Raw genomic sequence first — 238,481 nt, 5'->3', positions numbered from 1 at the left:
GAAACTTTTCTAAGAAATTAATTGTCAACAATAAAGAAATGTTGTATTGTTGTATAACATGAAATTAAATACATATTCAGGATTGGTGTATTAAAAAAAAAGTATTCTATAATAAATCAATAAAAAACATTCATTTATAACTTTTTTTTCTTGGTATTTCGAGTTCATTGACCTAAATATACTAACAAAAAAACAATATTTCTAAATTACTAAATAAAAAACTCTTGATTTTTTACGTATTCAAATAAATGGAAATATATTGTTTAAATAATTATATTAAAAATTAATTAATTAAATTCTTAAAACAACTAAATTAACTATAAAGTATAAGGTAAACATAATATTATAAATGTTTGCTTGTTTTTAAAGCTACCGGTAGATGGCGCTACTTAATCTGTCTAAGTAACGGTTAATACTTTATTAAATATTCAATCACATATAAATATTAACTGATATATTTTTGTTCAATTAATTAATTTGTGATTGCCCTAGTTTTAACTAACTTTATATTTTTTATATCTTTTTATGTGCGATAGATTTTCCAAGTTATAATAGAACAACGGTAAAGATTACTAAAATGATAAGTGACAAAAAAACAACATATCTATTGCTGTTCCAAGAGGGTTAGTTTCGAGAGTTGGCTCAGACACTATATGTGAGTCGTTTATCAAAATAAAACCTGGTTATGTACCGAATCAAGGTCAAGGTGAAACCAATAATTTTATGAGTCCATTGAGATATCGCAAAGCTTTATTCAAGGTGATGATATTGTCTGGACCGCTTGACAGTCTTTTTTCTGCCAAAATACACAGATATCGCCCAATCGAGTTCCAATTATATTTTATTTTAACGAAGTTTAAAACATCGACTCGCTTGTCGCATTACAATTTGGGCTAGGATCATATTTAGATGAAAAAATATATGTAATAGCGTTAGAAATTAAAACAGCAGTAACCCTAATATTTCATGAGTTTTTTTATTTAAATATTGAAGTAAAGTTTTTATATGAACCATTTTAAATACGAGTATCTTAATATGAAATAAAATGTACTTTTCTTTTTTTTGTTCGGGGGTTAGTAATGACACTTGTTTGTAACCTCAAATATTAGTTATTATAAGTAACAATTACGTACGTACGTAATTAGTTATAAAAAAAATTACCTTAATAATAAATATATTAAGCTAATGAATCGATCTATTGCGATGTCAGTTGTGGGTTGGTTTGATATTTTTTTTACCTCCATCTTGTTAAAAATCCAGATTCTAAGATCGGAGTACATTTTGGCTTAAAAATATTGTCAATTATTAATATAGAGCATTATTTTTTTAACCTATCCCGTATAATGGGGAAGGAAATAAAAGTGGTTATTTCTATAATAATAATGAAAACTGTAAATAATACCTAAGTTTCGTGTAAGTATGTATGCCGAATGATGTTTTTAATATTTTAAGACCATTTAGTAATTTGTGGGTACCATAGTCTATTAACTCGTTTTTTGTCTGCTAGAAATAATAATAGTTAAAAAGAATAATACAGCTTTTGATTGAAATTCAATGGTACGGATGATGATGAGAATGTTGTGTTAATCAGGGTCATCAGACGCAATCAACCTTCAGCTAAGAGAATCTGTCTCTTGGAGAATCTCAGATGTATTTTATATGACAGTTTTCATAATTTTATACAGAATCAATGAAAACTTGCAAAATTCTCAATGTAACGTCAAACGCAACTGTAATTTTCCGCTCTGTGAAAATTCTAGACGTACTTTAAGTTCAGTAACTAAAATCCAATTTTGTATAAAGTTCCTGGGAAGTGCATCCGTGTATTGATTGATAACCGGCGCATGGTTGTTGAGTTACTACGACGTTCTTCCCTGCTACCCACTCGTATATATCATTTTATGTAACTACACTTTAAAATTATTGTTCGTTAATTTATAATATATTTATTTTGTATCAAATATAAATTGTAATATAATAGACGAGTTAGAAGAGAAGGATAATATATCTCTTATGAATGATCTAAAATGCTTTTAAAATTAATGAGATTTGAGAACTTGCAGTGTAGCTATTTCTATGAGTATACAAAGATATATATATTATATGTATATACTATATATGAGTTAAATATATGTATATATTATTTATATAATGACAGACCTTAAAGAAAATACCTGCGATAGAGATCTCTAGGAAAGTATAAGGGGACAGTCTGTTGATGGAATCACCAATGGATGTCGAAAGTTCTAGAATAGAAAAGAATTTTCGGAAACAATAATTCGGAAAAGAGTCACAGTAGAAAAACAAATTTTTTGTGTATTTTACAAATATAAAGAATTAATATGAAGTACGGATAAATTAAAAAAAAAACTCCGCTTATTTGACAAGCAAGCTATTGTTAAACGATATTCCGTTACTACGTTTTTTGTAAAAAAAAAAGTTTTGAGTGGATATTGATATTGTTATGATGGATTTGGTGAAGTGAAATTAAAGACAAATTTTCACTCACATGGGATAATAAAGGAAATTTTTCAGACAAAGTATAAGCTTTTACCTTCAAGTTTAAATGGAATCGATAGAAGATTTCGAAGCATCTCATGCCTATTTTGGGACTGCTGACGAATAAATGGAACTGTTTAAAAATTTATTTAAAACATTCTTCTTAAGTAGGAAAGGAGATGAAAATAATTACGACATGTTATTAGAACTCTAAACTTTGCAATAAAAAAAAAAATAGATTTATTTACTCTGTGGTCTGACACGTTACAGTTAGAGATTATGCAGCTTTTTATTAAATCTATACTAATTTTGATGTAGTGTGTGGCTTGATAATTTAATTTAAATGTCAGTGCATTCATATTATTCCAAGGTATTTGAAATAAAGTTTCTGTTGAAGCTATTCTTGTGTCCTTAACATTAAGATTAGATTTACACATATAGTTTTTTTTATCGTTGATTCGATTTTAATTCATGTTTATCTTATTATGTGAGTTTTTGTTGATTTTTTAACATTTTTAACCGGGTGTAGAGGTCATACGAGCCCGTTACTTAAAGCACTTATAATGTTTTTAAGACATTTTCTGACGATTCTTAAGAGAATATTGATATCGTTTGATATCGTTTTGATAATCGATATTCAATGATACATTTGCATTATACTATGCAAATTATTTAAATAAAATAATAGCCGTGTTTGGTTGTGCCAGCATCATGATAAAACTACTGGATAAAGCGTAATTATATCTTATAAGTTTGAGTTTGAATTGCTTAAGCATTTGGCTTCGTTAATATATACATATATATTAATTTTTGCCCACGACTCCGTCCGCATGAAAATCTGAATTGTTCTCGGCCACTACGGCCACTAAATCCAATCTGTAGTTCATGGTTCCACCCGTGTGGTTTCAGGTTCGGGATTGGGATTCGAGATTCAGGATAGGGATAAAACATAACAGTTTTGTTGACAATAGAATACTAAAGATAGATAAGTACATTATGTTGACAGAATTCTTTGGAAAATAATTCATTATTAGGTAACAATTCCAAGCGTCTTATTTATTTATTTTTTTATGTGAATGGTGGCAAACGAGCAGACGGCCTACTTAGATAACTTAGATGTTGCGGATGCGTTGCCAACCTTGATTATTGAGGAAAAGGGAGGGGTGGGAATAAGGAGATAGCAGGAAAGGGTGAGAACAGGCTTGAACAGGGCAACCGGCTCCCTCACTCATCAGACGAAACGCAGCCATTAAAGGCTACTTCACGCCGATCTTGTGTAAGAGGGTAGTACTTCCCTGATCGAGCCAGCCAGCCAGCCGGCCAGTAACTTGACCACAGCTAAGCTCTACCACCTAAAAAATATATTTTTATTCTTTTCTTCCTTTTTATCCAACTGCTATATAACTACGCGTTAGTTAGGGGCCTCTTAAACCTACACCTGGGTCGCAAGTCCCAGGCACTGTTGAAGCTCCTCTCCCTGCAACGCGATGGACCCGGCACCCGCACGGTGAATCCATTGAATGCTAAGAGGTTTCGTCTCTAAAGATTTAATATACAACGATTACTATAAGCACTACCGAAGTGTGTTATTCTTATGAAAAACATGTTAATATATCAACAAAGCGTGAACAAAGTCGCGAGCATGAGCTAGTTAGAATATATAATTTGTATTAAGAATACTTCGGTCCTAATTTTTTTTTAATGAGTTTTGTTCATGAAACATGAATGGACTGACAATATTTAAATATATTTTTAAATTTATGTCAAAAAAATAAATACATTATTATATAATAATGATATTATATCTTTGTAAATAAAAATTTTGTAAAAGTAATAATTTTATCTCTTATAACTGAATACTTACTTTTTCCACATGCATCTAAATGTATTAGTTTTAGCCGCTACTTCGTCCGCATTCTCTGATAAAGAGATGAAAGGTTTGTATGAAATGTGTTTAAACAATAGATATAGTCACCAACCGCCATCCACATATATATTGTCTCACATAATACATCTATTATGCCGTGATCTTGCGATAACTACACGGAATATGTTTATTAATTATAGCATATCAATAATATCATTCTGATCTCTAAGCTACGTTACTGTAAAGTTTAATAAAAATCCGTTATGTATTTTTTCCGTGAAAGAGCAGCGAATTCCAAGCATACATTCACACAATACTTCGTCACAATCTTTGCATTTATAATATTAATAAGACTATATATTAATATACTATATTCCATCGATAAACCAGGTCGTGTTACAAACGAAGGTATATAGATGTGAAAGTTTATATCTAGAAGTAAGTGTTTGTTAAACACGCAATAATTTAATAATGATAAAGCTTCCTTTGGACATAATATATTTAAAAAAAAATCAAAAATGACGTCTGTCACTTATATAGTGGAAATATATTTTGACATTTAGAGTTGATTGGGAATTAAACATCCTCTTGTATGTGGTCTTAAAAAAAAAAGCAACAAAATAAAATTTATGAACATAATTAATTTCACAATTAAATTAATATCAATAATGATTCCGTACATAACAATTCACGGTCTATATAGTAAATTTATGTAACTTTTAATAGAAAAAGAAAACGTTCCACATAAATGATCGTGCAATGTTTCCGCGATCATGGAATTACCGTATATTATAGAAGTTATTGATGCAGCAGCACCCCTTAATAACCTGACCTGCGTTTTTCTAACCTCATTTCTTTTCCAGCTCGCTTGGATGCACATGTCAAAAAAAATGGCGTGCTTCACGTTAGAACGATTAAGTATCACAATTACTCTTTTACATGGACCTATCCCAAGTCCAATTATAACTCTAGGATTTAAACAACGATAGATAAATTCAGTGTTAAGAATTTTAAATTGAGTTTAACTGTGACAGTTATAGTGTTATGAATCTGTGGATTTGTTAATTAACGTCAAATAAGTTTTTGCTACTTTGATTAATTCTTATTAGTTTTATTCTATCTTTAGAACCTTTTATATATTATATTACAGATTAATGACAATAAAATGTTATCTTTATGTGAATATAAAGATGTATTATGTTTGTCAAACGGCTAAGCTTAATGTAGGGCACCTTCGGAGTATTTTGACCGAAGCCGACCTTGCGAGCAAATTGAGTTACAAACTGACCTTGAACTGTTGAACCCTCGGACATCAAGGATTTTCAGTAACAACCCCAAGATGTATGACACTGTAAGTAATATTGAAAATTGTCTTTCACATTAAAAAAATATGTATATATACTTATTGCAATAATATATGCTCACATTCAGAACGGCTAATATTATATAGGTATATATGTATATTGTTTCGTACAATATATACGATTGAAACGACTTATTTATTATCTAGATATTATTTAGTTAGCACTGAGAAAAGAGGTTTCCTAATATAATATGTGTTTCTCGATATATTTATCTCGATATATTTGACATATGTACGTAAAATATAAGATTGTCAAATCAATTAAACGTTTTGAAGACAAAGAAATCACCCCTCGAAGATAACGAACGGCTGTTGAACTCTATGGAATTAAACATTAATGCATAGAAAAAAATTAAACCGCGTGTAACCGGGCACGCGAGCAAAAATCGCGCGCTTTTCTCCGTGACGCGTTTTTCTGTTTAATTAAGTGAGCGTTGCGCTCACAGCTCACGCCATTCGAAAAGGATTTATTGGATCGTTACGGTGCGTGGGCGATCTTCCGGCACAGTACCGTATGTGATTCCGATATACATTACATATAACGCACATATGGAATTAAATCTCTCAAAAATACGCCTGCACAAATGAACAGTCGTATCAATACACATTTTTTTGTTTTCAGAAATACTTTAAAACTTACGTTTTATAATTCTTTTGTGATATTTTTAAAGCCATGAGAGCCTAGCTTATTTTAAAAAAAAGTTTTAAATGAGTAAATTTTTTTTGGAAAATATAGTAGGTATAATTATTATGAAGGCTATAATAAGACGCCCTTTTTTAGGCGGACTAATAAATTGACTGTACTGCTATTCTTGAGAGGAATAATGTAATGAAGCCTTCGTATATGTATCTGTAGTGGCACTAGGCCTATACGCAAAATATCGTCTTTGACCTTTCCTTATGTCACCTTGACAGTACGCGCTCAGTTTTTTTTGCGCCTCATTTATTTATAGTAACGAGAACCAATAAGCGTTTTAATTAGTTTTTTATATGATGAAAGGAGAAAAGAGCAGACGGCCTACCGGTCGGAAGTAGATCATCGGATACACCAGCATCGTAAGATCGTTGCGATAGTGTTGCCAGTTTTCAATTATAAATATTTACAAATATTAGTATTAAGGTAGATTAGATGAGACACGGGAAACGTTCTGTATGTAGTGTGACAGTGGAAACTTGTGTTAAGCATATCTATATAATCCGATTCTAGAGACTGATAAATATATGATCGTTGAGTGTTATGTGATGACTTATGTTGTGATGATAGTATGGATGAGAAAACTGTCATACAACGAAATATTAAAATAAATATTTATTTTAAAACAAATTTAATATCTCTATAACATACGGATCATGGATTAAACTGCTGCAAATGAAGGTATATTTGCTCATTTAAAAAAAAATCTATTAATTTAAAAAAAAGAATTTAAATACAACATAGATACAAATCGATAAAAGTGTTTCAGAAAACAAAATAATTTGATATTTTTTTTTGTTTTAAGGAAAATTTACATAGTTTTAATCTTTAACTGTTTAACTCCAGAGTTAAAGTAAAATTTAGATCTTTGGTTAAAATATTAACTGTATTAATGATTTACAATATGTCGATAAACAGGTGTATTTAAACTGTGGGCACTATCTTATATTGACGTTACTGTAGGAAATGTATGCATTATGACTTTCAAAGTTTTTGTAAGTGAAACTTCTTATGCGACTTCCAACGAGGTTGCGTTAAACGTTTACGCGGAGGGAGAGAGAAAGGAAGATACATGAATGAAGAAAGGAGGAGAGAGAAAGAGAGTGAGTCGGTAGAGTCCAAGCATATGCGCTTGGTTTTCTTTCTATGCAGTGAAACAAACAGTGTGAGCGTCGTGAAATTAGCTGAAATACGTATTCGTTGTTTTATATTATTTTTTTTTTAGTTTGACTTGATACATATATAATTTAATAGGCCCTTTTTTATTATCAAATTTAGTGGATAAGAATTGTTTACAATCACGAAGTTTCACTTCTTTCGCGCGAAAGAAATCCACGCACTATTTTTTTTTTTTATTCATAAAAACCAAGCTATAAATCTGTATATTTAAAAAACTGAATATATTAGTGAGTAGATTTCCCTTTCAGAAACGAATCCATTTTGATACATACACCGTCCCTAAAAACCGTTCAAAAATGAAATCTAAAAAAAGATTTGTTGTATTCGGTGAAGATTTTTTGGACAAGAATTAAATATATTACGATATCTATAAAAAATCAACATTTCTTTTACATGGAAAATAAAGTTTAAGTTTAAGTTTAATTACCAAATTCAATATTTAAAAAAATATTTTATCATCCGTATAAAATATTAAAATTAAAAAAAAAAATATTCTCTTGATTTACCTAATTATTTATTAATTAATAAAGCTATCTGAGAGAGCAAAAATAAAAAAGTATAAATAATTTTAATGTCTAACAGGTTTTTTCTTAAAGCTAGGACTTGCGCAGGCGCACACCCCGTGATGTCATAAGCGAACAGAGCTAGGTTGTATGAGTCATAACTGACTCACGGGCAAAGATCGCTCTCTGTACCTCTAACAGGAAAAGAGGTTCAATTATTTCAGTTGCGAAGGTTAAAACAAAAAGTTTGTATAGCATTCATTATGGAATCAAAATTATAGATGAAACAGAAATTATCATAAATTGTTTGTAACGAATTTATTAGGTTTTTCTAAAAGAATATATGTATCATATGCTTATTGATATAGTTATACATATATATATATATATATATAATAACCTACATTCTTCTAGTGTCAAGTCTACTAATTAATTCATAACTTCCTCCGGACGTGTCTCCGGTCACGTAGTTGGCTTCCACAAAAACCTTCCTACTGTGATCTTTACAATCAACTATTCACTATTTATGTTACAAACTCTTGAAGATTCATTGTTTTATTTCAATGTCATGGTCGCTCTTAGATTTGATATCGAAAATGTCAAATCGAAATATGTTTGAATAGCTTTCATAGATTTTTTTTTAATTACTCGTATTTGACACAACACACCATAATCTTTAATGTATCAAATAAAAAAGTATTAATATATAGGAAGTGAATTCGAGTATCTGTTGCAGGAAATACTTTCTTTTAAAACTTTCATTTTGACATTTCCTGATATAAAACATTAGTTCATTATAATATGTTAGGTTGTGAAGGAAATTGATAGGTTTATTACAAGGTGCTGAGAAATCGCGATGAGTAATGGGAGTAAGCTGTTAGCTTACATTACAATAAAATTTACGGTAACAAGTTTTCAGATCTAAAAAGATGGATTAACCGTCGTTAGTTCCGCGAGATGTCCACTAATGTTGCCATTTAAATAAATGTATTTTTTTAATTAATGTTTTTTTTTATATGTAAACACTAGTTTTTGTCCGCGACTTTGTCCGTGTAAATTTCAGAATTAGTAATATATAGCTGGGCTAACTGTTCCGTCCTAGAGACTGTAAATAACCAGATATTGAATGTTATTAGGTATTATTTTTTCTTTTTCGATCGCACTTAATTAAATATCATATGTCCCTCTCCTGGTTCTAAGCTATCTCTCCACCAATTTTCAGCCGAATTCGTAAAGCCATACTTGAGTTATAAATAGTACATAATATAACTAACACGACTTTCTTTTATATATTAACATTAATGGTTAATTTTTATAATGATTTTATTTATTACAAATATTATAAGGTCGCCTAGAAGATATTGCTTGTGGCGATAAGACAAGCTCGTAGCATGCTAGAAGTTGCATTTTTTATGATTTTTACTGTTTTTTTTTGTCTTTGTGGAGTCCAACAACTAATTATCTGACTTTGAATGCTAGAATGGGATTTATTTAATATTAATGAAGGTAGTTGTCGGTTTAAGTCGTTTTTTGGTTTCTATTTTAAAAGTTTCAATTTCAAGGAAATGTTAAAATAAATCATGAATGATAATATTTTATATTGTATTACGCGAACCAAAAATGTAATTAATACGACATGTTTTTTAAAAGAAAATAATTAATAATTGAACAAAATATTCATAATGACATTCAGTCTATCAGAGACGAAACCATGGATTCACCGTGCGGGTGTCGGGTCCATCGCGTTGCAGGGAGAGGAGCTTCATCAGTGCCTGGGACTTGCGACCCAGGTGTAGGTTTTAGGGGCCCCTATATAACGCGCGTTAAACACTCACCTTCACCGTCCAAGCTCCTCTCTCTTCTTAACCAAATTTGAAACGAACAGGACTTAAATGGAAATATCTTTTAACTTTAGTATTTTTGTCTAAATATGTACTATATAATATCTGTAAGATATTTTATAATATTAAGAAGTGGCAACTTATTAAATTTAAACCAGTGCACACAATGTTTTACAATGGCAATACTAAAAAAAAAAGTTTTTTTGTGTTTGATCCAAGTGTCATAGACAATATAAATTTAAAAATTATTTTTCAATAATTTATTTACTGAAAATCATCTTATTATTTAAATTTTGAAGTATCCTTTTCCACTCATACCACAAATTAATTAGACTAATTTCTTTAAAATACCCTCAGCAAAACAAAATGGTTGACAAACAAAAATATATAGATCAGATAATGAAGACGTGTTATTAGATTGAAAAGAGAATGTATGATATATTCGTAATGAAATGTACTAAAACACATCGAGTCCAGTCACCGCACGATACATGTGTGGGTGTTATAGTTTTACTTTATTATAGTATTGGGTTATCTGCCTCCGCTAGGATCTAGATTCTAGGTTACACGCGCCGCTATGACGTCACGAGACTCCGACACTGTAACCATCATATGCCACTGACGTCATTCGCTTTTAGTAAAATTTCGTACAGATAATATATTACACTATTAATAGAGTTTACAACGAAAAAGGTTATATGTAATGACGGAATGCATACTTCTTATTATTTAATAGGATTTTTGTTATATAATGTAACTGTTAATTGAATGGAGGAATTAAAATAAATTTAAGCAGGATTTTAATAAGCTATGTTTAATGTACAACGTGTCCATTATCTTTATAGATATATTATATAATAACTATTGGCTGTGTGAGTTAAACTTAGTTGTTTTTTTTTTTTATTTTGTCTTATAAATAAATCTCTTATTTAGTTTTGGGAATAAAAATGGCGTTCACAAATCTTTTCGTCCTTAATATTCATATCATAATGTCATACTACTTGATTGGTCCGAGTTGTCCAAATTCATTCACAATAGACATTGTATTGACAGGGCCATAATATATTACAATGTGTTCACTTAAGTTTATATGGAGGGCCAAATATATACAAGGGAAGTTAGTTTTATAAAGGCATTACTATTATTATTATTATTATAGTACTTCTTCAAACGTTATTTCTGTTCATCCGTTCTTAATTTAGCAGTATCGATGTGGGAGACGCTTACTTTTTCCTTTCATTAAATATTTGTTGCGATTATACGGTTTTTTTTTCGTTCGCACTACGGGATCTTGGACTTCAATTGACTCATCTCGATTTAAATATAGAGAATTAGTCCGTTGAACTTGTCTGACGTTTTCCACAGATGTCCAACGCGACAGGTTCGGTAGTGACTCGATGTAGACAAAGTATATTATTATATATATCTCTATATACGGGAAACTATGCATTTAATGTGTATTAGCAACTAATGCCAGATAATGTGGTAAATTGTCCACGTTTTAGTCCATTATAGTTGAAGAGCCAAAAGTACAACATATCAAATATTTGCATAAGATACCTACGGGGACATTTTAGGTGAAAAAAATTGTTTTTAAAAACACAGTATGTATCTGTATGTATCATTCGTATAATTTTTTCAAACTAAAATGAATTAGTTAATGTGTCTTAGTTCTGAGTAGAGGTGGTAATGTGTGGTAAATGCACTCATATTAGTGTTTACAATTTGAATAGGTATGTTTGAAAAATAATTGATTGCAAGATGCCTTCATAATTTATACAGAATAAAAAAAGAAATAGGAAAGATTTCATTTAATAATTATTATAGATATCATACTACAGATACTTTTTAATTAACAGTAACAAGGCATTCTTATAAGCGGGAACATTTTTTCTTCTAGAACAAATCATACTTCTCCTATAGTTCTTATTAATCTACCATAAAACAGCTGAATATTCGCTTACTTAATATTTAAGCTAGTTTAATACTATTCCTAGCTCGTAGTACCTTTAATAGGTATTTTCTGTTAAATGTAAGAAGTTTTTCTTGTCTTCGTAGCCGTGTAGACAACCGGAAGCCGTAGCAACACTTAAAGCAGATCAAGTGAAAGGAAATATCCATGAACTCATATAGCGCTGGAAAAATATATTTGAGTCACATATAGTTATAATAATTATATTTTATTATAAAGAATTAATGGCTTAAATCCATGCATACAATTTTATTAAGAAAGTACATTTAAAATTATCTTAATGCTTTCATATTTTGTAGTAATCAAGTCAAACAAAAAAATATAAAAATTGGCTTTAGTAAATACCGGACAGAACCATAGACAACGCTTCATAAAACTAATGTGTCTATGAAATTATTGAACTATCATAGAAAAAAGATTAGACACAAGGACAACTATAAGAGATAGGTCATTGACCCCTTTCCTTGAATCTTGATTGATGGACTCGAGATAACTCGACTGTCATATACATGACCAGTACATAATTATATACAAATTATATAAAGACTTTAACACACTTTATATTTATAAGGTATTTTAAAAAGATATTTATTTTTAATATATTATTGTATCAAATTTATCATAAAGGTATCTTTAAATTAAAAACATTTTATGTTAACCGATTATAACTTATTATTGCTCTATAGATCCATTACGTATTCCTCGTACTCTGTGATACTAATATAACATTAAGTCGTTATTTTATAATTCAATGATATTTTCCCAATGTTATAAAAATGTCTTATATTCATTTATATGTTACAAGATAAATATGAAAACATAGAGATAATAATAATTGTTTGAGATTAGTTAGTTATTGTGAACGGAATTTAACGATTATGTGGGAACTAAACATAGTTCCCAATATATTCCCATAGATAACAATCTATCAGATATAAGATAAAATTTGGGTAGAATTCAAAGAGATTCGTGATTAAAATTATTTTATTCCGATATAAATGACATAGTTTTATCAAAGTTACATAATATATTAATATTAAATATTAATTTTTATATAATACGGACAGTTCGTTTCTAAACAAACGATTTTGTTATATATGAAGTATAACAAATTCCTACACACATCTTTACATACATTACTACGTAATACAAGAATATTCAGAATAATAAACAAAAAAAAAATATAACAAAAATACATGGATTACATTTAAGGAAATGAATAGACTTCCTTGTTTCAATAAAACACTGTAATGATCAAATATCATTGACGTCACAGCTGTTCACATTAAGAGTGACGTAATAACGAAATACATACATGGGCTTCGAGAGTGAAAACTAACAAACACACAGATATACAACAACTAGACACGATCGGCTATATTTATACTATTATATGGTTATAAAGCATTCGAGCGGTCGGTACATATCGCTTCAATATTATTAAACATCCGCGTCGAGTCGTTGAACTTATCAGTGCGAAATTGGCGAGGAGGCGACCGGCGAACGCGGCGACTGCGCCTACGCAGCGCGTCGTACATCGACACCCGCACTCTAGAAACTTTAATTACATTCAGATTAAAGCAGCAATGTAAGCCATACGTTATGATACTGCAGTGGATCGAATAGTAGACAGTAGGAGCCGCGGTCGGCCCGTCTCGGACACAAGGTCGCACCTATAAATATACAGACATGCAAAAATGTGCTGCAAAGACATACATATGTGGGGTGTGTGCTGCGTGGGGGTGGCAGGACTCCTGGAGCCTGGAGGCAGGGTTCAGACGTGTCGGCTGCTTCATCACTGTTAAAACTATGCAAATAATTAAGCCACCGATCGGACGGCTCTTTAGTACAGAAATTATTACGTAACAAACATTGATCGTTGTAGATTTTATTTTAGTTTTCATACCCTTACTATGTTTTAAATATTTTATCAGGTCTTATTGTTATTCAATCGATTTTAAACTTTATTATTGTAGACATTTGTTATTAAATTGCCTTGATAATGATACTGTGTTCATACAATTGTGTATTTCGTACCAAAACCCGCCAGTTTCTAAGAAATAAGTGATGTTAGGTGATGTAAAATAAAACGTATTTTATATCTCCTTTACATGTTTTTCATCTCAATGGTAGAAATGCTAAAGATTGTTATATTAAAGTAGTAAGAAAAAAGTCTTATACATATAATGTTTCAATACTTACCAAACAAAGGAATTGATTGTTGAATTATCTTGGTCCTATTTAAAACATACTTTGTCCTTATACATATTTAAATAGGAATTTAATAACAGTTCTACGATACATTGCTTATTTCTATGGATATACAATATATATGATTGAAGAAACGAACGATTAAACATTATTATTATCCACAAAAACCATAATTTAAATACTACATTTGTTTATTTAGTTGTAGGATAAATAGAAGTAAAAAAAATGGCTTAATTCCAGCAAGTTATATGTCGGTAGCCTCAGGTATAACATTAAAGTTATGCGGACGCCAATTAATAAAACATGCATATTTTTTTTTGCAAAAAATTTGATTTTTGCTGTCCCAAGGTTGTAAAAAAAATATATTGACTCGATATATATATAGATAATGTTTTAATAGGACCAAAAAGATTTCTTACATAAATTCTATTATTGGCAGAAAAAAAAAATATAAGTTTTTATAAATAAATTCATATATAATTAAGTTTTACTAAAAATAAATATAAATTATTCAATAAATTTAAATAATTACGTTTATAACGTAAATTCTCAGAGACGTGTGTGTTTTTTATTTATATAAAAGTACCCTGTCGCTAAGTTAACTGTGGACGAGTTTCCCGTACAGATAAGCGTCGGGAATTTAATGAGTCTATGGTCAAGTTGAAGCTATGGATTCCCATGACGATGATCTCAATACTATATAAATATATCTAAGGATAGCTTAGTTTATGTCTATATATTAAGTTTGTAACATGATACGAAAACAACATATAAGAATTACTAGTATTATTATTATTATTAGAACCTTAATTTTTATTAAAAATACGTTAAAAAAAGGATTGTTTATATCAATGGAGGAATCGTAGTGTGAAGGCCATAATATATATTAAAAATGTCTACTTTGCCATCTTGGGAGCCCGCCATATTGGAGTAAGGATGAAAGCAGATGAGACATTCTCTAACTATAAGTCAAACAAAAAATTAAAAAAAAGAGTAAATATTTTAACACAGAAGGACTCCTTACTACCTTTACGAAAAGAGGAAAAATAAGTATATTTTAAATCTTATACGGAGTGAATGGAAAGCAAAGCATGATGAAATATTATTGTAATAAATCAATATCAAGAGCGACTTATATGTGGACTGGACGAGAAAGATATATGACAAGAGATTACAATAACGACACAGAGCATACAAAATGGCCGACAAATTTTAATATGATGTTACAACTATCCGAACTTATTGAGACAAGCTTGTGTATTGCATATTTAAATCCGATGTTATGAATAAAACTCTGAACTGATCGTTTTTAAGTAGACCAAGAAATTTTAATAGTAAATTCATCCTTTGTTTAAATAATCATTTCTTTAATAACCGTATTCGTCTGGCAAATATCAAAAAGATATTGTCAAAGATTTTTTTTAAGGTCATTGCTTCCACACATCTAAAACCAAAATAAAATATTATTATTAAACCAAAATAAAATATTATATATATATATGAACATGGTTATAAAAATATTATATTAAATAGATAAATAAATAATACCATGTTGTAACCAACACCAGAGCCCATTAAATATTTACACGAACCACTGACTGAATAAATTATTTATAATTATTTTGAATATGTAATGGCAACACAATGTTGAAGGTTCTATTAGACACATGGTTGCAAGTTCAATTATCTTATAATTTAAAAGCGAGAAGAGATTTTAATATCATAAAAAAGAGAGTTTGGATTAAAAACTCTTTAGTCAAATATATTTTAATAATATTAATATAATATATAAATAATTTAGTTCATTAACTCTTTATAAACGTTTTCGCTTAATTAACGATCAAAAATACGTACGCATTCCACAGCCGATGCCAATAGCAATCGGGAACGAACTTTAAAAGTGTTTAAACATTTTATAAAAACATGAAACATAATTAATTTAAGTTCTCTTTTGAAGTTAAAATTATATTTATATCATTCTTATAATGTATGTAATGTTTATAACGTGTTGAGTTTTACCTTATTTTAGTGCTTCAGTCTTACTATCACGATGTCACTGTGTAGAGATGTCGACGATGGTTTTGGCTGTGAGAAAATGTGTGATACCGACACAAGCATGAATTTTACCCTCTAGAAAAGAGCACTTAACAGATATTTTATAGTAACATATAAAAATTGTAAAAGAATACATCATTTGTTTTAACTACCAAAATATTTATAGATAAAATCTTAAGACGCGTATCCGCGTATCGTCTTTAACACAACTGTACAGCTAAACTAGATACGTAGCGTTTCCAGTTTTCTTTCATAAGCCCACGATACTATCTTGTGCGAAGATTTATGAATGAAAAAACGGAAAACCCTCAGTATGTAAGTACCTAGACGTGACGGTCTCGTGGTAAGTGCATTGTATTTATTAAATATTCACCGACAACACTTCTATATTTACTCGCAGTCACTGGAATCATGATTCTAAAATTTGTTCTGAGAAAAAAAAGTACGATTAGTCACGTGGGTCGTTACTTTAGTTCTTAATGTATAACACATTCATCAATCATCATAACAAATTAATTTGACGTAATTGAATTGAATAAAAAAAGATAATAATTCAAATTTTAATATATATATAAATATATATTATTTTCATTGTAACGGTCCCCCTAAGTCGAGCACGTGTGAGCGAGGCGACCGGCAGCCCTCGTTCTGTGTAATCTTCATTAAGGACACTTGGCTCGTAACAACACTAAAAGCTTCTGCTGAGTTAAGGAATCTCAAGGTCACTCGACTTGAGTGATTTGATTCTGGAGCCGTTTGAAGTTTCACCACTTCGTTTATTGTGTGGCGTTATCATCATTAGAAGCATATTTTTTCATATTAGAATCATTATTATTTTAAATAAAATGAATCGATGCTTATAATACAATAATAAATTATTTTATATGTGACAGTATTTCAGACGTAAACAATTATCAAATCGTTCCAAACGGTAATAACTCGACCTAATTGTTTTAATGGCGGTCGTGAGACACGTCTGCGTCGCCCTAGCAACAACTAGATTAATATACCCCCAATGTGCCTGACCTGAACGCTCTTGAATCCTTGAGGAAGGTCGCGAAGGGCGGCGGTTAGTGTCTAGAAGGGTGACGGGGAATTTCACGTCCTAACCTCGAAATGTCCTCAAAAACGAGTTTGACTTCTCCCAGCGCCATCTTGTATCTACTTTAAAACACGGCATTTTACGCCTCCGCAATATAATGTTTTATTTTTTATCTATATATTTATATTCCTATGTTTACTGATAGGTTATAAAAACATTTTTTTTTATATAATTTCATTAAGTTTTATCACATACCTTTATCTGTTTGATACGTGTTAAATAATCTTTATCATACTAATTACATGTTACAGATTCTATAAAAGAATTGGCTTCATACATTCATTAGTTGTATTATACATATTAATAAATAAGCAAATAAATATATATGTAAATATATATAATAAGGTACCTACGTTCATATTAAATTTTATGGACCCAATTTTGCCACATATTTATTTGATTACTAAACTTAAATTAATTCATTTCTTGATAATATAAAAATAAATATGTACGTATATAATTTGAATAATACAACAGAGATTATATTTTAATAAGTGAGTTCAAGAGCAAGTTTTAGTGCTACTACTGCAACTAAAAGGTACAAGTGTATTTTTTTTTAACAATATTCAAGGATGAATGCAATAAGGCATTTTCAGCTGTAGCGTTTGATGTCGATGAAATTATAACTTAAATTTCGTTTATATATTGAAAAATTGATATAATATTATACTACAAATTAATTATAAATAGATTGTTTATTATTATATTTAAAACAATTGAAATATAATATGTTCTGTTATAATTAATTTGAAGCTGAATGTAGAGTTCCGCCTGATATTTAGGTTAATACGAAAGGTGAGATACCGAAACACATTAAATATAGCTGGCAACTAATAAAGAAAATTAAAAAAAAAAAACAAATTATATTTTTCAGTAAATAAAAAAAATTAAATCAATTATATGTAGCTTGAATCTTTTTCTTATTTTTGTCTGGTTATAATTTTAACCATTTGATTATTACTGATTGTTTTTGTTAACCTCTATATGTGTATTAAAGATTGTATATGTGTTTTCTAAAAACAGCTTCAAGTGAATATAAAATTAGTGTAGCCGTCGCTTCGCTAAAATCTCTGCCCCCAATCGATTATTCCCGAGACTTCAAAAGGACATATCTCCTACTCTCTGCTACATTTGGAAGCTCGTTTCGGAATACAATACAATATATAAGTGGTAACAAATACGAGTGTTTTTGGACAGTTCTTAAAAATAATGTATTTGATGCCTGCCTCCTTCTTATATAATTGTCACTCAGCCTCTTTCACTAATTTTAAATAATGTTTTTTACTTTATAAAAATCTAACTGTAATTTCACTATACTTCTCATCTCGATCTGGCCCTTGAACATTCAAAATAATTTATTATAAAAGTACCAAATTACTAATATTTTCAAATCTTTATATATTAATTTCACATCTCCTAAAACCTCTTCAACTAGCTCTTAATATTATAATCTCAATATAATTCTCATATACATAGTAAATGAACATTGACATTTATTTTTTTAAATAACGCTATGTCTCCATCCACACTGATTTGTGGTGTATTCTGCCAATATAAACTTTTTTATTTATTGCAAAGAATAGCACCATTCGTAAAGTCTGATATAAAACGAGACAACCTCTTTGCTATTTTATCTCTCCCTAGCAACCTGTGTTGCTAAAGTCTAAAAATACCCCGAAACACTCATAGCAACTGCATTTATTATTATTCATATTGTATTAAAGTAATCTTCGTGCAGGACATGTATTAATACTATATACAAACTAAAGGACGTCTATGTTAAAAGAGCAGAACATTACATCTATTTACTGTTTCGTTCAAGCATACGCCCACCTGAGTGATTTAGTTTCCAATAAAAATTAACGGACGATAAAACATTGGGAGTCATAACAAAGGGGCATTCATCTGTAAGACATGAGCATTCGTATCATGTTTGTAGATTATAAGAACATTGGATGTTTACCGAGCATTATCGAAAACGTGCCTTGATTGTACCGAATATATTTAGATTTTGATGCAATTATATATTAGAAAGTTCTGACACATGATATTATACATTTTATTAAAATTTAGGTTAGCTTGAGGTTGATCACATTCAGGGTTTGATTATGTTTAAATGTGTTTGTGTTGATCATCATAAATGTTTTTAATAAACGATGTTCAAACCACATCTAAACTTCCATGTGCTGCCGCTGCCGTTGGTGCTCGTTTTATTTTCGTCTGATGTACCATTTTTTATCATCTGTTTTTATTTTATATTCTTATAAAAGATTTGCTGTTTTAAAACGTTTAACCTTTCCGCAAAACTTCTGAGAAACCATCGCAAGTCGAATTTCCCGGTATCCGACTCCCGAACCGCAAGGTCGACGTCTAAGGCCGCCAATAGAAATCAGAAAACAAATAATGAGATCCATTCACCCGTGACTCAACACTGACGCTGGCCGGTCGCTTGGCTGGTTGGCTGGCTGGTTGGCTGGCTCGTTGGCTGGCTCGTTCACGAGCACGAAATACGAAAATTGTTAACTGACCTCATCATGATAAAACAAAAATAACAAACGCCGTCGCATCCAAAGACTTTTGTTTTTTACACAGCCCTTTGTTCGACCGGATCCGATATTCAATACTCGGCTTCTTTGATATCTCTTCTGAATTATCCATATGTACTCTCGTGACGAATCAAATTGTTATATAAAGTATGGCACAGTAGGTGCTGCTGGAATCCATATTGGACATTGATACTCAATTTCTCCTTAATTTGAAATCTAACACGAAGTATTACATGCGACCACAACGACAATTAGACGCATTCCAGTGACTCATCCAGCCGAGACTATACTTTTATTGCTTGTTCGCACTAATATCGCTGGTTTTATTCACGACAAAATAATATCTTTACCTGCCCGGTATAAAGTCTCATTTACTTTAAGACGGCCCGTGTTCAGCGTCGCCGCGACGTTCGCGAAAGCAACTCGGAGTTAGAGCCACGAGGTTGTGGAGCTAATAAAATAGCACCGCGCTAGGAGTGAAGCGAAAACTTCGTTCGCCGGACAAAAAATGCCTTTACAATCAGTTTATACACGTTCACATAAATAAATGTGTCATTAGCCTCTGCGGCCGCGCGATACTCAGATAATGTTATAAATGATATCATTAAATATAAACGACTTTGAACGAATCCGATTCTATTGTCGACAGTCCGAGGACCTTCGGCTGAAAACGTTATCATGACCCGAACGAGAACACACGGCCAAAGGAATGGTACAGAGAAACGACGTGAGCGGCCGGTCACCGACGAAAAATATCAAAACCAGTTTGAGCCGCCTTTGTTCAGTCTTTCGGCAGGGAGTTCGATGACCAAGTGGTACCATGTAGTGCGAAATTTAGGTGCGAGGGTGCAGCAAGGAGGGGGTGTCCAGGAGCGGGGTCGTCGACCTGCATGATTAACGCGTGACTCACCGCCTTTGTCTCCTCGGGCCCGGCTTACCTTCACACCCTGGCCCGTGCGGTCGCCACGCGCCGCCAGCGATCCACCACGTGCAGCGCACCACACGACGACAACCGCCGACACGGTAAGTGTACTCCAACAAGCGCCTGGAACCATTATCACCAGAGCACCTGATGAAGTACAATGGGCGTGCGGCGGCCACAATCCGACTCCATCATTCCTCGGCCACGTTCTTTATAGCGGAGGCTCCGCGCGCTACTTCAGGTACCTGACTCCGTGAGAACAGCCCCGGCGCCAGAGTAGCGCGCGGCGCCGCCCGCTCCTGCCTACAGCGCGGCGCGGTCCGGAGAGCGTGCGCCTCGGACCGAGTGCGGGACTCGACTGCAGCTCGGAGCTGGCAGAGCGGTCCCCGCGCGTCGCCAGACGTCAGCTGACCGCTGCACCGGCCCTGACATTGGCGCGCCCGCCGTCCCCCGCACCACCCGCGCCGCCCCCCGCCGGCCCCGACGGCCCCGAGGTCAGCGACCCCGCCCGCGGAAGCCTCCTCGCGAATCTGTCGCCCCCCTCGTCCCTCCACCGCCAGCCACGACGCCTTCCGACGGCGATCCCCCCACAGTGACATTCACCAACTTTGGATTTTGAATGATTGTAGACACCTACGATACCGTCTCCCGTACTTAGATCCCTCCCAGTTCGATGCTGTGGCAATTTTTCGGTAACGATTTAAACGATCATTAAAATAACAAACCGAGCGTTCGACGTCGTCATACAGATTATTTTACATTTCGCGTTCATGTCCGATGACGTGTTGGGGACGTCGACTCACAGAGACTAGGAGATGTAGTGCTGCGGCCAGAACGGGTGAATCACGCCCACACGGACTGACTCCACGATTGTATTTAATAGAATTGGAATATCATGTACAGTAATTCACTAATCGTTATCGGCGAGTTACATTTATTTGACGGACTCCGTAATCGGACAGTTTTGGCCAAACCGCCGCTAGATAAGTTAGGTGATGGTGCTTAAAGTGTCATTATCTCGATGTTAGGAATATCTTATCATATAATGACGATACTACGTTACGGCGGAAGCGTTCTGTCACTGAATTATTTATAATAATGCAGTCACTTGTTATGATGAAATGCAATAGGTTTGTGTTGTAAAAACTTATCAGATTAACCCATTGATAAAGAAATGTATGATATAAATATAAAACTATACATTTACAGAATATTATATTGAACAAACAGAGTGATTTTATAAATGTTAAGAAAAATTTAATTGTTAGTTTCGATTAAGGTTTCGAAGCAAATTTTTACTTTTGCCTAAACTCGCAATATATAAATAAAAAAAAAAGAAAATCAGTTACATTGACTAAGTTAAGGAAGAATGAATCGAAAAAATCAGTCCTTATGGATATTATAGGAAAAAAAAGGAAATACAAATAACCGCGAATCAATTTATTCTTTATTCTAATATACTTCCACAATGTATCAATTACTGGTAAAATTAAATTTTCAAATTATATTCTCAATTTCTCATTTCTAAACTAGAATATGTTATTATTTATAAACTAAGTAAACACAGGAAACTATTCAGTGTACCACTATTCTTTTACTCGGGACTCACGTACTCCCTCGGTGATGTGACGAGATCTTAAAGACTTGACTTTTAACCTGTATAATGGAGAGTATATATTATTAAAATCCTTGACCTATTAGATTAATATTATTATTCACATAAGACAGGTTATAAATATATCTATATTATAATTTCGATATTAGAAAATTTATAAATATCTCAATCAATGCTGATTTAAAAAAAGAATTATTATTTTTTTTGCTTAGTTCTTGAAGAGAGTTTTTTGACATATTTTTTATGATTTATTAAAAATAATCTTGTTAATTTTAAGATTAAATTCTATTTGTCGATAGTAATACACTCATTGGGTTATATAAATGCGTCCTCTAGCTTGTCAATATATAAGTCCTTAAGGAATAGAACCTTGAGTGATATAATTTGTATGGCATTAAAAATAATAATGTATATATGTATACAGAAATTCCATGTTTAATATATATAATAATAGGTGGAAGTTTCATTCTTCCCACGTCTATCTCAACTTGATTATTATCACAATCTGTGATCGAGTGTGTTTTATGACATAGTTAGTGATTCTGACGTTTTTGTCACTTGAAGTGCGTGACGTTGGGTATATTATGGGTTTATCTTAGACGAGCGTTTATTGTAAATAGTTTATATTACGTTACGTCAACTGACTTTGCCTATCAGCTACAACCATTCAGGTTTTATAAAGCGATGGACTCGGCGCCAGCACGTAAATACATGGAATACTGAGAAGTTTCCCCTCTTTAGGACATTTATTTTATATTAATGTACGCAAAAAAATATTTTATCGCTTATTTTTATAATTAAAAGGAAACCTATATTTTTTGTATTTATATTCTAAATATTTATAGAGCAAACTTTAATGATTTTAACATTGTCGAAAATTATATTAGAACGGTAAGACGTTTAAAAACAAATTTTATTCGTGTAATAACAAATGTTTTTTTTTTTTAATTTAAAAATGTTGAGTTAATATTTAAATTAAAATATTAATTGTAAAACAAAGAATAAGAAATTTATTTAAACGGAGAGTATTTAAACTCGTAACTTTAGGAATATTTCATTCCACTAGCTCTACCAGGACACGATAGTTTGATCAGTGAAGTAACAGGACACGATAGTTTGATCGGTGAAGTAACAGGACACGATAGTTTGATCGGTGAAGTAACAGGACACGATAGTTTGATCGGTGAAGTAACAGGACACGATAGTTTGATCGGTGAAGTAACAGGACACGATAGTTTGATCGGTGAAGTAACAGAACACGATAGTTTGATCGGTGAAGTAACAGGACACGATAGTTTGATTGGTGAAGTAACAGAACACGATAGTTTGATCGGTGAAGTAACAGGACACGATAGTTTGATTGGTGAAGTAACAGAACACGATAGTTTGATCGGTGAAGTAACAGGACACGATAGTTTGATTGGTGAAGTAACAGAACACGATAGTTTGATCGGTGAAGTAACAGGACACGATAGTTTGATTGGTGAAGTAACAGAACACGATAGTTTGATCGGTGAAGTAACAGGACACGATAGTTTGATTGGTGAAGTAACAGAACACGATAGTTTGATCGGTGAAGTAACAGGACACGATAGTTTGATTGGTGAAGTAACAGAACACGATAGTTTGATCGGTGAAGTAACAGGACACGATAGTTTGATTGGTGAAGTAACAGAACACGATAGTTTGATCGGTGAAGTAACAGGACACGATAGTTTGATCGGTGAAGTAACAGGACACGATAGTTTGATCGGTGAAGTAACAGGACACGATAGTTTGATCGGTGAAGTAACAGGAGACGATAGTTTGATCGGTGAAGTAACAGAACACGATAGTTTGATCGGTGAAGTAACAGGACACGATAGTTTGATCGGTGAAGTAACAGGACACGATAGTTTGATCGGTGAAGTAACAGGACACGATAGTTTGATTGGTGAAGTAACAGAACACGATAGTTTGATCGGTGAAGTAACAGGACACGATAGTTTGATTGGTGAAGTAACAGAACACGATAGTTTGATCGGTGAAGTAACAGGACACGATAGTTTGATCGGTGAAGTAACAGGACACGATAGTTTGATCGGTGAAGTAACAGGACACGATAGTTTGATCGGTGAAGTAACAGGACACGATAGTTTGATCGGTGAAGTAACAGGACACGATAGTTTGATCGGTGAAGTAACAGGAGACGATAGTTTGATCGGTGAAGTAACAGAACACGATAGTTTGATTGGTGAAGTAACAGAACACGATAGTTTGATCGGTGAAGTAACAGGACACGATAGTTTGATCGGTGAAGTAACAGGACACGATAGTTTGATCGGTGAAGTAACAGGACACGATAGTTTGATTGGTGAAGTAACAGAACACGATAGTTTGATCGGTGAAGTAACAGGACACGATAGTTTGATCGGTGAAGTAACAGGACACGATAGTTTGATCGGTGAAGTAACAGGACACGATAGTTTGATCGGTGAAGTAACAGGACACGATAGTTTGATCGGTGAAGTAACAGGACACGATAGTTTGATTGGTGAAGTAACAGAACACGATAGTTTGATCGGTGAAGTAACAGGACACGATAGTTTGATCGGTGAAGTAACAGGACACGATAGTTTGATCGGTGAAGTAACAGGACACGATAGTTTGATCGGTGAAGTAACAGGAGACGATAGTTTGATCGGTGAAGTAACAGAACACGATAGTTTGATTGGTGAAGTAACAGAACACGATAGTTTGATCGGTGAAGTAACAGGACACGATAGTTTGATCGGTGAAGTAACAGGACACGATAGTTTGATCGGTGAAGTAACAGGACACGATAGTTTGATTGGTGAAGTAACAGAACACGATAGTTTGATCGGTGAAGTAACAGGACACGATAGTTTGATCGGTGAAGTAACAGGACACGATAGTTTGATCGGTGAAGTAACAGGACACGATAGTTTGATCGGTGAAGTAACAGGACACGATAGTTTAATTGGTGAAGCAACTGAAATGCGATATTCCGGATGTTACAGGTTCAATCCCGCTCGTGTCGATGAATTTCTCATTCTATGTTTTCTAATTTAAATTTAAGATTCGTGTTACATGATTACAATTTTAATATATTTTTTCAAGTTGACTTCTGACCACGGACACTGTAACCTGCCAGAAGAAAGAAAGTTACTACCTGACACCGTTTCTATTTTTTTATATTATATTTGTACCGAGTTTTAAGCATAATATACGAGTTCTAATAATATTGAGGATTTATTACAGATCTTAATAGCCGTTGAGTTAGGATTTGTTGAAGAAACAGTGTTTTATACAGGAACTAGTATAAATAATTTAAGACCAGAAGGTGTATGATAACACAATTGATGTATCTTTGGAATACTTGTCAAAAATATATGTTTCCCATGTCAAGAAAAGTTTAAGTTTTTTCTATTAAAATTGATTAAATATTTAGTTTGATTCATTACAGTTATTTAACGGGACAACGAATATATAAATGATATACTAATAAATAAATAAATACTTACATGATTCAAGCAACGTATCCACAAATTATCTCATTGTTTTTCGCGACGGGTCCAATAATATAAAGCAGTCATAACAAACGAGCCCGGCGCGTGAGGTGAACACTCCAAGGTTCATGGAACAGACAATGACGTGAGGACATCACCTCCAGCGGTCGAAGGTTACAGGACCAAGGGCGGTTACACGAACTAACGAGACATGTAGCTAGGCTTAACTTTAACGAATGTCTATTGCCTTCATTATAAGACACACCTAAAATATACTTACTTTATATATAAATTACCTTATTAATGTTTTTAAATATTAATAGTGTAATAATCTATATATATATATATATATATATTTCTTTACAATTTCTCCCTGTCTGGCTTCCGCGATCTTCATGCTTTACTTGTGTTGTTGTTCCCGTAGATTTTAATCGAGACGATTGCAAATACCTTGTGGTCAGTTCGTTTTCTTCAAGGCATGGTTTAGGCGTCCCCTACTTCACAATGAGATAAGCTAAATCATAACTTCATGCTATTTTAATACTTTTCTTATCTAACAACTGCAAATTTTGACTTTCTATATAATTGATGTAAAGATTCGAAAACATCCTGTTAAATACAATACAGTATACTATTGTTAAGATTGTTTTTAAGTTAAAACGAGCATAAAAAATAACGATAGACAACGATAGATAGTGTTTAATAATTTTTTGTTAATTTTCAACAATAATTTAATAATTCCAACCGACTCACCTATAGTGTTAATATTCTAATGTCCATACAACTTAGAACTTAAACTCAAATAACATTTCTGAAATGATTCACTTTCTCAATACATTTGTAATTTTTGTTTAGTTAGGTACCTATAAGATAAATGTCGTATGCGAGCTTTCAACATTATTATTTCGATAGAAACTGCTTACTATGATCGATGCTAGCTGGACTTTTAATTTTTTTTAAACAGTAATCTACATAAATAGATATTGTAATTCAAATATTTTTATTTTTCATTTCATTTCCTGTATAATACGAACGCGTATTTCAAAGCTGATGGTTGCATTCGCAACGATAGTTAAAGACGGCAGATAAATCTCTATTTGCGGTTCACAGAACGACTATGTCCCAGTTGCTTAGATTTATAGCATCTTTATTATTATTCAATTGCTCAAAGTATCCATTACTTTAAGCGAGAACTATGAAAACAGACATACATTAAGACTATTACAACTGCTTTAACAAGTATATTAGTCTTTTTATGACATTTCATATATGTAGAGTAAATATTTGTGTGATGGATAAAAAATATATTAGGAGAAAATAAATAATTGATAAGGCAACATTAATTATGTTATGATTTCTGAACGGGCTAAGTATTTGTTTTCACATAAAAAATTTATTGAACTTAGATAATTTTCAAATAACTGTATCAACCATAAAATTTCAACAGAATAATTGCGTATAAATAATAGTTAAAAATAATACAATTACCTCCTGATAGTAATGTTTTATCGCTGGTTTTCGTTTGTTATATATTATTTATTCTCGATCCAATTTAAGTCTATGCTGTATGATTTCCATCAGACACGCGACCGCTCGCATAATTAATTGAGCGTAGATCACTTTATATAAATAACATTAATTTTATTCAATATATAGTAGTGTGTTTTTTTTGCCATCACCGGTACCGTATTTCTGAACGGTTGACTGGATGTTTGATATAATTAATATTCCAGGAATGAGCTGTTTCTACACAATATCACGCTCACACTTGTTGCCGAGTTGGATATGATAAAAATATATTCGTAAATTATACTAGTTTAGTTAATAATCAACTTATAGATATTATATATAAGTATTTTTTGACAATATTTTGTCGTAAGAATATCTTCTCTGATGTTAACTATACAACGCTTATAATGTAAAAAGTTTTTCCACATTTAAAAGTACAATAAAATATTATTGTAAATCTGTTCAGTAACTTTGTGCTTTGTTAACAAACAAACAAACATAATATATAGTAATAGCACCGTTTATAGTGTTGGGTTAGCTACGGTTGTAATTTTTTTTATATTTATATAGATTAATCAAAAATTAATTAATTTTTTAACAAATACGACCACATCAGGAATAGTTTTATATTTTAGATTAGTCGCTTATTAGTTTTTTTAAGAATTAAATATTTATAATAGAAATTAAATCATTTTATAATTGATTTTGTTCTGAGATATCCGCTACTCCGCGCTAAGTGAAAATGTCTGCGGGCCACTACGGAAATTACTCGTTAGGGAAATGGCTTTTTGAATGTTTATAACAATCAATATCGGCAACAAATTGTCTACGTGAAATTGAATCTACAGCATGTGTCTGTTCCAAATTGATTATGTTAAAATATATAATATTATTTTACAGATTAATTTTTCACACATCGTTTCTATCAATGACAGTTATCTACTCTCTAAAAGGAAATTGTTAATGAGACAGTCGTAACTTACATTCAGAGTTATGTTTTATAGATAGGATAGTTGGTAGACTCTCCTTCTGTTGATATTTCGAAATATTTATTATTGTCATCCCCTAAAAATTACAACACGATCGGACGTTTGAAAAAACTTATCAGAGGATAAAAGTATATGCAGAGATTTAAAACTATATTACCTTTTTTATAAATCGAATAAAACGATTTTTACGTTTCACGATCCACGCCAATCGCCGTTTGTGAAGGGTACGCTCACACCGAGATTCCGTCGCCGCGGCGCGTACTGAGTGCTAACAGATTTTCATATACATATGTATAAATCTTCACAAATTATAATATTAACGAAGGTTATTTAAAAACTTTATAATATAGATTTCTCTTTTTATTAAAATTTTCCGACCTAAATGAGACAGATTATGCTACAATTATGCTCTAAAAATCTTCGATTTGATAAATACATATCGGTGGCAAGTTATGAACCAAATCACACAACAAACAGGTTAAAGGTCTTGGGATTTGGAGAATTCTCAGCACTATGAGGAGGAAAATGTTCTTCAACAAACAGCAATAAAGAATGAAACTAACATTTTGTTTACGCAGTTTTTAAAAATAATAAAATACGAAAAGCAATCTGAAAAATACTAGTTTCATTTAAATGAGTACTCGCGAAAGTATTCGATTTCACCATAAAGAAATCATCATAACATAAAAATGCACTGGGTTTTTTTAATTTAAATATTAATTGAAGTATAAATAAACCTTTTAAATAAAATTTTGTTTAAAAAAAAAATTAGTTTTAATGTTTTGATATGTCGACTCCCAAACTTTCAACCTTTGCCTTTAGGACTATTAAATTACTGTGAACCACAAATAAAGGGAAATATTTTATGTCTAAAACAATTTAGCTACAAAACGACGAATCTGTTTTTTAATTTTGAAGATATTTGAAATTTTTTAAAGCTTGTAAAAAATTATTACATGAATTTTAAGCCTTATCACATTATGATAGGACTTAATTTTTATTAAACTGTTATTTAGTCTTAAAAACAGTCGTTTTAATGCTTCACCCATTTTATATTCAAACAATAAGTTATTGGGACATGCACTCGTACCGCGGGTTCGTTTGCGTTCGGAACTAACAACAGGTGAATGTAATGATTTTTGTCATATATATATTTGATAATTATTATGTTTTATTTCGTTTCTATTATATCATTTAATTTATTTTATAATATTTAAGATTTTCATGTGGACACATTAAAAAAACACAAAGTATTTCAGACACGTGCGTGTTTTTTTTATTATTTTATTTTAAAAATTACTTAAGAAACTAAGTAATCGAAACGTCGAGAAAATTTAATAAAAATATTTAAAAAAAAATCTCCTAGTTATCCGGAAAACCTTGTTTAATTTCAATAACATCCTCGATCAATTTACGAACGTAAATTTTTTAGCTGGACGATTTGAAATAAAAATACAGACAATAGATAAAATTAATTTTATTGAAACTATAATATAAATTAGTTATTATTAAGTACTTTATTACAATATGTACATTATAACATTTATTTCTCATCAGACATTATAAAATTAATTTAGACCAATATTAGTAAGAAGTAAAACGTAAGTAACAGTTCGAAGGTTTGTCGGTAATAGTTTTTACCTAATTTTTTTACATAAACTTAATCAGATTTAATTAAGAGAATATGTTTATTTTATTCTAATATCATTCTTCTAAAATAAACAAATCCAAATACTACTGCTAGTGTTGTTTCTTAATTTCAATCTCACTTCAAAATCTACTCCGCAATAATACCTATAAATTCTTAAATATTTGTCTAAAAGAGTCATATATGACGAAAAACGACCTTATTCTCTTTAAATATACAGTTCAAAGTGGAATAGATACAGAAAGATAAATTAATTGACACAAACGGGCTCCAAACCTGCTACCTCCGGAGCACGTTTCATTTGTTTTTCTAACTAAGCCATGGCGTACTGGTAACGCGAATGGATCTACCTATCAGGTTGGAATCCTGGTATCAGTGAACTTTTTATCCTAAGAATTAGATTAAACCGCTTTAATTTTAACTAGATAACATAAAAATATTTCTTATTATGTAATATTTATCCTAAACATCTGTTAAGCGAAATTTAAAATTATTATTTGTGTTCCTAAATGCAATTTATATGAAAAAGACATTTTTTTAAATAACACGTAAATTAAACAGACTTAAGGTTGTACACAGTCTTCAAGAAAATCGATTTAATATATATATATATATATATATTTTTAATTATTGTATTTTTTTTTATATTATCGTAAACAAACACTTGTTAAAAAAAAGACAATACAGTTTGCTTACCACATGTAATCATCGTCAAACTAAATACGGAGCGTTTGTAGTTTTTAATTCGTTAATCTTCTCACGTGTTAGTATCGATGTTGTTTCATAAATTAATATTTTTAAACGCTCATTTCGTAGTTAGCTATAGCTATACAAACTTATAGTAAACGTATAGTTAGTTGAAGCACTTATAGTATTTTGATATGACGAGGTCCCAAAATCTTATAAGAAATATATTTATAACTTGCAAACAAAATGAAAGCGATCAATTGATTGGAAGCTGACGGTGGAAGCTAAAAATAGAGAATTATTCCTCTTAAAAACACTATCTAGTTCGGTGAGGGTAGTTTATTATTCCAAGTAAAATCGATAGGATCAGCTAACAACATTACTTGGAATTACGTTTTAAGTCAATGTTTTTTATTTATAATAGTGCTGTTGTTGTGCGAGCAAAATATATATTATTTAAAACTTATCCATCTCTGTGATTCGTCTAAACCTATTGTAATTATTTCTTACACCAATCAGCTAATATCGGGCTTTATGCATCATATGTACACACACACAGACACACACGCAGACACACACACATACATTGTTAAATTAATTTGTAAGATTAATAAAACTCTTATCTAGATAACTTTTCTTATTATAATTAAGATATATTGCATTAAAAATAGTATTTTATTATAAAATTAATTTTTTAAATTTATTTATACAACGTAATAAACATCAACTAACAATTTATATTAACAAGACATTTTTAGCCTAGAACCGAAATCATATATCCATATTAATAAGATCCTCAAATCTTTCTTATTCTCTACAAACTACAAGATTCATCATGAATTTAAGGGGTTATGTCACAATGGTTGTCAGACATCAGTTATCTTAAGTGAAAATTAGTTTAAATACCAACAAATCATTATCTCAGTTTCCATAAGTTCCTGGTACTATGTACATTTCTCTCATATTGGATGCTGGGTAAATCTTTCCGCTACGATAACTTACATGTCCAACATTCAAATACCTAATGTCCCTTTAAACATTATAATCTTCTCATCATCAGGCAGCTTATTGATTCGAGAGAATTTTCTGGTGCATGCCTAAAAATAGCTTCATTACCAGAAAAGTCCGACTTAATAATATAGAACACTTGGAGATAAACTTATACTTAGCACTTAAAACTACCCAACAAATAGTTCAAACAGGTCCAGGCGACTGAGTCTATAAGAAGAGCAGAACTCACATAGATTGACACAATAACTTCAGCAATCCACTATACACTATCCGACACATCCTCACATTGAGTGAACAGTTCTCCGTAGCCACATAGTCCGCAGACACAGTCCCATAACAAGTATAAATGTCCTAGTCTCTGTAAATCAGACAGACTGTATAATACATAAGCTAGTTACCTAGAGTAGACCCTTCAACCTCGTCCCCGGGTGGAGCACACCCGGCGTGCGTGTTAAAGCAGTGCCCTCGCGGCCGAGGAGTTGGGTCTCCTAGGCCGGCGGCGTCTTGTTGGTCTCCTGGGTCGTGCGTGCCGTGAGTTCCGCGGGGGGGCGCGGGGGGCGCGGCGTCAGCGGGCCGAGCTCCACCACCGCAGACAGGAAGGCTCAACGCTGCGAGCTCTGGAGGCGCGCCGGCTCGCCTCCTCTAGCACCTCCTGCCCCAACAACCACATATATACAATGTCATATACACAATGGACATTACATAACGTGACCAATCGCATCGTAGCCGCACCTGTTTTTTCAGCACTATGTGTTTTCCCTTCCAGTATTTCATTAAGCCGCGTTCCTGCAAGGTGGACACGATGTCCGAGGACGCGATCGCCAGGTCCTTGCTGAGGTCTCGTATGCATAGAGTCGACCCTGACGCCGAACAGAGCCTCTTCAATAGAGCCTCCTTCCAGTATGACCTGTACGATATGAGCCCCAGGTCCGACAGCGGGGTCTCCGGCGAACCCACTTTACCCTCCACTTTAGTTAAGAGGTAACCTGATTGAGAAACGTAAACATTGAGGCAGGTCAAGTATAACCCCAAACAGAGTCACTTTACGGATTAATAACATGTACACCTAATTTTATTTAAATTTAAAAATATAATCCTACAATTTATACAAATAGGTATTTTATACAATTAATATGGGTTTGCAATGAAATCAAATAACGGAGTTGAAAAGAAGACTAACGAAATACATAATTAATATCGTAAGGACATATAATTCTTAATAAATAAACCTCTTGAACCTTCCGCAATAACAGACACGAGACGAATTATACGAATCTAAACGTAACATATAATGTAGGCATCAAAATTCCGCGCATCTGTAGTGTTAGTCTAGACGGCGGGCGATCTATACCTACCGTTGCATCGATCGATGTGAACGGGCCCCTCGCACCTGACTTGACCGCTCAGGTAATATTCAGGTATTGGTAAACATTTGACACGTTTACCTCGCAACGTATGAATGGCTCCAAAATATATTATCATATATACTACTCACTGAAATCGATGAGCAGCCTGCCGTAGCCCTGACGCTGGTAGGGCGGTAGGGTCAGTATACAAGACACGTTGTAGTTCAAGAACGAGTTTTTCTCCTGCGAACGAATATTATATAGCTTAGTTAACAAAAAACTATTTGAAACATTCGTCAGTCGAATAATTCGACAATAATCAAACAGTCGAAGTGACTGCGAAGAAGTTTCAGATAGCGAATTCCTGCCCGGGGTTGTGGAGTTTAATGAAGGTTGGTACATTCTAGATTTATTGCGTTACGTCTAGACATCAGTGTTTACATCCGTGGATTGTGACAGGGGTGGAGGGCGGAGGGTGTAGGGTGCAGGGTGTATTATGTGTTCGAATGTCTTTTTGAGGGGAACCCCGAAGGACATAAATAAAACGCTTATAACATGTCTGCGTTTTAGTGATGAATATGAATGTGGGGTCTGCTCTTTTACACTAACAGCAGACGATTGCTTATGCTCTGATCAGGCATTAATTGTATCGAGAGAATTATTATTACTAACCTAATGAGATCTAAGATTTTCGCGAGTTTTATTCATTTAAATGAAACTAATATTATTCGGATACACTACGCGGATTTTTATTATTTAAAAAAACTACATAATCCCGACGTTTCGGTTACTTTTCAGCAATGGTTTTTCGGATTATGTAGTTTTTTTAAATAATAAAAATCCACTTAGTTTATCCGAAAAATATTAGTTTCATTTAAATATAACTAACCTAATATACATATATGTCTATAACAATAGAAATCTGATATAATAAATGTATGAATGTCAATTGTTTTACGACATATTATATTTTTTATGAAAGTAAATCACTTATTATAATATAATATAATGATAGGTCGCGTGTATTGTATGGGGTTTGTATTTTGTAAACATGTGACTGTTCGGGGTCGGAGGTTAGACGAGACGGTGGGACTTCTCTCAGACTGCCGTCTAGCCGTCTTGAGATGAAGGGATCTAGGGATCGAGATAAGCGATTGGTGTGTTCACTAAACAGTTATAAATCGTATATATTTATTGCAATAATAAATTTATTTCTATGAATATAGAAAATATCTGATATCATTAACTAAATCGAGATTAATTTCACTTCATTGTCTAAAAAATTACATACATTTAGCTCTGGGCTTGGATATTAACACTCTCATAGAGCTAACTCTCATAGAGTTTATAGTACTTTGCGATTCGTTTTCGTGTATTTGAATGAAAAAATTAAGGTGTGAAATAACGGGTCAGAGGTTATCAAACATTTGGGAAGCTGTCTGTCAGTATACAACTCATCTGAATGTCTGTCTGTGTACTTTTGACTGTCCGCTGTCTTTTTAGAAAATAGTAAATGTCTCAAATATGGTAAACTTTATATAAAACAATGTATCAAAATTACAGAAAAAATAAATATCTTTCCTAAAATTAATATACTGGGAAATCACGACTAAGAAACATTTATATGGAAATGGTCGTATACAATGAATAGTCAAGTAACTACTTAATCGACATACATATCAGTTAAATTTAACGAGTTAAAGAAGGTTCCTTTCATGAAACACAGCGTGGCATTATAAATAAAAACCTCCCAATCTATAACCGGTGGCAGCCCTGGGTTCGTCGACCCCGACCCCGCTGTCTCGACGTCTGTGTACGGATTCCATTCCAGACTTATCATACTATATCTTGATATTGATTTTAAACAGTCTGGCTGCCGTCAACGGGGACTCACAGTTTATATTGTTCTCAAACTGATTATATTTAATTAATTATCATAATTCTAAACGATTCTTCCTATCAAACAATGTTTATTATATATAAAATTAAACGAACCTCACTAGAATCGGTTTACTTTAAAATAACTTTTTTATTAAGAGTAAATTAATAACTATACATAGGAGTATTTCATGAATTCACTACACCTATACACATACGTTATATGCACTACGTCGTAGCGGGTCTACGAGCTGTCACATTTACGCTGTAGTGCTACGACGCTACGGCGTAGCACTAGTAAATGAGCGTAAGACATATTACAAAGGAATTTAAACTTTAAAAGTAGGTACATAAAATATGAATTACATTGATTTGAAAAAAACCTTTGTTGGGTTTCAAATTTATAACATTTATTCGAATTTAAAACGTATAGTTAACGATATAAGATCCAAAATAGTCTGCACGAATCATTCCTAGATAATGTTTAATGAATGTGAATTGATTGTATTAAACATCACTGTAGTTTTAAAACTAGACTGGCGGTGATGTGATACATTAAAACAGATATACTGAGAAAATACTTATTTTCTTACCAATATATCTGTTATATACTAGGTTTTATTATATAAGCGACTTTAAAAAAAGAGATTATTTCATTGTTATGACAATTTCAAATACAATGAAGACACTCAATCAATATCTACATATGTCTATATACAGATACACACACATTCAGCACCGACCGTCGCCAATTGATTATATATTTTGGGTGTCATAGGTCAGTTCCGTCTCGACTCCCCTCCCCCAGGCTACCCCCTCCCCTCCAGGCTAGACGGGGTGTGAGGCTGGGGGAGAATTGTCTGCCGTCCTTTATGCACAGCCAATATACAATATATATAATACCACAACATAAAATACATAGACTTCTTTATGTACCGACTGTATATATGATCTGTATGTGTTGTTCCTTATATGTAATACTTGTAACAGTACTATTAACATCTAAATCCAGATCACAGACAAGGCGTGCCGGGCGTTGAACCCACAGCTGATTCTGAATGGTGTAGTATTGTAGTACAATGATGTTAACTACAATTTACATCATGGAATACGATGTTTGGTGTTAAATAGACATTTAAGGATATTGTATTAAAATATAAAACTTAGTACGTGACAGAAAATTATATGGACATAATTTTTGATAATCAATTAATTCATAAGATTGTGGTTGATTTTTATAAAAAAAATTAAAGTCCTAAAATATTTTTAGTTCTAATATATTTTTTGGGGTAATCCAAACTGGATCTATTTGGATGGGACTTTCATTTTAGTGCACGAACTTTGCAAGAGCGGGACATCACGAACTACATATAATTTAGTAACATATTTAATGTTCTATGAATTTTCAGTATCAAAATTCAATTTTCACATATATATAAAACTTCTTATTTAATGAAGATTATTAGCGGCTTATAAAACATAACCACATTAAACCAAAAGTAATACTATATACATAATTACTGAGAAAATAGGATCCATTCTTGATATATAACTGGAAGATAAAATACAAATTAGTAGTTAAAATACAAAATAATCACATTTCGGTAAATAAATCATATTTTTTTATCCATAGAACAATCACAAAGCAGTCATAGACAATATAGAATGTATCGTTTGACATATAGCATACAAATCCCTGTTTTAAAACGTCAGCGACGGTGAGGGTAGGTGAGGAAAAACATTAAGTTCGAATATCATTTCATTAAGATTACTTATTTGATAATCCACGATATAACGAACCTTGCAATGAGACTAACAGTCATTAATACAGATAATAATATTATTATACAGTACATAGAATATTTAATTCGCAAAGGACGCGACAGTTCAAATCCAGGTTTTGTAGATGAATTCTCTTACTACACGTTAGTTTTTTCGAGTTTTAGTTAGAAAATTAATAAATTTCATACTTAAATATTAATTTTACGTTAGTTATGTTATTTTGTAATGTATTAAATAACACTCTTTGGTTACATTATTGAAGTTATATTTCTTATGCGACTTCCAACAACATTGAACAATCTTTAATGCTCCTTTTGGGGGGGGGGGGGGATAAAAAGAGATAGAGCGAGAGGGAACGCGTGAACGCATGCGAGTAATGAATTGTGACTTGTAATGTTAATAAAGTTTGTCTTAAAGAAACATTGAAAATCTCCTAAAAATCAATTTCTACGTCTTCCTGTTTTCATTCTAACTCACGAAGTTATACTTCTTGTCTTCTTCTGGAACTATTGGAGTGAGGGACTCCAAGCTCTATTAATTTTATTTGATGTGTTTACACTTATTCAGAGTTCAATCGTAACTCTACCAAGTTAGCGGGTTCGTTGGGAAAAACGTCATCAACTACAGGGATCAAGAAATTATAAACAAGAAAACAACAAACTTTACTTCGTGTTGAGAGAAGAAATTTGTATTCTTAGTCCTATCAAACAAAATTGACGATCTGATATAAAACTTCACAAACCTATATTTAATTATTTATGTTCCAAATGGGCAAACGCTCAGACGGTCTACCTGTTGGTAAGCAGTGACCGGCGCCCACAGACATCTACAACATAACCCTTATAATACTATGTTTCTGATATAGAAGTATCTATCTTTTTTATGTGAATCCTACCTGATGGAAGGTGGTCACCGTCACCCATGGACATCGGTAACATAGTTTTGCAGATATATTGCCACCCTTGATTGGGGAAGAGGGAGACAGGGTGGGAAAAGGGAAATAGCAACCGGCTCTCTCGCTCATCAGACGAAACGCCGCCGTTAAAGACTATTTCACGCCGACTCTGTGAGAGGGTGCTGACTACCCGGTCGAGCCAGCCCACGTTCGGGCTGTAGTAACTGACCCCAGCTAGTTTCCCCCACCCACGGATACCATACGTCAGTTTCAACTCACCTTACTGAAATATCCAACGATGTGACAGCCTTCATCATCAGCGCAGGTCATCACATAGAAGAGGAAGGGCTCTACGTCGTAGTACAGCGTCTTGTGGTCCAGGAAGAACTTCGCCAACAGACAGAGCTGCTGGCAGTACTGCTTATGTTTCCGGCCGTCCACCTGCCACACGCTCAGGTTGTCCTTCCTGTACACCTGGCGACGGGAATCGGTATTACTAACACGACTCTCGCAATAACATGTTAACTTACAGGTTTTTGGCAGGAATTTACTTTTTTTCTTTGAGCTTGATTCGATATCAATAGAAGACGATAATAGTTTGGCGTTTCGTGCGCACACGTCGCGAGAGAACGTAATGTATGAACTACATTCATACATCTATTTTATGAATCTAATACAAATAAGATAGGATTATTTCGGATGTTTGTGTGTTTGTTACAGTTTATACTCAAATAACGTTTATGTTGGTAAGTTACCTTACACGAGGTAACATAGTCACACATTTCCTATTTCTATCGAGAAAATTCCATTCATCGGAATGGCCTACCTTAGTAGTATATTGAGGAGATCTATGAATGTAAACTGTCTGTAGTATCTCGATACCAATTTGTAATAAGCGTACAGTTCACAGGTAATAAAAACAACTGGAGTGTGTGTGAGTGTGTGTGAGAGTATTATCGACTATGTGAATTTGTGTGAGTGCAATGTAGTGTGTGTGAGATTTTATCTTGATTGTGAAAATAAATAAGGGTGTGAGTGGGCGAGACTGTAATCAAGTGTGTAAATACGTGTAAGTGCAATTTTGTGTGTATGAGATTTTATCAAGTGTGTGAATGTGTGAGTGTGTGAGAGAGCCAACAAGTGTGTTAAGTGTGTATGTGTGTGTGGGAGTGTATTCAAGTGTGTGAATGTCTGAGTGTGCCGTACGATCGTACCTCGTCCCCGGGCGGATGTCTCCATACACACTTGGCCTTGTGTCTGTTAGCGCCGGCCGCGCACTTGTGATGCGACAGGCAGAACTCACACACGAACAGCCTCGGCACCCGAGCCGCGTCGCCCGGGTACGGCGACTGATACCAGACCTCCATCAGATACTTGCCCATCACCACGTATCTGGACGAAGAACAATAACTACTTAGAGGGAGAGAGAAAAAACATCATTTAATAGTTTCAAGCATTCATTACACACACACATATAATGGCTAGCTTTAAAAATGATTAGCAATCACGACTCGATAATTAAGATTTAACGCTACGTTTAATCAAATGTTTTTTTTTTTTGGTCAAAAATCAAAGTTTTGGTACGACACCATTATTTTCGACAAAACAACAAAATTTTACCGAACATTTTTTTTACTATGATATGAATTTCTTTAGTCGCTCAATTAATATATAAAATTAATAATTTGAGAGAGATAGAAGAGATAGCAGATCATTTGTACAGATATCGGTAGCTACGGACCTGGTGCCTTTATCGGTGGATATATCTCCAAGTTCCTCTTCGATCTTAACAGCCGCCAGAGCCTGCGCTTCCCTGAACAGCCGCAGGTCGTAGTCGGGGGCGAAGCCTTCCAGCACCGGCTCCCTCTCATCACCCAACTCCTCGTTGTTCGCCATCGACCGTAACTCCTGACTGCCCTTCCACTTCGAACGCAGGTCCTTGAAAGTCATTAAATTAAAATACACGGTTTTGGTACAGAAACTTCTATGACTTACTCGGTTAGTTTAAGACCAAAGTAGGTTTAGTACTAGTACCGAAAAGTTACTGCAACGATGTCAGCGAGCAGAGTCGCTGGAGCGACATTTCACATTAAACAACGTTCACCTCAAGTGACAATACACATACGACATTATACAATAAAAAAATACATCGATAGGACAAAGAAATTGAACCCATGACCTCTAGATTATCGCGTTCCGTTCACTTTCTCCACTGAGCCATCGTGCCGTAACTCGTATAAGTGAATTATGTATTCTATCTTTCTATTCGGCACATACGAAGCCGGGTTTGTGTGTTGTATACCTTGACCTTGAGCTGGTACGCCCGTTGTTCGATGGTGGGCATAGCCCTGGGCCTCTGGTGCATTGCGGCGAGCGCCCGCCTCCTGGTCGCGGCGGCGGCTGCTCGCTCCTCGGCCGCCGCGACGCACCAGGCAGCCGTCACGTTGTGATACACGGGACAAGCGTCCCAGGTGAAGTGACGATTGACCTTACCGCCTGGAATAATGAACATGAGAGGACGCTTCGATGGGCGACTTCGATACAAGTCATGACATCTCATCTGGCTACAAACATCATGTAAACCAGACCGTTCAATAAAGATAATGTTAGGGACCATCGTTTTAAACAAATTTTTTCGTTAAAATTATTCTTGTTAGAAATTCATTCACTTAAAAATGTTTTTACTTGAAATAAAACTAATATTTTTCAAATTTTCTACGCGTTTTTAATTATTTTTAACTACATGCTCCCGACGTTTCGGTTACTTTGCAGCAACCGTGATCACGGGCAGACGAGATGTGTAAATACTCGCGACAATCTCAGATCTCATTATGTTTTTACTTGTACCCTTATCACAAGTTTGAATCGCCAAACTAAGTACGTGTTGTTTACAATATTTCGTTTCGTATACTATACGAAGCGTTCTGAAAATGGAAAACTAGAAAGTATCTGTCTTCTGTTTGGCTATGGAAGCTTGTGGTAAGAATTTAAACAAACGGTATAAGATGTCTTTGCGATAAAAAACACGAAACGGGCGAACGAGAATTAATTTTTAATATCATTTAACAAATATTACATCATTTGTTCAAATGAAGTTGTTTCATTTAATTTACTTCGTGTATTGTAATATACATTTAAACCGACGTTTAATTTTACAGCAACCGCTATCAGGCGATATGAAAGTCTATGACATTTTATTTGGAACTTATAATTAAAACTCCCAAAAGATTTAGACATTATTCTACATTTATATATATATATATATATATATGTGTGTGTGTGTGTGTGTCTGTGTATCATACCCAGATGTCCGCTGGAGTCACAGTCTCTGACGGGACACCTCCTCTCTGAAGGTGCGGTCGGAGGAGCTGGTGTGACCGGCGAGCGTCCGATCGCAGCCCGAGCCTTTGCCAGGCGTTTATCATCCTTACTATCATATAAATAAAATTTTAATCTGCACTGTCATATATGAAAATAAAAAGGTAGATAACTTTTTTTTTTATCATAAGTTTTCTTGTATACTGCCAGAAATAATTCGACCTAACACACATGTCTTATTATCTATATATACAAACTAACCTCTGTTCCACAGTTTTATCATCAGCCTCTGAGTCGGTGTCAGTGTTGGTGGGTTTGGCAGCCATCCGGGACACTCTGGCTGACAAGGATCGAGTCAACTTACGAGTCATTGTACCCACGGAGTCACTCGAATCACCACTCTTCGGTGTTGTCTCCGGCTGGAAAGTGGATTGCAATATTATTAAATGGAGGTCAATAACTTATTTTAGCTTATATGGAAAAATATCTGTGGCTATAAAAATATGCATAAATTTATGACGGTCATTAACTCGGAGACCGAGTTTAGTTTTTCAAACTCGTACAGATCAAAATATATAAAACAATTAAGGAAAGAGACTTGTCTGCAGCAATAATATTGTACATAAGATTTCCTACGTACTACTATAGTTGTAAGTAGGGTTATCAGTTATCACAACTTCTACTGTGGTAGTTACACTACTTCCACTTATCAACTAACCTTACTACTCGCATTAGAGGATGGTTTGGATTTGCTTGTATTGGAATCTTCTTTCTTCTCCATGCGATCGCTATCACTCTCGGAGGACACAGATTCCACTGATGATTGGCTGGACGAGCATGAGGACGCGCTTTTGTCCTCCGAAGCTTTTTTAGATGGAGGCCCACTTGACCTGCTCGCTCTACGTTTAGAGCTATCCTTGGAGTTGGAATTTGAATCTTCATTTTGCACCGGCATCAATGGTGAAGGTGTATCTTTTTCGTCGCTGGATTTAATACTGGTCTTTTTGTTGATCGGTGAACCCTTTGGGCTGGTTTTGGACGTTTTGCTGTCCTTGCTCTCAGTTTCTGATTCAGAACTGTTGTCGGGTGAGAAAATGCTTTTCTTTTTTAGTGAATTTGCATCTATTTTATTTGCTTTCGGTATTGTTTTTGATATCGCTTTGGACTTTGCGCCGGTTGTGATCCTCGGAACTGCTGGTTGTTTTTTGACGAGTACTGATGCAGCATTTTTAGATTTGATTGATCGTCGTCTTGGTGGCATTGGTTTTGGTGTCTCCGGTTTTGGTACTTCATCATCACTGGATGAAGAGACTTTTGCTGGCCTTTGAGGTTTTGGCTCCTCTTTTGCGGGTTCTTCCACTGGTGGAGGTACTGGTGATTTAGGTGGCGGTACGGTGGCCGGCACGTCGGACGTGGATGATTCGGAGTCAGAACTGCTGGATCCTGAGCCTGAGCTGGTAGATGACGTCCCACTACTGCTAGAATCAGAAGTCGACCCTGAACTGCTGTCAGTGCTGCTGTTGCTCACCTGGAAATGGGATGCAATATACTTTTAATTGTATTAAAATTTAACAAAATTTCGAAATTTATAAGTGTTGAAAAGCTAATATCAGACAGGAATGGATTGTATGTAAGCTCTATTAACTTGCATAAAACATATTAGTAATAGGGTGAAATTGTTTAGTTAAGTTATCCGTTACTTATTGTTAATAAAAAAATACGTTAAAGGTGGAGCACTAATTATATCTGTAAAGTCATAAAATGTATAAGTTTTTGAGCAACTAAGGGAATACTAACATCCAAATTAGTCATGATGAATAATGCTCAAGGCAAGCACAAAATTGGTATTGACAGTGAAGATGTCCTCTCCTATTTATAGATGTTTAATTAGTGTGAATTTCATTTAAATAACTAAAAAAACATATTCTTCACTCACAAAATACAATACTTTCTCAAACAATAATCAATTTTGACATTTGTCATTTCAAGATGACAATTAACAGCAAGACCCTGTCAAGTATTACTTTCCGCTACACACAAATATTTTCCTTTGAACAGTTTTTTTTTATTTAAACAATTTGATAATTATTATTTTAAATCATTTACTGTATTTACAATATGCAACTTGAGCTAACAATCTGATGACTTTCAATACCCAGTCCATGTTTGAATTTTGAAAAGGCAACAAACCGTAAACGAGTTGTATCAAATGTAAACTAATCTTTGTTTTGATTGATTCTGTTTATTATTCTCGACATCACTAGTTGTCACTTTTATTTTTTCAACATTTCTTGGAAAGTTGTGCTACAAATGGTGTTTCGTTGTTTACATTTTTTGCAAGTCTGCAATAAATAAAAATCTTATAAGAATGGTTTGACTCCTTGTGCATTTTCAATAAAGTGTTTTTTGCTATATCGCATTCTCGTGTCCTCGAAAATGTCGTGCAGTTCGGTGGAAGATTTACCAGAACAGTGTAAAGTACGTTATTTGTTTGTTTTCCTTGTTTCGCAATTTTTTTCTTTCATTACAAGTGACCTTGATTGTTGCATATAAAAGTTGATTCGACCCAACAGCTACAATCTCACGTATACTATCAATTGCGTCACATTCCAGTCATTTAAGACAATAGTTGTTCTTTGAACTGAAAATTTTTACTAATATTTTTAGTGCTGACGCCTAAGCGTAGCTCCGTCGGCTTGTGTTTTATGATATAGTGTTTAGTATTGTATTAGTAGCCTAATATCCAATCATTAACAAGTTTTAGCCATTTGTTTATACTTTGTCTTTGTTTGATACATTTAGTTCTCAATGAAAAATGCGATATCAATATCGAAATATTAACAATTCACTGTAGGTTTTTATTTTATGTGTTAAATACTAAGCTTAAACATAAAATTTCGTTCGTAATATATTGGTCAACCCTCATTTTTTATGTAATTTGCAATTTTTATATACTTTTCATTTCTTTCTACCCTCTGAATTATATTAGATTCCATGAAGAATTCCAAATATTACATTCCACCTCTATTATACTATATATTTTTATTTGGCTGGAAAACCAAAATACACAACATTTAATAACAATATTCATATTATCAAACATCTTATAGTATATATTTTAGAATTAATAGTTGATAAGAAAACAATGTTCCTCTTAAAGTGTATAATATATTACAATACATTGTATTTATCAGGATCTATTCACACAAGATGGAGTCCTACTCAAAGCATCACTCGGTCGTCCGATCAGCGACCTCAATTCCATCGGCATGTTATGCATTGTACAGAACATGGACGGCTCTAAGTGTATCGAGTGGCGTCCCAACGACCTCATAACCATCGATTCCGACACACAGGACCAAGAGTGGGCTGTGGTTAACACGATAGGTATTTATTGGTTTGCTTATCATATATTATGTAATAACACTTAAACATAATAATTAATGGGCGATATAAGGTTAAGTAATATCTATTCACATTACTCTGGATTGATTAAAAATTGTATTTAATACTACTAAGATAACCTTCACTTGTTAATTACTGACATGTTCTAAATGTGTCATTATATATATAAATATATATATGTATATGTGTGTGTGTGTGTGTGAAACTGTCCAATGTCAACCTATGATAAAATTGTTTATGAATTTTCCCTTTATACTGAAACAAATTAAATGATACCTCAATATTTTTTTATGTACAAAATATTCTTCAATACTAATGTCGCATAATTTGAACAAGTTGCTTTTATACTGGAAGCAATCGAACAATGTGATTTATCTATAAAGGTAAACAGATAGATAGTTTTATCTATAAAGGTAAACGGATAGATAGTTTTATCTATAAAGGTAAACGGATAGATAGTTTTATCTATAAAGGTTAAGCTTTAATATAATTTAGTAATTTTTTATATGTTTTAACACTTTTATAGAAGATGCTATGTTGATATTGTAAAATTAAAGATTTCTTTTGTTTGAAAGCTATTGGTTCACCCTGAAAAGTGTTTTTGAATTTTAAGGGCAATAGCTTTACTTTTATTTTTTATTTAAATTACATTTCCGTTATGACTGGTCATAGGACGATTTATCTAAAGCAGCTTCTTAATGTATGAATACTTTAAAAATATTCATCATCATCAGGAATCAAGTCCCTGGTAGCTTTTTTTTTGACGATAAGCTCAGTGAGGCCTGATTGTATAATAATTTCCTACGATGTGTCTTACATTTTCTAGAAATTTCTATAATATTATTTTTTTATATTAATTAATTAGCTGAAAGCGCTTCTAAATATTCTCAAACTATGAAGATTAATCTTACACAAGACAAAGAGTACTTTGGTTATCTTCTTTCATTATACAGACCTCGGTGAATGGTGACCAATTCTCATAAACATTACTCAGCATCAATAAATGTCACAGATTCGTTTTCACGAAGCTAAATATCAAATAAGATTAGCAAGACTGTTGATGTAAACTTTTATACTTGACTGGACTATTTTAAATGAATAAAAGCTTATGTCTTAATATTCTAAAAAAAGGCTGTGTTCAGTGCTAATAGCGGTATTAATCTTCATTAATATCATTTTTTTTTATATGAAGATCAATAATAATATCAGTTATTTTAATTTTTATATTATATAAAATATTAAAATTCAAATTTCAGTCTTATTTATATTGTATCATAAAAAAATATACTTATTTTTTTTTTATGTCAGCTGTTATTGATATCTACCCTCCTCATCACATATTATATAGAATTTAAATTCGTTATATGAAATTAAAGTAGAAAATATTTGAGACCATTTTGATCATTGTAAAATCTCTTTACAACATGGTTACTTTGTAATAAAACTAATTTATATGTATTATAGAATAAATACTTTCTAATTTTGTTTTTATACTGCGATGATTTCCTAAGCTGTATTTTATGAAAGGTCGTCGACAGAGGACGCTAAGCGGCAACATGACATCCGACTACGAAGCAGCTCGCGCCCGCATCATCAGGATACCTCTGGACGAGCTGAAATCATTCAAAGTATCAAGGAACAATCAGCAGATGCAGTTTTCTACTAAACAGGGCGTCTGGCAAAACACTTGCTACTTCCAACACGGGAATGCGGAGATATTCCTGTCATATCTCAAGAACCACGTCAAAACCGCAAAAACCAGGCACGACAGGAACACGTACGTCGTCGTGGAGCCTAACGCGGAGTGTCAGGTGCTGAACAAGTCGTTCGCGGAACTGGACATATTCACGGAGAACACTACGGATGTGGTCTGGAACCTGGTGTCCAACTTCAAGCAGAGGCCCTACGAGACTACGATGGAAGCCTTCTCCAAACTCACCGATATTGGTAAGATTTGACATAATGACTGAGAGTTATAATGATATCTAAGGCTTCGAGTATTAATTTGGATGAAACTAATGTTTTTGGGTTACTACAGGTTTTTTATTATTTTGAACTATACATAGTGACGTTTCGCTACCTTAACAGCCACCGTATCACGGGTAGCCGATATCAAAGCGTCTGTTACTGATACCGTACATCCGAAAATCTTAGTTTTCTTTAAATGTGTGAAAGTTATTGCCCAGAAGCTGTAATTGATAAAAGAAGCATCACTGCAATATTTTTTAAGTTCTTGTGCATTTCATCACATTAATGATAAGTTATTTATCAATAATGAACCGGCTTCTTCCCTGATTATAATTTTGTTGGCTTGCTTGGCTTCTCTGAATTCTGTTCTTTGAGAGTAACACATAAGAAGCTTCTCATTACACGACTTCAATAATTTTTATTCTGAAAGCTTATATTTCTAACTCAGTATCAGTGAGATGTAACTTGTAATTTCACTAATTTAGAACTCGTAAAATTTGATTTCCGTTTCATAGGAACCTGTGCTTATGTTTTCCTCCCTATATTTTGTTATAATATATATATATGCATATTAATTCTCTCTCTGCGTCTTCACACCTTTTCCTCTATTTCTCATTATCGCTGAACAATCGTAATATTTCCTCGCATTTAAGACAAGAATCTGAGCCTGATCAATAGTCTGATGCGTAATACGTTCGATCATGAGCATCAGGATTTTTTGAAAAAAGATTTTATATGGAAAGTGCACGACCATTTTGGGTGGATGATGGTTTGAAACTAAAATCTGGGATAGATAGCTGAGGCTGGGCAAGGAGAGGAGCTGATAATGCAGGAATAAGATATAGAGTCAACAGAAAGGGGTACATTGGGAATATGTAACAGTTCACTATCTAAGGCTTTCCATTTCCACAAATATTTTGAATAGTGTATTTGGTTAGGTAGACGGAAAAGCTTGGGCATTGGAGGTGAGCGTTTCAGGCGCGTTAGATAGGGGCCCCTTAATCCTGCACCTGGGTCGCAAGTCCGAGGCACTGTTAAAGCTCCTCTCCCTGCAACACGATAGACCCGGCATCCGCACGTCGAATCCATGGAATGCTGAGAGGTTTCATCTCATAGTAAAGCATAATCCAGTAGATATATGAAATCCATTCACAGTATACTACGGTGAGGGAGTTAACGGTAAGCGTGAAATGTCAGATGAGGTGGCGGATCTCCTCACGAAGAGTATGAGCGCTTTAGAAGACACGACCAGCATCACCAGGAGTGAAGAGTACGAGGTCATTAACGTGAAGCCCACGCTACCGCCGCGGCCTTCAATACCTAGGTTAGAAGAAATTATGAATATATATTGGTCAGAACAAAATAAGGGCCAGTAGATTATCACGCTTAGTAACTTAATAAGAATATTAAATAGTCCTGGTGGCCCTTTTTGGTTTTGACTAGTACATATTACAGAGGCTGTCTCATAAGTAATGTCGGTATCCGATGATAAGTAATCAAGTTTTTTATGTAATCAAACGAAATAAGTCTAAATAAGCCCGTAAAGCCTATCGCATACTGTGGTTTTAACGTAAAGTCCAGCGAGCTCTAGCAGTCCTCGGTAAAAACATTTTTTTGGAATTAAAAAACATAATTGTCTCGCTTTATTTTCAACATCCCGTATGAGTAAAAAATATCTACGAAAGAATTGCGCCATTTACGTCCAAGGTAGAGTTAATCCATACTGAATATGCGATTTTAAACTAATACCTCATACATTTAGTGAACATTCAAATGTTTTACACTCATATATATTTGACCACAAAAAATCCATAGCACCAATATTATATAATATAGGATAGGTGTTAAATTCCAGGGGAACACCTTTATCAACTGAGAAATGGGACGGTTTGCAGGACCCAGAAGGAAGGATCACGGAAGTGGAGGGCGTAAAACAATTAATATTCAGAGGGGTTCGTTCATACATACATACTTACATTACTATAAGCAGCCCAAGTTACTCATTAACACATCAACTGTCCGCCAGCGGAAGTCCCATTAACATTGCTTCAGCCGTTTCAAAAGATTACACAACAAACCCACAGATAGACAGCAATTTTAAATATTTCTTTTTTGGTGTATCTATAAATAAAATTTAAGAAAATTATATACATAATAACTGAATGGTATTTAGAAAAATAATATAATATTACCAGGGAAATTCAAAGATTTTTTATAAAGGGTTTTGTTGTTCCATGTTATTAAATTTTTCACATTTCCAGGGCGTGGCGCATTCAATACGTCACTCAGTATGGAAATATCTCTTGGATTATTATCCCTGGAAAATGACTAAGACAGAGCTGAAGAGTTTACACAAGAAGAGAACGGAAGAATACTTCTCAATGAAGCTGCAGTGGAGGTCAATGACCGAGGGTCAGGAATTAAGGTTCTCCGAATACAGGGATAGGAAGAGTTTAGTAGAAAAGGATGTGAATAGGACAGATAGGACGCACCCCTTCTTTGCTGGTGACAATAATCCTAACCTGATAGTACTCCAAGACATTCTGATGACATATGTCATGTATAACTTCGATCTGGGCTATGTACAAGGAATGAGTGATATTTTAGCGCCTCTGCTGTTGCTTTTGGGCAATGAGGTGGACAGCTTCTGGTGCTTCGTGGGTTTTATGGAGAAAATTGTGAGTGAATAGGCCATATCTGTTACAAAATTGTCCTATGTGTAGATGTTTTCTCCTTGTGATCCTTTATCTTCCTTGTGAGCTATTTTTTTTTGTTTTGAAATAGCAATAATCTCAGATTAAAATTAATTAATTTTAAAATCTAGCTCAGATTTTTATCATTAGTTTGGTTGTAGTATCTAATAATGAAAAAAAAATACATTAAATGTTTATCAATATTGTATTTCAGTCATCAAACTTTGATATGGACCAGGCCGGCATGAAACAGCAGTTGTTGAATCTGCAGCAGCTAATGGCTTTCATAACTCCGGATTTAGCCAAGCACCTCGCCAGCAAAGATTCCGGGAACATGTACTTCTGCTTCAGATGGCTCCTGGTGTGGTTCAAGAGGGAATTCTCTCATAGAGATATCATGAGGTGAATTATACTGATGTTATTAAAGAGCAAGTCTATTATAACGTATTGTTTGTTACTCTTTAACAAAAAACCTACTTGACAGATTTTAATGAGACTTCACAGTGATGTACCTTGGTCAGGTACCCAGGATAAGGCATAGGTTATAATTTATTCTTAAATTCCGTGCAGCTCCCGTGAGCTGGGAGACATAATAGTCCAAGATCCCAGGGCTGCCAGACGACACGTATTTTCTGACAGATATAACGTGGACGATTGAGCAGCGTTAGTACGTACTGTGATCGTCCGCCCACCTGCCAGCTCGGTCAATGGTTAATACGGCCATGACAATAACTTGAATATATATTTTATATAATGAGATCTAAGATTTTCGCGAGTATTCATTTACGGTGGTGTGACGGACACCGTGAGCGCATTCTGCCGGCATCCAGAGCGGTACGCCAGAAAATTAAGAAATCGATGGCGGTAGATGATAAATAACAAGGACCAACTGACAGACATTCACACCTCGTCTGCCCGTGATCACGGTTGCTGCAAAGTAACCGAAACGTCGGGATTATGTAGTTTTTAAATAATAAAATCCGCGTAGTAAATCCGAATAATATTAGTTTCATTTATATATTTTATAATTTTTAGAACTTTTGTTAACAAGTAAATCATGGCAACAAAAATAAGAAAAAGGTCGACATATAATAAATAGTACTGAAGTTAGCCGGCGTTTATAAATATATTTTTTTCATTTACTAGTTAGAACTAAATAATATTTTTTTTTAAATACCACTTAGTTTTTCAATTTTTTTACAAATGAAAATTTTTGTTTTAGTTAAAAAAGTCCTATATATTATAAAATACCTGTTCAAGTGATTTTCATGGCCCTAATAGCGCAGTCGGTCTCTCAGTCTCATACGCGTAAATGATGCTCTTGCGTTCCTACTCACAGAGATATTAATATTTGGTTTAGGGGGTGACTGGCCCCTTGGATCGGTCTCTCTTTTTGTCAAAGGTTTTAAAATAGTTGTCGGGTAAAAATGAAGCATCAGAATTTACGTGAAGTTAACTGTATAGTTATTTTGAGAGCTTTAAAGCGTCTGTCAAGCAATATGGCCGACGGAAAGTGTCTGGGAGTATCGACAACTTATTTTCAACGATACATTTTAAAACATATATGAAAATCAGCCATGAGTATTTACGTGAAGTAAGTAATGTTTTTATGTACTTTGATCACCTGATACCTGGAAATTGTCCGTTTGACCAAGCTGGCTGGTGGGCGTACGATCACAGTACGGACTAACGCTACTCAATCGTCCACGTTACATCCGTCAGAAAAAACGTGAGGTCTGGCAGGCCTGGGATCTTGATCTAGAAAAAAAAAAAAATTATACAGTAAATTAAAATTATATAATAAATCCATTAAATACTTCATTTATGATATATGTAAGGAAAATAAATAATTATAATGCTTGATACACATACACCACTATTTGTATATCGAACAAGTGTTATAATTGTAATAAACTTATGTTTTCAGGTTATGGGAGGTACTGTGGACGGGGTTGCCATGCGCCAACTTCCATTTGCTGATATGTGTAGCCATTCTTGACGCTGAAAAGGATGTTCTTATTAGCAAGGATTACGGATTTACTGAGGTCTTGAAGGTATAGACTTTATTTATATTTGCTATGGTCTGGCTTCATCCTAGATGGATCATTTTTTTAGGCTTATTTATATTAATAAATTGATAATGTCTAGATTTGAAACACCATAGTTAATCTTTAAACATCAGGTATCTGCCAGTGAAGATCCCGTCAAAATCGGTCCAGCCGTTTTGGAGATTACCGAGAATAAACAGATAGTCAATAATTTAATTTTCCAATATGTACCATGTATGCATTTAGTAAAACAGCTACTATTTTAACATAAACAAAGGCACTAATGTAATCATTTGGAAACATACAAATCATGTCCTATATAATTTTCAGCATGTCAACGACCTGTCAATGTGCCTCGATGTGGATATCATACTAAGCACAGCGGAGGGTATTTACCATCAGATAGTCTCGTCCCCACATCTATCAGATCAGATCAGGCTGATTTTAGGCCTTCCATTGGCCCCGAAACCTGAAGTACCAGAACCCGAGCCCGAGCCCACTACATTCAGCAATGGTAATGACAGCGGAGAAACTGAGGAAGTTATGTATCAAATAGGATTAGACTTTAATTTCTAAGGCATTTTAGTTAAGTTCAATTTCAATGCAGATCCCTTTTTCTGTATGTCCATTGGTTATTTTTAACTGTTACTGATAATCGCTAACCGCACAACTATTTTTCGTTCACTCACATCATATAAGTTAGTTGATTAATACACTCTTTACTATAAATCCTCTTCATATAATTATGTTTGACAATTTTAAATTTTAATCTGAATAGTGTGAATCATATTAACTGTTATCATACACTAATAATAACCAAAAATTTAAAATTGTTACAATTAACATAGATTATAAAATATTCTTCATTATAGGCACTAGTAAAAAATATATGACAGTATCTGTGATCAATTAAGCAATCTATGAATGAAAAAAGCATTTGAAATTATAACTTCAATTAATACTGGAATGTACAAATTATTAACATTACACAGAAATAAAAATACACAACTTATCATATAAGATGTAGATTTGTACAATAACAAAGCTGTAGTGTAGCCATAGAAAAAAAAATTATTAAAATTAAATATTGTATAAAAAAAATTACAAATAAATTATGCCTTGTTATATAGATATGAATTTTATATACAAAAGATATATACTGATATAAATGTAAATATCCTTTCGTTTGCAGGTTACACTCGAATATAATGGACATGAAATATCTGTTGTAACAAAAACTGTCTGGGCTTTACTTGCCTGATAACAAAATACATATTCCGGGTGAAGTGATAATTTTCTATTTTTATATAAAATGCCCTTAAATAATCATATAGCTTAGAATATTTTTTGTATTAAATATGTATGTGTCCTTCGAATGCTGTACTAATGTTGCCATTTTAAATTATTAAATTTGCCCGTTTTATTATATATGACACTTGAATTATGAGTTATTTCCCAATTGTTATTAACAATGAACTCCTAAATTTATTTAGAGCTCTTGCGATTTTTTAAAATATCATCACGTATTGTCAATACTATCACCAAATATTTATATGGCAACACTTTAAACTATTTTAAAAATTATCTTTGGCATTTTATTCTTATATAACTGAAACTAACCATGCCTGTTAAAACGTCAATTATTTAAAGTCCCGGTTAAATCTGGATCCCTGTATTCTTAGTATGAGTTCTCATCGTCGGACTAAATACCAAATGTTTCTTGGTTTTCATAAACTAATCTTCAATACCGATGGAGATTTACTATCGACTCGATCGGATTTTGTTTTGCCGAAGTCATTTCCTACTAAAGTTACTTATTTTTTTTATATAAATACATACTTGTTCTTGTTTATACTTATATTGTTAAAATTGTATAAATTTATTCAATTACTTGGCATATCTTTTTTTTTAAATGTTACGAATATGTGATTTTAATAAAGTTTTATAGAATGTCTTAACTTTTATTCATTAAAAATTATCGAACGCATCTCTATTAAAGAAAATACAATCAAAGTTATTATATTAAGTAGTTCTCAGTTCTATTCGATATATTTTTTAATTATTTTGTGTTGAAGAAATGTTTTTTCCAATTTTTTTTTTATTATTTTGATTGTATTTGCACAGCCCTACATACTCTTCTTTGCTTTTCTGGACGGTATCTGGTAGAGAAGGCATATTTGCATTAAGCTTGCTACTTTTGCTAAACATTGATTTATAATATGTACAACCTGCTTTTGATTTAGTATTTTTTCATATTCGAGCCAGTTTAAAAAGGTCTCGAGCTATGTTTCATTAATATGGGTGACCAGCGTAAGAGTATCAGTTCTTTTCGATGATTAATGTGTTGTTTTTTTTTTAATGGTTACATTATTATTATAAAGGCAGAATAATTTAAAGGCAGAAGAAGATACATTGACTATTACTATCCACACACTTTTTGCCTAATTATGTACAATAAAAGTAAAACCAAATCTATGGGATATAAAAAGTAATGTATTTAAGAAATGAAATGAAATCCAGCATTGTTGAATAAATTATTTACTTGAGTAAGTGAGATCACTATTGATAGCTGTGTTTAAGATTAAGATTTAAGACTACATGTTACAACTTAACACATTCATAGACATTTGTGTGTGCGACTTCAAGTGGACGTTCAATCCGTACCTCGTTTGATATGATTTATCACACATGTGGCAGTGGAAGTTCTTGACGCCGGTGTGAGTTAACGAATGTCTCTGTAACTCGGACTTTGAGAAGAAACGTTTGCCGCAGCTTTCACAACCGTATTTTTTCTCTTTTAAGTGATTTTTACGTATATGTGAACTTCTAGAGCTGGAGGATATGAATGTAGCATTGCAGACCTCGCATTTGTGGTTTCGTGTCCTTTTGTGATTCCATAGAATATGTGAATGTAAACTTCCAGGAACTTTAAATTTTTTTGGACAATATTTACAACTGTATGGCCGATCGCTACTGTGCGTTAGCATATGAATCCTGATGTAGCCAGGAGGATATGATTTACCACACTGATCACACTGCCGTAGCACTTTTTCAGACGTATTTTTGTCCTTTTTGTCTAAATTTGGTTGACAGGAATGATTATTCAGCTCCATTGCACTGTAAAATCCCTCCCAGCAGTTTTCACAAACAAATGGCCTTAAATGCAATTTTCTATGTAATACTAATGACCGAAAATCTTCAAACTTTTCGTGACAAAAATCACAATCCCGACCAATTGTGCATTTTATAGGATGACTATTACGGCAGTGTTCATTTAAATATTTAACAGAATGGAATTCAGCCTTACATTCTACACAGAATATTAGAGAGTCCTCTAATTTTGATACTCTTCTCTCCATATTAATAATTCTGTTTCTGTGAGATTTATGAGATTCTTTGATGGGTTTGAGGTCGTCTGAATCAAAACTTGCGTCATAATTGTCACTTGTTGAATCGGTGAGATTTAAACTATCAGACAATGTTTTTTCACTAGATTTTATAAGTATTTTAAAAGAGTAGGTTATAGTTAGTTGATGAACACAATTAATGCATATTTGGTCGGGTAGCAAATCGTTCGATGGGATCTGAAAGAGAATATAACAGTGATATCCAAATTATTTTAGCCAAATGATTTAATTCTAACTTTTTATTTTATTTACCTTATAGTTATAAAAATTCTCTAAAATATCGGATAAGCGAACATTTTCTCCGGTTATCGACACAATATTATGAACATGTCGCATTTCTTTGCCACTGCCTAAGCATGTTCTACATCGATCCTTATAATTCATGGTTGCAGTTTTTATTCTTTATCTCAAATAAGAAACTTTCATACATAAGTTGTATTAGTACGTAATAATAAAATGTATTGTGTACTCCCACTACTATACCTATTTTGACAAATTAAACCTAAGTTGTTTATTGTTAATTAACATTGAGAGTTGTCAAATGAACCACAGTCTAGAAACCTACTGAGAAAAAATAAAGGTAGATGCGTGCGGTGCATTGCGATTTTATAAGCCGTGTTAATTGTCAATGTTTATTAAAGTTGTTATTAGTACTGTACATTACAGTTTCCAAAACTTAACTTTAACAGCAATTCTGAATAATTTTACAGCATACATGGAATAAAATATATTTCTAAATTAATACATATCACAATATTGTCTTCAACTTCATTAATCCGATATGGTGATAGTTTTTTTATTAATTCAAAAAGTAGTCTATATAATAATAAACAAATTATTAGAATTTTTAAAAAGCCATGAAATTTACAATATGTAGGTAAAATTCCTTTAATATTTATGAATTATGAATGACATTGACATTGTCAAGTATTTAAAAAAAATGTTTTGTCCACCCCCTGAAGAAAATATAAAAGTTGACAACAAAAATCTACCTAATAGGAAAGCAAGTCGATCGAACAGGAAGAATAAGAAGCGTATTAAGAAAAACGTTAAAAGACATACAAAACTTTCTCGGAGCATGTCATCTTGGGCGGAAAATTTCACTTTTGCGGCGACTTGGCAGTTAAAGCAACAAGTTGCCTTTTGGAAAGCCCGAGCTAAAGCCTTAGAATATGAAAATGGTGTATTACATGACGTTATACGTAGAAACCAATGTGTTGTTAAGTCTAATACTTGTAGTGATGATGACGACGAAAGTAGTACTGAAAATAATCTTTCCGATCAAGAAGACGCTCAAACTGATAATGGTTTGGTTGAAGACAACGAGGAGGAGGATAATTTTGAAGTAAGTGAACAATTCATTACATTTTTAACAGCAAACAAGAAGTACAAGGAAGACGCTAAACGTGAAAGGGAAAGGTTAAAGGCACAGTCAGAAGCTGAAAATCAAGAAAATATTACAGAAGAGACTCAGGAAAGTGCTCAAGAGAACATGGAGAGAATGAGAAATTTGTACGGTGATAAATGGCAGAGAATATCGGCATTAGAAATGTCCCTATTGACAAATTTTATACAGGAATCTGATCAGAATAAACCTTCATATTGGCCGAATATACCATTTAATTTTAATATGAGTTGACAACGTTCTCTTAATAAATTTAGAGATATTTTTATGTATATATGTTTTTTGTTCCCTGTATTTAATTGAGCACTTTTTTGTTTTGTGCTCATGAGTACATATGGGAGAAGCCTAACTATTGTCTTGCATTGTTTATATGATAATAAAGCCTAGTTTACAATTTACAATGTCCTCTCATATATCATATTGGTAATTGAAGTTATATATATGGCATATACTTAAAAGTCGAGATGCTAAACTAACTGGATTTTATATATAGTATATATATATATATAATCTTTGGAGCAGTGTGGGAGGGGTGTCTAGGATTATAAGTACTTTATCGTCCTCGCCTATAAGTATTTATTAAGGTTACCAATCTTTTATATTCATAATTTTTTATATATTAAAACAGTTAGACATCAAACAATTTTTTTGTTATTTTCTCAATGTATAATATGTGCGTTTAGAATTTTTTATATTCCACACAAAAAATAGTAATATTTTTTATACATAATTTATTCGATGGGATGAATTTATCATTCTGTGTTGACTGCAGTCACGACTGGGGACTTGAAGAAGTTATTGAGCTGTCGTATGAATGTTGTCCAGCGATTATTGATACAATATAAGTATTAAGACATATTTTTGTGATTTTCATTTGAAATTTTCAATACAATATCATATAAAATGTTTTTACTTATGTGTGAACATGCCGAAGGATTATCAGGTATAAGGATGCAGAAATGTACCGTCTGAATGGTCTTATTGAACTTCACAATATATAATTATTGTTTTTATTTACTTTACTTTATTTGAACTATTTCTGATTCATTTTGTACATATAATATATTTAATGAGATTTAATATATCAGCAGATTACTTGACGTTAACATACCAATTATCTTAAGTTTAAAGTTGACTATAAGTGGATCTCCTTATTTCATGTTACTTTAAAGTCTTCTTTGTGTCATATGTCTTATTTGGAATCTTTCCTCCTACACTCACATTAGACATTAAAAATGGTAATATTCTCTACTGCTGCTAGGTTCATTCAGATAAATATATATGGCTGGTTTTAGATTATACTGAAGCAAAGACGCAATAACTAGGCATTACTTGTTCATACTAAAAGTATTAAGTGTTAAGGAAGTACTAAAAGGGTGAGCTAGCTGGTTTGCCACCAGTAATGATTTCGTTGAGCGATCCTAAAATCAAATTTTTCCTACCCTCAAAAAACATGTTTTGTAAAGAATTATTTGAAAATGAAGTCAAGAAAAAATATATATAATTTTGAACAGAACTTATCCTTAACTAGGAATACTTGATTTTTTTCTGAAACAAAGCGCAAGTAATTAATTTGTAAATGATAATATAGACAACACTTAGTTTGTAACGTTGTATTTTTTGTATCTAGGTCTACTCGTACAGTCACTCGCATACCCCAAGAAATGAGCCGCAGTTATTATGTTCGAATACATAGGAAATATGCAAAAAATAAGTATTCGACGTTACAATAAAGATTGCAACCTGTGATAATTGAAATACTTTGTTGTCCCCTTTGGCGTAAACTTCCATTTGTACAACCACTTCCTAATGTCTCACAATTCCTCTGAGGGCCTAACGCCGGTTTCATGTCTTCTTTCTTTCTGGAAACTTCTCTCGAGAAACAACTGACACCGAGATCTGCTCCAGCAACACGAAAAGTCTGCCCTTGAGCCTTATTAATTGTCATTGCATAACACGCCGACTGGGCATTGCGTTCTTTGAAATTGGAATGGAAAATTATTTGGTATTATAGGTAACCGTCGTTATCCCCAATAAAGACGGTTTCTCCCGCACCGCACCTGTTAAAATTTGTGCGTCCATTACATTTTGTTGCAACTGGGTCACTTCGGGCATATTTAAAAATTCTATCGGGTAATTACTAGCTTATTGTTCAGCGATCATGCTATTTATTGATCTATTTTATAAAATAACAACAAAAGAAATTAAAATAAACTATGTAAAGACTAAAAGTTGCGCTGATGAGCACGGTTTAAAATATCAATTATATTATAATATCAATATTGTCTGTCAAAAAAGTCGCATTTTCTGAAGGCATCAATAACCAAATATTGAATGAAGATTGCGTGTACTTTCGAATTGACTGTAGCTGTTAGCCCTATTGGCTTTTACAGCCTCACCGAGAGGGGTGGGCAGCCCAATAAGACCTACCCGTTTAATTCGGGCCCAAAGGGCCCGACTGAGAGTGCGCTCGGCCCAAGGGTGCCTCTAAGAGGCCGGACCTCGGCTTAGGACGTCGTTGTAGTGGAGGATGAAACCGGATATTGGATTACATGACGTCCCCCGACGGCAGAAAGCCGGAGCGACGTGTATGACACGGGACCTCGTCTGCGCCGGCGATGACGGTGTATGTAAATGTGATTTTGTGTCGTGGGACTCGTTGCGTCTGTGTTGCCTGTTGTTGTTATATCGTCAGGGTCTAGGAGAACGTCTTTGGGACGCCTCTTGCCTCACGGGGAGGATGAAGCCTGCGCTTGCCTTCCACCTTTTTATACCCTACCGACGCGAGCCGCGTCGAGCGCGGGAACCGTTACGCAGAAATAATCCTTATTGCATGATTCAGTATTCACGCGCAATGGCTTATTATCGTATTTCATGTATAAATTTGGTGTTTCTTTAGCGATTTTATGATTATTTTTTTAATAATATAATGTTTTTTTTTTAGTTAGGTATGAGTGAGAGTATTAAAACATACGAGTAAACAAATATAATCAGAGAGCTCCGAATTGCTAGGCTATCGGGGGTTACATGTGTTATTGTGAGTCAACCACAAAAGATATGCTGTTGTGGGATATTTTTTATATAATTTTATGTAGAATATTTCATACGTGATTTCTATATAGCTTTAACCATTAAGGCTGGAAACTTAAAAATAATAGTTTAAAAAAACTAAAAAAACACGCTTTTATAAAAAATCCAACTAAAAAACAGAAAATAAAATTTAATAAATTTAGATTAAGAATAGTGTGAATAAAAAATAAATGTTCATTATTGTAAAAAAGCGTGGGGTGCATTTACAGTGCTTTTTTATGATATTATAAAAGTAAAGATCATTCTACTCATCTGTCAATTAAATGTTTATAACTATTGACACTATGCACCTGTCTGTCTTTGACAGGTGTGCAAAGTTTCAGTTAAATCTGATCGGTCAAAGTATGGCAAAATCGAGCTCAAAGGAGTCGGTTACAAACATACAAACATACAGGTGAAGCTAATAAAAGCGAGTTAAAAATAAAGTAATTTCTCCCGTTTTCTCAACATTTCCCCTCACTCCTCTGCTCCTATTGATTGTGGCGTGATGAAAAGCATACAATAACCTGTCCAGGAGTATGAAGAATAACTGTACCAAGTTTCGTAAAAATCGTTCAAGTAGTTTTCGTTTTTATAAGGAACATGCAGACATACAAAAATTTTACTAGTTTAATTTTTGGCATCTGTATCGATCACTAATCACCCCCTGATAGTTACTTTAAAAATATATTTCATATACAGAATTGACCTCTCTACAGATTTATTATAAGTATAGATTGTCAAACTATTGAAAATTATATTGTACTTGCCTGACTAGAGTGGATTGTTGCTTTTTAAGTTGAGAAATATTATTAGGTTTTTTTTATAAACACAAATTTTACACTAAGCTATATTATAAAAAAAATTACATGAAATTCAATTCAACACAATTTTTTTTTTGTTTCACATAATTTTGCGAAATTGAAACTTATATAAGTACATATATGGATTATTTCTTATGTGAAATTATTTTCGTGACCAATTTTTTACTTTATTTCTTACACGGCAAGATTCAATTTTTAATATATCAAAGCCGACTTGTAAATACCAGTTTGATGAAGGCCCAGACGGCTGCAATTAATACGCTTCTAGTGTAAGATAATCCGTATTCATGTTTGAAAATAGATTTGCATAAGACATATTTATAAATGAAAATGGAATTACTAAAGAAATTTATGGAGTGAACAGCAACATGTTAAGTGCCACACTTTAAATTTTTATTTTTTATTTTGGGAATGTTAATTCTTCATGACATAAACACATCGGTATGAAGTTTGGGGGTTAAATATTAATGAAATATTTAAGTTGTTGTTTTTGTATAAATAAATATAACTATAAGACTCCTTACTTACTTACTTGTCTACGTAATTACTTTCACAGTAATATAAAAATCGCATTAAATAAATTAATTTCTGAACGCTCCAACAGCGTCCGAATAGACACGAATGCAAATGATGTCACAAAGTTAAAATAAAATTAAATCATTTATTAACAAAAACTAACCGCAAATTTATGTCGTAATTTTAAGTAGAAAAACGATCTCAGGTAAAAACTTACAATATTAATATGTAGCATACGACGTTTATGATTAAAACAAATAGCTTGAGCTAAGCTAAGCTTCTTATCCCAATAAAACTAGATCCAGTAAAAAACTAGTCGTTTGTGAGTAAGAGGAAATAAATAATAAAATATATTTACCTAACTCTAAATGATACTGTTTTATACAGTGACATTCTTAAAACAGATGATAGTATTAGTTTAGCATAAATGTTGTTAAAGTGCCAGAGCATGTAAAAAAAAAGAAATTATTAAAAAAAAATTATAGTCCTTGTGCTTTTGTATATAATTAATACATTATTTTGAATCAAATTTATCTTTATGTCTGTTTCGAACACATTTGCTTTAATAATCTTGATACTTTTCAATCAAACATGATTGTACTGTAACAGACAGCAGTCTAACTTTTACGTCATTGTGACTTTTTGTTTCACTTCCGGATATAGATAGTCTAAATGTTTTTGTATATATATGTTGTCTATAGAATTTATTATTAAGATTATTTATATTACGTTTGAAAACTCAAAAACATCTAGAATTTATTCGTATTTAAAAACCTACAGTTGTTGTTTATTTGACTTGCCTTGTAAGCATTCTCAACATGATTTTCACCGTAACAATATATAAGTAATTTATTTCCGGTAGAATAATTAATATTTACATTAATATTACTGTTTCGATAATTATATTATTATCTCAAAATCGAATATATAAGTCAGGTTTCGATACAAATTAGCTAATAATTAATTGTAAACACTAAATTCGCCAAAAGATTCCAGTGTTGTAGCATTACATTAGAATCGTGATGTCGGTGTTCGGTTCCCGCCATTTGCCTAAAACATTGTACCGTGAGATTACAAATTACTAGAAATTATTATAATATTCTCTCATGCAATAATGATCTTATTTTATTATTACAAGTTATTTTATCTAAATAAACCAAACTCATGTATATATGTATTAGTTAATATTAAACCGATGATTTCCGTAAAATCTATTTTCCGACCTAAACTTAATAATTAGTAAATAGGAATGGTGATTAAAATAAATAGGATATAATCTTAACATGTCTGTATTTTAATTTCAGTGTTGTACAAGATTACCAAATATATAGACGCATGTTAACAAAATTAACCTACAATAATAATTTAACTCACTTTTCAAAACCAATATACCGCGGCGCTTCTGCACGGTTATTTTGCAAAGTTCCTTTCATTTTACACCCACTCTAATACTGACTGTAACGCGACATGCAATAGACTGGCGAACAAATTTAAAGCGACGTAATAAGTTTCATAAAAGTACTTCACGAAATTAAAGTTTAATAGATGGATGAATATAAAAATGTTTATGAAATTCATGTACATTAAATTACATGGATTTCATAACCATTTTCGTTCTACTTGATAGATTACAGTATTTGTTTATTATTTTTAATCTATTTTGTCTTATCCTAGACTAAATTTTTTTAATGCTAAAGGGGGTAACCGAGCAGACGGCCTACCTGATGGAGGTAGTACCGTCGCCCATGGACATCCGCAACTTAGATTTGCGGATGTGTTGCCAACCTCGATTAGGGAAGAGGGGAATGGAAAAGGGGAAAAGGGAGGAAAAAGGGAAGGGATATGAAAGGGTGGGAAAAGGGAAAAGGCAACCGGCTCTCTCACTCATCGGACGAAACGCATCCATTAAAGACTACTTCACTCCGATCTTCTGTGAGAGGGTACTTCCCCGGTTGAGCCAGCCCATGTTCCAGGTGCAGTAACTTGACCACAGCTAGGGTCTACCACCTCCAAAATTCCTTCCTTCCCTTAATAACAAAAAGGTTTTATGTAATGTTTTTATTACTAATATGATTTAAAATCAGTGTGGATGAAGAAGATGTTGCTATCATTATTTCTAAAGTAGACCAGTAACCATTTAAGCTGCTGGAGAATTTCATTTACACATAAATATTACGTCTCATAAAGACCAAGATGTAGTTAAAGATGTATTGCTAGCTTTATAACTTTGTTAAGGTCAAGTCTTTCGACCGCAATTAGTTGGGATATTGTGCTAGAAAGTGAAAATTATCCTTTAAAAGTTTCATACCCTATGGTTTTTATTTAAAAATAACTTTAGTTTAAATTGTATCCAGGGTTGACTGTATTTTAGAGATTCTCGACAGTCCTTGCGCCATATATATTTAAGGGTTCAAACTCTTGAAGGGGTTGAACTCTTATTGCCTCAATGCCATACCCTTAATTCCATATTTGACGTCGTAGTGATTGATTAGTATCGATAATATCATTCATTTTATCGATATTAATTAAATAAAAACATTTTATTTTCTTCCTCTGTTGTGAAAGCTACTTTTATTTATTTGATGGAGTTATTACAAAGGTATTAATAATATCTAAGTAGTAAGTGTAATTAAAGTCAAAACCAATGCTCCGAACTGTACAGCTATTAAATGATTTATTTTTATATAATAGCTAATATATTTCATACGTAAAAGAATTCTTGTAAGTGTTTTTTTTAAATTTTTAAAATGTATTTGTTATAAATACAAAACATTAATTAATTATTTTTTGCTCATTATTATAATTTATAAATACAAACTGTCACCTTGTCTAACTCTGATCACGATTTACGCTTGTCGTAAACTAATTGAATACTCTATAAATATACGAAAATCATAGTTTTACTTAAAATGGTTACCAATTAACATAAAACACGCTTTATATATACCAATTACCAGCTTTTCATTACATTTAATCAACAAAGTGTTTTATGTAGAACCTCATTCACAATTAAAAAAGTTATTTAACGCACCCATATAATAACTATAATAAAATAATACCCGTCTATATTTCAAAGGTCCCAAGATCAAGGCCTCTTTTATATTGTAGTCCGATCTTTTGTAAGCCAGGTAAACATTAGGTACCCAAGAGTCCCTTTTGGCCTTTTTAAGAATTTAAATGCATATTATAAATAAATTGGTAAAGACAAATTTATTGTAACTTAAATCAGCGAAGTTGTACACTCTCCATACTGTAATAAAGTATACTTCGCAAATTCTTATCGCTTTCGGTTACGAGATAAGATATTGGATATCTTTTGTTTTAAAAGTCACTGATATATTTAAAATTACTTCCATCGTGTTATGGAAATTGTTCTTAAAATTAATCGAGATTTAAGAGCCGAGTTTTTCTCATAACATAAGCTTTAAATTTAAATGTTCTTAATTAATTTTATTATTTTACTAAATTTAAAACTGACTGACGCGAGCCGAATCTCATCCCTGTCTTTACGGTACCTGTAATGTAACCGGAACTTTCGGTTATGCAATAATATTAAATTAAATAGCATGAATATATGAAAAACATAGTTTGCTTTGTATATGTTTTCGCCAAAATATTATATATCATATTCTAGTGTTGCCTCTGAGTTTAGTGCGAATAATGTACCTATATATGTAGTTCAGAAGATCAGAACACTTCGCATCCTCACGGAACTGAAATGCCTTCAATCTGAACGTAACAAAGTGCGAACCTATCCGTCAGCTGATGGTTGCCAGTTCATTCCATCAAAATCAATAATCTATTCCTTAATATGAGGATTAGTATTCAGTAATTTAAAATATGTGAGTAATTAAAATAGCTAGAAGCTTAAAGCATCTTGTCTCTGATATAGAATAAAACCTTCTTAAGTTTAATACAAGACGTCTGACACAGAACACACGGAACAGTCAAATGAATCTTCGACTCTCGTATCTGATCAACACATCAATATATATAAATTAAATATCTGTTGGTGTGACAAAAATAACTGTATTCCCAAGTGCTTTTTCATATTAATTGCTCATTAAAGACACCTTTAATAGTGTATCGAAAAGTTTATCGTAACAAAATAAAATAAATCAGATGATTTTTTTAAAACCATTCACAGCCAGAACCATACAATCTCATACAGTTATCAAAATAATGAATATGATAGCAAGGAATTAATATTTTCGGTGTGAGATGAACCTTCTCAGCAGCGTCATAGCAACGGACAGAGGTTAAAATATCAGCTACTAAAAGACAGTAACAATTTCATTCGTATAATAATATTAACCGTGAGAAATAAAACTAATATTTTCGGATGTACTATCGAATTCTTTCATGAAAATGTCATCTCGTCTGCCCGTGATCACGGTTGCTGCGAAGTAACCGAAACGTCGGAGGAATGTTGTTTGAAATAATAAAAAAAACACGCAGTATATCCTAAAATATCAGTTTTATTTTAAGGAATCCTCGTGAAAGTTCTAGATGTCATTGTTAACTATGATTAATTTTAATAATAATACATATTTCATTGTTTAAATACATTGTTTTAAAAACAGAGACTTAACAATATATATATATTAGTAATGAAATCAATGCAAAATAAACAAAAAAATAAGAAGAAGCCATTGAATAAGTTTAATGTGATTTTTATGTTTTTCGTCTTAAGAACATGAACATGTTTGAACTTTTACGATATCGTTACGAATGATTTATAAACGTTGCTATAATCTATTCTATAATTAATGAGTGTCCTCGCAGATAAATGAGACAAGTTTACTGATACACTTAATCTAAAGTAATTATATCTATACGTAATATGTGAAAAACGAGATGAATGTAAATAAAAGAAAATTTTAAAACACTACTGATTTAAGAAGGACGTTTTCATTATGTTTCGGTTATTCAATCGTGTGTTAGTTTAAATTATTTGGGTGCTAGTTTGTATTGTTCAAATAAAGTAGTCGGAATTCAACTTTGGCTACTTGCATTTCAAAACCTTTTGTATTGGTTGTACGTTGACCAGATTACTCTGCATATATTTTTTTAAATACATCACTGAAGTTTAGGACTTAAATAGTAAATTCAATTAAAAAATAAATACATATTTGGCTAACATTAAGTATTTGAGTTTTTCAGTAGATGCCAAATAGTGAAATTTTTTACGATTCTATAATACTGAAATATAAAACAATTAATAATTTATGATCTAATCTGTGTCAACATAACCGGGGACGGGTAATCGGTAATTAATTCTAAACGATACAGCCTTAAGGTTTTTTAAATAAGATTAAACGCGCGGTTATTAATGATATCATACTAAATTAATTATTTAATGAATAATTTTATAGTAATAATTAATTTCATATGAGTTCTGTTACTTTACATATTAATTTTTTTAATATTATATATGTTTTTGTTTTTTATAACACCTAATTATTTTAGTCGCCTATCGCATGTCGCATTACACCCAGCTGCATAACCAAGGTAAAGTGAAGAGCGCTCGCATCGGCTGAGCATGCTGCATTTACGTTCTTAGTGCAAGTACTTTGGGCTTCGACTTCGGTCCTCGATACTCGGATTCAAATTATTATTTATAGATATCTTGTCTATTATTTATTGCGGTTATCGTTCAAGTTTTTCAATTATTAATGTAATTTTTAAAACGGTATTTTGAGATTCTAAATCTATTTTGTTTTCTTAAGTGTTTTTCTGTACCATGGTTTTATAAAACTTTCCTTCAGTAACCTATGGGTAATGATTTACAGAAATGTACCTTACTGTGTTATAATAAAGGTGCTTATTTGTTTTGAAATATTCAGTTGTTAATGAATTGTTCGTAAAATAACTTAACCTTATCGCTAATAAAAATTTATATTTAATATATTTTATTTGTATTTTTTTTTCATACTGTTAAAAGCCTTCCAAAATAATATTTTAATACGTATCTTTGATGTTGTAACACCTGGAGTCTATGATATTATAAGATTGCTAACTTAAGAATGTAATATAAATAAAAAAATCTAATTTCTTTAACATACTATGCGAATTTTCATACATTCAGAAGCAAAGACATACATAGGATCTACATTCGCAGTGTAAGTGAATTTTTTTATAAAATTGTTTACGTAATTATTTAAGAAATTATATCAGTCTAACAGTAAATATTAAATTATTGCTTAAAAAGTAAGGTTTTTCATTGTAGTTTCAAATATTACATTTGTTGGTTAAAAGTCGAGCCCGTTGAAGTCTTTTCTATGGGCATCTTTTCTTGCTCGCATTTTGTAGAAATTATATGTATTATAAATACTGTTTCAACTCGGTAATTTAGGTAAACTTTAACACGCCATACAGAAGAGAAACAAGAGTATTATTATGTTAAACTCACTTAGGTTAAGGCTCTAAGTTACATGTATTAGCTCTATATTGATTCTTGTAGTAAAACAGCTTGTGATATGGTAATATAGTGTCAGGAAAAATAGTAGACGCCTCTTAATTGTATAAATATAAAAACCACTAGTAAAAGTTATAATATATATAAATATATTTATATATATATATATATAATAACTTTATTCTTTCTAATAATATAAAAAAAATCCCCCATAGCATGTGTGACGACAATTAAAGAAAAAAATATTTTAATAAATGAAAATAATAAATCCAGCTTGAGGAGAGCACAGAGTGTATATAACATTATCGACAGATCGAGTCGGGAACCTCGAAATTGGCGCTCAAACGGTATGCGGTAACCTGTTAGCGGGGGCAGGGGGCGCGCCAGTCGCTCGCGGTCTGCGGACGGGGTTGGACGCGTGTGTTTGACTTCATGTGTTTTATATATAAAAAGTCGGATTGCAGTGCTGTGTTTCTGTGCCGTGATGTGTTAGAGATTCTGATGCTGCATTGCAACGTTCTAGCTACCTCTGTGTAGGTTATACAATTCTATTACTATAGATGTGTTGGATCAACACGCTTGCTGTTTGCTGTAATAACAACTTAGAAGTATATCAGTTAGCTGTTTAAATGTGATAATTGTTTAATAGATATTTATAAAAGCGACACCGCTTCGGTTATACTAACTTGAGTATGAAATAAACGAGCTCAGTCTAGACCGAGTATACTGACTCTATCAACTCAACAAACTTAAAAACTCAAACAGAACTCAGTATAAAGCCGTCAATCAACATCCGTTGTCACAAACATTTGTTACATAGCAATAAAATTATATTTATATCATATAAATGAATTCATTGAAAACTGGTAATGATTAAAGAAAAAAGCTTCTACCATAGAAATGCCCGATTCATTTGTGATATTAATAATGATACATGAAACATTTTCAATTCCAAGTTCAGCTGGAACAGGTTGTACTCAGCTTTAACTGTTACTTAATTACTCAGCTTTCTCAGTCTGGTCTACTTTTTCTAGACTGATCTAATCGCAATTCTATTTATCTTATCTGTATAGGAAGTATTAAGAGAGTTATGGCTCAAGCTTGATATGGAGGTATGGCTAATTAAATTTATGCCACAAAAAACCATAACTTACATTCATAGAAGTGATGTACTTCAAGAAAATAAATCACAAGATTTGTATTGTATTTGAGTCTTAAGTCTGTAATAAGCTAAGCTTTTAAAATGATTTAAATGTTTATTATAATTCATTTGTTAGAAAAGTCGAATAGAAATAACATAACCGTTTTATATAATGTCTGAATAAATTTTGTTGATTTTAAATTAGAATATATAATATGCATTCTATACATATGAAATGAATACTAAATAATAAATCCAATAGAAGATTTCGTCGATACTTTTAAGTCTTTAAAAGGATATTTTATGTAAAAATGAAATTAAAGCCATTATGTGTTATAAGTATACAACCAACTTTGCTATAATAATCAATGACAATAACAATAAACGCGTGTTGCATTAAATTTAGAAGAAACACATTAAACAGACTGAAAAAATTTATGTATACGTTAAAACTTATAAGATTACATAATAATAGAATAAATGATAAAAGTTAAATAAAATATTTGGTTTAATTTTAAAAACATTGGGTGTAGTGTAGTGTAGTGTAGTGTAGTGTTAGTAAAATCGTTTTAAATAGTGTTAAAATATATATTTAAAATAGACCTCAGAACAAACTTATTCGATTTTAGTTTGGTACATTAATAATAATAATAATTATCAGAAAAAGAAATTTACCTCACAATTATATTATTCGTTAATAAAAATCCGCTAGAATTTTTTTAAATAAATGATATATATTACTGTCTATCAAAGAGTGTTTTTTAAGTTAACTTAAGTGTATTCATTAAATAAAATATGATAATTAATATATTTTGATCAACTTCTTAGTAATATATATGTTTAATCTTTAATTACGACCCAAATGTGTTAGAAGAAGCATATCACAAAACATACGTCGCAAGAAAACGATTTAGGACGAACATTTTAATTTATGCCTTCAACGGGTACAATAAATTGACTTACCCCGATATAATACGATTTATTTTGTTTAGAATACAAGAATTAAAAAAATCTTAACACCTACACCGTGATGTCAACGCGAGGGTCGAAATTTTTTATGTATATTTTATTAAAACGAAGTCCTTTACGTCTAGGTCCTGTTGATGATACGTCTTTATTATTTGGTAGAATTTATTTAAAATATTGTCTTGTATTTGAATAGTGAGAAACAGTAAGTACACTATAATATCATTTTAACGTAAAAGTTTTGACGTTTTGAAAACATATAACGTACATACGTTATATACATATACATGATAAAAAATAAAATAAAAACTGTTCCTCAAATATTTCTATTTTAAAACCCTTCGTTAAATTAAGCAACAAACAGAAGAGTTATAATCATTCGGAATAGCAAAAAGGCTATCATCAAGCAGTTAGCGCGATACATTCTTCTTGTGAGTCGTTACGGCACGCGAGATATTTTCGGTTCCGATCCATTTAAATAATAACCTATTTTGTATACTACAGTCTAATTTATTAAGTTACGACCATTAAAACATATATTGCTTTAAACGTATGGCGAGAAACTCCATTGTATGGATGTTCGCGTAAAATTTATTATAGTGCTAGATGTACGCCCGCGGCTTCGTACTCTCGAATAAGACATGTTTTTATTACATTATTAAGTACAGAACTTTTTTTCCTTCTGAAATGCATTTATCATTCCGATATTTGTATTACCATAATAATAAATAAAATGACTACTAAATTCTGTAAAATATACTTTCCTATATGGTTATAAAATATTTTATCGCCTTGTATAGTATTTTATAAAAGGATAGAAGTGTAAAAGTGTCGTTATTGTACTAGGATAGTCTAATGGACTTGATTTTCTATGTTAAACAAATTGTGTTAGTATATTATCTTATTGGGAAACTATGAAGGCTGTGTAGTGCTGTACGCATAAAATATATATTGTAAATTAGTTTCATAAAGAAATATATGAAACACATGCTTGTACTAAATATGTCTTAATATATAACACATTAATGTAAATACTGTTATAAGTACAGTTATATAATTTGGTAGCCGTCCGCATTACCTCAGTTAAAAAGTTTTTAAAATGCTACTACACATTTGAGCATGAATATTTAAATGCATTTTAATATAAACCCATTAATTTTTGCTTAATCTTCGCCGGTTTTCAGCGTCTCTCAATAAAATCATAATTTTATTATGTGGAATAAACGACTCGGTTCAACTTATACAACACAAACTTACACAGCCTTATCGTTCGATATTAATCTGCCGAATAAAATTCTCTACAGATTATGTAAAATGTTAGCATTTTTTTAATATTTGTGTATCACATGTAATCATTTCATTTGAAATCCGGTTTTAAACGTTAATAAATAAATAGTATTAACATCATAACGATGTAAAATAAAATAGGAAAAATGAATAAATTTCAGTGCATTTCCGTTGTTGTATTAATTTAGAATGAATATTTAGTAATAATAATTTTTTTTCCTATTATTCATATATATTACATTAAATATATCTCATGTGTCGTTATTTGTATATTATATTATCGGTTGTAAGTTATGAATGACCAAATGCTACGCACGCTTTGTTTACGGACCAACAATTATCAGTACCAGTAACACGCACTCTGTAATTGTAGAGAAAGTTAATCTATGAGAAAATATACTTTTACCTTCTTCATTAAAATTTGCGTAATATGCCAGCCAGTGAAATTATTAAATAATCATAATTGGTTAAAATTGAATGCAAAATTATGATATAGCAATAAAATATGCGTGGTTTTTGGTTATGTTAAATATTTAATATTATTGTTATCGTTTCCAGGTGTTAGTGACGATGTGTGAACGGTGAATAACACTAACGCGCGATGTGGCGCGCTATAATATGTATTCTGATCGCTGCGGCGGCGGCAGAGCACGTCCGAGAGTTTAGTGTGAGGGAAAACGCTCGCGCCGGGACCTTCGTCGGTCACCTCGGAGACGAGCTTCCGGACGCCGCCCCACCGTACACGATAGTCCCTGTACTGGGCAGCGCCGTCAATGATGACCTCAAGATTGATGCCCACACGGGAGAAATAAGGACTAGAGTGCCCTTAGACAGAGAGAACAGAGACCATTACGCTCTCGTCGCGATACCGGCTAGCGGTGATAACATCCGTGTTGTTGTACGAGTGTCCGATGAAAATGATAACTCACCCACGTTCCCCACATCGGTTATGAACGTGGAATTTTCGGAGAATACTCCTAGGGATGTAAAGAGGAAGTTAAATCCAGCCAAAGACCAGGATTTAGGAGTGTTCAATACGCAGAGATACAATATTGTATCCGGAAATACCGATAATGCGTTCAAACTGTCTTCACACAGAGAGAGGGATGGCGTCTTATATTTGGATCTCCAAATTAATGGTTTTCTTGACAGAGAAACGACAGACCACTATGAGTTAGTGATAGAAGCTCTAGATGGAGGCACTCCACCTCTTAGAGGGACGATGACTGTAAATATAACAATTTTAGATGTAAATGATAATCCTCCTGTGTTCGCTGAAAGTGCATATTCAGCGATGATACCAGAAAACGCAACAGTCGGTACCACAGTACTGAAAGTGTTTGCGATAGACTCAGACGAAGGTGAAAACGGTGTGATAGAATACTCAATAAATAGGAGACAAAGTGATAGAGACAATATGTTCAAAATAAATCCAGATACAGGTGAAATTATTGTAAATAAACTCTTAGATTTCGAGACCAAAGAACTTCACGAGTTAGTCGTCGTCGCTAGAGATAAGGGTGCTCAGCCTCTAGAGACCACTGCGTTCGTGTCAATACGTGTCACCGACGTTAATGATAATCAGCCCACAATAGATGTTATCTTCTTAAGTGACGACGCCACACCTAAGATATCAGAGTCCGCTCAGCTGGACGAGTTCGTAGCAAGAATATCTGTTCACGATCCGGATTCTAAAACCGAATACGCTAATGTCAATGTTACTTTGAACGGTGGCGACGGACACTTCGATTTACGGACGCATGATAATATAATTTATTTAGTTGTGGTAGCTTTGCCTCTCGATAGAGAATCTCAGTCCGCTTACACTTTAAACGTGGTAGCCACTGACAAAGGTTCGCCTCCGCTACACGCGTCTCGTATCATAACTCTCTTGGTGACGGATATAAATGATAATCCCCCAACTTTCCTTGAGAGCGAGTATAAAGCAAATGTCCCAGAAGCAGCAGCGCCCGGCACTCCTGTGCTGCAGGTGTCCGCTTTCGATGCTGATGAAGGAGAGAATTCCGAAATAAGGTATTCCATACTCCCATCACCGCAATCCGATTGGTTTTCTATTGATGAGCGTTCTGGTCTGGTAACGACACGTGTTCGCGTTGATTGTGAAACAAATCCGATGCCTAAGTTAACGGTAGTGGCGAGTGATCGCGGCAATCCTCCTTTGTCGTCCACCGCGACCTTGTTAGTGACAGTGCTAGATGTAAACGACAATGAGCCGATCTTCGATCAGTCCTTCTACAACGTGACGGTTCCAGAGAATGAAGCCGTCGGCAGCTGTATTCTAAAGGTAATTACAATAAATAACATTACTATAAAACCAGTGAATTTGAAATGTTAAGATTTCGTTTGTATGATAGTTATAAAAAAATAATATTCACACCCATTCGTATGCAATTCCCTTTCTTTTATTTTCAATCTCATCTCTGCGATACGTTGTTGCAAACTTTTTGCTTTTCGTTACATTGTAAACAATGACTTCAATGAGTGGGAATTATAAATTTAAAATTCCGTGCTATTAAAGATTCCATGCTTAAGGTGAAACAAATTTATATGATACATTTGAAAGATCGTGCTGCACATTATTTATACTTGTATACCCATATCTACAAACAACGTTATTTGTTAGAACGTAGAACCTTATGGAGTGACTACTGACTACTGACTATTTAAGATTTTTGATTAAATTATGGTTGTGCTCTGTTGAGAATGCCAGTGCAATGAAATGTCAAAGTTGACTGCACCGAGAAAGATATTGTTAGAGCTGACGACTTTATTATCTAGGTTATAAATTTGCAAATAACTCGTATTTCTGAACGAATGTTGCATTAGTGACGACTTGCTAGAATATCGCCATGTACAAGTCTGCCGTTCAAAAGTCTATATCGTTTCTATCTTCAAAATGTATTACATATATATTTTTTACTAAAAAAAGAGCTTACCAAAATAGCATCAAGTAATACCGATTATTATGAAACAGTCGTACCACAAAATTATTATGAAACAAAGATTATATTGTAAATTCTTAAAAGAGTATTAAGGACTGCGCGTTCGAAGAGTTTAATTACGATAAAACTACACGCAGCGTCCAACAATTACTCACTGAGACAGATCAATCCCTTTTATCTCGGCCCCTCCCTGCGAATCTGCTGAAAAAAATCTCCCAATTTCCATTAAAACTTATCAGTGCGCCAGCTCGTAAGTTACCCGAGTTAATTCCTTTTAATATATTCCATATGGGGCACATAGTCATAAGTGGGTATAAATCTATCCGCAAACCGAGTTTTGGTGCTCGCATCGCAAATTGCGATCTAAATTGAAAATTAAACAGTGGACGCCGTGCCAACTGCTCTTAGCTCGCGGCGGTATAATGAGCTTCACTCTCACATGTGCGTATTATAGAAGGAGGTCTTTAGATAAACACATCTTTAATATTAAACATATATAACGATATCTCTGTCGATTTTGATATTCTATTTTATATATTATTTAAACTCCTAGAACGCACCAGAGCTACCCATTACGGAATCTCTTTAAGTTTAATTGCAACACTGACATTGACAGATTAATGTATAATTTTCGTATTAATATTGCAAAACATAAATATCTCTCATTTTCAATTCTAATGATACGGTTTAAGAGCTACGAGATATTTGCATGAGATTTTGGATTTTATAATATTACAGTGAATATTGTACGGTGCGTTCAAAATAGTTAGGTTGGCGTCATTATACACTTCGTTTTATGTTACATTATATTAATGTATACATTTTTTGTTTATTTTTTCATATATTTGATAATACTAAATAATTTTTTTACTTAACTAATATACAAAAACGATTTCCTCGATAAAAAAAAGGATTAAGTGTATTTGAAATCTTACAAAATTTTATTACAGTCTAATTAATTTAATAAAAAAAATAATTTGTAATAATTTTGAATGGTAATTGAGGTTTGAGGTAGGATTAATTGCTTAGGAAATAAATGAAAACTGAACCCTTAATACAAGTTCCTGGCTTAAACTTTAAAACGGACAGATTAAATGTTGATCGTCCATAAAGCAGCGGATGTTACGTAAGCTGGTATGACGATGTAATTTCATAGTAAGTACTATTCTAATTATTGCTTATCTAATAAATGTATTTTTTCTAAGCCTCGCTGGCACAACTATGAGTTAGTATCAATGCGATCTGGGAGTCCCGATATGGAGTGGTAATGCACATTGTAGGCAGCATATGGTTAGACAGGTAATGCTGACGGTTTCTGTATCTGGATAGTTCTGATTTGGTCGACTCATAATCAGGATAATGGGGGGTAGGAATTAAAAATAAATACATCGGTATTAATGGATTTACGCTTTAAATACATTTCAATTCCGTCCCGTTTTGGGATACAGTTTAAAACTCACCGCCCGGAGTACGGAGCGATTGTGAACCAAAACGGGTGAGTTCAGTTTAAACTTTAATGGAACTGATGTTATACAAGTGAATAAGTTTGTTTTAAACTATGAATTGTAATCTTAATGAGATTAGAGAACGGTGAATCGTAATTTACTGGGTTTAATGATATGTGCTCGCCTCCCGGATGTGTAGTTTATTTCATTTGCCTTATTAAATGATACTATTGAGATTTATAATCTTAATCAAAGAATATTTAATATATTATACGACCGCTATGTTTAAAAATATAAAGGATTGCTAGAATGTATAATTTTATTATTTTTTAATGGTTTTATCAAATATCGTTGGTTTTGAGTTACTTAAGAAGTGTTTTGTTTAAGTATTGAAGTCGATAATTTTTAAAACATCACTTTTATGAGAAATCGTAAACGATAAATTATTGCTTGTATTCAAATATTATTTGATCACGAATATTCTTTAATTTTACTTATCATAATATAATATTAACTTTACAAATCATTTGTTGAAATGACAGAAGTTAACCTGAATAATTTTGCTTTAATGAAATCGATCAAGTCCCACCAAAAAAAGTTATAAAATATCAGCGTAATTTTCTCGGGCGATATTAAGCTCAAACACGACACAGCAAGTGTCAGAGTTGCGTGAAATCATTTTTATTATTCAGCAGCAGCATTAGTAGTCTCATCAGTAGCGGTTCTAGCGGCAACGTCTTCAATAACCAGATAAGATATGCGGCCATTTTGAATTCCGAGCGTTGCCATGGTTACCGCTTGGCGCTGCCAGTTCATTTCACCTGTTTTAAGATAATTCGCTTACGTTGTAATTAAAACTTATATGTTTATATATAAATATTATAAGCAAACAGATATTCCATTATGATATATTAACAAACTTAAGCTAACTCAATTTAAATTACGTGACAGTATTGTAGATGGATTGGGGAGATGCGTGGAATTATTCAGTCTGAGAGTTTAATGAAGGTGATTGGTCTTCAATAAATTGGTCTAGGATTATTTAAATAGTCGTAAACACCCGAGGACATGCACTCTTATGGTTTATAGACACGCAATTCGTAATGTAAGCCAAAAGATTTATGAGCTCGGACATTTGAAATTCACAGAGACTAACGAATACAAAAAAATATTTTTCAAATAATCAACTGATTATTCTATGTAAAAAAGGAAATTTAAAATATTTTAATGAACGAAAATACAATGAATATGAATCGTATAATATTTTTTTCGATTAAAATTTTTAGTTGTATATAAGTACTTACCATAAAAATGTATTGAAATAAAATGTTATTGCTATAAGATCGAACAAAAAGTTCAAAGGACTATTGAACGAGCTATCAACATGAGGTTTTTCTAAATTAATTATAGTTGAATAATTCAAAGTATGGTAAACTTCGTTTAATGAGAGTACGTGCGGCATTCAGTAAATTGGTCTTAAAAAATATAAAGCGTTTACACGACGAATTATAATGTAATTGTTGTTTGTGTAAACTTTATTTTAATTTCTTTATTGACGCGGCCACTAGCTGACGTGAACGGATGTGAATAGTTTTAGTATTTCATATGAATATCAAAAAATTATGTTTTTTGGTTACAAATATTAAAGATATTATTATTTGAATTTCTTTCAACATGCTGTCAAACTTTAGGACTTAGTTAAACAGAAGAATTGATAAGAAATGATGCATTAAAAAAGCTAGTAGCCAAAGATTGATCTTAGTATTAAATCAATGTAATGATTATAGATTAACTATTTGAGTAAATATATATATATATATATCCTCCTTTGAAGGTTGAAATTGCAATTTAAAGCTATGTTACAATTAAAATTATTGTCTCGTATAATCTCAACTTCCAAACGAATCATGGTGTGTTTATAGTATAATAGCTCGATTTTTTTTTATATAAGAATACGACTTATTGATTGGAATGGCTTAACTTATATTCAATAAAGGTTACATATTATATATAATAAACAAAATAATAGTAATCGAAGCTTATGTTAGTAAATGATTTAATATTCTTATTTGCAATGTATCAATGAATTACTGAACCTACTTTACCTTCAACATGTTAAAATAATTGACATTCCGTATAATCCCTCGTATAATATATTATTTTTAAATTACTATAAGCTGTGTTCAGATAAATCGTACCTCGATCTCCTTTAGTGCTTTTTTTGTTAGCATTTAATCCTTCGTAAGTGATATCTCTAACAAAATGTTCTGACATTAACAATTAAGTAACAAATACGTACAGTAATAATCTACTTATTTATATAATTAATTAGGATTTTTTAAATTGCTAACAAAATTTAATTGAATTTAAAGAATTAGATTTTTTGTATAAGAGACAATAACTTGTAAATACGAGACGAAACCTCTTAGCATTCAAGGCTGGAAAGGCTAAGTATGACAAAGAGGAAACTTCTCAGCATTCCATGAACTCTCCGTGCGGGTGTCGGGTCCATCGCGTTGCAGGGAGAGAAGCTTTAACAGTGCCTGGGACTGGGACCCAGGTGTAGGTTTAGGGGCCCCTATCTAACGCGCGCTAAAAGCTCACCTCCACTGTCCAAGCTCCTCTCCCTACCTAACCAAATTTGAAAAGAACCTACTAGGGTTGCTTTCGGAGTTCGTTCCAAGAATGAATTAATATTAGTTTACTAATTAGATTTTTAATAACATACGGATTATATTACAATATGACACAGTATAAAATATATATTTTGAAGGTGTATAGTATAAGCATTATAATTTCATTCTGTTTAGCCGGGTTATAATGACAATGTCGTATCTCAAGGAATACAAAATGTCATATGCATTTTTACATTTTTATTAATCTAAGCCTATAATTGCATTGACTCAGAATTCTGTTTTCAAACGCTAAAACTGTAAGTTATTAGTTTTGACGAGGTGAATTCATACTAAGAGTTTGCTCCTAAAGTAATGGAAGTCCAAATGCTTTACGTGTCATGAAGGTTTTATTAAACACATTTAAATGTTTTATCTCTATCTATATTTATTTCATCTAGTTTTTTTCTATATTATCTTGAAGTAATATTATTGGAAAATAGTTAAGGGTGAAGCTTAACGAATATTTGTTAATAGTATAAATTCCAAAGTAAACAGTATAAAGATCATTTGAAAGTTTAGAACGTCGATAGTGAAAACATCCCGTATGTTTTTAACCGCGTCCTATAAAGCCTTAATTTTATAGCTTGAATAGTATTTTTTGCATCCACCGTAATGTCTTTTATAGTAAATACCTGATGTCATGTGAAGTAAATGTCTCAATTTGATCTCCAGCCTGACGTAAACTGTCTTAAGCCCTGTCTGTCCAGCTTTGTATAAGAAAAACTAAGTTTATTAACATTTTTCTAAAAAAACAAAACAATCAATGAAGGGGAACATAAAAGCGCATATTTTTCTATATTTAAATGTATTTATATTTATATGTATATGTATTTATATATTTGTACATTGTTTTTTAGATTTTGAATACTTATTCAGCACTTTTTCACAGGTTTTCGGAATTTTTATTTACATATTATCTTTTTTATTATTAACCTTTCTTTTGAAATAATCCTAAATATTCTATCTGAACTGTAAATCAATACAATTTTTTTTTCACATCCACTTAAACTTAAGTTTTCCGTAGTGAAAGCATATTTATTGAGAAATATCTACAGTATGCTTACTCTAAGTTGGCATCGTTACACTATATACGGAGTGTTAAAAGTTTTTCAATCGTAAATCTTCGCATTTAATGTATTAATGTAGTTTATTGGATGTAAAACGTGAAACACTCCATGCGAACTTGGACTAAGCATACAGTGGTACATTCGTAAATTTATCCGCGACTAACAACAATTTTCATTTTGAACAATCTGTTCCTATTTAACTTTTCTGCTATAGTTATGTTGAACTCATAATTTATAAACTGAATGTAAAATTGTAATAATATCCAATTACATAAATTTCGAATAATCTGTGTCGTGAGTTGAGCCACTCTTATATATATGTAATATTTTAAAATTGTTTTATTTTTATCCAATAATAATGTCGTGATGTATATACATATACCTAATTAAAGATATATATTTCTTGGTTTTCACTAACGCGTCAATCAAAGGAATTTGGAAATAATGTATTATATGGATAGCAAAAAAAAAGAACACAGCCTTAATTCGCATAAAGCCTATTTCAATGAAATCGATACAGCGAGCCATGATTGACGTACAAATACACTCTGACACATAAACTTTCGCTTTAACAATATTATAAATATAAAAAGCGATGGGTCACATTAACGAATACATCTGATAAAACAAAGAATAAAGCAAACACTTTATTAATATCGTAAAATATCAGACATTATTAACATTATATAGTACATTAACGCTAAAGCTTGTAATGGACAATGATTAAAGGAATGTTATTTAATTTCAAGTCTCGTGGTATCAACGTGCGCGTATCGGGACTTCTTTTACTCTTGTACACCCATCTCGCGAAGGTACTCGGTCGAGTTATACCTTCGCATGTCCGGTACATTTAAAGGTAGACGGCTAATGTTGCCAGCAAAAAGATTGCATTACCCGATGCATTCCCACAGTTGAGTTCGCCTTTGAGGGTTGCCAGTATAGATGGACGTTTAATTGCATTTTAATAATACAATCTATATTTTAATTAGTCCGAGCCGGCACTATAATAGTGATGTTTATGGCCGGTTAGTCAGTATGCTACCCATATATAACCGATCTTTATCTGGAATATGTAAATAGTGATTGTAATTTTAAATATGTTTTAAGAATGTCGTCATAGTGTCAGCCCTGTGGGTAAGCCGAGATGTCATTTACTCGAGTTCGCACGTGGCAATCCATGTCCAATGTTGTCAGCGTCTCTCGGTGGCGGGAAAGTGGCCGCCATCTTTTAAAAGTCGTTCTAGTTTTGTTAACTAGTCGTATGCAGCACTTTTTATTGTTTTTTTTTTTCGAATTATTAATTGATCGCCCCAAGCTTTCGCTTTCTATAATCTATTTCTGTATTTATTATTATTTTTTAAACTAATTCGTTACTTTAAGTAACGTTTATATTAGAAATAAAGAGCAATGAGTATTTCTGATGATATGACTAAAACAGGAATGTAAAGGCATGTACACTATAGATTATATTAAAAAAAACTTTTACTGCAAAATATTCTGACACGAAATTAATATTATTCTTTAATTAACATACCTGTTTCTATACGCGTTCTTATATGAACTCTATTTAAATGTATTGTAGGTTGATATTGTCTCGTTTGGTTTATAATATATATTTTTATCGTAAACTAGGCTGGCTATATTCATTCAATCGAGGTAAATGATAAGGTCATTGGCTGGATTCCTTAAGTATGAAACGATATAACCATTCAGCCGACAGCCGTGCTTGATCGGCTTTAAATTTTTATAATATACATTTAATATATTTAAAAGCTATCGAGTCCCGTGAAAAACGACTTTTACACTCAATTTCATTTTAACCGCTCACATTTTATATCTTGCTAATTGTTATTCGTATATACCGTGAAATATTAAGATATGTTCCTTGTTTTTTTTTATGTTTATAATTTTTATATATTTTTGCACATCACAATATACCGGTCTCGTCTAGTTTCTAGCTTCATCCTATACTTAGGTTCCGCTAGGCGTTTTTCAAACTAGTTAAGTGTGAAATTAACACCTGTTCGATTACGATGCCGACTATTATGTATCGAATCGGTATCGATGAGAGCACAAATCGATTATTTTAACTTCAGATAAGGTGCAGCTAGAATTACGTTATCAAGAGCGTTCAGTTATCGTCGGATAAATGAATATAAACAGTGGTTAGCTGTTATAAACCTATGACTTGATGCTTTTATTCTGTTTGAAGTTAGCGCCTTGGTTAAAGACAGCACACATTTTAACCCCAGTTTTCAGACGCTTTCAATACGAACCAAGTTTTAAAAAACATATTTATTTTTATGACATTAATTCTAGAATTAAAAATAAACAAGTTACTTTCGTACCAATTATTCACAATAACGAATGATGTGCTTAATTTCAACCAAACACTAACATAATTTGAGATCTGTGTAACATTTCTGAGACAGCTTATTATAGTCCGTCCTGTTTTGACCTATTGATATGTTGTACGTGTGAAAGAGATAGATAAATGATGCGGGAGAGAAAATTATAGGGCTGTCCACATCGGCCGGCTGTAATGATGGATGCGGGACTGCCGCTTGCTCCCTTAATGAGAATGTGGTAGCCCTGTAAGTGCTGCCCCTTCAGACCTAGCTTCCAGGTGCGGCTGAACTACTCAGCTTAATGGTCATTCAAAAGATGATGCAGGCTTTCTTTGATGATTTTTAGAGTTACATATAAATATATTATATTGATACATGTTACGTGTTATCAAAGTTGTTGGGTAAGTTGGAATAATTTCGCATACTAAATACATCGGACGCATAACTCACGTTATTCGGTATCGTGTCGATAACGTTAGCCGTGTTTATCATAGCACAGAGCCCGGTTAGTTATGTACAAGGGCTATCGCATTACGATACTGTCAGTCCTCGAAGTCGCTGCGTCTGTGTGTATTTATTTATTTTATATACAACATATAAATAAATACGGGCAAAAGCTTAATTTCTATGTAATCTAATGCCCATGAGAGCTTTACTACACGCATCGCTGGAGTCGTGAAATGGATGTAATCAAATTTAAGAGCAAATAACGTGATTCAATGGACCATCTACAGAAACTTTAACAGCTATTATATTGTAGACATCACGATCCGAGCCGACATACAATCACACAGATTATAAAAAACATAGAGTATCGATATTAAAAACATGCGTGAATCTGTATGCAATAATTCTCTTAAGGATATTAGAAACTCCTTTAGCCATCAAGCAGATCTACACATAAATAACGGTTTTTCAACAAGCATCTCGTTTTATGGGTAACTATCGTTTTATTAAAATCTAACGATTCATATGAAACGAATAATTAAAATTTTACCGTTAACACGGATACCATATCTGGCGAATTATAAATGTGATTGCCGGAGTTTTTTTTTTAAGTTTCATGGACATTTGAATGTTTTTAATTCCGCGGATTCCACGATCGATATCTATAGGGTCGTTATCCTTTAGCCTTTCATCGACAAATACTTCACTAAATCTCGCCCTACCCTCAGATCGTGTTGATAGCATGCAAATATGTATCCGATGAATTAAAAATTAAAAGGATGAAACGGGATCAACGCCCTCTTAAATAACCTAAAAAAAGATAAAGACATTCGTTTCTCGCTGTCAATACGCATTAGTTATAATGTTGTAAGTTTTAACATCATTTATTACTATACAATGTCGTTAGTTTGTTTTGTTCATCTATTAATGATGAATTATCAATGAAATATTATATAAACTGTGGTCGGGTCAGCAAAAAAAAACTTGTCAATAAAAAGGCAATTAGACAAAAAAATGACAACGTCTATAGTAGACTGTTAATAGACGTGCTTTGGACATTAATATACATGAGGGTTCTTAAATGGATGAAGAGCAAAGAAAAAGATGTTGAAGCGAGACATCGCAACGGGGGACGGTTGATTGAAGCAGACTGGTTTTTCCATACAGCAGTGACTTCAGACCTCTCATCGATAGGAAAAAATATTGAACTTCGCTTCAACATTAGCAGTCCGAATATAAACCGTTTTAGCTTAAATGTTATTTATTACATAGGATCATTTAAGATTTCCAGAAACAATCGTGGCTTAAAGGTAGCAAAAAGTCTGTTTTCTCTACGTCAAAGTAAATTTTTACATAAAACTCCGACAAATCTGTTAGTTTCGGTGATTCTATCAAAGCTTCGTACAGATCAACACAAAGTGTTCAGATAAAGCGATACACGTTCATAACTACGAAGCCAGCCATTATTATAATAAAAAGTTACATTAATATTGTGAGTGTTATCAAGTTTTAAGTTTTAGTGGCATCAGAATGTTTACGAGCGAACAGTTATACTGTCAGGGCTGCCGCTTGCAGTACAGGGAACTGACGTTCAATACTTACGTACAGCCTACATTAAACAAAACCTTACCTCTTTTTCCAGCACACATCAGATATAAGCTTAATTTGACTGAATATAAAATACACCATTAGATAAAATATAAAAATATTTTTATATATGTTATAATATTAAACAGAACACAGCCAGCCCTGGCCCTCGTCAGTGAGGTGCGTAATGGCACTATCAAAATAAATCGCACGGAGATTCAAACTAGCAGTTTAATACGGATTTGCTTGGCTTTTATGATTTTAAAGTGATTTTCGTTAAGTAAGTCATTAAAATTCATAGAAAATATTAGTGGTTAATGGAATTGGATTTATAATGTTAGTACAGGATTTCCTTATTGCGAATGACATAAGAACTATTTTCAGAAAGCAATTATATTTTGCTATCCTCCAAATTTCAATGTTGCCCTCTATATGAAAACACAAAGTTTCAAACGCTGCTTATGATTAAAAATCTTAAAAAGGCTGAGGATACGTTTAAAATGAATGCACACGCCGACTATAAAATGTAGAAATGCAGTACATACATAGACAAGAAGTCATAGAATCTCTAACTCTCATATAAAAACATATAAATTTTTCTCGATGAAGTTATTCAATATTAGATAAAATCTATAAAGTAGTCCAAATGACATATACGTGATAATTATCACCGATCGTTGAACTAATAAGTCCTCTCGCAACGGGAGGTCGCTCTTCAAACAAACGTTGTTTGTATTTAGAATAATTTTAATGCGAAATACATTTAAATCGTCGCAATAATAATATATAACAGATACTATATTTAATTTAATTTAATTTACAATTTTATGTAAATAAAAATCTGTTTTTTATTCAAAAATCATTGTGTTCATCAATCTATTGTGTTGTTTTTTGCTTAAAAAAAATTAATCAATAAAATCACAAAAGTACGTCATAATATATTAAAAGAAACTTATATAATAAAAATCATATATTGAAATCCTAATATATACAAGGTCATTGCACTTTATACCTAAATATCGCTGGCGTAATTAACATTTCGTCTAATTTATGATTATCGTCTGTTGATTTAATATGTTATTAGTGAATATAAATAATACGTATAATATTAATTCCTTTTCTATTAAAAACTAATCGTAATTATGACGTCACCCTTATATATAGATTGGCAAGAATAAAATAGGATGTTCAAATCCTTGAATTGTGTTATACAATCACAGAGATTATAGGTAGAGTTGAATAATATTGAGGTATAGTTATTCCCTTTTAGAACTATGTACTATGTAAAGTCAATATATGACTGTATCATCAGTATTACTATATTTCTTACTTAAAGACATACGAAATTTTTGTTTGTGGATAATATGTATAATGGGATCTGAGTTATAATTGAATAGCTCCAGTAGGGATTCGAATCTGGCTTGATAACTCAGTTTTACAGCCTTAACTACACAGATATTAACATTTAGAGAATTAATGAGCAACAAAAAAAGAGGTCAAATACAGATAACATTTCTTTTTAATGAGCGAATATCGGTAACAGATATAAAAAGCCATATAAAAACTGTTTAGATGTATATCTATGTAATTTTTAATATATCTATAGTATTAGAAATCAAATTATACCTAACGATTTCCTGTTTCAAATTATTCGCGGCATATTTTATTCACAACTGACACGAACTGTGTAGAGTAGCTGCGTCGATTAAATTTTTTATGACTTAGTTATTTATTACCAGATTGTTGTAATGGTGGTAGCAAGTATTATAATAGTAAATTATCTCTGCACATATTTTACGTATGTATTATGTGATGGCACGTCTATTTGTTTCTAGTCGTTGTTATAGTAAATAGATTAGAGTCGTAATATCAAAACCGTCACATTAACATCGACCTGAAACGGTCCACAGCTTAGTCTAGACTGAGTCTGTGTCGAGCTTGTGTTGAGTTTGAGTTCCAGCATTGACACATTAGCTTGTACGGCCGCTGGCTGTACGTTATTATAAATTTAAAATTTAGTATCGTCTCACGCGTGTTCCACATTCCATCACTGGCCCTATCATGTTTTTTTAGAAAGCTTAATATTGTAACAGACTTAGCAAGTGATTCGACACTCTATAACAATGCTTTAAAGTCTGATTTCGGATGGTATGTTATAACTGGTTTGTAATTAAGGGCCGTGTAGGGCGAGTCGACATGATATTGTTTTTTATGGTTGAATAGTGGATCCCATAGATTAAGGTATCTGACGATGTGTAGTGTTAGGGTCTGATCCATTGATCTAGCTAATGACATCACCCGGCTTTTTGTGTTTGATTTATATTTATGTCACAAGTGTGGTTACAATGGTTTTATGCAGATAATTTTTTAATAAATAATAGATAATTTATGTAATCAATCATTGTGTCAAATGAATTATGCAATAAAAGCGATTGATGAAAACTGAGCACAAATTTAAAATGTAACTTAAAAAATAATTACGTAACTGTAAGAGCATGCAAAAATAATTAGGGAGAGTTGAAATCGGAAGCCCACAGGTGGCAATACCGTTGTGGATTCATTTTATGAGATGTGATAAGACGCCAGCCAGTGATGGTTATCGCTTGACCCCGAGGTTCACTTGTGAACTTAACCAGGGGTTCCTAACTGTTAAGAAACAGTTTCAGGACGAACATTTATTAAATGTACATTAATAGATCACTCGTGTCGGTGGTGAAGTAAATATAAAGGTGATTATCATAAATAAGCTATTAAATAAATACCTTAGAACTAGGTTCAGCTAAATTGAATATTATTTCGCTTTATTTGTATACGGTGAATTTAATGAAGGTAAATAATGTTTAGGTTTTATATGTTTTTCAAATGAAAGCTTTCGAACATCTGAAAGCTCAAGTGGGTCACGGATAGTTTAGCTATCTCCGATCTTGATTTGCCGATTCAAGACTCCTAGCCGTGACCGATCCCATTAGTTTGAAAGTCCTCACTTTTACTCACACAATACCATATATCCAACATGACCATAAAAAGACATTTATTCAAATTTCATTATATATTTTTAAACAAATCTTAGAACCTATTAAAATGATATACATAAAGATTAAATTATGTTTTTTTTTATAATTATCATTGTCTGTTCTTGACAATAACGCAGGCACGTCTGTTTTAGCAATATATAGTTTCCATTGATAATAAAATCTGTTAAAAATTATGTTAAATTTGTAAATATTGTCGACTGATGGTAAATATCAAACAATTATTTTAATGGGCTGTACAGAAACAATATTCTATTGTAGGTCATAGAGATAATGAATTAGATTTGTGCCTGCGATCCATTAGCTTAGTTCAGGATTTGTAAACCCACGTCCATGTTGTCATGTATTCGGATGTGTTAAAGCTTTACATGTTATTTTGATAAGTGGGAGGTTATAACGATAACTGATAATATTCGTTTGATGATACTAATCTGCAATTATGAACTATATCAACTGATTCAAAGTAACAAATAAAGGTGTTTTCACATGCCCACGCCCAGTCCGCCAATATTTTTATGGTTACAGCAAAACATGTATATACTATGAAACAAAAGCCTTCTATATGAATTTTTTTTGATGTCACAATTTACTTGTTTTTCGTATAAATCGTATTTAAAGACTATATCTTAATAATGACGCATTGTGTGAGTGTTCGCGAAACACGCATACAATAAATCCTTAGAATAATGATGGTTTAAAATCCACGGAGTACATTCAAAGGCTGGGTTTAGCCACATCGTTTCAGAGAACGGTAGATGTTGTTCTATGAATGGAAATCTATCGTAAATAGCTCGTGATTAGACGAGGTCATGTCTGTTGGAGGGCCTGTGTTTAATTAAATAGGATTTAATAGTTTTCATTGAGACACTAAATTTGAACAGTCCTATTTATTGTATTTAACTTAACAATTTTATTGGTTCAAATTGATATATAAACTTGATAACTATATGAGCTAAAATATTTGTGTAACCTTCCGTGACACTTATTACGCCTGTGTGCCGCCTCACATAAATCTTTTAAGAATTTCCATAAATAAGAACAAAAGTGGGCGCAATGCGTATCAATTGGGACCATTAAGGAACGATTAGAACCGGGATGCCATTCAATGGGATCGTTTACCTTCATTAGCCTTTATTGAAACATAAGCGTGGCGTAAATTTGGGTTAATATAATGTATCGATTTCAATATCGTTATATATATACTAATAAAGCAGAATAGTTTATCGTATTTCCAGTTAAACCTTCTGAGGTTTGCTATTTGGTAACGTGTGAGTCGTGTTCTCATCCCCAAGGTTTCGCTTTTCACAATAAATGGTTGAATAAAATGCAACAGTATATTAAAAGATTTATAGACACCCGTTCCGCTGGAACAAATAAACATAGTCACTTTTATATTGTTAGGAATCTAATGTCCTAAGGCAGCGGTCACACTAGAGATTTCCTTTTATACCGTCGTAAGTTTTATTTCATTATGCGCGTTCAAGTATAAACTTAAGGCTATACCAAATGGGTTAAAAGCTAGATTGTTTATATTTTGCATTGTTAAACAATATTATTGACGATCTAATTGGGTATAAATAACAATTAAGGTTTATTTATGATTTATTTATGGTAATTCGCCGGATATATATACGTCTATGTCAAATGGTCGATACGCTAAGAGGTGTCTGGTTGTGATAGGTCGAACGGCCTGCAATTCGCTATACTTTCGAAGCCAGGCTTAAGTTTAGCCTACGCTATGCTAATACGTGGATGGAAACGGCATTTGTTTATGTTAATGTTTGTCGTGAAGTGGAGAGGTCTGCTGATCCCCGGTGATGCAGAGCCTTTTGCATTTTCATTTCTTTAGATAACATTTGGACCACGTTTTTGTTACGTTATAAACTTTTATGGTTCTTATCTCGACGTTCTTTTGTTTTTATTTTTGACTTCGCAACTAGATGTCGCAAGTTTTACTTAGGTTACAGATTTAGTGCATGTGTTCTTGTCTATGTTTAGGAATGTGTATGTTGTATATGTATTTTAATCAATCCATCCATCAACACATATGTTACATGCATGCAAACTCACAGGCTCACAGTCATCGTGGGGAGCGATGACAGGGTCCGATAACGCGAAATCATAAATATAGCTTACTGCTTTGTCTTGTCTTTTTGCAATGTTGTATCTGCGAAATGAAATGGCATTTTCGAACTAGCTTATAGTAAATATTTGAATCGTAATTTGTTATATTTCAACACAGCACCGTTGAAGAAACTTATCGATAGGGTGAAGTTAACCGAAGGGTATCCAAGAGACAGAAAACTATCTGTTCATAGTGAGGGTTGTAGATCATTGGAGATATTTCTGCTAACTGTAGCAGATCAGCTATAAATCTTGGTTAAGTCTTCAATCACGCGCCCACGGATTCTTAATTAAAATAAATTACCACCATTGATGATGAAGCTGATACTCAGAAGTTAGTTCATACAATACAGACATTGTGTGTCTGTTTGTACGCTTCGTTTTTAATATAAAGCGTATCTTTATTGTGACAAGTTATGAAAATGTCCATTTAAATAATATTCGGTACGCAGACTCCGTTTTCGCGGTGCTTAGGTTAGATCTTTTGACTTGATAGGTGTGCCAATAACTTCGTGACAGGTAATGGGGCGTAATGAAATTTATATTACATGTAGGGTTATTTATTGACTGAATTTGAGAACATAATAATATTATTAATTTATTTTATCATTATAATACTGATGGACAAATTGTTTGTAAGACATTATAAAGTCTATTCAACAATTATTGAGCTGTTTTGACACACGAGGTTAATTGGTGCATTTGTTATGATTTATTATTATTTAAAATGCATTCACTTTAATGCAATACAATTTAATCTCCTGTCTGCATCATTCTACAAAAGACAGCCATCTTATTTGCGTAGTCCTAAAGCAGTGCAATCTTGTACTTCTCTTAGTTAATGGAATACATGTTGTATTATCCTCGCATAACTAAGAGCATTAATATCGTAATTGGATTTATTACAGAGAATTTAACTGCTCAAACACTTTAATAAGAATTGTTTTAACAACAAACGACTTGAATACTGGTTTTGATCTGTGTTTAGGCGTACAGGTAGGGTAGCAATGATATTCGTAGCATTTAAATTTATAAAATAATAGAAATTAACATTTTTATATTCTATAAATAATATGAAAATACTTAAAAATATAAAGGATACGTACATAATAAACTGGAGTCCGGATCACGATGGAAATCACAGTCACCATAAACCCAGTAGCCGTGGGCGTAAAACTAAATCTACAATGAATTAAGATAAGACAAAGCAAACAGAAAAGGGAGGTAGTTTTTAATACGCGATGACAAATAGTCTGGCCTCTATCAGGATGGGGAGAGCAGACAAGCCAGGTGCCATAGAATACTCGATACGTTACAATGAATAGTTAAACTGCCAATATAAACGTTGTAAAATCTTTCACATTACATGCATTAATTTCATGCGCATTACGCGAGCACTTGTTCTGAAACAAATGAGATATTTTAATGATCCATTTGCGTGATTTTAACAACTTCGGATCAGATCAAATTATATCCCTGTATGGAATAAAATTTACAACTATGTATGTAAGTTAATTTAAATTTTTTGTTCCAATATAAATTATGAAGGAAAGAATAAATATTAAACAACACTGTTGTAGGATAATGAAGTAGAATGTTGTAAATTGTGGTCCTATTGTTCGGGTTCATTCATTTTATGTTAGCTTCTGCTTGCTCTCCCAGTAATGTGTACTCGATTCGTAACCGTAAAGCGAGAGTTATATATCAAAGTCGGGCGTTTAGTGCAGTCCTGCTGGGGGTGTACTTAAAATCTTACTTATAATGAAATCAACGTATAATATTATGCCGTATTTATTTTCTGTACGGAATGAATAAAAAAACCTTCTTCTTTTCCTGCCCTATCCTGTGTGTATAGGCTACCAAAGGAAGAACCTTATCTACCGGAAGTGGATTAAACGAGCTCATTTTGAATGAATTCTTTGTTATTCTTTTGATAAAGAGATTTTATTTTTTTTCACAAACTTATCGTTTTTTTATTAGAATATGTTAACGAAGTTTCAAAGACGATACCTAAACTTATAAGTCAAATATTTAAGAATTTTTATATCTTAAATAAGATTTAATGTCATTATTCACTTCATTATCCAAAGTTAAAAACTTAATAAGAATAATTTTAACTTTTTATACACTCGAATACATTAAATTATTATAAATCAAGTATCCTTGTAACAAATGTCGTGTTTCACTGTACGTTGTTCAATCTTAATACTTTTTTCTCGATATAAACTAATTAATATGCACATAATTCATGCAGTCAATTGTCGCTATGAACTTCAATTAGTACTTCAGTTAAAACAGAACAAAACCAATTTGCAGGCGAACTCATTTCACAGCAGCCATTCCATTAACTCATTGACAGAAACCAGAATTTTATCATAACTACGAGTCGAGTTAATGTATCCTACACATTGATTGACAGCCGTACATCGTCACGACTCAGTAGTGAAAATATAGAATGACTCACGCTTAATAAATATGTTTTGAATTCTTTAAATTTTGTTACAGCATCCATACTTAATGTACCTACGTTTTGATATCTTTGTACATACCTACGTTATAAATGACACTTGCCTTGCAACCTTGAAAACTGTGTAGAATAACGCAATTAGTTTTTAAATCTTTCTTTATAAGACTTGAGAGAATGACCTCATAATATATTATTATACGTATATTGATTAATAGAATTTTATAATTCCTATATCTTAATTTATAAAATCACATACTTTTTTCCTATTGTAAGTTGATAAGACAATCTTTTAAATATAAACAAAAAAGCACAATCTTTCTAGAATGCCTTACAATGTCAATATGGGTCAAAATGCCTTCACAAATACGGATGATTTTTTAATATCAAAAGGAATTTAGGAGATTCAAAGCAAAGCGTTTATAGCTAAACGTGAAATAATAGTTTCGAAGTCTTTGTATAGAAGAGAAAGAGTTTCATTAATCATGTATGAATAACGCATTAAAAATTACTACTAAAGGTCTGTACGTTACATACATGCTTTATTAGTTGGCCGCTTTCGAATCGTAGACTTACATAAAAAAAATTATTCCAAAATTAAAAAATTATAAATTCTTAAAAACATATGTATTAAGATGGCGTTATTATTTATTTAAATATATGTCTTAAATGAATTACTTGACGATTTCTATGGAATAAATAAAAAAAAGACCTCAACAAAAAAGCTCTGATGTTAAAATTAAATCTATATTTTAACATGCGATCTTTGAATTTTTTCAAGCGAATCCTTGTACGTATAATACGATGCATTATACGTATTTATTGGACGACCGACAATGAATGTGAGGTACCTGGCGGAGGTAGTAATAACGGTAATTATTCTACAATTTGGGCACAAAATAGACAGGTAGAGACATACAGAGGTTCCCAAAGTTTATAGCAAGGTTAACTGTCTTAAAATTATTGTTTATTTTATTAATTGGAAAACAAAAGTTATAGTTATATTTAAGATATCCTAACGAATCTAAGATTTAACTAAATTCATAACAGAATATGTAATGTAGTTATAAGTTTTAACTTTGGGCACCATCGTCGCTCAGGTACCATGGCGCCCAATAGTCCACATTTTTTTTCAAAGTCCCTATCATTTGACAATTCCACCATCCAAATAATTACATAGTTACATTCAGAATTCTATTATCAAGATATATTTCTCTTACAAATTTTTTTTTTACTCTATTCAAGAAAAAAAAATTGATCAATAATTTCTTTGTTCTAATTCACGAATAACGATAATTCGTATAAAAAAAATTAAAACAAATGTGTAAAATGTTTTTTCTACCATTCTAAATAGTTTTATTAGGGCTAATGATCTCGGGTTATTCAAAGAGGCTGAGTATTAACTGTTATAAAGATATAAAACGTGGCGGGCGCCGTCTGTCCTAGCAAAAACCAACTTATTAAAGCTTACTTTGTGCGTCTCGGTATTTCGATTCCCCGATTACCTTTATGGCGGTATGTAAACTACACGTAACCTACTGCTGTTTTCTATAAACTCATCGAAACTTTTATATTATAAGTCGCACTTCAGTAGAGTTAAAATGAAACGATAAACCAATAGTCTCATAATAGTAAATTCTTAGAAACAATTTTAAAGTCAAACTTGTTATTCGACAGCGCACCCCCAACTTCGCTATTAAAATCCACCGGCCTATAAAAGTAATTAAGTCGGACTACAGATAATTGATGAAGCTTAGAGATTACCTTCGTATTCTATTTATTGCGATGGACTGAAATAAACTCTACTGCTATATAAATAGAGCAAAGTTTTGTGTGGGTGTGTTCAGAGTTATAAGGAAGGTCGATTTAGGGGCGGACCAGGCATAGTAAGGTTTTTTGTACGCTCCATTCGGTATTATTATAAAATCGTCAAGATATCCCATTTTCTTGTGTGTGTGACGGATTGTGTTTTGAGCACGGCAATAAAAACGAGACTCGGTTTGCTGTAGGCGTAATGAACTTCGTACTTTTTACCATAAACGGTGATATTGAAATATGTATATATATATGTTATTATAAATAAATATAACATTTGATATTAATCATCTCTGAACATATTATACACATATATAATTATACAACAGGTTGTTATATGTTCTTACCTGTTTATAGTTTTGCATGAAACAAAAAGCGTCGGGGTGAGTTCGTCACGGGTTGAGGCTGTGTTTGTTACCTGTCGTTTTTATCCCAAATATTTCCAATAGCCGCAAGCTACGACTAGGAATGTAATGTCGTGAACTGAATATAAACTAATGATGTTTTTAATACTATACAACGAATACTATACATTAAACGTATGAGAATTCGTCTTGATTAATTATCTGTTGTAATTTCTGTAGTAATAGAATTTTTTTTTAAATATAGATCTATGTATTTAATGAAGAAGTTTAAAGAAAATATATTATACAGAAGTTTGAATAGAAAAACACTTGTTGTAGTGAGTATACGTACATGTGCTAATACCGGTCCGGACAAAGGGTTGATGTTTTAACCCAAAATTTATTTTTATAGTTTTATGAGATCGTAAACGCGCCTTCTATTATCTCGCTAAAAATTCTTAAATCATTTATCGTGTAATATCAGTAGCTTAGGTTGGAGGTGCTAGTTTTATGTGCAAACAATATTCTATAAAATTACCTAAGATGCATTCATTTAAAACGATATCAATTTTCCTTTCAACGACGATTCTCTTGAAACTTATAACGTGATAAAGTATATAATAATATGAAAGTATATTATATATGTATAATAAAATATTTTTAATGACTTACTATGATCAAGCAAAGCTTTCTGAACTGGCTGTTATTAAATTTCACTACAATTAAGGTTGTCCGTTGGAAAGTCTCTGTTAGTGGACCTTGTTTGCAGAGTGATAAGAATATATATTATACAGTATTTTTTTACTTCAAATCAATATATTAAGGGAAGGTTTGAATGGATACTTGTCAAAATCAGTCTAGAACCTTTGGAATTATTACCATAAAGTACTGTATGCATTTATAAGGCCAACTTTAAATAATTTACATATATTTTTCCTGTAATGCAATTAGTGACATTGTTAAAAATTAATAAAAATATAGGTATTGAAGTACAAGAAAAAAAAATATGCTTGTTGATACAGAATTATTAAATTAAACTTTTCATTTTATTTTTATATAAAAAAAAACATTAATATTTATAGCTGGTCAGGTACGAGTTAAGAATTCCATAATTCCATAAAATGTAGCAAATATCAAATTTGTATAATGAAAGCCCCCTTAATAGTGACTCTATTCCGTTTGTTTAACACAAATACATATAATCTATTTCAACTATTTGTCAAGGTTCATGAGATACAGCCCTGGTGATAGAAAGACAAAAAAAAGTGGAGTCCAGTAAAAAGTGCCGTTTTTCCCTTTCAATACTGAACCCTACTTAATAATGGAAAGTTACATGTTATTACATCACTCGTAAATCTTAATCTCAACATAAACCATTATTATGATTTGTTTCATTAAAATAGCCTTATGTTATACTTTTATTACGCGTCATATATTTTCTGTTCTGTTTGTGATTACTATAGTTCATATAAAATTTAATGCGAGCCTTAATTAGATATACGCTACGTAAATTTAATACGAGGATACCAAAAATATACGTGATTATTAAGCATATAATTAATTAAATTAATTCGAAATCTACATCAAAGTCATAAAGTTCTCATAGCGGCGGCCTTTAGAATTACCACAAGAATGGCCAATTATGTTCTGCACAGAGCATCTTTGTGGGAAATTAATTTAAAGAAATGTGAAATTTTGTTGTAGTAATATGAATTATTCTAAATGACATCTATTGATTGAGCTTTGTTCATCATGGATGTGATTTATATTATCTCAATACTATTTCAGTGCAGGTTATATTTAGTGTCGTCAATAAACGGACATTCAGATGAAAGTAGGTGGTAATTTATATAAAATGTATTCTGTTTTTGTTAATATTATATAACATATATTAAGTATGAAATAATTTAACTTTATCTATATCGAACTTAAAGGTCGATACCAACCTTACACTTCCTCAAACATTGTATATCGGTCGGATCAAAAGATTGCGTCATCAACTTTCAACGCTATGTATCGCATCTCATTTACTCGGTTTAATCGACCCTAAAGGATAATAATCTTTCCCATAGATAGTTCCTAACAAGGACGTTATTCAGTGTCCGCAATCTTCAAGATTAACTTATCAGGAGTCACCCCAGAACTAGGATTCTATAAGACCTCAGGATTATTAATATTATAATAGCAAATACTTACATTAAACCGCAATATTATTTTTAAATTCAAAATTTTATTCTCCGACTATTAAATAACCGAATTCCATCCCGCTCGGCGATTCCGACATCAAAGTCGTTTACTGGTAAATAGTTCTTCATATTCAATTTTATGGAAGCGTTAGTTTCGTCCATGATTGCCTATTTACATAAACACCTAGTAATGTAGATGGAATGAGAATTTTGTAACGAACTAAGACCTTTCCAGCCGCAGTAAATAATTGTATGCTGTCAACGGCGAGCCATCGAAATGTTAGCTTTTACTTGCAAAATTATGAACACGCTCAGGAACTGGAGAGATAAATCCGCGCTTTCTATAGAGCTAATTGCGAAACTTTAGTAAACCGGATTCATATAATAATATCAAGTGCGCCTACGTTCATGACAAAGAAAACTTCTAGATTATGTCATACTAGCCTTTGATTGGATTTAAATTCAATAAAGAGATACTATGTTCATTTGAGTAAGAAGTTTTATTAAGGGAGAGAGGTAAATATAAGAACAACTACATATTAAAGAACCAGGAGTGTATCCAGGATTTATATCAACGTGTCAGTGCAAACTGGTGAGCGGTTTCGAAAGGCCTTGAGGATATTCAAACATAGTAAGTTATCTTTTTATACGTACTAAGTACGCTTCAATATATACTCCATAATATAACAATATAGTTAATGTTCCGAGTTAGTTATTGTGTATAAATAGGCAACATGTACATATTTAATGAACTTCCCAAGCTTCCCTGGGTATATATTATCCGAGGGACGATAACGTGGCCCAGTAAGTAGGGTGCGAACTCTCAATACTGCGGAAGGGACACTAACACAATGCTGCCACTATTTATGCTTTAATTGTTCAGAGCGTGTATTGTTGGCGTTAGAGACACTTTACGTCATGTAATCATTGCATTATAATGTTATAAAGGTATATTTATTACTGTATTACCCAGCGTTTGCTTCTGAAGCTACAAGTAAGTAATGTTTGCTGTTTTGAGCAACAGCTATAGTGATTTAGATGAAAAATATGTTAAATAATTTCAATAGTATGTTATAACGCAATCAAGTTAATTCATTTCGGTCTAGATTTCTGTTGACGCTTTTATCTAGATTGAGCTTGAATTCTTAAACAAGCTAGACCTAAATCACGGTACTAACATGAACTGGAAATTTTAATCAAGTTTATTATGAACATTTATTCTAATAATGATCAATCAATTATAATTAAATTATTATTTAAATATTGGTTCACTTTTGAATAAATCTTCCATAAGTTGAACATGAAATTAGTTCGAAAGTGTTAAAACTGGAATAAAGCCGGTCACAAACTTAACAATAGCGTGTTATAAATATAATTAATAAAATAGATTTTAATAAGCTCCTGTGTGGAACAGTCGTTGCTGCGAGATGCTTATCTGTGAAGTATGCGAGCGACCTAACGCTGGCTTTGCTATGCGATTGAGGTTGGCGCTACACTGTATGATATTGGTAGAGCTAAGGAAAAATATAAGGAAAACTGTAAAAATGTCAGACAATTCCATTATTGTTTTTTATTAAATTCATTTTATTTGATTTTTACTAATTTTAAAATTACATATTTATTCGATTAATAATAAAGGCATTGATTATCTTCAACCTTATCTGATTGATAGCTTCTGTTAGCTTCGTATATTATAGTTTTGGGTGTAGCACTGCTGTGAGCCTCGATAAGCGATTTACAGCTTAAAAGAAGATCTTCCTGTAATGAGATAGCGATATTCTGATCTTTGACCACCTCCGTATCGTGTAACGGTGTGCTTGATATTCTTAGCTTGACTTAAAACATTTAAATAGAATCGCTTTTCTCACATTTGTATACGATATATTGAATTAATTGAAATATATGTATTCCATACGGCTTTGCTTCAATATTTCTCCTTATTTATTTATAGACTGTTTAAATAGATGAAGTTTCTCAACTCGACCAAGTAAGACTATTTTTCTTTTAACTTAGATTTTATATAAAGAAAATATCATTACTTGTGAGATCTAACCTGGTTTCTCTTTTGAAGAATTCAATATAATCGTTGGTTTTTCAACTAAACTGTGATTTTTACTCAAAAGTTCTTTCTGATTATATTTTTAATATTTCAAAGCTGGAGTTGTTACGGATATTATTAACTATCCGTATTTATTTCATGGAAGGTTCAAGGATCAATCTTTTACTTTACATAGTTTCCTTTTTTATAAATAAAATACATGAATAGTTTTGTATAAACTTTGCGTAATTGTAGACGACACAAAAGTTTTATAGTCAAAAACGTTACAGTCGAAAAAAAAATTAATCACAGAATCTTGAATGTTATCTTTTGGGCAAATAATAAGGAGGTGATAGTTGAGGTTGAGGTGTATATATATATAATTTTTTTAAATGATATAAGTACTGTTGTTTAGTAGGTGTTATTGTAAAGAAGTTGTTGCAAATATAAGTTATATATTTGGTAATCATACACATAATGTTAATGAAACTTCCTCCTTAGTGCAGTCTGTTGACTGAATTATTGATTTTGTTAACCATAGAATTAGCTACAGTATTTTAGACTTTAACATCGAGACATGCTGGTTTGCACCGTAATACTGACAGTTTTAAAGTATATAATTTCATATAGATAATAAATTGTGTTAGTTAATATTTTGTTGTTTTCGTAAAACGCGTATTATAAAAGTGAACTTGTTTTGTCAGATGATTCGAATTGCGACACTCGTTACAGTTATTGCTCTGGGCCATGCGTGCTAAAGTATGGCTTACTGTAACTTGCGAAGAATTTTATGTTACAGGTTTGATTATAATTACCTTTATATATATATTATAATCTTTTTTTCCTTTTAGAAAACCAAAACGGAGTTTATTAAGATATCTGTTGAATATTTTCTTTGCACTTATAAGTGACACTTGCTCTTGTAAGTTTATGTCGTGTCAATAAAGCACAAAATAATCTGGCTTTAATACTTTTTACGTTGAACTAAAATATATTGTAACTTAAGTAAACAATTAGCCTGATTTCGTTCTCAATCTAAATAATACTTAACGAAATCTTCGTACCTGAACATATAAGACAAAAAGGGTTTTTAAAAGTGCCCCAGGACAGATAGCACACACGCGAGTTAGCGGTAGTCCGAGTGGATAAAGCTATACAGATAAGTACGCTGTTTACAGTTAGCGTGTGCCCGATCAAGGAACGGCTAATTAGGCAATATTTCGCTTTAATCCAGACATTGTTACATTATTTAAAACAAGTCCCAGTAATTTCCTGCTATTAAAACAGATTCCTTAAAGTTTTTTTTGCCTAAAAATAGCTTACACATTATTAATTTGAAATTATATCGAATAATTGTTTAAAATGATTCGCAATACTGAATGTTTACGACAGTATGTTAAATATAGTATTAGTTACATTCGATTTTGTAGAAAAAAATATTTCTTTATTAAATTTTTGGTCACACATGTATGTCTTTTTTAATTATTTAGTGAACAAACTCTTCTTATTTTCATGTCTAACGTACTCATCAAATAAATCAGTCTTAGATTATTAAAAAATCATTGAATGAAAATCAAATTACATTTTGTATCAAGCGACGGTATTGTTGTTGTACATACAACATAAAATATAGCGAACCTGAAGCCATAAGATACAAAATTCCAAGTATTTATCGGCCGTTAAGAGATATTTAATAATCTCAATACATTTGGATGACGACCGACGTCCAGCCAGTAACGGGGTATGAGTTAAATATCGCACCGCTTATTGTCATCGTATCTGGAATGTCGTATTAACTTACAATTAATGGTGTTGATAATTGTACTTTTATAATTTCGATCTATGTTAAATCACCTCGAGGCATATTTATGACGAACCTTTAGCTCGTAAGTCTGCCCGGGATACATTCAGATTACGACCAGTAAAGCCTCCTTCAGTCCTGGTGAAATGTTGAAGCGTTAAGGCTATTCTGGCAGTTTATTTAAATAATAACAAATTTTCCACCATGTTCCAGGTCTGTATAGGTTGCGATATACAATGCGTTTCTGTTATAAATTTTTCTTTAATCTTATTTGTGTTTAATTCAAGAACCTCCTCATATAGTTTAGGCGGGAGTAATAAATCGTGGCTCTTTAACACTTTGCTCCGAGGCTTTAGAACCATGAACACATTTAATACTGACAATGTTGATCACTTCATAAATTAACACTGTCCACTAAATTTTATAGGTTTATATTCAACATTTTTTTGGTAATATATTTGTAATAATTAGATTTGAACGTTATATTTACATGCAACAAGTATGAGTTTCATTCCATTTATTCCATTTATTTACGTGATTTTATCTTTTTCTTTCTTTCTTTATTTCTTATTTTTCTTTTTAATACAAAATTTAAGGATTAAGAATCTAAGTATTGTATACATTTTTACCACCAAATATCGTAACCTGTTTATTGAATGTTTTTTTTTATATTAAAATAAAAACTGAATTAATTTTTAATCAGTAAAATTGACAACAGTAATTATTCAAATGAGGTGCGATTTGACAAAAATTGAATATAAGTTGCGAAAACGGTCTAATTCAATACGGCCTTAATATATTTTCTACGTTAGTAATATAATATTTTCGTCTCATTAACCATCTTATTATTTCGGAGCGCGTTGTATCGAGAGCGCACAGCTGAGTGAATTGCTGGTAAGGTTTCTGTGACCAGCCTTTTGGATGATTTTTTTAAATATTTTTTGTGTATCAGATGACTCCACCTTTTCTCGGCTTTCTGCCGGCTTTTTATTTTTGTATTATTTGTTATTTTCAAGGTTTGAACGCTATTAAAATAACTTTAGTATTGTATTTGATTGTCGTATTAAATTGCATGGACATTTTAATTTTACAGTTCGTAACAAACGGACTTCCACCTCCGACACCTATTACTAACGATTATGAAATCAACTGGTGTCAGTTATCATTTATAAGCTAAATATGATATATTTGAACTTATATATAATAATATATACTGATTTATATATTATTATATAAGGTCTATGCGAGCTATTTCACAGCATCAACCGTTATAGTTTTCTATGGCTTATAAATAAAGGGTTTTGGTGTAAGCGGAAACTGAATTCAATAACAAATATCCCGATACAATTGTCAGTAAGTTAGAGTTAGTGTTACTTTAGTCGACCAAACTTTGAATAAGTTCTACGAGTAACGTTAGCCGGGAAATGTGAATAACCGTTACTTTGGTAATCTGAAGCTCATTGATAATGGTTACTGTTTTTTTTAAATTGAATTTTTAATGAATACTAAGTATAAATGAAAGTAAAAAATGTATATATACATTAATATTTTTAATACGATAATAGCGACGTTCTCACTAAAAATGTTCGAAGAATTTTCATCCTACATTCATAAACTTTTATTCGCACATTCATAAAATTTAATTACATCTGTTAACATTTTCTTCTATATTTTTTTTTAAGTTCTCAGCGTCCAATACTTTCTTTAATAACATATAAATAGCGGAAGATAAATGAAACAAAGGCTAGTTACAAAAAGCTCGAAATAAACAGTCTGTTATTTTCTAACAATCTATTATGTCGGCTAATACACGTCGCAGCATCTTTTATTTACACACAGACTGACATAACGCCATGTAGGCTGAGAGCACAGCGGTCGTAAAGTTAAGTTTTTTGCCTACATTAGCAAAAAGCAAGACTATAAGTTAGGATTGTCTTTGGCTTGATATCAAGAACGTACGGATCAATAAATAGAAGGAATGGAAACGCTAATGTTTTATGCAGCCAGCCATCTCAGTAGGAGCTAAGGAGTCTCCCGAATGTCAGATTGTCTTAAGACCTATTTGTCTCAAATGTCCCAGCGTCTATAGCGAGCGTCAATCTTGTCTAGTAAATTTTATTTATTAAGAAATTCACAAACAAAATTTTATTATACGTAATCGTATGTGTTAATTTGCTGTTATGATGATTCACGGATGCCTTATTAGTTGTTTGTCTGTTTATACTGATATATTTAATATCTAACTTAAGTGTAGCCAGTCATATTAAACGCTCAGCACGAAGTCCTCCCTCATATAGCGCGGATCTTTATTTATACTTGTGAAAGTCGTAATAATGTCGTCGGTGTTCAAGAATCCTAAGCTCTGCTAAGTGGACTGTAGATGGATGGCGCTCCTGGCTCCTGATAGGCGTTATTTCACCGGTTTTCACAACTTATGGTCCGAAAGTGAACGGACTGGTGTCGATAAATATGAAGTTATAATGTTTTAAAATTCTCCCATTAATATTAATTTCAAATAAATCTCTGTTATATATATTTTTTTTAATGACGGAGATTGTTAGTTTATAAGACAATCGCTTCATAGTTGTCAGCGCGTTCAATTATTTCAGTGTGTGACATAGGTATGACAAATTGTATAAAAAAAAAAATTCGAAGTTTTTGGATCGCGTGTTCTTTGAACATTTTACCAAAACTTATCTATTAAAAAGATAGTTGTGGTGTCAATATCAGTTGTTCCGACATCTGTTAACTTTCCCATTAACCCACTAACGCCAGAGTTAAGTTACTGCGAGGTGTCGGGCCATTGGACACTCGACCGCAGCTTTTGATACTAATTTTAACGGAATAGTAAGTATTAACGAATTCTATATTACTATAAGTCCTATTCGATATAATTATAACATTACCAACATTATGCTCATTTTATATAAAAGATGTGTATCTTGTTGTGTAGAAGCATAAATTCCCTCGCTATTAATATACCGCTTCCATAATATTAAAATACCTCATAAAAGACTGCCTCGATTAACTGGTGAAGTTAACTCGTGGATAGCTTGAAATATTAAACGTCGTTTGTTTTGTTAACTCTGTTATGTTACTAAGAAGAATGCGCTCATTTGTTATTTGGCTACCGCTTACAACGACTTTTTTATTTATTGAACTTTTATTTCAAATAATATATATATTAGTGTACTTCCTCTTCATTATATTTATATTTCAATATTTAATCCACAAATAACACAATGCTATAGTAAGTACAAATTCATTCGCATCTTTCCTCCTCTCGTAAATACTCATGAGCCTGTAAACTGTAAAGCTCTTTACAAACAGGGACAATAGTTAAATTGCAAAAAAATAATAATCTTTGTATAGAGAAGATCCGAATAGAGTCCACAAAAACCCGTGTCAAGGCCAAGCTCAGGTTGTTTCCGGCTAATACTAAGTCTAACTCAAGTATCTTCGTCCAGAGGGCGCGAGAACCTGCCTCTGCAACCTTTTGTACTTTTTTCAACCCCTTTCATTATAAACCTTAAATGTATTATAAAATAGAGTTCAAATTGAAATCAGTTTTTGGAGTTACATCAACCGCACTCACTCTTATTTAAATAAGGTAGTTTGTGTGTGAAAGAGACGGGTGCTTTATAGTGATGTGCGTTAAAGCGGGATAGGAGATGGCGATGTTGCCGCGCTTTGATAAAGGGGTTCCAGCTTAATTTATCGATAGTTTTATAGATATTTTAAATTAATCGATTAAAATGTATCTTTCTTGAGAGCATAAAATCTTTAACACTATAAACAGGTTACTGCGTAACGGTTACTTCGGCTGTTAATAATATCATGATTTTAGCTCTCCTTGTAGTGAGTGTTATAATATTATTTTTAAAATAAGAATCATTTATTGTGGAAATATTTTTATTGTATGTACATCAAATTAATCAAGATGTTACTATAAGTATAATTAAATACATTATATCAAACAAACCGGAAGCGATGTTATTTTTCACAACAAACAAACAAAAATAAACTTACTTACATACATATAAATGAGTAATTTTCTAGCTACCTATAGTTTCTAGTAAAATGCTAGATCCTTTTCTATCGATATCGGTCCATCACTAACCACCAGATGTCGACGACAGGCCTGCGAGCCGACAAGTCGGTCCCGGAATCCAGTGCGTCGCCTCGTGACGTATGACGGCTGGCTGGACCTAAAATTGGTAGGTTTTTCTACTCGCCTTTAGGAATACGACTGCTGGGGCTAAAACAGCTTTATCAGATTTTTAATATGATTCTTAGAGCTAGGTCCTTTTAGTCATTTTACTTAGAAGACATTAAATTTCATCCCTTGGACCTATTTTGCAAGCACCAATCATTGCATAGTTACACTTAAAGTAGACATTAAATAGTAGTTTTATTTCCAAAGGACTAATTACATTTACAGAGCTGAGAAGACATCGAAATTAAATCTTTAAATTTATATTTGATTGTACGGAAATTCACTACAATAAGTTATCGGTGTACCGGTTGTGGAAACCAATTAAAGTAAGTATTACATATGAAAGAAATAAACGCCGATGATAGAAACATTAATAGATATAGCAGTAGGATGTTGTAAATGTAATGATCTTCAAAAATCAAAACCCTTTAATGGTTAAGTTTTATGGAGATTTATTTAATACGTGAAGAGTGGTAACCGGTTCAGACAGCTGGAAACATTATTTTCTCATTACGTCAAACAAAAAACTATTTTTATTTTGGAGCAATTATTGTTTTATTTTCATAATCTATCCACATTTATTATGATATTCATATAAGTAGACGTAATTAAGATACATAACGCGTCGGGATATTTTTTATGTGTAATAATTTTAACCGTCTCGTTCAATAGTCACTGAAAACTATTGCTGATATTGTAAATTATTTTTCAATCCTATAGCTCTTAAAAAACGTCTTAGAGATTTTATATTTGTAAGATTTCCACGTGTTAATTCCTCGCCCTAAAATAACAAAAATGTCTGTGTGTTTATTTGTTTCATTTTCAAGTTTAGAGTTTTGGAGATAATAGGCCGGGTCGTGTGGGGTTGCGGGTTAACAACAGAAGTTTCTGTTTTAATGAGTGTATTGACTCCCAAAGATAATGTTGATGAAAATATTATTTTTCTTATGAGGTATATTTTTATCGTGGAATATATAATAAAAAAACATAATTAACGCTACTACAGTTTATGATTAGAATTAATTTAAAATGGTAACTGTTTTTGAGTATTGTTTTCGTTATATTTTTCCATATAGTAAAGATTCAATTATATTTTCCTGATGTAATAGGATTAAAAATAGGTAAAACAAAAAAAAAAACAAAAATAAATAGATGCAAACGAAAGACACGTAATTATTTAAGTTCTCACCCCAATTAAGCAGATAAGGCAAATCCAAATGTATAGCTATGTAAAGAAGGTTTACTGAAGCGAGCTGTCCGGTAGCTTTGTTTGTTCATTGGCACTTCCACGACTCAAACTACGGCCAGTAGACAATGATTCAAAATACGTATAAGCATTCCGTTCTGCGCGCTATTCATTTGAAAAAAAAAATTCATCACCTTGAAATTTATACACTGCGTTTGTTATATTAAATTAAATTTTTACCACTACCTCGAAGGGTTACTGCGTTTATTTAAAATAATAACAGCACTTTCTAGTTTGGAGTGAAATTTGTTACGTTGGCTGTACATTCTACAGTAGCTTACAATGGACGTGCAAGACCAATATGGTAGTGATTTGGTTCTCTCTAATTACCTACTCGTAAATGCTTTTCACGATAATAATTCAAATAATAATAAAACCGATGATAATCAAGTCTAAACGAACTAAATATGATAGTGTGTCATTTTGTCACGCGATCGAAGGACGTACGCGCTTTGGAATAGTAATTAATCCCTTAGTAACTATATAATTATTGTTGATTACTTACAATGTTATCATTTAAAATATGCTTAACGCATAATATGTGGTTATATTACCAAGGATCATGTTCACGTAGGTCGGTTACTGTTTAGGAGAAATCAAAAACCATCCCACGTATGACAGTCACACGTACAAAATATACGAATTCGTCTCAAAAAAAGGCATCAGGATGTCGTGTGGTTGTAGTAAACTGTTTTTATTATGAAAACCAACAGCTCGGTTAGAAATAATTCATAGCATTGTTCAGATTTCACACATATAAAAATTTACGCTGATCTTACAACAATCATATATAAAATTCAAGATTTTATAAGATAATACCATTTTTTCTAAGTAAAAACCCTTTTAATAAATACGTCTATTTCCATTGGAACTAATTCGTTAATTTTCTATTCTATACTTAATAAACGTGAAGGATTTTGTCAAATGTGTCAGCGGACCGCTGTCGCTTGTGCCTCGCTCCACCCAGATAAAGCAGTTCTTAGTAAAGTCTATCTTTTTGAATTTATCATACACGTTCATCTGGCTTCGTGTCTTTGTCTGTTCTCGAGAATGTGATGATACCTAGATGCTGGTTCACATACACTCGAGAGTTATCAAGGCATTGCTCCCAGCTTACCGCCCTCCATACGAGCGTTATCATAACATTTTAACTACATGAAGATTCATAGGCTGGCACACTTTAACAGAAATATAATTTAATTACGAAACTTACTACAACCAACACTCATAGTACTCATAACTATAGTTGTGAGTGACAGATTGTAAATAATGTCTCGTGTTTTAGCACGCTCCTTCGATACTACAAGGATTGTTTAAAATATATTATAACTTATTTATATTAATCTTATAAAGAATTTGTTGTATTTTGACTCTAAATTCATGTTACTAATGTTTTTTTGTTTCTTTTGCAGGTAAGCGAGTTATCACGCCTCATATGTTACACGGATCACGTAAAGGTATATAATCAAATTAAGGTCCCTCTTAGAAATATTCATCTAAGAAACTATTATCTATACAAAGCTAGCATATTAAAAAGTATAATAGTTATAGTATTTACAAACTTTCTTGATTTAATCTTGATACAAAATTTTTTGTCGATCTGAAATTATGATTTTTTTTAATTCTGCGAGTTTTATTGTTAATAAGCAGATTTTGTTGATTCGGAAGCACTTTTAAGATCGCAAAATTATGTTATTCAAATTTAACACATACATACATATATATAGAACGCTGTTGGAGAATAAAGTATACTTCAATTTAGTGAGATGATGTACATCGATTAATATTAGTGAATTTATAATATTTAACAAAATAGAGTAAGCGAGTGATAAAGAGTTTTCCAAATACCGTGTGGAGTCTCTGTGATTGCCCGTGTCAGTAAATATAGCTTCTCAATCAAATCAGTTTTTAGGGTATATATATAAAAGGTTTAATTTCTCTCTCGTCTATATATTGCTTTAAAAATAAGTATCAAAAGTAATGAAGTCTCGAGTTTTTTATCTTCATAATCTATAATGATTTACGTTAATGTGCTCTGATATTTCTTATTAATAAACGCTTCTGTAGTTTTGCATTCGATTTGCAATCGAAACCCATTAAGATATAGCAGGTATCGGTATCAAAAGATTCGATAGTGCTCTTAGAATGCACACATTTATACATCTATAATATTGTAGCTAAAATAATAATTCAATTAAATATATCTTTATAATCTACCTTATTCTGTATATGTAAAGTTCAATTTCGTATAACTTTTGGGCGAGATCAAACGAGAAATAATATGAATGTGTGCTCACTCCCACATGCAACAGTTTAATGTTTTAGTAGTATTTATATGGGATTTAACGCAAAACCGCATTTCGCTTCATTATCGGCAAGTTTATATGATTCCACATGTTAATTGTCAATTAAAGAATCACAAGTAAAAGGGTCTTCCATAACGGTAAACACATCCGACCGATGGCAATAAATACAAGCTTTTTATGCCAAAACTGGAGATTTGTGTAACTCACGTACATTCCTCACGAAACTCCTCACGTTATTTCAACTTTTAATTGAATTTTGGGAATTTAAAAATAAGAATTCCAGCCAAAGAAGAATTTAGATTTTTTTTGAAAAATTATATAATATACTCAATTTGTTGAATTCGTGACGTGACAAATAGTTTTGTTTATCAAAAGTCTGTGTTAATGGATTGAAATAATTTCGTGTATTTAAGTTTAAATCGTATAGATGAATTTGAGTAAAGCAATATTCTAAGTCAATCAAAAATCGACATTTCAAAGGAGAATGCGTCTGGAGATATATACCATATTTGGCCAGAAAGCAATGTGTTTTGGCAATCAAAACATTCTCGTATATAGGATTCTAAGATAAATTCAAACAGTATGGAGTACCAACGATTTTGACATTTCCATTCGCCGTCAGTCGCCAAATTAACAGCACACCCCATTCGTGACTGTACAATATTTATGAAATGTCAGCGTACATATAAATCATTATCTTTTAATCTAAAATAATGTTATCTCTGATAACTTGTTGTGACAATTACAAGTACTCGTTAGTTAGTGTTATAAAGATAGTTATCGAGTGTTATGATTTATTGATAGAGCCTCGGAAACGTCGTTGGAGTTTAGGCAATTGATTTTTTAACGCTAATTATTATTCGAGTTACGCGATTATTTAAACTTTTAATTATTTTTAGATAACCAACTGTTAAATTTGAAAATGAAATACAGACAAATTGACATTAATTATATGTTAACAACAAATGAAGTCATTTGATAAGGGATCGCGAACTTTGGGTTCAGAAGCGTTTTCAAATTTAAAATGTCAGCGTCATCTGTTATTTAGTTTGTGTTTCATTTGAATTCAGACTCCGTTAATGATGTTATTAAATCTTCGATTAAAATTCCAATACTACAATATTAAATATTCAAGGAATATCAGTCTGTACTATTTTTATATATTACTTTATAATTCAGTACATGAGTGCTATTTATCTATTGTTGTATCGAGTACCTTGCACTTGTTCAAATAGTTCTTATTAGCTCTTATATACGACAAATATAAGAAGGTGCGTCCAAGAATGCGACCTGCTTATAAAAATACACCATTTATTTTCAATATCCTTATACGTCATAGATCTTTTTAGAGTTTTATGTACAGAACTGGAGTCGCTTATTCGACAGAAAAAGAATACAAAAGCGTCTCATTGTTTCGTGAGTCGCGATGTGCATAGCAATGTAGAACCAGTTTGTTTGTTTGTCTATGTGTCGAGGTGTTAAAGAGGAGTCTTCGCACGTATTAGAGTTATGAATTATTGAACAACTTTAATACTTAGTCAGATGTGTGACTACATTCACATCTTGTATGGCATCTTCTATACAAACCCAGCCATCAAAGTTTTAATATCACATCAGATATCAGTCCGATCGTTCCGATGTAAAGCTGTGACGTTTATGTTCAATATAAATTACTTTGATCTTATTATTATTATTATTTATGAATATTATGCTCTCATTCATCAGAGATTTAAAAGGCACTTACGTTTTTAATATACGCGAACATGTTATATTGCAACGAGCTCACGGGACGAGACGTATCCGAATATATTTAGAGCTACTATATATTCTGTATCGAGATAAATTAATCGATAAAAAATCTAGAATATAATTAAGTTTATACGGAAGCTATTTGAATAGTTACGTATGTAGTTCGAATCGATAGTTACGCCCCCGTTATTGAACTATCGTGTCATAGAATGCGATCTTGATTTATTGTTGCAAAACTAGCAACCATGACCCGTTTTCGTTCGGTGTTGATAACTTTCAATAACTCGATATGATTTAGTCTACACCTGCGACGATGGTCCCACCTACATGAACGGTCCGTTTGAATAGCTTCAATAAAACGAAACTTAGGAGCTGAATTAAAATTATTACTTCACTATAGATACTCTTACATATATAAGTATCAGGCTCTACAGTTGGAAAACCAAATGACAGGCACGCAAATAAGTATTCTAGAGATTTGTCTATATAAGTTCAAAGGTAATTATCGGCTCTTAGCAGACTATCGAGAGGCATTTATTTATTCAAAATACTATCTATGCAGTAATTGATGAAAGATTTTCTTTCTTTTTTTCATTCACCCGTAAGTTGACACCATAGGAGGCGACTTAAAAGGCAAGCTCAGTAATACCTTCACGGCAGTCGCATCGTATTTTTGTCAGGCAGACGTTCCGCGGTTTTTTTATGTCGATATCGTGATTGGTACAACCCTAGATCATTTTAATTGGCCACGGAGTTGTTGGACAACCTACAGTGTGTAAATGTTTTAATGACTTTATTGTGTTCTTAGTTCAAATGCTACATTTTGTTCTGTTTGTGCCTATATAGTTGCTAGTGTGGTGATTTTATCGATAGTAAAATTTATATAAACTCACCCCTATTTCGAAGAGCATTTCAATTTATCTGTTTTAATGGAGCAAATTAATTTAATGGCTGAATTTTAATAACAGAAGGGTTAATTAAGATTAGCGTGGTCATAAAACGGTAATTGCAAATGTGGTAAAATTTGATGCCGCAATTTAATGGCTATGCAATTTCTCATGGTTTAAAAATAGACACTGACGGCATAAAATAACTTTTTTAATGTTTATTAAATAGTATGTGATCATTAAATTCATTACAGTCTATCGAAACTTATAAAACGGTACACCAGTTTGTGTATATTATGTAAGCGTACATATATTTTATTACGGTATCATTAGAATTTAAACTATTCTTTTAATTAGAAACATGTATGGCAATAAAAATAAATGAAGGGAATATTGTTCCGTGTAGAAACAATTTGGAAGGGCATTTGCGGGTAGGAGGGCAATCCAATGCTATTATTTGTATCGTCTGCGGTGTATTGCCTTTATGTTTAGCGGTTTATTCTACAAGTTATGGTTTCACAGCGATATTAAAGTAACAAAGGGTACACGGTGCAATGGTCTCAATGTATCATTGTAAATTCATATAATACACTTCTTCATGTTTATTGTTAGGTCATAAATTTAATTTTAACACACTTTTTAATACGTTAAGCTGTAATACAGACGGATATATATACTTCGAGTATTATTTATCTGTATTGAGTCTGTTTAATTCTCTAAATCCTTTGACTTGCGCCAAACTTTGAACTACATGAGGCGGTGTTGATTTTCGTTTCGACTGACGTTGACTTGTTCTTTCTTTTAACATTTATGCGTTGTTAAAGAAAATGGTCGAAATTTGAATACAACGGAATAACATTAAATACATAGCGAATATGAATAGAGACAAAAATATTCATATTTTGTTACTGGCAAGTAATCAATTTAAAAAAAAAAAATTTCTTCATACAGAAGCGTTAGAAAAAAAAATACTTTCATGGCTTTGCATGTATATTTTTATTACAAAATTTAATCTTCTTTATAAATATACTTACTCAGGCATGTTTTATGTATAAAATGACAGTACTCTTTAACTTTGCCAGTTTAAATTAACCTCCAAATTATAAAAAAGTTATAAACTAAGTAACTTGGCTCTCTTAATATAGTGTTGTTTGTTTTGTATTCATCTGTTTTGCGACAATACACAATAACATTTTATTTCGATGTTCATTATAATTAAGGTGGTACCAGAATGAGTTAGCCCTTGGCGAGGCTTTGTTTTAAAATTTCTTAGAAACTTGCGGTGGTCGGGTCAAAAGTATTTAATTATATGAACAATGCCATCTTAATTATAGTTAATCACTTAGCGCCGTCTGAAACAGCTTTAGCATTCGAGTGATTTGAATTTTAGTTTAAATCTAGATATATATATATATATATATATAACTCTCTTCTTTCTTGCAACGTCATGAATTCACTTTATTTTTCCGTTAATTTATTTATAATTGAGAAAACTTTCAATTTTAATACGAGTATGGGGTTGTAAATAAAATAGACGACATTTTTTGAGTTCCATCATAGTTTGTTTGTAAGTTACAGATAACAAAAATTTATGATCATCGTTGTATGGAGGTTGCGGTTAGTAGTTAAATCGATATTAAATTTTTTATTATAATTAAAACTTTTTAAGTGGCCATAATTTAATAATTTTCCATTACATAAAATTTCAGACCGACAGACAGTATATCGTTGTCGAAGGACATAAAAAATTCAACAAAAATATCGTAAATGTGTACATTTAAATGCGAATCCGTAAATCTCACAATGTATTAACACAATTTCATTGAAATTACTTTTAAAACAAACTCGAGCAAAACGATTTTGTATTGTTTGATAATAATTTTTTTACTGCTATATACCTATTTCAATACTAACATGGATTTATAAAGTTATTAAGTTATGATACAACAAAAATATGGTCCTGCAAATCAACGGCGATGGTAAAAACCGTCATGATTGTAATAAAAGAAATAACAAAAGGTTTATCGATAAATCAATCAAGACTTAATTAAATTCGGTCGACTCTCGGTCATACACGTTGTTTCCGATCCTTTGTCGTGCGATAATTTTTGTTCCTGGTCACACAAGACTCTGGACTGATCCGAGCTTATTTAAATACAATATATCTTATCTACATATATAAAATATATCTATTTCAGTCACTTATCATATGTTTATGAATGTAAGCAAAGCAATATAGTGGTATAAATTTAAGATATATAAATGCTCGGTAGTGCTCGGTTCGTTATATTTGCGGACCTCCCGTAATGGCACAACTGCTTTTATGATCACACTAATTGCCAACGCCAAATAAACGTGAAAATATTAATTCATAAAATTTCATCGACTGAAAATAAAGATTGTTGCACGGATTTCTGGTTTTATTTTTATATTCTGACACGGATTATAAGAATTGTTGAAGTTAAGACTTTTGTTTTTTCTTTTTTCATTTATGTCAGTTAGGTTTCTTTATATGTAAGTAAACTGCGTGCTATTAAATTAGTAGAAACGAGATGGGAAATTCTATAACTACATTGTAAGAAAGCATTAATTAATTTCTACCTTAAAGTATATTTTTGTTTTGCAGACAAAGTCGGTTTCCGTCGAGGCAATGAATGCGTTGGTGTGTCAAAAGCAGTTAAAATGGTGTAAAACATTATTGCTAACAGCTCAGCAAAGAATAGGCAACAGTCTTTGTACATCGACTGAATATTTCAAATTTTAACAGCTAAATAGTTAGGATCTTGCCTTAAGATATATGGAATGCGCCGGAGCTACATAAAATATTTATTTGCAGTACATATTTAATGTTAAAATCGAATTTTCTTTGTATATATTTCATTTTGTATGTCTTTAACTTCGTTTTCGTGATTCTGTTTAATAGAGCTCAAATTTGTTTAGTTGTTTTTTCGTTTGTGAGTCAATTTCTTATATTTCTCAGTCAGCACAAGTTAAGTAGTTATTGTCTGGAGCTACAGACTCCAACATAAACATGATTATTCCCAATTGACGCTTCGAGTATTCTCCGGACGCGAAGACGTTAAACTTTAATGAATGTAACTATTGAGTGCAAATCATCGCTTTTATTGAAAACGAATACGTGTCGAGGGCATTGTTCTATAAATAACAAACACTATCTCAAAAACCTCAATCCATTATACATTTTATAAATTGAAAACACGGAGGTCCAGTTTCTTTACGATTATTGTCGCCGGGGAAGGTATTAGCGAAGGTATTTTATAAGTAATTTTTGCTTACTAATTATACATGTACGGCAATGAAAATTTATAAATATGCATTCACTTAAAACGATCCCGAGTATAAATGTAGACGGTTCCTTTTTACTAATGCCGCTTAATGTTCTATATCGATCGACATGGTCATCAAGAGTCGAGCATAAATGCGACGATTAAGTTAACGAACAAATGATTTTGGTTCCAAGGTCGACAGAAGGTGAGAATAAGACGAACACATCGAAATAACAATGTGGAGGTGTACGAGTATAAGACAGAACCAAAGTCTTGTTCCAATACAAATGTTTTCATTAAAGTAAATAAACATAGTTGAATTTTCTAAATATTGTCTATAATGGCGTCGTGTAGCTCGTACAGGGGACATAAGATAGTCCTTAAATACGATGTGTAGACTCGCTACAACTAACACTAGGATCTGACACACGGTTGTTAAGAAAATTTAATTCTAATTGTATGAAAATATCATTAATAATAATAAATATATATGTATAATTAATATCTTTCCCGTCGAAATCGTTATAGCTAAAATTTTATTAAACATTTCTTTGTTAACATATATTTTCAATAATGTTTCCGGCCGTGTGTGTGTCAAACGAAATTCAAAGATCGCTGTGATGCAGAAACATTGAGATCCCATCGGATACCGATATAGTTGCAATAGTTGTCGTTTAAAGGACAAACCCTTGTCTATTTGGACACAATCACATTTCACGCCATTTATAGAGAACCATGGGAATAGATACTATGTGCTGACTGTTAAATACCGGGACGCCATTTTTATTAAGGACTCCATTTATAAGGCCTTTCAGGCTCACTCTCAAATACAAACTAGATGTTGCTGTAGTATTATTTGAGATAGTCAATTCATATTTAAACCGCAGTTACTTTGAAATGTTTTGTGTGATTTTGATGGATGATTAATTTTATTACATATGATATTAATATTTTAGAATGTGGCTTGGATTTAAATAAATATTTTTTTATGTATTTTCTCTCATGTTTGTAGAATCTGAGCGTGTTCTTGGAACATTCGCTTTATCAGGTAGCTTGCCGGGTGTAAGATACCCAGCCCGGGTTAAATGTTAGCAGTTATTCAAACTGATTTTTGTTATATTCCACGTGATAGTTTAGAGACAACAGTTATGATGAGAAGTTTTATTGAAATGTAGTTTAACAATAAATGCATATTATTTGTAAAAAATAAAATAGAAGGGTATAGAGAACTTAAAAAAAATAAGTAAAGTTATATTAATATTGAATTTAAACGATTTTTGAATTTAGTAACGCTGTCTTAGAATATTTTGAATCGCTTATATAAAAATATCTATTAACAACTGAAATTACCTAATGTTGCTCTTCAAGATTTCGTCATCGTTTATATATTCAAACTTTAAGAGAATGTTAATAATATTGTGTTTTAAATAACATAAGAAATCTATTTTTAAATACTTCATTACAACGAAACATCATTGTTTCTGTTAGCATACTGATTTCAACGTCAAAACTAGTAAATGTCACTTACTATAAATCCGAAGAATTTGTACTTAGCCCATTGCAAAAAAAAACACACACACACACAGACACACACGCAAACATATATAAATATATATAATAATTGTAATAAATAAAACAATGAATAGTTTCTAATATAATAATAGTGTTAAATCGTTGGCAGCCAAACGGTTCTGTTGGACGTTGTTTAAATTAGCCAACCAGTTTTTATCGTTAATAATCGACACGCGGTAGCGAGTCAGTGACATTATTCGATCTTTGATACGCCTTTTTTTTATTATTTTCTATATAAGAATAGGAAATTATGTTCACATTTAATATTAATACGTAATAATAGCTTTTAGAACAGCATCTTATTATGATATATGTAGTAAAAATATACAGGATATTAATAAATTTTACATTTATATGTAAAAACTTTGAATATTATATAATTGAATCATTTTATTGTTGAATATTAGAACAATATAATATTCTGTGATCATAAAATATGGTATATGCTTTTAATTTGCGTTCGAGATATTTTTAAATTAAATTTTTGTTACATCCGATTATTTTTATTTCCAAATGACCGATATTATACATGCGATGGTATTGTTTATACTGTATATGATACGTCCGTGCGTATTATACATTCCTTCTAACGTCAAGGTCCACGAATATTTTCAAAATGCAGCATCCGCGCGAACAGAACTCCAGACGTTTGCGAATTTCGCGCGATTTGAAATAATTGAAAAACGCGCGTTTCGAATGCGCGCCGCATTCTTACAAGGCTCTATTAAGTCTGCAGTATTATCTCAGATGATATTGTTTCTTATCTTTTATATGATAAGGTCTGTTTTCCGTGGGTGGCAATTTAAAATCGCTCCCGTTTTTTCCGACGCATGTTCAGAGAAATGTTTGATGGTTTTCTTGTCGCGACACGATACCGACACGTCTTAATTATTTCGTAGTTAATAAGATATTAAATCTGCATGTCCGCGAGAATATCTTTTGAGATGGGATTCAAGGTTTTTCTGCATCCAAAAACAAGTAGCTGAATTTGTTTTTATTCCGCCATTATTTAGATTAACTCATAAATAGTTGGGATACGCAATTATTTTTACTATAACAGCGTTCGGTTATGTCGTTATCCGTAAATGTACGTTGAATGTAAATGTGTTCCGGAGTAAAAACTTGGATGGACTTCTTCTACATTGCTGACGTTTTTGATACCGTATTATTCTGCTAAGTTACATCGGACGCGATTCCTCACTATGTCATTAAATGCATTTTTACTTGACAGGACTAATCAAGGATTCCATAGACAAACATTAATGTCTTTTTATAAAGCTATTTCAAATCATAGAGTTTTTTTTTTATTTTGTTTCTCGCGAATAAAATAGAATAAAATAAATGAACATGTTAAATATTTTAAAGTTTTTATATATGTAGAACTTTGACACTGAAAGAATATGTGAAGCTTAAAAAATATGTAATTTCATAAAAAATGTGTAATTGGCTGTATGTTGTGGATATGCGTATAAATATAAAATAATTTATATATGTATAATATATATAATATATGTGTATATTTTATTGAAATCAATCTATTAGTTGATATTACTCTATCGAATACATCGTTGTTATTACGAACATTCTTAGCATTTAACGTTGAAGTTCTCATGATATATGTCAACATTATTGTATCCAGTGGAATTTATATTGTTATTAATTTTGAAGAACATATTAACATAAAAATACATGTAAATACATAAATTAAAAACTCTATTTGTTCTCTGTCCGGGGTCTATTCTGAGGTATTTCGAAACAAAACCTGATACAACGTGCATCAAATCGGAATTGAAAAATTTTATTCGGCCCATTCCATCTAGCGCCTACGTCGAGCGCCGTCCCTCTCACGCATATCCGTTTGTTTCGTGGAAGAAAGGGATGGAAGTGGAATCTGCTTGAGTTGTTTGGCCGTGTTGAAATACTTACACGAGATTTGGATTATAAAAAAATACTCGCGCCATGGATGTAATGGCGGCAAAAAAAATTGTTTAATTCAATTTATTATAATGACTTATTCTGCTGAATAACGCGATTGTAAAACAAAAATCTGTGTTCGTATTCTTTTGGGCGGCATTTACATTCTGTATATATACGTATAAGTTTAAAATGATCCTACGGAATCTGAGGCGAAATAATTATAAAAATGTCTAATAAAAAATAACTCAATATTAAAATATGATAAATGATTTTTCTGTTTGATTCATCAAATTTGATGATAATTTTAGTTAATTATATTATTTTTATATGTGGACGCTACGAACGCGCCTAATGTCCAAAGTTGAAACTGTCACAATGGGTTCTATTTAACATAGTGTTATCAACACACCATCAGATAACGCGTGATAACTATAATGATTGATGACAGCCCTTACACTATCACATTTAAATAATAATCACTCTACTTGTGAGAAACTTGGGTAATTATGATCACTTCTGATTTTTTTCTCGTCCGAGCCCCATCAAAACAGGTGGTATATGTTTATGATATAGTCTGTAATCTGTTTTCAGACGAGCTTTGTGGAATGAATGTAATTGACATTTCTTGGAAGTATAATTTTTATCGATCTGTCAGACGTAACACGACACTGGCATGTAATCTTACACTGCGACCAAGGTGTTTAGGTCTCAAATAATCTAGATATGGTTATGAATAACCAAAAACCAGGACGCTGAATGCATCACAACAAAGGGACGTACGAAACTAAGCCAAACACTCGCACGCCTTTATACCGCATTTCTTCACTAAACACCCTCATTCTGTGAGGAGCCCGCTTCCTTTGAGTATTTTTATTGAGTTCACACTCCGTAGAACAAAAGAGAGCAAAAGAAAGAGACGCCGCCAGCGACACCTGACGGCCTGAGGAGGAAACGCGATACTCGCGTTCAAAACGAGGATCGATTATAAAGTCTATGACCACATATATAGAACTCATTGTTCAATATCCCATCAGTATTACAGTACACATTATGCATGAAAAAAAAATGATTTTTAATACAATTCTATTAGAGCTGAAAGTTGCATGTGAGTATATATTGTATTCAGTGCGTGATACCGTCCGCAGTTCGTGTATTAATATTTGTAAGATTTAATAGTTGTTACAATGATATTGCGCTGGGTTCACTCGACTTACGCCATCGATATTCAATATATCGGACACGAACGACCGTCCGTCCGTAATTTGACGAATTATCACTAATGCGGCTAAAATTATACGTGAAAATTATAATTTAATTTAATGACTGAGTAAAATGCTATCTAAAAGTACGTACGCGGTACGTATGAGATGCGTTAAGAAAAGGTATAGATAATAACATAAAAAATTGCTCTGCACCATGTTAATTACAATTTTTAAACTATATATGTAATTTGTGGTGATCTTAAGTTGAGGAAGGTTTGGCTTGAACTAAAGGTGTATATAATCACAGAGTTTATAGATTAAAATAAAATACTTTGAAAGAACTTTTACTAAATACATATGTTACATATCGTATGACGCGAAAATAGACAGGTTAGGAATGTCGCTGACAATCTTAAAACATTAGCACGTCAAAGTTTAGAGCTCTCGTGAGTCTCAATTGACAAAAGCATCTATAGTTACGAATTGTTTATTATCATAGTATACTTATTTATATAAATATAATATATTTTAACAAATAACAATGAACAAGAAAAATATATATTTTAAATGGAAAATTACCATAATATGTATCTAATTTAATACAAAAACAACACTTAATAATATTATAATGTAAGTTCGATTACTTAACTTGCATATAAAAGTGTTTAATTATAATAAATTTACATTTAAACAAAATAACGCATTACTCCAAATATATGCTACCGTCGCATAACATTAACAGACCTGGTAGTGTTACAACCGGTTTAGTTTCGTATAATATCTGAACAATTACATAGAAAATAATAGGTGGACGTCAAATTAATTAACAATTAATGAATAATTATATAATGACAAAAAAAATAATAAAAAAAGTAAATGATTACCAAAATGGCGTCAATTAAATCGCACAATTAACTTCGTGGTAATGTCGATGGTATCAGCGAGCGGGGGCTCTCTGGCCGGGCTACCGTCTGACTGTTCGTGATTCATCTCCAGCCCGGGGTTAATTGAAGAAAGGCTTTGTTTTGACTTGTTATACAGTTAAACGTGAACTCGCATCATTAACTCCGGGACATGTTAGACAATGCTCGGATGGCATTCCCTTGGATTTAAATACCCTTTGTTAATATTGTACACTCGGCTTCTGTTATCACACAACGCTAGTTTAGTGTGAGAATCGTACGTATAGACGCTGATAGCACAAACTCCTTTGGTTAACAATATGATAAATTTAAAACAATAGTTACGAATTTATAATAAATGTGTCAAAACACAGATAATTTTCAATAAACATTTTTATTGGACATAAATATGAATTATAATGATGAATGTGTTTAATATTACTCGGTGGCCCAGTGATCGTACTAATGATCAATAAAATATTAGTCTAGCTTGAATTAAAAACCAGCTCGGAGTTCTTGAGACGTATAAATTATTAATATATACGATCGTATGCTTCGCGAAAAGGTAATAAATAGGCCCCCGGACAGACGAAACTCGACGTTTGTGACTTATATACAAACATCTTATAGTATTGATGGCTTGATAGTTAGATTAAAACACGATTCTCGAACGTATCACCGATGAGTAGAGACTGGATTCGTTCGACAAAATCAATAAAATTAAGACGAATTTCGTTGAGAGGAAGCGCAAACTCAACTCGGTTTAGTTTTTAGGGACAAGTGAAGGCGACATTCGGTCACCGGTTTTCGGGATTCAATTTGAGAAATCCGGAGACGTTTTGATGCCACAATGGAACCGGCGACAGTTGACGTTGAGTGATGTCCAGCCTCCGTTGATAAGGCCATGCCAACAGTTTTGGGAATCGATAACTCGGATTTTAAAATACGATTCTCGATTTATAAAATAAATAAATATTATATATTTGTCTTTCGATATAAAAGCTCCATACTTCTGGCTCCATAACTTTGACGGTCGAATCTGTATAAAACTTGAACTATTTTAATGTTTTGATATATATATCGTTTATTAAACACATTGTAGTTTGTATGGAATAAGTATGGCATTAAAATAGATGAGTCGTTGGAGCAAATCCGAATGATTATCAAAAAGGATCCTTTATACGAATCTTACTTTCTTTGCAAAATGTATATAATACTATAACCCTTCTCGACAGTTGCTTAATTAATAAAATATGTTTTAATAAATTGTAAAGGACAAGAAAATGCAGAATTTCCTCATGGGAAAGCGCCATATCAAAGAGGTTTAAGGATAGTTTACATCAAAATTATATTAATAATAAAAGAATTACATATATTATTTGCTTATGAATTACGTGAAGAATCATCCCCAGACATACAAAATAAAGCCGTGGTATTTGTGAATTATTTACGTGTTGAAATGGTTCACTGTAAAAAGCATGTTCATTTTATTTAAAATGTATTAAGTCATAACATTTTATTTAATATATATAATCGTTATATACAATTATTTTTGTTGTTTTAATGACAATAATAATGTATACAAACGCATTTATACGATATAAATGAAGTAAAACAATTATATCTATTTGAAATTCCATAAATCTCAGGTTTAAAAGCTCGATAACCCGCCCTTTGGCAAGAATTTCGGAATGTATATTGAGAGACAAAATACTTATAAAATACGTTATAATAATTTTATTCAACACATTATGAAATTTATAATGATTTGTTTTCGATAACATAGTTTTATGTTAAGAAATAATAAGATTTTGTGAGCAATGTTTTGACTACATAAAAATATTATTAGGAAGCTCAGTTTCACTTAATTTTGTGACATTACAGAGATGTATGGTAGTGATAATGTTCACCAGAGATTCTGTGCCAATATTCGGTTTGAATTATACAATTGAAATACACTTTAGTATTGTATAAATATGTAAATATATTTATTGCACAAGCCTATGAAGTAATGGGCTATAATGTGGCGTAGAATTGCGCACAAACCAACAATACAATCAAGATCCGGCTAAATGTATACATTGTTTAATTTTTCAACAAATACTTTAATATCATTGTTTATTTTTGATGATATTTAACGAATAAATAAATTTTACCAAATAACACCGTATCGGAAAAGTCAGTATTTATTGGGAATGGCGAGCGAATTATCCAGTGTAAAACGAAAAAGGCCGACGACAAAAAACGTTTTGACAAGAAATTATGATACAGCCTTATATGTGAAAAACATCGTACGCTGTTTTCTGATACAATTATTTAGTCCCGCATTTAATGTTAATGATTTATATATATAATTACAGTAGTTCCTTATTATATACCACTACCAAACGCGGTAGTAATTAATATGTTAATGAACACTTAATATATATGTATATATTTGTTCAATATTTGCATATTAAATATTGAATATGTGCAAAAAGAACGAAGTATCAATGGAGAAGTGCACGTACATAAGTTCCGCGTCCCAGTAACATCCGACGCGATTGAAACACCTCATTAAACTAATTGGTGAAAAAAAATATATATATGTTAGTAAAAATAGTTTGAAATGAGCTGGCTATTCCGGGTACGGTATCAGATGGGTGGGGGCTAATGAAAACCACCTTGTAGGCTTTATTAACTCTAATGTATTCAGATGGGCTAGCGGATAGCGCCAAATGTCACTGCTTTGTTTACGTAAGACGAATTCCGTCCTTCCCTGTTTAAATAACTGTTTTATTTGCAATGTAATTATAATTATGTACATTTTATTGTAATTATTTGTGATATAATTGTGTTTTAAGGTAATTGGGTACATTTTACGTAAATAACAAATACATTCTTAGTAATATTTAATATAATTTTATTCTCTATATATAAGTCTTTAGACTTACGAATAAGCGGTATTCAAATATCAGTTTTCTGTATTAAAATGTAATTTACAAAAGTACAGAATGAGTGTTGAAAGTTAATATCTATGTATCACTTAGAAAGTCCGATTCGAAAGGAAAATAAGGCATGCGTTATACTAAGAGTATATAATTTAAACTAGCCGTTAGGATAATAGTGCGTAATCCACATAACGTTCTTATAAATCTTAAAACGATTTACTAGTGCTCTTAATTTTGTGAAATAATTTCCGTTTATTGAAATTAGACGAATAGCTTTGATGCCAAACAATTTTCAATAATCCCAGTTATGTCCCACGTGTACTTCTGGTGCATAGGACATGGTTTGTGCTGGCTATCGTGCAATGTCTATTTTTTGTTTATAGTATGTATTGTTTATTTCAAACATTCATTGTTTATATATTGTTAACGCATAGTCTCGGTGTAGGCACGTTTACTTTATGTCGTTTAAGACGTACTTTATTGACTCTGTGTATTGTTTTTCTTCATACTCCATAAGTCAGTCGCGTCCGCTCTAATGAGATAAAATTCTATGCGAAGTTGCCTCTTCGATATGCTATGAATCTATGGTATATCAATTATATAATATAAAATATTCAAAGAGTTTTTTTTTATTAATTAAATATTATTTTGGATTTCGCTGCGCTTCAGGCGCTTTAAATATTTTAGTATAGAAATTAGCGTTAATGTTGCTGATTTAATTTATACAACTTCTGTAGATGTTTTAAGTTTTTTTGTATACAGTGAAGTCGTGCAGTCGAAGATTTCTTTTTATCGCGCTTCGCCGTGTCATGCCTTTTTTATTCTCCGCTTGTCTTTAAGAACATTATTCCTTCGTTTAATCTCTCTAATGAGTAAGTATTAAGATTTCGGAGAAACCTAATAAATTTTTGCATTATTGTATTTTTATGATCCGAGTGCTTACCGAATTTTTATTAGGTCGATGCTCTGTGCTTAAATATATGAATAAGATAAGGTATACCTGGGCATAACGTGCCACTGTTAAAACTACCGAACTGACAGAGCACAATAAATTTACCTTTTATTGATCATCATCGGATTTATGCAGAAGATATATTGCAAGTAAAATCACTTTAATCTTTACGACATCATTGTGTAATTCCTTTGACTATTTATTTAAAATAATGTACAAATACAGGCAAATTAAAGTTCACAGTGCTCAAGTAATTGCCGTGACAAATAAAACTCGTATGGTCCTAGCTCCCGGCTCCGGTAATAAATAATAATAACAATCTCTTACAATAGAAAAACATAAAAGGAATAATGTCAACTAAACCTTTTGAGAGCACGTTCATACAAATTTAGTTATGCTTCCACAAGCTACCATATCACCGATGTATAAGAGCAATTTTCGTTTGCACGCACAAATCAGTTTTGTAATCGTACAGTCGAGGTGTAGAGTTGCGGTTTAAATTATTAACATGAAAGTAATTTGTTTGTTTATGTTGTATAGAAATAATAATATCGGATAGCTTATTTCATTATATCATAAAATATAATAAGATTGAAATTAATATATATAAAAAATACATATAATAAAATATATAATCGTTTTAAAAAATATAATTAAAAATATGACTGGCTTTCATAAAATACTTGTAAGTACTGGCAGCTAAAAAGTCGAGACATTTTTTTTTTATTTGTATATTCAGAGTCAATTAAACAGCCTCTGATCGCAGTCATTGGTCCAATAATCTAAGTAGATCCAAAGTATACTTTAAATAGCCTTCGACTATATAATGTATATTAATTCCTTAACAGTAACGCTCCCCTAAATAGGCTCCCGTTCTGTTCTTGTCGTATTAGTGGTCCAATATAACCGCTTTGCATTCCCTTGAATTCCCAATTACCCGCCTTATTGGGTCGGTCGCTATTGTGGCTTACGCTTAGTTAGCGGATGGCGGCCTACAGACTATCATATATAAATTCGACGTTTCGCTCTTAAAGCTGATTTAAATTTTATTCATTTTAATGTAATTTATACTTTATTATAAGTGAATATACTGTTCTATTTCATTTGTTGGAATATATCAATTATAATTAATAAGTAGTTTTGTTCGCTTTCATCTATAATGCTAAAAAAACACCCCCTGTATTAACTTGTATTTTCTCTATCGCTTTCGTATATACGATTTTAAATCGTAGTTTTTAATAATATAAGCGATAACGCTTTGTAAATCCTCTACCATATTTCACCCTAACCCATGACTCGGGCTTAACTCGCACCTTATTTGGCTTTGCCGCTATTTTGTGACAATTAAACCTGGTATCACGAGCCCTATTACCATTCGTAAACCTGCTTTATTAGCGGTTAATTTTGTTCATACTTAGGACACGTTTTATGCGACTTTACGGTGAGCCTTACGGCCGGGACTGTATCCTTTGATTTACACCTACTGTTCTGCGTTCGTTTCCCGGCCGAGACAATTATTTTTACGAAACTTGCGTCTGGAAGGTATACTTGCATCTTTTTACGTCATAAACGTGATAATCGACGTCGCCTAGTTTTTGACCAAAATAAATAAGATTAAAAGTTATAGAAATATAATGACGCCTACTTAACTCTTCCTTTTTTCGGCATCTGATAATTTATATTTATTGAGATATATTATTAAGATGTCATTTCGAAGCTTATATAGAATATCGACATGTAAAATATTAAATTTCAATTTCCAATCTATACACTGATATGGACATATAAACTTAAAATTAAAATAATCGATAAGTTTCTCTTTACACATGACAATCATTGTGATCTCTATGAAACGGGAATAAAGTTTAAAATGCCTGTTTACATTTATATATTCTTTCATAAAACGTAATTAATGTCAGTGATACTGGATTTATAGGTTGAACTATAAACATTATATAATAAACAATGATCAAAAAAAAAAATATGATTAATTTAAAACAGTAATACCTTACAATTATTCCGAGTATCAAATCGAGTAACCTAAAAGCAATAAAGGTAAATTGATATTTTAATGATAAAAATTATAATAAATATATATGTATATAGCATCATAAAATATGTCAAAATATATTTTACGAGTACGGCGATTGTTTATCTTTATGTACGTGATGATTTAAATTTTTATTATATGTGGAGTGAGTTTTCATTAAATCTTTATGCCTTTGTACTGGTTAATGTACATATCTTTTTTTTTCCAGGGAGGAACACTTGCGAGTGTTTTTTTTTTTTTTTTTTAAAGAGAAATTTTAGAGCATTCGTCGGTTGCCATATATGAAAAAAGGGGGTTATAATTTACAGATATTATTGGTATAATTTACTTTTATTAGTTTTTAAGAAACTGTTTTAAATTAACATTGAATTAAATGAACACTGACTTCAGAGAGCGACTGCTTTTTTTAATGGATATATAAAAAATTACTAATGTCATTTTTATTCTTACTCTCTGGCCACCGTCTCGTTTTATATATTGTAATATAAAATAGCCTTCATATAATAACATCTAAGACTCGCTGTTTGGAAATCCTAATCCGGGTGTTTTTTTTTATGTAATCATCATACCTTTTTTTATTCAATTTCAGAATTAGGCGGCAAAGAACCGACAATGACACGGGCTGACCTATAATTACCCCTCCCCCCATCCGCAACCGAAATTACAAAACCAACCATTAACTATCCCAGGATTATAAAAAGCCCGGAGAAAAAATACACTTCTGCTTGCACCAATGGAAGTGAGACTGCTCCTGATATATTAATATGAACTCTACATTTAATGGAATAGGATTTATATTTGACTGTCACTGTATATAAAAATCATTACGATGACGCAACAATTTCGAGACTAATTTAAGTCTAGACCTTCGTGGTTGTTTTAACCACACTTCTATACAAAATTTAGGATATTATGAACAATATATGTATATTTTTTTATTACAATATTAATTATGTTTTACGAAACAAGTCAAAATTATCAATTATCACGATTTCGTACGCTAACTATTAAAGTTTCGTAGGTAATTTTTATTTGACGATAATTGTCGGATTATTAAAATAGTATTGTATAACATACCCAGCCATCAGCTTCGAGTTACAAAACTTTGCCGATAAGCAATAAAACATAGATCAGTTAACGACGAAACGGGTTTATTTTGACTTACGCCTTTTACGCTCTCGGTTAAAGAATTTTTGAGTGTTGATGAACGTCCGAGCGGTTTGATAAATAGGTTCGAACGCGGCCATTCAGCAATTAATATTAGATCAGAATTCATCACGAACAGCGGACTCATTGCAATATGTTTAAGCGTGTGCTATAATCATCAAAATAAGAAATACACGAAAATATTTGAGAACACGTGAACGATGTGAAATTTAGAATCAAAAGAGTTTCGTTTCAATGTTATTGAGCTAGGTATGTTAATAGGTGGTCGAAATCCGTTGCCTTATAATTTAATACGTATTACGACCGGGTTCCGGCGGATAATGACGACCGAAAAAAAAACATAATGACGTATGGCATAGACGGCTTATTTACAGATCTTTATTATGTTTTCGGCTAAGAATGCATTGTTAGTACATTATATATTATTTGATATTATTTTTATACATTAAAAGCTCTGCTATTTACTTATCTGTAGTTTATTTCATATGACTTATATTACATGATCACATTGATCATCTTCAAAAAAAAAAAACGAGTTCAGATAGTTTTCAAATTTTCATTGTAATACTTCCGTCATTACATTGGACATAAGTAAACAATGAGAGAGAGAGAGAGTCTGAAAATCGTTTATTTTATTTAACAATACAAACGCGTGGTAAACATCCATATATTATTAGCTAATGTAAACTTGATAATAATTTTGACGCCCACACTTCCAAACTGATGGTTCTTCTAAAATCCTTACCCAGAAACATAATGCGAATGTAATAATCACGTAATTGTCTTATAATGTTAACGTTAACAATGCGGTTACCATGATATTTGGTTTTGATGGAAATAAAATTAATAGTATGGTGACAAAAATAGACAGCAAATAGTTGAAAAAAATCATATGTTTAAAACACGGATTTTGGATTGAGTTTTGATATGCTGAAAAAAATATGCAAGTCGGAGCAAAAACTCACACATACAGGATTAAATCAATTATAATTCTTTTATGACTCGTTTGATTTTTATTTATAGCAAACGGTTTCCTCATCCTGTAGGAGTGGACGAGTGGATGGTCCTTAGACGATAGTTTTATTACTTCTCAGAAATAAATTGAAAAATATTATTAGAAATTAGAGAATCCTCGGGTGACTGTCGCAGTGACTTCGCATGGAAATAGTATTGAGTTTTCGATAAATCCGTCACAAAATAATGTTGAATTAACAGTATTTTAATTACATACATACACATTCGTTGCGTAAATGTTAACTAAACTTATTCTCTTCATTTAAATTTTTCTGGCAAAAGTTGTATTTTGTGGGCAAAAATTGTAATTGTATTTCGTTTACAAATGAGGAAGTAAGAAACGAACTAGAAATAGCTATTATTTCTAACTCTCAACACTTCTTTATATTGAAGACTGTTTAAGTCTGAATATTGTACTTATTTTACACATTATTCGCTCGTAAATACAATAACGCCATAGTGATTAAATAAATCTATACAAATAGATATAATCCAGGCACAAATGACACAAACGTCGAGTAAGTTATCATAATCTCATTAGTTATGATAACTTTAAGGAATGCTGTGAGATCATTGAATAACAAACGAGCATCGTGTAACATAAACTTCTAAAGCTTTTTGTACCTTAAATACATTTTTTAAAATTACACTTGTTCACATATTATTCAACCTGAAACGTACAATTTGTGTGTTTACTTTAATTCGTGTATCGCGTGACGGGCTGTCGTGTTGATGATTGCCTCATTTCTGGACCATCCCTAATTATCAGTCGTTCGTTGTCACCAGATTTATCTAGATGACGCCTGTTATGTGCCCAACGTTGTTATGAAGATGAGAGCGTAATGTGAGATGTGATTTGATGCAGCGGCAACAATTTTTATAATGCAGTTTATAAAAGTATCTTACGTGACATTAACATTTTACGAAACCCTTAGCTCATGCTGGTATTTGAAAAATGTTTTCATAGTTTATTGTTACGCTGCAAAACGTTGTTATATCGATTTTTTATGGTCAAGACGTCTCGTTCAAAAGTATGTAACACTGATATTTATACCGTCAGCACGACGGATATCATAAGAGGTATGATTCGTTACAAAAAAACTATTATGTGAATAGATTTTTTCATAATAATACATCGTTACCTGACTGACGCGGACGTTCACGTAAACAGCTAATTGATAATTGTCAAAAGACCGAATAATTAACAGAAAATCGATGATATAGTTGGATTGTGTGAACTTCGACAAACAAATATATATTTCGTTACGGCGTTTATATTTTGTAAGTATAAAATCCATGGGAACTTAATAATTGCCCGGCAATCAGGGTCTAACGGTAAAATGGATGGATTTCTTTTACAGCATCGCTTGGAACGTTTTTGTTCCGGCTACATATAGAAGCCTCTCTTATGTTCGTAGCAGCGCTGATAGCCTTTCTTGAGATTAACTAATGGCGTATAATAAAAGTTTTACTACTTTTAAATTGTATATTTTATGGCACAGGTGTAATTATATTCTACTGTATTGACTTTTATTTTCGATCGTTTTAGATTATTTGATAATAGCCTACATATAGTCCTGATCTGTTATCGGAAATATATAATTTGTTTGATAATATATGAATAATGGATTTAATGATGAAAACTGTGCTATTCTTCTTTGTATATCATTGTGTTGGATGTTTAAAATTCCAGAACATAAATTTTGTATTTACGATCCGCCAGATGAATGCTCCATTATCAATTCGTTGCACTAGACGTGTTATCAATACCGACTCTCAGTTATTATTTAATTGCCACTAATTGCCCAACACTGTTGATGAACACAGAATAGCTCGGATTGTAAACTGCAGTACCTTTTATACATGAGTATATGACATAAAGAATTTTATATAGAATACAAAAATGTATTATATTTATATGATAGTGTCTTTATATTTAGGCAAATATTTTTACAAATCACCTCTTCTACTATGTTCTCTGGTTAGTTACGTGTTAATTTTTCAGAGAAATCCTCAACGTCTACAATGAAAACCTCATTTTATGTACTCATTCCGATTCGACTAACCAGTTTAAGACGACTAAAAACCAGCAAAGATCGTCCATAGAAATATGATTAAGTAAAATAGATTTAAAATGTTTTTCTAATAGCAACTGTATTATCGTTTTCTGTTACAACGATTCCAACATTATTTCTACAGCAATGATTACCAGCGACGTCCTATTAATCCTGGACCATGGCTATTGTGATGGGTATTGACATTAACAGCTTAATAACCCGGGTTGCCTGTCACTGTTTTATGGTTTTGCATATTTATAGGCTTTTAGACTAACCGTTTCACTTGGTGTTATGGATGGAATTAAGCATTTGTGAGTTTTCATCCACGCCACTATTGTTTTGCTGTTCGCTATGTTTTAAATATATTTCAAATATGTTATATTTTAATATATTATTAACCTTTAAACTTTGAAAGGATATACGAAGTATTTCTTGTGTTAACAAAATTGAATCGGCAATTTTTACCATTCTTAATAACATTATATAAATTGACCTATATATATATATACTTATGTGTGTGTGTGTATTTGTACTTTGTAATCATAATTTCTCAGTACACGTTCAAACAAGATAACCCTATATAAAATGGGGTGTGCCGTAAGAAACGCAATTGTTGGAATAGACATTTGCTAGTCCGTTAGCCCACAGCACCCAACAATGCACTGTGCTTATACACGATAAAACATCTACCTCACAACAATTTGATTTCTAGGACACAAACAATACGAATCGTATTTCTGTGAATCATTATTATTTATAGCCTTGAGGTAGTTCTAAGAAGTTTACGAGGACAATCATAAGCGAGTCTATTAACACTACAGAAGTTTTGATGTTATATCATAAGGGTAATTACTGAAAATTAACAATACGTTCTTAAGTCACCGATTTGTCTAAAATGACATACTAAAAATATTTACTGTCCCAATATATCATCCAATTTATCGGTGTGTCGGGGATCACAAAATTAAATAAAACTCGAAAACAAAATTATATATGTACTTAAATAATAATATTAAAACTGGCTTCTATCATCCATGATATTTAATGAGTAGTTTACATTGAGACGGGACTATACTCTAGCATTTACATCTCGAGTACTCCTGAAGAGGACATCTTATATATTGTGGAATGTAATATTTTAGAATATCGAAATTTTTCATATATTTTATGTACTAAATATCCAAAAAATGAATTTGTCTCAGTGGTGATATTAAAATTATGTTAAGTTTTCTCGAAAATCTATTTTTGATTTCCGCGTAGCTCCAATTATTCCAGAAGTCTACTATAGTATCAATGATGTGTTAAATAATTAAATATCATGAATATTTTAAAGTCACCTAAACATTAGTATTTGTTCCAATCTTTGCAAGCTGTTTCGAAATATAGAAGTAACTAAACGAGAACACAGTTTTGTCAAACCACAAAATATATAACAGTCCCGTTTCTATGAAAGTAGATAAAAATTAGTTTCAAAGAAATACGTGTAAAGCTGTGAATGAATATCAATAATTTCCCGTTTAAATTCAATACTATAGAATGTCTTATGTTTCTAAGAAATTGTTTCTCAATTCATTTAATTCATTCGCACATATGTATTTATTCAGCACACGCGTATTTTTGATGCTATGTGAATTGTAAATATTCGTTACAGCAGCTTCATTTGTTTGTTGAGCTGAACCAGCGCTTAGAACAACCCAAGCTAAGCTGGAATTCGGATATGAAATGTTTCAGAAGCCAAACTAACAGATAATTATTGTTATACAATTTATAAGTATGTTATATATGCGTGATGATACAAAGAATTCTATCAAATCTTCCGTCATAAACACTTTTATCTTTTGATTTTTAGGCATCTATGTAACGCTATCAATTCTATAACGTACAATAGGATTACTGAGACTTATAACGCTAGAGTAAGGGCAGATTTATTTAAATAATAATAAAATAGGACATGGATCGGAAACAAAAAATGTACTCGTAATGAAAATTATTAACTTCAAATTTCCCTAGCTAAAAATACTAGCTATTTACCGCGCCTAGATTCGTTTGGAAAAGGAAAATATTCTTAAATACTATTTTATTGATCAAGTTTAGATACTTCACGTTATCATAAGTAACACCGTTTTGGCGATGTGTCTGTGAAATTTTTTGGTTTTAGGTTGATGTTAGCTACCCTCTAGTCTCGTTCGACAAATAATGTATGTAGGACTCAAAGCATTGTTGACATCAATCTACAAGACCTCGGTATAAAGGCGGTCTAATAAAATTTTACTTTACAGTTACGAAATCAGATATGAATTAAGTAGTCATTGCTTGTATTGTTTATAACATATAATTGTCAAAGCTCACTGGCAATACGCCATTCTTTTGATATTAGCACATTAAAGTCCTCTGTGGCAACCAATCCTCAGTTAAATGCCGAAGCAGTGTTTGCATCGTAAATATTCACTACGTGATTGATATATCAATCAGTTTGTACGAAGTTTTCATCTAAATTGTCTTATTACAATACATTTATTATATTTCCTTTAAAACGACTATTATTTTATATAATAAGCCATGCGGTCAACAACTCTAATGTAGGTTATTATTAGGATTATTTTTCTGTGACCTTTAACACCATAAAATAATCATAAAAAAAAATTCATTCACAAAATGTAAACTACTGTTTACTTCGTGTCCTTAAGGTTTTTTTTATAGCAGATGCGTCAATGAAAGTAAATAGTTGATTTCACATAGATTTCCATATATCCAATGGAAAAGTCAGTCATTATAATTTTTCTCTTATATACAATTTTAATACCGAGTACTATTACTAGTAACGGAGGTACTATTAATCTAACTACAATCGACCACTTAGAGACCTTACTCTACGTCACTTATTGGTATGTCACTCACTGACAGGGTAGTTGGATTAATGAATTTTGCTATTCAATACAATGACGTAAAGGGAAACAGTTGGATTTAAACCTTATTGTTGGTTCGTTAGAGTTTATTTTGATGGGCCGATGGATACAAGTTGGTACTAAGTGGCCGGCGCATACTTTAGCTTATCGTTTTCACGCGGCGGTTCGTACCGTTTGTAAAGCAAGGTATTACGGTTCTGTTAATGAAGCTATAGGAATATATCAGTCCCTGGGTTCACATATGTCTGAATCAATCGGTAAAACTAGTTGGCATAACAAATGTTAAATTTTGATCGAAATTGAAAGTTGTGGGGCTGAATTTAATTTAAAAAATATTCCGTATTGATCTTTCCCTGTGTGTATGTTTCATTGTTATAAATTTCTCATCTCATATTCACTATAACTCCATTTTAATTCACATATAGATCCAATAGAAAGCTTTGAGAATAAGCCTCCTAATTTTATTTATTATTTGTAGCCTTTGATAAATTTATATTAAAAACATAATGTTTTTCTCTTAAAATCCTCCTTCCTTCCTTTTATTTCAAAGTTTTAAGCTCAAAAGTATGTATTCGTGCAATTTGAATAATCCAGATTATCGAGGGAGTAAGTCAACGCTTTAGAGGTGTCAAAAATAATTTATCAGACTTCCATATCAGATTATTCACGGCCGTGACAAATGATACGGGCCCATATATATTACAGATTTGCGTATCCGTTGAAGCATTGGAATTATTTTTTTTACTTTTAGCAAATGTATATTTTTTTTTTTTTTTTGGAGACTCGATTGTAATTTCGGTTTATTTCTTTGTGGGACGCAAACTGCAATTTGGTCCATACAATATAGTGATCTCGGTTGATTCAATACCAAAATTTACATGTTTTAAATTCAGCTTTCTGTCTGTCATGTACCCTAATCCACTGGTAATCTTGGATTCGTTTTGACATATACTTAATTTAAGAGTGAATGGAACTCTGAGTTCTAGAATATAAAATAAGGAATTTTATGGACTTTGCTTTAAGATATAATAAATTAGAATCTTCTTGCCGAAATATATATATTATTGGTACTAAACCTGCATCAAATTGGCAGTTTATGTCCGGGCGTCATAGTACCAAGTTTGGTAAAATTCTCCGATTTTCGATACACAACATTTTAAGGCCTTTTCAAGAAAGTATAAATTAAATTGTGGAAATATATTGAAAATCGACGTGTCGAGATATTTTTAAACGATAGATTTGAATATTTATATAAAAACGTGTTTATACGAAACAGTATACCAATTGAAGCAAAAATGTATACATTATGTAAAAAACAATTTTATTTAAACAGACCTAATGACACTGGAACAAAAAAAAATCTCATTATGTATAACCAATACACAAAAAGTATTTCTAAAACAGCTGATAATTTTTTCTAACAACACTGTTATCTGTCTTTAATGTAGTCTCGAATCAAATTAACGCGATTTAATTAAATAGAACCTTCTGTAGCTATTAATGGAAGGCTCTGATGATATAGTGTTTTACCGTACCATCTGACAACAATAAAGAAGCCACCCGAAGTTAAACATACATCGCTGGTAACGTTCAATAGCTTTACACTATCAGTAATGGTTATTTTTCAATGTACTCAAAACATGACGATGCCATCGGAGGCTTTATAGGATGAGAACACTAATTATGATTCTATGGAGCGCGCGGGGTGTGGCATTCCGTTAGTGCGTTGAACTTTATAAAGAGTCGTGAATATCGTAGAGGTTACGCTTGATTAAATATATTTAATATTCGATACAAATATCATGTTTCTGTTTTCGTTTCCACAATTAACATACATCATAAGATTATGTTAAATTATCTGTCTATTAGATTGTCACTAAAGTAATTTATAGAATAAAAACTACAAATGTAACTATTGCTGATATCAGACAAAAAAGTATCCCGAACAATTTTTTTTTTACGATTTAAATTGATACAGTAATTGATGTCTACTAACGAACTGTCCTCTCTATTATTTTGTAGCTCTATGGCCTCGTCTTAGATGACGTACGCTATCAGAGCATAAGTAAAATGTGCTATCTTATGCCATTTCATACAAGTTGAACAATTTATACCGCATTCAATTGTATTGTGCGTTCCTTGTGGCATGCGCACACATATTATAACATTTTTGGCCTTACTAATATTGTTCCATATCACTTAAATTATTTTTTTTCAATATCGAAGTCTATCAGTCTGCCCTCTGCCGTCTCCCTCAAAGTAAAACCTTTGAAGAGAAGCCCTTGCGGTAATTCGGAGTTTTTTCTGCACAAAAATATTTTTTTTGACTTAATATAGTATAGTTTTTTTAAATAAAATTTAATTATAAACTTTGGTATTAATAATATCAGAAGAATTAAGTCTCTTGGCCTTAACTCCATTATAATTGAACAATTAACTTTGTATATTACTAAGACAAATTACTTTTTTTACTCCGTATTTAGCATGTCTTACGGAGAATAAAAATATTTCTTTGTTACACATCAACTTGCCTTCGGTTTCGTTCGTATTTAATTCTAATACTTATCATATTTTCTGAATATTTTATTTTTATTATGTAGTTCGAAATTTTTTTTACTTTTTTTGGAAAACAATATTTTTTTCTAAGTTGAAGAAACAACCAAATGATATGGGGATAGAACGTTGTTTTGTTATTCATTTGCAACGTAACTGATGATAATTTGACTGTGAAGGCTGTTTAAGATAAAGATAATTGAAGTACACAATACATTTGTACATTTGTTACGTACCCACATATGAAAGATGGGAAAGATCTCCGGGCGTCAGTGTTCGTAGACTCAGTGATATATTATATTTTATCTGACCAGTGACGGATGGACAAGATATTATTCTGTATTCCAGGCAGGCGCTAATTGACTACAAGATAGAATTTTATTCGTAATTAACATGCCACTTGCCGTGTCTTTGTTCGGTGTTATTGCGTTTAATGGCATTGCATTTAGCACTTTATGATAAGTCTTTTCAATTAACTTTTATAAAGGCGATAATGAATATTGATTACAACAATATTTTAGTATTAAATCGGACGAGTTTTGATTCTAAATAAGTTTTTTTCCATCCTTTTTCGAACGATTTGAACTTTTTCTGTAGAAGTAAACCAGTATTTTGTCGTGTCAAAATGTATAAATCTTTTCTACTGAATTCCTTATAAATATATTTGCAACATGTCAAAAGACATATATATTGTATTAAAAAATATTTTCTCATGATCTCTATGTATTTATACATAATTGATTTATGCTCCCTCGAGCAAAACATTAGTGAATTATATTTGTATAAACTTTTTGCACATCCAACTGTAGTATTCAAACTGTACGGTACGGATGTTTGTGTGTGTAATTTTTTTTTGTGTTATAAATAATTCGATTCATGATCGATTTCGTGACCGCTTCTTAGCGATAGATCGAGATCTCGAGTTACTTAGTGGAGATGTTACCTTAAGGGGAATTTATAATGAATTTAGTTAGTGATGTAGCCAGCCCTAGTGCACGTTCGGTGCAAATTGCTTTAAATTAAATACCTCTTTTTACTACTACTTTTACCGCAAACGGCGCCTTCGACTCACACTCACAGATTTATCTAACAAATCGATTATAACTCACGAACTAACACGTTAACAACTGACAACTAAACTAATGTTAGATTTTTGTTGATTTCTCTTTTTTTTTAAAAGTATTTTATTATGTACTCTGTGGTTCTTAGTTTTAGTTTATGATGTAAGTTTTGTTTTCGTCTAGTAATAGTTTGACTACGTGATTTGACGTAAAGAAATACGTTGAAAAATTTGAAGATAATTTTGGTATTATAAATCCACATACATTTTTTTAATTAACCAAAGGTAAAAGGTTGAATCTTAAAATGTAATTATAATAAAATATAAGATTTTCTTGAAAGCAAATTGCGGGGTGTAATTTTTGCATAAAGATTTTGTAATTTTTTTGTATCCGTTTTGAAGCCAAACATTATATTAATATAATATTTTGCGAATACGATGCGCCAACAATACAATATAACGGAGATTAGTGAACCGTTTTCAATACGAAACATGATTGTCATTCATCATCATAAGCATTGAATTGGCTAACTTTTTGTACGCAAAAACCATAACAGCCAGCCAATGATTTTGCCTTTTACGTTAAGGCCAGGCCTCGTATTTTTATAATTCACGTTATTGTATAAAAATAATAAAAAAAAATGTAGAGAACTTAAACAGTATCCGTATGTAATTTTGATCAAATTTAGTTGAATTAAATTCTCTAGAGTTATATTTTTACAAACTATTTACGAAGTGACGTGGCCTTAATCTTGCCGCTGTTACAGGATCTCACAAATGAATAATATAATAGATTAAATCACAAATAAATTAACGTTACATATGTATCCCTTCTGAAACTAAGGCCTCAATGGATTGTTATTGAAAATTATTTCAACAATAACGTTCGTTTGATCTGACTAGACTGATAGATTCTTACAAAAGCTTTTACCTTAAAAATTCCATATTGGTTCTTACTTAGCAGAAAACACGTCAAATAAGAATGTCTGAGTTTTTTCTATAATATTTTAATTTAACGACGTCTAAGACTTTTGCGAGTATCCATTTAAATAAAACTAATATTTTTCGGATTTTACTACGCTTATTTTATTATTGTAAAAAACTACATATTCATTGTGACTGTTTGTCATTCGCATCTCGTCTACCCGTGATCACGGATGCTGAAAAGTAACCGAAACGTCGGTAGTATGTAGTTCTTTAAAATAATAAAATACTCCTAGTAAAATCTGAAAACTATTAGTTTTATTTTGATATCTCCATTTTTTTTATAGTAATTGGAGTCTTTCTCTCTTTTCCACACTTCATTTCTATATTTTTTTGGAATGAATGAATATTTTATAAATTATAATTCCATCCGAACCTCAGAATAATTACCCAAATTAATTGTAAACGAGATGCCAAAGGTTTCTGATATTTTAATTTATATTATCAAATCATTTGATTTCTTAATGACGATATTTTTTTTTTCTGAAATTTATTCTAACGGCCTTGGGTTTTTGATAGTTAACAGCAAAATTTTAATTAAAAGATACATTTATAACTACGTATATTTTGTGATAAGACATCTAAATTAATAACACGGAGCAGAGATGGAAGAACAATTGCAGTCTGTAGAGAGGTTTTGTGATTTTTATTTTTCAACTTAAATTAGTGCTGTAAATAATTTCATATAATGCTTCTACAATTTCTCTGATTCGTATAATCAGGCGCTACTTCCAGTACATTTGCCGCCAACGCCAACACCCCTAATACCATCAACAAAATATAGTACAACGCGGTAAGGTTAGTCAATTAGTTTACGGTTTTGCTTAAAAAAAATCCTTAATATTCTATTTAATTCATTAAAATACATATTTGTATCTTTCATTTTTTGTTGGAAATTCCAAATTTTTAACATTACAGTATCAAAATCATGTATGTTTTTTTTTAGATAATACTATTTTAAATATTAATTGAATATTAAATATTTTTCTTTGTAAATTTTTATTGTAATTCAACTTCTGAGACGTCATTAATAACGGATCGCATTCTTGGATAATGGCGAAGGAATCCCTGCAGTGTTGCTACTTTTGAAATTAATTAGATACGCTCGGTACTATGTACTGGCAACACCGCTTCAATAGAAATAACATAAGCTGAATAATTCCAACTATATTTTTACTGGTAAATATATCTCAAGCAATAAGTTAGGTTAGGATACAATAAAATATAATATAAAAATTTTAAAAGATATTTACGTGTATAGCAAATGTTTAAAATTGAATAATATATTAATATTTATTAAAACAGATATTAAAATTGATCACAGAAAATAAATAAACGTTAGTGACTCTATGAAGAATTATAACAAAAAGTATCAGTACAATCAAATGTAGCTGGCATCTTGACAAAAAAGTACCCATAGAGAACCGTATTAAATGTCTTTAATTAACTCGTTACGACACTTAAGGATATACCATAATTATATCCATATTAAGTTTCTTGCACTTCAAACTATTCGTTTAATGCAGTGGCAATGTTCATCAAAAAAGCGGATTGCCTGTTGTCGTTTAAAGGTAGCTGATTTCATTATTTTTTTGTCCTTAAAATTTCTTATCAACTTTATCCTAGGAACGTTATAAATTTTGTTCTCTATCTCTTTTCTTAGCAAGTGATTTCGAGTTTAGCTCATAGTTTTATGTAAACTAAACATATTTTATGTTAAGCTTACTGATATTCGTAAAAAAGCTGCATACTTAATAATCCACTTATTTAGCTATACAATTTAAACTGTCTATATAAAATCAATTGCGTTTTAAAAACTTTCCTGAATGCATTTTAACAATCGAAAATAGAACATATTGCGTTCACGTAAAGTATATTTTTGTTCGAACACATCTCGTCCAGTATGTACTTTAATTGGCATAATGATAACGTTATGTTGCGTGTACGCTATCACAGACAGAACGATTTCCAGTGAAACATAATATAAATTAATATTTAAACTCATAATATCAGATTGTCAATGGCGATACAATAAAAGAAACGTCTTAGCGTGTAAGTACCTTTGTATTATTTATCTGATCCCATATAAACATCATTATCGAATAGAAAACAATTCTCATACCGTGTTCGGGCTGAAATAAAGCAACCATTAAAATTTACATTGACATTTGACAGCCATTAATAAAGCGACATCTGTCTTTGTAAACTGGTAGCATAATATTAATTATTATTTATTTATAGTGCTAGTTAAATTAATAGTTTATGTTTCCTCAAACACATCCAGGATCTAAAGTTATTTACATATAAATGTATATTCAGTTCTTCATGATATATTACTCAATAAATGGTGAACACAGACATTTCTACGAAGTATCGAGATCTTGATCTATTCAGTTCAAACGGAGGTCGAATTGGTTATGAAATGATATTACCAGAGGACATAATACGATACGAGATGAAACATATCGGCACGAATAATAATATTAATAATCTTATATACTCTTAAACTTATAAAGTAGAATTTAAAGAGTGTTGACTGTGTTCAGTGTCTAATGCAAATAAATGGAGCAAATGTTTTAGATTTAATACAATTCTAGCTCCACTAGATTGGAGATTCATAGAGTATGGAATAGTGGATGATACAAGAAATCTATAAATTTGTTATTTAATCAAACAAAATAAATAATAGAGCTTGCGATTGTGAACGTTCTTGTAACGTGAAAGCGCTAATACGCTTACTTAGCTCTGTCCTATCATCTCCAGCATGCTTCCTAGAATCTGTATCGATAAAGCTTTATATACGAGCGACGAAAGCTGCTATCAGTTATAGCAGATTAGCATTAAAAAGCTCGCGTATCCATACTGCCCACATACCGCGGACTTGGGACGGGTTGGAGATATACGTACGTATTGACACTATAGTTACATTCAATTTCAACGATCGCATCTTTAAGAATTTAAATATTCATATTTTCAAACTCTACATTCAGCATTATTAATGTGACTCTTGATTATGTGTGTCGGTGAAGATTTATAAGTTTTTTATATGTTTTATTTGATTTTTCATTTAGATTCTGTTATATAAACTTATAAAAGATGTGATAATTTTATATAACTGTGCTAATATAGTTTTGAAAGTTTTATGATTCCTAATAATTATTTTTATTATACATATAACAATGTTTTTTTTTTTCTTCAACATATTAAAAAAGTCCAACCGTTTTGAAAACATTCGTCTGGTCAGTACTTTATGCAAATAACTGGCCAACGCGCCCCCTGCGTGGCCCATTTTATGATGGCTTTAGCACAAGTTATAGCAGTGCTGACATCTATAGAGTTTATTGTTACCCTTACACCCTAGATAATAGGGTGCAGATTGAGTGCTCGACTCGGAGACAGGTTACGAGGCGGCCTCGCTAGGTAAGGAGGCAGCTATTCATCTAGTATCTTTATGTCACTGCACTCTGTGTATTGAAATGACAATGAAGTTTGGTTGTATCTGTTAAAAATAGTCGTTGAAATGCGGCTCTTTGATGGTAGATTGGGGAGCCTACGCAATATAAACTTGTTTCAATGTTTGCTACCGAGTTAACATTTTTTACAACATCGACATTTTAAAACAACTGCCGCTTCGAATTTAGTATCTCTCAAATAATTTAGCTTTGTGCTAATAACAACAGAACTGTTTTGTATCGATTTGATATTTATAAAGAAGATTTAAATGAAAACAAAGAAAGCATGATATCAATGGGTTCCGTGTAGTGATTAGTTTTAATATTATTCTATGTCATATTGTCTTTTGATAGTATTATTTTATATACCTGTGTGGAATATTTTATACATCATAAAAGAATTGCATAAAGCTCGGGCACGACTGTTAAATGTTAATAAATCTTATCGTATGACAAATTCTCGCCTCTAGTCGTTATTAATGATGCAACAGCAACGCTTGATACTATGTTATGACAGGAGTCAGGTGTGTCACTTCCTTTACGATACCAGAGTACATTTCCATTATCATAGTAACGTGACAAATAAAAATAAAATATACACTTCACATGTACAAAATGTAGGGAGGGATCTTATAACAGTGCACGAGACTCCTATATAATATTATTAAATTTTAACACGGAATTAGATGTGAATGTCACGTTGTTATTGGATTAAATAGTCATTTATCAAAACCAAAACCTATCGTCTTGTAATTAATGAATAAATATTTAATGTTGTTTATCGTCTCTAATTCGTGAATTTCGTTACACATGAACTGTGAATGTGAGGACGACATATATAATTCTAAATCTCCATTCCATCTAATGTAACTGACGGTAGACAATGGGATTGAACCTCTCTGCAGGTAACCAATAAACTTAATCGTTCATAACGCACGCGTTATTGATGGTTCCTTACTTAGTGCCGTATAAGTTGGGAAAGCTTCGATAATCGAATGACATGACGCGGCCTCTTAATCGTAACTTTAATACGAGCGCCTCTAGATCAACCATCGACTGTTCTAATAATTTTAGTTTCGAGCATCGATAATATCTTCAATATTGCTAAATTAAAATGAAATAGTGGGTAGTTCATTTATTTTGTATTGTTCAAATATATGAGATGAACATTGATGATGTTTTGTTGGCAATACTCACTGAGAACGTTATCGTATATCCTCGGTCAAGTCGCCGGTGAAGTCATGCCTTTATATATTTTTTTTCAAATTCATAATTAACAACTAGCTGGTACATATCACCTGTCCATTTCGATTCTCATCACGAAGGTAGCTTTACCATTTTACGCCATAATACTATATCATCTTCATCGTGCACAGCCAATGAATTTTGAACTTTCATTCTCTATATTAGAACTTAGTTTAGATTATGATGTCAACATATTTTATATAGCCAGTGGACCGCTGAAACTTAATGCCGGGGTAAGACTTGTGTGGTCCATTTCGAGAAAACGAATATAATAAAACTTTTAATAAACGGATTACCATCAGTTGCACGAAAACAAACTGCCTTTGAATGGTTAAAATATTTATTGATAAAAGAGCCAAAACAATTTTCCACTAACGTTTTCAAATGAAATAAATCAACAATTTTACTCTCTATTTACGTATAAAAATTATATTATGGGAACAATATAGGAAAAAACGTGTGTGTACACTCAAGAATAAAAGTTACGCTTGATTAGATCACAGTCGTCATTATAGTAGCTGGTGTACCACAAATAAAAACTATAGAACGTAAGAAATAAAATGAAAAATAATTACAAACGAAATAATATATATAAATGCTAGGAGATGAGGAATCGTGAATTTCCACGAAAATTTCCTCTCCTTAACGCCATTAAAGCGACACGACGTCCGCAAAAACCCGGCAGGTTTGTCCCGGCCCTAATTGGGTGCTGTTCCATCCAGCTTTCCCATTGGCTCTTCAGTTTATAATTATTTAATAGCTCCACCCTCCTTAATTAAGCTCGTACACATGTTGGTTACATTTTTTGTGGTTTCCACGTGGTCCCCGAGTACGGCAGATACCGCGCTATCGGAATGCTATTAAGTCATCGACGAACCGTTTCAATTAAATATTATTTAAAACAATTTTTAATGATATAATTAAGAGACTTATGTTAAAACATTTATAAATAATGAATGGTGAAGATAGCGGAAGATATGAAGTTGGGTAAAAAAAGAATCATTTTTAAGAAAATAGTCATGATTGGGATACAGATAATTCTTTGGCATTTTTTTGTAACTAAATAGCTACCTAATGCTTCGCATGTTCTAGCATATAAAAGAGGTATTGTAATTCATGTCACATACAATAGGAATTCGAGAAGACAGAAATAATGTTGTCATGTAATGTCGGGTTTTCCAAAATGATTAAATGAACCTTGAAATATCAAAAGTAACCAGAAACACAATGAAACGATCACAAAGGATAAATGAAATTCCAAGCCATTTATTGCGACGGATCATTTGTTAGAATTAAAACAATCAGCTACTCTATGAAGCTCTACGTAATACAACATCATTGTCCAGTAATTGAAATTGCTGACTTATCTAACCACAAAAAATACAAGATATAAAAGAATCCCAACGTGTTGCGTCCACCCGACTGTTCGATCTATAAATAAAATAAACACACACGAATATAAATTCAAATTCATCACAGTAAAATACATTTTACAATAACATAACCATCATAAATATTTTGGGTCCCAACCGTAACCATAATGGAGATCACGTACGTCGTGGATTGGATGTAATATGTCTCGCTTTAATTCACGCAATCACAACGGGTGTGAGAGAGATGGATTTAATAATGGCCTAACCGCAACGCGCTATCATTAGGAGCGTATTCCAGCAAGAGTACACAGTGTATAAAACGACAGTTGTCAATGGGTGCACCGAGCGAATTATGGACACTGTGTTAAGCTGTGTCTCCCCTCGAAATTACCTGTGGCGGAAACTGAGGTGGGTATAGTAATCATCGCGACCGAGAATCGTAAGAAATAAATGAATTTTCGTTCCCTTTTTTTAGACGGATCGAATTAAATTGGTTTTTATGTGTTTTCGGAAAGGCTTCGAAACAATTGCTGTGAGCTGTTCTGTTATTAAGTATAATTTAAAAGTTGGCGGTTACTGATACGATCTTTGTCAATCTTAAAAATGACGACCCTGGAATAGATTTGTTTTTTACGGAACATGAAAAACCGAGCGTTTACAAGGAAATTGCTATGAGAATATCTGAAAGATAAGAATGAATCACGTCGGTTAAACCGATTCTGTTTTAGTTCAGCGAGGCTCGGTTCGGACTAATCTATTTTAAATGATAACTCACTACATGGTCTTTACACAGCAATTCATTACCCGCTAATTGAATTGATAAGAAAACTATTATCAGATGTTAGTGCTTGTATCCGGACCTATTAGTAATCACTCGATATCTAAACGAGCCGGTCCAACAATTTTTGCACTTCCGAACAAATAAATGTTGAGTCTTGAAAGTAAAATCATTGAGTACAGAAAAACTAAATCAGTATTAATAATTGTATGACAAGAAATAAAATGAGTTTAAATTGATTTACAAATAAAAACTTTTAGAATTGAAATTTCTGTATAATTTCTGTATAATCTATAACAAGAGACAATAGTTCTTGTCTTTTTTTTATATACGAATTATATTGCATTTTAAAAGGGCAAACGCCTGGGGCATTTTTATCTAGCTATTAGGTAACAATTACGTGTCTTGTAATAGACTCGCATACTCTGCCACTTTAAGTGCTGTAAAGTACGGCGGATATCATTCACAGGCTGTATCAAATGAAATTTACCCTTAAATATGACTAAGAGGCGTTTAATGCGAGAGATGTACTTTAATAAAAGGTATTAAGTTGGTTTATGATAGCTGGTTCTGGTTTACAATATATTTATAACATACTACCTACAGCCCCGGGCATTGCTCGGTTATTGATGTTGGATAAGAAGTTAGAATATGCCTTCCTGGTTCAATTGAACATCCAATGTATAAACAAACATGTTTTGATTTTTTTTTTATAAATATATATTTTCGTTGCATAATCTAGTTTATGTATTTTTTATGAATGCAGCAAGGTTAGAAACTGGTATCAATAGTTGAACGAATTATATAAAGAATAACTAGGAATTATGATTCAAATGTTTGCTTGTTGTTTTATAACTACAAAAAAAGATTTTATATCTTCATTTTTTAAATTGTCGTTACCTTGCTCGTTAAATTTCTTTTGTGTATCTGATTAAGTTAAGCTGAATTTATTATTAATTAGTTATTGATGTTTCTTGTCTATCCAATACGTGTTTTTAATATGGTAAGGATATTAAAATCTTCTATTAATACTTGCACAAATAAATATAGCGTTGAATATTAATATTCATAATAAATTTAATAAATCAATTTAGTGGTTCAGACGGAGTAACAGACAAACATATATATCACATATGTATGTATGAAGCTGTACTTAGTTCTTTTCGCATTTATTATACTAATTGAAGAAATGTCCATATATTTTATTTATATACATTTAAATACATGCAAGTGAGAGATAAACAATAAGTAGTATATAAACAATATTTTGTTTTATGTAAAGAACACAGAAACTCAGAAACAATAAATAATACTTATAAATATTTCAAAAACAGAAATTCGAAGCATCGTAACATAGAAAGAAAACAGTCGTGACGCCACGGACACGCAGTCCTTACATATGCTAGGAAAATATTAGGAATTTCATATTTATACTCGGTTTCATGGAGCGCGTTTTATAGGAATATATCATGGTGTACCGTAGAATAAATTTAAACGGAAATGTTTATATTGAGTTTAACTTCGGAAAATCATTCGAATAAATTTTTTTGAAGCGTTTTTTTTTTCTTAAGGACCCGTTAAATTATAGATCGATTTCCACATTTTCATAATTCTGAAACATTACTTACATTGAACAGCTCCAAATACATGACATGTTTTAAATATACGACGCGTGCGCTATTACAAGTTCATAAATAGAGGAAGCATGGGAACCGGCACATATCTGGTGGATCGTGACCGGCAATAGACTTACATGTGGCTACTAATATTAAACAAATTTAAGATGAAATTGACATTCATATTACAAAAGAGGTGAAATAATTTAGAGAGGAACGTGATAAGAACCGAGTCATGGATTTTTTTTATAAAAATTAGTATTCTTTGAAAGAGATCTGTTTATTTTTATAATATGGACAAGGTTATTTATTGCATCTAATACATTTTATCGAACTACATTATGCTTCATCTCGTTTAACAGGCTCATAACTATTCTTTTGACCCTCGTTTAATTATTACGGTAACTTAATAATGTAAGAAATTGTATAGCTAACATTCTGGATGATATTTTAGCAAATAAGGTTTCAAAGGACGACTCGGAATATCCTATTACAAAAGATAAAATCTGTTAACCCAAAAATAAAATCGCTCTTTCCATTTAGTGCCAGTTGATGCTCGCATCCTTGTGCATTGACTTTGTCAATTTATTAATAATAGCATCAAAAGTAGTTTGCAAAATGTTTATTTAAAATATTATTATCAACGGAACGGAAAGATACAGCTACTGAAGGGGAATTCAACTCGAAATAAAGTAATGGCGTTCGTCAAAAAAATTATATTGCTTGTTTTAAATTACATATAAATTATATAACATTTCTCAATATATATCTTTTTAAGGTCTCCGCAATGATTTAAGTTGGCTTCGGATTGTTTTTTATTGAAGCGGGTTTCAAATGACACTCTAATGATCCTGCCAGTGGGATTTTGGTACGAAATAATAATTTCATTTTCTTATCAACCATTTTTTGTCGAACTATTTAAGTCTCGAATTTTTGTTCTCAATTAAATTTGGCGGTTTTGAAATAACATTTTCGACTCATGCATATTGTTTTAGTTTTTTTTTTATACTAAACATTTTTATTTTATGAAGTTCTTACTAGTTTAATATTATACATATTACACGTGGAGTGTCTCATGAAAAAAAATACAAGATTTCGTGAAGCACATTAACTTAAAAGCTACAAGGCGTCTGTAGTCACGTTTAACTGATCTTATTAGAAGATGTCGCAGACATGGGAACATTACTAACAAGTTCTCCTTACCCCATCAAACAAAAACAAATTGAATCATGCACTCAGGATTTCTTGAAGAATATTTTTTAAGAGTTTTTTTTTCACAAAATGTAATAAGCACGATGAAATTCTTTGAAATTTATAGTAGAGCAATCGAGAAAAAAACGAGCAACCTTCTAACATTGAATTATGTAGAGGCTGCTATCCTTTCGTATTTTTCAATTCAGACTAACTGTATCACGGCCATTTGGAGTATGTGCTAAAACAAAATGGCGGCGTTTCGGTAACAGGAAACGTATCTGTCAACGCGACCACATCGCTAGTGGCCATTGTATGATAATCACTGAGCAACGTTTTACCTTTGGCGGTAATAAATGACTGTTTCTGGACTAGGACATAAAATTTAGGAGTTTTGTCCTAAACTTGACTCTATATAAAAATAATCAAAGAATATTATTATTGTTTGTCGATAGTAATATGAGGTTATGTATCTTATTTTAAACATATTTGATGATGAAAAATCGTCATTACTGCCTTATTTCAAATAAATGTATATTATTAGCGGTTCGTGGCTAGTGATTATTGGTCTGCGTGTATGTACGTGATATCCCGCTTGTTACGGAATACTTCGTAAACACGTACTGACTGGGACAACTACCGGTTACATCGTTAAGTATATTTGAAAGTACATTATATACACTTCTTCTACAGATACACACATTACCTATTCTAATTTAACCCGCATTTCTTGATTTTAGATTGGGCAATATTTAAGGTTGCTGGTCTACATTTTATTTTATGATACATTTATAAAAAAATAAAATTAGTATTTTTTGCAATTATAAATTGGGAAAACAGTATTTCTGATTATCATTATTTACAGGCCTGTTTATTTTTATATTTTTGATACGTCATATACTTATGTTAAAATTGTGTTATCTTCGTTTGTGACTTCTGTGATCTGATAACTATTTAATTAAGTCGGACTTTAAGATTACTTTTACAGTAAAGTGTTCAATTAGTTGAATGTTAGTGCTACATAAATATATATATATATAACAAAATAAATGAAGAATATTTCCCAAAATAACTATTTTAAGTTTTTAATAGATTTAAACGTAGTTCAAGAAAATAATCAAAAAAGCAAGCTTTAAGTACTAATGCTGACATTCAGTGCAACTCGACGCGTGGTCGTCGATTTGATTTGCAGATGAAGTTGCGTGGCACAGTCCATGGACTTTCGATGCGCTGCCTGTGAAACACGATGCGTTGTTTCGAAAATAGCAATTATCGAATCATAATCATATCCATTTTTAAACATAACGCTGTTAATATTGTGCAAAAAGGGAGGGTCATTTTCGTTCATAATTCAAACGTATTAAATCTCGAATTCAAAAAGATGAATGTTGTATATTAACCCTTTATAAGTTATTGGATTCATTCATTTTATCTTTAATTGTATGTTCTTTTTGCTTACAGGTAATGCCAGTCGCTCGTTTTAAATATTGTCTGATACAAGTGAGTGAAAATCTAGCCTATTTAAACTTAGTCTATAAGAATCTTTGAACACATTACTTGAAATTTGTACTTATGATAATAAAAATAATTAATATATAACATGAAACAACCACATCTTGAATGATTACTTAAGAAAATAAAAATATATAAAATGCATTGTATTCAAATCATCCGTGCGATTATAATTAAAATGGTCGGTCGAAGTCGTGAATTTGTAAGGCATATCAATGTACGACCTCTGCAAAAATACCAATAAGTACAACGGCTTGATCGTACACAGCCTACAAGTTAAGTGGACGGATAATGGTGAATGGCATACAAAGCATTGATTTCACACATACGTATAGATTGTTTGGTACAAAAATATCCGAATAGATGCAAAGCTTACAAGAGACAAGTCGATTGTTGAATAAGACCTCGGCTGGAATTGAACTCACCTCCAATCAAGTTTTATATCTGTAGCAGATTCTAGAGCTATTACAAAAAGAATATATGTATAATTTCAGTCAAATTACAAATTAATATATATTTTTAATTAAAATAATAATAAACGACGCCGTGGAATAATGTTTTGTGTATTCGATTGTACTTCAAACAATGGCCATAACGCGATGCATAATGCATACGCTGACGTAATCCTAAGACTGCATTAAAAACTGTCAGTTTTAACAATGACTGGATAAACTGATTGACGGTAAATTAGTACCAGTGCCTGACAGGTGACAGGGAGCCTTATCAGTATATCTAGAAACATCAACATCACCAACAAAACCCACAATACAATACAATATGATTTCTTCTTGCATGAGTTTTTTTTATTATAAATATAATCAAGAGTCGTTAGATAGCATATCTGTGTGAATTCTAAACACCATCGGTGATAAATATTCAGTGGGGTATAACGTGCAATAGCATAATTCGCTGTTTTATTGCCAACAATGGCTCTGAGGCTCGTGCATAGGACCACATACGGTGTAAGCAAAGATGTTTTGTTGAACAACAAAATAAATATTTGAAACTTATTGTAACATTGCGGGTTGTCGAATAATCATTCATATTAATATTGCATATCAATAAAATGGGATTTTAATAGACGAATTGAAGTACGTTTTATTATTGGTTTGTATGTATGTATGTATTTTTTTATGAGAATGCTGGTAAACGAGCAGACGGTTTACCTGATGGGCAGCAGTCACCGTTGCCATTAGACATCTGCAACATAAGGGATGTTGCAGATGCGTTGCCGACCGTGATTGTTTGAGAAGAGGGAGGGGTAGGAATAAGGAAATGGCACGAAAGGGTGGGAACACTGACAGGGCAACTGGCTCTCTCACTCATCGGACGAAACGCAGACATCAAAGACTACTTCACGCCGATCTCCTGTGAGAGGGTGGTACTTCCCCGGTCGAGCCAGTCCATGTTGCTGTATATTACGCCATATATTAGTTAGATTTAAACGTAATACAGTCTGAGAAGACCCCGGTTAATAGTGTGTTACATATTAGGTCATAATATTTTTGTATATTTTTAATACATTCATCATTTACAGAAGAAAAATATCAATATTGTCTAACTTACCACCATAGACTTGTTGACATTTAAATATAAATTTCAGCGTCAAAAGATTTTATTAAATTTATTGTAATTATAATCTAGTCATTTTAATCTTAAGAGCCAATCGACCAATCCGATGCCGAGGAATAATGTTGCAAATGGAATGTAAAGTGCTATATAAAATCATAATTTCATAGTTGATGACAGATAAATAATCAAATTTCTTTGTGTTATTAATAAAATCACCAGAAATAAAAACGGAACGCGTATTTGACCTTTAGAGGCGTTAACGTGACATATCTCGTCATTCCAGTTCAGGTGCATGAGTAATATTTTAAATATATTTAATATATATATATATATATATGTACATCATATATGTACATATTTTCTTACGTATTCAAATAAATTGTTCAATGACATATACTTTCGTGCTGTCAAAAGTAAAAGTGACAGTGGGTTCCCGTGACATTTAAAATTTCATCAGTCATTGAAATAACAGAATAGAACAAGCGTGAGTCGTATTTATTTAACATGATATTATGTGTATATTTGGTATATATGTAGGCGATAAATTAAATAATATAAAATGAAATTGAAAAGAATGAAGAAGTGAAATTGAGATAACAAGATATTTATAACAAATTAAATGGCCGCTGCCATCTCAGTGGTATTTATATAATTTGTGAATCCGAGATATAATCTTGCGAGACCTGCTGGTAGCTAGTGAAAGCTGAGGTCACACAGGAAGAGTGCGTCTACGCAGTAAATAGGACTCTAATTTACTACTTCAGCGATTATTGTAAATCATCTTGCGAAAGTTGGCTCAAAGGCGTAGGCCACATGAGTGTCGTTGCTCAATCTATGTTAAACGTTCCTCATTTTGTGTACACGACTTAAAAGTTAACTTAAAATAAATGTCTGTAGCTCGTAAGTTATTTACAATAAATAATAAATATTAGTTGTGTAAGATAATAAAGTTATAATATATCAAATGATTTTATGTTTAATCTTAATATATGAATTTTGCGTTAAATTACACGTTTATGCTGTTTCAATGTAGCTGGGTTATCTATAACTTAGTTAAAGGTTAACTATGAAAGTTTGCTGCGATATTGAATTCGTACGTAACCGTTTTCACTTACTCTGTTTAAATTTAATAAGGATGATCATTATTTATCCCTTCTTTTACGCAATTTATTACAAACAAAATTACTTTAAAGCATTTCGTTGAAATCACCTGAGTACTATTAAAATATCTTATTTTTATTTATTAAGTTTTGAAACTTAATATATATTTGGGAATATATATCAGTAGTGGCTGACAAATAAGAATTAATAGTATTCCATTACTTCTGTTAATAGCAAAAACTATCGGATGTAATACATATTTGTACGAGGGATTTCCTTTTCGGGCATCTAATAAACGCGGTCCATCTGTCAATTCATTGAAGGCGCTCGTCTAATTTAACTCGTTACCCTTACTAGTTGTTGAATAAACTTAATATTGAATTACATGTTGATCTCTGAGTTTAGAACGAGTTATTTTTTTTTTCACCTAACGTATTTTTTAGTTCGATATTTATTTTTTATTTTATTCAATTAAGTTAGTTTAATATCTTTAATTTTTTTTTTGCAGGATATGAGAGTTGATTTTTTTTTATTTTAATTAACAAAAAATTCAAGAAAAAAAATGGTAATCATCGAACCTTTCGGTGTGTCCACCAATGACATTAGGCGCTGGCAAATAATTATGTTTTTTGCAATTTTAATAAAATGCAAAATTATGTATATAATATTCAAGAATCTTAATAGACGTCAACGTGTTCTTGTACACATATTTTTAATCCGGAGCGTGCATCTCGTTTGCAGAATTACAACCAATTATAGTAACGTCATGTCTACTTGAGTTCGTTTGTCTCATTATGTCATTATTCAAAGATAAGATCGTCACATACCGACTCCCTATCGACACTAAATGTATACAACGTAACGAGATAATTAGCATTCGCTTCGAGAAAGTGCTTTATATTCGACTTATTGTTTCGTTCGTGACTTTTTAATTTGTTCTATAAAAAGGCCTTGAATAAAAGCTATGTTATCTCGTGCGATCACTTTACGAAGAAAGCACAGTTTTAATTCGGTTTTATCTTAATACGACATCACTGTCCCCGTGCTAACTTGGTCTAAATTGAGTTGTTATTATACAAGGTGTTAGACAGGATTTTTCTTTAAGTTAAAACTACAAGTTATTCCCGCGTGGAATGTTTCATTACCTCGTGGGAAGATCAAAAACTCCTGCCATAATAAGGACTTCCTTCTTTTATCTGAGATGATATCAAGATGTTTTAAGCTCCGCCATCACAGGACTATCAACATACCGAGCCAGCTATTTATGATCGCTATCATTTACAGGTGAACTTGTTTTTCCAACGGTACCAGGGGATAGATCCTACTGTTAAGTAATGACGGATGGTACTAACATCGGCACTGAATTTTTCATAACCAATTACCGATGACACCTTCACATATTAAAATACTCTGGAATAATTGAATAAAAATATCGTATGAATTCTTAATATAATTCAATGGAAACTTCTTTTTTGTAAATTTATAATTTTAATATTTCAATTTTATAAAGTTCCTAAACCGAAATAAGCAATTCTGTCCGTTCGTATTTTTTTTTTTATATTATTAAGACAGGTGTAAATTTATGCCCTCCAAAACAGCACCTATGTAGTGTGTAATTGCAACATACAAGCCGACAAAAATAGACCGTGTTACATTTAATAGTGCTTGACGTATCGTTGCGAAAATTCATGTTTATTTGCACTACTTGATAAGCTTCAGTGTAAATTATCTGGTTGTAATAAGACTTAACTCAGTAATGTGTATACAAGCTGGCTTGCGTCACAGACGACGGCGCTTACATAGTTTATTCATTTAAATACAAGTCGAAAATATGTCGACTTAAAATGGACTAGAATTTATTTTACGAAATCTAAAACAAAGCCATGCATATCAATTTCATTTGTGAAGTTAATATAACAATTATTATTTATTTAACTATCTTTATTATTATCGCTTCGTTTACAAGCATGGTGTGTCCCTTGCTTTATATTAAGTCTATGTAAACACGGCCTTACATCAATGGTTGCGCAAAAACGGACGCCTGTATCAGTTCTACATCTAATTGGCTATAAATTGTATTTCAATCATTATATGTTCTCGTTTATGCTGTGAATGAAATAACAGAAAATTGTTATAACACTAAAAATATGTACATTTGAAAAATATTATCTGTGTGGTCTAATTCACAAACTCATAAAAATATTATTTCTAACTGTAACCAATCTACTAACTGGGTTCTGTTAATAAAAGTTAGATTCCAATTAACACGAATCAATCAACGATCAAATCCATCCACTATTCAAATTGCTCTCGAGACTGTAGATTTGAAGACCGGATGGCGATTGAATTGGATCACATCTCCAGTGGGTCAACGAGCTGCGATTAATTTAGTATAAACTACTAGGTCATAGATATCTCGCTAGTAAGGAATGGGGTGAAATATTTTCTGAGAAAAATGTGTATTAGAAAGCTTCTCAGATATAATAAATTTTTATTACATTAAAAAATAAAGTAAGCGAGATGAAGCGGAACAATGTATACGACGAAACGAAATCGGACTTGGATTTTTGAGATCTGAGATATTTATTTTTTATACGTGTACCGTGGCCTATATAGATATAGATAAAATTTAAATGTCTGTTTCTGATTTCAAAATATCTATGATTTCTAAAGTGTTTATAGTTATTTATATGTTATCTATTTAAACAACACGTTGTAAAATGTTTCGTCGGTCTTAGTCTATGGACTAAAGGAATTTTAATGGTAGAGGTACTTTCACTGAAAGCTAGAAGCGTTTTTACGACCTATGCCTAAGAAATATTGATACCAGGGTATGATTTGGTACAAAAGCAAAAAAGTTATGGAGTTCCACGATTTAGTTTATGTAAAAATAACGTTATATAGTAATGATTAATTTAATATTTTTTTTTAAATATTTGAGGACAATTTTTGGAACCATGTGACAGAGATAGTTAATTTTAATTGATAGCGTCAAAATTAATGATTAATGTTTTCATAACTTCTGAAAGTTTTGTTTGAATCAAGTTAAATAAGTCATTCTAATTTTGATAGGTAGACAAATATGAACCACTTTTTGCGAGGTAGAATTATAATCAATGATCTTTTATAGCTTTTGTAATAAATATATTATAGAATATACATTTTCTTCGTGAATGGGCACGCCCAATTTTTTATGTGTCTTTTAGCAATGTTGAAAATCGGAGCACAAAGGATGTTTGTCTAAAAAAAATTGTTATTTCACGCCGATTTACTGGCAATCTTGTACGATGAGACATCGCTTTTAAATAGCATAGTAATATGGGATGAAATTGTGTTTTCACAATACCTGACAAATGTATTAATGATTGGGGAGTTGTTTAATTTAATGCAACGTTTAGCTAATGTACTAAATAGCATCAAATTGTTGTTTCAATTAACATTCAATTCCATTTGGAATATTACAAACTAGAGTAAGAAATAAAATACAGAATGTTAGATAATGAGATCTAAGACTTTCGAGTTAAGAGTATTATTCATATAAACAGAATGTTAGATGTTTTTATTCCGTCGTATTTCAATTTATGATTAAGAAAAATATTATGCTACAGATGATATTCTACCTGAAAAATTCCGTCTAAATAATCAAAACGCCTCACCGTAACTATCATTGTTAAATTATATAAATACCTGTGTGACATAACAGTTACAAATAGAAACGTAAATCGTAGTCGGTCCCTAGTATTTTAAGATAGGGTTGTAATAACTCTGTACCTTCAACTTATAAGGCCAGCGATAAGACTAAATGTGTAACTAGAACATTAACAATGTTGATATAAAATATCTCTTGATAACTAAACAGCATGTTTTTTGACTTTGGTATTTGTGTTAAATTCTATGAGTTGAGTAATATGATACTGTATAAAATTTTAATATATATAACTTTATATTAAGTAGCTATTAACTACTACCAATATATAATTGTATACAGGGTCACAGTTACATAAATTTGTAATACGTAATGAGATCTAAGACTTTCGCGAGTTTTATTCATTTAAATGAAACTAATACTATTTGAATATATTACGCATGATCACGGTTGCTGAAAAGTAACCGAAAGGTCGGGAGTTCGTAGTTTTTTAGAAAAATAAAGCACGCGTAGTATATCCGAATAATATTAGTTTCATTTAAATGTGAAATACGTGTCTGAAAAACGTCTTGTTGCTCCAGAAGAACTAAGATTTGGTCTGGTCACAGTATTGAAAAATGCTAATGAGGGAATTAAAAAATTTAAAGTATATTATCAAATATTATGTTTTATTTTTTCTAAACAATTGTTAAATGTGTAATCTGACGGAATGACAAGATAGCCGGAAGTTGCTAATAGCTGTATTAATTACCAAAACTTTCGCGTCTAATTCTGTCGGATGGCTATTAATTTTAAGTTTTAACACTACAATGACGCTATTAGTGTTAAATGTTATCGTAATAAATCTGTTAAAGTAGGTCGCAGACAGCGTCAGGTGCTGGATACCTCGCTAATTGTTTTCAACTTTACCGACGCGGTCAATAATTTGTGGATCATAAAATTTTTGAAATTTATACAGATACGACTTTTATTACAGCTGATACCCTCGAATAGCATTTGTTAAAAAAGCGTTTAATACAAATGTTTTTGAGTTTTGTCTTAATGAACAGATGCTCAACAATTTAACAGATGCTATAACTTTGTGGTCTATATAATAAATAAGAAGTATATATATAGTTATAATTGTACTCTGGTTTGAGTGCACGCAGTGTTTATAACATGTTTAACCAATAACCGATTCTCACAGTTAATAGAATGATTGACATCTGTATGATTTATCATCGACTACAGATTCTTGGCATCTGCTTCTTGTACCTGTAATGGGATAAATTTATTGAGAAAGCTATAATGGATATTAACTAGAAAACCGTACAAGACTGGTACGACTGTGAAAGGTGAATAGAAATTTATTACAATCTAAGCCGTATGATGCAGGCATCAGATTCCATTATGGCTTGACGATATTTGTGTTAGGTTTTTGTAAAACTTGTGTTATGTGTAATATAGAGCCTGAAGTTACATCCGCATTTTTATACCTTAAGTCTAAATCAGTGCAAGCTGTAACATAGTATTGAACAATGAACTACATACAAATTTGAAATATCAACAGTATTAGATGTAATATTAAAGCAAATTAATTGTGCAATTAAGTGTATTTATATTAGAGTAAGGGAGGATTGCATAAATCAACGCAATAGGACATAACTTTACGCAAGTTTCGTAAACTTTATGCTATAACAATTAATTCTAGACCTTAACTTCTCTGATATAAAGTTAATATCATAAGATTTATTTATACGTATTGAATAAAATTCAAATTATTATAGATTTACGCTATCTTAATGCGCTGTGTTTCTATTCATAAAGATACCGAGCTGAATACCATTTGGTTAAATGCATACTTCGTCTAAGAGATAGTATCTTTGAAAAAGATAAGCGAAAGGGAGAATTGAGAATCGATGTATGAGAACATTAGTGACCTGATGTTATATACATCAGCTGGTCGATTCAAATGAATCATGATTTGTATAGAAAATATAGTTTAAAACAAGACTTGGTAAATACCTGGAAAGGTGATACCAAATAGAAGGCTAAGAACCATATACACTCTGAATACCCCATTAATTCTTCAGCTCCTATCCCATGCTATTAGGGACGAGCGCAATAAAATAGCTAGACAGGTGTTAGGTATGCGTATCGGTAACTTGTTATCGAGTAATGGAGTATCGATACCAATCGAAGTCGATTCGAGTTTCATCGCGTATCCGAGATTAGAAATCGCATCCCTAGATAACAGAGATTTCCGTCAGCCGAAATGTGTTAAGTTAAGGGCTTAGTTAAGTTAATGATAAGAATGAATGATGAATGAATGAAAAAATACATAACGTCATTCATCTTATTTATCTTATCTATCATATAGCGTCCGTATTAATAATTCCCCCGCATTACCGGTATTAACTGTACTAGAAACTTGGATATGCTGCCTTATATTGAAATTAAATTGTCATTTTCAATACGTGGCAGTAAACTAGATGTTTTAACATATTATGTACATATTATGCGCTTTGTTCTAAACTATTATTCACCGTTCTGAATTATTTATGACCATCATATAACTGTTGATGTGCTGCTATAAAATTTTCTCCTTTTGGATCAAAAAGAATTCCACTCGTCATAATATCTTTATCTTAGGGTACAAAATGCCGCAATTTGTAAGAGATAAGTGAATAATTGTACACTTCCTTGTAATTAAGTGAAAGGGATATTACACCAGATTATTCAGCGACAACTATAAACAGGTATGGCATGGAAAATTATCTTTTGAGTTATACCGATAATCCAATAAGTTATTTTTTTGTTATAAATCTTCTCAATTTTATGTCAAAGATATTAAAATGTATCAGTATTAATCTAATAATTCAGATCCAATACCGCAAAGTTTATTAAAAATATATTAAAAGATTAGTTTGAATGTTATAAACGGAATCGTTAAAAAATATTAAAAAAACAAAATAACTAATGTCAAAAGTGAGGTCGTAAATTTAAAGTAAAATCACATGGTTAAAATGTGATTAATAATTATTAAAATATACATAAGCAGGCTAAACATCCCTTCGTATACCGTTTTTAATTAAAGCTACGAGTCGGGTGCGCAGGCGCATGAGTCAAGACGTATTAAACTCTGGATGCAGCAAATTGCCTTTCCTTCACGTACCTTCTCGGAAACTTTACTGTATTCCTTATGAAATAATTTTAGATTGCATTCGAGATATTAGTATTGGTTATTACTTGAAAAAAATAAACCTTCAATCTTCTTTATACATATTAATTGAAATTATGTTTGAGGATGAATTATAAGAAACTTATTAAAAATTATGATACACATTTAATGAATATTTTCGTATGAGTTTACATACTTATATAGTTAACATGGATATAAAATCAATATAAGTCTGAATAAATGCACTTTTTGGTTAATACATACATTATATATTTAATTTTAATAACGAACAATTGATTATCAACCGCTTTCGTTTAACATTGCCTTCGGTGATGGGCTAAAAGGCCCCCTCCAGTTGACGTGCGTATTATAATGTAAAGGCGAAACAGAGCCAGTTGCCTCTTGACATGCAATTTTTGGATGTTCATTTATCAAATCAGTGATGTATTGTATTCCTATCGAATATCGTGAGTTGAATTTAATGAAGAGAATAAAGTAGAGTATGTATTTCAGAAAATACCAGCCATATATAGTATTCGTACTTTGGAATGACAGGCTTTCATTAACCACATTTGAATTCTTAACTTTATTAATATAATAATAATTTTAATATATTTTATTGTATTATTCTTAAAACAAAATAATTTTTTTTTGTAAATCATAGTGATGTCATGATAACAGCTATTTATATTTCGTTTTGATAAATGTCTTATCGATAAATTTCGGCGCAGCACAACACTAGTACTCACTTGTCAAAACGTCTGTTTTGGATCAAAATAATTATTCTACCAGTTACCAAATCCCGACCTCTTCAGACCGAGTGCTTTGTTAATCAATTTGCGAACTGTTTGTGCCGTGTTATGAATATGAAGCCGTCAGTTTCCGAAACGTATATTGGATTTGCTAATTTCTTTTATCAAGTTTATTTTTTGTTCGAGTTATCTTACATGATTTTTGGGTTTGAAAATGTTAGTTTTGAAAGTTACTACGCGTTTATCTCGTGACTTTGTTTAGTGAACAGTATCTACATTGACAGTTGTCGGCCTTCATTGTTTACTATTCTGTAATGGCAGGTGTTTTTATTCCAGCGTCAGAGGTCGTTGCACCTCCTGATTGTCTCGAGTGCTAATCAAAGAAAACTTACAACATAATATTTTGCCTCTCGCTTACGCATCTACCGAATTTCGTTTTGCCACTTTTTCGACTCATCAAACCGCGTATAATGCGAACCATCATCAATTTTTTTCTTCCTCGGCATTATTTTGAAAACAATTTTCTATCTCATATGATTATGGGTCATTTTGGTTGCTTATAAAACTATTATTAATGTATTACAACGCATGAGCTGGCCGGTCATTATTTTTAGTTTAAAAACCTCTTCGTTGCGTTTGACTTTGTCTTCATTTTATCGTTTTGTGTTATTATTTTGACATTTTCGTTGTTATTACGATTGCAATTAAATCTTCAGAGTGAGTTTGAACTCGTTCTACGTCGATTGCCGCTTGATGTTCCGAGACTGGTGCGAGTGTATCAGAATTGCGTCATTAATATCGCGTGGAATTCTCCTAAGTACATTTCTCGAATATCATACAGTGTTTTGTTATAAAGAAGTTATTATAAATTAATGTATGCAGATAATCAATTATAACTGAATCCATTTCGAATCGATCGCTTTTTTCAATAGCAAAGATAATTGAATATTTCTAAGCCATGTAATACTCTTTCGTTATTAGAGCGGCCTATTGTGAGTAGTGAATGCCGTCACTGACATCGCTGGTTCATCAACGTTACCTATATGTATAACTGTAAGTTGTCGGGGCACTGGAAATAATTTTTTAATAGTGGACGTTACTCTAAAAGGTCAACGTGTTTTGATTGTCATGCTTCGCACTGTGATGTTTTTGCGGGATCATTTCATCTATTGTGAGTAATTTGAATGGAAACACCAGTCGATTTATAGATAATCGATTTCACTTACCTTCTTGTTATCTGATATTAATTTAAGTCCGTAATGTTACGAGAGGGTTCTTGATAGCTGCAAAAATTGAGGTTCGCCTCTTTATGGGTATTATGTCAGTAAATTGATATGTTTAATGTAGTTTATGCAATGAAGATTATGAGATATTTATATATACTTTCAGTTTAAAATTGTATGATTCTGGTCATATTTTTTTATGACACTTTTCTTACACATAGATATTTTTTAATCTAAATAATATTAACAAATCACTAATAAAAAATCGTTCGATACAGAGAAATCAAATTTCTATAGGTACGAATGTTCTTAAATTCGTACATGATTTAGCTCATTTTATTACATATCTTTAATAGAATCCCCGCTGTGTGGATGAGGCCTCAATTTGTATACTGCAGCACGGCCATCCAGTAAGCATCATCGGTGATTGTTATCGACAATTATCGATATTTCCGTCCCTCCAAAGTGAACTCGATTCTTAATTTGTACAAGGATCTTAGTTTCGTTGTTTTTTTATAGTAACCATATATATACATATCGACTATCGATGTTTTATAATAATGTTTTGATCGAGTACAACATTTGATGTTAAAATATTTTTTATCATATTAACTCCATTAACAATGCCGGACAATGATAAAATAGGGTTTACATGTTGAACTCAGTCCAAGTCAGTTAGTCGCCCGCACAGCTAGATGCTTAAAGGATGACTGTTCACGGACGATTAAGTGCAAACATAGCCGGGACATACACGCACAGAATTTCACTACAAGTATAATAAGGTAGCTGTTTTAAAATTATTGTATTTCAACATTAATTCCTGTCATATTTTATATACGACACAAGCCGTATACTATAATCCCGGCATGTTGATACACAGTATCTTTGTGATAGAATTACATTTTTATTTGTTGCTGTCAATGCATTATGGTATAGTCAAGGCCTGTTGTAGCGAGTCTGGTTATTGATGGTGGCCTTATTCCGTGTGGGCCCCGCTTTACCGTTAAGGACATATCTTAATCTTACAGCTGGTCGCAGCGGACAATACTTAGATGAGTAATGTCCTCCGCATTCGCAAATGTCGTGTTGTAGAGAAAGTTCTGCTATTAATACATGTGATTTCTGATATCAATTTGCTAGCTGATAATAGGAATATATTACTATGAAATAATTCAGAAAACACGTAAGTTTTTAAACATTCCACTGCTTGGTTTGTTATGGGAAACTGGCTTGTATGTCCGAGGGAGATGTGAGGATAGCCCGTGTTAAAATTATTGACCTCGTACGAAAATTAGATACGACTGTTACAATAGTTTACAACCTCACCATAACACACAGGTGCAGCCTCTTCCATGTACGTGATCATCATAGCCTCTCTTTACGTTATTATATTTACGATTAATTCTTACTATGTATCGCAAATTACTTTCGACGTCTGTATGGCTGTTGTTGCTTTTAAACTATATGGATTTATTGTAAAAGATAGTATCTGACAACTATGATTTTCTTCATTAACTTTATATACTACCTGTGGTACTCCAATGTGATGATAATTTACAAATATTTTGTTTCAATGATATAAAAGTAAAAATGCTTATACTGAAATGTTTTATTTTAATTAAATTTCAAATATTATTTATATAAAGAAAATATCAATTAAATTCTTCACATAAACAAATGTAAATCACATCAAATTTTTTCCGTCTCTATGTTTGTGATTCTTGAATCATCTGCGTCAACATTGATTTCTAACGCGAAATACCGTGTGAATTATTATAATATTACCTTGTTATTGGAATATTTCAATACCGATAGTATTATTTTCGTCTAAATGTTCGCACGTTTGAAGATTTGATGTGATCCAAGACCGTAATTACGAAAGTACGGAGAGTCGTAAATAATATTAACACATCGAGATTGGCGAGCGTCGGCATTTGCGGAAGGCACGAACGCAGTATTTTGGTATCTTTGAGTGGTTCCAGTGTAAGCGATGTTATCTAGCTTATTGTATAACTATCGTTTTATTCAGTTTAAACATACGAATTCCAAGCAATCATATAAATCCTCCATTACAGAAGTTCCAGTGTTATGGAAGGCTGATTCTCAAAAAAACCAAAAAGATGCATATATATCTTATTTAATTATAGTTGAAAAACTGTATAAAGAAATAAAATTTGAAATTATATATTCCTTATCGTACAAATTATGTTGAAAAGACTATATAAAAAAAAATGTCGTAAAGTAATAGGAAATTCTAAAGGTGGCTATAATATATACGTTTTCTTTCGCTATTTTTTTTTAATCTTTTTTTATGGGACGCAACGCTCTTTTTAAGGACACAATACAGATTGCAATATTTCACTTTGCTGGCGATGGGGGAGTGCCGTTTTAATAGTAGCGAAACTAGAAATTAGTATTTAATATTTCTTACTATTTTTTAGTACGGACAAAAATTAAGAATTGCTTAAAAAAATACACAAATGATTTTATTTCTCCTAGTACAGTATGAATATAAAAGTTTTAATGATCCCCGAGTAATTAAATCACTAACAAGACTCGAATTCAATTATTAGCCGGCCACAGTAAGCTGGCTTTATTTTGAAACGATTATATAAATGTCAGCGAGAATGTTCCAGCGCAAAAGGGAATAATTTTATCTGTCTTTAGTCGTAAATATAAAACGTGTTATGTTTGTACATAACCAAGTGTTCAAGTTATAGGTGAGCTTCAATTAGCCGTCATTCGCTCATTCCTGTGTAATTTTGTCAGTACTATTTCTTGTGTTGTTTTTTTCTGGGCCAAAACACTTTAGTTCAATAGATGTTTGATGTCAAGAATGTTTTGTGATTTGCAGAGAGATTAATAATAACACATTATAATATAATTGATATATATTATTTAGGTTTATTGTTTTCATTTTGTGCCATTGTTTTTAATATTTATTAAGTTTTTTTCACTCAAAAAAAAATTATATCCTCTTCGACTTTGTGAAATGGTCCTTAAGGAGACTGAAGACGTCGAAATTTAATTATTAACTTCACGAGGACCGTAAATACGTTTTATTTTAATATAAGATACGCCGGTATCCATTCTAACGGCTATTAATTTGAATGTTTCGATTATTTTGTGTATATAAATATATACGCATATTTGTAGGTGTACCAAATATGTGAATGTATGGTATTTAAGTCATTCGTATGTTCGGAGGTCGGTCTGCTAACTTGTCATAATGATTGATGACATTGAAAAATAAAAAGCTATATTTATTTTCCAACAACGACGGCTAATAGTTCTTATAATGTTAAATTGAGATGTTTCTGCCACAGCTGAGATTCATAATCGAAGTAGAATGTGACCTGTTTACTTGAATTCAAGGTTTTATTTATAATGTAATTTTTTTTGTAAATATTTTTTTTCTCTCCAGTCTTTTCTCACTAAACTTCACATTAAGATTACAATATGATATATTATTAGTGTTGCTATTAGTAAATATATCGGTTAAATAAGCATTTAAGTGAATCCTGTTACCATCTCATCTAAAGCGATGGATGAAGGAGGTCAGGTCGCTGACGTTGCGTGATGGATCGATCGAACTATCAGTAATAGGTGTTGCTTATACGTTGAGATCTTTAACGTTAAAGGGTCGCATTCAATTACGACTGATGTAAATGCCATGTTTAGAAAATTTGTACCGTTTTTTGTTTATACAAAGATTATTTTATAAAAATACTTTTAACTGTGATTATACTATATTATGTCTTCAGATAAACCGTTTATCTGTTGGAGAAACTTAAGGAAAGCACGTTTAAACCAAAAATTTATTATCGCCTTCATAGTATGACAAGCTATGCTTATTTCACGTAATTCATTTCTAGCACGTATCTTAAAAGACATTGTCACGATATAGTTGATTTTAAACGTTGAATTTACGAAATGCGCATATCAATTTAGTTTTATAGATCTTTCACTATGCGGCAGGAATTGAAAGTTTATCATAAAAATATAATGGACGTTTCAGTTTTTTATTTTACTTAAAGTAAACGAATTTATATGTTCGTTAACTTTTTTGTAATCGATGTAATGCCAACGTTTATTTATATATGTTGCTTCTGTATTATAAAACGATGTCTCTGTTTGTTGAAGAATATTAAGGATTTTATATCAAATTTAATGATACAGAAATTATCTTGACACAAAATTAGTATTTCGCTTGTTGTTGCCAAGAGTTTTTTCAAATGTAACTGTACAGCGTCGTGACAGGTTTTATCGTGATTAGAACCTTTTTAAATCTCATATGTGCCTTGAGAAATTGTTAATCTTAACAAACGTACCTCATAAAGAAATGATTCTTATCATCCGACATACTAGAGTGCATTGTTCTTGTCATGTGATTATTTTATAAATATCATATAATGTATGTTTTACAAGCCATTGCAAGACTCATCTTATTCCTATAATGTGTTTAATTAAAGGAGCGTTGAACTCCTTTTTGAATATTAATTCGAATAAAGAAATATTATTTTATAAGAACTTCATTATATTTTTTAATAATATTATCCAATTCATTTCAAAATCCGACAGGTGAGATAAAATACGTCGCGTTCATACATTGGCGTCTTTGACGTCTGACCGGTACAGGACTTAGAGTCTGCGATGGATCATATCTATAAACAATTATCTATTAAATACTTTGATTACGTTAATTTTTCGTAAATTCTATTTGGTTCACAAAGTGATCTCAGATATCAATAATATTTTTATTTTGTGACATTCGATTGATACCTTTTTTAATTTCTCAAAGTTAATTTATGATTGATTTACTCTTTGATATAATTAATTAATTGTAATATTAACCGTCATTCAGATTAATAGATATAGCAATATTTTCGTTATTATATTGATATAGACGTTGAAAACACATACTAGGGGGCAATGGTTTTTACGCATTGAAGTGAAAATATATGCAATTTATAGCTTCATTAACTTTTTCCGCTGCTGTGATCATTCAAACAAAAACTATGACAGGGCGTCCTTATTCTCACGGGAGTAAGAACTTCGCGTTCTCTTTTGACGCAACCAACTTTTGTATTAAATACGAAATCTTGTATCATACACGCATAATTTTATTGTTAATTTTCAAGTCTGATTTGTTTTATTTCACATTACTCCATGTCTGTACACACAGGAACGATTTAACGAAACAAACACAAAAATCCTAAAAGGGACAAACTCGTAGACAGTTAAAAGGATGCGAGTGTTGATGGTTTTTCTATTCGTTTGAATCATGGAAAAGAAAAAACCAGTAAAATAGTAGAATATTAAAAAAAAAAGCGTCAATAAAAAATCTCAACTGGAATCCTTAACAAGCACGCTTTATAGGAAACACAGACACTGAGCTATTTCACTTACTTAAGTGAGACATTGGTCTTCTTTGGCAAGTCAGCCATATATCCAGAACTATAAGTAAAACTAATGTTAGACGATTAATTAATAATAAGGGCGGAAACTTGACAGTTCATGAAAGTGGTCTACAAAAATATTACACCTCAATATTTTTTATATATAAGTCATATATTTTTCAATTTCAAATAAACAACACTCGAACTCAATGGTCAAAATTTAAAAAAAACTATAAAGAAAAGAAAAATATATTTTGAAATAATTCACTGAGGTTAATACTATTAAATAAAATCATATGTAAATTCAGAGTTATGTCCAATTGCAGTACTGCTTACAGGTCCTGTCAAAGTGAATATAAATTGAATAAAAGAAACGTCTTCAAGAGTACATTGTAATGTATTCACGAATTGGTTAAACAGTAATAAATTATAAATTCGAGATAGACAACTAAAGAAACAGAATTGTACACAAAGAGCCTGTCTTCCATCAGATAGTACAAAATCCATCTTTGGTACCAATATTAACATAATATATTCAAGTTTAAGGTTTTTCGTCCTGTCGTAACTTGTGAAGGCTGCGGTCACGGCTTGAGATCCACAAAAAAAGAAATTTTCCTATTCAGAGAGCATGAACGTGGCGGATCAGAGCATTCAGACCACACGACATGAAGTACGCGTACAACGTTTCTGCTTGTTTTGGTAACAGAATTCATATTTATTTACCGAAAAACAAATTTTCGTTTACTCAATAATAAATTGAATCCAACGATGTTATTGTTGAAGATTTATAAATGCAAATTAATTTTATTGAATTTAGACAGCTGGTTTTGTAATTCGATTGTAAATTAATGCTAAAATATTAATTGACCTAACACAAATGAAATACGCTGTAAATTGTATCGATAGTAGGCTTTATTGAATTAGCTTAACTGGTTCTAGAGCACTAATTAATCATTTCGTTCGAACAAAACATGACCTCGCCCACGCGTGCGATATTTATGATGCATTGTTTAAAAAGTTACATCTATATCTCAAAAATAAAAATAAAAAAAAACACAAAAAATCTAAGAAATGGCTAGAAATAATGCTAAGTTAAGGCAGATCTCAAACGACATGAAAACGACATCGTATCGTATTACGTAAATGGCATCTAACAGAGAAATGCTAATTGATCACTTTGTACAACCCGCTCCCGAGGACAAAGTTACCATGCAAATGCTTTTCGCATTCCGTCCATGCCATGACGTGGGTAAGGAATACATTGCTTACCAAAGAATACTTCATAGAATTCGATTATGGGTATATTAAGACCATGCGATATCCTTAAACGATCAGATTGAATTGCGAGCTAATGATAGGTATGTAAAACAACTCTACATTGCTCTAGCACATTATAGTTGTAGAGCGGTATATATAATTTATGTATGTATCCCTTTTTATGTTGAAATTATAATTACAACAATAAAAATAATGTCCTATATGGAAACGCTTGCTGTTTAATTTATTCTAATTCATGTATTTTAAACATTGTTTGTTTTATTAGTGTAAGACTGGTACAAAACACGTAAAGTACTCACTCCAGGCTTTTTGTATAGAGACTTCAAGTTTAGGTTCACATAACATAAGCTTAACGTGTTCAAATATATCTCTACATGATTTTTCTTTATAACAGTTTTTATTACAAAAAATTTTGCACACATTATATTTATTACTACCAAAAAATGTGTTCTTTGAAATTACTATGTTTAAAAAAGGATAAAAATTTGTCCAGATGCCTCATTTTTTTATATGAAAACTCAAACAGATCTAATCTCACCCGCTCCGTCTATAACTAAGACCACTCAGTAGCACAACGAAACTCCTCGTAAAAACGCGCGTTTACATGGTAAATATAGATTTGCGGTTGTTTTTTTTCACAAGCGCCTTTCTCACAGAGCTGAGTTATAGCGTTTTAAATGACGCCTCACATGTTATATGTCTTTGGAGCTAGTTTTTCTGAACGCATATATCAATTTGTTTCTATCCTCAAAGTGTCTTCATGCAACCCCGCTGTTTATTGTATATTAGTTGTTTTATTATGTAAATTTAATGTTTTAAGTATAAATGTTAAGTGTTGATCTCGCCGCTACCGTAATTTGACATCTTTTATTTTTATTCTAACAAGAACAATTGTTTGTTGGAATTTTCACATTTCACGTTAATATATAACTCAGTTTATATTTATTTCATCAACTGATATTGATTAATTTTTAACAAACAATGACCGAAATGAGTTCTTTAATAAAATTACTATATTTATGGTTTCATTATAATCGCGTGCAAAGGCCGTGTCTGATGAAATGAATACCTAAGGGACCTTATCGATGCATCACGTAAAAGAATAAAATAAGTCAAGAAACTAGTGAACAAAATTAATCTCTGCTACATTAACATAACGTACAGTTTACATTAACATAAGCGTTATCCATTTTAAATACCACAAAGCAATTACTTGGCATAAGCGTCCGCACTGACAATGAAAACGAAACAGTATATGGGACAAAAAGCCGTAAGACTTGATTAAGCTCGCACGGGGTGGTAAGTATTGAAAAATAGTTGAAATCCTTTTTTTAAAACCAAATAAATATCGCTAATTAAAAACATGAAAACGTATAAGTATTTTTATTGATATGCTAATAGGGATAATGATGTACTTTAAAATGGCTCTTATTCTGGTAAATGACAAACATATTTCGCACATGGGTTAACGTTAAAAATCTTGATAAAAACTCTGTGGGGACATCGGGGCGTAAACAGAAAAGAAAAGAATCCGTATAAAATATCCCGAGGTGTCGGTCGGTACATGTTGCCTTATCTCGATTACGAACGCCGATCAATCAATGTTGTTTGAAAATTAAAATTTTAAACAATGCCCGTTGAAACCCGCTCGAACGGCCGTCTCTAAGATTTGACTTTCATAAAGAATCCAGAGGTGATGGTGCTCTTTGTGGTTTGCTTATGTGGACCTAGTTTAAATAACAATGTTTTAATATGACACAAAAAATTAAAAAACAGAAATTAACTTGATGTTTTAATTTAAACTTCTGACATGCCTCGAATTAAATACATTTTATACTTTCCTATATATCGTTTGAATTTCAAACAGTACAATTAAATAAATTTTAATGTAGAAACTATTAGAATTAAATCCTTTAATGAGGTATTAGATAAGATTAAAAATAAATGTAACAGCTGTTTACTGCGTTGAAACGTTCCACAGTGACAAATAATTCAAATTACTTAAATGGATATAATATCTTCGAGGCACTTATAATTATCAATCACAACCCGAGATTCTGACGTGAGCCACCCTTTAAATGTCTGAGAAAAATTGCAATAGCTTTAATCATAGCTTACTGCTTATATGTTATACGACTGTCGGATAATTAATATCGTTTTTCTATTGGACATGCTCAAGCAATGCTGCAGTCATAATCTCAATATAAATTGATATAAGTATTATTATTATAGATTAGTCACTGAGAACCATATTAAATATTTCTTTTCTCTTTATTAATTGTATTACTCGCTGTTTTTTCATTAATGTAATTTTTTCATGTAATATATATATTTTGTTTGTAGTATACTATTTTTAACGATCATCGAATGATAACCAGAATCATCTTCGTTGTGAGGAGATAGTGTGAAGTTGCTTCCAAATTCGAATCCTAAAAATTTCTTTCTCATTCTATGTATCCCTGGGTCACTCAGTCGACTTTTTTCATCCAAATTCCCAGTTCCCAAGGACAGCGACATATCTCCAACTATGTTGTAAATCTCCATTTAAGTTTCGCAATGAAAAATAAAACTTATCCAAAAGGTAAGTCAGTCCTATTCATAAGAGCCAAAGTTAGTTTAGACATTCCAATACGTTAGTTCTTGGACTATGAACTAAATCGTGTTGCTAAACACAATTGCTTTGGTCCAGATATGGATAATCTAGATTTGAACACTGTTTACATGCTATAATCGCAGAGATTTATCAAATGAAGTGGTAAATGCTAAGTAACTGAAATATGAAACTGAATTACAAACGAAGATGATATGATGGTGATGTTATGAGAAATCTTTAAACATTTTTGATTCTATGAAACGTATATGTGAAGTTGAGAATATAAAATATAAATAAAATTTATCGCGTATATAATTATAGTAACATTGTAATCGTTCACCCTTTGATATTTTGTTCTTTGTTAATTGGAAAACTTAAATTATCAACCTCTATTGTATGACAATATTAATTCATATAAATTATCATGTCACATCGAATCAACATTAGGTCCGGCAATAGAACCTCACCTTTAGATAATAAATAAATTGAATATAAATTTACTCGAAATCTTAATTACTAAATTGCTACGCCAGCAATAGATTACCTTTAATAATAATTCCTTAGTGAGATAATACCATAGCAAAATTTGCCACGTCATTTCTGGTAGTAATATGAAATAAAATTGGCTTCCATGTGAATTAAGATTCATGCACAAATTGCTTTTTCGTTCAACTTAAATTATAATCTTTTACGATACAAGAAAGTCACTAATTATCATGACATACTATACAGAATTATTGTTCTCTGAACAATCAGTAACGCAATTTAACCAAAGGTAAATTAGATTTCATTGCGGAAATACTATCTCTTTTGATAAATCAGAAATTGTAGTATTGATTATAATTCCACGATTTCTCATACGTGCTATTAGCGGAAGCTCTGCAAAATAAACAATCTCAGGTAGACACGACACAGCTCGGTGTGTAATTTACTACCTAACTACCCCCTTCTCTGAGATGCTTAAATTGAAACCAACCGCTTGTAGCCCATAACTCCGTTATATTGCCTAGCTGTCGTCACTATTATTATAGCAGTTGACTTTACTTAAGGTTTCCACCAGCTTATCTCGTTGCAAGAATTTCATATGATATTTTGAATTTAAACCTTCCATCCTAATAATAATGTTCAGACGACTTGCAAACTGTGTAAGTTACTTTATGAAAATAACATGCAACATGAGATATAATATATGATAGGCTTTGCGAGATATAATAATTTATTTAGATGACCTATTGATATGACTTCAGCTATTTCTTTTTCTGTTTTCGGTTATAATGTATTCCAATTAATTTGGTTTTTAATCATCTCTAATGAATTTAGTGAGATATCATGAATTACGATACGATTTTAAACTTTAATTAGATTCCAATATGTGGTGGAAATACAAAATTGTGCCCATTCCTCTAATTAAATTTCACCACAGAACCTCTTACTATCACAAGATTTACATCACTAAGGATAAAATGAATGTTGATGATCGCTTAATTGAATTAACGGTGAAATTTGATATAAAGCAAGTGTGCCAAGAATCTCCCATTAAAATCTATTACAGTGTTTAAGATAAGGAAGTATAATTAAAGGGAAAACTTTGTTATAATATACGAAAGCAGATTTATATTTTGCACAGAAGATATACACATTTTAAATGTATGAACTTTCTGGTTAAAAGCAAGTTTCCACTGGATAACATTTAGAAACTTATTGGAGATTAATAATTTTAGTAGATCTAGAACGACATATTGAGATAGTAATAATATTTTATACAATTCAGTATAGAAATGTCAGACATTTCTAAACTAATAAATTAATAAGGATAACTTTATGGGCGGACATGAATAGAATTACAAGATTAGTTTCATGATGTTAAGCAGATGGACATAAACCTATCTTATTTCATTAACAGAGGTGCCCACGAAAACGGCTCGGGTTAATCTGTGGCGCGGATGTAAATTTGATTAAGCTTCAACGACTAACAGTAGTGTGAGTATTTAAGAGACGGCCGGGATTATAACTTGGTATGAATATTAACTGAGATTATATAGAATTGCTAGGAATGTAAATTTAGTCTAGTAAATTTTTTTTCTACATGTTGCCTTGTGTTGATAAAAATATTTCAAAGTCCTCTATCTATTGGACTGTTTAATAGGTTATATTTATTTGTATGGTAGCAATAAATTGAAGTATTACGTTTAATATGATCATTATTTTGAATAGTTCTTAAGAGCTGATAGCGCCGTACAAAAAGGGTTCGATGTCACATCATCCGACCCATCCCGTTAATAGACACAAAGACATATTAATTGTTACTCATTATTTGGTGGCGTAGAAAGCGGGTCGTGAAAGACGGTAGTTGCTTGGTCTCACGTTAATAGTGTAGCATATCCAATAATTTGACTTTAAATGGATAAATTTGTTTTAGTTAAATCTCTTATATATATGTGTGTATGTATGTATGTGACTGTGTGTGTGGGTGCACTAAATGTGTAAATAGTTATTTAGTTGCGTTAAATATAATGTAAATAAAAAGAACAGTAATAAAGAAAAAGCTATTGAATTTAAATAAGATCCTCGGCTGGGCAAATATGTCTAATAAAAAGACTTACTAATGTTCTTTTCTGATACTTCAACAAAAATACTAAAAGATATAGCTACTTAGGATTTTCTTTTATTTTCTAATTTATATTTATATTCGTTCACATATGTTAATGTATGTAAAGTATTATTAAAGGAGAATATATAAGGGAAATAATATTGTTTATATGTCGTGGTTACCCTTATTCAGTCTCACGTATGCGAGATACGTTATCCGCGCTTTTGTCCCACCAGATGTAATTGTTGTCCTGTAATGAGTGCCATTCATTTGGTTAGAACTTACTTTGTATGCTCACTACGATTTATGCATTGATAGTGACTTGACCACTAAGGTTAAATGATTGTTTTATTTGAATAGACATTATATATAGATACCATACATTCCAATTTAACAGCTTAGAGAATTTTATTGTTAACAAAGTTGTTATTTTAGGATCATAAATGTTCAAAAAAAACATCGTTTCTCTTATAAAAAAAAGATTAATTGAAGAAAAAAAACCTTAAGTTTTATTCGTAAAATTAACATAATTATGTTTATGTTATACAATAACTGTCCACAGAATGTACACATCTATTTGCCAGTCACTCGATGCATCAGCGACGTCTCATTTCCAATATCATTTTCCAACCCACATAATTCCCACTAACTGTATAACATTGTAAACCAGAACCAACTAACCGGCTAGACGTCAGGGTTATTTAGGTAGACGTCGCAAAAAAGGTTGTCCCACATCATTAGCGAACAAAATCCAGTGACATCAAAGGACAGGTACGTCTTATTCAGAAGGAACATAAATAAGATGTGCTCCTAGTGAAATATTAGATGCAAACGAACGTAAAAATGTGGTAGCCCATTTACATTCAAATATGGCGGGGACCAGTGAAACAGATCCTGTCAGTGTTTTGCAAATAAATTTTAAAGATACAAGCGTGAATGGAATATTGCATTATGCTTTGTATAAAAAATAACAACACATTTTTTACTTTTATTTTAGTTTGACGCCGTAGAGACGTGTTTAATGTAACTTTTTATAATATTTTACTATTACAGTAACAGTATAAATATTTTATGAAGTTTTGATAATACATAATATACGATTACATTTCTGTGTATTGTATTAAAAGTAAAGTAATTCAGATATTTATTCAGTTTAACAGCCGATTTATAGCAATAAAGATTTACGACTCGATAGTTTGAAAACGTTGAACAAATTATCAAGTGGTATTTCCGAAACTGTCCAATTATTACTACGTGTTCACAAGCGAACTATTTAATTGCCCAAGTAAATATTCCCATTTAATTCGTCGGCACTAAGTCAAAGGTTTTGGATTTCAATTAAACATCCCAATAGGCGCAGCGCATTAATCATATGTACTAATAGAATGACCTAAACTCACCTGCTCGTAGCTCGTAAAGACTTGTGTAAGCAGATAAATATTGCTCTTATATTTTGTATAAATCTTAGTAATTCTAATTTATTTTAAATTAAATTGTTTCTATCTATTGTTCCAATTTTTTAGGCAAAAAAAGTTATTAACTATTTCATTGTTTTATTTGTTTTACGTTCACAAACTTTCAATCATTAAAAAAATAGTACGATTAGAATAGACATTCGTTAATTTCTATAAAATAGTTTTAGTTACGGACTATTATTACCTCACAGTGACTTATCATTTTATCTATTTATTCAAAATTATCATTTCCAACAATATTATAACTATTATATATAGAACCTACATTTTATAGGCTTACTTATCGCCAGGAAATAAATTTTAAACGCGGAACTTACTTGACAGTATCAGATACGAAGCAGATAATGCTAGACTTTCACAGATGCATTCATAGGCTTAGGTATTTAATAACCGACCCAGATGCTGACGGGAGCTGTTTCGAATAAAGTGCCTGTCCCCCGAGGATATGCATTACGTACTGCCTGAAAATATTCTAATAAAAATTTAATACTTGCTCTTGTAATTAGTTGGTGTCCCAGATTATTTTGGTTCTGTATGTGACGTTAATGCCAATGAGCAGGAGAGAGTTCATTCAGTTTTAATTATTATAATTATAAATAAGATTATTTTATATCGCTTATAAATCTTACGTTGGCCATTAATCTAAGTTTTAGCCCGTTTTCGCATCTGGAATACCTACGCATTGCAAGTGTTGTTTGACAACTGTGAAAGCGTAAATTGACTGTCACTACGCGATTTATTTTGTAATATTCAGCAATACTGGTTTTGATCCAATATCGCTTGTTTTCTCAGCTTATCCTTTGTAAGAATTTGTTTTTCTTTTGATAATTTTAAATATAATTGATAATGAAATACTTCAAGAATCGGAGCAGGATGTGATTTTTCGTTATTAATTACATGAATTGACGGTTTGAAAGTTATTCAATTAGATATCTTCTTGCATTTTCTTAAATAAAGCCTGTTGATGAAAATTTGTGATTGGGTTACGATGACTGTAAGCATCGAGTCGTGAATAGAATTTCGTATTAGGGGTACTATTGTATTAAATACCAAAGTTCAATTTACGAGTGCATTGAAATGACTAGCCTAAGTTTAGCAAACACTTTTCGTTAATGTGTTATTGCGTAACAATCAAATGTTTCTTAATACAAATTATGCATAATGACCGATATAAAGGCTACTGTTACCAACGATTGATCGAAAGAAATGACGAAATAATCAAACCGTCTTGGTATAGCTAATGCTTGACCTTACTCAAGGATTTGTTCCACAATTATTAATATTAATTAGGACATTTATAATAACAACGTTACTGTAAGTTACAGTGATCATATAAGTCCTTTATATAGTTAGCCAAATATAAAACATTGCCTGCATTGCCCTAGTGGTACACGGTGGCCGAGCAATCTCTCATTTCGCGATGCAATGTATCATTGTACCCAGCCAATGAGTGTGTCGGTATGGAGATGGTAATTTACTATCAATAAGCAAAGCCCTTATAATCTTAACGGATAGCGTTCATATATGACTTTGAACTATAATGCAATGCGCACAAATATGGAACGCGTATTTAATTGTAGATATCACAAGAAATAAGAAACTTTATACACAGTATAGAAACGAGTGTTTCGAATTAGGAGTAATGATAAATAAAATCATAACAAAAAAGATACCACGTCCAAAAGCAGTCATGACGTGTATCTGAGACCGCTGCCTAGCTCATTCTAATTAAGCGGCCAGCAAGAGATTTATAAGATATGGAAGCATTAGTGAGATTTATACCTAGTACTGAATAATGAGATAAAGCTAATGGTACTCGTGTAAACAGATTCCTAGACAAGTGCAATATTCACGAGAATCGAGCGGTTTTAATACAAGGACGTGCTCAATTTATTTTTGCCGCCATCATGCAACTTTGATTAGCCTCAGTTATTATATACGCTATTGTATTCGTTTGAATACAGCAATTTATTTTGTTAGAGGAATCTAAGATTTTATTGTAATTATGAAACGCTTGAAAACTTTACGCTTGACGTAAAATATATAATGGGTTCATATGTTTATATTCTACGAGGACGCTAGTATAGACGGAGCATAGATTTATTCATATTACGTTAGAGTCTAGACTATTAATTAAAATTATTATTAATCATAAAGCGAATATGGGAAGGATGGAAAAAAAGCTTTATAACTACAAACACCACTAATTATGCGGCGTAGATTAATGAGTATGCGAGTAGGTACAATTAGTTCAAATATAAAGCCTTATCAAATACCTGTCTCATAAAAAACTATGCGAAACTCAACTGACGGATTTTTTTGTCAGTTCCGTTGATAACAGTTTGAAATCAAGTTTTATAACATTACGTAACTCCTTTTCATATTTGTAATTAGAATAAAAAAATATATACAATATTATTATATTAATTAAAAGTTGCATATTAATTTTTTTCTTTTTAATTAATATAAAAAAATATATATATTATAATTTACTTTATTTCTATCATTAAATATATATAAAATATATATTTGGTTTATATAAACTTCATAATATCAGAAATGAATGTTGAATGTGGTAATTTTTTGTCTCGTAATAATTATTATCTGTGATTTTTAAATTCATAGCGAAGATGTCATGAGGGATTAAATAATAATCAGTTCGGTATTAGTGTCGTAGTCGTCACACTAGAGATTAGATTTATACTTGACATTGCGCAACGACGCCATTTTGAATGTCGTTGAGATACTCGTACCGAATTAGGGTTCACTAAAACATTTATATTACTTGTCATTGGCGAATTAATTTGATATTACAAATAAAAAATTGATCAATAATTATATTAATATAATTTATTTTATTCAAGTTCTAAAAACTCATTGTAAGGAATCCTTGTGAATCAATAAATATAATAAGCATTATGCGATAAAATCCTAACAGTTGGTTGTCATCTGGATGAAAAACTTCTAGTCGGACTGGTTATGAAAATCCAGCGTGGGCTGAACGAGATTTATCGCACGAGTTACTGTATAGGTCGGAAATGTAATGAAGGAACGATTAGTATATGTAGCTATGATTCTTTCACCAAAATTTTAATGTTTCTCAATGATTATAGTTTCCTAACTTACATTGCAATTTCTTTTCTGTATAAAGCGAACGGAACCATTAAATTTATTAACATTATCACATAAAATATTCACAAGAACATTAATAAAATATAAGTTACAGAACGTCCAGAATATAGCGTAGATTAATTTTAATTAATAAGGAGCCTTTGTTATAACCTAACTGTATTATTCCTTAAAGTTTAAATTAAAGCATTTTATCTTAATAATGTATATCAGAAGGCTACGCCAATTACTAGTATATGAATAACTCACAGCGATCCACTCATTTACATTTTCGATCTCGATTTTTGCTTAATTACATCCAGTCCTTAATTAGTACGGTTCATTGACCTCCGAATAAATAATATGAGATAGTAAAATCTAGACTCAACATCATTACAATATTTTAAGACAGACTCTTATTATTAAATATACTTCTAAATAAAAAACATTTGCTTTACTTTATAATTTTAGTTTATTTGTAACTACAGAAATGTCAGTATATTTTAATTATTGATTATATAAATATCCAAACTAGATATGACTTTTGTTCATAAAATATTATCTTAAATATCGTATACAGGAGCTTCACGTGTTGGTTGTTTTATAGTTTTTTGTAACAACGATACTGTCAGGTAACCGCCGAGTCAATGCTCAAACGTTCGTTCAAACCACCAGGGTGTTAATTTAGTTTTGATAAAGCCTCGGCTCTCGTCACCACGGATATCAAATAACGCTTCCGTCAACTGAACGCAGAATTTAAATACTCTTTAGATTTTATTCCCCGAGATCGTAAACACATAAATCGAACGTGAAATTCGTATTAGAAGGTAAATCTTTGTCAATATATGTGCACTTTGTTGTTGTCTGAAATTGAAGCGTCTTATTTTGTTAATGATGACCTCCGAAGATTGTAAATAGGAAGCATTGTTCAATCGTTACTCCCTGAAGTTTAAGTTCAAACCGTCATATAATTGTCGCCAGTAACAATATATTGCATAATATTTTCATGCCATCTGTACATTTTACACTTCAACTTCGTCCGTGTATAGTCTAACGATTTGTGTGGGTACCCATATACATTACAGTTTACAAGATAAATTAACCTTTCAGAGGGACACGCAGATAATTTTTAGCTCGTATTGTAGATTCTTTAAATATATTAATATCCTCGTCATTATTATTTAACTTGCCGTTTATTTTAAATTGGTTCTATGAGATGTTATAAGTTTATTTATTTTGTAATCTTTGTTGTTAATAAAAATGTAGAGACAGAGTTACAATTAACAGCTCGTTGATTCGTGACGAGTATATAGTAATAGGAATCTTTACTAAAGCCTTTAAAAACAAATTGTTAACAGTCGTTTAAATATATGTATAAAGAGGAAACCTTAAAAGGATAGCATTGCCTGCGGGTGCGGGTGTTCGTGTGAATTGCAACTATTATTAGCAAAACTTTTTATGTCAAGAAAACTATTGAATGTAAAGTCAATTTGAAAAATTTTTATGTTTTCCGTATATGTACGTTTCTTTTGATGAGAAAAGATATCGAGAATGTGATATTACAACGGTATGGTACATTCAACTCATTTGGTATTTTATACACAGTCGAGTGTCGTTGAAAGCTATCAGGAGACGCTAAAGTTTATAAAAATTAAGCGTCCCTTATAGCATTCCTAAGTACAAGGTAATTAGAAGAGTGTATCTGGTTCTAGAATGAAATTAGAAAAACCTGCCACGTATCAGCAACGTCAAACTAGGCAGGACGGCTTGACAGCTTGGTTAATGTGAAACTTTTTTATGTTACACGATTTATAATAATCGATTTGTCGACTGATACGATACTAATAAAGACGTTGATTTTAATTGTACGTATAAAAATTTACGTTCAACACGTCGAATATAAAGGGTAAATGTTTAAATGAGTATTCAATGACGACAATCTGAAATTAATTTCGTTTGTTACCAATACAAGTTTTTTTGTGGCGCAGTAAGGCAAATTAGAATTCTTCACTCTCACGATCTAGAATAGCCAGCTGGTTGTCTAGAAAATTTTAAGAATTGAAGGTAAAATATCAAATGGAAAAAAAATTGTATCGCTTCGAAGGTGTTACTAGAAAAGAGATATTAACAAAGAAAACAGTTTAAACTAAGTTAGTCATTCCCAAAGTTGCAATAAATGAAGGATCCTCACGTCTCACCGGTTGAGTCGTGCGATACATCGTATGTTTAAAACAACACAATAGTTTCTCAATTTAAGTGATTCGTTAGTTTTTGCTACACGCCAATGGCCGTGGCTATGTTGATTGGAATCGAAGCTGTAATGGCCTCAGTTATATCATTCCGTTTAGAATACTAAGTTTTTATTAAACCAACAAGTTTAATGATTACCAGGACTTCATTAATCTCTACTTGTTCTATAGATGCAGACGTTATCTTGATTCTATTCTAGTCTATTCTATTCATTTCTCTTCTATTCTATTCTATGCGCATATGTTTACCGTGATAATTGTTATTTATTTTACACTGCGTAATTTTAAAATATTGTCAAACATGAAAAATCTGATATTATGATATTTTTTAAATGTTTTAATTAGTTAAAAGCAAATAAATAAGCACCTTTAATCGAGTTATAGTAAAGGAATTTAAGTCAAAATTTCTAAAGTAGCTGCCATTTTAATTACAAATAATGAAAGATCCACGCCATTTAGGTCCTTATTTATTAGACGGTTGGAATCCAAATTTATATGACACAGCACAACAACTAATGGCACTACAAATCCTCATGAACCGGGCCCTGGTATTGTCCCTCCGATTTTATTTGTTTCACCGACGCTGCCTTTTTCCTTTTAACGCGGACAATTTTTAAATGGCTTACGTTTGATTCCATTATTGTGTGCCAATCACGCTGAATTACAATGTCCTTTAAGGGCGACCGAACAAAGTAGGAATCTTTATATCGTTACAAATAATTTATTTTGCGTTTTTGCATCAAGCGAACATGTTGTAAGGTTTATTTAGATGAGATTCCGTTGAATCGTTGCTTGAATTCAAACAAGTCGATTTTGACGTACTAACATATAGCAATAAGTATAGCACTCGCTCTTATATACATTATTCATTTACAATTTAGTTCGAATAGTTTGCAATGGAACCAGCTCTGTAATTGGAATGTCTTTTTCGTTATTGAAAGGTGTGCTGTGAAATTTTTTTTCATTGTCTCAACTATGAATTATACATAAGCTTCCACATTGCTCGCGTCAAACAGAAAATTTATATTATTTATTTAATGGCAATAAACAAAAATGTATGAAAGACATTAACCTGTTAACACATTAACGATAATGAAAGAATGTTTCAAAGAAGCGCTAGAAATCAATTTACTCTGTTCTTAACGTTGATTTTAATCTTCAAAGGGTCAGGCGAAAAAATATTAGCGGTCACATTAAAGTGCCTAATTGAGACGTGAGAGATACAAGTAACACTTTTATAAAACATTTTAAGCACACCGTGTTAGCGAGTACGCAATAAATCTCTATGTGGCCATTCTTATCTCATACTGTGGTAGCCGATAATAGCCTGTGTCAACTTGCTTGAAAATTTAAATATAAACAACTTAAGTACTTTGGTATCAATTTAAAAGGCGACCGCAGCATTATCTGGCAGTTGTCATATTTCCAAGAGCCGATAGCGCCTACTTATTATATCTTGAGATATTTAATATTGTTTGTGTGAGAAAGCTGCAATATATAAATAACTCATTCCTATACTTATTTACTATTTGGTAATGTGTTATTTTAATTTTTGAGTATTATTTTTGCTATTTATATCTAAACTCAGATCCATAAGTGTTGGTATGTTTAAAGTCATATATAAGGCAGTCGTACGAATAAATTGTTTTAATAATTAGGAAACCATAACTCTTATTGACTCGATAAAATACTAAAATAATTCATATCAATGAAGACAACAGGAAAATGTGTAAAATTACTAATATTTAAAAGTTGTTTTGTTTTATCCCTTAATTTCCAACTAATAAAGTCGGAAATCGATTGTACCGATTTACTTCTGCAAGCCCAGCCATTTATCTTCTCTTTACACTCAGACGCAATTAATCAGGAGGCGTTGTCACATGCATACTGCTCCTAAGGTTCAAAAACACCGTAAAATATTTTCAAACGACATTAAACCTAAATTCAATCAGCTTGGTTGCAATTTGCCTTGAAAATTACTCGAGACTTTAATAGCTGCGTCGCTGATGATACAGCACAGTGTGATAAAGAGAAAAAGATGATTTCGAGCTAATTATCGACAATGTACCGATTTTTTTGCGACCACTTAACACCTTCTCTGTCAAATTGTTTTATTTTCGATGCAATCTTACTTAGAAATGCCATCGTGCTATTGGAAAGACCATAAAGGCTTTACTTATCACACAGATTCCTTTTCTGGCACAATTAAGTTTGAATTATTTTATTTGGCAGAAGTGTGAAACGCTACTATAGGTTTTCATTGCCTGGTTGTCTTACTTCAAAAATGTCATATTTATTAAGTATGAAGAAAAGAATCTATGAATGTCTTCCCATTTAATGTTACTCCCTTTAACAATGGATATTTTAATGCTATAAATATATCCGTTGCCAGAAAAAACGTATTATATGCAATAGCATTTTTTGATGAAACTTATATTTAAGAACATAACCTGTTAATTAATTAGAGGATAAACTAAACGCTTGCTGTCTTCTCAATGCCATTATATCAGCGACCGCACAGAGGACTTGTCAATTTTATATAAAATAACCTTTATTAATTACGATTCTTATCTAGATAGCACTTGGACAATTATTTGTGTATTTGTAAAGGAAATTGAAAAGTGATAGCTTGCACCTTCATTAACATGCGTAGGAATGTAAGTCTAAGTCATCACGCAATAAGGATCGAAATTCATGGATGGGATAAATGATGTCTTGCGAATTGTACATAATGTTAATAGTATGGCGGTATTATTATCATATTTCATTCGTCGAATCGTATGTTGCAGCAAATTAATACTTCAAATATTACATTAATAATTTGTTAGAGAAAAACAGTGGGGAATACTATTTCTGGCACCGAATGCAATTAATATACCTTATAAAAATCTCATGATAAATTTCACAGCTGGACGTAATACTTTGTCATGACTTTCTTCGCTGATACTAAACAAATATCTCTTATTTACAGATGTCAGCGATTGATCCTGACTGTGGCGTAAACGCTATTGTCAACTACACTCTGGGAGATTTCCTAGCACGCCAGTTTTCTATCAAGGCTGATTCAGGAGAGCTTTGTGTATCAGCACCACTGGACTATGAGGCAAATTCAGACTACGAGTTCCCTGTTATTGCCAGTGATAGAGGTAAGCGTACTTAAGGAACATTAAATTATATTAGTATCAAATAGACCAATTCAGTTTCATTTTGTTGGATCAGCTTCAGTGTTCTCGTCACCTGTCATTATAACACCATCAAAGTAGTAAGTAGAAACAATGACCGCTGTAGAGGTTTTTGTCTTCCATTCATTATCAATTGGAAGCAATAAGTTTAACAGTGACAGTATAGCTATGCATATATAGTATGAAATAAAGCACCGGCGAAATGCCAGGGGAATAAATTCCAAAAGTGTCGGCTCTTGTCCTGCCGCTGATTTATGGAACGAGTATATTGAACTATTACTATAGGTTTTTATTTCGAACGGCGGCTGTCAGTGCAAAGGATTTTCGGTAGTAGTTTTGGGCATCCGATAATGAAAATTCTTTAAACTAATGATATTTTGTTGTATCTAGAAAAATAATATGTCCGAATGTTGTCAATCTCAGAAGACAAATATAAGAATTATGAGCAAGTACACGTGAGAACAAATTTTTAATACCTTTGTTTATCATTATGATAATCAAAATTTAATTTAATTGATCATACTGTATAACCTGTACTTCTTAAGAGGTATTCCACAAAACAGACGTGTATATTTTTATTATGCACCACAATTTACAAACCTCATCCGAGCACGGCGAACATCATTTTATTATCACAAACATGTAACGAAAACGCGTTGACATCCGTATAAATCAACCGCCTGTCAATTAAACATAGCATTACAACAATACACCGACAATCAAGAGACCAATTATTTATTTATTCGCAGGGGGCCTGTCCACGACCGCAATGGTGAAGATTCAACTCCTCGATATAAACGACAATGTTCCGGCCTTCACAGTGAAAGATTACAACGTCTCTCTGAAAGAGGGAAGGATATCTAGCAACGAGCCTATAGTGGCTGTAACAGCCGATGATGCCGATTCAGGCAGATTCGGGACCGTCACGTACAGAATAGTCAACGGGAACGACAATGATGTATTCAGAATAGATAGAAGTACCGGAGAGATATTTATAACAAAACCTTCGTTGATACAAGCCAGTGGAAAGTTTGATTTAGAGATATCAGCAACGGATGGAGGCGGATTAGCAGCACCACAAGGAGCCACCGTCCACGTCAACGTTATTCCCGCTGGAGTTGGTTCAGCATTGTTTGATAAACCCAGATATAATTTCCGCGTGCGAGAAGATGTTAGAAGCGGAACCATCGTTGGAAATCTTAAGGCCACGGCTGGCGGTAAGTTTAGTATATTATATTTCAAAGAGAAGATGTTCTTTCTCTTATAAAAAACTTATGTTTTGTCATACGTACAACAGCGACACCAAACTAATGAGGTAAACTAATTAACACGTTGAAACCTAAAGGTTGCGGTGGCTGAATATAGAAATAGGTTAATAAAAGTATGCAGTACCACTTCCATAAAGATTAGAAATAATACAGTGCATATGAATGATAGAACATATTGTGATAAAGGATGAAATAAGATACAATTATTTCGTTAAATATTACAGACACACAATACAGATCGATAAGATTCTAACAATGGGAAGTCTGTAAGCAAACAGCCCCGACGTTTGGTGTTACGTACAAAGAATATCACATAGAGACCTAGTAAACATTCATGTTTGAAAACAGTTCACTACCGAGGAATCGAGTTAGTTAAGGCTCCATTTTGGCTAACAGATTTATCAACATTGGTTCTATTTATGGTTTTAAGTGAAAAATTATAAAAGAGTGCCTCTTTCATGTACTTACCGTTTGATGTTAATTATACATACAAACTTTTAATTGTAAAAAAAAACAAATAAATAACTGTTTGTTAGAAAATATAATGAATTCAAATCTAGAATACAGGAAATATAATAAAAAAATATTTAGTTGTAAAGCCACTATTCTATACGAGTAAGAAATTACAATCGCAAATTAATAAGCTCGACATCTTTACTTTAGACCAGGGTCTTAAAAACATCTGTGCATAAAACACGTAAGCACCATTGTCTAAGTACACTCACGACCGGGTGATGGGCAGCCGTCCTTATCCACGCTCATACTATTCTTATATGACTCTTTATACTTTCTAATCCCGGAATAACTTTGAATCGTAATCACCTATACTTTGGAGGATATAAATATATTGAAATAACGATATTTGTATGCTTTACGTACCTCACATTTAGTATGTGGTCGATTTTAACCGATAAAATTATTCGTTTGGTAAAAAATGCCAGAACACTTGAGACAATCCGATTGGTCGGTATGAATGTGGTATTACATTAAGTTCTGTGCAATCATTTACTTTTTTAAAATGTGTTTTACGTACCTGTAAAATTGTAAGGTATGCGAGAAATTGTTGGGGTTTGTTATTACATGAATCAGAAACGTGTTCAACTTAAAGGTGCCACTTGAACTTAAATTTTGAAACTTTAAAAAGGTGTTAACAATTTACAAAGTATATTACAATATAAATAAAGTAAATACGGATATCATAAACATATTAATGGGTCTGTTAAGGTTGTATTCATCTTGTAGAATATTGTTTCAGTGTTCAATAATTGCATAATATTAACTTTTATTTTATATATTCTCAGATTTTGTATTCAAATAAGTATTTATAGATCAGCAGAGGTTTTGTCGAGTTTCAATACATATATTCACACAAGACATAACAGCCGTATCTTGTAAAATAAAACAGCAAGGACTGTAGAAGTTCAAATATTTTCAAAATAAATGTTTGAATTAATGTTAACAGTAATGTAATTATAATAATTTCAATTTAAAAGAATACAAATTAACATATTCCAAAGACTTTACAAATGATTGCTTTCGGTTGGAAGTAAAGTTATCTTGTACGAGACCACGTTTATTCTGTTGCGAGTCGGCGCACTGTAAATCACTGAATTGCGAGCTCCGTTATACGTTGAGCACTTGTCCATGGGAATACTAAGGCTAGGCCGTTGTTGAAGGTGTTTCAGATTCAAACTTAAAGTGGCATGATTCGTGCACTTTTCTTTAGATAAGTTTGTGGCTCGGTCGATCTAAAGTAGGCCTCTTAAAATGTCGTATATGCGACAAACGTAGCATCATTAGAAAGTACAAAATAACAGGTCTTATTGTATATCTATTTTAGACAATGACTAGAATAAAACAGCTTCTAGGCATACTGCCTTTGAAACCACTATCACAAACATAATATACAATGAAAACGATATTTCTATTTTATTAAATAATATTTTTTTTGTGATATTAAATACCAACAAGCTAATATATATTATATGTACTCGAATGCAAATCTTGTGTGGCACAGTGGTATCAATAAATTGATAAGCAATTAACCCTCGATCAGAGGCAGCGGTATTGCAAATCAAAATCTTTAGATTGAGAAGATACCGCTTAAAAATTATCCAGCATTGTATGGTTTGCGTTTGGTGCAAAGTAAGAGAAGTCACGTTTCTGCATGTATTCTGTATATAAACTAAGCGTGTTTTATGTCCTCCAGCCCGGGCATTTATACTTATAAACGTTTTCAGCCTCGATTCCGTGAAATGTAATATATTAATAATGAATATTTATAATTATAAAATTTGCTGGAATTAAAGGAAATATCTCGAGAGGCTTGACTATCTAAATAGAAACCATAAGATTTGTAGCACACCAAGCCGTATGTTAGCTGCATGATGTTATAAACCTGTTTTAAAAGCTGTTATTTAATATTGTTTTATTATTATTCTCAGAGCAGTATATTGTATGTTAATTAATCGCTATCTTTTACAACTTAGCACCAAAACAAGGATGGACAGAGAAACTCAAAGTTTAATTAGAAAGAGCACCATAATATTAAACACCAATGGCCAAACGCACGCCCCCATAGGATTTATAGCCAACTTGCCTCGAGATAAACATCCATTAATTAAAAAAATATAATTTAATGAGACCAGACATGTTTAAAATGTGATTGCCTGACTCCGGAACCAATTTGTTTCGATGTTGCTTTTAGGAGTTACGAGTTACACGGACACACATACAATTATATATTTTAAGGAGGACAGTTTAGTAATAATATTGGTTTCGAATACAAAAAAATCTTCATAAAAGCCTCTTTGTAGTGAATTTTTAATTAATGAATATTAAATAAATATATACAATATAACGTACGTTAAAATTATCCCAGGTTAACATTAAAAATATGTATACATAGATACACAAACATCATTCGTAAGACTTTAATATAAAGAATACGAATAACAAGTTCGACCAATTGTAATTTATCATCACATAATAAAATGAGCTTTTCTAAAGTTACGCAATAAAAGGGTTAATGAACACGCGTGTGGTCCGACAGCTAACATTTAATCAATATTAGATTAGAAACACCTCCAGTTACGAGATAACAATTATCTGTCTATAAGCTGATGTATCCAACATTTGAATCACATAAAAGTAAATAAAAATATGAAGGAAATTATTAGAGAATTATGGTGGTCTATACTAGAAAATAGATAAAGACATTGCAAAGATAGAACAGCCCAGGTTCGCATAAGTATATACGCCTTGTTTATAAATCATTTTAGGGGTTAAAAGTCAAAGCAAACTCAGTGCGTTATTACTAAATGCAAATCTTGGGAATGATTACGAAATGCCACGGAAAATACAGTATTAGCTACTTTGTAACAAACGAATGCCTAGTAACTTATTAACTACGTTACTATTTTACGCTTTGTGTTTGATATGCTGATATCTGAAAGGATTTGTAATTTATTTTTAATTTAAACTCATATTAATGTAAAAAATAATTGCTTTTTTGTCTAATAGTACAGGTTGTTTTGTTATTTATCTAAGATTTTAACCTAAAATATGAAGTCCAAATAATGAACGGTTATATTTTTTATATATCGAAAAATCAAAATGTGGTTCACGCTTTCTTGCAAAGCAACACGACTGAAAATTTGAAATTCAATCCCAAGAAATCCAAGGATACACCCGCGGAGACCAAAGCGCTTGGTGCAGCCGAATAAATACAACCTCCAACCGAGGTCGACAAACCGAATCCTGGCGACAGTTTTTGCGAGGATGTTTCTATACTTCTTTTTTGAAGCCAGCCACAATTATTTTCAAGTTTTTTCTCAACGTTATTTGGATGGACTGCAAGTGAAATTGTTTACACGATTTATGTGTTAAAATCTTAAGCGATTAAGTGTTTATTTGCAAAGTCCATGATGGCACCCGTTGTTCATGGCTATACTTAAATTATTATCACAAAATTTTACTTTTTGCCATTTCAATTCCTTACCCTTCAAGGGCTTTATTTATTTTAGCAATTCTTCTATTTCATTCTTCAGAATGTAATGAAATTTTTATTTTGTTATAAACCAACCCGTTTTTATAAGTCCTATTTTAAAAAAGATTTTACATTTCTTTACTTCTCAATATATTTTAATTAATTTGAATAAACATACAGATGTCGTGACTGATATTTGTCACATGAACCAGCTCTCTCCCTTTAGAGATAATCATTCAGATAATTAATTCATTAAATTCAAATCGAGAATCAAATAATTCGCATAGGCGATCTTTACAACTCTTAATTGATGCCAAATGTAGCCTCGTGAGCGAGATAATCGCGGTGCCACTAAAGATTTCAATTTAGAAGGGTATTTCTGAATATATTTTGAAACAGGGCAAGTAAGCCACTTTGTGTATTTAGCTAATGAATTAAGACCTGCACAAAGGTCACAAACACCTGTCCGAAGCACAACATAGCTGATTCAGAAGAGATAGCTTAAATGTTTCCCATAAGGTTCGAACTAAAATATACAAAAAAAGTACTTTCTTTTTGAATATGTAACAATGATATTTAATAGATAAATTACTTTAAAATTCATTTACTTTTTTTTTAATTTTCATATACTTTTATAATTTAAGTTTAATATTTTTCTGTATCGCTTATGAACGTATATCTTATAAACGTTATTATCTGTGACCTTCTAATAAACCAAGAAAGCAGTAAATTGACTATTCAAAAAGGAACACAACGTAACAGTCGGTTCTTAAAATCTTCGAAATAAAACAATCGCATCAGGCTCTATAAAGAGCTAAAGGACAAAAGGAGGTCGCGGGAGTGCCGCAGGGGGGAGCTCTCGGACCAGTTACAGAAACAAAGACTGCTGGGCATGTCGCCGAATAAAACCGTATATCAATCTCATTGCGTCAACTGTCCTGCCGAAAACGACCGACGAAAAAACGCATCCGCAAAAAGAAAACCAGAAAAAAATATACGACAATGAATCGCTTACACTGTGAGAAGTGCCAATTAAAATTTGATAGATATAAAGCGGTATTCGCCTGTCGTCAGCTTCTGTAAATAGATTTTGTGAATATATGTATTTGTGGGCAGATTATATTATCTTCAGAATCAATAATGGACGTTGATATAAAATTAATTTTAACATTTTCTATTCGTTCTAAATATATTCAAAAAACATAAACACGAGAATGTATCCCTTAAACGTTCGTTTAGTAACCACCGTAAGTTCTAAGGTAATATTTTAAGGACCTTTCGACCTTGTGAGACTAGATCGCTCTGAGATAATACATTTCTATCGCCGCGTCGCCTTGCTTAAACAAGACATAAATGTTCGTAAGATAAAGTATTACAGGCTATCCGAAGTTGAAAGTAAAACTATATTACATACGTATTTATAGCTTTCTTAGTTTGATAGTCAAAGTGCATTGAGATATGCTACATTATTGTTCACTAACATCGTTTACATCAGGCTATACAGAGAACTATTATTTGAAAGAAGTGTCATTCTCATAATAATATATAGACGGTATTTTATTTATTCTGATCTTATTGAATCTAATTGAACTTATAAAACAATTCAATATTACATACAAAATTACAAAGTTATCTTACGGTAGTGTGCTTACAGAAAAATATATACTTTATGAACAATATCACACGCAATCACTGAGTCACATATAATTTCTCAATACCAACCTGGTTAATTATGTGATAACAATCAAAGCGATTGTTTTTAAATTATTGTTGATCTGTCATTGTCTTCGTGTCTGAAATCTAAGTAAGTAATTATCGGCGTGTATCGAATGTACGATATAACCTGTTTCATGCAACATTGTTGCCGCATACCTTGATCACTTAGAAGCTGCTATTGATTCCTTTATAAATTGAATGATGACATTGGTTATGTTCTTTACGGAATAACTCTTTAAACACATAAAAATATACTAGACAAACCATGTCACCTACTTTATGAATATGAATAAATCAAAGTATTATAAATATGTTATTTGAAATAGTTATTTTAGCAATTCAGACCTAAATTTCATTTTCCTTCATAGAGATTCCTAAAGCAATGTTTATATTATTATATTTGTTTCAGGCAAACAACTAGTGCGCTATAGCATTATATCAGGCGATATTGACAATCACTTCACTATAGAAACACATACAGGGGCCATTAGGACTTCAAAGTCATTAGATCGGGAGACAACATCGTCCTACTTATTAAATGTTAGAGCTGCCACAGGAAACCCGCCAAGCTATGACCAGACTCAGGTAAACTAATTATACTGTATACTGTAACAATTATGAATTGTCCTTACTAAAAATGAACTTTACTGCACGTAGGTACAAATAACGTTAGAAGACGTTAATGACAACGTACCAGAATTTGGCACTTCGTCAGTTAGAGTGTCAGTGGCAGAATCAGCACAAATTGGTTCTATTGTGTATGCTGCGAGGGCAACAGACGAAGATGAAGGAAAAAATGGAATGGTCACCTACCAACTGGTGTCAGCCACCGGGCCCGCTAATACTTTTGCTGTGAATTCACAACATGGATTGGTTACGTTGTTAAGGTATTCTGTTTTTTTGAATAATATTTTTTTATTGATTAATATTACTAGCTTAGAAGTCAAAAAAAGATATGAAAATTATTTTTCGTTTCTTTTTTTAAACCTTTTATAATATTGTAATTTGTTGCAGATTATTGGATTACGAAAATCTTGTACGTCACACAGTAATAATATCAGCTCAAGACAGTGGGAATCCTCAGCTCAGTGCTAACCTGACTCTTGTCGTTGATGTCCAAGACATTAATGACAACAGTCCAGTATTCGAGCACGACACTTATACCGCTAATGTCTTAGAATCAGATGCTGTTAAAACTAAGGTGAGAACTTCTCAACACCAGACTCGAAATAGGATTAATATTGTATATTTTTTTATATTCTATAATACACTTAAAGTCGGGGTGTGTATACTGGGATCGCCTCATAATAAGTTTTTTTTTCTACAAGAAATAAGAGAGATTTATTTGAGACATTATTTTGATCATTTATAATATAAATATAAGTTACATAATTTCTTGTTGTACCACTTTATTCAATATTAGTTTCATATGTTACAAATATGTATGTATGTGTTAAGGTTAAAAATGTATACCAATGTAAAAGAAAAAAATTCTTTTCAGATATTAGAAGTACAAGCTATAGACAAGGATACTGGTAACAATGCTCGCATAACCTATCGCGTGGTATCAGAGAATAATACAAACGAAGAGCATTTCAAAGTCCAGCCTAGTACGGGTTGGGTTTACCTCGCTAAGGCACTCGATAGAGAGTCGATAGCTAAACACAAAATGACAATAATAGCAACAGACAATGGTATCCCACCGCTGTCAACGACTGCAAGCCTTATTGTCAATGTTGTGGATGCTAATGATAATGATCCAGCGTTCTCGCAGGCTTCTTATGAATTTCTCGTTGAGGAAAATCAAAAAGTTGGTGCTTTCGTAGGAAAAATCTCAGCCACTGACGCTGATATAGGGGACAATGCTGTTATTAAATACAGCCTGTTTCCATCTAATACCAGTTTCGTTGTCAATCCCTCTACAGGTATTTATAATTTAATTCTATATAATATTTTCTTTCGAATCACACTCAATAGTAAAGCGAGATATATTTTTTATAGTAGTGGTCAGTCTGTTTATACTTTTTTAATTATCTGTTTTACATCATACCCCTTACCACAATTGCCATTAGGGCAGAACGTTTTATTTAACAACATTTGACTTTAAAACAATGAACGTTAACTTGATTTTATCGAGTGGAGCATCCTCACTAGTATTTGATCTCTGCAAGAATTATCCCTGCCGCTAACCACTCAGCTTTGTTTACGCTGTCGGTGCCTTTGAAAATTAAAACCCAAAGTATGTTGTGACTTAAGACTCATCGACTAAATAAATATACTTGAACAAACAAAACTGCATTAATACCTGCACAATTTAAAGAAATAGGGAGCAGTCTATAGTTATTGTTTGTCGATCTTTTCATGAACATTGCGTAGTTTTAAATTACAATTTTAGTTCTCATATTTTTTATTGATATATATTTTATAAACCCAATTTATTTTAAATATATCTGATCCCATTAGAGGTGAAATTTTATTAAGTATATAAAGCGGGTAGGGCCTGTTCATAAGACTTCATGGCCGGTTTACGATGGAAATCTGAATTTCGATATGGAGCAATAAAAGATGGGGGTAGTTATCGCCTTAACTGACTGATCAATGGTGCGGTGTTCCATCTCAATTTGGCTTATCAGAGATCGACACCCCGAAGCTAGTTAGCGCATCTTTAGCGATCCAGCTCCAACTGGAAATAAATCATTGCCAATGACAACTGTATGCAGTCGGTCCTACTGATAGGGAATTCAGATTTCAACAGGTGCTTTTTCGGCGGGCGACCTCTTATGTACATAATCGCTCCTGACTTGTTTGTTTTATACGTCGTCGGCACTTTAACGATGGTATTTGACGGAGAATTTAGACACTTAAATCAATTGTTAGTGCCAATTACTTGGCAATTTCAACATTGAGGTCATAAATTTGGATTCTTCACTAAAATCACGTAAATATAATTTTCAATGTCTTCTAGAAGATGTTATTTCTCATAGTAGTAACATAAAGCGTATTTCTATTCACATTAATTCAATAAACTTGAAATGTTATTTATACAAGATAACTTTCGATAGTTTATCATGATGAATATTTACTACATTTTATAAACAGTATTTGCCGTTGATTTATAGGCCTTCAGGGACATCTTTAAATATAAAACAATAAATGCAATTTATATTTTTATGTTGACTTCTTATACATATAACCATTACATGAGACAGCGACTATGAATTAATGAGTGTCAATTTAAAGTTATAAATGTCGCTGCATGCACATTTGCCGTGACCCGCCATTAACTATTATTAAAATATTGCTATGTAGGAGCCTCGCCATTCTCTCATAAGTTTTATTACTCTCCCCACCACGCCTGTCTCGTCTGTCGTCGACTGTTTAATGTTCATGTTATAAATGTATCTAGAGGACCCTTAGGTTTTAACAATTAGGCCAATGTATATACCACTTTTTCCAAAATAAATCTTACACAAGCGAGTAGAGAAAAGACGTATACGAATATATGAATGACTTGTTTGTGGAAAACACAATTATTACATAACATACTCCAATAAAAAGTTGTTGATACTTGTTATATTAAAATCCTATAACATTTTTAAACATATAATTTTTATGTATCCGCCTATAAAATACATTCTTATGTTATATTATTGAAATCAAAACTTGGATTCATTGTTTACTCGGGAAAAATAACTTTTTCCCGGGGCTCGCATTGTCATTGCTCATTACGACGGCCCAGACACATCTTATTATCCTTTGACAGCTTTCATCCGTCTCTGGAAATAACTGCTCACGTTCGAACAGAATAAAGATTAATTTTCTATAAGATACACAAATTCACAATGATCGTCCTTCCCATTTTCTGTCACGAAGATTTAAGGTTCCTAATAAGGAATGCATGAATCATAATTATTCAATTCGTATTGAACGATCTTTTTATGAATAACGAATTTTAGATTTTTTTTTTAAATATATTTGATTTCAATGTCTAGTACCTAATTTTATAATTTAAAAAATCTATTGTAACTAAAAATAATCTACATACTTTTTTAATTTATAACGAGATGATATTTTTGTTGCAGGTGTTATTACAGCGAAAGAAGTTTTAGATAGAGAATACAAAAATACTTATTTACTTTTTGCTGAAGCAAGAGATCAGGGGACATTGCCCAAGTCGGTTCGTGTTCCAGTGACGATTAAAGTAACAGATGTTAATGACAACTCTCCTGAAATAATAGATCCAAGAGAAGATGTAGTTAGTGTGAGGGAAGAACAACAACCAGGTGCAGAAGTTGCCAGAGTCAAAGCTATAGATAGAGATAACGGTATTAATGCCTCTGTATTATACTCCATTTTAAATGAAAGAGATATGGATGGATTTGGAGTATTCGTTATTGATTCAAATACAGGTGTTATAAAAACAAGCACTGGTAAGAAAAAAAATGTATTTCAGTTAAAAATAAACGCAAGAGGAATCAGTTTCTTAACATTATATGTGTTTTAGTATTGGACCATGAAGAAAGATCAATTTATCGACTAACTGTAGCAGCAACAGATGGCGGAAATCCACCAAGGCAAACAGTAAGACAGTTAAAAGTTGAAGTTTTGGACTTGAATGATAATCGTCCAACATTTACAAGTTCCAGTTTGACTTTTAAGGTTAATATGTAACTTTTTTATCACTTACATATATACTTATAAACAAATAATGAAGCAATCTCAGAAATAAAATAATTATTTTACAGGTAAGAGAAGATGCAGAAGTCGGTCACGTAGTAGGTAAAGTTGTATGCTGTGATAGCGACATAAACGACAACATTATTAGTAATGATGAAGAAAAACAGATATCATATTTACTTATGCCTCTTACATCTGACCACTTACCCGGCACCTTTGAAATAGACAGAAGAACAGGTTCTTTGGTCGTTGCGAGGAAATTAGACAGAGAAATACAGGATGAATATAGACTCGAAGTGAGAGCTTTAGATACATCGGCTACAAATAATCCTCAAAGTAGTGCTGTAGCAATACGGATCGAAATAGTCGACGTTAATGATAATGCTCCTGAGTGGCACGAGGACCCCATAAACATAGATATATCAGAGATAACAAATATTGGTTCTACTATTTACAATTTTTCCGCAAAAGATGCTGATTCGGGTTCAAATGGAGAATTAAATTTTCATATAATTTCATCACAACCTGTTTCAAATAATGTTTTCAACTTAGATTCCCTTACTGGCACCCTTACTTTAAATTCTCATCTCGATTTTGAGATATTAAAAGAATATTGGTTGGTTGTTGAAGCTACAGACCTTGCAACTAACATTTCTGAAAGATTAGTAACTTCTGCGACGGTTCATATTTCTGTTCTGGATGCTAATGACAATACTCCTACCTTTGTATCGGCGGATAAAGTATCGGTAACATTAAACACTTTATCCGGTACCCTTTATCAAGCCTTGGCGGTCGATAGTGATTCCGGGGAGAATGGGAGACTATCGTATTACATATCTGGAGGCAACGATTATGCTTATTTTTCTATGGAATATGATACAGGAAAGTTGACTTTGACAAACAAATTTTCTTCTGATATATCAAAGGTGAGGCCAGGAGCCTATAAGCTTAATCTGACAGCATCTGATCATGGGGTCCCTTTCCCAAGGCAAAGCCACATGAGTTTGTTATTAACTCTACAAGAGTCAACGAATGTCCCACCGAGATTTACCGATTCCTATTATAGAGCTAATATCAGTGAAGACATTCGTCCTGGTAGTTTTGTAACAAGACTTTCAGCTAAATCATCTCGAGGAAATACAGGTAAATGTTTTTTAAAATATATTTTATTATGTAATCCATTTATTCATTAAGAGTCTTTAAGAATGTTATTAATAAATAAATTGTTATAGGTGCCCTAAATTTCATGATACCAACAAGTATGGCTGGAGATAAATTTTCAATCGACGAACGTCTTGGTACTGTTACTGTTAAAACTAAAATAGACAGAGAAGAAGCGGATCAATACATATTTCCAGTGTATGTTACTGATTCGAGTACTTTTCAATCGACAGCCAATTTTGATGTTGCAACTGTATCTGTGAATGTATTGGATGTTAATGATAATTCACCGTCATTCAAAATTGGCTCTTGTTATACTTTAACTGTACCAGAAAACAATGAACCAGAAGTAATACACACTGTAACAGCTACAGATAAAGATATAGGAGCTAATGGCGTTATCACGTACAGCATCTCATCTGGTAACAATGGAAATAAATTCACAATTGATGCTACAACCGGGAAACTAACAGCCAAAACGTTAGATCGCGAAACGCAGGCAAAATATGATTTAACAATTGTTGCGTATGATCATGGCTCTCCAGTGGCCTTACAAGGAGCTTGCAATTTAACAGTTATGGTAGAAGATCAAAATGACAATGATCCCGTATTTGATACTGGTCATTATTCCGCCACTATTCCTGAAGATGCACCCATCGATACATCTATTATAAAAGTTAGGGCAACAGATGCTGATTTGGGATTCAATAAACGCATTGTCTATTCTCTTGCTAATGAGAGTCAAGGATTATTTAGGATTGACAATAAAAGTGGCGTAATTTATACCACAGGGTAAGTTCTTGTTTAAACATATAATTTAATTAAAAATAATAAGCTTATTTACAATCGTTCAAAAAATTTTAATTAACGAATTAACAAATATATATTTTTTCAGTTATTTTGACCGGGAGAAAACAAGTATTTATCATTTTGAGGCTGTTGCCACCGATCAAGGACGCTATATAGCTAGATCACAAAGAGTTTCGGTAGAAGTAATAATCAACGATGTAAATGATAACAAACCTATATTCACCAAATATCCTTTTAGAGAACAAATGGCCACATTAACCCCGCCCGGTCAAAGTTTGCTGCGAGTTTCTGCAACTGACAATGATATAGGAATCAATGCCGAAATACTTTATGAACTCTTGGATACATCCAGCAATAAATTTAGGATAAATCCAACTACAGGAATTTTGACTGCTACACAAAGTCTAGCCAGTGAAAATGGTAAACTTATACATCTTAAAGTAATGGCTAAAGATAAAGGAAGTCCACCCCAGAGTTCTGTAGGTCTCATAGAGATTAGGGTTGGAGATTATAATGATCAAAATCCAAGCTTGACCTTTCAAAATAATACATATAACATAACGCTAGAAGAAGGTTCTGCATATGGAAAGGAAATTTTACAAGTAACAGCGTTACGCAGTGACGGTAGGCGTCAAAGGATTATTTATGAATTCGGCAATGGTAATGATCAGTACGAGTTTGAAATTGACTCTAACACTGGTGTCATAAGAGTAAATAATTCAGCTAATCTAGATTACGAATCCTATCCGGGACCAACTAGGAAACTTGTAGTGGTTGCTCGAACAGAAGGTTCTCCTGCCTTATATGGGTACTGCCAAGTAATAGTAAATCTTTTGGATCAAAACGACCACGCGCCAAGATTTACACAGCAACAATATATAGCAAATGTACTTGAAGGAAATACAAAAGGTGAATTTGTGGTACAACTATCAGCAAAAGACGGGGATCGTGGAGCAAATGCTCGAATACTTTATCATATCGTAGATGGAAATCACGATAACGCTTTTATAATTGAACCTGCTTTCTCGAGTTCAGTTAAAACTAACATCGTTTTGGATCGTGAAATCCGCGAGACCTATAAGCTGACTGTCATAGCGACGGATGAAGGGAACCCTCAAATGACCGGTACCGCCACTCTACGTATCAACGTTGTGGATATAAATGACAATCAACCAACATTCCCACCGCCAAATGTCATTTCTGTATCAGAAGGTTTGTTTTAGTTTTCTTTCCTACTTTATTATTCGTCTTTAAATTGCTATAAGGCGGCCTATCGATATTTCGATATAAATTGGTAGAACAAAAAGCGTTTTACAAAGAGAGAGGCATTTTACATAATTTGTATTCCCGACTCCGCGGCTGCCTTACATTGCGACTTTTTGATTCCAACGCCGAGATTAAATAAAAGAGACTCCTTTAGGATCAATATTTATTGGACGGTATTACATTTTTTTCGAGTGCATGTTTCACCAGAGCCTCCCGACCAACGGTTCCCTCTCTTTTTGTTTCTTTGTTTTTATATCATTGTACTGCCGTCGAGTTTTATTTTAGAGAATTTTATTTTGTGAATCTTTAAAGTGGCAGCGGAGCGTCTGCGTGTATAACTTTTTTATTTACTTTGTTGTTATTTTACAGGAACGGAAGTCGGCTCGGTGCTTACATCTGTTACGGCAAACGATGTTGACACATACCCAGCTCTAAAGTATGCAATTGTTGATGGAGATAACACTTTTTCTATAGATAGATATAGCGGAAAGATTGTTTTGAATAGGCCACTAGATTACGAGAACAAAAAAGTATATGAAGTCAATATAAGCGCTTCGGATGGCGAGCACGTTGCTAGAACTACGCTGACAATAAAAATAACTGATATCAACGATAACACACCCGTATTTGACGACATAACCTACAATAGAGTTTTACCCGGTAACTATAAATAACATATTATTTGAAAAGTTATATAGATTTACAATTGTAATAAGTGTATCAAAATATCATTTAAATCATAACTATAATAACATATTATCGGAACTATTTTCAAACATTTATTTAAAAACAATTAGTTGAACATTATCTTCGAATTCAATAAATCACAGCAATTCGTTTATTTTTTACAGAAGGCAGCGGAATCTTAGAGATAGGTTGCGTCAGTGCAAAAGATATAGACAGTGAAGAGAATGGCAAGATTACTTACAGTATTCTTGATCCAACCCCTGGTTATTATATTGATGCTGAGACAGGAGTTCTATTTGTCAATTATAGTGCCTTACCAGGAAGTAAGAGGGATAAGCAAATACCTGTTATAGCCACAGACCACGGCAAGCCGAATAGAAGCGCTGTGGCATCGTTTCGAATAAGTACTGGGGCTTCATCCGAAATCAAACCATTTATCGCACAGGACACATACAGGTATTTCTAAAATAATATTTCTGAAATTACGATATCCACTATTAATTTAGCAGCAAGTTAAGAATAAATTTATCTTATAAAAATGTGATACATATAAACGTATTGCAGTTTTTGTTATTTATAATACATTTTCTGTTGTAATTTATTTGTAACAAAATAAAATAATTTCCAATAGACTACACTAAATAACCGAATATAGGCAATCAAAAGTTCATAGTGTTAGTGGTTTATAAAGTAAATGTATTAAAAAAATAAATTAAATTTTCAGAATCTCAGTTAGTGAAGACTCTGAAAAAGGATCAACACTTCTTCAAATTGGCGGAATTAATGATATTTTAAAGAAATATAATCTCGACTTCCATATAATATCTGGTAACGAAGGAGACATGTTCGACGTAACATCGGAAGGGACTTTGGTTTTGGTGAATAGATTGGATAGAGAAACACAAGATTCCTACATTATCGGTCTAGCCGCTGTTGAAAAAGGAAAAATTATGTCATACAGTCAAAACAAATCGTCTATAACGATTTACGTTACTGTTACAGACGCCAATGATAACGCACCTGTATTTTCTACAAGTGACTTCGACCTTTCTGTAAGCGAGGATGTCAAAATTGGTCATACGTTAACTCAGTTAACGATTAACGATGCTGACTTATATGGAACACCTAATTCCGCTGTTGTATTTAATATTACATCCGGAGATGATAATAACTTGTTTTATATACACCCTACAACTGGATCACTAACAGTAAATAAGTCACTTGATTATGACACTGGGAAATCTAAACACAAGCTTATAATTGTTGCGTGTGATTTAGGTACCCCATGTCTTTGCAACGCGGTTTTTATTAAGGTTCAAATTCTTGATGAAAACGATAATACACCAACGTTTCCCGTAAGTGAATATTTCGAAACAATAGGTGAAAATGAGCGAGTAGGAACTTCGGTATTCACGGCCAGAGCTACCGATTTAGACAAAGGCAAATATGGCATATTAAATTACTCTATAGAACCAATGTCTAGTAATTACAATAGAAATGACGATTCTTGGAAAATGTTTCAAATAGACCCAGTTACTGGACTTGTTAATACTAACGCGGTCTTCGATTACGAACAGAAAAATAAATACGAGTTTTCTATTAAAGCTTCCGATCTGGGTGGTAAAAGCTCATCCGTAAAAGTAAGAATTGATGTAGAGAGCCACGATGAATTTTATCCTCAGTTTACACAGAAGACATACAACTTTGGAGTGCCAAAGTCTGGTTCATTGCCAGCTGGATATATCATTGGACAAGCAACAGCAACAGACAAAGATAAAGGAATTGATGGTCGAATAGTATATCAATTATCAACTTCACATTCATACTTCAAAATTAACAGAACTACGGGTGTCATCATTTTAAAGAAGAAGGTGGATTCAGTTCAAAGCTTGTTTGGTTCAGACAAATCTATAAGTTTGGTTATTACCGCTAGTTCTGGAAGACAAGGCTCCTTAACGAACAAAACTGCCGTAGAGATATTATTAGATCCATTAGCAATAGTTTCTGATCATCCTAATATGGTAAATGATACATCCGTATCACAGAGCAGTGGATTATCAGATTGGGCATTGGGATTACTCATTGCATTTATATTTATAATTATTATATTCGCTGCTGCATTTTTGTTTTTACATATGAAAAACAAAAGACATAAAAAAGTTAATAAGCCTGGGCTGAATTCAGAAGGAGTCGGGGCTACAAATAGCTATGTGGATCCAAGTGCTTTTGACACCATACCCATAAGAAATACTGGTCCCGTTACTTCTGCTAATCAATTTGCACCTCCAAAATATGACGAAATACCACCATACGGAGCACACACGGCAAGTTCAAATTCTGGTGCAGCAACTACTTCTGAACTTTCCGGGTCAGATCAGTCAGGTTCTAGTGGGCGAGGGTCAGCTGAAGATGGCGAAGACGGGGAAGATGAAGAAATAAGAATGATTAACGAAGGTCCCCTTCAGAGAGAGTCTGGTATTCATAGACAAGTCGGCGGCGTTGATGACGATAACCTTTCAGATGTTTCTGTACATAACACTCAAGAATATCTTGCTAGACTAGGAATTGTTGATACAGGGACCGGTGGAGGTGCTTCAACGTCATCGAGGAGAAACGATAATGTTGGTAATAAAGAGACTATGCTTCACCATGGTGCTATAGACTCTATGCATATATTTGATGAAGATGGAGCACATGAAAATGATATTACCAATTTAATATATGCTAAATTAAATGAAGTCACTGGAAGTGAAAGGGCCAGTAGTGCCGATGAAACTAGTGCAGCTGTCGATAGAGCAATGGCGTTAGGAGCTTTTTCAAGCGCAGCTGGTGAAAATACAGCTGTACCTACAGCCGGACCATCTATGACGGGTAGTTTAAGTTCTATTGTCCACTCAGAAGAAGAATTAACCGGTAGTTATAATTGGGATTACTTACTCGATTGGGGACCCCAATATCAACCATTAGCTCATGTATTCTCAGAAATTGCTAGACTTAAGGATGATGCTGTCTCATTACAAAGTGGAAATAGTGGTACTTCAAGTGCTAAAAGTAAAGGAACTTCTATATCTGGAGGAAAAAGTGTTCCTCCTCCGTTATTAACGACGGTAGCGCCAAGAAGTTGCCCGGCTCCTTCGTTGTCATGTAGACAACCACAACACCTGTTGCCTAGGTCACCTATTAGCCATGATGTTTCTGGTGGTTTTTCAGCAGCGGCTGCAATGTCCCCATCTTTTTCACCTTCATTATCACCACTAGCTACACGTTCACCATCAATGTCACCCTTGGTAGGGCCAGGCTTGCCACCAGCACCGGGAAGTAGAAAACCACCTCACTCAACGATTAGAATGTAGTTATGTGTTTAAAATTTTGTATTAAATAATTATAATTTGTATATATCATATTGATACACGACTGTTTGCCTTATAAGTATTGATGTAATAGTATTTATTTAATGCCGATGTAATCGGATTAGTTCTTTAAATTAACGTCATTTTGTGCATGTTTTTGTTTGTATTTTACTTCATTTGATAATGTGCTCAAAGTGATTATAAGTGCCTATTACCGATTTTACGGTAAATGTAAATAATGTCTTCATTCGGGTTATAACTTTAATTGTATATATTATAATGTATAGTCTAGTGCCTTGTAAAGAATTAAATGAAGACTGCCATGTTAATGATATTTGTAGCACAAACGAAACAGCTTTACTGTAAGCTATAAGACTACTTTAGGTATCCCCATTTAACTGTAAGCTTTACTTGACTATTGAATATCCTTTATTCATAATAGAATAAAAAGAAATAAAAAAAAAACACTCAATTCATTGTTATAAAAAACATTAAGATATTTCTATACTCTCCATGTTGGTAACAGGAATTATTAGTAGACGTATATGTACTGTGATTTTCGTTTAAGTATCGAAAACTCCTAAAATGAATAACCTCATTTAAAATAATTTGTATTTTATTAGTTATTTGGTATTTTCGCAATCTTCCGTAATGAGCATTACCTACTTTTGTTAAATATTAACATTGACAAATTATTTTAGATGGAGTTGAAGTATTGTAAATATATTTTCTTAAGAATAAACGACTGTCTGAGATGTTTACACAAAAATAAACAAAATGTACAATTTGATATTGGTTTTATTTTCAATTGAAAAATAGTGAAGACCCTATATTATATGTATTTAGGTCGTTATGATAGTACCTGCTACTGTCTCCGTATCGAGAGACCGAGAACACAACAGACCCGATATCACAGTTGGATCTAAAACTACGTCATACGAGTGAATTACGGTTATTATCAAACAGATACAAAAATTAAATTATAATTTGATAAATTTAGCACCAATTATAACATATCCCGATAGTTGTTCAAAGTTATAGAAGTACCAATATACAAGTATATAGGGAGGTTAAATAATTTTCATATTTATATAATACTAACCAAATTGACAATAAATACAGTGTTTACAAAACTAGCTAGGAGATGCCAGTGTACGTGCTTACATATTAAATAAATGCCTACAACTAGACATAAATAATAATATCTCACCGAAAAAAACACATGTCAAAACACAGTTTTAAAGGTATACTCGTAAGAATGTGACACTATTAATTGTTATTTTCATACTATTACTATTAATACTGTCGCTCATTTTGTCAAATCTGACAGTTTACATACTCTTCGTTGATTTGTTATGAATGAAAATTATTCTAACGTAACAAAGACAATCAAAACTGTTACTAAGGATACGTTTATAAGCTTACGAATGTCCAAAACTGACTTAGAAAACTTTCAAATCTTAGTTAAATCTAAAACAGTTACAAATGCCTAACATATTATATTCTTAACAGTTTACAATGAGAATAGTAGTCTAAATGACAGTCTAACGTAAAGGCCCTTATAAAACAGGATCTATAATCTATTAGTATTATGTAAATGCATATCAATAATAACATCGTCCGATGCTATAGACTTGTCCCCGGGCGTTACTATACCTATTTCTAGCTCAGTGTTTGATGTCGGCAAACCATTGGGAAGAGATTGGTCCTGAAAAATTTGAAATAAATTAATTTTTATTTTTAATATAGCAATAATATGAGGTGACTTTTTTGTTGCTTGTATATTTTATAATCAGTAGAACCCTTTTACTAATTTGGTCACATATCATGTTGAATTCTAAAAAAGAAATCACTATCTCAAAATAACTGCTTCAAAAAATTAAAACCATTGTTATTTTTGTTTTTAGTTTTCTGTATTTGACAGTTTGTGACCTAAAAATTGACGTTTAATGTAAAATAAAATAAAAAGTAAGTAGCTTTCTACTAAACTTCTACAAATTTCACAATTTTACAATTTCTACAAATTTTACTTCTACAAACTTCTATAAATTTTACATTACATTTCTGTATTGTTTGTCTACATTGCAAAGTTTTAAGGAATTAAAAAGATTTATAAAAGATTCAAAACATTACCATAGAAGCAGCATCACAGGCCATGAGTTCGTTTTTGGAAAGTTTCTCTACAACAGCCGCAGCGTAGCAATCTCCAAGCATGTTGTTTGTCGTTCGGATGCGGTCACTAAAATATAAATAATTCATGACTTTTGCTATTATAATTTTTTAAATTCATGAGTTTTGTTAACTGAATTCGACGTATACTACACACAAAAAGTTAATTTCATATATTTTTGAATACTAAGTTCAAAGGTATTAGGAAAATACAAATTAATTTAGTTTTTAATTGAAAGTTATATAGTCATACACAAGCCAATCCACAGCGAATAGCAGAGATACATCGTGTGTCGGTGCGTCAACCGCCGCTAAAACGACTAATAACAGCACCATCGCTGCGGACGGCACTGAAGCCGAAGACACTGACGCTGCCGTCGATGTTAGACTGCAAAAATGTATAGATAATCTGTTAATGAAACTGCTGCATAAGAGAGAAAGATATTATTTCATTATCATCATCATCAGCCTATAGGAGCCCACTGCTGAGCAAAGGCCTCTTCTCACACGGAGAAGACTAGAGCATTAACCACCACGCTTTTTCAAGACGCATCATTCATTTCAAACTAATAATTTGAAATTAAAAGTCTAGGTTTCCTCATATAACTATTATTGGGCTAAATTTATTGTATGGATAATCGAAAATAGCAGTTAGATATTAAACTAAAAATAATAGATTCCTTAAAGTTACCTACAGGATGACGAATGCTTACCACTTCTTTGTTTTATTTATATCAATAAAAAATATTCCGTGTCAACACACGGCGTTGAGTCGCAAAATTATCTTTTTTTTTCAAATATAATTACTTACAATATAGTAGCTAGTTGGGCGAATCCAAGGTGCAAATTGTTCATCTGACATACGAAGACGCTAGCAACGGCCAGAAATAATGCTGTGCCATCCATGTTTATATTACAACCGATAGGAAGGACGAAACGAGTGATGCGTGAATCAATGTTCAACGGACCTTCCATAGCACGGAAGGTTACTGGGAGAGCTGCAGCCCTGAGAAAGAATTTTCCTTTGAATCCAAAGCGATTAGTCTTATAATTTATTTCCAAAAAACATTAATACGGCTAATGGCATCTGTTTTGAAAATAAGTTTTTGCATTGAAAATAATTGAAACCATATCTCCTAGATGTAAGTCAAAACTTATGATAAAAAGGGGAAATGAATTGATGACAATAATTAAGTAAAATAATACAATAATAAAGAAGTATGCTTCCTTCCTACCCTGCAAATCGTATCCAAATGAATCAATAATCATCTTAATCAGTTTAAACGAAGCTGTAAGAAATTTTATAGGTACGTAGAAATATCTTCAATAGGTTAAATTATTTCATAAAATACTCACGTGGAAGCCGTAGCTGACGCGGTAAGCATGGCTTGAGATAGTCCCCAATAGAACTTATACGGGTTTCTTCTTAAGAAAATAAAATAGATTAACTGCATAACTATAAGTTGGTAAAGAAATATCCCAACTGCGACTGTTGCGATAAACCACGCTAGTTGGGACATAACTTGGCCTGAAAGACATTTTTAATAAAAATAAATAACTTTTTTGAACCTTGAACTTTTCATAAACTTTACAAATACTACTTACCAACATTGCTTACACCAAGAATCTTTCCAGCTATCACGCTACTGACCCCAACAGGAGTGAACCACATTACACCAGTGACCATTTTCATAATTACTTCAAAGATGGCTTGGAAGAAGTCAATAACAACTTTGCCTTTCGGCCCAAGTGTCCCTAACAAACTTCCAAATACAAGACAGAAAAATACTAAGCCCAAAGTGTTTGTACCAGATCTGAAATGGAAAAGTTGTATGAGAAATCAGAAAACAAAACAAAAATTATCCATATGTTCTAAATTTAAATATAAAAATTAATATTATTACAATATAACTAAGTTGAAAATTTTATTAATAACCTGTAGCTAATATCACGAACAAGAACTGGCTCAGTGCCATTTTCAGTCGCATTTTTAGCAAATAATGTCTTCGGTTCCGCATATACTGTATGTGCTTGTTGGAATGCAGCTTGAACAATATTGTCCGGAAAAATGTTTCTGTGAAAAATAATATTATCTGTATAAAAAAAAAAACATATCCTATAACGTTGACGGAGTTAGTTATATTAAAGTATACCTATAAAAAAAATTATTTACATTTTATTACGAACCTGCCAATATCAAGCAGACTGTCCAGAATGCTATGGTCTCTTTTATTTTCAAAAGACGTACCAAAGTCGTCTTTTAACTCCGGCTTCCCTGGATGAATCATAACTGACAAAAGTATACCGAGGAATGCATTAAACATTGAGGTTAGTATAAAGTAAAGTAGTGTCCGAATTGCAATTTTACCGCTCATCTTAGCGTTAAGGCTTGCTGAGCCAGCAATGAGACTAGCAATGATAAGAGGCAAAATCATTAGCTTTAATAATCTCATAAATAACTCTCCTGGATATGATATTATCATCAATGCATCTGGACCTAGGTGGTAGGGGCGAAGACCAAAACCTATAAAAATTATAAATTATTATTATTTATTATACAAACCATCAATAGAATACAAAAGATCAAATATTTCTTTATGAAATTAAACCTAAATTATGTATAGAGAAGTAGGACATTTACCAATAGCAATTCCAGTTATAACACCCGCCAATGTAACTACGAGCATGGTATTGTCTAAAAGCCATTTTTTGACGCCGGAATGATCAATGGGTGCTGATCGATCCTCTGTGGTCTTCGGGCCCCTATCGCCTGGGCCCATCTTCACGAACAGGTACTCTGAAAAACGGCCACTTTTCTCCATTACAGGAGCAGTGCAACCCTTTGGTCCAGGTAACTGGACCTATAAATCTTGCACTTTCTTCTTGATACTTAAGTTTATTTTATTTGCTATTTTACATACACCTAAATATTAGTTGACTCATATTTTATGGACTATTCATTTTCACTATTTTATTGTTTTCAAATATCAACACAATTTCACAACTTATTACAAAACAATACACTTCTTTCAGGAATAGATCGATATGCTTTTGGCGCATTTGCAATTTCACTAAATGCATCCCTTTTCAGTGAACTTATACTACATCTACCTTAACGTGTAGATGCACTTCTATTTCTAGAACTGTTGTATCCACTTGACGCTTTTTGTTATACAGAGAGGTTTCCATTACTGCACCACCAACCATGGCTATGCTGTTTGCAATCCTTAAGTAGTAATGTAATGAAAATCGTTATAAGAGTCGACGGTAAAACCTTTCCTAGTGCAACTGAGAAGCCATGCATGAAGATGCGCGCGCATACATCGATTGTCTTTCATTTACTTAGTTTTATTAAATTTCTATTGTTTCTTATTACATTAAAGGTATTGCGTCTTTGTCGGAAGACGGAGGTTATTTTTAAACTTTTCACATTGAGGTCAGCACATGATAAAGGAATTAAACTAGTTACTTTGATTGATTGTGACATGCGCAGTTGGCTGTAATTTTTCTCATGACTTGGGACAACTCAACGTGAATTATTAAGGGAAGAAGATGATTATTACGTTATATCTATTAGTATTTAGACAAAATTGTTAATTCATTAACTCAAAGATATAAAACGTTTTTATTATTATGCCTGAAAACAAACTGAATGCGTATATAGCAATGTACTTATTTTTTATATATTAACTAAATATAGGATAACTTGACATAACACTTCGGAGGGGGGACATATGTTTTAGTATTTTTAAAAATAATAATAGGAACTATTTTGAAGAGACAAAGTCCTGTAGAACAAAATATTAACATTGCAAAGTTTCATACCGAATTATTGAACATTGTTTCATTGTCTTGAATGTTACTGTTCTTTTGGAATTCACTAACGTACTGTCATTTGCATAACAGAAGACAAACACACAACTTCAAAAACAACCACAGATAATGATATGTAAGATGTTTGCGTGGACATTTAAAACAGATGTTTCGTTTTCTTCACAGCAACCTCGATCACGTACAAGTATTGGTATGTTCATAAAACAAAAGTTTTTTAAACATCTTTTCAGTTAAAGTAGTGTATGCCTTCGTGTTCAATGTTTTGAATAGTTTTTTTGAAGCCGAGAACTTAAGTATGTAAGATGTAATACAAAAAATACCTTTAATTGTAAAAAAATGACTACTGGTGGATCGTGTACTGAACATGTTTAAAAACAATCTGAAGAAATTCGAATTAAAATTATATTCAATTATTTGTATAAACGACAACGATCTTGTACATTGTTACCTCAACTTTTTTTGTAATATTTTTAACACTTAAAAACAAAGTATATATTTTTCTAATAAATGACATTGGAACAAACATACCCTTTATTTGTTTAATTTTGACCGATTTAATTCACTTCCAAGTTGAAAAACACAATCACTTTTACACTACTTAAATGTTGTTTCTTTCACGAAATGCCAAATACTAACTGAATAAAGTCTAACAAAAACGGAAAAATATCAGGCAGTCACTTCGATTTACGTAATTAAAAATAAACTTTGATTGACACCAGAAATCTCAATACATTTTTCATTCCATTTATTACATGTCGTAAACCATATCTCGTTCGTAATGATGTCTCACAAGTGCATTTGGCAACTAAAAGACTGAACCAAGTGCAAGGCTATTTTAATCTCTGCACGTTATTGGTGTTTTATTGTTGTATTGGTTATTGGTGCAATTTATTAATTTATATATATATATATATATATATAATATATATATGTATATATAATATATATATGTATATATATGTATATACATATATATATTATATAAATCCTTTATTTGATAACACCAATATTCAAGACGATTATAAATTTAATGATATTCAAGTAGATCGTTCATTATTTCCTTTTTACTTGTATACATCAAATTTTGTTTGTAATATTATACGAAGAGATAAAATTTTAGATTTTTATAAAATATATATTTTTTTGAGATTATATAATGACTGAATATGTTCAATGCCATGGAATACATATTGAGTGTGTTAAATAAAATTGTTATCTCTCATTATAATTAATAACATATTCAGATACTATGAACGAGATGAATTATTATGACACTTAAAATTTCAGGAGCAAGGGTTAAAATGAACATATAAAATGCGGGTTAATTTCATTTTAATTAATAAAAAAAAATATCAAAAATATTCATTATAATAGTCTATTTAATTATGATTCTTTAAAACAAATATTATTTAGTTTATGTAATGGGATAAGTTTCTTTGGGACGTATACATTGGCTTGGGTTGCAAAACCATATTCGTTATTAAAGACATATGTTTATTACAGGTCTACTTGAAAAAAAGTAAATAGCTTGAAATATAATAGACTTTCAACAAGGCATTTTAGCTCCGAGTTGAAATAGTGAGATATATGCCAGACGAAACAGTTACTACACTTTTAAGGGTTATTTTAAATATCGTATATCAGGAGAGATAATCGTAGTCTAAATTGCTATGCTTTTATCGCAGTAGTCCAGCAGTGATTTTCGTTTGCTTAAAAAGTACTAATACATAAATCCAAAATCCAAGACCAACCAGAAAATACTCCGCTATGACAAAATACATTTAAGGCCAAGACTCATAGTATTTGGAGGACAGATGAAATTTATATAGCTCTACGGAGGTCATTGGTGTCCACAAAATTTTAAAGTATGGAGATAAAAATTATGAAAAATTTAGTCCCCAGAGTTCATTGACTTCTAGTAGTGCAAAAATATAAATGACATAATATATAATTGATAAACTCAAACCAAAGATTTTCTACACAGAAGAAAGTAATTAAAAACCTAAATGTCAAGCCTAAGTACTCGTGTAAAATGTTTCGTGTGAGCCTTAATAAACTTTGAGTTCAAATAAGTCTGAGGGAAATTTTAAAATTTTCAACAGTTCGTTTTCTGTTTGAGACTTTGCTAGAGGCCATTTAAAGCACAAATTTTTTTGACGACTGTTGAGAGCCTATTTTGTTGAATCAGTTTGTACCGTATTGTGATCTAAGTATATTATATATATTTATCAATAATGTGGATAGCATAACCTTTGTTACGACCTTCTCAGGTTCCGTTTTTAAGACAGTGACAGTACTGTTATGCTAAAAACACTCTAATTAAAGTTAAAAGTACATAGATATTTTGAAAAGGCAGTTCATCTCTCACTATTTACACATTTTGGGTGACACTTGTAGTAAGAAGAGCATTGATCCAATGATAAAAATATAAACTTGGATTTTTAGTGCAACTATGTTATCAGAAGGACTGTTCTTACCATTTCAATAGCAGGTTTCGACTGGATTTATTTTATTCACCAATTAAGCTCCCGAGAAAGCCCTTGAGAGACAGGACTTAAGTTTTCGGAATGACTCGCATTCATGGAAGATGTGTCTTTCTAGACACATCCAGGAGGGAAAAAAACTTTGTCTGAGAGTAGCCTAATTTTACGCGACATTGCTCTATTATAAATGAAAATTCAAGAAATATTATAAGAGTGGAATAAAATTATGTTCATCTCTCTCTCTCTGTCTCTCTATATGTATATGATATATGGTTTAAATTGTTTATGCCGAGGACAACATCGTAATACCCTCTGCTATTACAGTTTACTATCAATTGTTCCACTGACGTTGCAGGAAGTGTTTCAGATTTATTAACAATGGTCGTTTACTTTTGTATTACATAACATTTTTTTAGGGTGTTCGATAACTGTTTAGACGATTTGGTGTTCTTTCTTTTCGTGAATTCTCCTAAAAATAAAGCATAACTACATTGACGTATACGTAATTGTATAAAATTTTGTTTTAATGATGGGTCTTGAATAATATATAGCAACATAGAAAATGAAGATGTTAAACGATTTTTAGAACGTTACATAATAAATATATAATATTTATACATAAAACTTTGGATCTCTTCGTATAATATATAACTTTTGTACTGTAATTGGCTAAAAACAGATGACATTATAAGAAAAAAAGATTATTTTTTTAGAATAAAATGGTTGACCTGTAAATAAAATACAAAAAATATTTAAGTAACAAGAAGCTCTTTAACAATTATAATAATTCTTGAAAAAGTCCCAAATTACTTTACTATTGGAAAAGAATTATTTATATGAATAATGTTTATCGCCACATTCATCCCAAACAGTTTTGTTATAGGTCGTTATACATCTGAAGTGATCTCGTGACTTACTAATAATTGGCTACTCGTGGCCCTGTACATTAAACTTTTATTGTTTGTTATTGTACTAGACTTTATGTGCAATAATGGTATGCATTGATTAGAAAGCAAATAAATGATAGAAAGGAACACATCCAATTAGTCAGATATATCATGTCTAAAATATTGGTATTTTACTTTGCTAAAGACTTAGTATATGTAGAATCTCTACAAATAGCATTTTTATTAAGTCAAAAGACAGATTTAATTTCAACGTATTAAAAAAATGACAAAGGAATAATTTTATTTATCTTTAAAACATATTTTTGGTTCCATTGAGGGTTTAAATTTTAAAACATATGCTATTTTTCAATATACCGCTTATAAGTGATATGTATAATAAATAGATTTACTTACTAGTGTAACCAGAACAGAACTCTTAATCAATGGTGTAGAATTTTTAAGTTAACTCAACTAAAAGATGCTTAAAAGTAGCTAGCTTAGAATGTAATAGTGTAATATGATTAAAATAAGGCTTATAATACTAATACAAAATAAATTACGTTAAGCGCCATCTATTTCGGAACAGAAACATTTAAAAGTGCTAAGTTACTAACGCCAACTATCTATTAAATACTAGATGGCGTTGAACAGCAATAAAAAGTATGAACAGTTTTTGAAAAAAATGTATATAACAATGAATGATAAGAAAAGTCAGGAGGAGAAATGTTTGATTATACTTAGAATTCAAAAACTGAAATATTTTAATAATGAAAAATGTGGTAATTCAATACATGACCGATTTGTGGTTAACCGTTGGCCATAAACATATTATCTTCATGTTATTAACAAAATGCAATTGGGAATAAAAAAAACAATTTCCAAGATGGCGTGATGTTATAATAAAATCTCACTTGGAATGAGTCAATGATGAAAAACTCTTTATCTCCTTTTTTCTTATTGATTCTTATGACAAGAAGCGAATATGAACAACTTTTAAGAAAATCCAAGTGACTGTCGGAAAAAACCAGAATCCTTTATAATGGCCTGCAAATACTAGGATAAAGTAAAGTCGTCTTATTCAAAAAGTAATTTAATTTTTCGTACATAAATCATCTTTGAGATATGTGACTGGCATCTTTGGAAGACTGATATCTACTGAGTATAAAAAAAACAAACGCAAGTAAGCTTTTCGTATTTGAAATAGAATATAGAACGAATATTTTTTTATAACCTAAAGAGGCATTCAATTCAATTGGCATAAAAATAAGTTAATCAAAGTAAAAATTTCAATGTACCGTGTAAACTTAGCTTAATATTTTTTTAAAAACATTACCACAAAATATTTTCTATATCATATTATATTATTCATAGGTTTTATCTGCATGTTATACGAATATTTTGTGTCAAAATAAAAAGAAAGGGGCGATTTCGCCAATATACTTAAATTGCTTACCTGTTCGTCCAAATATTCACTGCAATTAGAGAAACTCTTACAGGTGACACTAATGTATATATGGTATAATTTACCTAAACGTTACCAACATAATATCCCTTCGGTATTCCGCATAGGTGAAGCAGGAGAACAAATAATCCAGGCATTATAAGCGTGTCAATGTCGATGACAATGGTGGGCAATTCTACTCTTTTAAGATATTCCGCCTAAGTTATTAGATTATAATGAGTACCAAGATGAAACAGATATTACAACTGGATTCTCATCTGGGATTAGGTCACTAATCCCTGACTTACGAAACTGTTGTATCCAAAAATTTATTTCTACCTTATTTAAATTACGTGTCTATTTATGAAATCCAAGCAAGATTGCTGTTAGTGATTCAAAGTTGCCTGATACAACTTAGTGTATTAACAGACTGGTTTTAAGTAATTTCTGTTTGATTTATTTCAATTAAAATTGTAGAACGAACTATTCTCCTCGACATCATCTCCAGACTACGAGTCTTTATGTTATCAGAATATGCTCAGTTCGTATTAAATTAACTTTATAAGCGGACCAAATTAATACTACAATATTTCCGATTATATTTTATAAAATTGATATAATTTTATCCTAAATTGACAGCTCTAAGGATGACTTTGTATAATATCAGAAAATTGTAGAATGGTCCATTGCGTCCCCTGTTCCTCGACATCATGATTATAGTTTTGACAACGCTCAACGATGCGTTTCCTTTACTAAATCAGATAGTTGATAGCAAAACAATTTAGTGATAAGAATATTTAACAATGCACGATCATTTGTTTCTCTTTTATTAATTTCAAACAAGAAAGAAAATGAAGTAAAAAAAAATCAGTTATACAATATCAATTATGTATTTAGCGATCGTAGAGTATATAAAATATATAAGATTAAGATACACCTTTCAAATAAATTATATAATCTTCAGATATCATAGTTGAAAGCAGAATAAATAAGCGAGTATCATTCAAATAAATGTCTCATCGTATATTATGTTGCGGAAACGGCAAAAAAATGTTTTCAGCTTCAAGATAAAGAAGTTGTTACGAACAAAATGCCTATAACATGTGAAGGGCAATGAATGTTGAGTGTTTTTATCTTCAATAACATGCGAGGAGACATCAACTGTTAGGATATTTGTTATACATTTGTGTAACGTAATTTTAAAATTACATAAAAATATCTAATACACTCAAAAGTTTTTTATTCGTTTTCAAGTTAGTTTTTGTTTCTAGCTTTTATATGGGAACAATAAAATAAGTTTCTGCAGGTAATTTAATATCTTCTTTTATTTTTTATTTTATGTATTGAGATTTTATGAGGGTAGATTTGATATTTTGTCGAAGGCAATATTGTATATTGACAATACATCCCGCCGCTGTAGGTAAGTCTACCTTAATATTATTTACGATACCTAAAAGTAATGTCTAGTTCATTCAAATCAAATATTTCTATTTTGTAATAATTATTGTATAAAACTATTCATAGTAGGTAAATAAGTAAATTGTAAGTATTGATGAAAATTTATTGAAATAAATATTCTGTACTCGATCAAATACAGCGGCAACATCCATATATGACAAATTTTTATTTTGTTTCCGGTCTAGTAACAATGACTTCCAAACGTTTTACGACTATCAACAACTACAAGGGTAAGAAGAAGGTGTGCAAGCTGTTTTGGAAGATAGTGACGCTGATGTCGATTATGATGTAGCCATTATACCACAACCTCTATGCGTCGTAACGGACGAAGGGGAAGAGCTTGATGAAAATTTTGTGACTAATTCACTGCCTCGACACTTTTCTGGGGCTATTGAAGTCTTGTACGTAACAATTACTCTTAGGATGATAATATCATTGCGGATGAATCATTGGCCAATAAGCGACTTTGACGTAATAAACAGGAAGGTATACGCGTAGATTTACATCAAATTATTCTATAACACCTAGAAAGACTTTTGTGGTAGATCCAAAAAAAGAGGCTCAATATGACGAATACGTGCAACAAGCCTCTTGGATCAAGAGGTGTCAAAAAACTACTCTAAAAACAACAAACCAATCATACAAATCACAGTCTTCATTGACAATTTTATTTCTGGTTACGATCATTTAGTTGAATTGCGAAAGCTTGGATATTGTGCGACTGGCATAGTCCGTAAAAAGAGGAAAAAGAAATTTCCCCCGAATATATGGCTATAGATCCGACAGAACAAATTAATTATTGCTGGTTAGATGCAAAGATAACAGTGATGGTACGATGATAACTAATTACCACGAAATTGAACCACTAGGCGTCCTAAAGAGATGGTGTCCTATTAAACGCGAAAGAGTCGACGTTGGTATTCCTTGATATTGAGATCTAAGACTTTCGCGAGTTTTATTCATTTAAATGAAACTAATATTTTTCCGATATACTACAAACTACATACTCCCGACGTTTCGGTTAATTTTCAGCAACCGTGATCATGGTAGTGTAGTTTTAACAAAAAATAAAGCACGCGTAGTATATCCGAAAAATATTAGTTTCATTTAAATTCTTTGATATTCCTAAAATATTATCAAAGAGTAGGTGGAGTAAATGAACCTGACCAATCCATATCCATATCTCTCTACAGAATTGCTATTAAATAACAAAAGGGGTTATATTTATTTATATTTTAGAAATGGCTACAGCTAGTGCCTAGCGTTGACATATTCTAGTCACAATGATCATATGAACCAGTTGTAACTTGGCGCGATCTAGCAACATACTATTTCCTTCATGCAAAACCAAGTAAAAGCCGCCATTCTTCCTCAACAGTGCCAGCTCAGGCGAATGGTGTGTTTGGCCACTATCTTCAGAAATTCGAGGAACAATTACTTTGTGCGATTTGTCATGCGATAGTACTCCGGCAATGTAAAATCTGCTTCTAAACAGTGTACATACAAAGATAGAGCTTTAAAATTTGTCACCTCTAAGTGGCTTCTGTATTCATGCGAATACACCCTTCTAAAAGTTTCCAAAAAACAAAACCATTTAATTTTTACCTCTTTTCCATTTAAATGTACCACTTACAATAAGAAAATAAACAATTTAAGTTTGTAATACTGCTAGTTGCAATTTGGTGCTTAGTAGGTTAATGTATTATAATTAAATAAAGTTATCATTCGGTGAAAATAATAAAATCTCGATCTTGTAAAGTTCTATCATTCAATAAGTGAATATTTTAATTAGTAACTGAATATGTGTTAATAATAGTGATACATATGGTGCCCTAAATAAATTATCTTTCAGATAACATAAAAGCGCAAAAGCAGAAAAGAGGCATTACAAATGTTCTCTCCCAATATAAATGGCATCCCTTGACGTGAAAGATAAAAGAATTTAAATCATCTTTATACCTTGGCAGAATTTTCTATTCTTATAATATCACCAGGAAAACTGGATAGCTTTTATTAACGTTATTATGTACACTTATATTACACTCAATATGTCATTTGGGATTACTTATAGACCAACACCAGCGAGTTACAGAGTAATAAAACATATATAATTATCTGGTTTATTAACTAACGATATTTAACATTCATCAATACCGATTTCTTTTGTTCAATGGAAAGTGATTCATTGTGCCCATATTTTATATCAATTTGCAGGAAATTAATGCGATAATTGTTGTCATTTTGTTAACTGTCGGTCTTCCTGTACTGATATGATTCATCAGTAGTAGTAAACCATGTCACGCGTAAACCATTGCTAATTGATAATGAGTGGTCATAAATTTTTAATAAATTACTGAGTATAAGAAAAAATATAATAAACCAATTCTTAAATCTCCTGCTAATAGCTCATAGCATCTAAATTAAAAATGTAACTTCTTAGGTTCCAAAAACATTAACGAACAGTAGGTAATTATCTCTTAATGTACATTATAAATTAGATCAAAGTTCAGATTCCATTTTATTATTTATAGACAAACACACACACGTACACACATTTGACACACACACAATCGAACTTACAATTTAAAATAATTTTTACTTACCACTTCTTTATATCAGACTTACGTTAATAAGCATATTATTGGTATCCATACTTTATTTTTATTTTACTAATCATTATTCTTTTATTTGTAGAAAGACTGACGACGTCGTTATTATATCGAGTCTTAAAATCATATGGAATAAATCCATTTTCTAAACTTACCTCACTAGTTCTAAATTAACTCAGCATATACACAGTAATAGATCCATGACCATATTAACTTTTTCATTCATCACAATAAAACTTATATTTATAAGTTAAAATTATTTTTGACTTATATCAAAATATATCATATTTGTAATATATATACATATATATATTTCTTCAAATGTGAATCATAAAAATGTATGAAAACGATGTATGACAAACCAAATATAACTATTCAATAGACAGAACTACGGAAAGTGCATATTCCAGCAAAAATTAATTTCAAATGAATAATATTTTCCTACTACTACTTTTTTAAACAGAAAAATGGTTCTTATTACCTATGCAATAAGTGAAATAAGTCCTTAATCGGTTTTTACGCAAACATTACTAAAACCTACCACACTCCCATCAGTTATCGCCAGTTCAAATGACAATAACATAGGGTAAACATCTTTACAATGTTTATATTATTGTCGTTCGTTATTATGATATACTTTAAAATGTTATTATGCGAGTGTGGTGAGATTTATGAAGTAAAAAATAAAATTACATTAAAACCAGACGATGACTCGAAATATTTTGGCTACACAGTAGTTATGGATTCAAATGTGTATGTAAGTTTTACTGACAATATCATTTTTGTGTTACAATAATCTTTGGTGTAATGCCGCCTAGCCATAAATGTCGTTTTTCTAAATAATTTAATGTTTAAACGAAACTTATACGAAAAAAGATTGAATTTTTCATATTGGTTGGATAATTGCATCTTCAAGATATTATAAGTATTTTTAACAAATTGAGCACATACTTTAGAAAGGCGACAACTTTGATTGTTTATGTTGTGGTAATAATAACATATTTTTTATGTAGATTAATTGTGGGGGCGCCCAAAGCACGAAGCAAGCTGGCCAGAATGATGGCCACAGGACAGATTTACAATTGCAAAATACTTGGTTTTGATGTTCACAACGTAACATGTTACCCTCTCGGAAGTAATGGCACAGGTGAATGTAGAAAAGAAAAAGTAATAAGTCTTTAAAGTTTTGATATGGGTTTTACATTTTCACTTTTATAAACTATGTTTAGGTATAAATAGTATCTATAAAAAATTATTTGCTTCCAAAAAAATATAATGTTAATTCTCTTGTCGGTGTAACACAATCTGATTGTAAACTTGATTCAAAAGCAATTTATTTTTCCATTTCGAATGTATTTCAGCTCAAGACGCTATATTCGGACGGTTCGCGGGTTATTCTGATTTCTTCAGGGATGATATGTGGTTCGGAGCTGTAATCGCTTTGGTTCCCAACGGAAAGTTATTGGTAACAAAGCAATTAATTCACTTACTCCCGAGAATCCTCACGGAATGCTTGTGGATTATAAATGCGAAATATTGATCATTTTATTTTGTTCATCTTTATAAGACTAAATTGTATCCAGAACAAAGCGATGTTATATGAAATTATTAGAATAACGAGTATCAATAATTTTGTATAATATTTAGTTCTGTCGTGTTTTATATATAACATTTAATTTCATTCATTATTAATATAAAACAGATTAGAGGTCAGTTATTAAATAAGAAACCTCACTTCCTGTTACTGCAAATTTGGTAATTTATAGTCGAAGTGTATCTGTGGGTTTTTTAACGTGATACCATAACTTTGGCTTAAAGTATTTTTTTTATTCATTGCGAAGGTTTGCAACACATATAAATACAGAAACATAACCTCAATACAATATTAGTGAAATATATGTAAGCACAGCAGCTAATTCTTTAAACTTTTATATATATATAAACTTTTATATATAAAATAAGTCTTAATACTCAAGTATATAGAAAATATTATAATACATATATATATATACATGCATTTTAATTACGGTTTTGTATTCATAATAATATACGAGACATTTCAGATTTGCTCACCGAGATGGACAAATCCTTACAAGGATACACATTTACTCGCGAACGGTGCTTGTTACATCCAGGCCCAAAGGAGAGCCTTAAGTCTCCTTCCACTAAAAGACATGAGTACGAGATTATATTGCATTTGTTATTTAATATGTAACACTATATCTTTACCACAAATGTTGGTTAGACGCCTGACTGCCTGCTTCGTTCAGCCGTCTAAGTGATATAAAATTTACATGTATTAATTTATAGATCAACTAGTAAGGGACTTTGAAATATTTAAATAGATATATTTTTTTAGCCCGACAAGCGTTTATGACACAGGGTTTAAGGAAGGAATACGGGGAATACGGCACCCATCTCAATTTTTATGCCTACGGTCAAGCAGGCTTCTCAGCAAAAGTGACAGAAAACAATAGCGTTATAATCGGAGCGCCAGGCCTCTTGCAATGGACCGGTATGACTCATCATGCAGTTGCAAATAGTTTTCTCAATATTTATTCGAACTGATTCTACTAACCAGAAAATGTGACTCATTCACATATATGTATATAACTCATTGTTCTATTCAGTATTATAGTCACTGTCGTACAAATCGCTCCAACAGTTGTACACAAAATTAATCATATTTAAATGAATCATTTTAAAAATGATTAGACTTCTATTCTTTTAGTGACGAATCTTGGGTGGAGAGATTTTCATATGTAGTCCCTACGAGGAAATACATATACGACTGTTCAAAAAAGTATGAGATGTTTTGAAAATCAATATGTCAATTTAAAAGAATCGTACATATACAACCTTCATAGCTATAGATAATGCTTGATAATTTATTATTTATTTTATTTAAAGGTGGAATCGTGGAATACAAATATTACCCAGATCCAAGAAGCGTCCTTTTTGGTTTGCAACCTATTACGAATCCATATTACACTCCAGATTTAGGACCAGATGATTACTTAGGTAATTACTAATATTGCCATGAATATACTGTACTTTTTCTAGGCCTTCATTTATATGATCTTTTCAGGATACAGTGTCGAGTCTGGCATATTTGAAAAAAACGGAAGGACATTGTACGTAGCTGGAGCTCCGAGATCCAAAGCTGGTTATGGCCAAGTAAAAATGATTTATACTCTACTAGATATGTTAATATGTTAGTCGGGAATATAATTTGTGGAAGGATCACGTAAGAAAACGACAGAAGGAAGAAAGAATCTCTGAATCTCTGGTTGTCACAGCTTCGAAATATAATTTAAGCAGCTTAACTGATAATCATATTGTTTTCTTCGTAAAATTCAATGATTTCCTGTTTTTAGCAAGCGAAATCTAGTTTCATAAAGGTTTCCTTTTTTAAGTATTCAACTTATTTTAGTATTTGTAAAAGAATATAGTAAAATAGAAAAGAAATTTTTATAATATTGGTTTTTAAGTATGGACTTTTGATAAATCTTTATTATTCAGAATAGTTATGAATGAAAATTTTCCAATAAGTTTTATAATGCGTATTTTAATGTAAGCTATGCTGTTTTTAATCCTGATTTCTTAATCAAATAAATAGTCACAAAAGAAAACTAGGTAATAGATTCTAATACCAATCTCGTGGCTTTTTTCAATCTTTCTTATCTTTATAAATTCTATTTTATTAATTTTAATTATAATAAAAATATATAAAGCGATATAAGAAGTATTTAAAATTCACACAATTATTCTTCTAGTTTTAAGTTTTGTTATTTTAACAGTACATACCCCCAACGTTTCGGTTCCTTTACAGCAACCGTGACCACAGACAGACAAGATATAGATATAGTTTTAAAATAATAAAAAACGCGTAGTATATACGAGACTCTTAGTTAAAGTTATTAGAAAAAATGTATATTTAAGTAAACATTATTACTTATAGTAACGTTTTAAATTTTTTCAGGTGTTAATAATTGAGCCATCGTTTAGAGAAAACGGACCTCTGAACATTAAAGCCAAGTTGATAGGTCATCAGCTGGGATCCTACTTCGGAGCCAGTATGTCATGCACTGATATCAATGGTGATGGTATATCGGATTTGATGGTGGGAGCACCAAATTTCGTCATTCACGATGGCAGTCTTCATTACGACCAAGGAGCGGTGTTTGTCTATTTGACAGAAAGTCAGGTTTGTAAATAAATAAGACAGCTATCTATATAATATCTATATCTAAAGCCATCAAACAATTTAGTAAATTATTATAAAATTTTATAATATCAAATATCTTTATCATAGGAATCAAATTTCACTCTGATTGAACATGCTTATGTATTTGGATCAGCACGGAGTGGATCGCGGTTTGGAAGTTCGATCGCTAGTTTAGGAGATATAGACGGGGATGGTTACAATGGTATATATATTTCTTCATATTTCGCTTAATAGATGTACGCATAACAGTTAAATTATTAATATTTATTTTAAGCAATAATAATATGTAACGTTTTCACTATTGAAATATGTTAAGTAATAATAAATGTGAAATTGAAATTACTCTTGACATAATTAATTGAATTTTAACTGAAATAAGATGAAATATTATAAAAAAAATAATAATAATAATTACTGCATACATAAAGCTTTAGTTGTAAGTTGTTTACCGTTGTTGTGATACGGATCAAAGATCGCTTCTATATGTGGTTATTACTAATTGTCATTATATTATAGGACTGACATATCAGAGGAGAGATTATTCTTGTATCGTAGTGAATATAATCGTTTCAGACATAGCTATTGGTGCTCCCTGGGAGAATGACGGTATCGGAGCTGTATACATTTATCGAGGGGGCGCTGATGGGTTACTCCAGCCATTTGTACAAAAAATTTTTGTTGAAGAAGCGAGAAGTTTTGGTGTTTCGATTTCCAAGGGCGTAGATTTAACTAACGATAATTGTAATGGTAAGGCATAGAAAATACTTTTGTTATTTATAAATATATTATCTTCTAAAATTGTTTGTAATAATTAAGTTATAATGAATTACATATAAAGAGTTTGGTTATAATTAATACATTTTTTAGTTTAATTGCTATAATAATATTATGGAATTGAAATTGCAAAGTTAAATTAAATAGAAAAATCAACTCGTACTAATAAGCCTTGCGGATAGATCAATACGAACGTTCAGTTAAACTTTATCATAACTTTTCAGAGCTAGCTGTAGGCGCTCTCAATTCCCGCACAGCATATATTTTCAAATGCATACCAACAATGCATGTGGACGTTTCTATTAAAGTCCCGGATGCAATGAACTTGCAACAAAACGCTACCAACTTCACTGCTTTGTTCTGTGTTAATGCGCGCTCCAGTAAATTGTGGCCTCATGTGAAAATAGGTAACAATGGAACGATTTTTCATTATTGCAAAAACAACAATGATATTTGATAATTTTTAATAAATTATGTTATGTTTTGATACAGACTTTATAGGCAGAATAGTTATTGATCCCGAGGAAAACAGGGCAAAGCTAAAAGATGACACTGAATATGACATCACAATTGCACCAGGAGATGAGAATTGTGATGAACAAATTGTAGAAGTAATGGTAACTATATCATTACTATATTATTAGTATTAGTAATTGTTAAAGAACTTTATTGCACTGTTTAATAAAGAAATAAAGTAAAATTTATTTCGAACTGTTAAGCGATATCTAAGTAAAAATAAAAAATATAATATATTTCAACTGTTTATTAATCAATAATATTATAACAACAATTTATTTTTCACAGACAACAGCAGACTTGTCTAAACCGATTTCGATGAAATTCAATTTGGAGGTCAATGAATATCCGATAGGTAATTTGTTTAAAAAAAATCACTTTGTATAATATTGAAGAGTTAATTTTTTGCATATTACAGCTGTAACACTGAGCAGTCTGAGGTTACAGGTTCTTTTGTTTCTTACTACCTACATTGCAATGCATACAAAAAGTTTTAGTAACAGAAATAAACAAACGTCTTTACAAACAATCTATAAAAAAAAAGTTTTTTTTTTCAGAAATCTCGGATTTGCAGCACGCCGCTAGACTTGAGGAAAACTCTATTTTAGAAACTACATTAGATATCCAACTGACGAGAGACTGTGGAGAAGATCTTATCTGTAAGCCCTTGCTAGAAATGACATTGGAACCTTTAAATAGGTGAGGCTTTAATATATTCATGACACATGCAATAATGAATCTGAACATTGAATACTGAACTTATAACTGTATTTCAGTCCATACGTTCCAGGTTCAGAACACAGGCTTGGACTAAAAGTGACAGTTTTGAATAAAGAGGAGCCATCGTATGGGGCCAAAGTTCATCTCATTGTTCCTTCTTCACCGAAGCGTCTCCCAACTGAATGCTCTTTACAAAACTTAAATGTAACTTGTAGTCTTCCGGCTCCATTGATGAGAATGAATTCAGTTGTATTTGAAATAGAATTGGAATATATACCTATAGACAGAGCTGAAGATCTACTAATAATAAAGGCTAGACTACAAGATCCGCTATATGAAGATTCTGATATAGAAAGGGCATTCCAGGAGTTAGACATTGTTATTACACCTAAAGCAAACTTTGCTATTAGCGGGTACGTAATTTAACATACTTGTTTTTTACCAATTGTGAACTATGTTTCAAAAAAAAAGGCTCACAAGGAACACGAGAGCTCAAAGGTACATTAAAATATGTGACGATTGGTTAAAAAAATTCTAATTTCGTAAAAATTTCAGAAAATCGTTACCCAACGCGACTATACTAGTGACAAGAGACAAACTTCATGGGGACGAAAATATAACATTTGTTCATCAGTATGAGGTACATATTAATTTGTTTGAGAGTTATATTATTTAAATCAATGCAAATATTCCATAATCTAATTAGTTTTCAAAATAAAAGTTTTGACCAGTGTTCTTCACTTAGGAATTAAACAGAATGTCCCCATTCTTATTTGTTTTATTTGAGAATTTAAGAATGACGTGCATATGTTAATTAAATATTTTTTTTAGATCATGAATTGGGGACCATCTGACTGGTATCGTTTGAGAGTACAAATAATTTTATCCGAAAAGGTAAGAATGTTAAGGGAATTACGCTAGGTGAAACATTACCAATATATAATTTGCACTTAACAATTATAATGCTTACTTCAATGGGTTACAATAAGCGTACTAGTATAGGTTCATACGAAAGTATATTTTAGCGTACTATTGTTTAACATCTAACCTAGTTTGATATATTAATTCAATTCTATACTCTACCAGGTCAACATGTCGACTCGACTTAAAGAATGTTGGGAACTAGACCGAGTAACTCATTGCGAATGGAAGCTTCCAGCAAAAGTTTCTTTGCCAGTGGTTCTACCTCTGCGCTTTGATTTACATGACCACGGTAAATTCATCAGTATTTTTATAAATAATTTGAAAAATATTTTAATCACATTTTGTAATATATTAATTGTGATAAAAAAAAATTAATTCCAATTTTTACAAAAATATTAAAAATTTCTGCTTAGGTGAATTCTTAGAAAAAAAAGTTGTGTACAATATCACCTCTACAATGACCATTCTATTGGAAGCTCAGAACAAGTAAGTATTTAATGGAACAAGAATTTATTACCAATAAATTTTACGTATCATTTTACAAATTTACCTTTAATTTATTTTTATGACGTTACCTTAACATAGATCTGTTTCGACGATCACAACTTTGATTTTGGAGCCTGAGCAACCCTATTGGCCAGTTATTGTTGGTTGCATAGCAGGCCTCCTTTTGCTATCCGCTATCATTACAGGATTTTATAAAGTAAGATCTTTGTTGTTTTTTTTTTTTAAATAAAATAGTTTCTACAGTTCCAGTTATATTTACATTTTATCTGGTAATAGCCTTTTGTTATCTCATTATCAATTGTTAAAATTATATATTATGCTCCGTTATATATTTAAATTCACTTACATAATTTTTACGCTTCTATTTAAAGTGTGGATTCTTCTCGAGAAAAAGAATTGAAGATTTCCAAAGACTTCAGGAACACCAGGCGGATGGAGCTTCTGCTTCAGATGCGAATATTTCAGTTGGCTCACTTGGTGAGAACGATAAATCAACACAAGAATTAATCACTGATGACTCAGATTGAAATATATATATAATAAAATAGACAAATATGTCTGAGTTTAATACATTGTATTTGCATAACACTTCATGATATTTAGTAAAACGGTTGAGAATTTCATATTTTATTACCATATTTGTTTCAATTTCTTCTAGACTACCTTTTTCTAGTCCTATATTAACAATTATTATTTTTAAGTTAGTTTTTAAAATTTAAAAAAATCCAGAAAAATATATTGCTGGGCTTTTGGACAAATGACTTACATTAAGAGTCTCGGGTATCTGACAATATCTTTATTATTATCAATTATTTATTTTATTTTATTGCCTTTGAAATGTGTGTGTTATGTTATATTTATATTTTTATTTTACATCTTGTTTTATACTAATAAAAGCTAATTTTATAAAAAATTATAATTGCTACGTCTTCAATTCTGAATAAATAATCTTCTTAATAAGATCTAAACCTGCGTAAATATTCTTTTAAATGAAACTAATACGTTTCGGATTCTTAAGCGTATTTTATTATTTTAAAAACAACATACTTCCGACGTTACGGTTACTTAGCAGCAACCATGATCACGGGAGGACGAGATGTGAATGTAACATTAATATTCAAAAATAATAAAATAATAAAATCCGAAAAATATTAGTTGTATTAAAGTAATCTTCTTATTTGGCATTACTATCGTTTTTTCTTAATATAATGACATAAATTATTATCTTGTATAAGTTATTTACATCAACAAGTTAAAGTATAAACATCGCTGAGACCATTTTTGTTAGGTGTATTTTTTAATGAAAACAAAAAATGTTTAGGCAATACTATTATTACGAGTTAGAGGCCGTATTTTAGCTGTCCTAGTTAACGCAAGATTCAATTATTTATACTAAAAAGTATTGTACACGAGATTTGTATAAACATGTGTCATAAAAAGCAAATTTGTACAACCATGTGTCTTGAAAAAAATTATAGATTAAAATATACCTATAATGTATTTTTTTTAAAATCAAATTGTCAGTTTTTATGTTAAGAGATTTAACGAAAATTGTATTTTACTTAAGGACTAAAAAATTTAATTTTATTTCACTTCTTTCAAATTAAATTATTTCACACAGATATATTAATTTACTTGTCGCGATTTTGTTAGCGTAACTTAGATGGTTGCTCAATAATAACAATTGTGATTATTCATGGAATACAATATCTATTATTGTAGACAATGCCCACGTTTTTTTTTTAAAGTATCATTTTTGAGCCATATTTTTTGCAGCGGCTAACAATTTAAATCCCAGACCGAGTATCTTATACAGTCATTCGCAAAACTGCTTCGATTGAAACATAGTTGAATATGTTGTTTGCTAATAATTTACATATAACATGTATTACACCTTTGACTCTATTTGACAAAAAGCGATGACAGGTATTATATAGAATACTTGTAATCGATAAAATTACTATTTAAACGGCGTCGCTATGCCTGTATATTTAGTTCTATATGTTTTAGCGAACCACAAACACGAATTAAGCAAGCAGTGATGATTGGTAAGATTTATTGTTATAATTTTGATGTGTGTGTAAAACTAACCCGGGATTTATTTTTTATTTTTATAAAATATTATAAAATTATCGTTTGTGGCTTATGATTGTTATTAAATAAAAAAAAAATATCTATTAATTCGGCTTAAAATATTATTTACTGCGTGGTTAACATTATTATTTATATTATTAAATTAAACAAAAATATTAAAATAAATCCCCAAAAAATTATGCTATTTCGTTACATGTCATTTCTTAAATAATTTATTTATTTCAATAAAAGCTTCGGGCCGCCAGGTCACGGCTGTATGGCGAAAGACTCATTATCTCGACACCTGCCATGATCAAATATTCAAAAATATTTCTCGCGTTAGGTACATTTTTACGTGTAACGAGAGTTTTAGATTTGCCGCCATTTCACAAAAACAAATGACAAATGAATGCAATGTACTACATTAGGTTACCAAAGAGTTGTAAAATTAAAATTAAAAAAAAGTTTTCATTCAGAAAGTTTCTAACTGGCCCGTTCTAAACATTTTGAGTGTTACCCACGTATAAAAATTATTTGAATGTTATAATCGGAGTTGATTAGTGTTGGGACAGTTAAAATTTTACAATGTCACAATGATTAAGTAATCGACTACTTGAATGCGAAAGTTATATTTACAATTATTTAATACACAACAATGTTACGAAATACAAATTTAATGATAAGTTAATCGGATTAAAAAATTGCTTAAGTACTTACTTATAATAACCGCAATTAAATGTGTTTGCCCTTTAGGTCTTGTTCGTACAATTATTTAATGCACAGTAATGTTAAGCAATACAAATTTAATGATACGTTAACCGAAATAAAAAATACCTTAAGTACCTACCTATAACAACCGCAATTAAATGTCGTGTTTGCCCCTTAGGTCTTGTGCGGCGCATTGGCATATAGTTTACGTTTAGTAACAATTGTAAAGATTGTTGTAAAGAGATTTATTATGTTAACTTGAATACATTCTATATCACGCAAAACTATATCAGTGATTATTTTAGGGTAAGTTTTATGTTCACACAATGGTTGAATATAATATTTATAACTATTAATTCAGCATTAAAGAAGATTGTCGATTTTATTCGACAATTAGAAATTGGAGACAAATTTATGCACTTCGACATGATACTACGTTGTTTTCATATTTATTAGTTGTTTAGTTTTGTAGTAGATATTTGTACTAAATAAATCGGTAAAATCAGGATTAAATTCAAAAAATAATGGATGAAGACGAAAAAATATTCCCCCTCAGTTGCTGCATTGTAAAACGCAAAGTAAAAATAATTTTGAAAATAGAGTTTTGTTAAAGAACTCACACAGATCATAATACGTATTTTCTTAACGACAATAAGTTTAACAAATAAACGAATAAGGTGTGTCGCCTTTAATTCTATAGTTTTCTAATACATTGATATTCTATATTCCATTGGTTTACCGTTAATGTATGATTAACTAACTTATTGTCTTATAAAAAAAAATTTAAACTCAATAGTTTGTTGAAATATTGAAAAACATATTTATGCAAAAGTTTCGATGTGTTTGTGTACAAGTTTGATATTGCACTGTAGTACACTGCACATGGTTCATAATTTTTACATAGGAAATGTTTGTAATCGTATTTTTATTGCATCTATTGCTATTCTACCGCTTCTATCCCAAGTATATCTCCGAGTTCCTGCTATTTTCTGAAGCACATTAATGATAATTTTAATAATTTCTTAGATATTTATTGAAAAACTCTCACTTGATCGTAGAATCATTTGTTAATGATGATGTTTAATTAAGACCTCATATACTAGAGACTTTACTAAAGATATTAAAATATTGGGTCTACATAAAAAGATATTACTACTAAGTATTTTGTACATAAATGAATATTTAATAAAAAAATATCGATTTGTTTCTAAAAGAACTAATATCCATACACAGTACATATATATATATATAATGAATGTATAGCGCCTCAGATACAAACTTTCTTACACGTTACGGGTTATGTCAGATATTTTTTTGTTTACCTCTTATTTTTTAATTAAAGAAAATTAATCTCTGATTGATTGTAAATAATCTACATTAATCTACATTAACTAAACGTAAAAAAATTAATAGAAACTTTATTATAACGGGATTGTTATGGATAGAATCATAATATTAACTTGGTATTTCACGATATTTTTTAATAATATATTATCGTATCTATCTTATCGTATCAGAGTAAAGTATTTATTTCAATTTTGCTTTACTGTCAACTTAATTCATTTTATGTTTTATTCACAGCCATGCAGTTAATGGTTAAATGTAATAGGCGACTTTTGTTTAATAGAAACAAAAGTTTTTATAATGCATATTCAAACATGAGGTATGTAATACTTCCAATTTTTTGTATACTTTTCGAATTTAAGAACGTTTTTTTTTTTAATTTCATTGAAATATTTTTCACAAATAAAAATAAAAATTAATAATATAATGTGATCTGAGACTTTCGCGAGTATTCATTTAAATGAAACTAATATTTTTCTGATTACACAGGCAGACGAGTTGTCGTGATCGCGGTTGCTGCAAAGTTACCGAAACGTCGGGAGTATGTAGTTTTTTAAATAATAATATACGCGTAGTAATCCGACAAATATTAGTTTCAATTAACAATATTCTGTTAATTAAAACAAGAAAGAATTTATTTTTCATTCAACTGGAAATGTCTCTTAATTTAATGTATTCAGATTTTTGTATCTAACAATGAAGATTAAAATTAAAATAACAAAATTATTAGATCACCATCACACTGTGTTACGGAGGACGATCTGAATAAGAAAACATCTTCAATTGTAGATTTTTACAATGGAAAATCTATTTTTATCACTGGAGGGACCGGCTTTCTCGGAAAGGTAGGGATTCGTTATCGTTACTAAAATCTTTAATTTATTAATACACCTTAGCCTTATTTTGACACGTCACAGGAAATCATTATAATTGTAACATACCTTAAAATATTAAAATTTCCGCTCCACATTTACTAGTTACACATCGTTTTAATTACAATACAGCTATGCTTAAAATATATCTCGTCTTCATAATCTTTTTATTATAAGATTATTTCTACTGTCCACTTATTACTAAAATCATAATTAAGAACTTTAACATAGGAATGTTTTGGCATTACTTTTTAATTCTTAAAGTTCACCTAAAATTCCTATAATTTTAAAACAAGAAATATTGACGGTTGAAAGTAACGTCGGTGAACGAGTAATAGCAAATTATTCTCGCTAATGTTACATTATTAAAGATTAAAATATTGACAACGTAAGTATAACAGAAATTTATTATAAGAATGTATGCACATAGTTTATGTTATAAATTTAAGTATTATTTATCTTATAGTTTGTTTTTAGACACGTTTTAAAAAAACAAATAAATAACTTACTAAACAGAAGTCACTCTGAACTTTTATGAAAAATTGCCAAAGGTTTGAAAAAGATAATACATATTTTTGTTCTTTCCTAATGAGTAACTCCATGAGAATTTTGAAGAAGAAGATTTGATGAAGACAATATTTGGCTTGCACTATTATAATCATAATTTTGAAAATTAAACTGGTATAGCTGGTAATAACTGTCAACCTTTTTAATAATTTATTGAGGAAGTTATTTCTCCAAGGATTTTGTCTTCGATTGTAGAATATCAGACAAATGTCCTAAGTAGAAACAAGCAAATTGATTTATTAACAGGAAACTTAAAAAATAAATATTGTTTAGAGATTTTTGGTCAAAGAAAATTGTCTGCGTAGACCGACCCAACCGAAAAGATTGATCTAGCAGAACATTCAGAAAGACCTTTTGGAAACTGAATGGAAGAGTAATTTTTATTTTAGTTAATAGATAGATAATTTAAAATCTTGACTTATATCGCTCAATTCAATTCCGATTAACACTAAACAAAGATATAAACTCCGCCCAATAAAGACCACAAATCAACATGAGCGAGTCCAGATTGCCTGTTTTAAGACACGGATATATTGACACTTATGAAGTAATACATAAAAATGATAGGATTTTATGATTATTGAAATGCCAAAGAAAACCTCAGAAGACTATTTGTAATACTACAGCATTTCTAATTTGTTGCTTCCTCTTGTCATAAATTATATGATCAAGTGATAATAAACAAAGCAGTCGAAGTCAGCAGTGTATTAAAATAAAGTGGAGAAGCATAACCATCTATGATATATCTAAGATTTTTGCAAGTACCGAGAAGCTATGATATTCAAAACGTCGGTCCATGGTCATGGTTGCAGACGGTCGATCGAGTAATTAGAACGTGTAGTAAAATGTAAAACGAAACAATAAATACGCCTAGTACATCAGAAAAAAATAGTTTCAAAAAAAAATACTTCCGTCTACATATCTCACATTCTCGCTTATGTAGACATAAACAGAAAGAAAAAAATTGTGAGGCTATTGAAAAATTATAATTTTCAGGCTTTAACTTAGAAGATCCTAGAAATTATCTGTCACCTGGACTCCATGAAAAATATATAATAAATTGCAAAACCTCAGGACACAGTTCGAGTTTTCAGAGTGCATCCAGTAAAGTGCGCTAGAAATTAAGAAATCTTTGGCGTTAGATGACTAAATCAAAACAAACTAATTTCAGCTCATCTTTAATTTCTATTGTAAAGTTACCACAACGATTTATGGTTTGTAGTTTATATATTTTCAGAGCAAGACAAATGCCAACGGTACTTCTTACTTAATTTAGTACGGACAAGTTAGGTTAGGTTAGTTATATACGTCTGATTTTGAAAAATATGTGAAATATAAATGTATAGTTCATGAAATTTGAATGAACATTTACTCTAGCTAACCATAGGACAAACTCTCATATCATTTTAAAAGTTTAATTTACAGAAGTTCTGGGACTTTCATTCTACGCAGTTCTTTTATTCGATTGGATTTATTTCGTTCGTTTTTAATAAAAAAAATCCTTACAATTATTGGCTTTGTAATTAAATTTACGAATTCTGTTTTAAGCTTAAGAAAATTTAATTTAAACAATGAATATAAGGACAAATTTTAATTGTTTTTCAGATGTACATTCGAAATATATTACACCGTTGTCCTGGAATTTGCAAAATATATATGCTGATTCGACCAACTTCAAAAAATTCAGTAGAGAGTCGCCTTGAAGATATGATTAAAAACTCAGTATGATGGTTAAAGATTGTCGTTTTTATTTAGAAAAAATTAAAATTTGCTTGAAGACTTCAATTTTTATTGACAAATATAAAGTAATTTAATTCACGTTCTGAAAAGCAGCGGGAACATTGACTTAAATTCCACAGTTCAATTCATTTAGAAGTAAATAATTAAGATTTAGTCTGTTAAAACATTTTTTTACTAACAGATGAACCTGTTTGAAGGACTGAACGAAAATCATTTTATGAAATTAGTTCCTATTGAAGGTGATGTTACTGCGCCAAATTTAGGCATTCATCCAGACAAAAAAAGATTGCTACAAGAACAGGTACACTTAGCTCAATAAATCAGTGACCTGTTACATTCAAAGTGGACTTAATTAATAGTATTATTTTACATGGCAATTATTTTAAGGTATCCATCATTGTACATTCAGCTGCTACATTAGATATAAATGCAACGTTACGAGAAGCATATCACGTAAATGTAATCGGTACAGAAAACCTTCTGGCGGTCGCCAAAGACATGAAGAAATTACACGTAATGATAAAACTTTCGTAGAAAATTTCTTTAATATAATAAATATTTATAAAATTAAATAACTTTGTTGAAAATGTTTAAGAGTGTTCATATAGATCTTACACTTAAATATTTCCCTTTAGATTTTTTTTCGTTTTAAAGTTATGTTTGAGGTAAAATGAAATCTCTGTAATTGTCGATAACAAAGTACATACTACCAAATTTATACATACAGAACATGTCTTTTTACATGGTCGTCTGTTTATAAACCTGCAACTTATTCTTTCAGGCTTTTTTACACCTATCAACTTTTTATTGCTGTATGACAAATGAAAAAAACGCTATAGAAGAAAAGGTGTACTCTCCGCCATTATACGTAAAAGATGTTCCAAAAACACTGGAGAAATATGGTCATATGCGATTTCCTCCCCAAAGCCTTCTGGGAAATAAACAAAATACGTACATATTCACAAAGGCAATTTCGGAATACTTAGTAAGCTCAACTCATGGTGACATACCTACTGCAATTATAAGGCCTTCTTTGAGTAAGTAATTTGTAGCGTTTTGACGTTTAGTTACTGTTCCATAGATTTCTATAATGTTAATAAAAACATGCAACTTGACTGACTGACTGACTGACATGACTTGTAGAGCATATATGCTATCAAAAGCCTGTTACTGTATTGTTGTAATATGTATTTTAGCCATTAGTCAAAATATACTCCAAGCTCATGTATATGCTCTTTTTTACAGTTGGGTGTAGTAATAAAGATCCCTACAAAGGATGGATAGATGTTTTTAATATACACTCATTTATTTTGACCGCAATATCAAACGGTTTTCTTCGAATATTAAATATTAACAAAAACACTGTTTGGGATTTTATCCCGGTTGATTATGTTGCGAATCTTATGATTTTAGCAGCCACCAAATGTAAAAAGTAAGTACTAAATAAAATGAAATTGTTCTTATTTCCCCAAATATTTTCAATGTTGTTAAGCGATTAGTTCGTGAGATATAATACATTTATTTTGATATTTTAAATTATACATAATAATAGTATATAATCATATACCTGCTTAGAGATTGTAATTTTAAAATTTTCCAGATCAACTCAAGTAGATATTTACAACTGTGCTTCTAGCGGTATTAACCCAGTGACGATTTTATCAGCTTCTTCTATATTTATATCAGATTTCGTAACTAACAAAAAGAGTAAGTATAAAGAACACGTTGTCTTTTAAACACAGAATATGGCATTTTAAAAAGGTCTCAGAATGTAAATTTTGTTTAAATTATTGAGTGGATATTGATTCACCATTAAAACATTCGTTGGCAAATAGTATTGAACCCCTTAATAGTAAACACACTATCCCAAGTAAAGTCCTATATTCTCGTTTTTAAGGCATAAATATTGTAAGTATCTGGAAATATAGATTGAGGCACACTGTTTCCATCCTTCACTGTGCTCATGAGGAAGTAGGAAGAGGTTAACTTTGTCGAGGTTCAAAAAAGATTTCAAAGAAAAAACGGCCCGTCGTTTCCGTGCTATTATCCGATGTTCAAAAGGGAGTGCAGTAATTAAGTCGTGTAATTCCGGCCACAATATCCAAAGTCAATAAAAAAAATTGTTGCATTTCTATTGAAAGACCCTTGAGAAACCCTTGAGAAACTCTTGAGTTTTTCCAACAAGCAGTTATTAATAATTACTCTTAATTCAAGGTTTTTCCGGAAAATACGCCATAATAATAAAACTTAACAATAATCCTTAAAACCTCTATTTTTATGTTCCCAATTGTATAATAATTTATCTACATGTCTCCTACAAAGATCCAAAAAAATAATACATTTTACATTTGATATTTTTAGATGAATTTCCTCTTCCATTAGTATTATATTTGGAAAGTAAATTACTCGGACGATTGTTAAATCCCTTTGTGCATTTAATACCGGCCGCTATTAATGATGTAAGATATATACTGACTGGAAGAAAGGCAAAGTAAGTGTTACTCGAAAATTTTTTGTTTGAAATAAGAATTTTGGTCATTTATTTAATATTATTTTCAGTTCCGTAAAAAGTATAAAAAAATTGTTAAAAATTAAAGACCAAATTAAATTTTTTGGTGGTCATTCTTGGAAAGCTAAGTCGGATCACGTCACTTCACTCATTAATTCATTGAGCGATGAAGATAGAAAAAAGTTTCCCTGTGATCCATCGGACATAGACTGGGTTGAATATTTCAGGGAATACAGCAAAGGCACCAGGAATTATTTATCCAAGAATTAAAATCAAAAATTGTGATTCTATTGATTTATTTAAGTGATTGAACTAAAAATATAACTATGAAATGTTGTTATAAATTAATAAAGCAATTTGTATTATAAATGATTGATTACCAAATATATATATTAATAGAATATGAAGCAAAGGACGATGTGTGTTGGTCCTTACAAGAATTCTTAAACGTCAATAGTTGTTAATTATTTGTAGATATCAGAAATATATAGTGTTGGCATTTTTTTATACTATGTAATTAAAGCTGCGAGTAAATTTAATTGTTTTAAAATACACTGTAGTAGTTCTAAATTGTACATTGTAAATATTTAAGTTTGGATGTAGGTATGCAACAGTTGTTCAGTTTTACATATATGATATAATTATTTTAAACACATGTAAGTATTTATTATACAATATACCTTCTTTTTTTACAATTTTACTATTTTTTCCTTCTTTAAAGGTCACGTTTAGAATATATCTATATTCAAGTAAATATTTTAAAAATAATCTCTTTGAAACAGTGAATTATAATTATACATATTTATTTTACTTTTTTAATAAAAAAAAAAACATGTTTAATTATGTTGATCCTAAAAAAACATTATTTTGTGATTTTTGAACGAATGGTCTCAATGAAATTAATGAATCTTTTAACATTTTTTGATATGTTTTAAGCATAAACGTATAAATTTGTCTTTAAAGGAACGAACTAAATGAAATTTAATATTCCCCTTAAAAAAAATAATTAAGTTTATGGGGACCTCTGAGTTATCATTTTTCAGTACTATCTATGCATCGTCATTCGTGTGGTAACATTTCTCTCAAGCGCAGTATATAAAAACATTTGAATTTTCACCTTTAATGGCTTATAATATAATTATTGCAAATAATTGGTGTTAAAAAAGTCACCTGCATATTCCCAATATTGCATTGATATAATAGACAAATCTTATCCAGTGCATTAACAAATAACATGACATTTCTTTATCCTTTAGAAACGTTTACAACAAACAAATAAAACATGAATTAGTGAAGAAGACTCGCTAATTAAAAATAACATAAAGGTGATTCAGAATACCCATGTATATGTGTGTAAACTTGTTTTTAAATTATTACATAAACAGAGTTTTGAAATCACTGTCATTTTTGCTATATAAATTATTAATAAATAGCGTTCGATTTAAAAATGTTATAGACAAAATTTAATGTTTTGATTTTTTTTTTTGTATATGGTTAAGTTTTGATAGCATATAAAAAATGAAAGAGCCTGTATTTTTTTGTAATTTGTACGAAAAACTGCAACATGTCTAATTTTTGATTATTGTAATTTTGTTGTATTATCATTATGTTATATTAGAAGATTAATTCCCTTATATTCTTACATTGACTTACAAATAAGAACTACTTACGAATATCCTAAAAAAACTCTAAATCACGGTTAAAATGTATGTGTTATCATTTGATGCTAAAATTTGTTTACTTTTATCCGATAAGTTTTAAGATGAAACCATAAGACTTTTTTAGAAAAGATATTCATGCACTGTCGGTTGAATTGATGAGTAGCGCCTATTTGGTTATTGAATTTTTCTAGTTTTAAAAATTTTACAGCAGTATTTCAATATTAGATAAAAGGACTTTGAACCTATTTTTTATGGTTTTACAATTATATGATTTTTATGATTTTACATAAATAGCTCGTTTTAAATTTTCTCTCTACAATTATAAAGGCAAGGGCCAACGTATTTGTAATTTGCTTTCAAAAAGTTTTCCAAGAGTTTCAGCTTTATGTCTCCAAAAGGTTAAATAATGTTATTTTTTTCTTTTTTTAATAACATATTTTTCACATTAACTAACCATGTTTCGTCTTCATTGCCTATTAGAACAGAGTTAAGACAATATTTCGAATAGTCTGCCAATAAATATTATTTTTTTGTCACAAGTATGATAAACTGTTTCAAAGGTCTAATAATAGCAGTAGGTACAATATAAATATTTACCTTCTGATTTCAAAGATCTTCAAATTTAATCTTTAAATCTGTTTTTGTTTCGAAAAATATCAACAACATACAATGTTTGTGTCTATGTCAACCTGAAGAAATTCTACACGCTTAGGATGTTGGCAGAAAAAATGGTTTCTACCAGCGATCACTGATAAAACACCTAAGCCGATAGACAACTCTGCTATACATATTTGAACATCCCAGTGATCTTCCTGATGTGGTTCAACTACGGAATCCTTTAGCACCGCTGATCATTTTAGGTGCCTTTAACGCCCATCATCAACACTGGCCTTTTCAATATATGTTGACTAATCACGCTGATAGAATAACGCCGAATTAAGCTTATGTTATAAGAAGCTGGTGAAAGAAGGACAAGGGTGTTGGATGTGGATTACAATACAGTAAATTGCCTAGATCTTCTGCTGACGACAGATTTAGACAGATACACTGTCGTATTTTCAACCCTATTAGGGACCTTTGACCATTGTTTATTCAAATATGTATCGATATATCATCTATTCTATGTGATAAAGATCTTTACAGTGAAAGCCAAATGTTATGTACAAGTCAGCATATGTGGACGAGATGTAAAATTTCTTTTCATCTTCTCTTTGTTAGCAGCTTTATTTTTCTACTAAGATTTGATCAAAGAATTAATCAAGTTCTACTCGGTCAACGTAGGGTGTTCGCAGGTGTCTGTACTATTCGTTACTTTCTTTTTCTTTAACTATTACTAATACTTATGGTTAAGCAGATAACCTCACATTTGTGGAGTAGTATCAATCCAAGTTACGAGCACACAGAACTTGAAAGAAAGGCCATAGTAGAGTGTGATGTGTCTTAGTGTGATTATAAATGTATTTTATTGTAAAAACAAGAGAAGGCAATTCACCTCCGTTCCAAATTTTGGGAAGGTGTCCTTGGTTACATCTACCTAATCCAGTTGTTATCCAAAAGACCAGATACACGGCAAATCAACGCTCGCCATACCATTGTTATAGAACTTCTTGGCACCCAAATAATTCTCCTTCCTCATGCACTCTGGAAAAAATTTGAACAGTTTACCAGCATCTGTGTTTTCTTTCACTTACGATTTGGTTATTCTCAAGAGAAGATTGGTTGGGCTATTACTAGGATTGTGCACAAACCACCTTCAGCTTCACTTCCACGTGCCATTGGGTGGAATGATAGTCAAGCATTATCCAGTTTATATTAAAAAGTCTCTCTGGTGTTAATAATTTTTATTTTGCGAAAACTAAGAAAATCTGCTGGAATGAACTTTTGCTCCGAACAGGGAATTCTAATTGTAATGTTATCTAAGATTTCCGCGAATATTCATTTAATTAAAACTAATATTTTCGGATCTACTAGGCGTTTTTTATGATTTTAAAACTACATTCTCCTGACGTTTCGGTTCCATTGCTTACGGTTATTGAAAGGAAGCTAAACGTCGAAAGGATATTCAAAAATCTTAGTTTTATTTAAATTCTAATTGCGTGACTATAATTTTATTTTATTTACCAGGGAATTTTTAACGCCTTTTCGAATGTAAATGGTACTTAATGACAAAGTAAATTTTGCCATATCTAATAGTCAAATTATTTTATAAGTAGCAGATGAGGTACTTATAGGTGACGATATTTTAGGGTACATATTAAGTATCCATTAATATTATTCATTTTGTGATCCATAAAGCTGTTTGCTATTATTTATGCATGTTTATAATTTTATATTTATAATTTCGACATTAATAAAACTTTAATTAAACAGCAACACTATTTAAAAATATAAGATGCTAATTTATTTAAGAACCTGTAAAATTGTATAATTTTTAGGTATTTTTTATTTATTTCTATTTTCTTGTAAAAAATATATGTTTTAAAATAATTATTAATCAAGGTAACTATTGTAAAATGATATATATGTATCTGAATAAAATATGTTAACCTATATTCTTTTACATATTTACTAACATGTATGAAAGTTCCAGCGATCAGTTCACGTAAGACTCCCTGGTTTTTTTTTTTGGCTGGCTGATTTTTCCACATTAGGTCTTGGGGTGAAACCTCGATGGGGATACACACTTATACATGGTAACTTCTCCAAATACATAGTCTTCACTCCACCCTCGCAACCATGACAACCAGCTTCCCTATTATGCTTAGACCTGACGTGGTTATATTCTTATTGTGTTTCACTTAACTCTTCACAACTTCGCTAAAAACCCACAAGACAAGGATACATGACACTCCAAATGCCCGAAGTCACGTTTCGAGCTGCGAATCTTTCCGAACCATCATGTTTATGTTTTTAAGCTAAACCAAATTTATTTTGGAAAAGTTTTTCCATAAACAACTTTGTTATCATTGAGAATTCACAAAATGTTGCTAACTGCTGTCGAGAAAAAATACTATGGTACATAAAAAAAATATAAAAAAACTAATGTTCTTTCTATTTTAAAATGCACTTGAAATAAACTTCATATAAACATGTTATTCAAGTTAAACAAAACTATACAAAAAGCTAATTTACTTCGGACGTTGTTATTATTATATAATCTATACAAACGGTCTTATAACAATATTTGATTGTAAAGTATTTCCGCCTTTGAACTTAGATAACCTGTTTATATTAAACGTAATAACGTAATACTCAATATGGTTCGGTTGACACTCAGTACACATCAAAGCAGACGTGTTTTAAACAATGAATAGTAAATTTCATGTTATGGAAATTTTAATTTTATTTACGAGTGTAATGTTAATTTTTAACGTAAGTGGATTTGTTTTAAATTACGACGACGAAGACCAAATTTTTGACATGTTATTATATGATTACTATCCTCCCCTTGTGTTTGATGATAAGATGGATACGTCAAACGATGAAGGTCAGCTGCTTTGGACTTCAATATTCATTTCTATAGATTTTATTTACATTAGTTAATAAATTATCACGTTTCGATCTACTTTTATAACAAGTTGTTAGCAAGTGTATAGTTTATTAATTGTAATTTTGAAGATTATTATTTAATCTCGTACATAAAACACTATTGAGTTACGGTCTTCGAATTAGTGTCTCTCTCTCTTTTAATTAGTGACGTTTCTATATAAATTTCGCCAACGTAATGTGTCAATATTACACTGAACCATGTACAGAGGAATTTGTGAATGAGCAATTAGTGTTTCAGAAATGAAACTTTAGTTTAAAAGTAATATATAACATTGACAATTAGATTATAATGACTTCCCACTGGATTGGTTAGAACATTTTATATTTATCAAGGAAACAGAAATTTCTAAAACGAAAATTATTATGAATTTTGTGAACTACTTTTCGATTCCTTAATTTTATAATTTATTTAACTATTTTTTAAAACGTATATTTTATAAATATGTATAAAATTACTTTTCTATTATCACATTATTTGTTTTTCACTTCATTAATATTTCTAAAATGAGGTCATTATTTGCTGGAAAAATTAAGACTTCAACTGGCTCCATCATGAATATATACTTTTAAGTTTTTATTTAATAAGCGCAAAATTGTTTATTGTCTTTTTGGTTGGACACCAACATGTGTTATACCTTATAAGTTAAAAGCTATATTTACAATAATATATTCAGTAGCTCGGATTTCGTGTTGTTGCCTTAACACATTAAAACTAGCTATCATTGATCTTTTAACTGCTTAACCTTTTAAATATAATCTTTATTGTCAGGACAACAACCTATATTTTTGAATGGCGTATGGCTGTGTGGTAATTGTTCAGACATAAATGAAGCTAATATTATATATAATGAATCCTATGACGTCGAGACTTTAAACGACGAAATGGAGCTACAGGTGAGTAAAATGGTGCTGTCACTATAATTGTTTAATAAAGTTTAATAAGAGTTCCATTAATATACTGAAAGTGACATATTTTCCAGATTGGCTTCGCAATGGACAGAATGCGATGCATTAAAATCAAAACCGACGGAGACAGTAAAGTGGCCCGCGTTAGCGGTGCATGCACAAGTGAGACGGTTTCCATAAAGGTTGTCAATGCTAGCCATTGTGACGTATGGATTTACAGTTAAATAGTATTACATATAATATGTTTGAAATATTATTCGTACTGTTTATACATCTAAAAGCAAAATTTATTAACATTTGTAAGCGTAATGTCATCACTCCTTTATGAAAGTGAGATTCGTAATTAAGATAAAATCAGATATTAAAGACAAAAACTTTGTTAAATAGGTTTTCTTTGTCGATTTAAATTTTTGTGGTAAATGTATTAACAAGTCCACGAAGATTTGTTTCTTTCTAATTAAAATAATTCCGAATTTAGGAAGACATATGGGATATGTCTATTTCTACAGTTCTCTGAAATGAATTTTTATTGAAGTTTTTGTTATATGTGTATTAATAAGACCACACAATGAAGAACATAGTTTAACAAAATATACTATTTATACAAAAGTGATGATCGATTATTTAATTATTTTTATTATAAAACATATATATTTTAAAAGTTACGACTGTTATCTGGTTTTGAATAATGATAAGAATAGAAAAGGTTTAAAATATTCAAAGTTTTTTGCTTAAATGATTCGAGTTCTGACTAACGATTTTTTTTTTACCATGAAATTAAATGTCTTATTTTTAATTAATTTTTTTAAGTTTATTATGAACAAGCTTGTTGAATAAAATCATGTAATTTGTAATTTTTATGGTATACACGTAAAGAATTCCAGCTAAGGAAAATAATCTTAAATGTCACCTAACCGAACTACGTTTGTTTTTTTAGAACTAGCTATAAATTTCGTATGTTAAGTTTGGTTTAAAATACATGCATTAAGGAATTCATATGGGGTAAGACATTTCTACAAAGAAACTTATTTGTTTAGGGACAAATATTTTTCATGTTCTTTCTAAGCACCGTGAACAGAAAAAGTGAGGTAATGTGTGTCTTGCAATCAAAATGTTATACATAATATTATTTTTCTTCATTTGTTACTTTTGGGCTTTATACCTTGTCACATTGATATGTATTATATTGATTTTAATAACAAT

At 31.6% G+C, this 238,481-nt stretch overlaps 8 protein-coding genes across 20 annotated transcripts; 5 read left to right on the top strand and 3 right to left on the bottom strand.

The window, feature by feature from the left end:
• Positions 1-29,837: 29,837 nt before the first annotated feature.
• On the bottom strand, positions 29,838-42,919 carry LOC116768577 (histone acetyltransferase KAT7). 3 transcript variants are annotated; one of them, XM_032659319.2, is made up of 11 exons: positions 42,739-42,919; positions 41,660-42,469; positions 41,203-41,360; positions 40,926-41,053; positions 39,926-40,119; positions 39,365-39,561; positions 38,838-39,036; positions 37,903-38,097; positions 33,218-33,311; positions 32,455-32,708; positions 29,838-32,374 (listed from the first exon to the last, which is right to left on the bottom strand). In XM_032659319.2, exons 1-11 carry the CDS (start codon positions 42,751-42,753, stop codon positions 32,288-32,290), a joined length of 2,331 nt encoding a protein of 776 aa, XP_032515210.2. In that variant the 5' UTR covers positions 42,754-42,919; the 3' UTR covers positions 29,838-32,287. The 3 variants fall into 3 exon arrangements, with proteins under 3 accessions (XP_032515210.2, XP_032515211.2, XP_032515212.2); XM_032659320.2 differs by having other exon boundaries at positions 38,838-39,033; XM_032659321.2 differs by having other exon boundaries at positions 38,838-39,015.
• A 269-nt stretch (positions 42,920-43,188) lies between these two features.
• LOC116768376 (TBC1 domain family member 15) lies at positions 43,189-53,009 on the top strand. 4 transcript variants are annotated; one of them, XM_061527433.1, is made up of 10 exons: positions 43,189-43,419; positions 44,136-44,328; positions 45,874-46,293; positions 47,512-47,638; positions 48,170-48,266; positions 48,576-48,992; positions 49,222-49,409; positions 50,935-51,061; positions 51,386-51,595; positions 52,248-53,009. In XM_061527433.1, the coding sequence occupies exons 1-10, from the start codon at positions 43,378-43,380 to the stop codon at positions 52,314-52,316; spliced, it is 1,890 nt and encodes a 629-aa protein (XP_061383417.1). In that variant the 5' UTR covers positions 43,189-43,377; the 3' UTR covers positions 52,317-53,009. The 4 variants fall into 4 exon arrangements, with proteins under 4 accessions (XP_061383417.1, XP_061383422.1, XP_061383414.1 ...); XM_061527438.1 differs by having other exon boundaries at positions 43,190-43,419; positions 47,470-47,638; positions 51,386-51,569; XM_061527430.1 differs by having other exon boundaries at positions 43,190-43,419; positions 47,470-47,638.
• Positions 53,010-53,577: 568 nt separating this feature from the next.
• On the bottom strand, positions 53,578-55,075 carry LOC116768763 (PR domain zinc finger protein 5-like). Its single transcript, XM_032659572.2, has 2 exons — positions 54,715-55,075; positions 53,578-54,639 (listed from the first exon to the last, which is right to left on the bottom strand). The coding sequence occupies exons 1-2, from the start codon at positions 54,844-54,846 to the stop codon at positions 53,650-53,652; spliced, it is 1,122 nt and encodes a 373-aa protein (XP_032515463.1). The 5' UTR covers positions 54,847-55,075; the 3' UTR covers positions 53,578-53,649.
• Positions 55,076-55,402: 327 nt separating this feature from the next.
• On the top strand, positions 55,403-56,101 carry LOC116768455 (gem-associated protein 8-like). The gene has a single exon (XM_032659188.2). The coding sequence runs from the start codon at positions 55,403-55,405 to the stop codon at positions 56,099-56,101; it is 699 nt and encodes a 232-aa protein (XP_032515079.2).
• Positions 56,102-67,093: 10,992 nt separating this feature from the next.
• Positions 67,094-199,587, top strand: LOC116768854 (protein dachsous). The gene is made up of 16 exons (XM_032659707.2): positions 67,094-67,227; positions 70,647-72,393; positions 179,666-179,840; positions 180,626-181,093; positions 187,258-187,433; positions 187,506-187,735; positions 187,863-188,049; positions 188,350-188,773; positions 190,931-191,278; positions 191,353-191,507; positions 191,594-192,668; positions 192,758-193,478; positions 193,582-194,708; positions 195,132-195,422; positions 195,614-195,905; positions 196,174-199,587. Exons 2-16 carry the CDS (start codon positions 70,690-70,692, stop codon positions 198,800-198,802), a joined length of 10,002 nt encoding a protein of 3,333 aa, XP_032515598.2. The 5' UTR covers positions 67,094-67,227; positions 70,647-70,689; the 3' UTR covers positions 198,803-199,587.
• Positions 199,580-205,608, bottom strand: LOC116768853 (excitatory amino acid transporter). Of its 6 annotated transcripts, none has more exons than XM_061524449.1 (10): positions 205,331-205,608; positions 203,610-204,194; positions 203,156-203,492; positions 202,905-203,042; positions 202,574-202,782; positions 202,325-202,496; positions 201,780-201,974; positions 201,222-201,356; positions 200,933-201,038; positions 199,580-200,507 (listed from the first exon to the last, which is right to left on the bottom strand). In XM_061524449.1, the coding sequence occupies exons 2-10, from the start codon at positions 203,788-203,790 to the stop codon at positions 200,373-200,375; spliced, it is 1,608 nt and encodes a 535-aa protein (XP_061380433.1). In that variant the 5' UTR covers positions 203,791-204,194; positions 205,331-205,608; the 3' UTR covers positions 199,580-200,372. The 6 variants fall into 6 exon arrangements, with proteins under 6 accessions (XP_061380433.1, XP_032515596.1, XP_061380445.1 ...); XM_032659705.2 differs by having other exon boundaries at positions 203,610-203,765; positions 205,331-205,607; XM_061524461.1 differs by lacking the exon at positions 205,331-205,608 and adding an exon at positions 204,794-205,084 and having other exon boundaries at positions 203,610-203,765.
• An 8,642-nt stretch (positions 205,609-214,250) lies between these two features.
• On the top strand, positions 214,251-231,841 carry LOC116768717 (integrin alpha-PS3-like). Of its 3 annotated transcripts, none has more exons than XM_061526134.1 (31): positions 214,251-214,433; positions 214,694-214,827; positions 215,042-215,145; positions 215,744-215,858; positions 216,040-216,195; positions 216,591-216,701; positions 216,769-216,857; positions 217,663-217,887; positions 217,996-218,110; positions 218,482-218,655; positions 218,907-219,089; positions 219,175-219,299; positions 219,487-219,553; positions 219,756-219,897; positions 219,975-220,331; positions 220,474-220,558; positions 220,750-220,812; positions 221,005-221,131; positions 221,256-221,328; positions 221,428-221,545; positions 221,721-221,826; positions 225,712-225,793; positions 226,205-226,319; positions 228,519-228,635; positions 228,835-228,954; positions 229,041-229,166; positions 229,435-229,690; positions 229,899-230,085; positions 230,254-230,360; positions 231,015-231,144; positions 231,213-231,841. In XM_061526134.1, the coding sequence occupies exons 1-31, from the start codon at positions 214,282-214,284 to the stop codon at positions 231,430-231,432; spliced, it is 4,281 nt and encodes a 1,426-aa protein (XP_061382118.1). In that variant the 5' UTR covers positions 214,251-214,281; the 3' UTR covers positions 231,433-231,841. The 3 variants fall into 3 exon arrangements, with proteins under 3 accessions (XP_061382118.1, XP_061382120.1, XP_032515403.2); XM_061526136.1 differs by having other exon boundaries at positions 214,251-214,437; XM_032659512.2 differs by lacking the exons at positions 229,041-229,166; positions 229,435-229,690; positions 229,899-230,085; ... (1 more) ...; positions 231,015-231,144; positions 231,213-231,841 and having other exon boundaries at positions 228,851-228,954.
• A 4,228-nt stretch (positions 231,842-236,069) lies between these two features.
• Positions 236,070-237,662, top strand: LOC133320111 (uncharacterized). The gene is made up of 3 exons (XM_061527155.1): positions 236,070-236,310; positions 237,142-237,266; positions 237,353-237,662. Exons 1-3 carry the CDS (start codon positions 236,130-236,132, stop codon positions 237,500-237,502), a joined length of 456 nt encoding a protein of 151 aa, XP_061383139.1. The 5' UTR covers positions 236,070-236,129; the 3' UTR covers positions 237,503-237,662.
• The last annotated feature ends 819 nt before the right edge of the window (positions 237,663-238,481 follow it).

The sequence above is a fragment of the Danaus plexippus genome, chromosome 4 (genome assembly GCF_018135715.1).
Source record: "Danaus plexippus chromosome 4, MEX_DaPlex, whole genome shotgun sequence".
NCBI lineage: Eukaryota > Metazoa > Arthropoda > Insecta > Lepidoptera > Nymphalidae > Danaus > Danaus plexippus.
This window is presented reverse-complemented; position numbering and strand designations above follow the sequence as displayed.

Bases quoted from the DNA above. Each gene is read 5' to 3' on its own strand.
- LOC133320111 (XM_061527155.1), top strand. From the start codon at position 236,130: ATGAATAGTAAATTTCATGTTATGGAAATTTTAATTTTATTTACGAGT. The intron at 236,311-237,141 runs GTCAGCTGCTTT...CTTTATTGTCAG, and splicing joins GGATACGTCAAACGATGAAG to GACAACAACCTATATTTTTG. The intron at 237,267-237,352 runs GTGAGTAAAATG...CATATTTTCCAG, and splicing joins ACGACGAAATGGAGCTACAG to ATTGGCTTCGCAATGGACAG.
- LOC116768853 (XM_061524449.1), bottom strand. From the start codon at position 203,790: ATGGAGAAAAGTGGCCGTTTTTCAGAGTACCTGTTCGTGAAGATGGGC. The intron at 202,497-202,573 runs GTAAGTAGTATT...AATGTCTTTCAG, and splicing joins TCTTGGTGTAAGCAATGTTG to GCCAAGTTATGTCCCAACTA. The intron at 200,508-200,932 runs GTAATGTTTTGA...CAAATTTTTCAG, and splicing joins CCTGTGATGCTGCTTCTATG to GACCAATCTCTTCCCAATGG.
- LOC116768763 (XM_032659572.2), bottom strand. From the start codon at position 54,846: ATGAATTATAAGGATCGATGTAGAACATGCTTAGGCAGTGGCAAAGAA. The intron at 54,640-54,714 runs GTAAATAAAATA...ATTCTCTTTCAG, and splicing joins AGAATTTTTATAACTATAAG to ATCCCATCGAACGATTTGCT.
- LOC116768854 (XM_032659707.2), top strand. From the start codon at position 70,690: ATGTGGCGCGCTATAATATGTATTCTGATCGCTGCGGCGGCGGCAGAG. The intron at 181,094-187,257 runs GTAAGTTTAGTA...TATTTGTTTCAG, and splicing joins TCTTAAGGCCACGGCTGGCG to GCAAACAACTAGTGCGCTAT. The intron at 192,669-192,757 runs GTAAATGTTTTT...AAATTGTTATAG, and splicing joins ATCATCTCGAGGAAATACAG to GTGCCCTAAATTTCATGATA.
- LOC116768455 (XM_032659188.2), top strand. From the start codon at position 55,403: ATGTTTTGTCCACCCCCTGAAGAAAATATAAAAGTTGACAACAAAAAT.
- LOC116768376 (XM_061527430.1), top strand. From the start codon at position 43,378: ATGTCGTGCAGTTCGGTGGAAGATTTACCAGAACAGTGTAAA. The intron at 44,329-45,873 runs GTATTTATTGGT...ATTTTATGAAAG, and splicing joins GGCTGTGGTTAACACGATAG to GTCGTCGACAGAGGACGCTA. The intron at 49,410-50,934 runs GTGAATTATACT...TTATGTTTTCAG, and splicing joins TCTCATAGAGATATCATGAG to GTTATGGGAGGTACTGTGGA.
- LOC116768717 (XM_061526134.1), top strand. From the start codon at position 214,282: ATGTTTATATTATTGTCGTTCGTTATTATGATATACTTTAAAATGTTA. The intron at 215,859-216,039 runs GTACGAGATTAT...ATATTTTTTTAG, and splicing joins CCTTCCACTAAAAGACATGA to CCCGACAAGCGTTTATGACA. The intron at 230,086-230,253 runs GTAAGTACTAAA...AAAATTTTCCAG, and splicing joins GCAGCCACCAAATGTAAAAA to ATCAACTCAAGTAGATATTT.
- LOC116768577 (XM_032659319.2), bottom strand. The intron at 39,562-39,925 runs GTATACAACACA...ATGACTTTCAAG, and splicing joins CGTACCAGCTCAAGGTCAAG to GACCTGCGTTCGAAGTGGAA. The intron at 32,709-33,217 runs GTGAGTAGTATA...TTTCTCAATCAG, and splicing joins CAGGCTGCTCATCGATTTCA to GTTACCTCTTAACTAAAGTG.